At 36.6% G+C, this 233,827-nt stretch overlaps 2 protein-coding genes across 6 annotated transcripts; one reads left to right on the forward strand and one right to left on the reverse strand.

Annotated features, from left to right (window-relative positions):
- Nucleotides 1-9,355: 9,355 nt before the first annotated feature.
- Nucleotides 9,356-108,977, forward strand: LOC145694335 (peroxisomal acyl-coenzyme A oxidase 3-like). 2 transcript variants are annotated; one of them, XM_081770450.1, is made up of 15 exons: nt 9,356-9,463; nt 10,967-11,125; nt 18,099-18,257; nt 33,112-33,258; nt 34,493-34,640; nt 51,317-51,491; nt 53,617-53,732; nt 64,772-64,935; nt 67,670-67,792; nt 76,686-76,806; nt 79,701-79,931; nt 84,273-84,427; nt 86,039-86,177; nt 88,483-88,637; nt 98,475-108,977. In XM_081770450.1, the coding sequence occupies exons 2-15, from the start codon at nt 10,991-10,993 to the stop codon at nt 98,574-98,576; spliced, it is 2,070 nt and encodes a 689-aa protein (XP_081626576.1). In that variant the 5' UTR covers nt 9,356-9,463; nt 10,967-10,990; the 3' UTR covers nt 98,577-108,977. The 2 variants fall into 2 exon arrangements, with proteins under 2 accessions (XP_081626576.1, XP_081626578.1); XM_081770452.1 differs by lacking the exon at nt 9,356-9,463 and adding an exon at nt 9,703-9,965.
- Nucleotides 108,978-111,128: 2,151 nt separating this feature from the next.
- On the reverse strand, nt 111,129-202,956 carry LOC145694337 (peroxisomal acyl-coenzyme A oxidase 3-like). Of its 4 annotated transcripts, none has more exons than XM_081770454.1 (16): nt 202,831-202,956; nt 159,882-160,050; nt 158,637-158,795; nt 148,884-149,030; nt 143,120-143,267; nt 140,907-141,081; nt 137,637-137,752; nt 132,834-133,000; nt 129,767-129,889; nt 126,413-126,533; nt 124,430-124,660; nt 122,345-122,499; nt 117,478-117,613; nt 114,165-114,319; nt 112,639-112,743; nt 111,129-111,343 (listed from the first exon to the last, which is right to left on the reverse strand). In XM_081770454.1, the coding sequence occupies exons 1-15, from the start codon at nt 202,851-202,853 to the stop codon at nt 112,642-112,644; spliced, it is 2,127 nt and encodes a 708-aa protein (XP_081626580.1). In that variant the 5' UTR covers nt 202,854-202,956; the 3' UTR covers nt 111,129-111,343; nt 112,639-112,641. The 4 variants fall into 4 exon arrangements, with proteins under 4 accessions (XP_081626580.1, XP_081626579.1, XP_081626582.1 ...); XM_081770453.1 differs by lacking the exon at nt 148,884-149,030 and adding an exon at nt 152,901-153,047; XM_081770456.1 differs by lacking the exons at nt 148,884-149,030; nt 202,831-202,956 and adding exons at nt 152,901-153,047; nt 193,691-193,832.
- Nucleotides 202,957-233,827: the final 30,871 nt, after the last annotated feature.

A 233,827-nucleotide genomic window follows, 5' to 3' on the forward strand; every position in this document is an offset into this window, starting at 1 on the left:
GAATGTTACAAAACTCTGTGAATTCTTAGCTCAAAATGTTTTTATTTAAACGGAAATGTATAAACGATGAAAATTTTTAACAAACTTCACATAAGAGAAATTTTCCAAATATTTTTATTAATAAATAAACTTTACTGTGTCACGGGCAGGACACCGTGTGAATCAACACACAAAATCTCAATAAGAATGATTTCAAAAATGAAATAAAATCGAAAATAAGTCAATTTCTGCTGTTCTGTTATAGCATTGTACACAAATAATTGTATTTACTTTACTTGAGGCTCGCTTTTATCACATAAAAATAATATATCGTACACTTATTTCTCACCACCTACACTTTAGGAAATGGTTTTATTTGTCCATTTACACCCACCTTGTAGGGAAATTCGTACAAAACACTGTCTAACAGTATATAAAATAGGTGCTGGTATCCAGTGCCCGTGCCGTGGAAAATCAGCGCCCGGGGCGAAAGTATACAACGCGTCGCGACGGCGCCCACGTAAATATGAGTGAGGTCAACAGACCAGTCGCAAAGCATCACTATGATTGGCGCGACGTCTAAGTAAATTGTCAAAAATAAACCCTGCTTTTCCTTGATTTTGAGCACTTTTTAATGCTTTTTTCCATTCATTTTATCTATATCTTTTATTTTTTCCTCCTGAATTTTACGCCCCCTCATTTTGACGCCCGGGGCCGTTATCCCACTCGTCCCTTTCCCCCACGGCACGGCACTGCTGGTATCACAGGTATTATTTGATCGAAATGCACGTAAGACACATCTTCAACAGTCTTGAAAATTTTACCGCAATCGTTTACGGATTTCCTTGACTTCTTCGTCGTCGTCGTATTCCACTGGACTTTGTGCGATAATTGCAAGTCTATGTTTTCTTTTTCTGTCCACTAGAGAAAAATTCCATCAACAAAAATGTTCCTTGTGTTATATCTTCAACAGAAGGTCTAACACAAGCCTTGTTAACATGCAAACCTAAGTCGTCACTCAGGATAGCTTCATGGCTTTCGGTATCATCATTTTCAGAATCAGAATAAAAGTCTGTTAGAAATTTAAAGATTTTACAGGGATGAATCTCTGATTTAAAAGTTCGACGAACTACCAAATTTTCGCTGTCAAATTGCAGGAAAAAGACTGTTTTGGTTGGATACATTCAATTGACAAGAGCATTTTCCATTCTTATTCAAAGCGTCTTTTTTTTTTCTTTTTCAATTTCTGCTGATGATAGTAGTAAAACAGATATATTTTGAAATGAAGAACTTAAAACTGCTACGAAATCAGCAGCATATTCTACAATTACTTTCTTTTGTTTCACAAAGTTCCATACTGGCCTTTTTGTACGTACTCCAATCCCATCCTCTTTTCCCTTGAAACGAACAAAAAGGTGACCCTAATGAAATATTTATATGACACTTATTTTAAGTTAAAACATTATACTGACAGTAATAGAAAATCCTCTATTAAAGTAAATAATGTTCATGCTTAGAAAACTTTGTTTTAGTACACATGGAATCATTTTCTATCATGAATAACCAATGCACACAAACTTTCCCACCAGTGGCATGCCCACTGTCATGGGCAGGACAAGTTTTCAAATTGAAATAAATTGAAATATATTATTAGCATTAGTCCAAAATTTGGTAAATGTGAAGTACACGTGCAAATTGTTACTTCTACTAAGTACGAACCACATTCTCAAATTTAGTAATTCAGTACATTAACTTTTGGTAGTTTTCTTTCACGGGCAGGACACTCAAGTTGACGTTTATATCTTTAATGATATTATAAACAATTTTTATCCTGTAAAAACTTTTTTAACTGCAGCTTGTAGCAAAAAGAAGCATCTTGAATAGCTCGAAGTTACTTCAGCCAAACATGCACAATATACCCTAAAATGTTGCCGATAACAAGAACAAAAAATTTCCTCTCAGCTGACATGTTACAAATTCAAAACTTACACTTAAGATTTTGTCAATTCTAAGTATAAATAAGTTTTTCTTTTGTGAAAAAGTAAATTTCGTTCTATTTACGTGATATATACGTAAAAATGCATTGGTTTTGACAGTTTTCAAATATTTGGGTTCAGGCTCACTTTCGCGTGGAATGGCCCTCTAATAGCGGAAGAATATTAATAGACATTTGTGACCATACTTGCTGTCAAATACAACAAACAAAATTAATATTTCAAACTATTACAGAAGCGTATAAAAGGCTATGTGAATCAAAGAGAAACGAAACTAAAGTAAGAAATGCAAATAAAAAATTTCAAATTAAAGGCTACAAATATGCAACTGTAAACAATAACCAGCTATAATCAATAAGCTTATTGCAAACTGTAAACTCTCGAAGGGAGTAGCTGCAAGATGATGTGATAAAAGGGGATCCTAATATAAAATAGTTTGAGAAAGACTGCTTTAAAGTAATTTATTTCAACGGAATATTCTCTTCTATACATCTTCAGTTAACAGCTTTTTCCAAATAACATTTGTCGGTTAAAATAACTAATTGTTACGCCCTTTCTTTTAACCCACTGCGCATTAGAGGTTAAATTCGCTCTTAATTAAGAGTTGAGTTGATTTTAAGTTTACGCTCTTGATTAAGAGCTCGGTGCATGTGCTATATAGTACGTCAAATTTTTCTTTCACTTTTCTTGCCGCAAACAATTCTTGTACTGGGCGTACTGGATTGATGCTGACGTACGTCTCAAAGACATACTGAACTGTTATTAGCCTGATGCATGTCCAAATAGTTGCGTACATATTGGAAATATGCATGCAAACTGACATGGTTCCCCTTAGGGTTACAAAATCATATCCTGGAGTATCCCATAAGACGACTGTGTAAAAAAAAATCACACAAACCAATTTGTGCTAAGTGGCCATTAAAAGCGATAATGCTATCTAATCAAGGCAGGGCAGGATGTAGCAGGACTACGTTTATAAGGTACAGGTAGACCAGCGAAGTTTGGTATACTCATAAACGAGGATTTGAAGAAACACTTTATGTCGCATAAAAACAGCACACTTGTATATGTTTGAACACTTCCCATGGTTTCACAGTAGTCAATATTTATTTGTAAATAAAAAATACACATTTCTAACATTGTGCAGAAACATTCCACTGGTGGAATCCAATGCCCTACAGAGTCGTCTTTGATATGCACTCACTTATTTTAACCTTAGTATGTCACTTGTAACGGTTTGATACAAGTAACATTACACTTGTAAACAAAAAATACACGTTCCTAACATTGTGCAGAAACATTCCACCGGTGGAAATCAATGCCCTACACTGTCGTCTTTGATATACACTCACTTATTTTAACCTAGTATATCAATTGTAACGGTTTGATACAAGTAACATTACACTTGTAAACATAAAATATTAATTCTTCACTACAGTGAAAACTTATATCCTAGACCTTTTTCTTTCATACATTTTACATTTATCTTTGGTGGGGTATTGCCCACCAACAGCGGCGGCTTTAGAATTTTATTTTGGGGTAGGCCCGCCCCCTCGCTTATGGATACATATGCACATTTGATTGATTAATGACAGTAGGAAATAACTTTTTACAGTAGTGGTTTATGCTATTTATTAAATAATTACCTACCATTAATATAACTAGTGAAAATATATATTTACTCTTTATTGTATCTTTTAGCGTTTATATACTTTTCAAAAAGTTTGGGTAGATCCATGCCTACCCGCTGAAACCGCCACTGCCCCACAAACTAACTTGCGGTTACACAAATAATAATGCTCAAATCTAAGGCCGTGTCCAAAAGATACAAGTGTGCATTCAAAGTACACTTATTTCCGGAACTGACTGCACCTAGTGTGCATCAAAACATCTAGGTTCACAAGTAGTAGGAACAACAATAATGTCAAAGCGACTTAATAAAATTTTAAATATTTTTGTTGAGGTGAATATATTTGTGGGGTGATCTAATAATAGTTTACTTGATAAATATACAAATTAGTGATTTTACAAGTGGAATATAAAAACGTTACCAAAATGTTACGTAATTACGTTGTGTTCTTCGAGTATGCAATGGAATTTAAAATAGTATAGGGAAAGCAACCAAATAGGTTCTTTAATAATGCTGTAAAGGCATTTGTGTTTAAATATTACATGGTTTATGTAGTTTAATTCAAATAATTATACTATCGGTAATGGAGCTATTTGCACGTAAATGACAAATTTTAATGGCATATGAATTAAAATGTTAAGCTCTATCATAGAATAATGGATACCTAGATTATTCATTTCTCTATACCTGCAGCTACAGCTGCAGCTGCAAATGTTAATTCGTAGGTAGATAGGCCTAATTTTCTAGTTTTGATTCTAAACAAAATCCTTTCAAAGTTACCATATTTCCTTGCACTTGAGAGACTGTAATATACCAATCACCATACATTTTGCATTTTTGACAGCTGCCCAAAAGTGAAATACAGATCAAAAATTTCTTTCTCCACATTTATCAAAGATTTCACAACTTCCTCTCGGTAAGTCTTTACTTTGGCCATTTCATTTTTTTTTGGATTCTTCACTTCAGCGATATGATCTTTTGGTTACGGTTTTAAGAACTTGCCTGTTAGCTCATATATATATATATATATATATATATATATATATATATATATATATATATATATATATATATATATATATATATGTATATATATACTGTATATAAGTTAGTATCTAGGTTGGTTCCTTTCTATACAAGTTTGGACGTGTATATGGGAATTAACGAATTTAAGAAAGGCTATCAACCTCGTGCTTATATATTAAAGAAATCTGACGGTACAGTTCTCGCTGACACGGATAGCAACTTAAATAGATGGAAAGATTTCTTTGATGATTTGCTTAACACGCAACTAAAAACTAGTATATGTGGAGAAAAGGAGATGTACACCGCAGAACTGTTTATTCCAGAACCCAACCGAATAGAAGTAGAAACCTCTATAAAGAAATTAAAGAAACACAAATCTCCGGGTGTAGATGAAATTCCGGCTGAGTTAATTTTAGCTGGAGGCAAAAAATTGTGGAACAAGATACACAAACTCATTCTCCTTATCTGGAACAAGGAAGAATTGCCACAAGAGTGGAAAGAATCGATCATTGTTCCAATTCACAAGAAAGGCGTCAAAACTGACTGTAATAATTATCGAGGCATTTCTCTTCTGTCAACATCCTATAAAATCCTTTCAAGCATTCTATTAACAAGACTGATTCCATACGCAGATGAAATTATTGGAGATTATCAGTGCGGATTTAGACGAAATCGATCAACTATCGACCAAATTTTTACCATTCGCCAAATACTCGAAAAAAAAGTGGGAATACAATACCCCGGTACATCAACTATTTATTGATTTTAGAAAGGCGTACGACTCGGTTAGGAGAAAAACATTATACAACGTTCTTACAGAACTTGGAATACCGAGAAAGCCAATTAGATTAATTAAGATATGTTTAAATGAATCCCAAAGTAAAGTCTGGGTAGGAAAATTTTTGTCCACGAGCTTTCACGCCGAAAATGGCCTGAAACAAGGAGATGCGTTATCGACATTATTATTTAACTTCGTTCTGGAATACACTATAAGGAAAATCAAAGATAGCAACCAGGACCTAGAGTTGAACGGTATTCACCAGGTCATGGTATATGCTGATGATGTAAATTTAATAGGGGATGATAGGAGAACAATAGAAAGAAATGCAGAGATCTTATTAAACGCTTGCAGGGACATGGGTTTAGAAGTAAAAGCAGAGAAAACTAAATACATGGAAGTGCGTCGGGACCGGAATATAGCGAATTATAGATGCATTAAAATATTAAATAATACTTTTGATAAAGTGGATAGTTTCAAATATCTAAGATCAATATTTACAGAGGAAAATCATATTCACGGAGAAATTAAATGTCGACTAAAAGCAGGGAATTCGTGTTACTATTCGGTTCAAAATCTCTTGTCGTCGCGAATTCTGTCGAGGAATTTGAAGCTTAAAATATATAAAAGGATAATCATGCCTGTTGTTTTGTATGGCTGCGAAACATGGTCATTTGCTCTGAGGGGAGAACATAGACTGAAAGTATTTGAGAACAAGATCCTGAGACAAATATTCGGACCCAAGAGGAACGGGAATGGAGAATGGCGGAAACTTCATAACGAGGAACTACATAATTTATATGGTTTATTCAACATTGTTAGGGTCGTCAAGTCTAGGAGGCTTAGGTGGGCGGGTCATGTAGCTAAAATGGAAGAAAGTAGAAACGCTTTCAAAATCTTGACTGGAAGACGAATTGGAAAACGACCATTAGGAAGATCTAGGAGCAGATGGGAGGACAATATTAAGATGGATCTCGCAGAGATTGGAATACAAAGTAGAAACTGGATGCAGTTAGCTAAGGATAGAAGTCAGTGGAGAGTTTTCGTGAACACGGCATTGAACCTCCGGGTTCCATAGGCCATAGAGTTTGTTAGTTAGTTGGTTAGTTTTATTATTGCCAAGTGAGCGTCAGCGAGTAAAGGCAGGTTAGAGGCTCGCAGGGCACGTTCTTTTCAGTCTTGGTTACGTATCGGTTCATTGAACGATTCATTAAATAAAGTGGCCAAAGTAAAGACTTGCATTCTTTTTAATTCATATAATCCCATTACGGTACCAATTATGAATTGATTATGAACAAATAATTCCTTCCGTATAGTTGAACAATGAGAGCCACTGCATTGCATACTGTATTTTTCATAAAACCGTCTCTTAATTTCCATAAAATTCTTATTAGATTAATAGTAGTGTTCATGATAATATTTGAACGAGGGGATTTGTTTCCTTACTGTGTAACCACTTTTGCAGTGGGAAGCATGTAAGACAGACCAAGGGCGCCAATTTCTCTGTAAATTAGGGGGGGGGCGATCAGATGAAGAAGGTATTTATATGAGGTTTTTAAGATAAATTGCATTCAAATTATGCCAAATATTGTATATTCATAATATAATAAGGGCTCACATGAGCGTGGGGAACCTTCCTGTCCCTCAGGATCGGCGCCCTTGGGAGAGACAGTGGGTATGTTTCAGGAAAGCTGTAGGGCGCCGAAAGCATAGTGAACTGCACGCAAGTGTATACAATGTACAAACTCAATTTAAGTTGCCTTATAAGATGGTAATATTATATTTTTTTTAACCTATTACTTTAATTAGGGTTATCCACCTTGAGTACAAGTGATCCTTATAAATTGGTATTTCATAGTGTAAATTTTGGTCCTCATGTTGTTCAACTCCACCACTTCTTTCCTTGTCATCCTTGTAAGTGTTAACTTTTGGTGTAGATTAAGAATATGAAGGCACTATTTTGATGATTTACGGGTAAAATCTATAGATTCACAAAGAAAGAGTAACATATAAGGAACTGTAACATTAGCAGAATATGGTAGAAATAGTCTAATCAGTATGCCTGTAACTGAAGCAATACAGTAGAACGACGACAATTATAGTGTCATGGTTGTGTGTCTACCGTACATAAAGGAATTATACTCAATATGAACTCTCTCCCAAAGTAGTTTTGAGCCACATTATTGTAAATAGCGCTTCCCTCGGTGTCCTAACGCTCTTGCAAATTGCCTACTTTCACCTGCAATAAAATTCCTATGCTACTTCGCAACAGTATCATCTGCGCCCTAACAACCGGTGATACTTTTCTTCCGAAGGGATTAATAAATATTCTCTCGCACAAGCATGCCTAATAAAATAGAACATCGCCAATAGTTTTGTGGTTTTTATGCTGATAAATATTTGCAGATACGGCAAAGCTGAAGCTCTTGGCATACATGAAAGAAACTCTTAAGTCATTTTGTGGTTAGCCCATATATTCAATCTGTACGATATAGGCTCGATGAGGCGCTGTAAACAAGTGTGGATCAAAAGCTAATTTGACGAAGTGTACATTTGTAGCAGGGGCGTCATTTAGGGGGCTGGAGGGGGCAATTTGCCCCCCAAGAGTTTGAGGAATACATATACTTTAATTGATTGTCTACCAATATACTAGTACAAAACGTGAAAGTCTAATGATGGTGGTGGTGTTGCCCCTCTCATGCGAAGTCTGAACTGACGCCCCTATTTGTAGAATTCGAGTGTGCATCCTCGAAGTGTGCACTATGCACTTTTGGACACGACCTTAATATGCATACCACTCATTTTAGCTTTGAAACTTCTTGTATACAATAAAAGACTAATTCTGACCAAAGCATATATTAACTAATAAATAATAGTGTATGCAACTTTTGATAGTTTAATTATGAAATTTTTGAGTATAGCTCATTTGTAGAGTATTTCGAAGTCTGATTGAGAGTGTACCTCGAAAAAGGACTGGCAACACTGTTGGCAATTAGGATGCCAATTTAGCCTATTTTTGGCTAAAACTAGCCTATTTGGACACGCGTTTAGTCATACAAATTTACGAAATGCTTATAGCCTTAAACATAGCTTATTTTTATGAAACTCTCTTTGCCATTTTTGGCTTTTTTTATTAGCTGTTAAATTAGTTCCAAAAATACTTTTTCTTTGAAAATGAAGTGTAATTTTTAAAAATTAGCCTATTTGTCATTATATATTATCATATTAATTGATTTCTCTAGACAGGGGATGCTTTATTATGCAACAAACACTTTTTTTTTCATTCTTCTTTTCTCTCCCCACCCACAGATTTACAACCACTTTACAATACTTATCGACTCAATTTTAATGTCGCTCCCGTAAAGGTTCCGTTTGTAACATTTTAATTATTTTAATTTTCGTATTTCTAAAGCTACCTAATGCAAATTTATTAAACTGTTCGGTTAATCAAGTCACAGAGATTGTTTGTGTTTATTAAATGAAAATAGGACATCTAATTAGCTTGGAAACTCGCAATGCAATCATGATGATTCACGTGGTTGTACGGAGAAATAAGAAGTGTTTTATGACCTGCCGAAAGAAGTACTACTGAAAATTGGAGCAATGGCAGTACATAAACACAACAAATCCACAATCCAACGACGGTGCATCCAGCTCCAGCGTCTCGGCTAGCTGCTACATCGTCGGCGATGACTTATTTCAATTCAACTGATACTATGCTGTTAACTTTTACAAATGAAATGAGTTGATGAATTTTATTGTACCTAAGCTAAAGTCATGTATATTGCTTGTTAGTCTTCAGATAATAAAATTCAACACTTCAAATTTTTCTCTAACTCATAATACTAAACACAAAAAAGGGGTTTACAATTTACTAGCCATTTTTTGCGTAAAAAAGAAAAAAATATTTCTGAAGGCCATTTAGCCTATTTTCTTCAAAGGTTGTTGGCAACACTGGCCGGCAATCACTTGTGATCGCGGTCTTGCGGAGTAAGGTTATAACATGTGCTTAAACTAATCTTATAGCGGAATTATTATATACATTTCTTTATTTTGGTGAGTTTTAAGTACAGTAGAGGGAAGAATATGAAACTAGATTAATAGAAATTTCAATTCATTTGTGCTGTCAAGTTTGTAGTATTGTCACAATACAATAAATTAACAATACGTCAACTTGGAGGTTTAATAGCAGATGAATTAGCCTGTGAGGTCAATCTCCTAATGTGTTATGTTACGTAGCTTTATTTTTTGTATCATTTTCAGTCAATAGTGGTTATCACTAAGTTCCATCATATGATGGTTGTGCAATTGCCGGCATGACTGACTGAAATGAATGCCGCCATAAAGTGAAGTTCAATGAGTACATTTTAGTGCTGACAGTGTATGAATTAGCAGTGTTTTCATGTAGTTGTAAAATTTTGTATGTTCCAGTGATTTGTAGAAAATTCGTTATCTGTGATTTAGTACTCAAGAGTTTCCAAAACAGATCAACGTCTGGCATTACGAATGCAGTAGAACTTAAACTTATGGTGGAATATATGCATTTTTAATAGGAACAGTGCGTATTTCTTGATTGTGATAGTTATGTTCTTGAAACGTTACATTTCTGTTGATTCGAATAATGTTGGATTATTTTCACTTTTATTTATTTATTTATTTATTTGAATTTTCATGTTCTTATCATGAGTAGCTCCGCTGTAGCTATATGGTTGGCATACGCGTCTTTAGTATAGGAGACCGTAGTTCGATTATCTGTGAAGATCATATTCGGATCTCACGTTAAGCTGTAGGGCTATCTCATAGAATATTGCAGGTGGAAGGGACGCTAAATTTGAATCAATAAACGAAATATTTTCGTGGGTATAGTTTCTTTCCCAAATGACTTGGTAGTGACTCTAGCTCACTTGGTAGTGATTACTGTTCGTTATTTGTGACTGATGTAGTCGTGACTATAAATATAGTGAGGACGTATGACATAAAAACTTCAGTGCATAGAACACGATCCAACATATGCTAGGTGGCCACTAAAGACCCGAATGCTATATGACCAAGTCAGAACAGGGGTGAAGCAGGGGATGTCGAGTTGTAGAAACTGGGTGAGTCCGTAGTGAGCAGGTGCGTCAGCGACGATGGGTATAAGGTAAACGAAGCCGTCGATCGATTTGGAGGACATACTAAATGCCATCGTGGTTCGCTTTAATTTCCCACAGATGGAAGCCCCTAGAAAATCAGTGTTCAAGTTAAAATCTCTGATCGTTTAATCCTGGATCAGTTCTTGTTGTCATTTCCTTGTTAGGCCTTATATATATACATATCTTTTATTAGAACGGTCTAGGTAAGAAACTCTTTGATGGGTCGTTTCTAAAAGGTCTGTTCATGTTTTGTGCCGTGTGTATTTCATTTACGAGTCTTAGTTACAAGATAAATATCTGTAGTGCAAGCAGGCTGATAGCTGAGGCTAGACAACAATGTAATACCATAGTCATTTTAATTTCTGTGTTCCTTCTTAGTATAAAATTGTTGCAAATTATTTAAATCACTACATTTGTTTTTTTGCAGTTAATCAGTCAGAAATTCATTCCAATGGCTTCCGAAGACCCTATGGTTTTAGTAGAAGATTTTCCTCCGGGTCCGCTTGATCTGTACAGGAAGCAAGCGACGTTTGACTGGAAGAAACTGCGAATTTTTATGGAAGATGAAGAATTATTGAGGTTTAAGGTAAGAAGGAAATCTTTGTATATATATATATATATATATATATATATATATATATATATATATAGTTGATACGACATTACTTATTGATTCGTTTATTTGGTTGTAATTTACAAACACAAAAATTGAGTCAAGATTATATTACTATAGGTGGTTGGTATCGTTACACAAACCACGAATAATGACACTACTGTCAATAGTGATAACAAACTGTTATATTGGAAAATAATGGAGCAAACATATCTTCCTTTACCTATTTCTACTGTCGCGAACGCGCCTTCCGCGCATACGTCCTACCTGACCCGAATTAGTTGCAGTGCTAGCTCATAGTGACCACCTAGCAGAAATTGATGCTTGATTTTTAGGCTTGTTCATGTAATTGCATTACAACAATCATGATACACAATTGTTACAATAATATAATGTTACTTCAACTGAGATGTACTTGTCATCTTTTTCCGCGGTGGCTCAGTGGTAGAACGTTCTCCTCTGGTGCATAGGCTCCTTTCCAGCTCGCGTCAATTGAACTTTGTGGTGGACAAACAATGTATGGTGGGTTTTCTCAGGTTTCTCCCATTCTTCATTCCACCATTTCATTCATTTCTGATCGTCACCGTCTCCTCTAGCTTAGGCACCATAAACGTGGGACGTAAAACTTTTCATTTTTTCATTCATTTTTCATTTCATTTTTTTTCCTGGGGCCGCGGTGGCTCAGTGGTAGAGCGTTCACCTCTGGTGCAAGGGGTCGGGGGTTCAAACCCTGATCCCGCCAAGTAAATTTTGTGGTGGACAAACACCGTGTGCGTGGGTTTTCTCGGGGTTCTCCCGTTTCCTCCCACTTTCTTCATTCCACCATTTCATTCATTTCTCATAATCACCGTCTCCTTTAGCCTAACCAGCATAACCGTGGGACGTAAAACTCAAAGATTTCATTTTATTTTTTTTTCCCTGACACCTTTGTTAAGATTAAAAATCACCATCGATTTTTGGTCTTTAATAACCACTGAAGTTCCATTTGTCAGCTATGTGTATGTACTCGTGGTTACTTGTTCCCCGAAGGGGGTTGCAGAAACTTGGTTATCTCAAGTAGCCTGGCAGAGAAGTCGCCTAATCGAGGCGAACACATATTCATCATCCTGATACTGTGGCCGAATGTATTTTAAGATAGTATTTACTATCTCAAACAAAATTGTAGGTGCTCTTTAATATTGAAGAGGTTATAGTTAAATCATAAGTATAAAAAGATACCTATAAATTATAAGTATATAAAGGTAGCTAAACTTTGAAATTGTAATTTTGGCTCGTTGCTGGCAAACCTAAAGTTCTACAAAAAGATTTTAATCATATCTGTAGATTGTTGGACATGTTGTTGATTCAATAGGGTAGATTGCATAGATGTGATGTTTTTGAATGAGTAAAAAAAAGTTTAAATACCTGGATGTCTCAAAAGTTCTGCCCCGTACAAGGAGGAAAATGAAACACGGATATCAGAAACAGGACAAACTTTTTTTCAGCAAAGTACAGGCTATCATGTTCGATGATCTTCACCCATCTTTGGGACAACAGTTTAATCTGATGGTGATACCATGTAGCAGGTTTAGAATCGAAAAACTTGGCGACAGAGAGCATGCACCTCATCATACGAATTGAATTGCCAACCACACAAGAAATGTGAGCGAGAGCGAAACAAACCATAATCTGATGGTGCAAAATCTGGACTATAGGTAGGATGAGATAACTCAAACCTATCAAGTTTAGCCAGGGTATTGGTCACACTTTGAGACTGATAACTCGGAGCATTGTCAACTTGCAAGCAATAACCTCTTCCTCCTCGTTAATGCCGGATATTTCTTGTTCAGAATGGCATTCAATCGGCGTAATTGTTCAGAATTCAGTTCACCTGTTACAGCACGACCCTCTTGAACAAACTTAAAATGAATTATTCTGTCAATATTCCATCAAACACGGCATGAGCTTTTTCCGAAATCTACCCTGTTTCTTATTGACTAGGGTGTCCTATACTTTTTTCACCCACTGCTTACGTGTGACAGAGTTTTTCACATACACCCACTTCTCATTTCATGTGACAGTTTTCCTCCTGAAACGAAGATCACGCATTTTTTTTTAAAACGAAGTTTGGCATATTGTCGCTTTGCGCTGGTGCTGCTCCTCTGTCAATTCATGGGAACTTTGTCGGGGCTGTTTATTGACATAATTCATGTTATGCAATAGACAGTTTACTGTCGATTTCGATGTCCCAACTACTCTTGCTAAGACACGGGTATTTGATTGTGGTTCAGCAGTCACATCATCTCGCAGAGGGCCGTTAATGTTCATCGGAGGCCTATTCTTGCGGGGCTTGTCCGCGAGGCTTAAATCCCTGAAGTCAATTTTTTGAACCAACAGAAAGCTGTCAATCGATTCAGTACTGCTTTGTTCTCTACGCGACAGATTTCCACCACTGCAGCCTTTGCAGTTAGTCCTTTTTGCTATAGAAATCGTAGTACAGCTCGAATTGCAATTTGGTCCTCACTCATGTTACCTTTTTTGACCTTACGAGAGCACACGCAGTAGTTGCCTTAACTTGAGCCCACAAACCTGTCTTCTATGTCTGCTGATGGTGCAGAACTTCTGGGTCAGCCTAGTAGCTAAATTTGTTGCTATATTTTTAAGTTTCTAACAATTAGAGTTATAACATTTTAAATCAGCAAAATTGTTTAAGTATTAAGTTAAATTCCATGTCTAATATTATACAATAAATCTGGTGATTGTGCCAACAACTTATACATTGAAATATGGTTCCTGGTAGCCGTGAACACAATAAACAAAAATATACTATCACATTGAAGGAATGTCGGCACTTCTTCAGTGCATTCTCAGATATTAAAGTATAAATTATGGACACACAGTGAATAAATTTAGAATATTTGCACTTAACCTGTAAGTGGTAGATGTAACCGTGAAGACGCACACAGTTAAAATATGTCGAGTTCATAACTAGAACTGAAGAAGGACTACAGACAATGATGATACATACTTGACACAAGAAACAATGCGAAATGGAAATAAACATCGAAAAATCGACAATCATGAGAATACGCCGTGGAAACATGCCCTTACGGATAAAGAGTAATACAGAGAGAGCCTGAAGAGGTCAATCGTTTTAAATCTTGCTTACTGCTGAGGATAAGTATTACCATAGTCAAAGAGGCATTCAACAAAAAAAAGAAGATGAGAAGACTAACAGGCAGCATTAGAGTAAAGAAGAAGCTGGTTAGATGTGGTGGTGTTGGAGGAAGATGAGAATATAACATGGACAGAGTGAAAGAGTAATACACGAAGAATATTTTATATTGCGTAGAAGAGAAGAGGATTTTTAATGAGCATTCTTCGTAGGAAGAGCAATTGGATTGGACACATCTTGCAATGAAATTGTCTTCTTCATAACGCCATAGAGAAGAAGGTGGAAGGAAAACGAGGAGTAGGAAGATGAACAGAATTGATCGATAATTTGGGAAATGGAAGAAAATATTGGGAATTAAAGGAGGAAGCTGTAGATCGAGAAACATGGGAGAAACATTTCAAGATCCGAACTTAAAGACTGAAAAAATGTTTCTCTTAGTCCCAGCCCCAGGACCTGCTCACAGGCAGAATATGTAATAATGGTAATTGAAAATCACGCTATTACAAGGTAAAAATGCTTTAAGTTGTTCCAAATAGAGCATTGTACACACGGAAAAAAAAGTATTTGTCAGTTGACAAGTTTTCTTTAGCCCATAACTCGGGAACAAATGAATTAATTTGATTATTTTTGTTGTTATCCTTAGAATAGTTATAATTTGATAACTTGCTAAAATCAGTTCTCTAATAGGTTAATTTGTTGTTGAGTTATTATAAAAAGAAATTTTGTCGATTGAAGAATACTTTCTATCGTGACTATACCTGACAAAAGTAAAAATACAGATAAGAGACAGATGAAGTTTGGCATATTTTTGTTAAAATTAACAACTACTAATTTTTGTAATGCCTATTCTAATGATTACCGGGATCATTTTACTAATTAATCATTTGTTGTCATCGGTCAGACATTTATTAAAGAACTGTGGCTTCTAAATATTTTTATATTCTTCACCCTAGCTGTAGTTCTGAATTTCAACTAATTAATTGAAAGAGTTTCCCCTCTCTTCTAACCTAATGATTCCAAATGTATATATAGCTTGGATAAAAGCACCTGTCTCAGTTACAGAAAATAAAAATAACACTTTCAGAAAACGGAACACCTGAGAGGTGTGGCTTTTTAGTAATGATGAAGTGGATTGAGTAGTGTTTAATGGGACGTAGCCGTTAGTGTTTGCATCCGAAAACCATGAATACATCCGGTCAATTTCAATACTTATTTGCTTTGAATAAGCATGGCGGCTCAATGACAGAGCGCTCGTAGTTTCAATTCCACACTGTTCGTTCTATGAATTTATTATTATTATTATTATTATTATTATTATTACAAAGGTCAATCAATAAGTAATGCCGGATTTCAAATAAAACAAATAATATTAGAGATAGCTAAGATTTTTTTAACATGTATAGTTCCGCATTTTGTCTGGAGAAGAAGTGTTTCGGCCTCGCCTACGAGGCACTTGCTACAAGATAGGACCATTCATGCACTACGGATCCTCGGTAACCGCTTTACTTTGACGTAAGAATTGCCCTCTTCAATATGTTCGCTGTTGACGTTAATTATAAATGTCTCCCGGTGTACCGTTTTTTTTTCTTAGATTTATTTTGTTACTTTTACATTGTTCTAGAAGACAATATTGATTTTATAACGAATGGTATATATATATATATATATATATATATATATATATATATATATATATATATATATATATATATATATATATATATATATATATATGTATGCGTGTGTGTGTGTGTGTGTGTGTGAGAGAGAGAAAGAGTGAGTGAGTGTGAGAGACATAATTCATGGAAAATCTGCTATGGAAGGCGACATCTGCAATGAACGTGCTAATATCGTCTGTTAATTGTATGTGTTTTTTCTTCTCTCTCTTATACTTTGTAATAAGACAATTTCTTCTCAGATAATACCGAAAGTACTTTTTTCTTCTTTTATAACTGTTTTAAGTATGCTTTTCTTTCACGGAACCTTCATTGATGTTTCGTTCTACCCAGTTGATTTTCTCATTCGTCTCCTAACCCTTCTTGGCTTCATCGGTCGTACGTAATGTGGACATTTCTACCCGGTTGTAAGACGTAAATAAGGATTTAAATAGTGTTTAAATAATATTCCCTTTTCTTCAAACCGTTGAATTCAGCATCGGATCACTTCTTTAAAATTTATTAAAAGTGATAGGTGGCACTAACCATCTTTGCACGTAGGTAAATTGTGTGGATTTCACCCTTCTGTTCTAAACAATAAAGCAATGTATCGAACCTATCGTAAAAATTTTATGAGAATTACAGTGGTTGTCTTTCTTAGTGTTATACTTTTCACAAACAGCAGCATACTTCTGAGACTGTGTACTACAGGCTGACAAGAAATAACCCGCACAAAATTTGGTGTATCGTGCCAGGAATGTAATGTCCTGTAGCCAAATAAGTGTTGTTTTGTTGGATTCGTGTTTACCTGTACATGCTTTGTTCGGCTTCCGCACAAGGAATTTCTTTTTTGTTTCAGAAAGCCAACCAAACGCAGGGAAATGTTTGAACTGTTTCGTCAAGGAAAGCGTCAATGTGGAATTTCCCTTTGTTTGTTGTTCCAAAACGATAGTCTCAGACGCAGTTTGCGATTCCAGATCTCGACCATGAAGACTACTGTCCCGGAAGAGGAAGAAAGCACACCGTCAACACGTCCAAGAACTGTAAGATCATCTAAAAGCGAGTGGAACAAAATCCGAGGGTCTCCATGAGAAAAATCACTCGTCGGACCGGAATCAACCGCTAATCGGTGCGGGAAATGGCAAAAAGGGAGCTCAACCTCAAGGCGTACAAGCTCCAAAAAGTTCAGCTGCTCACGGACAAAAGCAAGAGCGTGCGACTCGAACGATGTCGCCTTCTCAATCGCCGGGCCACAGGTCAGCGATGGGAGCGCATTCTCTTCACCGTCGAGAAGCTGTTCGCCGTGGAGAAGGCGCACAACCACCAAAACGCCAGGATCTGGTCCGCAGAGGCTCCCGGCACCTCAACCATCGTCGAACGTTCCCTAAATCCGAGGTAGGTCATGGTCTGGGGCGGAATTTGCGCAAGCGGCAAGACTTGTGTAATGTTCCTGCATCAGGGGGTCAAGATCAATCAAGGGGCGTACCGCCACGACATTTTCGAGACCGTGGTACTTCCGTGGACCAAGCGACACTTCGGCAATTCGGAATGGACCTTCCAGCAAGACTCAACTCCGGTCCACAGGGCGAAACGGAAGAAAGACTGCTGCAGAACCCATTTTCCGGAGTTCATCTCGTCTTCAGAATTCCGTCCTACTCGCCTGATCTTAAACCCATGGCCGATTTTGGAGGCGAGGGCATGCACTACACGCCACTAAAGTTTGGAGCCTATGAAGCAATCCCTGCGTTGTGAGTGGAACTCATTGTTGCCCGAGGACCTGCGGCCCATCACTGAACATTTGAAAGCACTCTTGGACTTTTGTATCGCTGCCAAGGGCGGCCACTTCGAAACCAGCTGTACATATTGTTCTAAAATACCCACGTTCTTGGTATTACGTGTTGTTTTGCCAAATTCTTCCGCTTTAATAAATGTATGGTAACACATTCGTCTGGGTTATTTCTAGTCACCTTGTATATGGTCACGGCCATTTTTCAGTTAATTTTTACTGTTTCTAGAGCCATAGTTTCGTAAGAAACGGATTTTTTTTTTTAAAACACCTTTTTGGGTTGCAAATTGTATCAAGGTTTGAAAGTGTTGCGTATAGAAAGTACGTACAAATTATTATTATTATTTTCAGATGAAGATATGGAAAACGCTAGAGTCTGATCCGCTATTTCAGCATCAACCAAAGTCTCTAACATTGGATGAATTTAGACGTCTGACAAATAAACGATTTCATAGAATTAAGGACTACGACTTTCTTCCACCTAACGAGGGGATCAGTGATATGAGAAAGGTAAGTATTGAGTCTTATTTCTGGTTTTCTTTCTTTTAAATACGTCAAGACCCACATCGGAAGGTTTATTTAAGGAAATGTTGAGGAAGAGTTTTCCTTAATCTAACTTTGTATCATCATCATCATCATAGGTATTCTACCATTTATTAACAGGTCACTTTCTGCAACTGAGAAGCTTCCGTGCTCCACGGTCTTCCGCTAATTTCTTCGTCTTCACGTACGATATCTCTGTTTTGATATCGTCCATTAATTATAGTCTTCTTCACCCTCTCCCTCTCTTTCCTGCCACCATATCCTCTAACACGTCCCTGATGATACACGTTCTTTTTTACTCCTCTAGCACGTTTCTTCTTAGCCAATGTCCCAACCTGTTTCTCTTCCTATATTTAATATTACCTACAATTGTTCTCTTCTCCACCATTTCTAACATCCTCTCGTACGTTTTCTCAGCTAATTCTTTCCCTTCTCCTCCACACCCACATTTGAAAAGCTTCCAGTCGTTTTTCATCACTTTTGAGTAATGTCCATATTTCTGACCCATACAGTACAATTCTCCACACGAAGCATTTTATAAATCTTTCTCAACTCCTCATTCTTCCCGTTCGTATGGTGTGATATTTTGCATTGAAAGATTTAATCTAATAAACGTTTTATTATGTTCGTAGTGGCCTTGCGTAGGTAATCGCTAACGCTCTCGCCGTCGGTGCGAGCGGTCCCGGGTTCGATTCCCGGTGGGGCCACTCGGTCGAAAAAGTGTAAAACGCTTTTTCAAGCCAGCCACCCTGAATGAGGTTTTCCTGGGTTTTCCTCATTCACACCAGGCAAATGCCGGGTTGGTACCTAACTTATAGGTCCCAGGCCGCTTCCTTCCTTCTCTTTCCCCGAATTGTGTGCTCGCCGAGGGACGTCATCCCTCAAAAATGTGAAGGGCTAAATGGCCTTAGATGCCGAAAGCCCAATCTCAAATCCTATCCTATCCTATTATGTTCGTAAAGTATGTCGCTAAGTTCACTAATAACTTTATGATCTCTATTGAAACAGTAAATATTAGTAAATTTTAACCGCTTCCGGTTTCGGTAGGACGTTACAGGTGATGATGATATGTTCTCTTAAGACAATGAATTGTTTGCAAAACACTTGTCGTTGTTAGTTTTTTTTTTTTTCAATGGAGATACACGTTGGAACCGGAAATGGTTTATTGCTACCACTACTACTTTAACGGCAGAGATGAAACCTATTTTTGGAACGATCATTCGACTGCAGAAAACCGCTTATCGCTATTACTGTTTTTGTTCTGTGTCGATAAATTTGAAACCAGAAAGGATTAATTTGAAGTAATTCCGATTTGAATAGAGGATTAACGGAAAAGATGGAGTCTATTCTTGGAATTTTAAATCGATTGGAAACAGCAGTTTCTCCTTTTCTCTTACCGTTTCTGACAGACGGAAGAACGGATAGATACTAAATGCATAACACAGTTGGAAAGTCTAATAATTGGAGTGGCCACGCGTAGCGTAGTCGTTAATACTCTAGCGTTCGGTGCGGTTGGTCCAGGGTTCGATTCTCAGTAGGGGTACTCGGTCGAAAAAGTGTAAAAGGTCAGCCATTCTGAATGAGGTTTTTCTCATTTACACCAGCCATATGCCGGGATGGTACCTTAACTTATAGATCCCAGGCCGGTTCCTTCCTTCCCTTCCCTTTCCGTTGATAGTTGATCGCCGAGGGACGTGATTCTTCATACGTCATGGCTAAATGGCTATAGATGCCTAAAGCCCAGAAATCTAAGTCCTAAAATCCTAATAATTGAAAGAAGGAAAAGAATCCCTTATTGTATTGTATCGCTGAGGTACGATAGAAAACATCGTATTGTATTGTATCGTAAGCTGCTTGAGGGACAAATTTTCGCTGGCAGCTGTGAGCATTGTCAACCCACTGAATTCTTTCTTATCTATGTCATGACAATGCTGTCAGCGAAATTGGACAATTTAACATAATTATATGAGTAGTCTACAACTGAATACAGAAAACCACATTTAGGATATTTGAATGATGTTCGATAAGAAATGAAGGGCATGGTGGAAGGAAAACGAGGAGGAGCAGGCATAAGATTACAACTGTTGCGCTGTATTAAATCGGAGAACTTCATCAAGACGAAAGGGTTAGATGGAGTTAGTGACAGTGGTAAAGGTGCCGCAGATTCCGCGGTGCTGGGACCTGCGAACGTTTGGGGTTCCTGGAAGTCATAAAATCCGTTCAGCGTAGTTTTTGTGTTTTAAATTATTTGAGGAGGGAAGACAATTTTCCCGTGACTGGCTGAATATCATAGTGTATGAAAGTTTCTGAATTTATAATGACATCTTAATTATAACAGAATAATAATGATGATGGTGATGTAATGGTAATACTAATATACCTGCAAGATACGTCAGTATTCGCTACTTTAAAAGTCGATATACGCCTTCCTTAAATCTGGAAAGGAATAACCGTACATTTATTCCTTCATTATTCCCTGAACGTGGGGCGAAAACGGCGCAGTATTTTCTCTTTAGTTGAACTGTTCAGGCCGATTTGATCGAAGCAGAATCCGATTCTGAACGCCTGTGCGGTTTTAAATGTACAGGCCTGGCCGGAGCGTTGGGAGGATTTTCTCTTCAGCAGGTCGCCACGACAGGTCGGAAATCCGGAGAGGATAAGTGTACAGTTATTAAGAGTGGAATTTCGCTTCGATCAAATAGGCCGGAGGAGGCTGCGGTGGCTCAGTGCTATTCACCTCTGGTTTATGGGGTCCTTGGTCTCGCGCCAAATGAACTTTGTAGTGGACAAACATCATATGCGTGGGTTTTCTCGGGGTTCTCCCACTCTCTTCATTCCACCAGTTCATTCATTTATCATCATCACTGTTTACTTTAACATAGCCGGTATAACCATGGGACGTGAAACTTTCCATTTCATTTCATTTCAAATCGACCTAAACATTTCAACAAAAATGGAAAAACCTGCGCAGTTTTCACCCACATATGTTCCGGAAATTCAGGGAGGAATAACTATATGGTTAGTGTGTTGGCAAGATTAAAAAAAAAAAAAAAAAATCCTCAAATTCCGATTTCCGGAAGGGTGTGACAACCTTTAGGATTTTTTTTTAATAAGTCTTAATGAATAATAAGTTTGTACTTAACCCGGCATTAGTCGCGTTCAAGAAGTTACAATTTAGTCCCGATTTTTTTTTTCGCAGAATAGAGATGAAGTGGTACTGCCGTAATTAATAATCTTCCTATTTTGATTTCATAATAGATTAGCATGTTAAGTAATCGGAGTGTATATTTATTTACAACATATTCCTTACAAGTATTAATGAAATAATATGTCACATATAACTGTAACAATAAAGAACTTGATTCTCTCTCATATCGAGCATAAACCCAAAATGCCCAGGAATGACCCAAAAACTACCAAGCCCAGAAATGATAAATTCATATTACATAAACAGTTCCAGATTAAGAATACCTAGAACATAATGTGAAATACAAAATGTAAACAAACCATAAAATGTCAAGATGTATTAATTTTCTTGATTATGAGGTATACTATCATCATCATCATAGGTATTCTGCCATTATTGGCAGGTCACTTGCTGCAACTGAGAAGCTTCCATGCTCCACGGTCTTCTGCTAACCTCTTCGTATGATTTTTCTGTTTTTATGTCGTCCATTAATTGTAGTCTCCTTCACCTCCTCCCTCTCTTTCCTGCCACCATACCCTCTAGCACGTCCCTCATGATACAGTTATTTCTTAGCCTATGTTCCAGTCAGTTTCTCTTTCTCTTTGTAATAATATCTAAAATTGTTCTTTTCTCTCCCACCATTTCTAATACTCTCTTATTCGTTTTTCGCTCGACCCAGCTAATTCTTTCCATTCTCCTCCACACTCACATTTCCAAAGCTTCCAGTCGTTTTTCATCTTTGTTGCATAATGTCCATGTTTCTGAACTATACAGCACAATACTCCACACAAAGCGTATTATTTTAGGTATACTATGAAGAAGCAAAGATAATTTATTATTTTTTGCTGTTCAGAAACTATATTCTTTCACTGTAGGCTTACTTTCCTTATGTGCCCCGCACAAAAATTTTTGACACTTGCTCAAATACTTGGTTTTCGATTTTCCTGCCTTGCATAGAAAGCATAACGTTATCAATACAAAAATGAATAATGCGGAACTGAGCAAACTTTTTTGCTGTGAAACAATTGCTGAATTTGTTTCCGGCAAAGGATGAACTTAAAGAATATATCCAGTTGTAGGGGCTGCGGTGGCTCAGTGGTAGAGTGTTCACCTGTGGTGCTTGGGGTTCCGGGTTCGATCCCAGCCCCCGCCAAGTGGGCTTTTTGGTGGACAGACACCGTGTGTGTGTGTTTTCTCGGGGTTCTCCCGTTTCCTCCCACTTTCTTCATTCCACCATTTCATTCATTATTCATCATCACCGTCTCCTTTAGCCTAACCGGCATAAGCGGGGGACGTAAAATTCAAAGATTTCATTTCATTTCATTTTTATATCCAGTTGTAAAGTTTGCAGAAAATTCAACTTTATTTGGTCGCGTGTGGAATTTTTCTCCGCAAAAGCCACCACTCAACAACAAAACATAAAATTCCTCCACAGTAATTCGAAAAAGAAAACAATTATATAATGTCGTTTATTAAAGCATAAGAATTGTGGTTATTCATTAACAAACTTCCAGTTATAGCCTACAGGGTGAATTTGCACTGATATCATTAACAATAGCAACAACAGTTGGAAAGGAAACCGTCCAGGGCCTATATATAAAGGTACCATGCCGGTATTCACGTAATACAGGTGAAGAAAAGCCCAGGTAAATTTTCATTGAGGATGGTCGGCCATCGGATTTGAACAAATCAAGGATAGTCATTAGCTATTATCCTATATCTGTTTGATGTTTCAAGTAGAAATTAGTTTGATGTAACCAATTACATCAGACACTTAAAGCGGTGATTCGCACCGTATGTTAATTACATGATTATTATTCCGCTAATTCAGTTACTTAGGTATATCTTTCATTAATAATTTAGATGAGTGCAGTGTATAAAACATTACAAAGCAAGTATGATGTAAGAAGAAAGAGTAAGATCATTTTAGTCTTTAGCAACATAAAACAAACATGACGACCCAATTTTTAAGTGAAAGCAGTCAGAAAGAAACGTTGATATTGAAATGCTAATGATGTGAAAATAAGTAAAGAGTTTTTCCTTGTGTGCTATACAAGGTCAGTTGACAGAGTAAACAATGTTAAAATGACGTCATGTGTGTGTACATAGCCATTACGTAAATTTCCATGTGTGTACTAAGGAAATAAAAGACTGGCTGAGTTCATAATGAATTCAGTCAACGAACTTAATTTTTCAAGCCATGCCACGTTGCAGATTGCAAATAAGCAGTCTTCTTCTTTGGCTATTTTACATCTCTATTGAGATGGAAATATTCCGTTTTAAAAGTCATTCGACGTCAATGTCCACGCGTAATTTTGATTGTTTTCAAAATGAGTATAAAACAAAGCAAAGTACAGTATTAAAATTTGAAGATGCTAGAACGTTAATGGATACAGTTTAACGGTGAATCTGTGATAAAGAATAAAATTATTACGTCAAAGCATAATTTCCTTTTTTTCAGCTATATTCTGTTATCACAAATCCAATTCCACTTGGCTACTTTTCATAAAATTTCTTACATCCTGCTAGATGTCTTTTTTTGTTGAACAATAAAGTAAAGAACAGAAACATGAAACCAGGTAGTATTTACAAAATGCTATAAGGCGAGTTTAAAAGGGCACTAAATACGAGGGGCCGTCAATTAGTTTTTGTCCTCACTATGAAGGAGTTGAGGGAGAAGGATCACATGCTATATCGGTAGAGCACTAAAAATGAAATGAAATGAAATCTTTCAGTTTAACGTCCCACGATTATGCTTATTAGGCTAAGGGAGACGAACAAGTGAATGATGACTAAAGAATTGGTGGAATGAGAAAGTAAGAGGAAACGAGAGTATCCCGAGAAAACTCAAGGAGACGATGGTGTGCACCATAAACTAACTTGGCTGGGGATCGGAACAGTGACGCCACGCATCATAAGTAAGCGCTTTGCCACTGAACCCCCGTCTCCCCCTTTTGTAGAACAGTAGCGGTAAGTTTGTATCCCTATAAGAATTAAAATTTTGCGAGGAAACATTATTAAGGACTAAATAACTACACAGAATGGCTGCCATGTTCTCTAAATATTCGTTAAGGCAATATTTTCATTCTTTCTTCTTTATGCTTGGAATGTAATACTTTTGGACGTGTTATTTTGTGTTAAAAAGAAATCGTAGTTACGTGACGTACTGAGGTATATGGGACAGGTTGGTAAGAGTGCAATCATAGTTATAGTCAGGAAACTTAAGGAGAAAATATACCTTTGGATAGATAAAGATGGGAGGATAATGATTTTCAGGGTCATTTTTTAACTCCCTCAATTTTTTAAAGTATTTCATTTCATTTCATTGATTAACTGGAAAAGAACAGAAACATGAAGCCAGGTAGTATTTACAAAATGCTATAAGGCGAGTTTAAAGGAGCACTAAATACGAGGGATGGTCAATTAGTTTTTGTCCTCACTATGAAGGGGTTGAGGGAGAAGGATAACATTGAGACATGATTAGTCTTTCGCTGCAGTCACCACGCAATGTAACACATTTCCGCAGCCGATCTTTCAGCTTCCACAACTCCTCTTTGTAGAAAATGTCACAGTGCTCCACTGTAGCGATGATCTCTACATTTGAAGAGAAACAACACCTTTCAGAGACTGTTTCAGTTTTGGAAACATGAAGAAATCTGACGGCGCGTGGTCAGGTGAATATGAAAGATAGGGAAGTAATTCGTACCCTAGGCGTTGGACAAGATTCATGGTCTTCTGGGCTTTGTGGGCGGGAGCATTGTCAACTGATAGGCAAACAGCTTTGGCGAAGATGTCACGGCGCTTTTTCTTCAGGACATCACGAAGCTTTTCCAGCAGACCTCTGTAATATGTTCCAGTCACACTATGTTTATAAGTTATGTTATCCATAAGAGTATCGTCCTTGCAATCCCAGAAAACTGAAAGCATAACAATCTGAGCTGAAAGCTGCACACGAACCTTTTAGGGAGTGAGAAGCTGCATGTTTCCACTGTTTACTCGTCAGTTTACTACCTGCGTCAAAGTGATATACCCCAACATTCATCCATTGTCACGAGACGATCGGAAAAGTCGTTATCATTGGGTACCCAGAGAGCCAACACTTCCTATGCACAATAAGCGTGTTGCTGTTTTTGAAAAGGAGTGAGTAACCTGGGAACCCACCGTGCGGCACTTTGGATAGGTGCAGGTGATCATGCAAGATAGTGGATACATGGGAAATTTTCAACTCATTAACAGTAGTATTTATGGTTATTCGTTTGTCGTCAATCACTAGGAGTTTCGCTTTCCGAATCATGTCATCAATCGCGGAGCACGGTCTTCCCTCTCTAGATTTATCCTCCAAACTCATTCGTCAACATTTCAGCTGTCTGTTCCATGTTCTAATAGTGCTTAAGGATGGGCAATTTTCTCCATAAGCAGTTTTTCATCTCTGCATAAATGTCCTTGGCTTTCATCCCCTGTAGATGGAGGAACTTCATAACCGCGCGATATTCCACTTTTGCCACTTCTACATTTTCACTCTTTCCAGACGCCATATCTTCAATAGCTTTGAAAGTAGAAGCACAAAATTTACACAGTAGTCTTATCAGACATTGCCACATTTCGTACATAATTTACATACAAATAGCTAAAGCATCTTTATACGAGGACATAAATATATTGATTGCTCCTCGCATTAATATATGAAATGACATTTCTCGCAACTTTCTAATATATATTGTAAGCAGCGCTAGTTTTCGCGACAATTCAAAAGAGTATGTTGGAAGATTGATCAAAATCAAAATGATCGATAAATAATCAGAGAATGATGCGTGCATTTCTTTCATGCCTAGTTCCTTTCATTGTTCAGCGATGTTGTTATTGGAAGCATGAAGTTTACTTTATAATAAATAGAACAAAATAATTAAAACATATACGAATTACTCTGTGAATATTATTAAATTGTGTTTGGACGAAATATGAATATTTATCTCTTGAATTCCGATTGATTTGTTGTGAATATTTTTGCTTCTTACAAAATACATGGGGAAAATAGGGAAAATTATCTGTGTTGTGTCTTTACGTTCACTTTAAATGAAATAATCCAGTCTTTTTTCATATAATATAAAACGTTGAGTATCACGTTATAATTGTCGGGCACTCAAATTTCAACACTACATGAAAAATCTTAAAGCATCAATTCATATGATGTTACCTTGGTGCAAATGAAATGTCTGCTTTGATGTATGGTTTGAAATTCACTTAAGCAACTCAATACAGGAACAGGGAGCACGTTGGCTCAGTGGTAGAGCGCTTGACTGTTACGTGGGGTCCCTTGTTCGATCCCCCGCCAAGTAAGTTTGTTGTGGACAATATTCTGTCCATAGGTTTTCTCTGGGTACTCCCGTTTCCTCCTACTTTCTCATTCCGCCTGTTCTTCCATCGTCGTTCACTTGCTTTAATCGTCGTCTCCCTTAGCCTAAAGGGCATAAACGTGGGATGTTTAGCAACACAGGAACTGACTGAGGTCGCATGTGTAACATCACAAACTCAGTACATGTTCACCAAACAGGCTCGACTATCCAGACAGTAAAGGGACGCTGCATTGTTGAACACGATTATATGAAAGTGCAACATGAAGAACGTCCAATTACAGGGTGTCTATCGGTCACGAAAAAGTCGCGAAATCTGTCATGAAAGTCAAGAAATTTAGCTTATGGGTCACGATTTTTTTTTTTTTTTTTTTTTTTTTATCTGTACAAATTTAAGTACAGATTGAAAAATTTTGTTCTATAAAACGTCAAAATTCAGCACCAAAAATGTCTATGGTCGGCGTTAGAGGCTACAAAATCGCAAGCAAAGCACACTTCTATCGCGTGGATGAACATTCGGCCTAATTCGCATTCGATCTTGAGAATGTTAAGAAATTTTATGCTTCGGTAAAGAAAAGGTCATGAAAAAGTCACGAAATTTCATTTTGGAATTTTAGTAGACACCCTGAATTATGAGTGATTTTTTATTACTAATTCAATCTGGTACATTCTGTGCATTGAGGTCAGAAATGGCTAGTGAACGCACAATTTGCCATTGGTTTGTCAAATTTCGTTCCGGTGACACATCATTGGAAAGTAAGCCCCTGAGAAATGCCGTGGAATCATGTAATCGCAAAAGTGTTCGTGCCATTGGAGACGATTTCAGTATACACCATATCACTGTTTCGACGGCACCGTGCCATTTGTAAGGTAAAAAAAAAGACCATATGAGTTGACACTGGCCAACAAGAATCGCTGTTTGCAGTATATGGAATAACTTGAAAGATTTCCTTCAAGTTGTTTCTTCTAATAATAATAATAATAAAAAAAAGGATATCCTATTACAATTGTAGATAGTTTGGACAATGGTTACGTCGCGATAAACATCCAGAATAGCTTTTAATCCATTAGTGCCCAGAATTCCCCACTACTACTTTGAAAAGTTTTTTTTTCCCTCCAATTTCGTCCTAATAGTACTCTAAAATACATTTTAGAATATTTTTTATTTTTATTTTTATTTTTTTTTTTAGCCTGGCAACTTAAGTTGCCAACAGGCACATACGTATTCAAAAAAGAGATTTTTTTTTTTTTTTAAAGTTACAGTTTGTAGGGGAAAAGATAGACTGCAACAACATAGTATTAAATATCATTAATGGCACCTTGTATTTCAATTTTAAAAACACGTCTTTTAACGATCATGTCATGGGGTTTTGTGAAAAACGTTGAAACATTCATTTGAGTGCAAAGACTAGTCACATTTTTCACAGAGGAACTTTGTGCGAATCTTACAAGCTCGTGAACTCCTGCATTTTGTTTTTCTCGCGACTACCATATGATCAGTTCCATCCAATCTTATGTCCTCTAGAGCGTGGGAAAATCCAAAAGGGGGCCGAACACGTGAGGGTGTTGGTGGGGTATCAAACAATTTTAGTAAGAACACTGCACATTGACCTCGAAACTCTAGTAATGATACATCGTGATCAAGCTTCCTGTAAAGTAACCAATCTTGAACATATAATATATGAACAGCCCATGGAAAGATTGGCTACCACCAATTCTTTGTGTGAATTGTACAATCCGCGGCAAAAAACCTGCAACATGAGGATGTAAGTTTATTGTGAAACTACGCCTAACAACACAGGAAATGAACATAACGTCTAAGTGGAACGAATCACGCCAGGATAAACCTCTGCCTCCTCCCGTGCACACTTATTTTGGAGCAAAAGACTTCGTCATTTCACAATAAACTTATATGCTCATGTTGCAGGTTTTTTGCCGCGGATTGTACAGCAATAATTCGTCAAACTGATCTGATACATCCATCCCAGCCATATTTGAATTGGACAATAACTCCTGGTATCTGAATACGATTTTTTTTTCCTTTCTTGTCGACATACGAGTACCGTGTTGAAGTCTTTCCGGGCTCAGTTTGATCACAGTTTGTCAAAACTGTAACAACGTTGTCGTTCCAGCTCTCACATAAAAGATCACTTGATAAGCTTCTGACCAGCTCAAAACGTGGTTTATTTTTCCACAATTTTTTTTTCTAGTAAATTCATGTTTGGAGAATACTTGGTTTCCCATAAGGTTCCGATTCCACTTAAACCTTTGGAACTCAGCTCTTGGAGTAACCGAACTTAGGTAACAATATTATCAAAATCGAATTTTATGCCAGGTTGAAAGTAAACATGATGTTCTTATCCAAGCACAACATCCTCTCTAAGTCGAAAACCTGTTTCTGGGAATCGAGCGTTCAAAGCTGATTTTATTAATTTACTAAAAAATAATCTTCAGCATGAGGATGATAAATTATGTTACGTTCACCAATTTTGAACCTTGCATCGGAAGAAGTGGGTTTACAAATTAACTGTCTACATTTCCGCTGCATCTGTTTGCGCCTGGATATATTTCTAGATGTAGGAGTCCTTGGCCCAGATCTTCTGCATGTGATTGTGATCCATCGTCATCTGAGTAACAAACAAACATTTCAGAATGAACGAGATGAGCAGGAAACCGATGAAAATTGCCCTTCGGCATTTGCATCAGATAAATCGAATCATGGTCGCTGTCTGTTGCTTGTTTTTCATCTGGTGGACATAACAGCAAGCTACGCTGTGTGGAAAAGCGCCATCACTTCCTCCAGAGCATCAAGTATTTCATGGAGTTCTTACGGTTATGCCAAAGTCGTTAAATGAGAATGGACCTAATGATAATGGTGGAGTGGAGTCCGAACTACTTTTTCATTCAACGGTACCTCCCACCGGGAATCAAACACGGGACCACGCGCACCAAAGGCAAGATGGTAGCCAATAGCCAAGTGGGAGAACAAAGATCTTTTTGACACATATAAACATCTCCACATTATAAAAGTTAAGATGCATAAGTACAAGAACAAGTGAGGGAGCTCCTTGCACACCCAGTGAGTGACCACAGATTATATGGAGAAAATAATATGCCCTCACTTCCCTTGTGCATGTACTGGTGAAGGCAGTGACTGAAAAAAGGCAGTAGTATTATCGATATATTCTGCAGTGAAGAGTTCACACTTTTATATCACTTTCTGTATGAAAAAGTAAAAATAAATACAATTATCCCGATTTTGACTTCGCACCTTCCCCTTGGCAACTTTAGTTGCCACGTGTATTTCTACATCTTTCCTACCAAACACAGTGAACACAAATCCTCAGAAACTAAAATACATAATAAACTAAACCTTTCTCCACCAAAATTACGAAAAAAACATACCGTTGTATACTTACATCTTTCAAATCAACCCTGTTAAATCTTTCTCCTCAAAACACATTGCATTCAAAAAACAGTGCTAATCTAGGAACTAAATATCACACAAAGAAAATACGACAATGGTTTGACGAAACATACTCCAAGCTTACTTGTAGGTTAAAAGCAGCAGACACAACCCATGAGTTTCAATGCTATGACGAAAAATTGCCTTGGCAACTTAATTTGCAAAGAGGACGCAGTGGGTTAAACTACCTCACCACCCACAGAAGGCATTGTTCCTGGATGGTGGGGATGATCCATTCTGTCTTTCTCAGGCGACGTGCAGATCGTTACAGCCGTGAACTACATGGAATGCACCGCAAACTAGTCCGTAAGTATCAAGCAATGGTTAACGGAGAGGTATCTTACACGTTACGCGACAGTGTTCTCCCTAATGTCTCACAAAGAACGGTGCAGGTTTATCATGTGTTGCCACTCATTGTATTCCCTTGTATCTCCCACTGAGTATAACACCTTCCCTGATGATCGAGCGGTCGCATAGAAGATTGGAGAGTGTTTACACCACGAAACCCAATTGCTCGTTGAGCGATGTCAAAAGTGTATAATTGCAGATGACGACCATTTTGATTAAGCAAATATTATAACTTTAATTTTTGTGCTTTTGGAAATGACGGACATTTCGTTCGTGCCAACCTAATGCCATTTCTAATAAATGAACAGTTTTGAGAATTGTATTGTTTGTTTATTACTTGAAAAAAGTGGGTGAGGAACACACAGTTCAAAATCAACCCTGTTAAATCAAACTCAAACTCCAAACTCAACTCATTTGAATCAGGCCCGTATTTATATATTGCCCGCCCCTATGCTCTAAATAATTCCCCCCCCCCCGCACAAACTTATGTTAAATAAGGCAACAAGCCGTGATTTTGCAAACATACCAGCTCTTGTTGAGCATTACATACATCAGTTTAGGTATAAGTTACAAAAGTTACAACGTAATTTTCAACGGCCTAATTCTCTCAATAATAATTAAGATGGGGTGTTCTGCCCGAAGGTAGGTGTTTGACACGAAGATTCCTGGGCAAGGTGAACCCATAGTAGTTTGCCATTGCCTTCCATGGGATGATGATATGTACTAAGGACGGGATCTACAGCTTAACCTGGGATCCGAATCACTTGTGTCTCCACCGTGAATCGAACCAGGGAGCCGTTGATAAAGCAACGAGCTTAACCACTCATCCATTGGGAACATATTTTCTCTATACTGGCATGTAATTTATTCACGTATAGATTTTAATTTACTGTCCTGGGAATATACATTCAATTAATTCTTAATCAACCATAACGGTTGATGCCATTTTTATATTTTATAATTTCACTTGATGAACGATTCATAAAGTTCCTTGGCAACTGAAATATGGGAGAGCAAAGTCCCCATAAGAATAACATGGGGCATTTTAAAAACAATCGAAAACTACCAATATTAGAGTTGAATTTATAGTTTTTGGGGTCGCTGAGATAAATAGTGACAGTTTTTATCCAGTTCAGCTTCAGGATCATACTCTACTTCCCAGGGAGGGGGCGAGATTTTAACAGTAATCGTAAAACGACAGATATTAGTGTTGAATGCATAGTTTGCGAGGTTGTTGAGTTTAATGATATCAGTTTTCATGATGTTCAAGTTCATCCTTACCACTTGACTTTTTAAAAATAATCAGATAAGCTAGCTAATCAGTAATTGCTGTAATTAGAACGAATTAAACACATTCCCATAGGGCGCAAAATTTCAAATCAGACGCACTCGCCAATCCAAAAATGATGGTCGCGAGTATCTCTCACATACAAATTTTGAGAGGTTCCCCTCTCCACGGCCTTTGGTTTGACAAATAAATAGATTACATCATTTTTGGATCATAATCTTATCATCAGGGCATAATATTTGAAAACCAGACAATTTGGTTCAGGATAATCAATTTTGAATTGGACAATTTATATACATGTTTAAAAATATCTTATCTCAAGATTCACGTTTGTGTAACGCTCTCTCTTTTTCTACACTGAAGTACCAGTTGTCGATTGAAGTGATAACGGTATCTCATGCAAATATCTATTTTAAAAATTTATTTATTTTGTTATTTATTTATTTATCATTGACATCGTGACGTGATTGGTTCATCTATTCTAGGAAAGGGCTGTCCCCTCAGCTGTTTTACCTTCGAACATCAGGGGAAACGATCAGGGCAAACCATTTCGATTAAGGGTGTGAAAGGAGGGGCAAATTACATCGTTGTGAAGACTTCTTTTCCACGTCCGTTATGAAGACTTCACATTCCATGTTTTCTCTCACTCAGTGACAATTATTTTCGTGCGAAACAGAAACTGCCCAGCCCTGCGAATTTAGATAAATCATTCCTGCTGAACACTGGTTACGTGCTCTAAATTTCTAGTCGCCAATGGCGATCTGGCGACCGGAAATTTTGCGCCCTGCATCACCGTATTTTCTCGCGCTTGCGCGGGACTCTACGGGTTGCTAGTGGTAAATATTCCTTTATTGTGAATCATTAAAAAATTCATTAGAATCATTAGAAAATTTTGCCGCCCCCTAAATTCTGCCGCTTGAGCACAGAATAGTACTTACCTAAATAGGGCCTGATCTGAATGCCTGACGAAACTGCGTATCCAGATTTAACGCGTATTAAGAAAAAAGTGGGAAGAATCTGTCAATTTCTTTAATAGTATTTTACAGATACTATCGGACTTTTTTCCTCAGTATGCTGTGCTTTTTCTTAATCAGTTTATTATACAGTGACAAATTTCTACCATGAACACGATTACTTATTTTTCACTAATATAATAATATACTTTTTTATCTTCTTTTCAGTACATCGTGTTAATTACAGCAATTAATCAGTATGATACATCTGTTATGATCAAATATGTGGTGCCTTTCCAGTTCTTTGTTAGCAGCATTCGAGGATTGGGAACAAGCATTCACTATAAATACGTGGAAGCAGCAGAAAGTCGGGAGGTAAGTCAGATACATTACTTTCTCATATTTATATCATACACTCTCGACACAATCGCATATTGTCATTCTTTGAAATTCAGTTGTACAGTGTTGTTTGTTTTCATACATACATTTAAATGAATAGGTAAAATAACCCATGTTTTATCATTTGTTCTATCGTCTAAAGGGAAAGTTAAGATGGGCCATTTTAATAATTTTCACACACAAAATTTGGTTAGAAATGGAACTATGATACGTCTTACGGTATAAATGATCATAGGTTGTAGGGGTGGATGTGAAATCGGAACACTGTAATTGCAAAGTTTGTTCCCGTTGCATTGTCTTTTTTAACAGCTAACAAACGTTGAATTCAATTAATAAGCAAGTCTTTTATAGGTGGCATCTCAAAACAATTTTACTGGATCTTCAATATACGAGAAGAAATCAAAAAGTGAAGGACTAGAGAAAAGTTACATTTATTCTAATGATAGAAAGCTGGAACACAAAATTTTTTACATAATCCCCCTGCACTTCAACGTACTTTTCCCAACGTAACCCGTCGGAAAAAAAGAAAGTTTTTCGGTTGCACCTGTAACCAATTTTGCACCGCACCAATGACTTCTGCAATTCTTTCGGGACCCACCTTGCACACACTTTCCGAAAATTTAGACTATCGTGTAAGATGGAATACGCTGAACCGTGACTGATATGTAAAGTATTGGCGATTTCTCCACTGATTCGTCTGTTTTTCATCACCCTACCCTTAACAACTTCCATGTCCTGCCTAATCTTTTCTCGTCACATAAAGAAGTTCTTCCCTGTTTGAAACGCTCTATCCATTCGTAGATATTGCTTCGCGATAAACAGCTGTCACCATCCTGGTGCAGATCGACAATAGAGCTGCCATGTTTAACGGTCTGTTACAGTCCAACGACTAACGCGGGAATAAGAGTGACATGTTGCAGATCAATGTTGCAGACGACACTAATTCAGCGCTGGATACTAGCAGTATTATCAAACCCTAGTGCGAGAAATTGTCGAGTCCCTTTACTTTGTGACTTATTCTCGTACAAAACAATGCTATTACTTCGCTGAAGTAAGATAAGGACATGTACAAAGTGGAATTAGATTATCGGAATTGTCTTTTAGAAAATTGGGAACTCGACAAATATCATTTCTAAGATTGTGAGCCAATTATGATATTTAATTTATCTGACGAACGAATTTATTGTATTTTTTTCTAATTTGTTTGTAGATTTCAGGTTGTTTTGCCCTAACTGAAGTTTCTCACGGCACAAACACTAAAGGAATAAGAACAACAGCTACGTTCGATCCTAGTACACAAGAATTTGTATTACACACCCCTGATTTCGAAGCAGCTAAATGTTGGATTGGTAGTTTAGGTGAGTTTTTTCAACTAAATGTAGAATGTTTCGCTCGAGATTCCATTGAGAATTATTTTTGGTGAAATTCTAATTTTATTAAATGGCAATAAAAGATCAGCTTTAAGAGGTTATTCGTCACGTAAGAATGTTACGTATTTACTTAGACATCAATAAAGAGCGCTAATCTGCTGTTTCTTCCCTTTGAACATTGTTGTTTCCCTAACGTTAAATAATACATTAGATAGTTTCAGTTATAATACAGTATAGTGCAACTTCTATAACCGAAAGACATTTTTACTTCTTTATTTTATTATCTTCTATATATGTATATAAATGAAATGTAAAAATGTTTGGCGGTTATCTCCTACACTCCTGGACCGATTTTAATGATTCTTGGAACATGAATGGACTCTGGTGCCGCGGTGGCTCAGTGGTAGAGCGTTCACCTTTGGTGCGTGGGGCCCTTGATTCGATCCCAGCTCGCGCCAAGTGAACTTTGTGGTGGACAAACATCGTGTGCGTGGGTTTGTCGCGATCCTCCCGTTTCCTCCTCCTTTCTTCATTCCACCATTTTATTCATTTCTCATCATCACCGTCTCCTTTAGCCTAGCCGGTATAACCGTGGGACGTAAATCTCAAAGATTTCATTTTCATGAATGGACCCTGACCTAGCTAAGCTTTTATGACATTGGTTTTCCGGAAGGGTTTATCCTAAGGGAGGAGAGTAGAGGAGTCAAAAATTTTTGCGATAAATATTTTATCTCATAAACCCATCAAATTAGAAAGATAAAACTCCTCATCAAAAGTAAGGGGACATTTGTCTAATTTCCGTTTTAAAAAGGACAGAAGGCGTTTTCCATATAAATAAAAATGAACATAACGATGTTTGGCGGCCACCTTCTAGAACGCTGCACCGAATTTGATGTTATTGGGTACATGAGAGAGTCATGACCTAACTTTGGCTTTAGTACCTTATTAGCATCGGTGAGAAGGGGTTGACGTGTATAAAAATAAACTGAAACGACTGATATTTGTGTTTAATGCATAGTTTTTGGGCTCGCTCAGATGAATAATGACACTCTCGATGCCATTTTAAATCCGAATTAATCCCTCATCGGCATGGGGGTGACATGTAAAAAAAATCGAAAACGACCGATAATAGTGTCGAGTTCATAGTTTTTAGGTCGCTGAGATGAATAGTGACACACGCGGTGTCGTATAAGTGTAGGTTGAGCCCCTATAGACATGAAGGAGTGACATTACGGATTGTTATTATTACACTTTGATCGGACTAAGAGGGGAATGGGTTCAAATGCTTTCGACAAACTTATTATCTCCGTGCGAAGAACGAGAATATCAGCAAGTGTTATTATATCTATATCAGGTAGGAGATTGTTTTTAATGTAATTTCTCTGTATTAACTGACTTACATCCAATTTTAACAAGTTAGCTCACCAACAATACTTTGTGAACAACTATATTCTTTCAATCCTAGTTGTGTACTAGGATGTGAACCAATAGACGGCGGAAGATATCAGATAGACTACGTTATGATTCAGGACAGGTATCGGAATAGCTTAAAGAACGCGAAGACCCTTCCCGGGGCTGATATTTTCTCTGATCATAATCTTGTGCTGGCCGAAGTAGATATTCAACTGAAAAATGTAGGCAGAAGAAAAGTAGGTAACAAAGTGTTGAATACTGAAAAGTTGAAAAACGAGGAAATTAGATATCCTTTCGCTGAAAAATTCGAAGAAAAATGTTCAAACGAGGAAAGGATAGGCGCAGGTAGTAACGCACGGTGGGAACATATTAAACGTTGCTTACAGCAGGCTGCAGAAGAAGCAGTAGGTTACCGCGAACACAAAACTGCTAAAAAACCATGGGTTACAGAGCAGATGTTGCAGAAAATGAGGGAGAGGAAGATGTGGAAACAGGTTGATACAGAAGAGGGCAGAAAGATGTACAGAAAGTTAAATAATGCATTACGAAGAGAAACAGACAAAGCGAGGGAAGAGTTTTACAAAAGAAAATGCGAGGACATAGAAGAATTAGAAAGAGTTGGGAAATATGAGGAAATGTACAAGGAGGTGAAATCTATGGAATTTCGGAGGAAACAAGGGAGTATCATGAAGGCAGTAGAAAATAAGAATGGGAAGGCAGTCAGCGAGAGAAATGAGGTCATAGGAAGGTGGAAAGAATACGTTGAAGACTTATATGAGAGTAGGGATAGACCGTGTAGCCTAAATGTTGAAGTGGAAAGTGAAGTAGGCGAGGATGATAAAGGATTTAGTATTCTTCGGGATGAGTTTGAAAAGGCTATATCTGAGATTAGGAATGGAAAGGCAACAGGAATAGATAACATACCAATTGAATTCATTAAAAATATAGGAGACAAGGGAAAGAAAGAATTGTGGCGACTATGCAATGAAATATATGAAACAGGAGAATGGCCAAGAGACTTTCTGAAAACGATCATGATACCGATGGCTAAGAAATCGAACCGAAAGAGATGTGAGGATTATAGAACTATTAGTCTCATATCTCATGCAGCTAAAATTCTGCTCCGAATACTGAACAGAAGGTTATATGGAAGAACAAATAAAGATGTTGAGGAAGAGCAGTTCGGGTTCAGAAGAGGCAAGGGCACAAGAGATGCTATTGGATTATTAAGGGTGATCGGTGAAAGATTTATAGAAAAAGGGAAAGAGGTGTATGTTGTATTTATTGATCTAGAAAAGGCTTTTGACCACGTGAATTGGGAATTGTTGTTGGGAGTTCTAACAAAGATAGGGTTGGAATGGAAAGATAGAAGACTCATAAGAAACTTATACATGAACCAACAAGTAAGTGTTAGGATAGGGGAAGAACTGACGGAAGAGAGTGCAATTGGAAGGGGAGTTCGACAAGGATGCTGCCTCTCGCCAACACTATTTAATGTCTATCTAGAAGAGATAGTGAAAAAGAGCCTACATGATGATGATGGCATTTCGGTAGAATGATTAGATGCATAAGATTTGCAGACGATATGGCCCTTGTTGCAGAATCTGAAAAGAAAATCAATAAAATGTTAGAAAAAATGAGAAGGGGCTTTGAACAATATGGGATGAAAATAAATGTTAGAAAGACAAAAGTCATGGTGATTGGAACGAAGGGGTCTGTGTCAAATGTAAAAGTAGGAGGGGAGAAAATAGAACAAGTGAATAGTTTTCGATACCTGGGTAGTGTTCTTAGTAATGACATGAAATGCGAACGTGAAATAAAAGCAAGGATAGGAATGGCGAAAGAAGCCTTTAAAAGAAAGAAAAGTCTGTTTTGTGGGACCTTGAACAAAGAGTTGAGAAAAAGACTCATAAAATGCTTCGTGTGGAGTGTTGTGCTGTATGGGGCGGAAACGTGGACATTGCGTAAGGGTGACGAAAATCGACTGGAAGCCTTCGAAATGTGGGTGTGGAGAAGAATGGAAAGAGTTAGTTGGGTCGAGCGGAAAACGAATGAGAGAGTGTTAGAAATGGTGGGTGAGAAAAGAACACCTTTAGATATTATTAGGAAGAGGAAGAGAAACTGGTTGGGACATTGCCTAAGAAGAGATTGTATCATAAGGGACGTCCTAGAGGGTATGGTGGCGGGAAAGAGAGGGAGGGGGCGAAAGAGACTACAATTAATGGATGATATTAAAACAGAAAGATCATACGCGAAGACGAAAAGGTTAGCGGAGGATCGTGGAGCATGGAAGCTTCTCAGCTGCGGCAAGTGACCTGCCAATAAAGGCAGAATACCTATGATGATGATGATGATATTCTTTGTAATCAGGTGGTTCCTGGTTCAGACTCGCAATCGATCATTTTAACTGGACTTTCCTTAGTTTCTGCAGTAGTTCCTGTTCAGATTGTAATAAATTGCTAATAGAATTCAAGGAATTATTCTTAACCATTCAAAGTGAGTGAAGTAGAGTAGCCTCATAGTAATTGTAGTATGGAATTCGGTAAATTAGTAATGATCTCGTCATTGTTAATAATAAATATTCTTCACTTGACTGATGGTGAATGAAATTTTCAAGTTCCTGGGGAAGTGAAGGCATTAATGCACTTATAACGTTCAGTGACATAACTAGGCTAGTTGTCGCCCGGGGCAAGACCAACCAAAACGCTCCCCAACTACACCTGATATTAACATTACACAGTAGTTCCTCTATTCCATTTTTTCTTCAAGTAATAAAGCTTAATTTCAATGTTGCAGTACGTAATTTAATTGTTAGTACAAGATAAAACACCAAACTATTGCCAAATAATTTGAGTGTAGCATGCTTGACATATTCTTACAGTCTTAGCATAATAACTGCAAATCAATTTTTTTTAAAATTATTTCGTGATGTGTATGTTGTGTAGAATGAACAACAATCTGTTACTTTAGAATAAAATATTTAATTATGACAAACGGTCATCCCTTAAATTGATGTAAGTTAAATTAAAATACAAAAAGCTGGAACGGGCTCTTTTGGCTGCAAACGTTTTTACAATCTCCTCAAAAGGTAGCTTTGAAGCTAAATTATGCTCTGTAGATATGATACTAAGGTTGATGAGGCGTTGTTATCCTGTTAAGTTTCTCAAGTAGTTTTTCATGATCTTTAGTTTGCTAAAACTCTTTTTCTTGTCATATAGTGAAAATAAATATTTGCCCAGTTTTGCGCCTCCGCAAACCGGCGCCCGGAACACAAGCCCCATTTGCCTGAACCTAGTTACGTCACTGATAACGTTTCGGAAATTAGAATTGAGAAAGAATATCGTAATAATAGTAATATAAAAAGCTGCGATACCGTTCTACTTGTAATGATACAATTTGCTCCTACATTTCATTTCTATGATCAGCTCTCTCTTTGAAATGACGGAGTCCAGTATTAACTGCTGATTATTCTTACTGGTTTTAGTTAGTTGTCTTTTGATTGAATAATCTATATACTTTTCTTACGGTAAATTTCCTGATAAATTAACACTTCAATGATGGTCAAGTTAAACGAAACCATTACAAAACAGAATGATGATTGGTGGTGCATATATTAATGATCCTCAAGTTCGGTTTGTAGTGCATTTCAAGTGAATTAAAATACCATTAAAAGCAGTTTTTCCTATTAAGTTTTTGTTACTTTTATAGAAGTCTTACTTAGTCGTATAAAAATAGTCTTTCTTGAAATATAATTTCTTTACAATTAAAGAATTGGTAGATCATATATCGTCGGTGAAAGGGCGAAGTGGCGTATCTTGAATTTATAATTTTTCAGGAGAGCGATTTAAAATGCCTCGTTCAACGTTATATCTTGCTTTACATTTCAAAATACGCCATTTTCAGAACGTTCATACCTCTGTTAATATAAGGAATTCCGGTATGAAATTTATAGTTGATAGAGAAGGTTAAATGAGGATAGATGGTGGGCATAACTCAAAATCACGTTTTCAAGTTACGCCACTTCGCCCTTTCACCGACGATATGTCTGGTGAGTTAAAGCCAAGCATGAGGCAATGTATATTAGGATTGAAATAGAAGAATGTACACCATCCCTCGGAATAGAGGGAGTTTTTTCTATTGGAAATTGGGCATTTGAGCAGTCATAAATGCATTGTGAAGCTATTGACAGATGTCTTTGTCATACCGAATGTAAGAAAGCTGATAATTTGTCACCGTCCTACAGCTCATTTTTTGCAATTTAAAAGAAACATTGAGAAAATAGATTTATTCTGAACTTTATTAACCAACCCTCGAATAAACCCAAATGTTCTAGAAACTCGTTGTCATCGCTTTGGAATGTCTGTTCATCTGTGTTAGTAGACTTCCGTTAGATTTCGTAACCATATACGGGCATACGACGCAGAAACAACGACTTTCTTTGTGAACGTTCTCTAACTCCGGAAAATCGGGAAAGTCGCAAAACATTTTACTTCTCTTCAGTGCTCAACGCTGATTTGACTAGTTAAAATGCCCGCACTTCTTTAGCCAAAGAGCGCGAACTTAGTAGTATACGTCATCATCTGAGCGCTCTAACACCGAGAACATATACGCAATAGCTAACTGAACAAAAGAGGGCAGTCGCCGTGGACCAGTTCAAGAGGAACGTGTTGACGTTCGCTCGCCCGAATTACATTTACCTAAAAGCAGCATTCAGGCTGCCTAGTTTTCTATATACAAAGTGACAGTTCATATTTTTCATAGTGATTTTTCTATAAGTGCACTTATTTGACAATACAGCGGTAACGAACTCCTGGAGCAAAACCTGAATTTGTAGACCCTATGGGGAACCATCACTGAAGAAGCAGTAAATTAATTTTGGGACCTTAACGCCAAAACCAGTACACATCATCGAACACAGGACAGCGGAGGAGCGACATCGACAGGCTAGCCGAAGAAACACGTGAGTTAATTAACATTTAATGCCACCTCGTCGTCTATTATTAAAATCAAGCCACTAGCGTAAAAACAGTGTTAGATTGTTCATGGTGAATATATTGCAAATGCAAACGTATGTAATATTTGTGCTTTTATAGTAACATTATATTTCTTTTATCGAAAGGTAATTTTATCATTTGTATAGTTAATATCAAATCCTATTGTACTTGTAGCCTAACAAATTTATTTACGTTGTCTACATTTTTCGTTTATTGCGTTTCCAGCTACCGCATAACGAAACTGTAGGCATGGGCAAGTGATCGTATACGTCGTAAAGTAGCTGGAAAATAAGAGAAGAAAAGGGCGCAGTATGAGACTGAGAAATTAATCCGAACCACGACGCAAAATAACGATTACACCCGAAATGGCTCAACCGTGACAAGACGTACTTTAATCTTCGGATAGAACTGCATTTAATTATTTCAGAGTTCATTTATTAAAATACGAAAATAGTAAACATTTGAACTACGTAGTTACAGATAGCTAACTCAATACAGAATCATGCGCAGATCGCTTCAACTTGTGAAAAGAAAGAAAAGAAAAAGAAAATAATGAGTAGGATTTGAAAAAAGAAAAGAAAACAGAAAGTAAATTCAATTACCACGGAAATATAATTAGTACAATTTGTTTTGTAAGAAATTAAAACATTTTTGTTTGTTCGCGAATTTTTCTTCCGCTAACTTTTCATAGTACGAAAGCACTGAACAGCTGATCATAGCCACACACACACACACACATACACACACAGTTGTAGTCACATATGCACCTTTCATGAGTAAAGAATGAAAAAACGTATCTTGTGTAAGATATTTGTTTACGTTTGTGTAATTTTCTAATGAAACATCTCATTTAGTGGAAATTTAAAGCAAGTGTTGTGTAATTGAAATTATACTGGTTTTAGAAAAGTGTTTGTTTACATTGTTATTTACTTCAAGTGTTTGTTGCTGCATGTTTTATATTGTGATTTAGTTACTTGTAAGTTAAGAAAAAATGGAAGCGAATATTTTAGAACAATTTCAGGCAATGTTAACAGAACAATTAGAGAAACAGTCAGAGAAATTAGAGAAACAGTCTGAGAAATTAGAGCATAAAATTGACACTAATAACGAGCGAATAGAGGAATTGGCAAACGAGTGCGCGAGTAATAAGTTAGAATTAGAGAATAAGTTTGATTGTAAATTCGATCAATTAAGTACCGGTATTACAACTACCAATAATTCCATTATCGAGGTACATTCTGGACTAATTGATGTGACCAATCAAGTTGAGGCAGGAACTGTTGAGTTTAAAAATAGTGTAGCAAAATGTAAGGAAAGTCTCGTTGAGTTTCATGAATGCATGCAGACGGCACGACTTGAACGCAAAAAAGTGCGAGGCGAAAGTGTAATCGTAAATACTCTTGAATTCGCGCAGGCCCCCATTGCGGAAGATAGATGCCTCATAAGTCAGAGAGTTAGTTATAGTCAGGAAAAGGAAATATGTAGTGTGGAAGTAGCAGTAAGCAAAAGCTTGTTATGTGTATCCGTAGACAATTGTGATTTTAGTATACTTAGCGTTATTGATTTACCGGCTAGGGATGCCGATGGCTCACACACAACGAATGGTAGCGTTGGGAATACGCGTACCCACCCTCGCCAAGAAGCCAGGAAGGGCTTGCGAGTTGAATTGTTGTTTTTGTGTGAAGATGTAGTTACAGTGTTGTCGTTTTCATGTCGCGGGCAAGTGGTCTTGCGCGACTTAACAGATTCAAATTTGTCTTTGGTACCATACACGGCCAACGTGAATTGCATTTTTATACTGCAGATCCATTCCGACTTTACTAACTTTGAATATGGCAGTAAGAGACAACTCCAGATTGATAATTTGAAGTGTAGGCCTATCCAGCGAATTGTGTTTTACGTGCTAAGCGCTTTATTTGTGGATAACTTGTCAGAAACGTTTACGGTAGTTGAGCCTAAAAGTAACATTCTTACTCAAGTGCATGCAGATAAAGGGAAATTGTCACCCGTGAAAAGGTTAAAATGTAATACCGAGGTCAAGAATAACAGTGAGATAGTAAACGATAACCAGTTGAATTTTGCTAATTCGGTAGTTTACCTGAATTCGGTCCCAATGCGTACCGATAGTAAACATGTTGTAAAAGGGCGTAAATTAGATTCTAGTATGGTCACCTTTCACCAAGCTAGTACGTCATCATTGCGAAATTGTAGAAAACGAAGGTTCAAATGTAAATCTACTCGAAAACAGCTGATCGTTCGTGATTATGCTCATGCTTATCAATTTCCATGCAAAACGTTCTCACAGCGCGCACAACTATGTATTAGGCATGCAGCGAAGAGCAGGGCAAAAGTAAAACAAAAGCGTTCCCAAAAACGAAAGTTGGCACAAAGTAATCGTGGGAGAAAGAAATTTAAGTGTAAATCGAAGTTAGCAGCATATCAACAAACTCGTGAGAAAGCCAAGACGCGAAAAAGGTGTATGTCGACTCCGAAGAATGCTAAAAGGCGCAAGCGTAAATACGTACGAGTATCGTGCAGCAAGTTACATGGTAAATACAGTGATCGTAAGTGTAAACTTAAAAGAAAAGTTGTGCATGATCCTAAATTTAAGCGCCGTAAACGAAAACGCGTTACTATGTGGAAGTTCAGTAGGTGCGCTGCAAAAAGGAGAAAAGTCCCGCGAATTATAAAAGGTAATTGGAAAAGTAATCGTAAGCGTATGAAATTGCAGGCGTACAAGTGTAATCGGCATCGGTGGAAAATTAAAATTCTAGCGCGACCTAAGCGTGAACTTTGCCCGAATTTGGACTGAACTCCCGGAAGAGACGAAAAATTAAACACCGAATAAAACTTTTAAGCTTTTATAGAGAGTGAAAATAAAGACTATTACTCTTTTACTTCAATTATTCCCCACCGAATCTCGAAAGTTAGGAATTTGTTTTTCAGCTTCAAGTGTATGCATACCGTCGCCGACGCGCCCATCCAGAGGAACCACCAGTATCCATTTATAATCAGGTACGTTCATTTAAATACCATGTTTTATTGTTTCTTTACAGTTTTGGAGATGAGAGATGAATGTGAAAAGCAGAGGAAGGACAGTATTGGAAAATTTTAAATAGGTAATTAACTCAGATCGCGATCTCGGACTTTGAAAATTTTAAAAAGGCCCCACCACTTTTGAAAACTATGGTCATCCCGTTTTGGATATAGAATTTCTGTATCAAATTCTTGTTAGGATGTTTATGTTTTGAATGTTTTATTTCTTTTCAGGTACTTCCAGTCTTGGGAACCAAGCGTCATTAATAAAATTTTACTATTCCATTTTTCAAGTTTTTATTCATTTACCTTACATGTTTATATAAACATTTAGTTGTCCCCATACCATTAGGCATTTAGAGAAATGTTAGGCAATTAGAGATATTCGAAAACTTAATTAGAAAAACACTTATGCATATCATAACTGATTGTGAAATTTGGACTTTAAAAAAAAAAAAAAAAAAAAAGTGTGTGTTCTTCAGTTAATGAATCTTTTCATCCAACTTTGTCATTAAGTGTGTCCAAGAGCATAATGAGCTTTGTAATATAAGACTGATTAGGCGTCGAAATACTGAAAATTAAATGATACTTAGTATGGTTTTGCAAGTAATTGGAAATAATGTTGAATTTAACAAATTTGTTCATGAATCCATTCACGTATAATGTTCGTTATGTAAAGTCAGTGGGTATTTGTTATGACACTAATGAAGTTTTGAACTTAATTGAATTTAATCACAAAAATTGTTCTACAAGTTAAGAAGAGGTAAAAGGTTGAAAATTATAATTCAACCCCTAGAGGCGTCACTATTCTCTTTCAAAATTAAAGTGACGAAATCGGAGTAGCGTCCGGTTGGGCCTCAGCTAGTGTGTGAATTTGGCCTTTAGACACACACACTTCTAAATTCTATTTCGGCTTGTGACATTCTAAATCTATTTATTTAATAACAAGATATTTAATTTGACGCTTAAAATTTCATATTTTATCAGATATTCATTTTTAATGGACGAAAAAGAGATCATAAATCGCGTTTATTTGGATTTTGGTAAATAATTTTTCTCTTCTTTCCTTCCTGTAGTACGCTTTTCACGAAAGGTTACGTATATTTATAATAACGCTTCGTGAAAATTGTACTACCAATGATCACCGACATAATTTGGTATCGATATGTAAAGTGTTTGTTTTAATTAGGTAGCGATTACCTATAATAAAATTGGTTTATAAAAATGGAAAATATACATAATATAAATTGGTTATAAAATATTACGGAAACTGAATAATCAAAAATATTATCAACCTTAAAATTCGTTAACGTCGGTAATTTCGAACAAAATTTGATAAGTGTTGTTTTAATTTTGAAAATAAATTTATTCTTGGAAATGAAAAAAAAAAAAAAAAGGTGAATAGTATTTCGCATCGTAAAGAATTTAATGTTGAAGTATTCTCGTTATTTGTTTAAGTTTGAATCAGAAACTTGTTTCAGTTTAGTGAAATGTTTTCGAAATCAGTTTTGTTCAATTTGAAATGCTTTGAGATGAAATGAAATGAAAAAAAAAAAAGAACGTATAGTGGCAGTGAGTAACTGGGATATGCAAGGCAACAGGCCAGTTGTAATTTAAGAACTATAATTGGGCAGGAATGGATTAAAAGGGGCTAATAAGTAGCTTCCATGTTGCGGGTTAATGCCGGTGTCAAAGGCTATTTTGGAAGAGCGACACCGATGTTGCGTTTTAGGATACTAGCGATAATATTCGCATACAAGGCGATCATAGCGTATAAGGCCTATGGAGAGGCAAACGCTTGTATTGAGGACCATGAATTATGTATATTGCGAAGTGTGCACGATGCAAAGGGCAATGAAAGGCCGCATCTGTGTTTTTCGAGGTTGATTTTTCCCTCGTTATCGTTGTTAAATTCCCAGCCAAGGGTGCTGGAGGAGGCAAGAAGCCTATATTTTTGCGTGTTTATATTACTAGATGACAATGGTTCACAAGGTTGATGTGTATATCCCTTCATGTGCGATGTTGTGAATGCTCAGAAGATATTTCTAAGAAACGCCCATGCTTTGATGTGAATTCATCCCTCTTATGTTGTGTAAAGTGTCTTTGTAAAGACAACCGCAATATGAATTATTTTAGCTCAGTTTTATAAGTGCCCATAACCCAGTTAGTTGCCATTAAACGTCTATCACAAAATTGCTGTTAATAAGTTGTTATAGCCATGTTAAATAAATAAATAAACTTAAGATATTAGGTTGGGACTTCAAGCAATGTTTTTTTCAGAATCAAATTTATGTTATGAGAATACATCAACTTTATTACGTAACAGTAGGTGCTAAACTGTACTAATGTTTAATGAACAAGATATAAACATTATGGAAATTTGATAATCAAAAGTATTATTAGCTTTGAATTCATTAACATTATTGGTTTAATTTTAGACAAAACTTGATAAATATTGTTCTAAATTTTGAAATGAGTGTATTTTAGAAATTGAGGGAACGTGAATAATAGTTATTAAAGTAAAATTAATTGAATAACGAATACGACATTCTGATTGTAAGTGATATGGTCACCACCCGATATGGCTAAATGTATTGACTTATTCCCGATTGTGACTTAATACCGGATATAACGATAGTACTGATGTTGATACGTGCACTTTGCCAGTAGGCCGCACACTCAGAATCGGTCAGCGCTCTTTTAGTGGAAGAACACTTTGTAAACCTACTAATTTTGTAGGTATGAGCGGGCCGAAAATTATTAATAATTAATAAGTGGTTAATGATATTGAGATGTAGGGCTGTAGTATCGAACTTCCCCTCCCCCAGGGTATTCTTCTTGTCCTTTTCATATGTTTATTTTCTTGAAACACCTTCTTTAGGTCTAGATACTGACAGCCCAATTGGGGTTGGAAAATTTTACCCGATTATGACATAGCTACGATGCGTAAAGCATCTAGCTGGGAGGGATTAGGATTTCATGCAGAAGCGATTTTATCTAAATCGTCGGGAAGGTTGGCGATCCCGCATACTTCGAGCTGTAAGAGGAAAATAGTAAGTCAGCGCTCATTGATCTTCGGGATCAACTCATTAACCTATTTTTGTTTAATTTATGACTTACGACCTGCTTTGTCAATCAATGGCACGCAGGATGGCGCTTCGAAAGGCCTAACCGCCGTTTAACTTATGTATATATTAAAATGTTTTAAAGTTTACTAGTTAGGTTATGTAATACAAATATATAGATTACTATTTTAACTGTTTTGCATATTATGATGTAATATGTAAAAATGTTAGTATATAAGCAAATTTTGTCCAGTTTTGAATTTTATTAGTTTTATGAATATATTTTGCATATTTAGTGAACAAATGTAATCAGAATTCGGATTTCGTTTATATATCGTATTATGTTTATATATATTACGTTCGTATATTCCAATCATTGTTCTGGAAAACAGACATTTAAAAATGAAGAAGTAGTTTTAATGTGGAAAACATATTAAAAAAAAAAAAAGTTTGCTTTCATAGTTTTTTACAAGTTTATCTATTGCTCGACGACTCACACAAAGGAGAGAATACCTAAGTTAGTTTCGTTTTGTCTTAAATAATTCATACAGGTGAAAAATTTCATTTAATTCACTTTATTAGAGTTTCATTCATTTCAATATGAGAAAAGTAGTAGTTGGAACTTTCGCTACATGGTTCATTTGAATAAAACGATTGTGATTAACGAAGTATTTTGTTGTTTATCCGATTATTTGTGTGTTCGAAAGTTTAAAAGGAGAGAATATCGTTTCGAATCAGCACTTGTCAATAAACTCACGCAACTATAACGAAAATTTAGATTGAATTTGAGAATTTCGAGAGTTGAAAAAATTTGAATAAATAAATAAATAATGGAAAGAAATTGGTTCATTGTACAATTTAATAGTAATTGATAGATTCCATTGCTTATAGTATGTTGAGGCAATTAAGTTTAAATCTGTTAGTCACGTTGATGTTAATAATGATCATCGAGCGAACAAAATGATTGTGTGCAAAGTACTTTGAGCTGTATACGTTTTTCAATCGAATGGCAATTGAGCATTACAGATAAGTTAGGGCTATTTTGAGATGCCAAAGGCTGTATAGAGCGGCATTCTTATATGAATTTATTGTTACTACGTACGTGTATTTTAACGTGATGTCAAAGGCCATTAAAGGGCGACTCACGTTCGGAGATGGATACTCCTTGTTACTTCCTGAATACCTAGATTGCTCCTAGATGAGTAGGGAAAGTGTTTAATGTGTTTAGAGGTGGATTGTATATCCCTCTTGTTATGTGATATGCGTTTGTGATTAATGCCCGTAGAATTGAGTTGTAGTTTGCCTTTGCCAATAAGATGTTTGTTGAAAGTAAAATTAGGAAATGATTGTATCAGCCAAAAGGTCGTATGTTCGCCAATGTTATACAAGTTTCGTGTACTAGTATTGATGTCTACATACTACTTGCAATTAATAAATAAATGAAGGAATAAAATAAAAGTTTACATTTGTTGTTAGCAATACGGGCAATTAAAAAAAAAAAAAAAAAAGTGAGTTGACATGTAAATCCAAATTTATTTGAAACAATTTGATGAATCTCTTGTTTGTTGTTTGAGCAATACGATTATTGAAACTTGAAAGTATAGTTGATTTAGATTCCTTTAGTATTTTGATGTTTAATAAGTTGAAATATAATATTCCGAATAATTAGTATGTAATTTACTTCATAACTATTTTACGAATTTTTGTTTTGAAAACTCTTTTGGATTATTAATACTTTATATGTATGGATATATTAGTTGATATAATCATTTTGATGTTATGCTAGATTTTTATGTTTGATAATTGAATGTTATAAAAACTATGAATAAGAAACTTTAAGTATTAATTAAGTTTGCTGTAAAAGGTGCATATACACACATTACACTACACAAACTACATATTAGGAATTTCGATATTACCGTTCGTTACGTTGTGAGGCTACACTTTCGAAATCGGTATACATACTTTATTATTGTTTAGTAGTTAAGCATTTTCAATATTAATGTTTACTTGTACAGCTATTTGGTTTTTGTTTATTTGAATATATTATGTGTTTAGTGAAAAAATAATTGAAAGGTATATTAAAGTACATTGAATTATAGTGAGAAACCAATGTTAAAAAAAAAAAAATGAATAAACAAATAACAGGAACTATAAACTGAAAATATAAATAAATGAAATAATAATGAACAATTTATTAATGGTGGCATAAAGGTGGCTTTATTTAAACAAAAGGTGGCTTAATCAGAACTCAAAAGTGGCTTTATATAAATAAAAGGTGGCTTTAAAGAACATAATAGGTGGCTTTAGCAAAGGTGGCTTGTCGTCATACAGGGTGAACAACCTCACAGTTAATAAGTGAAGTGCGATAGATACAGTGCAGTCCCAATATGTCGAATTTTCATAGTGAGTCCCCAACGATTTTCAATTTATATACAGTGTGTCCCATAATATAGTGATCTTCTAATAACACTTCCGTACACTAGTGGAGTGAATTATATACAGTATAGCCCCAATATATCGAGTCATTATGGTGAACTCAGTGACAGTTGATTTATATACAGGACGTTCCAAAATATACTAACCCTCAAGTGATATTCCAGTATGGACTATTAACCCCTCAACGGCCAGGGTTCTCTTCACAAATTGAAGCAATTTGCTCGGACACTGCTCGGGCCCCAATAGGATGTCACCGTCCTACAGCTCATTTTTTGCAATTTAAAAGAAACATTGAGAAAATAGATTTATTCTGAACTTTATTAACCAACCCTCGAATAAACCCAAATGTTCTAGAAACTCGTTGTCATCGCTTTGGAATGTCTGTTCATCTGTGTTAGTAGACTTCCGTTAGATTTCGTAACCATATACGAGCATACGACGCAGAAACAACGACTTTCTTTGTGAACGTTCTCTAACTCCGGAAAATCGGGAAAGTCGCAAAACATTTTACTTCTCTTCAGTGCTCAACGCTGATTTGACTAGTTAAAATGCCCGCACTTCTTTAGCCAAAGAGCGCGAACTTAGTAGTATACGTCATCATCTGAGCGCTCTAACACCGAGAACATATACGCAATAGCTAACTGAACAAAAGAGGGCAGTCGCCGTGGACCAGTTCAAGAGGAACATGTTGACGTTCGCTCGCCCGAATTACATTTACCTAAAAGCAGCATTCAGGCTGCCTAGTTTTCTATATACAAAGTGACAGTTCATATTTTTCATAGTGATTTTTCTATAAGTGCACTTATTTGACAATACAGCGGTAACGAACTTCTGGAGCAAAACCTGCATTTGTAGACCCTATGGGGAACCATCACTGAAGAAGCAGTAAATTAATTTTGGGACCTTAACGCCAAAACCAGTACACATCATCGAACACAGGACAGCGGAGGAGCGACATCGACAGGCTAGCCGAAGAAACACGTGAGTTAATTAACATTTAATGCCACCTCGTCGTCTATTATTAAAATCAAGCCACTAGCGTAAAAACAGTGTTAGATTGTTCATGGTGAATATATTGCAAATGCAAACGTATGTAATATTTGTGCTTTTATAGTAACATTATATTTCTTTTATCGAAAGGTAATTTTATCATTTGTATAGTTAATATCAAATCCTATTGTACTTGTAGCCTAACAAATTTATTTACGTTGTCTACATTTTTCGTTTATTGCGTTTCCAGCTACCGCATAACGAAACTGTAGGCATGGGCAAGTGATCGTATACGTCGTAAAGTAGCTGGAAAATAAGAGAAGAAAAGGGCGCAGTATGAGACTGAGAAATTAATCCGAACCACGACGCAAAATAACGATTACAAATTAGCTTAAGAGATGTGAAGATAATGAAATCGAGAAAAAGGACCTAAAGAGAGTACAAATACAAAATGACGGTAGCTAATTGGAAAGCTTGTAGGCTATTTGGATTTTTCAATACAGATTACTATGGTTAAAAAAAAAAAAAAAAAAAAAAAAAAAAAAAAAAAAAAGCAGCTTTGGGAGACAGATCATGGTTGACCAGGATTATGTCGTTTCGATAGTATAAACATAATCAAAACATTTTAAGTTTGGTTACAAGAAGAGTTATTAAGAGTCGTTAGTATTAGCCACATCAAGTGAATGAGTCAAATGATTACATAATGTCTTTTCGTTATTGTTTACAGGTCAGTCAGCAACACATGCCACTGTATTTGCTCAACTAATTACTCCAGATGGCAAACGGCATGGCATCCATGCTTTCGTCACCCCAATCAGAGACCCCAAGACGATGTTGCCGTATCCAGGAGTTATAGTCGGAGACATGGGAGAGAAAATAGGGCTTAACGCCATGGATAATGGGTAGGTATAAGTTGTTCAGGAAATAGGGATGATCTTCAATCTGCTATCCTTGTACATAGCTGAAAGCAAGAACATGTTAGTTTCACAAGTTACCACATTTATAACTGTCTTGTCTGTGTATAATTACTTCTGTGAGCCATTCCATGTCAAATCAACCAGATTTTCAAACAAATTCTATCTTACTGCGAGATTTTAATGCAATTTGGTATTATTATTGGTTCTACTGGAAAGTGATAAACCCTAATATTTCAGGTTGGTATTGAAATTACTGGTGAACTGGACCCGCCCACAAAGCTCTCAAAATTTCCCAAAAATTGCGTGTCGTTTATTGGATTGGTATATGCGGTTGACCTGAAGAACCTAGGACGTTGGTTAGGGTTTCATTTTAAAAATCTGTAAAAGAGCTTTTTAATAGTATATAACACTAATTTTTTTTTTTTTTTTTTTTTTTTCGAAAAATTCAGAATATTAGATTTCATTGTCTCAAAAAGCTATATTGTGAAACTACGAAAAATTATTTTAAAAAGAATATCAAGATGTCATTTAAGTATCCCAAAGTGTTATTTTGTGATCAACAGGGGGTCATTTTTTTTAGAAGAGTTTCCAGTTCAGACGTGGAGTTAAAATCACTTTACTTAAGTTCTTGTAAAATAGATGGAAACAATAATTTTGTGGCAAAGTATAAGGCGCAAAGGTGTCACTGGAGCAGTGAAAAATAACTGTTGATTCATTTATAGTCAGTAAGGAGCCAGTGGAGTCAAGACTCCAAGCGATTCTGCAGCATTCATATATAATACCATTCTTCACCTCGGCAACTTTTTGACCAGGCAGAGGCAAACTTTGCTATAGTGCATTTTACATTTGTCACTCAAGAAGAGTTCATCAAATCAGCAACATTCCTATAAGATCGCTCCAACAAAGCACAAACAATTCCGGGGACACAGAAATTGCACATGTTTATTCCTGAAGCTTCAAATACTCAAACTTCTTGTCAAGGTATTTTCATATTGCTAGAGTTCATTGGAACACACTCACGAAATTCCACAAGCGTAAGTTGATACATAACAGCAATCTATAAAACAGGAGGTGGCTGCTGTGTGTTTTCGGGGAAAGCTAAAGTGAAATTGATGGTTCTCTATTCAGCTGGCCCTTTTGCTTATCCTTGGAAGCTATATTTTCTTACTGTGTACGGTGAATCCTGTGACCCTAACAGGCTGACTGTACACTTTGTCTGACAAAAATGTAGTGGCAACCAAAAAACCTTCCAAGACCATTACAAACTAAGTTACAGGCAGTATCCAGAGAAGACTTGACTTTCAAATATGGATAGACAGCAGCTCAGTGTTATTTTCTGACACTAGTTTATTAATTCAAATTTTATTGTAATACGTTCGTATTTCTTTCGATATTATTATGAACATAAGTTAACAGAATGTTTAACTCCACGTTTAAAAGTGGAAACTAAGACAAATGATCGCATACTGATTCTAAAATAAAATTTTCGGGATACATTCATAACAACAGTACGGATGTTGTTTTTTAATTTTTAAAATATATCTTTTTGGGAAAATCAAATTCAAAATTTTGATATAACATTATCGAAATTAAAAACTTATTAAAACCTTTTAACAACTCTTTTCGTGCTCCCTCGTAGCTAAGCGATTAGGGTACACGCCTTTTAGGGTGCGAGAGCCAGATTTTATTCTTAGGGGGAGCTCTGTTCGAATTTCACGTTAAGCTGTAGGTTCATGTCTCATACAGTCTCGTTGTTGAAAGGAACATTAAAATCAAATAAAAAAAAAATCAAGAAAGAAACTTTTTCATAAGCTTTAAAGTGACATCTTAACGAAAATCCTAGCCGCAAATGCCAATCGAATACTTGTCACTCACGCAATTTCTGGTAAATTTTGAGAACTTCGGGGGCCTGTAATTTATTTCGAAACCACAAATCAACTTGAGCTTTCCCCTTGTTCCAGGCACTGATGATATCGACCAGAACATAAAATATCACTCCAATCTGTAATTGAATTCACATGTAAGGGCTTAGGTGTGAAACAATAATCAGGAATTAAAAATATTTGTGCATATTTATTTGGTACTTAACGAGAACATTTGTTTTTTTCAGATTCGTGCTCTTTGATCACTACAGAATTCCAAAAGAGAACCTTCTCAATCGAACAGGCAACGTGACATCAGAAGGGGAGTATGTGACTCCGTACAAAAATCCACAGAAAAGGTTTGGTAAGTAGCATTGCTTATACATTTTTACTACTTCGGGGGTTCACAGCAAGAGCTAAATGACAAGAAAAAGTGAAAATTTGCTGCTGAAGAAAAGGAAATACATTTTACTTCCATACGTACGTGGTTGAGACTGAAATTGTAAGACTGTCCGTTGAATTTGGCATTATATATATACACGAGGGGAAGTCCGAAAATATGTTTCCCCTCTCGGCGAACAGCGATGGTGGAAACAAAGACAATGGTTGCACGCGCAATACACCCAGACACAAGTGGGTATCGTTCGCCCGCGATCCTGCAGATGGCACCGTGGAAGCGCCTGCGCAAAGCGGAGGCGAGTCTCTCAGTCTAAGAATGATAGCTATGGAGAGAAAGCGCGTTTTGACGTCGTGGTCAAAGAAGAAAAGTGCGTGCGCTTGTCCGCTATGAATGGGCACGTGGTGTATCGGGAGCAGAAATCCATAACCGCCTCGTGGAAGTTTATGGTCCTGATGTGATGTCGAAACAAATAGTGCGGAGATCGTGTCGCCAATTCAGTGAGGGGCGGCAGCAAGTGCTGGACACACCCAGACCTGGAAGGATGTGCACAGCCACTACAGATGAACATGCCAGGATGGTGGACGATATGATTAAAGCTTTGGAGGCAATGCTGAAGTCACAGAAGATGTTCGACGCTTCTTCTGTATGCAGAGCCCTGAATTTTTCCTGGAAGGGTTTTTGAAGGTTATAGACCAGTATGACAAATATCTCAATGTACTCGGTACTTATGTGGAAAAATAAAGGTACGTCTGATCTTCAATGTCACATTCTATTTTTGGTCTTGTATCCCCACCTCTGTTCGCAGTATCCTGGGGAACCTTTTTTTTTTGGACTCCCCCCTCATATATAATATATATGCCGTTAGATTGGGGCTGCTTGGCGGTCAATATCAAGAATTTGTCATGAAAAGTAAAAAACCTGGAATTTTCAATAATTTTAATGAGACTGATGAGATCTTTGTGATAATGACTCTGAGCAGCATTTTGGATCGTCTAGGGAGGGTGAAGAATCAGGCGTTGGTGATGCTAAGATGGTGGGAAGTGATTGTGATTGAATTGGTTGGGTACAAACAAGCTTACAGTTTTGATAAACTAAGTTGCTTATACGGTATAACAAAGATACATATTCCTGTTAAGAAAAGTATCAAGTGTACAAGCGATTTTCATGCCAGTTTTATCGGTATTATCGGTACCCAATGAAGGTGTCAATTTTTGCGAACAAGATAAGTTTTATCTGCTATTTTCTTTTTAAGTTTTCGATGGTTTACAAAAGTAACTGCAGTAACTTGTTATGGTATTAATTTCAACCCGTAAGATACGTGTATATGTCATTTTGAAAGTGATGATTTATTATCTTAGAGGGAAAATCTCGATTATAGGCCGCGCCATAATTTTTCAAGCCCCCCCCCCAAAAAAAAAACACGTGCGGTCTATATTCGCGCGTATATATATATATATATATATATATATATATATATATATATATATATTGGTGATTCCACGAAAAAGGGAAATTTTCACTTGGAAAATTTTTGTTCCGTTGATGGTCGCCTATTTCGAAAAAAATATCAGATGCACTTACTACCATTAAGTACATGTTAATTAGGTGTTCAGCAGAGCTGATTCGTTATTGGTGTAGTGAATAAAAAATAATAAACTTTTCAGCACCCACGGAGTTGAGTCCATAGGTCACGGAGTTGAGATTAGTTAACACGGAGTTGAAAATTGCTGTAAAGTTGAGAAACGTGATACATCTGAGTGATAAGTTTTGGTTTATAAGTGATTAAGCTTATAATTTACATAAAAATTGAAATAATTTTCCAATAATTTTTGTAAGTTAGAATTATTCTTCTTATGTTGAATAAAGTTCTAACAAACTAGATGACACGTAATTTGTTATACAAAAATACTCCAGAAAATACTGCAAACATATGAAAATATATCTAATGAAGGTTCCAAAATTGAGTATATACAGGGTGGGCCATTTTAATTAATCCACGGAAATATCTGAAAAATGATAAAACATAGAAGAAATGTTTGAAGTAAACGTTATATATTGCTAAGGGGGAAAACCATTTCCGCCCAAAGTACCCCTCCCCACCCCCCGGAAATGGGGGTAACGGGGGGTAACTTTGAAATGTCAAATGGGAACATGGGTCGAGTAATACCTCGTTCGAAAGGTCTTGGAAAACTAAGTAACGCTGTACCAAAATTTGTTTCATATGGAGCACCAGTTTCAAAATGGCCGCCATGATATAGTTCGGAAACTCCAGTAGCCGTAGTATGAAAACCATGGGAGGTAAATGAATGGAACAATATTGAAATACGTAAATATCATAGGGCTATCGAATGATGTGACCCCTGCGATCCCAGCAGCTTCCCTGAAGGGATCTTGTGAGCTAACTTCAAAATTTCAATGTCCGACCGGACAACGGTTCGGGCGTACGCTTGACCTACCCAATGCTGTTTGGAAGGCAGACTTCAGGGATAGAGATTTAGTGCACTCAGTTAATGCGGATTGCTACAGTCAAGGGCGCCCATAAGGGGGCAAGGGGGGCTCTCGCCCCCCTAGAGGAAATTGTGCTTCGGAATATCGAAAACTCAATAGAATTTTTAGAATAGCTACAGCAAAATTTGAAACTATATTTGAAATGTCGCTTTTTCTTGCCTCCCTTGGAAACCACAACATGGGCGCCCTTGGCCACAGTTACGTTTTGATTAACTATTAGCACTCATGTCATATTGTGAGCTTGAGGGACGAAACAGTGTGTACGTATATCCCCGAAATGTTTTCCGAATAACCAGCACACATTGCATAAAAGTTTCTGTGGCGACGGAGATTAGCAAATTCACACGTTTGTAAGTTCCAGCAACTGCATTATTCGACAACTTCTTTCGTATAATGTTCCTTCTGTTTTCGCATCAAATCATACTTAGCCATACAGATATGCGTTACCATTCAAATAAAATTTCACCTTTTTTTAGTCACTACAGCGTCATCCTTACAAACAAATGTTTCAACCATACCATACCTATTTGTAAGGTAGCCTTAATTTGCGAATTAAAGTAGAGTTCTCATTTGAACTTTCACTGTTACTTTCCACCCCACTCACATGCAGAGCACAGGAAAAGATTATTTTGTAGGACTTGGATATCTCTCTATACATTATGGCAATTTTACTCTAACATTTTTATCTCTGTTGTATCATTCTCGAGCCTTGGAACGCCTCCGTGGTTTTCCTATTTAATTTTCGTTATTTTCATTTATCTCTACCCGTATTCATACTATGGGCACTAGACGTTTTCTTAGACACATTTACCATGTCTTGGCGATCATTTTGAAAACGGTGTCTCATGTCGAAAATATTCTTACAGAAGCTGTTTGATATTAATTTGTCTATGTAACATGATGTTACTCGCTTCAAGTTGCTATTTGAAATTTTCAAGTTGGCCCCGGATACCTTTCAGTGGAGTCACCCCGACAACACCTCTCGATGTGCCTTACGTCAGTTACCTACTCCAGTTTTTCTTCTGTTGATTTACCTCCAATCGCTTTCATACTACGGATACTAAACCTTTTCTCTGACACTGATACTATGTTTCGGCGGCCTTTTGAGAACACTGCCATTTCACCTCAATCGTTTTCTCCCGCAAGATGTTTGATTTTGCAAGATTTATCGAACGAGGTACCACTCGACTCATGTTACTATTTGAAATCTTGAAGTTAGCCCCCAAGACCCCTTCAGGGAGGCCACTGGGATCACAGGGACCACACCATTCGATATGCCCTATGATATTTACGTATTTCAATATTGTTCCATTCATTTACCTCCCATGGTTTTCATACTACGACTACTGGAGTTTCCGAACTATATCATGGCGGCCATTTTGAAACTGGTGCTCCATATGAAACAAATTTTGGTACAGTGTTACTTAGTTTTCCAAGACCTTTCGAACGAGGTATTACTCGACCCATGTTCCCATTTGACATTTCAAAGTTACCCCCCGTTACCCCCATTTCCGGGGGGTGGGGAGGGGTACTTTTAGCGGAAATGGTTTTCCCCCTGAGCAATATATAACGTTTACTTCAAACATTTCTTCTATGTTTTATCATTTTTCAGATATTTCCGTGGATTAATTAAAATGGCCCACCCTGTATATATATATATATGAGTATGTGACGTACAATAAGAAAAAAAGAAATACACATATACTTATCAAATATTGATAAATTATTGCGCTTTCAATATGTTGACCATTATATGGAGAGGACAGACGTTTCACATAAGCTTACGAAACAAATGAAATAGTCACTAAATCTGTCTATTGTCTACTTCATTTGTTTTCTGAGCTTATGTAAACCGTCTTGTCTTCTCTGTGTGATCAAGTCAACACGTCGAAAGTGCAATACTTTTTCAACATTTGGTAAGTGTATTTGTATATTTGGTATATATACAAAGTGTTTCAAAACAATACAGACATCGTTTGTTAGCTGATTCCTGACACGTAGATAAGACAAAAAAGTATAAACAACCTGGGTGTATGAAGCAATTTTTATAGAGGGTGTTTGGCTACGGGAATATAATTTGAAGTAGTCACCAACTGCTTCTATAAAAGTTGTTGTGGAAGTACCGCAGGATTCTGAAACATGGATATTTGGATAGCGTACATACTAGTTCCTAAGTGAAGTCTTGACCCGACTACGGTAGGTCCCATAGTTTTAGAGCTATGGACCTTTCAAGTTCATTTTTATCATGTTTTCGGCAGCCTATAACTCTGAAAGGAAGCATTTGTGCACCCAGATTGGTCTAAACTTTTTGTCTTATCTTGGTGTTAGGAATCACCTCCCAAACGTTATCGGTGTTGTTTTGAAACACCCTGTATAATGAACACTAAATGACAGTGTAAGGCACTCATCATTTCTCAGTTTTCTTTGGATAATTCGATGTTCTTTGTTAAGTAGTCCACATTTTCTACTCGAATGAAGGAAATGTCTTGAGGAAACAGGAAAGGGCTGTTCTAGTCTACACAGAGTGTCAACTGTCAACGCTTTTTGAATGTCAGGTTTAGTGGGCCAGGAGAAATTCCTCCCTTCCCAATCCGCGTCATAAGATTGACTGTCCGTACATTGCCCTTACACTCTTCGACAATCTCTGAGAAGAAAACAATTAGGTGATCATAAGATAAGATTTAGTAAGTCCTTGTAATTAGAAGTTTTGGCCAAATAATAATAGAAGCGAGAGTTTTTAGTGTTTTTAAAAGTTAAAAAATAATTTGAATTTTACGGGGGGTACCACTCATCAAAGTATATAACTGCAACTCAGTCTTCAGTTTTTGGTAAATTGTCATCTGGTTTACATCTGAAGAAATTGTTGCTACTGATGGTGGAGAATAGTAGTTAAGTTGCCCGAGATGGAAATGAATGCAGATATTTCCTGCTAGACACGTAAAACACGAAAGAGAACGGAAATTATTTACTCGTGATGTTGTGCTATACCATGCTACTTGATGTACTTTTGATGTTCCCACAAAATGTTTCGTGGTGAGAGGAAGCTACTGTTGGACAGATGAAATTTCTTGCTTTGAAACAGTGTATATCTTGACATCTCTGCATTGTTTTCTCATTTGTTCAATTAATGTCTACATCATATCCTTGAGCAATAAGGCATTCTGCGGTTCTTTTAAGAGTGGCCCCGACCCCATCGGGAGCACCTTTCCCATGTCCAGTTTCGGAATAGTTCCATGTAATATTCTTGCATTTTATAATTGATGTTGACAGGTAAGTAGCAAATTTTTCAGCAACTTGTGCGGATTTTTTCCCTTCGTAATGTTCTCTTGATGATGGTCGCCACCTTTTTCTCTTTATTCTTTGCTCTCTTTCGGATAACAGGGGGGCGCGGTGGCTCAGTGGTAGAGCGTTCACCTCTGGTGCTTGGGGTCTCGGGTTCGATCCCAGCCCCCGCCAAGTGAACTTTGTGGTGAACAAACACCGTGCTCGTGGGTTTTCTCGGGGTTCTCCCGTTTCCTCCCACTTTCTTCATTTCACTCATCTCTCATCATCACCGTCTCCTTTAGCCTAACCGGCATAACCGTGGGACGTAAAACTTAAAGATTTCATTTTATTTTCTCTTTCGGATAATGACAATATGCCTTTTATTTTTCCTTCTTCCTCTTTCTTCACCTTTCTCGTTCTCTCCTCGTGAACTCTTCATACTTAATAGATCATTCCTGATTACCAACCGACGTTTCTTTTCGGCTTCCCTCTTTCTTTCTAGCTTTTCACTTAATCGTTTTCTCGGCATTTTAATCTATGAAAAAAAAAAAAACAACTTGTAAGAAATGTTACTTCTTATAGACTATTACACAAGAAACATTTAGAAATATAAGAAATTCATTGATATTGAAAGATTTTGATGAACAGTTTGTTTTTTTGCTGTTGTTGTTGTTGTTTTGTTTGTTTGTTAAAGGCCTACGTACCAAATTATACGTACCGAATTTATTTTTTCGGAATTTTCAATAAACTTCTATTGAGTCTCATATGTGACAAATAATGAGCTGGAAAAAGTTACAGATTAGTTAAGAAGAAATAATCCAATATCAATTAATCAATCAATCAAGTGAGGAAATAAACCAATATCAATTAATGTACGTACCTGCTTTCCACACACAAAAATATCTTTCTTATAGCTTCTTTGAAGCTTATAGCTTCATTAACATGCAGCAACAAATGTTAATGAACAAAGGCAGCAGTGGCTACGCTGTAGGGAAGTATGTGAGGCGGAATGTAGGAATACAGTATCTTTGTAACGGAGAGAAATAGGAATGTCGGATCAAAAGATGTCAAAGGAAACTCCATCCGAAGAATTCAATTATGCACACATACTGCGGAACAGTGGCGGCGCATGGGAACTACAAAGATACTCTTAAACACTCTTAGTGATGAAACGTGCAAATCATACAAAACACGTATGGAAGATGAGACCGAGTGTACTGTAAAAACAAGAGGTATTGTACTTACCGTGGTCAACATAATGCTGTCCTACAGAAGGTGTTCAATATGTCCTCCTTGCTCTTCGAGACAGATAGTTATGCGATGGCGTAAGGATTCTTTGACTGGTGGCAAATGCAGCTCATGCACGCTGGCGAAGATCTTCAATGTCATGCATGGGCAGTGTATACACGAGACTCCTCACGTAACCCCACAGGAAAAAATCTAGGGTATTTAGGTCGAGTGAACGTGGAGGCCATGCTCGTCTGCTACCAAGATCTATCCATTCCTGCGTGGAAATGTTTCGTTCAGATACGCACGAATAGTGTGACATGAATGGGGAGGGACGCCATCATGCATAAACCACATACACTGTCGTGTCTTCAAGCAGAATAGGTAGGCTCTGGGTCAGAAACTGGAGATATGATATTGCTTGCGTTCAATCGCTGTGGTAAGATGTGTTGTTCCACAACGTTGTCATTAATAATACCAGCTCACACATGCAATTGGAAACGCTGATGATGCTTCGTCTCTACAATTGCATGCGGGTTGTTGGGTGCCCATCGATGGTCATTGTGGACATTTGTAATGCCATCCCGTATGAATGCTTCATCCGAGAACAACATCTGTGCTAGAACTTTTCTCCGCGTTCCATTCACTTTCTTTGTGGCCCCTTGCGCCACCACTGCTTTGCCATCACTTATGCATATTTGGATTCTTCCTTTGATATCTTCTTACCCGACATTACTATTTCTCTCCGTTACACAAATACTGTATTCCTACATTCTGCCTCCCATAGTGTTCCTACAGCGTAGCCATTGTTGCCTTTGTTCATTAACATTTGTTGCTGCATGTTCCATGTAACATCCCCTCCTACAGTTTGTCAGTGTGAATTGTTCACTTTTCTCCGCGTTTCATTCACTTTGTGCCCCCTGGCGCCGCCACTGTTTCGCCATCACTTCTGCATAATTGAATTCTTCAGTTGAGGTTTCCTTTGATATCTTTTGACCCGACATTCCTAATTTTCTCCGTTCTTGCGATACTGCAAATTGCCGCTTCGGAAGGTGACATTTCACATGACTCTAGCGTCCAAACGAAGCCGCATTCACCCAACGTTCATATGACATTTTTACCTGTAGATTCACCTCCCAAATTTTCCGTCATTGATGCATGACCACCCTGTATATATATAAAACCAGATTTTGTAAATTTTAAGAGTAAACATAAGGCTACCACTCAATATATTTCAGTACACGACTGTACTTATCATCAGGACCAAAGAATAAAGATAGAATACGACAGGTACAGTCTTTTATAATGTAGTACAATGGAGCAGACAAAATGAAGTACTATTAAATTCATGTTCTATTTGTTTTAATTTAGCGCAGCGTTATTATATTCGCTAAAATGTTTTAAATGTTTTGCTTAGCCCCGATGATGAGTACAATCGTGTATCCGAAATATAATGACTGGAAATAGTTTGCTTATTGCTGGAAATTGCGGAGAGGTGAGAGTAACCTTTGATTTGTAATAGACTTATATGTGCATAAAGTAAAATGGTGTTTTGGCAAGTTCCTGTCCGATAATATGGTGCATTTCTAAAGTCTTTGAACTATAGTTTGAGAAAATAATAAACAATTATAAGTGCTTCACATTTCAGTTGTAACATGAAAATATGTACATGTGACTACACTTTATTTTTACATGATGATGAACAGCAAAGTTTAACATTACAACTGTGTAATTACACAGATAGTTCGGTACTCTGGAGTGACTGGCATTTGAACATCGTTTCCTCGCTTGCCGGAAGAATGCGAAAAGAATTTAGTTCAGTATTTATTAATTATTTATTTATTTTTCATTCAGTTTGCTCTTTCATTTTCACTGCTTGTTTGGTCCATTGGTTGTATGTAGCCCACAGCAGTCCTGCGATTCTAGTGACATTAAGGAATACAGGGTGGACATAAAGTCTCTCTCTGATAAACATTGATAACAAGAAAACCAAGAATAGTATAAGCGTGTGGTTTGCGGCATATAATAGGAAAGCTCAAAAAGTATTTTACCTGATTTAGAGAATTTCCACGTGTCCTCCACTAGTTGCCCTCGAGACATCCATGCGATATTCAGTTTCCATCCATGTGTTACTCAACATTTCAGGAGTCACTGTCTCTGTTGCGACCCTTATCGTGTTTTACAGGGTTGGAATATCACGGACGGTTACGTAAACCCTGTTTTTAATATAACCCCCATTAAGAAGTTCGCAACGCAAGGATTTCCGAGGACTTCGGGTTGAAGCAACACGAACAGTTGCCACACGTGCCTCACTAAATACCGCTTCTATCACGGTCTAAAACACTTCCTATTGCAATAAACTTGCTATACCATTCCTTTATGCTCTTAATTTCTGGTGGCTGCTGTCCATACTCTCACGTGAATGTTTGTGGAGCTGTAACGAAAGATTTTGCTTCGTGATACCACAAAACACTTCGCTTTCTACTGTGTTGATGCCTGGGTGCAGGGGCACACTACCCTACCAGGGGAGCCGCCGCTCCTAAATGGTCATTGTCTTTAAAGGTAGACAGTCTACATCAGTCATTGAATCTGGTAATGTACGGTGTACCTCTACCGTAATAAGAGGTAGTTCCGTATTGCTTGAACGGCCCTACCGAGGAAGGGTGTGGGTGTCCCTTCTAATGGTGGCCTACACGTACCATTGGGTTTCGGACAAGTAGCTTTGCTACAACGTGTACGTGGTACCTAAACACGTAAAAGATAGGTAGCCCCGTATTGTTTGGGCGCGCCTACCAGGGGAGACACGGCTCCTCGGGGCTTGGGGAAACACGGCTTCCAAATGACAATGTCTGCCTTGAGCAGATGGTCTACATCAGTCATTGGCTCTGGTAATGTACGGTGTACCTCTACCGTAACTAGAGGAAGTCCCATATTGCTTGGACGACCCTACCGGGAGGGGGGTAGTGTCGGATTCCAGCCTGTGGGGAGACCAAACGGGGGTGGGGGTGGGGCCAATCCCAGGGATCTGGGCAACGGTTCTGAACCTGCTAAAGGAAGGAAACTGTGTGGGATATGGGCCGGCACCAAACTCAAATGGTGACTTAACACGTACTATTGGGTCCGGGATGAGATACGGGAGTATCTCGACGTGTGCGTGGTACCTCTACACGACAAGGCGGTTGCCAGTTGAACGATAGAGGTAGGCAGGGCCGGGATTGAACAAGCCCCCTCGGGCATTGCCTGGGGCTCCGGATTTAGGTTGGACTCTGCCGGGCTGTGGTCATACCGTGGGATTCGGTACCATGCGGGAGCTAATTCCAGGAATCTGGGTAACGGTGAGCGTATGGGGGAGGTAAGCTTGCCTTGAAACGCTCGGGCGCCATGCCTGCAGAGCATGGTAGGACTGACTCGCTAGCAGTCTGCCTCAACCAGTAGGTTAACTGGTAGGCACTCAGGACTTCAGTCTGGCCGCGCAGTGGGCGTATCCCAGTCCCTCACAGAATGGGGGTTACATCGCTTCGGCGAGTCAGAATTAGGGGACAAATTCTGACGGTGCACTTCGTGCACGAGAAATCAATAGCGTATATTGAGGAACTATGGGCGGGGTGCATTACATTCTTGCGGAACCCGTCCATTAAATAGACCGAACGGTCGCGGGCATGCTCTCCATGCATGCAATTAAGCGTGGCATAGTAGATCACTAGCGAACAATGTGTTGATGCCATTTTAAAACAAATTAACTGTCGCACTGCGGTCAGTTGCAGTAGATGTCAGCACAGGCTGTGGCAAAATCTTCAAGTATCATATAAGCGATGTTTTCAGACCTCATGGTTCTATCATTCTTTGTGTTCTTGTTATTAATGTTTGTTATCAGGGAGAGACTTTATGTCCACCTTCTATTTCTTCTACATTAGTCCAGCAATTTCAATTAAATTGATACATACATAACACCACACTTTAGCTTCATGTAATAGCAGTCTAATATATGTAATTTTTAATTTCAGGTGCTTCCTTAGGATCGTTGTCTGCAGGGCGAGTGGCGATAGTCAATTTGTGTGCTGCAAATATAGCGAAAGCAGTGACAATCGCAGTTCGTTATTCTGCAATTCGAAGACAGTTTGGTCCTACAGAAGGAAATGAAATACCTGTTCTGGAGTATCAAGTTCAGGTGCGACCTCTTCACTTTAGAATGTTGTTCTGAATTCTTAGAATTGAATAATATAGGGGAAAACAGGCGCAACTCCAGGGTCACAAAATACTCGGGACTATAGTTTAAACAGTGTAAAGCTTAAAGATGTTTGCATGACGAATGCTTTTAATAGAAGTAACTGATTAAATGTTCATCTGGACACAGAGTTAAAAAATAATGGGCTACGACGTAAAATTGTAGTGCGTTTATTGTAACAAGTATGTATACAATAATACAGGGTGTCTCAAAAGTTCCAAGGGTAATTCTGTTATTATCAGAGTTACAACAAAATGTAAGAGGAAAACCCTATCTAGATATGATGTTTACAATCTAAAGTGAAGAATTTTTTTAAATCGGACGAGTCTTTTGGGCTGTACACTATGTATCCAATATAAAATGAAAATGCCATTTACCTTGACCACAATATAAGTGAATTAAGTTACTGTCTTTTACGCTAACGTGTCGATGGCCAGCCCCATTTCAAATATGCTCCCACCATTCATCATACTCTTACAAAATTTATCCGCCTCCCGGTAAATGGCAGCATTTCATTTAACAATAGGCGCATAAGAGTGTACAGCCGAAACGACTGGTGTGATTTAAAGAAAATCCTTCACTTTAAATTTGAAAACATCATATTTGGAGACGGTTTCCCCCTTACATTTTGTTGTAACTCGGATGATAACACAATTACCCTATGCCAGGGGACTTATAAGACACCCTGTATGTTTTAAAGCAGTTGGATAGAGGTTATTATAGTCACTGATCTGCCTTATTATTACGAGGCTTTTTTTCTTTCTTTCTTTTCTTTTTTTCCTTTTCTTTCTTTTTTTTTAAGTAAGTACCGTTGTTGATGGTGATTTGAGTTGGATTACAGTTTAACGTAGAATTCGAACCATATGAGCTCCCGCCGGGAATCGGACCCGGGTCTCGCATGCCAAAGGTGTGTACGCTAACCGCTTAGTCACGATGGAGCTCAGTAAGTACCGTTTTGAAATAAAAAAAAGAGAAAAAACAAGTATATTTTTCGTAAGAATTTTATTCTTACATGAAAGCCTGTACTTCAGTGTACTTTACGTAGTTTTCACCAATATTAAGGCACTTACCGTATCGTACAACAAGCGATCCTCATAGAATGTATTGTCACCACGAGGCAACAACTTTTTCCTATCCCGATGTTGAATGCTGCCATTCCATGGATTGTTGCTTCGATTCCAGCCATGTTCCATCGCCTGTGACAATTTTGCTTCACTTTCCTCACTGTACCACACAAAGAAAGACAATGCACTAGCTACTAGCTAAACGTTTGGATTTGTACACCTCACCCAACATTTTTGGTACCCAGCGTGAGCACAACTCCCGATAATTTAAGCGTTGAGACACAATTTCATAGAAAACACTTTCTGAAACTTGAGGAAAATTATGAGAGAACTACGAAATCGTTAAGCGTCGGTTCTGTTTCACGTTTTCGTCAACTTTCTGCATGAAGTCGTCAGAAGTGACTTCGTTCCTCATCATGAACATTCGTGCTGCCATCTTTAAAAACTCAGACCCATATCCGTACCATTCTATTGCTTATAATATTTTCTCCATACACTTCACTAATGTGGTGATGAATTTCAGCCGCTTTCTCGTCTTTAGCTCGAAGAAAACGAATCACAGCTCGTATTTCACAGTCGGCGGGGGTACTTTAACTACTCACAAACAAACGTAACACACGGTAGAATGTTTCCGTAATGGCGTCTGTGGCTTGCCCGTAATGGCGTAGGTACACAGCACGCATGGGCGGGATGGTACTTTTGCTTCTTTGCTTGATAGATATGTCAGAACTGATAATTTTATATAATAGTACTTTGTAAGTATTCAACAAATTATTGTTAAATCATTTCAATATATTCCAGTGTCTTTTTCGGTAACCTGTAACCTAGTTGTCCAGAATTATTAAAACAATCTTTCTATGTGACACTGTCCTAGAAGAATTAATGAAACGTAAATAATCGAATTACAATTATAATTCAAGTTTACAGGAATTTCAAAAATATTAATGATTGCTGTCTGCACTTTAGTGATTCTTGTTGAAGAATTACCTGCACGTGAAACCCATTTATGTTGAAGAATTGTGAAGTGCCACCATATTAATTGTAGTTAGTTTTTCTGAGATTCTTGTAAATTTCATTGGGGTCCCTGGTTCGATCCCAGCTTGCGCCAACTGAACTTTGTGATGGGCAAACATCGTATGCGTGGGTTTTCTCGGGGTTCTTCCGTTTTCTCCCACTTTCTTCATTGCACCATTTCATTCATTTCTCATAATCACCGTCGTCTTTAGCCTAACCGGCATAACCGTGGGATGTAAAACTCAAAGATTTCATTTAATTTTTTTCTTGTAAATTTCAGCGATAACTATTTTAACGACGATTTACATGTCATAGCCCTCGAGGATAGTCGTACATAATGATTCATTTAATGATTCTGGGCAACTAGGTAATGGATTACTGAGAAAAACATTAGAGCATGTTGAAATGGTTTCACAGTTTCGTTGAACCAGATACCTAGACGCATTGAGTATTTTATTCCATACAATTAATTGGACAACATATGAACATGAACAACATACATGCTAAATTAAATCGTAAATCTCTTTAAGTCCATCGTCTCATTTAGTACAGTATTTTGAACCTTTTATCTTACCCAATTGTTGTTTGTTTTTGTGTAGAGGTGGCGCCTGTTGCCGTACTTGGCTGCAACGTATGCAATGAAATGTTATGCTGATTTGATTCTCAAAGTTTATATGGACTTCATGGTTGGATTACTCTTAGATGAAAATAAGGAAAATTTGGTAAGTAAAATTTATTTATTTATTATACATATGATAATCTCTGAATAACGGACACTGATGGGACGTAATTATTTCTGTAAATGAGAGGTGCGCATTACAGAGAGGTTACACAAACTCAATTACTCTCAGCCTGTGCGGTAATTGTATGTAGTGTGCAGTGTATAGTGTAGTGCTTTACTTATAAATGGTAAATATAAACTAATATCGAAATATTCTATGCAGTGTCCTAATTATAAGGGGTATTTTCGAAACGGTAATTTTGCAGTTCATGTTTTACATACATTTTTGTATGTAAAATGTATCTTAACGAACAGTTACTAAGAAGTGCAATGTAAATTGGTATTTCAAGAAATTATATTAATATTTTGTTCAGAGCCTCGTTTTATTTTTGAACAGTTATTTGATAAAACTTGGTTAATGTTGATAGGGATATTTTTAGCCACTAAGAAAATTAAAGTGCTTTATTGTAATATGCCATTACAGTCTAATGTGATGATGTTTTAATAGGAGGGTGCCCGAAATTTTTTGCACCGACTGTACTTGACGTTTAACAAAAAATTTCTGGCTGTTCATATAATTCGTAATTTTGTTTGTTATTCTATTTCAAATTAACATGGAAAACTGTAAAAAAATTCATTGCGAATTATAGTTTTGGGAATCAATACCTTTATTTATATTTTAAATTAGTTATAAGTCTTGTATATGGATGTGTAAATGGATTATTACAATTCTTACGGTGTCAGTGCTATCTGAAAACATAGGTCCACTATTGGACGGAACTATTCAGATCAAATAACCAATCTAAAATTCGACAGAATTTTCAGGACCACCCTTCACCTCTCTTTTAGATACCTAGGTCCTTCTAAAATCTAGTTTAATCCAGATTTTACCAAATTTTATTCGTTTCAAAGCCCCACCGCCAAAATGCTTTGTTTTGATTGGAGGATAAACCCACGCTATGATATTAGGGCGCGATTATTCCCATTCCCTGCAAGATTTTCACTGAAGACGCCGGACTAAGATCTTCCCAGCTCAGACAGTCAAAAAGGAGCTAGAAAAGCTGCAAACAAGGTAACATTTGGATTTTATTAACATGTAAAATCGCTGGAGGTCTCAAGGAGCCAGAAACTATTAAATTTCATAGTAAAAACTGGACTAAAAAGCTGAAATAGTAAGTGCAATATAGTGACGCCATGATGTCATCTACCGATCGCTATGGACAGGATACAGAAGTAGTGTGATTTCCGTTTTTCTTTTCCTAAAACCGGTTCTGAAGATCAGTGTTTCCCCTGATATTTTCACCTTCCAATTTTCCTGCTAATTGAGGGTTATAAGACCTGTCCATATATAGATTTGTTTATGTAGGTAGCGAGTGATTCTTTTTTTTAACATATATGGCGGTATTTAATGTCTTTATAGTTAGGATAGTAATCATAATGCACGTGTAAATTTACAGTAAGGGCTCCTATCTGACTCCCAAATTGGGAGTACGGCTTCCAGCGGGATGAGTTGAACATGTAGTTTGTTCCGGGTTCCTGCCCCTTCAGGGCAGGGGTCCTATTGTTAGCCAACACTTTGATATGTCCCCTCGGGGCATTGATTAAACAGGTTGATTTTAAGAATGTGATTTAGTAAATACAAGGGCCAGTTGGCCCTGTTCCTTTCTTCCTTTTTCCTTTCGAGCCGATTTAAAATGGTAAAATCTGAATGTTGTCTGTGTATATTTATTAGTATAACATGTATTAATGATAGTGATGATTGGTGTGTATTGGCATGATGTGTCTTGTAGTTTAAGTAGTATGTGTATATTTGTAATGTAGTATCAGTGGTAGTGGTAGTTAAGTGATGAAAGAGTGTGTGAGATAATTAAATATGGACAGTGTAGTATTTGCTATGCGATAATTTTTTTTTATTATTCCGTCATTAAGTGAACTCATACACAATATTTAAAAGTGAACGTAATATAGTACAATAATTCCGTGTACAAGGTCACATTCAGTTGTTCAAGGGTTGATTATATCGTCGCTAGCCCCTAGTGTCAAAAGTCAGTACTAACCGCCATTCGTATGTCGATGTTCTTAGTGATTTAGTTTCCATGAAATTGACCTTTCTTTTCGAAATAAAACCTAGAAGGTATAATTCACAGCCCATATGGATGTACAGTTAGGTCAAGTGACCCAAAATTAATATATCCTGAAAATTACAACATTCTGCTTAGTCTAGAAATCGAAATATTTAAGTAAATAAACAATACGTAATTTTTTTAACAGAAGTCGGGCGATATGATGCTAGTTCTTCGCTTTGAAATTATATTAAATGTTCATTTTTCTTCGTGGCTGCAGAATTTCATAAACATTAAATATTATCACAGATAATTCTATTTTCAGTGAACATACGTAGGATTTTTTTTTTTCGTTCTTAATAAAGCTACCAGGTATTACATAGTATTGTGTGTGTGGTGAAAGAGTCTTGAGTTTGAGTGAGGTTGTCGTGCGGTGATCGGAATGGGAAATGTTTGTAGTAACTATAGATTTTAAAGTGTTATGATGAAATGTGTATATAGGCTGGGCGTAGATAGAGGAGACAGGGTGTTTGTAAAATATAGCGTCGTAGTAAATGAAAAGAATGATGATATGAATATTATATGAATATTAATATGAATATGAATATGAAAGTATATGAATATTGTAGTAAATGAATATAGAAGATAGGACACCCATACAGTTAAATATATATAGTAGCCCAGTGAATACTTCGCCACGTGTGGATATATATATATATATATTGAATAGATACGTGTAGCTACAAACATCTCGGGTTCTGACCCCTGCACCATAATATCACGCGGACGGGAGGGCGATATATAGTCGGACTATGGTAATACTTTGTAGTTTAATGGGTTATAGTAATAATCAACCATAGTAATACCATCTGATAGAATGGGTAGCATCATATAATCGCTGACTATACATATTGAATAATAAATTATGAAAAGACAGTAGTAGTTATACAACAGGGCTGTAGTGAATTATATTTTCTGGTCGGTTTTAAAAATAGAATATCCTGCTCCGTGAGATTTTTTTTTCCTTCACGTCACCTACTCGGGCTAGCTTACAATGTTCATGGAGGCGACAGCTCAGACAGGGTTACAGAATCAAAACAATTAGTTATTAAAATTTATTATACCGTACCCGGGCATCGACCTCTCCCCCCTTAAATATTTTTCGTTTTCTTTTCTTAGTTTTCAAACTAGATAGTGATGGAAATTAATCGATGCCTCAGAATTTAGCGCATTCTGCGAAGGGGAGCTATCGGCGAGGTTTGGCCATAGAAATCACCGATCCAAAATTCAGTTTATTTAATTTTTTTTTTTTATTTTGGCAAATCACTAATTAGGATATCTTAGCTATTACTCTAGTTTCATTACTGTCCTTGAACCTTCTTAGTTCTTCTGAGGGGTCGAATATTTTTTTTCCTTACTTAGAGATTTCAAAATTGGGGACGCAGTTACCTGGTCCCTTCCCCCTCTCCTTTTATCCTGCTGGTCTGGGCCGGATACGGGGCTCGGATTTCAATCTTACAACCAAACTCTTGTGGGATTGGGATCTGATGGACACAAAACTTGCATCCTTGACAGCAGGGCGCCCCCTTGAGTCTACGTATTTGAGTAGACCACCCTTTTGGCATATTAAGAATATTTTGGCTATGGATTTGTTGAGAGCGAAATTCGACTTCTATCTTTGTAGCGTTAGTTATTTCTCACTTAAGTCTTTGGCGCCCCTATTCTTCGTCTTCCTTCTTCTCTATCTCTCTCTCTGTCTTCATTTCTTCAAGTTTTTTTTAATTTTCAACCTTCCCCCCCCCCCCAAGATTTTGAACTTGTTGCTTACGATTTATTTAACGTACAACTTTGATCTGAAATTACCAGCTGAGACGTTGCAAGACACGATTCATGGATAAAGTAGATAGTGATTGGGTCCTCCATCACATTTTGACCTATCGCCGAAATGAACAAAGACTTCGTAGTTGACGACACTTCGATTACGTTCTTTCACCGTCGTCCCTCTTAAGTTTTTTTTTTAATCCATTGGTCACTTTCCTTTCTGTTTTGGTTTTCGTTTACCTTGTAGTTGATATGGGCCCAGAAATTGTATTTTAGGTTATCTAGTTATATCTTTAGGAATGTTCTATGTTACGTGCCTGCCTCACAAAGTTTTTTTTTTATTATTTAAGCACGAATTGATTATATAAAAGTTGAAATTTATAGACGCGCGGTATCAGGTAAAAAATCAATTTTCTTTTTCATATGTAATGTCGGAAGTCATTTGTTTTCTTGTACTTGCAACCTTTTCAAAAATTATTGTTGGGGTGATTAATTTAAATGTGTGCGCATTTATTATAAATATATATATATATAGAGAGAAATGAATACGTCGAAATGTATATGTACTTAGTATGTGAATATGATTTTAAAGTAAAAGTATGATATTAAATGTATTATATGAATATATGTGAGAGCGCTCGTGTCTGTCCCCCCCCCCCCCAAACGTGTATTGGTTGCTATAGTTTACCAGTAAGTTTTCCGACAAATATAAGAATGTAGATTTTGTCAAGAATACCGCCGTGCACTCAAGTAATTTTCCTTTTCTTCTGAATAGATGTAAATGATAACCTATGTAATTATTTAATGGCATGTATTAAAAAGTAACGGCAGGTCTAAACGTAACCCACATCATGATGAATATTATCCCTGAACTACCAACCTAAAACCATTGTGGAAAGTGCACCTTGAATCCTTCTCACCTGCATATGTATCCTGTGACTTGACCAGTTTTTTTTTTTTTATATATATATCCTCAATTTAAACCGTCACACTCCGTACACCTGTGGAAGATCGTTTTAAATCCGAACCATGTATACATATATACAAAAGTGATCTAAAGGAAAGGTCTCATGACGTGTCCCAGTGTTGAACAAATAACTTGAAATTATTCAATTAATAAGTTTGGAAATGGACTGTCTAAGAGGAGAAACATCCTCTGGCGAAAGTGATTTTTCGAAATCCCTAGATGGGTATAAACGTCGCAGTGTGCGAGTGCAGATATAAACTGCTAAGAGTTACAAACTACATATAGTCAATGAATGTTTTTTATAAACCAATAGTTATATATATAGAGATATATATATAAACACAAACTAAGTTAAATGGAGCGAAATGTTTTTGGACACTACGAGTAGTGCATGATTTGTGATTTGAACGCTCAGAATTATTAATATTTTATTGCTCAATGTGAGGTAGAGACTCATATAAGTTTTAATACACCTAAAAGTTTTTTTTTCTTTGCTTTCCTCTTTGTCCAATTTTTTTTTTTAAGTGAAATAAGTGTCTCTTTGCGTATGTCGCAAATCATAATTTTGTTTTAGCATGCCTAAGATATAATACATGTAATTATTTTTTTTTCTTTCATTTGTCAAGATGATTGGATATATAAAAATTTACTACAATATAACACTATGTACTTTATTAATATATAACCAAGAACTTGTGCTTTTAAGATTTTCTTTGTAATTATTTTTTTCCTTTTTCACTATGAATGTAATAAACTATTTATATCTTTGTAGTTAGTTGGTTTCCTTTAAACATATATACACTGTCCTGAGTGAGTGAGCGTGTGAATGCGTGATAGATTTAATTTAAGTAATTTTAGTGATATCATTTGTCATATTAACATCTGTAATATATGTGTCATGTTTTAATATATGTGTTAAGGTAAATAACCTTGGTCATGAAGGACCGCTACTAATGGTTTAAATCGGCTCTAGGAGTGAAACGGAAATAGCAGGATAAGCCTAAATACGACATCTTTCTTCCAGGAAGTTGAAATTCTTATTGATACGATACATAAATTTATATTGAGTTCATAAGTTTGATTTTTTTTTTTCTTGGCTAATTCATATGTGTGGTCGATCCTAGAGAACAGAGTTCAGATGCTGGATGGTTATCAATCACCGGTTGGAATAACAGTACAAAGAATGATTTCACTTTTCTCATTTCCAGGTCTAGGTCTGGGCAACCCCACGATCGTGGTGCCTGGAGCTAGGTCTGGGTGGTATGAGGGAACATGTGTCTATTCCGAAGCATTCTAAAATTGATTAGTCGTTAATAACGCTTAAAATGATTCATCTTTCAACGACTTTCCCGACTTCTTACTATATTCCCGGAATTATCCAGTAATCTATTTCTTATTAAAATACTCTATTTGTTTTCTTTCTTTTTCCTCCGTTTTCCTACCTCCTTCTTTTACCCTTCTACTTCCTTTTTCTTTTCTATTTCTGAATGAAAGAAAACGGAGTCATGACTGAGAGTAGTCGCTATTGGCACGGTCAATAAGTTGTTTCGATGAGTTTTCTTCGGGAGTCCGATATGGGATAATTAACAATGAGATGAGTATGCATTGAGGGACGAACAATAACAAGAAAGTTTATTGGAATTTACTTTATTGGAGAATAATCTGGATTTCAATTAGTAGGTGTTGTTTAGTAATCGCCCTCGTTCAAAGAGAATTAATTTTAGCGACTCCTCTACATTGCTCTTTTCTTCGTTTACTATTTTTTTTTTATTTTTTATTTTTTTTTTTTTTTACGTTTTCTTTCAAGTTACTTTCCTAAAGCTACTTTCAAGAATATAGGTACTAGGAAGAACGTAATTTTTGTACGTTGCAATTCGGCAATGTAACAATGCCGCCCCTTGTTTAGACTTCTCTCGTGTGAACCGAAAGGTGGCCATATCAGTTTTCTTTTATCCATCTTTTTTCGTTTGCATATGTGTTTATCGGCTTCTTGCTTTTTATCCTTTCGTTTCTTTTAGGAAGTGGTGATGCGGATATTGCGTCTTGAAGACCTGAACGGTTTCAGGTCCTTACTCTGTGTCCGTTTACAACATGTTAAGTCACTCACATAAAGATAGAATAATAATAATAATAATAATAATAATAATAATAATAATAATAATAATAAAAACATTTTGTTATTTAGGTGCAAGGGTTCAAATATTGAACACTTAACCTCTGAGTCATTCCATGTAAAATCAACCAAATTAAATTAAAGAAAGAAAATACCGTCGTCTCAGAATTTGATGATACTTGGTGTACATGTGGGCCCCTATGAGAGATGATCATGCACCAAATTTTAGCCCTGTACCCCTTGTAGTTTCAGAGTACAGGGTAATAAAAAATGGTCAAAGTTGATTTTTTTTTTTTGTAGAACATTGTTACTTTTAATTGGTCATATCTCCCGCAAGTATTAAGCTAGAGAGAAAAATAATATACCATTTTGAAGAGGAAAGAATAGGCTATAAGATATGTCAAGAACATTTATTTGAAAATCAAATATCATTTTCTGGGAAATCCCTTGAAAAAGTTCGGATCAGTGATATCTCAGAAAGTGCCCGTTTGATTAGCACCCCAGGTTTGTGTCTGAACATGGTCTCTCGAAAATCAGTGTAGACTCCAGGCCCGTTCTTGGCCCAAGTTGACATTTGGCATACTTATGCCGGACATATGGGGCTATCTTGGTATCCAATTTCAAGGAAATCAAATGGGCACTTTCTGAGGTATCACTGATCCAAACTTTCCCCTTGATTTTCCGGAAAATGATATTTGATTTTCAAATAAATAGTCCTGTCATATCTTGTAGCCTATTCTTTCCTCTTCAAAATGGTATATTATTTTTCTCTCAAGCTCAATATCTCCGGGAGATATGACCAATTGAAGCTAACAAGGTTTTACAAAAAACATCAACTTTGTCCATTTTATTTTTACCACCCTGTACTCTGAAACTACAGGTGATACAGGGCTACAATTTGGTGCATGATTATCTCTCATAGGAGCTTACATATACACCAAGTTTCATCGAAATGTGACACCATGAGGTATTGGGCTTGGTTAATTTCACATGGAATGATCCCTCTCGATATTTTTAAAATTTATTTATTCTCACAGGGGTTCCGTGATTTTACTAGTCATCTAAATACACGAACTATGTGAGAATCTGCTTACTCATTTCGTGAAATAATTTTACACTTACCATATAATATTTATTCAGAATTAAAAGAAAAATTAGTAATTTTTCGTAATTGGCGATATAAAAAAGTATTTTATACACCAAAAATCCATGCTCATTTTCTTTTTACGTTAACAGTTTTGTATAGACGATTAAAAATCTGTAACAAAATATTTAAAAAATACCTAGAAACCTAAACAAGTAAAACGAGACACAGTTTTACATCTTTGTTAGGAAATACCAGAGTCCAGAAGTTGGAGGTCTGTAGAGCTGAAATGGGTTATAGTCTTTAACCTGAAAGTAGGGGTCCATCCTGATCTCGACTCGTATCAGTAACTGTGCAAATAGGCTAGCCCCTGGCGACTCCCATTAGTAACTACAGGTTCTCTAAAGATTACGGTCATTCAATGAATGCAAAGTTACAAATCCTGCTACAGTTCAACTTTTCATTTGATTCTAACCCCATATGAAATATCTGAATGAATGTTACTCTTTTAATTCATTTAGTTACTTAAATACAAATACGAAATTGCAACAACGATGACTATTACAAAATCTGATAAATTAACTCTTTGGTGTCAATTAACAGTAAAGACCCCATACAGCGCAACTCTGCTCTGTACTACCTTGCTGCTGCTCCACAAGTACAGTTTGCAGCTATTACGTAGATCTGTAGATCGGAGTGTGCGCTATGGTAAGATAAAAACTAGATGCGTAATCTGCAGGAACACGATGAGGCTTATTCCACTCTATAGCAGATAATAACATGGATAATGTTTTTCGCTATATATATGTCCAGTGAGAGCTTAACCATGCACTATTTACTTTATAGGATAACATCGGAGTAGAATTGCATAGCCTTTTGTCCTCTGGGAAACCGCTAGCGAGTTGGACTGCCCAACAGGCCATTCAGGAATGCCGAGAAGCCTGCGGAGGACACGGATATCTCAAAGGTAACAATTTTATAATTACAAAAGGTATAGACAACTTTGCAGTAATTAAAATAATTTCTACTCTTTAAAAGTCAATCATATCTGTTTTGTCTTACATTTGAAATGTAAATTATTATTTTGAATTAATAATTTTAGATTCTTTAATTAGATTCACTTAAATTTTCTCAGATCACTCACTCAAATATTTTTATCTCATGATAAAAAGAAAACGTATACAAACATTTGAAAAAAAAAAATCGAAATCATCAAAGAAAATAACCTACCAAGTAAAGTTGTCTTCTAACACTGTACTTATTTTTCCACTGTTGCAAACTTCTGTTCAAAAATTATTTGTAGTCTTTATTTCTTTTAATTGTTTATGAAATACTGTCTACTTTTGTGTTACTAGAGTAAAATGAGTTATAATAAGATGCATTGTTATATAGAGTCCGTCAGAAAAAATGTATACTCTCTTTGTCATCCTGAATCGTGGCATTAACAATTCTTCTCAAATTTAAGTATGTTGCAGTATGGTTTTTCGCCCAACAGATGTCGACATTGTTTTCAGTTAAAATTAGGTTATAATGTGATGTTCACTAGCAAACATTACATTAGATAGTCATTAATTGAATTTCTCACCCGAGCGTTAGCGACGAAACAAGTTATCGCAAAAGCAATAGCTTCTTCCACCGCTAACTACACATAGGCGAAAATTCAAATAACAACCTTAAACTTACGAATAGGACAAAATTTCAGCATCATTTGAATGAAAAACAACTTACAACAATAATTTGCTAGCGTTAATATATATTCGTACCATGCACAACAAAGCGAAAACATGAGGCAGCACTTCTTGGGCCTGAATAACGTCAATGATACACACAAATCGGAGTTTATATTTAATATTGACGTTACACTTACATGTCTTTACAAGTAAAAGGTAATATTATGAGAACGAAAAATGTTGATGTTACTACATTTTAAAATTACAAACGGATGCAATCAATATTCCATTTTATGTGCGTTGTTTTAGCAGCGATGAGAAGGTGAGTCTTGTCTGATTAACTTTTGTGACGCCGAATGATGGCTGGTTCTCGCGCTTTCTCCTTGTTCTCGTTGCTCACGTGAGTCCCACCTACCATAGTGACGTAAGCACAAGTACGACTGTGATTGGCTGTCGTTGATTGCCAAGGCTACTGGCTGCTTCGTCTGTTCGTTGCTGATATACATCCGTTGCGAGAACGTACAACGATTAGTTACACTATTTGTTTAAAGGTAGCAGACTTTTAAAATAAAAAGGATTAAATTTTCTGAGCCGGGTACGCCAAAAATAATGCACAAATAAATTTATTACAATAGTACGGTTTCTCGCTCGACAGATGTCAGTACTGTCAGCACGGTTAGTGAGATAAAATGACAGGAGCACAGTTGACGTTCGAGCACCGTAAGTACGTTTTAAAGTGTTTTATCAGTTTTGGGAATGCCATCGAAGTGTAGCGTCAGTGGAGAGGAGAGTTTGGTACTGAACAATCAAAAGCATTGTTGACAAGTTTGAGGCACATGGAACAACGAGTGGTCGTTGCAGCTATAGCAGTCATTGTATCAGTGGAGACCAATGCACATGCCTCTGTAATCTTCTGGCAAAAGTTCTCGAGCGTCTCAAGCAACGGCCAACCTTTTGAACATCTAATGTAAACATATGCTTACTTGAAGGTTTGTAACACATGTTTGAAATGTAATTAAGAAATATGATATATATATTTTTTCCCCCTTAACCTTTTGTCACTCGCGCTGTTGGAAAAAAGCAAACAGGTGAATAAAAACTAATGATTTTTATGAACGGTCGCATTAGAGAAGCCACCCTCACTGCTATTCCTCAAGTGGTTCCTCCCCCTCTTCCTACCAAAAGCTCGGTGACGTGCTCTAATTGTAGTAGCTTCCAGTACAGGTTGAGAAAATAGTTTCGTCTGTGTTTGCTTTTTTCAAACGCGCGAGTAGTTCCGTGATTACAGTAGCAACAGTATATTTTTATGGAGTTTGAAATTTTCCAGCGCGCGATCGTTAATGTGATAATTACTGTTTATGAGTGAAGTTTTGTTTTTCTAAGCAATGTCTCGCTTCTTGAGTACAAGGAGATACAGAAGTGGCTTCAGACCCGTATCCACGGGGGGAGGGCCCCCGCCCTAAACCTTGGCTGGCCCCCATAAAATTTCACGGCAGGCTTGCAAATTAACTATAATATGGTGATGAAGTATAATATGATTGTGTCGGCCCCCCTAACTTCTACCGCCCCCCCTAAATTTTTGGGCTGGCTACGGGCCTGAGTGGCTTGACAATATTAATGCAAACGATATGGATGTGAGTTACAGTTACAATGAAAATAGTGAAGATTTTTTCATTGGGAAAGACAGAAAAACAAAATGGAAGAAGTGACTGGCAGCACCGGAAAAGACAAAGTGTAAAAACATTTTGAAAAAGATGCTAGGACCGAAACTTAGTCAAGGCTCTGTCGTTCAGCAACAGCAGAACCATTATTGGCTCAACGCGTGGATGTGTCGATGGTTTGAGTTTTAGTTCGCATTTTTGCCATGGATCAAGACGTTTTGACAGCACTATAGCAACAACACGAAATGTTCTAAGTAATTTACTCAACAATTGCATGCATTACTTCCAATAAATGTTACTAAATATATTATTGTACCTCAAAATGTCAATGTTGTAAAAAAGCAAACGCGCGAGTAGTTATGTTACTAAATTTGGCGCGAGTGACAAAAGGTTAAACAGTGTATACATTTTTCTGGTGGACTCTGTAGTTTTAAACATTACAATATAAAAACTACTAATAAAAATAATGTGCAATATTACTCCCATTTTCACATTTCTTCTTACCAAAAATAATGTTGTGTTTCTTGTAGTGTCTGGTTTCGGTGATCTTCGCAATGACAATGATGCGAATTGTACTTACGAGGGAGATAACAATGTATTACTACAGCAGTCGAGCAACTGGCTGTTGGTTGGTTGGGCTGACAGAAGAACAGGGAAAACTTTTATTTCACCGTTAGGATCGGCGTCGTTTCTTAATAACGTTGACGTCATTAGAAGGCGCAGATTCTCAATTCGCTCTCCCACGGAGTTTACACCTGATAGTAAGTAAAAAATATACATGATTATAGTTTGTGTGTTAATTACCTTTAATTTTAGAGAATGTAAAACTAAGATGTAATTAAGTATTTATTATGCATTCTTATATTATAGACTAAAGTAAAATCATGTATGTTAAAAAATAACAATAACCAAATACTACCCCCTCCTCCTAATTGTCACAATAAATAATAATAATAAAAAAAAAATGGAGTTGCCTTGGACCTGGACGTTTGGGCGCTAAGCCGCACGTCTAAATAGGTTAATTTACTTAAATGGGTGATTATAATGTATTTCATAACTAGAACCTGGATGTTTATGCACTAAAGGCTTGATAATAGGCACTAAAATCAGAAAAACTCTGTCTTAGGAAATAACTGCACAACCTAAAATTAAAAAAATCAGAAAGCTGAAATTTGACCCCAATTTTCTTTAAAGAGCCATCTTCAAAATTAAATTTTCGTTACGTTATAGTATGTCCTATGGTAAACAGTCAGTGAAAGTCACAGTTGCATTAAATGCTTGGTTTAATTTAGTAAGTTTTCGTATGATGCTGAAAGAGAAAAATACGTGCCTAATTATTTTGTTGTATTCTAATCTGATATATCCTAATTTCAGGAAAATCGGAGACAGTGACCTGCAGTTTTTTTTTTTTTTTTTTTTTTTTTTTGCATGAATCTGTATTGGGCTAAAATAAAGTTTCCTGTAGGCATGTTATGACAGCCCAAAGTAAACTTCTGTGAAGTTACCTTTACAATACCTCTAATGTAAAGGAATACTCATTTTAAATATTCATAACTTCATAGCTATTCATAACATTGTATTACTACTTATTACTGTGTATTTGCAACAGAGATAATTGGAAACGAAACAACAATAAAACAAGAAGTAAACAGTGAAATCGAATACCTCACATACATATTGAATAATTTATTTTGTTTTATGTTACATTTACAATGACGGAATTATGGGCCAAACCCAGCATTATTGTACATGTCAACAGTTTCAAAATTCAGTACAGTATGGCGAATTCTTTCATCTGCCTAAATATATTCTATTCTTTTCTTAGGCGGGTCGTCTTGAAGTATTGCCTAATGCACTAAGTTCTGCTTCTTTGTCCTTCGAAATGCATCAGTGAAGCCCCAAATCGACCAATATCTTTCCTTTACGTTAGGTATATTATAAAGGACGGAAGTTTATTTTGGGGTGTCATAGACTGCCTATAGTAAATTTTATTTCGCCCTTCTTCCTATTTAAATGTATAGTTAGTGCCTATAAGTGCCTATTTTTATGAAATCTGAAATAACTTTCTTTTAATACTATAGAGTCTCAACTATTTGGCCTAATGGACATATCGAATAAAAAAAAAAATCAATAAGTACTTCCTGAACCACCCATACATAGCATTAAAAACACCATTTTTATTCCAAAACCAGCTCTTATTCATTGTTTCTGACCTCTCTGTACAGGCCAATGCTTAATACGCATTTCTGATCTTATGTACCATGCATTTTAGTAATCTATTACAGAGAGTAATGTATTACAGAAAAAGAAAGTGTAAAAATGAAAATATGTACAGTATACATCTTTAAAATAACTGAAGATTAACGAGAAACGAACTTTTATTTTTTAACACAAGTTACGTGTCCTTATTACTTATGCCTTAATTTTAAAAGAATATTTCTTTTTAATAAAAGAAGCCACGGAGACCGGATATTCGCAATTCGGATAGTCGACAGTCTGCTGCAGTTCCTTCCTATTTCTTTTCAACTGGTAGAGACAAGTTGTGCATGATGTGCAGAAATTTTGCTGTGTCCAAAATGTTATTTTTAGCTTTTGCAAAATTATTTATGAAAGTTTTTCGAAATTTCCAGTGCCTATTTTCATATTTTAGTGCCTAAACATCCGGACTCTAGATATGAAATACAGTAAATATATATAGGTAGGTATTTGTGTAAAAGGTTTGTGTCCAAACGGTCGCGCCAAAATGTCATGGACCCAGTTCCCTCGTGGCTAAGCGGTTATCATATGCACCTTTGGCGTGGAAGACCAAGATTCGATTCCCAGCAGGAGCTCATGTTCGGATCCCACGTTAAGCTGTAGGTTCTTGTTTCATATAGCCTCGCTCCTGAAAAGGATGCTAAATTTATAATAATAGATGGCTGGAGAAATAGAGTTACAGCGTATATCGTATTGTCCTACGAATATATTAAAATATTTAACGATCAAATGAACAAGATCGTTAAATATTTTAATATCTTCGTAGGACAATACGATATACGCTGTAACTCTATTTCTCCAGCCGTCTATTATTATTTGTAGAGGCTACTAGTATGCAGTTGTAAGTATACACAGTGCAGTCAGACACCAGAATTAGAAGTCTCAACCCGTCCGTGTGTGTTGGGCCGCGGTGACTCAGTGGTAGAGCTTTCACCTGGTGCACGGGGTCTTTGGTTCAATCCCAGCACGCGCCAAGTGAGCTTTGTGGTGGACAAACAGCGTGTTCATAAGTTTTCTCGTGGTTCTCCCGTTTCCTCTCACTTTCTTCATTCAACCATTTAATTCATTTCTCATCATCACCGTCTCCTTTAGCCTAGCCGTCATAACCGTGGCACGTAAAACTTCCTAAAGATTTCATTTCATTTTCATTTCCCGTCCGTGTGTGTTATTGTGGTGGTGCAAATACAATGATGGGCAAATTTGTAGTCTAGACTGGTTTAGATATTTGGTCCACTATATTGATCGATGTAATGTCCTATTCCTGATTTGTGATACTGACAAGCATGGAAAGTGAAATAAGTTCAGTCGATGTTGTAAATGCGCTGGTCATATATCGGAAGGATGCAGATGAGAGATACTGGAATATTCTTTCCCTTTACTATCCCCGATTTGTCACACTGTAAGTTCTATATTTTATAACAGTGGATTGTGCTGTCAGTTCATTTCCAGTAAAAAAGTTAAATATGTGGTCTTTGGATCAGTGATTTCAGAAGCAATATGCTCCGTAGTTGGCATCGAAAGACTACTAAACCAGGTGTCTCAAAACTATATAGATGAAAGTCATATCAAGAAGCCTTCAAAGACTTATTTTGGAGTTACGTCTTGCGAAATCTTTTTCTTTCTTTCTTTCTTCTTTTTTTTTCATATTTTGTGAAAGCATATCTCACATTGTTTGATGTGGTTATGTGAATTAAACAGAAAATAGAGAAGGCACTGGAATAGAAATAACGTTTTCATGTAATTCTTGAACAAAATACTTTTCTAACAGAAAATGAGGGACTATCACTGACAACAACGGCGACATTGTGTGAAGTGATTTTTCGACACAGAGTCGAGTTGTTTTTTTTATCTTCGTATTTCGATTCAAATACGCATCCTAAGGGGATGAAAAGATTATTGAAAGGTACCTTTCATATATCCCCCCCCCCCAAAAAAAACTATTATTTTGGTGCTAAAGAGTTCTCCCTGGTGGTCTAGTGGCTAACATGTGTACCCTTTGGTACACGCAATCCCGGGTTCGATTTCGGGTGGGAGCACGAAAGCTTTAGTTTCACAATCATTCACTTTCATTAATCATCCGTGCCCCGTAGCCTAAAGGGCACAAATTTGGGGGGTTAAACTTAAAATAATGATGATAAGAATAATTTCATTTTTCCCCTATACTAAGAGCGGGATACTGTAAATAGGAAGCAAATGAACATTAACCAAAAGCCATTCACCTAACCATTGCCGGATCTAGGGGGGGTCAATTCGGGGCATTTACCCCGGGGCGCAGCTGGTTGAGAGTATGTAGAGGGCGCCATTTCGATGAAAAATTGGGAGAAATTAGGGCAGATATACGTCTTTGCCCCGGGCGCAAAATTTCTTAGATCCGGTCCTGGACCTAACTACTAAATGATCTTGAATACTATAGTATGATTTTTGTCATGTTGAGTGCAGTTAACTTGAAATAAATATCCGCACACAATTCATATGTATAATGTTAAAAGGAAAACCTTTGAAAAGGATATGTCCTAGCTTTGCAATGCAGTTTATAAAGAAATCAAGATCCCGGCTGCATGATCAGGGAACGGACTAGATAACTTAGTGGAAGTACTTTGGCATGTTATTCGGGTTCGATTTTTGGTCCAGTCTCACTCATTGAATTTAAATCAGTTCGAAGTGTAAGGAGGAATTTGTTGTTTTCTCCATTTTTCACTTAGTGTTATTTCACTGCTTATGCTTGACTGACAAATGTGTACGGAGTTCCGTTACTTATTTCTATAATCCCCATTAACAGTGTAAAAGTTAATTTCATTTTCTTTGCGTTACATATACACAGTCTTATTACTTATTTTCCATTATAGCTATACTTTCAATCTATGAATGGCTTCTTTGCTATTTGTTGGAGAGTACAGAAGCCAAGCAGAATGCTCTTCTACGAGAAGGAAGGGATTCATTTTCTACAAAGAATGATGTACAAGTTTATCTCGCCAGAACACTGTCTATTGCGTACATCGAGGTAAGTTGCGATTCTTTTCTGGGTGCTTTGGCTGCTCCTTATTGTCTCTGGAAATTCCGTTTAAAAATGTGTCAGAGTTTAGTTAGTTAATATTAACAACTAGTAACCTTGCTTATTGATAGTATTAGATGCGTATTAAATTATTGAAAAGATTCACCTTTAAGCGTCCATTAAGTATAGAGAAATTGCACTGCGATGATCCTCAGTGCAGTGTAAAAACACCTAAGTTATTTGTTTCATGCGCCGGCGAGGATGATACAGTGAGTTTTCGAAAATGCAATGTATGCAATTCTTCAAAAGGACGCTTAAAGGTGAGTCTTTGCAACCATTGACCATCAAAATATATAGACCCCGAAAACTATGAATTCGACACTAATATCGGTCGTTTTCGATTATTTTTACGTCACGCTGGAGGAATGCCTTACTTCTTCTAATAACCTTGGGATTAGATGTCATCGGGACTATTATAGCCAGCTTAGCTGTCCCGAAAGCTGTGGATTCGACGCTAATATCGGTTGATTACAGTTATTTTTACATATCATCCCTTTCCAACACTTGAGGGTGGTAATGAGTTCTGAACGTAGACTTAAATATGCTATTGTAGTTTCATTATTCATTTCAGCGGTTCCGAATATTGTGAATTCAACGCTTAAGTCCGTCATTCACAATCATATTTACATTCTACCCCCTTCCTACTCCTCTTAGGGATGCTAGGGGGTCTTATCTCTATTTTTTTTTTTGGGGGGGGGTTAGACTGTAAGTAATATGTGTACAAAGTTCGGTTAAATTTCTCCAGATGTTCCAAAGTTATGCAGGAACGTACAGTTTATACAAGAATACATATCCATTTTTATATAATCTTGGTGCCTAGGATAAGCGACCATTTTCTGTGGAAGCGGAAACACTTTCCTCTACACCATGTGACCTAGCAACCGCAAATTTCACTGGAGTTCGCGAAGTAGTCAGCATTGTCATATCTCGAAAGTGAGTGACTTTTTTTTCTCCCTTTTTCAAGGTTTCCATTCAAGGTTATCATATGAGAAGAACAAAAGTACAAACTGATTTTTCAGTACAACCTAGGTGACATTTTTATTTATTATTCATAAAGACCGATACGGCAAAATGGACTAACGAAGAATCTAACTTTTTTTTTTTTAAAGTATCCTCTTTTCTTGAGTCTTTTTTTTTTTTTTTTTTTTTTTTTTAATGGTGGAAAGAAGGAACATTGCCTTTAAAGGATACATATTCTCAATTCCTGCAAGAGATGTTTTTGGTATATTGTTTACAATTTAAGGCGGGCAGAAAGGTTATTTTCCTTTTCTCTCCTGAGTTTTATAGCTTTCCGGACTTCGCAGGCCATAGTAAAATGAATTACATACTTCTAAATTTAAGCACAAATTCTTTGAACCATGTATATAAAGAAAGAAAGAAGAAATAAAAGAAAGAAGAGTATGACTAAGGTCTTATTTACTCATGAATGACCCGTAAGCACACACAAATAAGTTAAAAGTATGTTTTTCCTACTATTTTGAAGATAGGTAGGCTAGAACCTGACGTCGGAAAGAATAGTCAAATATTTATGTAATTTTACATACTCTTATTTATTTTCAGCATTTCTTCATATTTTGCTTCCAAAACCGTTATGCTTCGTCTAATGATCTTGATGCATCTCATAAAACCGTGTTAAAAAAGTTATGTACTTTGTATGGGCTGTGGTGTTTGGAAAGGCATCTTACTACGTTATACGAAGGTATGTATTATATTTACTTTGAAGTCCTTCCCCTCTGTTATTGTACCTTCAGATTGAATTACTTACTTCCGAACTTAAGGTTTCTGTCCTTAAATAAACTAAGTAATCCCAATTAAGATGAAAAGTTGAGATGCTTGAGTTTATTAAAAGGATTTATGTAAATCTCGAAGTTTTTTTTTTTTTTTTTTCTCGAAATTGAGACGTAGCTAAATTGCTTTCTCGGTTCGGAAACCGTAGGAATGTCGATGAAGTGACACAGAAAAATCTGTTACGAGTCCTGCCAGTCTGACTGACACATTTTCAGGTGTTATTTCATTGATGTTCTGTGATTACTGATACTTAATACAATAAGATCAACATAGCAAATGTTGGTTATGATGAACATTTTATAGAGTTTAGATCTTTGATTATTAAGAAGCAGTATTCAGCGGGAATGTAACTAAAGCTTGAGGCTTTTTTTTCACCCTTTTAATAGAAGTTTTGTTGTTACTAATATGATATGTACACTCATGTCCAAAATTATTGTCGCATGTCTATAAATATGTTGTTGTTAGAATATAATTTGATAATGAATTCACTCGGTATTCGGCAAAGACATGTGTGTGACAAATTTTATGTCAAAAGAGCAGTAAATAAGAACAATAAAACGAAAATAAAACTTCCTTGTCCATTTAACAACATTTTGTTTTACTCAATCGAATTTTCGTATTTATAATTCTTTTCCTATGAAATTTACTACAAATATACATTTTCCGATTATACACATAGTATCAGTATTAAAAGTACCCTGCAAAATCATTATCAAATTATATTTCTTACAAGAAATCAGTTATCGATATGCGACAATCATTTTGGATATGAGTGTACATTAAATCCCAGGTCAGTCAAAAAGTTCCCAAAATTTTATTGCAGCTCTTTATTCCCACAATATATGTATACATTTACTTTGTAACACCTTCAAAGTAGGTATCTTCGGAACACACACACAAACTCTCCACTTTTCCTGCCATTGCTGGAACCATACACGAAAGTCCTCTTTTGGTATTTTCTGAAGTTCAACTGTCACGTCGGTTTTGATCGTCTTTTACAGTGGGAAAATGGGAATCTTTTGAGGCCACTTTTTCCTTAAAGCATAATCACAGTAAACTGTTTTAAGGCTATCAAAATCTTCGAAACAGATTTCCGAAATTTGCACATGAATTTCATATTTGCGCGTTGCTTAAACTGCAACATTGCACGAACTGATAACCACACACTTGTCCGTTCAGCTGCACTACTTGTTTACTGCCTGTTAAGACGTGTTTACACTTGTAAAATTCATAATTAGACAGCCTAAGGACTGTACTGTATCATACATACCAAAACAACATTCCGGAAACTTTTTGACAGCCCTGCTACTTTACATTATGTAGCAGAATTTCACGTATAATATCTCATTTTAAATATTGTTCCTTATTCAATACTTAATGTAACGGACCCAATACACAATGTAGCGGACACTCTTTGGCCCCAGTTAGTCCGTTAAAGAATGGGTTTACTGAATTTCTGAAATTAATAATGTTAGAAAAATCATTAAATGAGGTTTTCAAATCGAGTTCATACGCATTTCCGCAACTCTTATCCAAGACCCCCTCTTAGATAAATCGCTTTCTTAAACCCGAAGGAACTGTAAATTCAGCAGTCGATTTATTACAGTCTCCATCCCTACTTGCAAGTGAATTTCCCTAGTGTTATAGCACGGCCAACAAGAGATGGTCTCTGACGTTTCTTACCCCATGCGGTGGAACATTGCAGCCCCTACTTTGATACCAGTGTTACCAACCGCGATCACTCTGTCTTATACCATTAATTAAATTGTCACTACAGTTGCACCGAAAAAACCTTGACACGCGAGTAGTGGCAATGTCACTGCGAGCTGTCAGAGACGTTCTCTTACTGGAAGCACTATAGCCAGACCTGAAATTATGAGTGACCCAAAGCCTCTTCAATCACCAATGTCAGTGGCCGAACTTTGTTGTTGATCGATTCAGCCATTTCTACAGGTAAGTCAACCCAAAGGAACATCCAGATTATAGCAGGAGATTAAGGACCATGGGTCTGAAAGTGTTAATGAAAGCATGTTTTAAGTTCTGGAAGGTCAGTTGGAAACATCTGCCATTCAAGAAACCGAAAGTTAGAAATTTTTGTTTTAAAGATATGCTTAGAATTTTTCTTCCTGCTGTAAATTAAAGAAAAAACTTCAAATTTTAACTGTAATTGTGAGTGTAATAGAGACTGCTTTTTCGTGATACTTACTTCATTGTAGGTGGTTTTAGCAGCGGTCCTGAAATGTCTCAGTTGATACGGCAAACTATTCTTCTGTTGTGTGATGATCTAAAGTCTGATACAGTTGCATTGGCAGATGCCTTAGCTCCACCTGATTTCATTTTAAACTCTGCGTTGGGCAGGTCTAATGGTCAGGTAAGTTTATGTTAAAGAATGATTAGTCAAGTTTTTATACTATGTTGATTTAGATGTTAATTTATTTTTTATTTTTTTAAACCGCAATATTTTGCCCAGATCATTGTGCTGTTTTGAGAGGATTTTACAGTAGCTTAATAATAATAATAATAATAATAATAATAATAATAATAATAATAATAATAATAATAATAATAATGAGACGTAAACCTTTTGTGCGAGAGAACCGGGTTCGAGTCTCGGTGGGAGTTTATGGTTCGAGTTCCACGTTAAGCTGTAGGTCTACGTCTCATATAGCCTCGCTGCTGAAAACGACACTAAACTTCAATCTAAGCAGTCTTGTTACTGCGAGAATCTAACGCGAATTGACACTCGTCTGACGGAGACTGGATCAGTTTTGACATTAACGTTTTAGTGTATATTATTATTATTATTATTATTATTATTATTATTATTATTATTATTATTATTATTATTATTATTATTATTAAATACAGTAGAGTATAGACTATCCGGCCTAGTTTTTTTAAAAAAAAGACAAAAAATAAAATGAGGAATAATATTTTTGAACGATCTACTCGGCTTGTAACGTCTACATAAGAATGTGACTTTTCCAAGGAAAAGCATATAATCTATCAAGAACTTTGCCAAAAACTAAAAGCTTAAGTTTCGAGTTTTGTAGGCCTACCTTTCCATATTCCTCTTCCTTATCGAATTTCCAAAAATGCTTTCTTAGGCCACTCCTACATTGCTTCCGAATGCGAACTGCGAATTCATGTGCCTCTACTACATCCGAAGTTTCGCGAATGCGAATCAAGTTGGAATGTCTCTGTCGAAGCTTCAGTGTGAAATATTTTTGGTTGAAAATTCGTACCTTAAAGCCTTGAGAGTCTAAATAACAATAATATCTATTAATTTCGTTTGTGTGCAAAATAAAGTAAATGTTGGGTCCGTTATTATTATGCTTCCGTGATAAACGCTACTATTTTCACTTTAAAATAAATTAACTAAATAAAATTAGAGATTACAGAATCAACCTACTTTCTAAGAAAATTTTCTCCATGAGTAAAGAAACCCGCTTTTGCTATTTCAAACATATTTGTCAGTAATTACATGTATTCGTAAAATCATTACTTGAGGAACAAAAATGAAATATAAATTGAATGAAATGTTGCGGTTCGTGTATTAATAAAATCTTCAAATTGTAAAGACAAAACAGAAAATATACATATCTTCCACTCAAAATTCCTTGCTTACATCTGCCCATAATTTGTTCACGACATGTCGTTTGTGTATTCTGGATGAGCTTGGTTCCACAATGGAACTTTATCAAAAACACAATTTATTAAAGCATCAACATCTATTTCCATCTTTATTTTTATTTTTTATTTATTTTTTTTAACTCCGCAGCTCACAACGTCGTCTGCTTTCACGCAAAACAGACTTTCTTCTCCCACGTAGCGCTCAATTCCTCTGCCGATGACGCTCCATTCGCACGAATTCGGACGAACAATCCGAGCATGTTGTGATCGTTCGCATCTTTTCGTTGGTTTTCGCAATTCGCAGGTCGGAACTAGTCGAGGCACTCCAACTTATTTACACGTGTTGGGAAATTCGCATTCGCATTCGGAAGCAATGGAGGCGCGGCCTTAGTGAAACCTTACGTCAAAATCCGATGCACTTTTTTTTATTTTTTTATTTTTATGCCTCCACTTCCCCCTGCCTTGGCCGATTACTTTCGGACTTATTTATGGCAGACGCAACTGCCTCTTGCCTTTATTCTCTCTCTTATACTTGATGTTTCTTTATTATCTCCCTGTCTTTTCGGCTGTCAAACCTCAGCAGATTGAGGTGAGGCACATTTCTTTTCAGCATGGCACCTAATATTTAAAACCATGCCCTTATATTTCTCTCTCTTTTTTGTTTGTTTGTTTTATTTTGCTTTATTTAACCTTTTACATGCAGAAAATAACCTGAAAGAAGAAAGAAAATAATTGATTAATACATAATATAAATGATTGGGAAGCAGCGCATTAACCACCCTGAAAAGTAAAAATTTAAAAAGAAAAAGATAAACAAAACACAGTGTAAAAAACAACATCTTCTCATTTGGTGTTAACTGTCTTGTAGTTTCTTCTTTCTTCTATGATTCTCTAAGCTTTTATCACACTGTTTCTCATATGTGTTTATTACACTAACACGCACAACACTGACACACACACAATGTTAATAGGGGTTATAGAAATAAAAACGACATAAATAAATAAATAAATAAAAAGAGACGTAAGTTTGTACTATAGTTCTGGATGTTTGCCAGAACTTTAAGATTGTTTCTATTAGAATTTGATTTGTTTTTTATTTAATTGTATCTTTTCAAAGTGCTATTTGTTCAATTACCTTCTTCGTTGGGTTCGTTCATTCCATAGGTTTCTCACTATATGCTCTGTTATTTTTTGAAAGTTATCGAATTTTGTTTTATCCTGCCGTAAGCTAGTCCAATCTTCATCACTAAGTTCATCTCTGAGATTCCTTATTTCTTCACTAGTTACGTAATTTTCACAATTCCATATTACGTGTTCAGGTGTTTGGATTTCTCCACATGAACACATTTCGTCATTTTCAATATTTAATCTTTTCAAATGTGTTTTGAAGGGTCCATGTCCCGACAGCGCTTCCATAGTTTCCTTCTTTATTTCACCAATTTCTTTCCTTACTTTGATAGTTGGTATGTATTCTTTGAGCTTTTCTCCTTTTGTTGTGGTGTACCATTCCTCCTGCCATTTTCTTTCTATCAACATATTTAGTTCATCTTCGTTGTTCGGATTTGTACCTAGAATCTCTATTATTTTTATAGTTTCATTATTTGTCTTCCATCGTTTTACAGCTTCTCTTAGTATTTGGTAGTGGATTGGTTCTTCTAGTGCAAGCACCTGTAAGGATTCTATCGGTAGTGTTTTGATTATTCCTATTGTTCTAATTATAACTCCTCTCTGAACTCTGTTTATTTGTTCCCTTAATTTTTTATTTGCAAATATTCTGTGAGCCCAGATGCTGGCACAGTATTTTACTGTTGGCATTATTACAGCATTGTTGTACGTTTGTAGGGTCTTTTTGGGTATCTTATAGTCTTTTCTTGCAATTGTGAGTATTTTATGTGCAACTTTCTTTCCTTTGTCAGTTACGTTTTCGACATGTTTAGCATAGTTCAGTTTATCGTCAATCCATACTCCCAAATACTTGAATTCTTTCACTCGTTCAATTTTTTGGTTGTTTATCTTTAATATTGGATCTCTTTGTATAGATTGCCCGAATATCGTATATTTAGTTTTATTTCCTGATACTTTCAGTTTATTTATTTCGCACCATTTTTGAAGCGTGTGTAAGACTTGGTTCCCTTTCCTCTCAATTTCGTCTCTTGATCGTGCTGATACGACTATTGCAATATCGTCTGCATAGCCGACTACTCCTTCCGTGTCTTCCGTAATTTCCAGTGTTTTTAGGCATGGTTCGATAACGATGTCCCACATCGTTGGACCGCATATGGATCCCTGTGGACATCCCTTTGTTGTATATGTGGTAATGTTATTATTTGGTGCCTTGTAAGTGACCTGTCTTTCGTTGCAGTATTCTAACATTAGTTGGTATAGTGATTTAGGTACTTTCATTTTTTTAAATTGTTTGAAAAGTGATGGCCACCACAAATTGTCAAAAGCTCCACTGATATCAACATAGAGTACTACCTGGTACTTGTCTATTTTTCCATTTTCTATTAATTCTAAAAGCCTCCTTATAGCTGTCTCCGTACTTTTCTTCTTCCTAAAGCCATGCTGTAGCTTATCTTTTTCTATGTTTCGATATTTGCTAAGTCTGTTAGTGATTACTCTTTCAAATATTTTTCCTATTATATTTAAGAGACAGATCGGTCTATACGCCTTAGGATCATCATTTCTTTTATCTTCGCTCTTTTTTATTATTACTAAGTTTGAGTGTTTCCATATTTTAGGAATTCTTTTCGTCTTGAGGCATAAATTGTAGAGTCTTGATAGATATGGTGACCATGTATCTGCATTTTCCAGGAAAATTTCTGATTTTATCATGTCTGGACCTGCTGCTTTCTTCTTTTTTAACATTTTTATGTAATTACTTATTTCTTGATTGGTTGTTTCTTCCATAATTTCGTCGTTTATTGGTAAAATTTTCATTTCTTCCCTCATTTGTTTGTGCACCTCGTCATCGTCTTCTTTTTCGTCCTTGGGTAAAAGTTTTCCATTAAAAATTTTATGGTGCTTTCCCATCCTTCAGTAAAACTTCCGTCATCTTTTCTTAAGGTTGAGAGAGTTGTTGGCTTCTTTATTTTCTGACTAATTATTTTATATGGTTCACCCCAAATGTCTTGGTTAGTATTTTCTTTAAGGTAGTTTTTCCAACTATTTACTTTCATTTCTTTTATTTTGTTTTCATATATTTCTTTTTGTTCCCTGTATTTTCTTAGTCGTATTTGTTTCAATTCTATTTCCCACGTCTCTTGGTATAATTTCCTAGCTCTTCTCGTTTTTAGTTTTAAGTCTTTTAGTTCATTATTCCAAAAGGAGTTGTTTTTATTTGATTTTCCGTTTAATGTTCGTATTTTAGTTGAACTTTTAATTGCTTTAATTATTTCAGTTTCCAATGTTTCAGCTATTTCATCAACATCGCTATCGTCTTCAATTTGTGGCAATTTAATTGTCTCCCAAAATTTAGTCCAATTTATTCGTTTTGTGTTATATATTACAGTTTTATCGTTTTCATTTAGATTGTTAGAATTTGTTTTGCTGCTTATTTCGAATAGTATTGCGTTATGATCACTTAGGGTAGCCGCGTCTAGTACCCTCCAATTTGTTATTCTGTCGCTGAGTTGCAATGTTGTTAGTGTTATGTCTATGTTTGATTCACCCCCTTGTCTACTCCTGTACGTGGGCGGATGACCTTCCTCATTTATTACTACCAGATCATTTTCTGCTATCATTTCTTCTTCTTTCTGTCCTCTTTCGTCTGTATATCTACTCTGCCAAATTGGAGATTTAGCATTCGCGTCGGCGCATATAAGTATGTCTTTGTGTTTGTAAGTGTCACAGAATTTTGTCATGGTATTTAAAAAAAGGTTCTATATCTAGACAATACTGACAGTAACAGTTTAATATCATAATATCTCCATTTTGTGATTTAAGTTCTATACAATTTGTCCATGGGTCACTAAACTGAGTTAGATTTAGAATTTTGTAGTTTTTGTTTCTGTTTACTATCACTGCCATAGGTTTCTCTCCAATGTGGTTTGAGTTTGGCTTCCCTCCTCGTGTGTTTTGTTTTTCACCTGTGTTGTTTATAGGTTTCTCTCCTGCGTACACTATTTCTGTTTTTCCCATTACCGTTAGTTTTTTGTTTTTAGTATAGGGTTCTTGTATTAAAATTATGTCTATATCTTCCTTCTCAGCGAGTTCTTTTATCTCGTCCATTACTGTAATTGACCCACCTGCGTTTATCTGCATAATTTTTATTCTTTCATCCTTCCTCGGTTCATCCATGCTTGTGGTCAGGGGTTATATATTTTAACGTGGGTGTGTGGCCACTCCGCTCTGTGGTCAAATACAATACGTCCATACAGTTTGGCAAATTCCCTATACACTTTCTCTGGGTTTATAAGGTGCACTATGCATGTATTTCTATCTTCTAAATCAGCGTTTCCCAACCGGTGTGCCGCGGCACACTGGTATGCCGCGAATGGTCCGCTGGTGTGCCGCGAGGAAATCGAAACAAATTATTAATTCTATAGGTACCAAATTGCAAGACATAGGGGAAAATGTATATTTGTATTTCACATTACTATGAACCTCTACTATAAATGTACAATTTTAAGTTTCATACTGTGTTACTTTCTGTACATTTCTAATGTTGAAAAACGTATTTATCATTGTCATAGCCATTATTGCTTCTTTATTGTTAGGACTATTTCGTAACTTGAAAATTTAACATATCATTCAATAAATTCAACAAAGCAAACATGCATACAAATTACCTACATTTGTGTTTTAAAGGTACAGGAGATTTGTTTATTTGTTCGTTATTTAGTAATCTTCCTTTTTAGGGAAAGGTTAGATACAGTTTTCGAAAGAGAAAGTGGATTTTTAAAAACCCGAGTCCAATATTCCATTGCAAATGTTTTATATTTTAAAATTAGAATGAAAAATAAGCATAATGATTTACCACGGGGGAAAACCCGTGATAGAGCTTTCTACTCTGTAAGAAGATCAGTAATCACAAAAAAAAAAAAAAAAAAAAAAATACCACGGTATTTTGTATTTACAAATAATAATAATAAGATATATATATATATATATATATATATATATATATATATATATATATATATATATATATAGGTGTGCCGCGAGAATTCAAGTTACACCTGTAGTGTGCCGCAAGTTGAAAAAGGTTGGGAAACGCTGTTCTAAATCAATGAAACCTTCCTCTATTGTTAAAACCTTTTCTATGCTACTTATTGGTGTTGATTCTTCCAACCAAATTTCGAATTTTGTTTTGGAGATCAGATTTCTTCTAGCTTCAGATCTTTCTTTATCCCTTAGTTTATTCGACTGGCTTTTCTTTTTCCATATTCTTTTCCTGTTGATTATTGAAAAATCTTTCGGGACACTTATCCATTAAAATTGTATCCTAGAAATGGTCCGCTCGTAAAACATTTTATATGTAGCGCAGTCCTTCTCATTTTTTGCATCACACTTCTTTTTCCTTCTGCTACATGGTATGCATACCTTGCTCTTATTTTTATCTTCACAGGTAGCACGTTCGTGGCCTTTATTCCCGCAATGAGAGCATATCTTTTCTTTTTCCTTGCAGTGTTTGCTTACGTGTGAATAATCTAGGCATAAAGTACATTTTGGTATTGTGATGAAGTCCTTAACTCCATGAACTTCATACATAAGGTACACTCTACCTCCAGATATTAGTTTCCTTCTTATTGTGGCCGATGTCTCAATTACTAGATGGCATTTGTCTTTATTCTTCGGGCCGGTTCTAAATCTTGGTTTTATATCTTGCTTGGCTTGTTCTATTTCCTGTTCTTCGAAGTTTTGCTCAATTAATGTTTCAACTATCTCTTCGTTCTCGAAATCAGCTGGAAACATCGTATATTATTAGCAAAGGTTTTCTCTTGTTTGGCTTTTCTACTTTCACATTTTCATGTAATTTCCGGTTGTTCATTATTTTTTCCATATCTGGGATTGATGCTGTTTCAACAATCAGAGTGTTTTTCGTTTCCTTCATCCGATGCACTGTCAATATTTCAAGTTTCTAGCTTCAGTGATTTGACCTGGGCGTTGATCATTCAGTCATTCAATTCTTTTATATATGTTGGGGGGCCGGGGTGGCTCAGTGGTAGAGCGTTCACTTCTGGTGCTTGGGGTCCCGGGTTCGATGCCAGCCCCCGCCAAGTGAACTTTGTGTTGGACAAACACCGTGTGCGTGGGTTTTCTCGGGGGTTCTCCCGTTTCCTCCCACTTTGTTCATTCCACCATTTCATTCATTACTCATCATCACCGTCTCCTTTAGCCTAACCGGCATAAGCGTGGGACGTAAAACTCAAAGATTTCATTTTCTTTTATATATGTCGTTATGCAACCAAAAATGCTTTGGAGCTTGCATGTACAACATAACATCCAGGGGATCTACGTTTCAGGTGAAAATATGGTGGTAGACTTCAAAGACTGGGTGAATGTGAAAATATATTATAACAAACAGTGGAAAATAAAATGCGTAAAATATAATTAATGCATTTATAAAATGCAGAAAAAATGATTTTGTGGTAAAATGAAGAGTGGATCTAATACAGTGGCGGATCTAGTCTGGGGTCGGGGTCCGAGGCTCCACAAATTTTTTGAGCCACAAAAATAATGGAAGCTATTATTTATATATTTTTGAAAGTTTATACTAAGCGTTGCCTTTCATTTTTTATTGGAAAATTTTCATTAGATACAGTTTCAGTTGCAATTTTTCTGTTCTACAGTGTTTCAAATAATACTTGAGGTCCATAATGTCAACGTCCAATCTAGCCATAATATCCATAGGACCCATGAAGTATTGTAAACTCTTGATATTCCTATCATAGTCTGGGTTCTGGCTGCCTCCTCCCAACACTTTTTACCTTCTAGATGCGCCACTGGTCTAAGACCATGTAAACTTTTAATGTGATTGATTATAGTGGATTACAGCGAACGATTTAAAGCTTCTAATGTTTCTTTAGTCTTAGTTCCATTTTTCGTCGTATTCCAGTACAAAGTAGTATTTTTTTTTTTTGTGTGTGTGTGTAATTTTTGAATTTCTTAGGTAGACTAGTATCAAAAGACACAGTGTCTCGGGAAGCATGTAGGAAGTGAAATGAACAAAATTCTACAACGATAGAAAATGTATTTAATTGTTCTTTTAAAAAAAGTAAAAAAGGTAGAAAATAAAACAATTCACACTAAAAAGCAAAAACTATCATATTGAAAAGTAAAAAATAATTCTGTTTTCAAGAATATTTTAAAACATCTATTTACGCATGACTAGAGACGAAACTTTTTCGCAACAATTTTGATATTTTGTAGCATTAATAATACATTTTCACACTTATGTCGCATTTATTTTTTTAAATGTAGCAAAAGTTTTTCTAAAGAAATTATGGAACTTGTAAACAGTATATTTTTGGTAGCAAGGTGTATATCTAATACAAAAATGAGGACATACCTTGATTAGATGCACATTATAGCTAATATGTTCACCGAAATATAGAAATTATTGCAAAAATTTAAACATTTCTTCTAAACTCATCCTTAGTTAAAGGATAGCATGCAGCGAGTCATTACCAATTCTTCTTTTAAATTTGTTCTCCTGTCAGTAACAATCATATTATACTTGGAAAAGAATCTCTCGGTATCAACACTCGAGACTGGCAACCATATTAAACGTAACGAGTTGACAGCAAAAAAACCTGTGGTTAACTTTTTAACTGTTTAACAATGATACAGTATCCAGCCAACTTATTATGAATATTTTCACCACAAAACACAGTCAAGGATTTAAACAACATTTCAGTTTTGTTGATGTCTACGTCTTCATGAAGTGAAACAGTTTGTAGATCAAATAACTCGCAGAGCTTTCCGTAAATTCCCCACACAGAATTGTCACCCTGCTTGAGTGTAATTTTGCAGCTTCATCAATATTTTTGACACGGAAGTTTTCAACTTTATTTGAACTTCAGCCAAATTTACCTGCTTGAGTTAATTTATTTCCCTAGTTTTTCGTTTTCCCACAATAAGATGAGCGTAAGGGTAATTGAACTCTTCTACTTCCGTAAGGGTAATTGAATCAGTTGAGCAACAGCACTTCTATGTTCACTGATAAATGATGCTTCCACTTGAACCTCAAACTTGCCTTTTTTGTTACTGCTAAAAGTTTGTGGCCACTCACTTCAAGTTAAATAATATTGGATTTTTTTTTTTTAATATAGTTATTATTGGCAAGAATTCTACTTTTTCGTTTTCATTCGCATTTATCGCAAGTAATACCGAATTTCTGAAAAATTTGCGATAATATAAACGCGATTTCTGGCTCTGAAACGAAAAGTTTGAGGTTTCATAAAACATATACGCATTTTTTTTAACGTTTCACACATTTCGCATTAGCGAAACAGTTTCGTTCCTATGCATGACTAAGAATAAAAACGTGGGGAGTGCTTGTTAATTCTTTTTAAGGAAGGCGCGTCTTTTTATATATTTGTAATTTTTATTGTATAACTTCTTTTTTCAGGTATACAAAAACCTTCAAGCAGCTTTATTCCAAACCCCTGGTGTGATGGAACGGCCTTCATGGTGGACAGAAATGGTCCAAAGCATACGGTCTAAACTGTGATCGAACAAAAACATGAATTCGTTTTGCTGGGACCACTAGATGTAGATAGTATTAAGGGTCGAATGTGGTAATTGCCTCTGATACGTTTCTTCCTGTTTATACAAAACAGCAGAAGAAAGCAACGGGGTAATGAGTATAAAGTTAGCAAAGAAACCAGAAGAGTAGAATGGTGTCAGTTAGAAACGGGATGCTGAAGTTGCAAAGAGTCGATGTATAAACTGGAAACAAATGAAAAGGCAACTTTTTTTATGCTGAATATAGTTTCATATCTTTATGCAAACGTGTACCTAGTTTTTAATAGAGTTGTCCGGGACAGGGTTGCCTATGGAAATAAAAATTGGGTTTTCAGTAGAAAGGCAGGTGTACAGCAAGCAACAAAACTTACATTCACTTTGTGAAGACTTACAGTGTGGATCAGAGGAAACGCATGCTTTTAAAACGCTATACTCGGCGACGAGTAGGGGTATTGATTTTGAGCGACCCTTGGCAGACATCTCAGACAATGCAGTTTGTCGCTGTGGAGGGTTGGAACGTAGAGCATCGTGTATTCGCGGTCGAGCAGTTCTTTAGAAACAATGATTCTGTGGTCACGGTTTTCCCAGATCAAAACACTATACTCTGATGGGTTGTAGCGTTCAGAAGTACTGGATCTCTGATGAAAAAGAAACCATCTGGTCTTCTCCATTCAGGTCGAACTCCAGAAAACGTAGAGAGAGTGAAAAGGGCATTTCTGACTAGTCCGAAATGATCCGCTAGGCGACAGGCTATATCGCTTTGTCTGTCACGTCGTTCGTTTCATCGCATCTTACATGGTGATCTCTGGAACTGTACCTCAGACGTTCGAATTTATACTTTCGACGGAAAAGACGTTGAGCCGTGATTACAGAATCATTGTTTCTAAAGAACAGTTCGACCCAACGCTTCATAGCGACTGAAACTGCAATGTCTGAATTGTCTGCCAACGGTCACTCAAAATCAATACTCCTACTTGTCGCCGAGTACTAGCGTTTAAAAAACATGCATTTTCCCTGCAAGAAAAACTTAATTTTTCCCGTTTCATCCATAATTCTCTGTAATTTTGTTGCTTGTTGTGCCAATCTAGCTCCCATGTTATACATCGTCGCTTTCTGTAGCATCACGAGATATCGCAGGGAATGTAGTCATTTAGTTTGAGGGTAGTTGTCTTAAAAAAAAAAAAAAAAAAAAAAAAAAGTCTTACGTCGTGCCCTTACTGTAGCGACTGTGCAATTTATTTGTAGCTTTTTGAGTTGTTACTTTTTCCTTAACGACTAAATCATCCCAAGGCAAACACAAGCTATTTGATATATACGAAACGACAATTCATCTAATCGGATATATTGAATAAATAAAAATAATAATAATAAATTAAAGTCGAAGAAATAAAAATGCATCAAATATTGACTAATAACTTGATACTCTGTCTATAATAAGACAGACTGGAAATAACATTAAAAAAAAAAAAAAAAAAAAGAAAGAAAGAAAGAAAGAAATGCTTCTGTTTTATGGACAACAGCACAAATGACGAAGCTCCTGCGTCATTACCAGTACAGTCTGTGGGTTTACAGTACAATATCTTAAAATTTAAACAGAGTTTAATGTACTTGGAGAAATGTTACGCTAACAAGTTATACTTACTTCATTTTAAAATGACTAAGAAACCTCAAACTTTTTTTTTCCAACATGTGAGTATCATACAGGTTGATGGGAGCATATTTGAAATGTTCATAATCTGGATGAGATCTATCAAGGAGGCTTCCTAATTCAGCCAAATTGTCTTTTGGATATCTGTTCGGTTACAAGTAAGCAGCTTGTCCATGCAAACGGACAGATATCTGGTGTGTGCCACTCCATTTACATCTCGTTGTCAGTAAATTCGTTCGCCTTGACGTTTTTAGTACTTAATGATTATATTAGGGACCACAACGTTTCTGTACCGTAAGTTTCCCCTATGATATTTTTTGCCATTGTATGGCATAGTGATGTCAACCGTCTCGGTTCAGCTCGAGCCGGCTCGATTGGAATGAGCAATTAGCTCGGTTCGACTCGCTCAGGTGAGCCATCGCTTTTAACCGGCTTGGTTTGGCTCAGCTTAGATGAGCCATTGGCTTCAGCCGGCTTGGTTGGGTGAGCTGTTGGCTCGACTCACTTCTTGGTTCGGCTCGGTGGTGATTGAGCCGTGAGCCAATGACAACACTGTGTGTATAGTTCAGATATATGGGAGAGGGGGGAAAATAAAAAAAAAAATCATAAGTACAATTCAGTCCAAACAGTAATTTGTACTATGAAGAAACAAAACGTAACCTGGAATAAGCATAATTTAAAATCAAACTCAGCATTTAATAGATAAACTAAGACAATCGTAAACTTATCATTAGAATTTCTAGGAAAGTTATGTATTTACGTTTTTTTCATATCTATACTGTAGGTTTCAGGCGTTTCAGAAGCTTCGTTTTCTTTATAAGGAGCTTTACTAATTGTACGAGATCATTGGCAGAATAATTTTGTATCGATTATAATAGTGTTCTCGGAAAAGTTAAACATTTTAGCGTCTCGTGACACGTTAAGATTTTACCTAATTGCTTACATGTGTGAATTACGAGGGAGATTCAGAAAGTAACACCTCCAAAGTGATGCCTTTATTTGTGTTTGACAGATAGCACCGATACAGGTATCAATCGAAAGCTTGCAATGTTAGCTACAAATGGTGGCATCATTTTTCAACATAGTACCCATTACGGGCAACACACTTGCAATGCGAAACAAAGTTTTTCATGCCGTCGGCGAAGAATTGTAGTGGCTGCTGGCAACACGATTGCCGAACTGCTTCTTGCACCACCGCGTCACGACTGTAGCTCTGGCTCTTAAGATGATCCCAAAGTTTGGGAAAGAGCCAAAAGTTGCAAAGCGCAAGATCCGGACTATAGGCTGGATGAGGCAGAATGTCAACAACATTTTGTCAGCAGATGGGACAACTTTGAATGTTTTTTTGGCGGAGGAGAGGACGTGTGGCTGTGCTCCATCAACTGATGCTTCGTTTCTGGGTCGTAATGATGTATCCACGACTCGTCGCCGGCGATGAATGTTCCTGGGCGCACAACCTTCCGCAGTCAGAAATTGAAAGACAGTTTGCTGTTTCAACCGAATGCCATGGATAGCTCCATTGCTCTGGAACGAGAAGAGATAGGAAGGTGAAACAAGTGACATTTTATAGCTTAAACATCAGTGCATTAATGATAAATAGTTCAGTATGTTTGCAGTACTATTGGCCAAGTAATGGGCTTGGAGGCATTACTTTTTGAATCACCCTCGTAATTCGTTAAAAATATCCAAAAGTCGAATACGAATAAGTATTCCGAAGAAAGAAAAAAAATAGAAATTGTGTTTTTTGTTTGTTGCGAAACAGATTACTAAAATATTCTATGGTTGGTATTAATATGAAAAATCCGACAGTGGAATGTCATTTGCCGTACTAAAATGTTAGCTGTACGACTTGTAATAAACATATCCGATTTACATTCAGTCCATATTTATGTTCCTGTAACATTGTCGTTGGAGGAGAATCATAGCTATTTTCTTTTTCTTCTTTGACTAACTGATTATCTCAGAATTAGCCGAATGTTTATCACATTATTTTTCTAGTCTGTTTAAATATGCATGTGACAACTTTTATCTATGGTAATATTCCTAAATCACCAAAGATGCTGTACTATGTATTGAAGTGCTATATTCTTATCGGAGAAAGGAAAGAAAGCATCTCTAAATACGAATAACAATTTAGTAGGCTGTGATGGATTGGTCTCGATTTAATGTTGACGGTGGATGGTCTTTTGTAATTTTTATCTGAAACTAAAATAAGTTTTTCTTTTTTTTTTCTACTATTGTATAAGAATTCTATATATTTTTACACGTTTTTCATGTCTGTAGATTAATATTTTTATATGCACGCGATTCTATGCGCAAAATGTGGGTGCTTTTTGTATATAATCTTAGTGCTTCGGCAGATAGCTTTTAATTATCAAAATATAAGGCTTCCTGAATGTAATTTGCATTTGTTAAGCATTTCCATATGTATCGAGTGGTTATATGTATAATATATGAGCTTAAGTTTTCTCTTTCATACGTTTAATCAAGGAATAGATGTAGCATATGTTTTGAGTAAGAGTAGGCTAAGGTAGAATCAGTGGCTGGCTCTTGAGGGTAGTCACATTGGTATCGCTAGAAGTTGAATAAAAAAAAAAAAAATTAGTGCATATTTTGTTTCTTCCTTTAGCTCGTAGAGATCTATTTTCATAACTTTTACTGATCTATTTTCCCTCAAGTGCTGCCTCGGGAGAGAATACGTTGATACCTCTGTAGTACACTGAAAAGCTAGTTAGTCGAGCTCTATTATGGTTAAATGCTTGGCATTTTTACTTTTGGGTCGGATACCCAGGGTCGATCTCTCGTGGGAGTATATTTGGAACCCACGTTAAGCTAAGAAGTCCACGTCTTGTATAGTCTAGGTTCTGAAAAAGACGTTAAACTCTAGTGAATCAGTCGATTGAAAATCAGTAGGATAATATGACTTTCTTAGAACAGGATAGAAAGCTTATTTCAGCAAAATCACGCAAAAATATTTATCTTTTATTTGATTCAATAGAGGAAATAGCAGTACTATATACCGTATTTTACGGAGTATAAGACACACTTTTTCTTCGAAAAATTGCCTCCCAAATTCAGGTGCGTTTTATACTTGAAATTAATATAAAAATGTTGAGTGTTTGATTAAAAATTCCCGCGAGTCTTAAAAATGGCCATATATTCGGTGCCGCGGGAAACCTATCTCTATCTGGCAACATTGGATTCAACTGGCAGCAACAGTGCACCGATGCGACGAACATGAGTTGCGGGGATTCACAAGCTTGCTAACACTGTTTCCCTCCCGCCCCAGCATCACAAACCCAGAACCGCAAACTAGAATATACAGACGGTAAACTCTGCGAAAAACTGGAAACAAGGCAAACCGTAGCGCCTCTAATATGCGACGACGGAACTAACCAGTCGATCTGTTAGTCGCCAACCAGTGACGTCACGCTCGAAAATCGATGGCAGCGCCAACCTACTTACGACGAAACATCGTTCCCCTACCAAACATTGATTGGCTCTTTCGTTCAGATGACGATTTTCACGGATTTTAAAGACTAGTTCGGTTTTATAAATAAGATTTTTTTAGTCTGGTTTTGCAATCTAATAATAAAAAAGGTAAAAATGTTTAAAAATTAAGGTGAGTCTTATAGTACGTAAAATACGGTAGTGCTTTGCCAACGTAATATGATTTTTTTAAAACTATATATGTATATATATATGATGATGAAAATACTGTTTCTAGTTTCATAATTTAACATAGTATAAATTGAACTATTAAATATTAGTAACATCTGTGTTAACTGTTATTATTTGTATCTTTTATAGATATATGTATAATGCAAAAATATCCAATTTGTTATGTACATGTATTCTGTTTGAATGTAATGAATGAATTTTCTCTTAAGAGATGTTGTGCAAATGAATCGGAAGATATTTATATGACATTGTTGAAGAGTTTAGAATTGATCGTTGTATTCTAATAGGAGTTAGACACTAATTACTTGTAGTTATGTTTCTGATCAAATAAATACCTATTCTAGATGAGACAAGTCAGTCTTAAGGAATGTTACTTGTTGATTTTATTAAAAGAATAAGAGAAACATAAAGGATTTATATAAATTGAAATCTACGAAAGATTGATAAGAAATTGTTGTTTGTTGAATATTCAATAGTAAAATGTTTGTAGTGGTCTGTATCATTAAAAAGAGATTCTGTAACGCCCTATTTCAATGGAAGAAGTTATTCGTCATTCGAGTAATTTTGAATTGATATGAATTTATGTTATATCAGTATGTAGAGGCCCTTTAGTATTTGTTTTCCCAGTGAAATGGTTGGTAAAGTAAGGAGGATTAAACCTGTTTCTCTGTTAATCTTTATATCAAATAGAACTATAAACTGAACTTGAGGCGATTTTTAGAATACTTTGTCCCCGCTTTCTAATTTGATACCCTTAAAGAATGTCTCATGCAGTGATAACTTCAGCTCACTGCTAAACAGAGATGGAACTTGCTTTAGAGGCGGAAATTCAGATACCGGAAGAAATGTCGGGTGTGATAAATTTATTTTTCAGAACTATTGACTCGAGGCGACGACAAGTTTCACAGGTTTTTCAATTATTTCTTTACCTTGCTGAATGCACTGTCCAAGATTGAAGGAATTTGTAACTTCTTTAATAAAGCATAGTTATATGTTTGTTGGTGTACTGCATACTCCAATGGACTTCGTGTATTGATCAGTTTGTTAAGAAATTGATAGATAACGGTTTTTGCACTTTATTTGTGAACTTGTTTGCCTAGTAAATGTAGGTTTTCATCCAACATGGATTAATTTCTGACTGCTGTTTTTGATGTATTTTATTTATTTAATTTTTTTTAATCACATTCGTCTGGTGATTCCTATACACAGTTCCACATATTGTAGCTAAATGTCTTTAGATGATGTAGGTTCCAAAGAATTTCTGTGTATCATTTCGGAGAGTATTTAAGAATCGAGATATCTGCAATATTTACATTTTCTTGTTATCTAATCTTGTAAGAGTTGTTGTGAGTGTTGGAATATTGCCTTACAAATAGATTACGAACCTCAATAATCCAAGGCAGGCACGATGGCTGAGCCGGAGAGCGCTCATGTGTGGTCCGAGGAGTCCCTGAGTCTATCCCCGAACATAAGGTTGCGTTGGACAACATAGTGCCCTGCGTTTTCTTGGGGTTCTCCTGTTTCCTTCCATCAAATCTATCCTAATAATTCATTCATTATCATCCGCCTTTTTAATGCTAATTGCGGGACGTAAAACTTATTTTCCTCAATAATCCAAAATTTGTTTACTAATATTTAATGTCCGTCAGTTGTAACTCTCATATGGTGTTATTCTAGAATTTCATTGTAATATTTAAATTGTAATAACCGTGCTGGTTCCTTTCAGAAGATATCACAATTATTCGGATGGGTAGCCACTGGGAAATCCATTTCGCATTTCCAGTGCGGCGTTCACTCAGCGTCAAAAGGACAATTGAGGGACCGTGGTAGAAAGAAGTAACAGACACTAGTATAAAGAAAGAAAAAAGGACAATTCGTGCCTGAGAGTTGAGATTAGTTCAATGAAATAATATTTGCACACTTTGAATGTAGGCATCTGGCGGAGGCAGCGGGAACCGAGCATAGGATGTCGCTGGATATGCGAGGAGTCCCATCGTTTTCTTTTCTAAAAGATTCCACTACGAAAATTGATTGTCGATATAGTCATTCAGATTTTTACACAAAATCAATTTAAAAGGAACTTCGGTTTTGCACTATTCGTATTTTCTTTCCAATTATCAAATCTCTTAAAAATAATTAATTTTTCATTTACTCCATAACATTTAAAATGTTTATTTATTTATTTTGTACATTGGTATCTTAGTTGTTTTCTTACGGTCAGTCTCAGTTCATTATTATCTTTTTTAACGTCTTTCATTTTCAAACCTCCGATATTTTATTGTCGTGGCCAAATTTTGGAGTGTCTCAGAAATCACCAAATGACTTATTACTAGGTCAATCATACATTAGAATGGTAAAGATATTGGATGTATGGCAGTACGAAATTTCCAGATTTTGTATCGAATAACATAAATGTGAAGTGTTAATAGCAGTCAGAAAAATATTTTAAAATGTTTCACTCTTGCAACAATTCTCTAGGAAGCCACCGAAGGAACTAGAGGTATCCGTACGGAAGTTAGCGTCTCTAAGCTCCTTTTGAGCTACGCCACTGGCCGATGGTATTTCTTCTGAAAATCGCCTCAGTTCATTAGCTCTGTTCGAAATATAATCATTTCAAAGAAGCTAATTTTTGTGTGGCTAAAATGAAAAGAAATATATTCCAGTATTTGATTTGTACCTTATGTGAGGCATAAAAGGTTAGTGCACTGTTTTTAATAGATATGGAAATTTCGCAAGTTAAGGTATTTATATGACGTAATGCTCTTGATAGTTTAATTTTTTATACTAATTCTCAGGAAGACAAGAGATCTGTAAATACGGGCCTAGCGATATCTTTAAAAGAATTGCAACAAAGAAGGCTTAATCTTCAACTATTGTTATTGATTTTTCATGTCGATCACTTAATCTGTTTATGCACCATGGGAGATTCGGGTTTGATTTTGGTAGGAGTTAATGTTCGGGTCCTATGTTAAGCTATAGGTTCACGTCTCGTATAGCGTCGCTGCTGAAAGGGGCGTTAAATTCAAATTAATGAATCAACCAGTATTTCTGGAGCAAAAGTAATATGTAAGAAGCGAATACTACTTACGAGGGGCGTCCATTAAGTTACATAGCTTGACAGGAAGGATTGGAGATAGGCTCACTCTTTTTCGATGTAGTCGCTGTGGAGGTCTATCCACCGTCGCTACTTTGAAGGCATCAAAGAAATCCCAGAGAAACAGTAGTGTCCCAGTCTGCAAACCACTGGGAAACAAGTCTGTTGGATCTCGTTGTCCGACGAAAAAGTTGTCCCGGCAGGTATTTCTTGAGGTCTCAGAAGAGGAAATAGTCTCTAGTGAGAAACTTGATGACTGAGCGCTGCTCCAACTTCTGCAAATCTACTGTGCGCGGTGTTATACAAACACACTGCGTTGCTCCGAATGACCTCACATTGCGCAGCGGTCTTCCCCACAGTGGCCTTGGCGTGCGTGTAAGGCATCATTATGCTTCGCTCCTCCCTTCCTGTCTAGGTAGATAAGTTATTGGACGCCCCTCGTACTTCACGTAATAATAATACTTGTGCACCTCTTAGATTGAACATTAGTCCCAAAAAAAGACGAAAAAAAATAATAAAATTGAGATGAATTGTGTATTACATTACTTTAGTTTTTTGAGAATCTCAAACAGATGTAGCTTATACAAATTGTAATAACTTCTATAGATGTATTATAAAATATTCTCAATAGCCCTGAATTATTAACAACAATATATGTATATTTTCTTTTAATACCAATATAAAATTGAATTGTAATTAACAATGTTTTAAAAATCAAGTATACTGGTATCAAATACGCTTTTTTAAATAATAAATTTGCTTTGGAAAGAGATAAGAGGCACGATGACTCAATGGGAGAGTGCTTACCTGTGTGCGTGGTGTTGCTGGTTCGACCCCCGGCCAAGTTAGTTTGTGATAGACACCATCGTGTCCTTGAGTTTTTTCGGGGTACTCCCGTTTCCTTCCACATTCTCATTCCACCAGTTTTTACATCACCATTCCTTTGCTTTAATCACCCGCCTCCCTTAGGCTAAAGGGCGTAATCGTGGGACGTTAAACAAATATTTCATTTCATTTTTGGAAGAATCTAGGGAAACCTGTGCCTCCGGGATGTCGGGTGCATGGTCTTATATATACAGGGTGTTTCAAAGTAACCGACAATGTTTGGGAGTGATTCCCGATACCAAGATAAGACAAATAGTGTAGACCAAGCTGGGTGCACAAATGGTTTCTTTCGGTGAGTACTTTAAATTATATGATCGTAACCAAGTTCCCTCTATAAAAATTGTTGCGGAAGTACCGCAGGATTCTGAAACATGGATATTTGGATAGAGCATATACTATTTCTAAGTGAAGTTTTGACCCGAGTACGGTAAGTCCCATAGTTTTGGAGCTATGGACCTTTTAAAGTTCATTTTTGCATGTTTTCGGCAGCCAATACCTCCGAAAAGACGGATTTCTGTGCCCAGGTTGATCTATACTTTTTGTCTTATCTTGTGTTAGGAATCACTTGTTTTGAAACACCCTGTATACATGTAAAAAAAAAAAAAAAAAAAAAAAAAAAAAAACTAATCAGTCGATGCTGATAGTTAATTTGCACATGTCAGCTAATAACGCAATGTTGATTATAAAGTACAAGTTCTAAAAAATTAGAACAGGATTTGTTTTCCAACACACACCATATTTGCAGCTATTTTATGTAAGTGATAAGTCTCTTCCATTTGTACCAAGTGCCCTCTTTTTTGTTGGAGTTCTCTTCGAATTATGCTGGTTCTTAGCGTAGTTCTTTTGTTGCAGCTTTAGTTTAATGTCTATGAGAAGCGTCGTCTTGAAGCAGTTCAATTGTGATTGTGCTGCAGCCATTTCCGCCCATTATTGTAATGCTCGTTGGAATTCATATTATTTGTAAATGGTATATTTTGTAGTCAGAATACTATTTGTAATACTGATGAAAATGATTTGATCATATGTCTGTGAAAGTTTGAAGAAAGAAAAATAAAACTTAAAGAAATATAATTTTTTTTTACCTGATTTTCATTTGCCTGTTTTCATTTTAAATACTTTAGATCATCCTTAAACGGGAACAAACGGGAAAGAAGGGTTGCGGACAAGCAGGGAGGGGTCCAATACAAGTCTACGTCTATGCAATATTGAGCAGGAATTATTCTGTATCTGAAAAGACGATAAGTAATTGTAAAATACTTCCACCTATATTTTCAGGGGAAAAAATGATAGAACTAAATTGTGTTTATAAGAGGAAGCACAGATGAAGTGTAAAGTCAAATTTTCATGCTACATTAATCATTACTCTGTATAATCAGCGACAGAAGTTCTTTCCGTTTGGTAAAATTGATTTTGGGAATAAGTGGTATACCTGGAACGTATAGAAACTTACATTCTTTTTAAGTTACTGAAAACTACACAAATTGTCCTTCCATTCCGAAGTTATTTACGAAACTTATTTTATCAAACTGAAAGAACTTTTGTCGCTGACTGTACATTGCATTGCACTTCCATCGCTGGTTTAATGGCTAACGCGCCTACCTTGGTAGATGAGGTCTTGGGTTCTATTCCCAGTGGGTGAGCATCGGATGCACTACAGTGGTTTAGGTCCCTTTCAACAGTAGGTCTTGTCCCAAAAGGGTGTAAATATAAGTCAATCAACCTCTTAGGCTCTTCCTGATTCTCTGTACCGCCGTTTCGAGTGTGATGATTGGCTATAACAACGTCCGTATTTGGTGGCCGAGTAATCAATTCTTATACGGAGAATTTCTGTTTCTTTTCTAGGCCATAAAATTCTGTGGTGGACAACGCCATTTTTTTTCCCCCGAAGCTCTTTTGTTTCTTCCACTTACTGCATTTCACCAACTTATTACCACTTAAATTTCTCATCAATCTCGTTACCCTAAAAGGCTTAATCATGAAACAAAGATTTTATTTGATTTTCGAAAAAAAACATTTATATATATATATATATATATATATATATATATATATATATATATATATATATATATATATATATATATATATATATATATATATATATATATATATATATATATATATATATATATAGAGAGAGAGAGAGAGAGAGAGAGAGAGAGAGAGAGAGAGAGAGATAACTACACTGCGTGAAATCAAGTAATTTCGAGAACTTGTAATTACAGCTACTAAAAGCTATTGCTGTTATGCTATAAAAGAGAAGGAAAACCACAATCATTTTAAATATTTTCCACAAATACGCCATTTTCAGCAGTGCTGCGAAATTTATCAATGTTTATCCTATTTCCAGAACGGTTTGAGATATGAAGTGTTGTAAACGGCAAAATAATTTATACGTCGATTGCAAACCATACAAGTTACTAGATATGATATTTATCTCAGCGTTTATTCCAAATAAAGCATTTAAAAAAAATCAAATTTCCAATCCCAAGAAACTTCGTTTCTATTCATTTGAAACAAGTCATACCATGACCATGGTATGTAACACTAAGATACTTTCGATGTGCATTATCCTGTCCTGTTAACCTCCGTTGTGCTGTATGTGTATGTGTTAGAGGTTCCAAACTTCGGATGTTTGTGATACTATAACATCCTTAGTTTGGAACACTGAATAATAGAAGTGATATTTGAAGTTTTCCTTTGACATGTTGATTTGAAGTATGTGATAATCTTACGTAGTGCTATTTGGAAAAAAATATATAACTATATTGAGTTGGCAACACTGTTTTGGGGTGTTTCTGTTTAATACATGCAAAGATGTCCCCCTCCTTATAAACTCGCTTTTCTCTCTTCGTTTCTCCGTTTGGACATTATAAATGGTCCACCCTATATACTTTGATACCCTTGCGTGCGGTCGTGGTTACGTGGGCTTTGTGTGGTGGTTAAACTTAGTGTGCGTGACTTTTCTCGGTGTTCCACCGTTCCTTCCCTCCTTTCTTTATTCCACCATTTCATTCATCACCGTTTCGTTTAGCTTTCGTGCATAAACGTGGGACGTTAAACTAAAATTTCATTTCATGTCCTTGAATAACCTAGAATATGCATTTAGCGTGAAAAGAACAAACTATTGTTCTTTGCGAGCGAGGAAATCATTCTTAGATCTGATTACTTCCAGACATACATATGTTCTCTCCATAGGACAAAAGGTTATCAGTTAATAGAAATAACCCTTTCGTTTTATAAATTCTTTGTATTAAACTGTACACTCTGTTAACACTGATAAAATTTTCATCAAAATAAAATATATGGCAACATACAAAACATATTTCCTTGTATAATAAAAAAATAACAGCCTTCAAAATATGTATATACAAAATGATTTTAACCCAAGAACCCTCCATTTCCTCTGTACCATCCATTTTGTTCTGCCTAGAAACCACAGAACCTGAAAAATATGAACAACACATTAGGAGCAATTTCTACAAACGATAATGTCTGGAACTAATTGGTTTCAATTTAAATTCCCTTTATATCAGAAATTGTTCTCGAACGTGAAATTTGTACCAGTAATAAAACCTATTTTGACAAAGACGCAGCTTTAGTGCGAAAAATGTTTACACAAGTGATTATTAATTTTTTTTCTACATAGGGAGGCATGATTAACCTGTAAATTATTTACCTGACTATAACTGCAAACTACGATAATGGACTGAAGAAAAATATACACTTAAAGAGCTATTTTCTCACGAAATTTCAGCCTACAATAAATTATCATCTTGATTATCTCGCAGTTGTTGCGCATATTCATATATTTTACTGTATTTGGCTAAGTGTTCACTGCTAGAAAAACAAAGAAACTACTTTTACCTTTCAGTAATTTATTTTATTACAAAAATATACTCTTCAGTTAAGATTACGAGGAATACACTTCCACAAAATGAAACTGGAATAAGCACATTGCAAGATGATCAAACAGTGTTTTATATTATGAATACCCCATTTAGGAAAAGGAAAGAGATAGGGGCAACAATAAGAATGCTAGAGAAAGAATCTTGAAGACTTTTTCAAAAACTTTAAACAATGACTATCCCTTCTATAAATTTTAAATAATGATTATCTTTAAAAAAAATGGAAGACATATGGAAAGCAGATCACAGCAATTTGGCTACAGGCATATCATTTGAAGTACTTACCAACTTTCTGTATAAAAATTGTTGGAAGTACCGCAGGATTCTGAAACATATATTTTTGGATAGCGCACATATTAGTTCCTAAGTGAAATCTTGACCCGCCTACAGTGGGTCCCATAGTTTTTAAGCTATAGACCTTTAAAGTTCATTTTTTCATGTTTTTTCGAAAGGAAGCATTTGTGCTCCCGGGTTGGTCTATGCTTTTTATCTTATCTTGGTGTCAGAAACCACCTTCCAAACGCTATCGGTGTTGTTTTGAAACACCTGTATATTTTATATATATATTATAATGTGTTCCATATGCTAAATTAATAAATACTAAAATTCTTCCCCTTTGGAGCGGACTTCTACAATTCGTGTCAGTACACGAGACATTACATATAGCAAGAAGCCCCAAATACGATATGTCAGTTTCTTTAATCTTGACTTTAACTTCCAAAATCATATTTCGAAGACAATGTCTGGTTAGATGTAATATGTAACAAGTAATTATTTTATCAAATCAGAATAAATAAAACCGCACACAAAAATAAGGAAGATATGTAACAACCTGTCAAAGTTTTGATCGTGCTGCTTCCACCATTTCAGTCCACCACACCGGTCGCTGTAAAGCATTTGGACTGTGAAGAACGGCTGTCTGAAGATTCTTATACACCTACGAAAAAGCCAGCATATCATTAGGATTTCAATGCAGTTACATATATTTACAGTATTTTTACGTACCTTTGATGCATCTTATTAAGAACTCAGTATAAATACGTTTATTAATACATATGTATACATACAGTGTGCTATTCTAATTTTTTTAACAACCTGATGTTCTAAAAATGGCGCCCACGGAGTACAAGGCACTATTTTACAAGTCAAAAGAAAGCAAAAAATATATATACAATTGTATACCCTTCTGGCTCTTGTTTGGAAACGCGAATTGCAAAACGTAGCAACGTCGCAGATAAAGAACCATAGAGCAGGTGTATTACTCTCTCATAATAGTTACATTGGTTCTTTCCAGATGACAGTTATCTATTGAAATATTGGTCGGTGTTTGATAAGCATTTGTTGCAGGGACTGGTCAGAAACGATTTGGTGACTTTTATGGTATTTTCGTTGTCTTTAGTAGATAATTTCCAAGATTATCTCATTACAATCCCAGAATACCGTAATCGTTACCCTGCCAACAGAAGAAACAGAACGTGCTTTTAAGCGGAGGTCTGGTCTGTGCCTCTGTCTTTCAGATTGAATTTTTGTTTACGGACTAAAGTAGTACAGGATCCGTGTTTAATCAGTTATTTGTTGCCAGTATAAAAATGCCCATAATGACATAACAGCTCCTCAAGTTGATGACACGTGTCATATACATGTGCAGTTCCTGCTTCGGTCACAAAGAGCTGAAACTTTGATATGAATCGATTCAACAGAATCTCATAATCTGTGTTGTACTAATCAATACCTATATTTAGACTGACTTCGAAAATAGTTGCTCATCTGTTTTCCTACACGACATTCTCTATAACAGTGACAATAACGTCATTTACAGCTGTCTAGGTGTCTACTAGGAATATTTCCTAGTATGTATTGCAACTAAATCAATCAACTCAATGATAAACTGTACTTCTGAAGTCTGCAGACTTGGCAAATAATACCTGTAATAAAATCAAAACAGTTTTTTACCTTCTTTAACCACTGAAAAAAGGTAGAAACTGCTTTGATTTTATTATAAATTAATGTATAAAAATACAATCGTTTACTCCTTGTAGTCTTTAATGATTTAGGATCTTTTACCACTCTCTTTTCACAGAAAGAAAATAATGAATTTTTAAAATTAACCACATCCTACATATTTTCAAAATTAACATACAAAAAGCACGTCTAAGACTCAGATATAAGGTAAGTCATATTGGCCGGCGCTAACTAATATCATTTGAATATATTACGACTTGTTGCACGTAAGTATTAGTTATCAGTCCTGTATTATTCAACAACACACTAATTTCTAGAATTTCGGATTATTCCTCGTATTTATTGATTCAATTTCACCTGCTTATATCCTGTAAACATGACTGTCAACATCCTTACCTCTCCATTAGAATGTCCAAGAGCAGAATTGAGAATAAAATCTGGCGGTGCAATTGCATCTACAAGAGCGATAGCGTCTGGCTTCAGCTGAGTACACAACTGTAGAATTCCTTCCTTCAGAAGAGCTCCAGCATCAGTCCCAACAGCATATCCACCTGAAACCGGAATGAAACATTAGGATGTGACTTATTTCGTGTGTTACTCTTGTATATATTCTGGCATACTATGAGCAAAACAATTCAAGATAATATTCCTTTCATCTCGTTTTCAAGAAAATATCCCTTTGTTGACCTACATTATTCCACATACGAGTAAAAGTCCCCATCCTACTTATATAATCAAATTATAGAGTAGTAACAGGTGGTTGTATATATATATAGCTAAAATTTACAATTTATGGTTTTGTTAAGGAGTGCTATGAAGGCACTTTATCATTTCTGGTGGAACTATTCATGTACAAACACGACCTGGATATCCACATTTATTCTTATTTATTAAACAAGGCAACAAAAATAATCCTAGTAACTACTGTTTCATAACGCTAATCGTAGTATCTTCGAAAAATCATAAGATACTACCTGAAAAAGCAACTTAAGTATTTCGAGTTTTGTAACTTATTTAGTCGTCAGATAGAAGCGTCGGACGATATTCCCACGTGTGGCCAAAAGTCACCGTGGAATATTACAAACTACCAAATCAGCTTGCCCTATTTGATCTGATGGTCACTAATACACATGTCCTCGACTCCATGAGGACATGACCAAGCAATCTCCAAAATGAGACAGGTAACTCACCAAAAACAACCAAGGTGGAGAGAATTACAAGCTTTGCAGTTCTTCCAAGCTTGACATTTCGGCATCCTGTAAAACTGTATTCGGCATTACGAAGCATGACTTGTGAAACACAGGACCCAAAAACAGACCGTTGAACACATAAATAAATAAATAAAAATAAAAAAAATTAAAACGTATATCGAATTGAGAAGCAATTAAGCTTAATTGCGTGGAACTGAATGAAATAATTAAAAGTTGCAAAAAAAAGTAAAGTGAAGGTAAAAGTCGAAGGTGAGGAGAGTTTCTGGCCAAGGTTTATTACCAAAATTTTACAACTACTTGAATTCTTTCAATTTCCGATTTACAATAAGCAGATAATAAGTCTTGGTTAACAATTTTTTTTTTTTCCTGTAGTGACGTCAAGAGCAACGGTCTCGCAAGCGGCAACGAAAACAAGCGGTTATCAAGATGAACAGCTTCCATGTGTAACAGATCTCCCAATAATTAAGATGAATAAAGTTACGAATCCTTGTCCCAAGGTCCAAGGGGACTGGTATGGAACATAAGCAAAATTTTAAAAACGGTACTTCATACTTTCACTTGAACTGTGCTATTTTCAGCTTCCTGTTTTTAACGGAAGTACATTATTCAGACCGGAAGTTAATTTTTTATATACAACATGGTATTTTTCAATATGGTTTCGGATAGTATATGAAAAAATAGGAAGTTTTCTTTGAAATATTTTTGTGAAAAATGCTTTTAAAGATCTTTAAATAACCTTTGAAATTGACTGTTTCCTCAATGAAGTATTAGTTTCCAGATCATCTGTACACCCATCTGGAAATTTGAATACGTAAAATAAAGTTTTAGAAACGGTATTTCATGTATTTGGCTATACTCGATTGAATTGTGCATATAATAGAACCATTTCTTTAATATGTACTACTCGCTGAAAAAGAGGAAGATAAATGGCACAAGTTACTTGGTGTAGTTATTTACAAAAGTATTTTTGAGTATACAACTATGATCTGTGCAGTTCAATATATTTCTTGTAAGTACTTGCAACCCTAACTGTAGCCGACAAGAAGAGAAGCAGGACACAAGATTGTCGCACGCAAATTAAAGTGCATTAAAAGATTTTTTTAAATAATGTGATTATTTACAGATAGTAAGCGAAAAAAGTAAGAATGACTGTTAGAATAACAATAAGACAATGGCAAGCTCATTCTTTCTGGGCGAAATTTCTTGCGATACAGTAAGTTTACCAACATGACTCAAAACTGTTGTTGTTACTGTGGTTCCACGAGATCTATTGGCCTATGATCTGTGTGAGGAGTTCAGTGAATTCTGGGTGTGTAATTTTTTCTTGATTGACAGCAAATAGGAAAAAAATACTGACAATAGATTAGTTGCATTGACATTACTATAATTGAATCACCACTGTTTAGTTCGATTGTTTTCCTATTTTTTCCTCCTTTCTTGGTCCGTAGCAATTACCGTATTAGTTGCAACAACGCGCTGCACGATGTCACTGAATGTCTTCCGTTCTACTACTTTCTAAAAGTGAAATGGAGTTTAATAGTTTGATGGTCATCGCTCCACACGGGGAGTGTAAGTGTGTGTGCGATCACAATCTGTCTCTCAATCCCGGATGTCTATAACTAACTCTATGGTCTATGGAACCCGGAGGTTCAATGCTGCGTTCACAAAAGCCCTCCACTGACCTATCCTTAGCCAACTGGATCCAATTTCTACTTTGTATTCCTATTTCTGAGAGATCCATCTTAATATTGACCTCCCATCTGCGCCTTGGTCTTCCTAATGGTCGTTTTCCGATTGGTCTTCCAGTTAAGACTTTGAAAGCGTTTCTACTTTCTTCCATTCTGGCTACATGACCTGACCCCCTGAGCCTCCTAGATTTGATAACCCTAACAGTGTTTGGTAAACAGTATAAATTACGTAATTCCTCGTTATGAAGTTTCCACTATTCGCCATTTCAGCTCCTCTTAGGTCCGAATATTCGTCTCAGAATCTTGCTCTCAAATACTTTCAGCCTGCGTTCTTCGCTCAGAGTAAGTGACCATGTTTCGCAACCATACAGAACAACAGGCAATGTTGTTGTTGCATATAAGTTTGGTACTGTACTGAGGATGTGGTTAGTTGTTTCTCAGAAGTGCTTGCTCGCGTGGTTCGTGACATGTCAGTGTATCATCCATCGTTAGTGTATACGATGGAAGGTAGAGAATTCCCACAGCATATACTCCCTCCTCTGTAGTGCCTACACTACCTAATGCCTAGATAAATACAAGAACTAAATAACAGAACCTTCCAATAATAGGTTACGAATCTGTTGAAGGAACATGTATTATTCTATTTTTATTTTATTATCTTTTCAGTGCATTCCACTATAATCTTGGAATGCAGCTACTAAGTTTTGTGTATTGATGACGCCATTTTGTTTGAAACACATTACGCTGAATAAAGAAATCAATCAATCAATGATAATAATTAATCAGTTCTTTATTTAAGTAACTCCTCACCTTGATAAAGGACTCCCAGCTGCCTTTCTAGACTCCAAGCTCCATACAAAGAACAAAGTTTTGAAAGAACGGACTTAAGAGGAGCATCCAAATCGCTCGTTGCTATTGTGGTCCGAAATGTTTCGATTATAAAATGCTGGAATAGAAAATACATTCATCTAAATCAGTACAAAATTTATACAGCGGCATTCAAAACTCAATATACTCAGATTTGTAAAACATTTTTACGCGCATACATGATCCTGCGTTCGGTGTAAAATCTCACTTACTTTCTATTTTCACCACTATATTCATTGAGCATCTTCGGTAAAAGTAAGTACAGTAAACCATCAATTTAACGCACGTCGAATCAACAAATTTTGGGTTTAACAGACAAAACGTGAATAATGTAGCATATGTAGTTAGGAGAAAGAAACTGTTGAGGCAAAAACTTAGATCAGATTTTTAAAAGACGCGGCGACGGAATGCGATTATAATATGAAACTAACCACCACCAGTGAGACGGAATTTTGTGATGATTCATACGCAAGGGTGTTGGAACTGCCAATCTCCATGAAACTGCGTTGAGCTCTGGAGAAAATGTCAATGAAGATGCTATTCAACAGTGGCTAAACATGGACGAAGGTGACCCAGATTACCAAATTCTCAGCCAGGAGGTCATATGGACAATAGCATCTCGTATGTAAAGAGATCTGGAAGTGTTAGCTTATTATGAACATTTGAAATGAAATGACATTTTTGAGTTTTACGTTCCATGGTTATGCCGGCTAGGCTAAAGGAGACGGTGAAGATGAGAAATGAATGAAATGGTGGAATGAAGAAAGTGGGAGGAAACCCACGAACACGGTCTTTGTCCACCAGAAACTTCACTTGGCGGGAGCAGGGTTTCAACCCAGGACCCCCTGCACCAGAGGTGAACGCTCTACCACTGAGCCACCACATTATGAACATTTTAAGGAGTTTAGATCTTTGATTATTAAGAAAGAACATGCAAATGCTTCCCTTTCCGTATAAGAAGTAAATTTCTTTAACATCTCGTACCAACCTACCTATGCAGTAGTAATCTCCCCTTCTTTACATGCTTCCGATATTACTACATTGTAGTGACTTTTGCAGTGCAACGTTTAGAATGACATAAGTTCTAACTTATTTAAGATATTCGCGTTGGATTTTTTCTCCATTTATCTTAAAAAGGATGCTTTGGCGGTGAGAGTTAAGAGCACGGTGAAGCAGCGATTTAAAGGTTAATGAATTTTACAGTCTGTGTTTCTTATTCTTTTTTAAAAACGGTAGACCCGGGTTCGATTCCCGGAGGGAGCTCATGTGGTTCGGATTCCACGTTAATCAGTAGGTCCACGTCTCATATAGCCTCGCTGCTGAAAGGGACGCTAAACTATTTGGTCTAGGAATTAATTCGTGCGGTTGGTACGCACACATTGAAGCTGTAGTACAAACACAAAATACATAAATACCTTAAGAAAAATATTGTCCATCGCTAGCCACCACTTTCGCCCATCTGTCAGGCAATGTACGGATTCCGTGGCGAAAGAAGTCCTCATCCTTGGAAGCGATCCAGTCAGAGACCCATGTTTCGATATCTTCTGAAGAAGTAAACCGCTGTCCAATCAAATCGTTGTTCATGCAATCGAACAAGTAGTAGTCCGAAGGAGCAACGTCTGGTGAATACGGCGGGTGGGGTAAAACTTCCCATCCGACATTTTCTAAATAGGTTTTGACCGGTTTTGCGACATGTGGGCGAGCGTTATCATGTTGAACAATAAGTTTATCATGTCTGTTCTCCCATTCTGGTCGTGTTCTGGCCAGAGCTTGCTTCAAACGCATTAATTGTCGTCGATAACGTTCTCCATTCATAGTTTCACCCGGTTGCAGCAGCTCATAGTACACCACACCTTTCATATCCCACCATATGCACAGCATAACCTTTGCACAGTGAATATCTCGTTTTGGTTGTGATGGACCTGGTTCACCTGGTTTCACCCAGGCCTTTTTTCGTTTAGGGTTCTCGTAATGGATCCACTTCTCATCACCCGTAATAATTCGATGCAGAAACCCCTTTCTGCTCTGTCGTTGAAGCAGCAATTCGCAAATGGTTTTTCGTCTTTCAACGTCTCTGTCTTTCAATTCATGTGGAACCCAATGTGACATCTTTTGAATCATTGCCATGGCTTTCAAGCGTTTGGAGACTGTTGTTTGATCAACGCCTAATGCTGCTGCAAGTTGTTCCTGCGTTTGACACGAATCCTGCTCGAGCAATGCTGTCAATTCTTCGTCTTGAAATTTTTTTGGCTGTCCAGCTCGCTCTTGGTCTGCCAAGCCGAAATCACCACTTCTAAACCGTGCAAACCACTTCTGACACGTTCGCTCAGCTAGAGCATGGTCACCATACACTTCCACCAAAATACGATGACTTTCAGTCGCACTTTTCCGCATGTTAAAGTAATGCAGCAGGACACCCCGCAAAAACACTTTATCAGGCACAAATTGCGCCATGTTCACTTAACTACAAACTGGTGTTGTTGACGCTTTAATCCACTGCCCTATACTACGAACGATACGCGATGACAGGGGTTTGCAACACATGTGTGGATACACGGAACTGTGGGACGCTCCGTTCGTTGCGCCATCTCTTGTCCACCCGCACGAATTAATTCCTAGACCAAATAAAATCAACTCAACTCTTTTTTAAAAACTTCAAATTAGTATCTTTTAACGTTATTTAATTTTGCCGTGTATGTACTTTTTGAGACACCAATATAAAGGCTGAGGAGAACTGCAAATCTTGGTTTCAGTTTAACCTCCCACGATTATGCCCTTAGGTTATGGGAAACGATGATTAAGGCAAGTGAATGATGACTGAAGAATTGGTGGAATGAGAGTGTAGGAGGAAACGGAAGTACCCCGAGAAAACACATGGACACAATGTTGTTCACCACAAACGTACTTGGGCGAGTATCGAACAAGGATCCCACGCATCAGAGGTAAACGCTCTACCACTGAGCCATCGCGCCCCTAATGAGAATTCTAAGAAATTTGATAAACGCCAGCTGCATCCAATGGATTCGAGAAGAAACGTTTTGCAATTCTTTACTTTAGTTTTAATGAACAAAATTCTTACAAAATGCAAAAGTTTCAGCTTTCATCCATTGGACGCAGTTGTGTTTATTAAGTTTTTTATTCTTCTTCTTATTATTATTATTTTTAAATTTAACATCCGACGTCACGATGATCATGATATTGTACGAAATAGTGTAATGAAGAAAGTGACAGAAAATCCACACATAGTGTTTGTCCACTACATAGCTACGTGTACTTATCGAAAGTTAGTATCGACAGACCAAACGCACCAGAGATGAACGTTCTACCACTAAGCCACAGCTAACTCACTTTTTTCTAGTTCTTACCTTTATACGTAAGTGTGATTCTCACTCAAACAGGTCAGAATTAAAGAACATGAAAGATACGCTATATTTAATGATGGCCCATATTTAGGCCTACCAAAGCAATTTAAACTCACCACAGCCATTTTTTTTTTTTTAAAAAAAAAAGACGAATGGGAAGTATTTGAAACATTTTCAGTCGTGCCACAGTCAACATACTAAATTCAGAAATCAACAGTTGACTGAATATATATTGATGTATAAAACATTTACAGTTAAAAGAAAAATGCACGTGAATAAAGGATAAGTTTAAAACTACAATACAAACAAAGTAATAACGTTGTAATGACATAGCCCTGTTTACTTGAAAGTCACTGAAAAAAGAAAACTGTACGGAATCATTTATGCTGGTGAGTGTAGAATGGAAAACCTTTAAATTATCAGTAAATTATAACATATATAAAAAAGAAAGCAGCGTCAAAGAATGTCAACTGCATTTAAAAACGGACAATTTATAGAATGAACGAGCATTCTACCATAATTGTAAGATAAAGGCCTACGACCATTTATCATAATCGTTTATACCTACAAGGAATCCTATTCTAAATTTCTACTAGTTATTATATAGAGCAAAATGCAAGGTCAACTTAATGTAATATATATATATTCTTTTTTCCATTATTTACATTTTGACTTCTGTGTAACAAACTGCTGAACAAATTTGAATTTACAAAGCAAATTACAAGCTTTGCATGTCATTTTCAGCGGCGAATATGAAATAGAAATCCAACCAAATTCAGTACATCTATAATTAATTGCATTGCATTCCATTCCATATTATTATTATTATTATTATTAATATTACATAGTTATGAAAAATTATCGTAAAATATCAATGATTCCCGTATATTATAAATAACATATAGATGAAATGCAAAAGTAGAAAGTGTAACACGACAATTATATTAAGAAAAAATGTACTTTTTTAAAAAATCATTTTACAGACTGTCAAGGCATGTAACTTTTATTATGCTGTCAAGAAACAAAGTCTCGAAATTACCAGTCTACGAAACGAAACTTGATTTTTATTGCAAAAATCACATTATTTAATTTCACACAACAAATATTTCTTAAGTCACATTCTACGGGAATGCTACGTGGGTCTAGTTAGTTTTTAAAATTTTTTCAACTTTTATATAAAGCACAAACTAAAAAAGAGATCCATATTTAATCAAATAATTCCTGTTATTGATTGAAAATGTTAGTGTAAACGAAAAGATCTAATTTCAAAGTTTGGCTTTCGGCTTGAAAAGCAGAAATAATAGCATGAGAGAGAATCAACTGACTACGTGTCACCCACATCATTATCTGACCGAACAGGCACATTGTAGGCTGTAATGTCACACAGTTTAATTTTCTAAGGTATGTACAATGCTGTAATAATTATCTCTAATAAAGAGGAAACTTACTTCAATGAATGCCAACGAGAGTTCTCTAGCAAAATACACTTGAGAATTGTTTTTGGCAGTGAAAGGGTCCTGTCCTTGTTTCAACTGAGAGCCCAGTCTTTGTTCCGTTGATTGCAACAGCCAACAGACCAACCATTTAAATGCATTCACCAGAGCTACAAAGACGGAAAACAATAGTTATTAGTCTGATTAAGCCTTTCTAATCCTATAAACCATTTAAAGTTATTTAATACTAGCAAATGTCCTCAGGTATTACTTCTTCTATACTTTTTATATAGAATTCGTCTGAATTCAGTCTCGCACAAAATTCAAACGCTCACTCACTTTTCATTATTCTAAACCAAAAGCCTAAATACCAAATTTCATGTCTCCAAAATACGGACATGTTATTATAATAATTGTAATCTCACCAGGGGGGGAAGGGGGCACGGTGGCTCACTGGTAGAGCACTAATCTCTAGTGCGTGGGGTTCCTGGTTTGATCCACGGTTAAGTAAGTTTCTGATGGACAACATCGGTTCATGGGTTTTCTCGAGTATTCACGTTTCCTCCCACTTTACAATTCCACTAATTCTTCCATCATCATTCACTTGCCTTAATCATAGTCTCCCTTAGCCTAATGGGAATAATCGTAAAATGTTTAACTGAAATATTTCATTTCGTTTCACTTCATATTTTTGTAACTCCACCCCATTTTCTTCCCTTCTAGGTCAAATATCAAAAAACAACTGAAACACATTATTGTAAGTGAGAAATCCGATACCAAATTTTAATGCCTCTAACTCTCAGAGGTTCCAGGTTATGGGCTCTTATTTTAATATTATAATCCTCGCCCATTTTTTTAAATACCTTCTTTTCTACATCTAATATTAAGAAAGAAAAAAAAGAATAAAACTATGAAACACATTTCTAATTTTTTAAATTATAAGTCCAAATAACAAATTTCATGTTTTTACCCTTGAGAGATTCAGAGATATAGGAATCTTATTTCCCACCACTTTTTCCTTCTCGTCCCTTTTTCTTCCTTTCTAGCTCAAATATCAAAAAACGCTGAAACACATGTCTAACTATTTGAAATTAGAAGTTCATATACGTATTGGGGAACAATTTTTCGACTAAACCCGAGAGGATATTGGGATCTGAAAGTGGTTATGGAAAAAGACAGATGCTTATTTATGTATATTTTTATGTTCGGCCAATAGCATATGTTGTAACTACTATCGGCAAGTGTAACAGTAATTTCTTGGGAATTATAAACATGAAGTTCATATATGTTTTGAATTTAAATAAATGCAAACTGTTAGTGGAATTACTCCAGAGGTTTGCTTATTAACTAATACACATTAATTGTCTATGTTTCTTCATGAGTGAGTTCAGTTAATTCATTCACGTTACATAATTTAAGAATAACAATAAATTTCATGTCTCGACAATCAGATATTCCAAGATTTGGACATTTTAATATAATAATTGCCACTCCTATCCCCTTCCCTTCAGAAGGTAAATTATTTCATTATTCTAACAATGGAATATACTTATATAAAAGAGAACGCTCCTACCTTGTTAAATTACCCGTGTACATTAACAAACCCCCCTAAATAATTACCAACAACAACAGCACATGTCTTCTTAAGTAAACACAATCACTACCAGAAGCAATCACTTTCCCTTCACACAAATAAGGTCAGTTTACTTTCATCAAGCATAATGTGTGTTTCTTACGAACAATTACCTTTTTGTAACGGCCTATGGAGTACAAATGGTCGAATTCTGAAAAATAAATTTTACTGACAGGAGAGAAGTGGAATAACCCTGAGGAAATTTCTGTTCGCATGATCTGAGTTTCTATTCTATTGTGCCACGAACGTCAATCTATTCGTGGTAACGCTCATGCACTTCTCTCAAAGAAAAGGTACACTTCATGATAACAAATCTCCAATACTCCGACATCATAAATAACAACGACGGAAGTTCCTCTTATTATCGACCTCACCACTTGTAGAAGTTACCAACATGAACAAGTATGAAAAGTAAAAATAAACTTTTATTGGGGAAACGACTTTTATCTCACCCTGAGTGTACTTACTTTCTGGCCTGAGAATCTCCTTCACTGTTCGGGCTGTTAACCTCGTTTGTAAGATGCTGTTGGCGTCTGAGAGAAAGTTGGCTGACCCGAGAGGTGTGCTAATGGCTTGTTTCTTACTCTTCGCCCAGAGATACAGAAGCCAATTGCTTGTCTGTTGTACAAGAACATTGTTGTCTCCTTCGTAAGTACACGACGCATCGTTATCATTTCGCAGATCACCAAGACCTGACACTACAATAATAAAATGGATAATACATTCACTTCAATCTTCAATACAAATTATATTGAATTCAGCACATTTAAATATTAAATAAACAGGGTGTCTACTAAAATTCGAAAATTAAATTTCGTGACCTTTTCGTGACCTTTCCTTCACCAAACATAAAGTTTCGAATCTAATAACAGTACCTATATTCTCCAGGCTGTCTCCTGGAGGGATAAAAACTTGATGTCTACTCATAGTTGAATAAACTGGTTATATGCGTAGGTGATTTCGACAATGCGATGCGATGCGATTTGCATCACCACTACTTAATGATCCCAGCTGAAGGACAATCTCAAGAGCGACCTTAGCTGCGAATTAGGCCGAGTTTTCATGCATGCGATAGAACCGTGCTTTGCTTGCGATTTGGTAGCGTCTGAAGCCGACCACAGACATTTTTGGCGGTGAATTTTGACGTTTTCTCTCTACTTATATTTGTACAGATTAAAAAAGATCGTGACCCAAAGGCTAAATTTCTTGACTTTCATGATGAGTGTTTTTTGATTTCATGACTTTCGTGACCAACAGACACCCTGATAAACGTGTATTATTTAAAATCAACTATACTAAATTTTATAATGGTGTTCCATCTATTTAAAAAAAAAAAAAATCCCCTCGACAGAAAGTCATTTTTATTTCCTATATTTCTACGTGGTCTAGTAGGAAGAGATCTAGTCTGATATGGTGCGAAGGGTTCCTGATTCGATCCGACGCCATTATCATTCCAGAGGTGGTTTGTGAAGAAGTCACATCGGTAAAAATTAGTTTTATCACTTCAAAATAAGAGGAAAACTCACTAATGTACGAGGAAGAATCAGAAAATAAGGTTACATGACCGATATTTCTGGAGCTTCGTCTGATATAGAGGAATGAGGAATGTGCAGTAATTTTAATACATGGAGTTGGCAACCGTGCAGTTTCAGCCAAACGCCACCTATGGCGCTAGTTGTAGGTAAACACAAATGGCGACTCGTTTGGAAAACTGGTCTCGCGAAGAAGTCCGCTCAGTTATTCGATTTCTGTGGGCAAAACATATAATCGCTGCTGAAATCCACCTGCAGCTGGTACAGGTTTATGGAGAGACTGTAATGTCTCTCAGTATGTCACAAAATGGTATCAAAAGTTTGCGGCTGGTAAAGAAAACGTCACCGACGAGAAGCGTAGTGGCCGACCCAGCATGGTATCAACTGATTTGAACACAGTTCGCGTCAAGAAGCTAATTCAGGACAACAGAAGGATCACGTTACGGAGCACCTAGGAGGCTGTCGCTTCCCTTCAGACGAGAAGGTGAAACACTTCCTGACAACGTGACTGAACACGCAAGAACAGGATTTCTACGAGAAAATCTTCAAACTCACCCCACGATGCGACAAGTGCTTCAAACGATATAGAGGTTGTCAAAAAATAATCTAATGTATGTACTATCTGTTGGCTCTATTGGTTGTATGAAATAATATTTTTTAACAATAATACGAAGCCTGCAGTGAAATGGTATAATAATATTTCATTGCAGGCTTTGTAACCTTACTTTCTGATCACTCCTCGTACAATTTTCGTTTAATTTTTCCTGATATTAATTAGTAAGAAAGAACATAATGATATTCCTTATTTATACATTTAAAAAAACATTTTGAAGACACAGTATACCACAAGGATGTTAATTTATTTCTGATATTCGCTACCTTAACTACTACGTTATCAGCTGACATAATATTTGTTACCTTTTAAGTATCCGTGGCCACCGCAGGCTTCACGACATTCTTGAATACCATTTCTTGCTGTCCAAGCAGCGATGGGCTTCCCAGATGATGACAACGCGTGGATTTCAGCACCGAACTCAGACTGTAAAACAATAAAAGCATTAACTGTTTTATTTTAATGCTACTGCTTTTATGTTAAAAAAAAAAAAAAAAATCGGATGTACTCTAAGGCAATGTTTCTCAAATTCAAATCCATGGACCACACGTTCTCCTTGAGTCTCTTTATGGTCTTCTTAGATTGAATATTTTTCCAAGAAAAGACAAAGAAGAAGAAAAACAATTAAGAAAAAAATTGTAGAAAATTACATATCTCACATCATAGCTGGAATCTCAGACAGGCAAAGATTACACAATTGACTACGGTAAATATTATACAAATTCTAATACTTATAGGGGCCGCGATGACTTAGTGGTAGAGCATTCATCTCTGGTGCATGGGGTCTTTGGTTCGATCCCAGCTCGCGCCAAGTGGACTTTATGGTGGAGAAACACCGTGTGCGTGGATTTTCTCGGAGTTTTCCGTTTCCTCCCACTTTCTTCATTCCACCATTTCATTCATTTCTCATTATCACCGTCCCCTTTAGCCTAGCCGGCATAACCATGGCACGTAAAACTCAAAGATTTCATTTCATTTCAATAGCGTGTAGGTTATGGCAGGGTATATACTGGAGTTGATTTGGATATTTCCAGTGTTCTGCTAGAAAAATTTCCAGTGTACTACGATGAACTGGAAAGATAAAAAGGTGAGTACTACATATGATTGTATGCTGTGATATTTACACTCTTTAAAATATAATGAAAAAGCAGTTTTCTCCAATTTTCTAATAGAAAAACTTATCAAAAACTAATGGGTTAAATAACACACAAAGAATAAAAAGTAATTGACTGGACTGAGACTCGAACCGGGTACCTCTGGCATACCGTGCCGATGCGTTGACCATTACGCCACCCAGTCCACTTCCCAGAAATCAACTCATTCTCTCACTCTCGAGAAGTCGAAGAAAAACAAAATACAATAAAGTACATGTTTTCTGATCATTATTTCCCCCAGAATGCCTGTCCTGGTACATAATTACCTTTTTTCTTTTTCTTTCTTTCTTTTTTTGTGTATGTGTATGTGTGTGTGTTGCCCTCTACTCACCCCTCACAGCCAACTATTTCCTCACCTGGTTCACCATAGGCACTATTATTATTATTTTATTATTATTATTTTATTATTATTATTATTATTATTATTATTATTATTGCATTAGTAGAGTAGGATGGTCCCAAGTTCATTCTAATAAAACTGATTCCTATTTCAAAAAAAGTTTGAAAAGCGGTGTCATAACGTAGAAGATCTGACAATGTAAGAGGTCAGAGTCTGCTGAAATCATTGTGCCTACGTACGCAGATATACGTACAGAAGGTTGTTCCCTGTATATAAAACTATTTTTTATTCAGTGCTGCCACCTAGCGTATCATGCTGGAACTATAGAGTCTGCTGGCGGGAGTAGTGTTGTTACGTTTGCGATTGGTTGAAGATGCGTGAGTGTTGGTACTGTTATCAAATGCCGCCGAACATCAACTGATATTGAGAGGGTTACGTAATGGCCCTTTTCCATGGTCAGTTTTCGTACGTAAGCATTGTGAAACAGTGTCGGATTAACACTTGGGGTGACTACTGCGAAAGCTATTGTGGGCCGTTACACACAACAGGCTTCCCCTGCGAAACGTTCACCCACGAAACCACTAGGAGAACGGCTGTAAGCCAAGTGACATCAGTAGTGCTAAAGAGAGATTAGTCCAATGGCGTTCCAAGAAAATCCCCGACGCAATATGATATGGGCGACAGATTTCACCTCGCACCGTCAACTGTGAACAAAACAATTTGCAAGCACCTCAGGTTGAAATGTGTGCGGAAGGCCCGTGCATACCACCTGCTGCCGCGTCACATTGTCGAACGTAAGACGAAATGCAGGAAACTGTATGAAAAGGTACACTCATGTCCTTATTGTCGCATGCCTATAGATATGTTGTTGCACGAATATAATTTGATAACAAATTCGCCCGGTATTTCTTATAATGTTAGTATATGTATAATCGTCAAAGACGTATATGTGGCAAATTTCATGTCAAAAGAGCAGTAAATAAGAACAATAAAACGAAAATAAAACTTTCTTGTCCATTTAGCAACATTTTGTTTTACTCATTCTAATTTTCGTATTTATAATTCTTTTCCTATGAAATTCACCACAAATATATATTTCCCGATTATACACATAGTATCAGTATTAAAAGTACTATGAAAAATCAATATTAAATTATATTCTTACAAGAAAATAGTTATAGATATGCGACAATCATTTTGGACATGAGTATGCCTGGCAGGTTCCAAATGGAACAAAAATCGTTACAATGCATGAATCATATATCCACATTCGATGCCGGTGGTCACATTGGGGCTACCACATACAGTGACATTGACGGCAAGGAGCACAGCAGCTTCATTCGTTAGTATAGGGAAACCTTTTCCCTCGTGGCTTTATGTTCGTTACAGAACTCGGATAAGATGGCAAGTTGATACACAAGGTAGACAAAAATGTGAAGATGAAAGCAAGATTCTTTCAAGAATCCATTCTGACACCTATCTATCAGAGAGACATCTCACAATTGTATTGAATGGACGCGAACCAGATAATGGTCCATATGGACAAGGCTTCGAGTCATATCTTCAGAAGTCGCTACGTTTTTATCAGGAAATGGCAGAGGAATTAGGACTTCGTGTCATTCCGTTTGAAGAAATTCCTGTGAAAAGCTGATGCCAATCCAGCGGATTTTTGAGCATTTTGGACTGCTGAAACGACGTCTTTAACATCGACCGCGCACCCTGGACGGGCTCCGGAAAGCTTGAATGGAGGAGTGGGACAGAATTCCCGTGTCCGTTCTGCGCTGGGACTTGCTGCAATGGAAACTGCGATGCCGTGTGATAGTCCACAATGCTGGAGCTTCAATAGAACAGGTCGGTGGTGGTGGCGCGGTATCTCTTAAGGTAAGTACCCGTCAAAAAGGTCGGATATAAGGTGAACAACCCTCTGTATACTGAAGATTTATTTCAAAGATATAATACATCAAACAGAGCTCATTTTGTATTCTTTTCGTCGATTCTGTTATTCCCAATTTCTAACTTGTGGTTTTGATGAGCATAATTAACGAACAATTACTTAAACGACTTCGATCCGGAATTTAAACGACAATTTTAGTACAAGATAGCTATAGATATATTTTTTATATATATTTTTAATTAATCTAATTAATAACAGTGATAAATCTTACCAAGTCTGTTTCTTCCGATTTTGTTAACAACGTCAACTGGAAGTCAATAAAAGATTTGATGAGCTGTTCAGAAAACACTTTCTGAGCATATGCTGCTGCGATATACGGGAAAAGCCTCCATTGCTGAAAAAGAAAGGATAACAGACTATTCTACAATATTTCTTTGGTATTGGTATACAAAAATTTTTCATTTCAAGTGATTCATCCGGCAGACATGCCCTCCACAATTTACTTTTTGACGAAATTAAATTATTTGATTTGATTTTCAGTTGAGCGTCCCTTTCAGCAGCAAGGCTCTATGAGACGCAGACCTACAACTTAGTATCCGAACCACATGCGCTCCCGCCGGGAATCGAACCCGGGCCTCCCACACCAAAGCTGCGTACGCTAACTGCTTAGCTACGAGATGATTTAATCACAATTTACTTATAACACTTTCACAACAAAACGAAATGTACAGTCTGAAAAAAAAAAAAAAAACTTGTATATATCGTTTGTACATTAAATATTGTTTTGTCGATGATCAGGGTGTCTACTAAAATTCCAAAATGAAATTTCGTGACTTTTTCGTGACCTTTTCTTAACCAAACCACAAAATTTCGTAACATTCTCCAGAGCAAATTTGGGTGCGAATTGGGCCGAATTTTCATGCATGCGATAGAAGCGTGCTTTGCTTGCGATTTGGTAGCGTCTAAAGCCGAAAACAGACATTTTTGGTAGTAAATTTTGACATTTTATAGAACAAAATTTTCCAGTTTGTACCTATATTTGTACAGATAAAAGAAATCGTGACCCAAAAGCTAAATTTCTTGACTTTCATGACCGTTTTCTGATTTCGTGACTTTTTCATGACTTTCGTGACCGATAGACACCCTGATGATGTACGTTGTAAATTGAATTGAAATTACTGACCTTATATCCTTGAAAATCCAACTTATTTGTTACATGATTTCAGTAATTTCTGCTACTTTCTACAGTAACTTCCTAAACTGCTACACTAAACTTATTGTGTGTATCTTCTACAGTAATCCTGTGACTGTCCCGGGAGAGGACAACAACATGCTAAGAATGACATTAAATTATACAACACTTGTATACACGTTATGTAAAAAATTGAATTCACGATTTCATTGTTTTAAAACTTAGTGTCATTGGCAAATTATTTTTGTATGATATTTTCTTAGTACTGTCGTTGTCCTCACCGGAACAGTCACAGTATCAGAAGATACACATAATAAGTCTAGCGTAGCAATTGAAGAAGTTACTGAAGAAAGTGGCAGAGACTACTGAAATCATCTAACAAATAAGTTGTTTTTCAAAGATACAAGGTCAGTCATTTCAATTTATAAATATGTACCCTATAGAGTCCATTAGTAAACACTGTACGTTGTAGTTCAATCTACATATACTCCATCATAGTCTCTGCTAATTTCAAATTGGAGGTCTGCCTGCATTATGGAACCTAATTAAAATTTCAATACAAAAGTGATTTCATATTAACTCGAATGAATATTACGTACTCTTCAGGTTAATATGAATAAGTTTCGTACCGAGATTTTTAATCTGCAAGAATATTTAAGAAATTCATAATGGATCATTTACAGTGAAGCCCACTTATAACGAATTTCAAGGGACCAACACAATGAGTGAGTTCTTTATATCCGAACTTCGTTATAAACAAACTCATGTATTTTTCCAAATTATGGGAAAAACAAAGGATTAGATAACAAGCAGATACGTTCACAAAATAATACACAACAGTATAGCATTACACTTGAAGATAATTTTATTAATTGGGTTGTTATCTAACCTATGGTACATATTGCAATTCTTCCTACCTGTTCAATCACGCTTGAAGAAGTCTGTAATTTTCTTCTGAACCGTGTCTGCAGCTACTGTTCGTAACATCGCCGTTTCCATTTCCTCAAATACCCGAAATGCATTATCCGGCACTGTGTTGCTGTGTTCGAAAAGATAACATTGCAAGTTTTCCAAACTTTGGATCGCTTCTTTCGAACTCACGGGTTGTTTCCTCTTGTTTGTCATCTTTCAATCTAGTTATGCACAAACACGAGTTTAAAAAATCAACTTTCGGAGTGTTCCTACCTTACAGCTACCGCAAACGCACCCCTTTTTCTCCGCGTCCAACACAATGAGCTCCAGTGAAAACAGAGATTTATTTTTAACCTCGACCTTGAAACTTTGGTGCACGCGCGTTGCCAGAAATATCTGCACCCGAGGCGATCTGTTGTCATCCGAGTGGGAGGAGGAGGAGTGAGTCATGCCTGGCTTGCACAGCGATAACAGCTATGAAAAACAGTTTTAGTTCTTAAATGTTTTAAATAAACGGTGCTACAAGGATTTCATTTAAGTTTATAATATCCAATAATTCGATATTTCCGAGTTCGTTATATCTCAAAGTGGGCTGCACTGTAATTTCCCCACACTATAGTGTTCATTTCTAGCATGAGTTGTAAGTTGTAAACAGGGAAAAGAAAAATTAAAACAGACACTTTTAGCAACAGCAAACTTTAAGGACTGCTTTACGCTACTTTTATTTTCATTATCTAAAAAGAATAATGCATTTAAAGTTATGGTAATATGATGTAATTTCACTCATTAGTTCATTACTTTTTTTCTTTAATTACGGACGAACGGAGCTGTTGGATAAAACACCAATTCTGAAAACGTGTACCTAAAAGAACCACACTAAAAGTAGAATCTGAATTAGGTGAATCATGACTTGAAACAGAATCCTAAAATGTTTAAATAACATCCAACGTTCCCTTTAACACTCGTACTAAAGCTAACACAATAGCTAGTAAAATATAGAGTGAAATATCGCCATATCCGACATACTGTAAATGTTCTAAAATTCATTTTATTTGTGTGGAAGTTCAACAACCCTTCTCAGCATCAATTATATGTGAGACAAGAACTAAAGTAACCCCTTGGGATTTGAACCTTTTTTTTTTTTTCCACCCAGATTGAATCAAGAGGCTAGAGGAACTAGAAACTTCCTGCTGTGTATTTTAAATGATATTATATATATAAACTTTTTTCTCACCTGCAGTTGGTATTCAATTACAGGGAGTTCTTCGCCGTCTTCTTTCGGACCAAACTGCTTTCTGACAGCAGAGTATCTCACGGCAATTGGGACAGCCTTCCATAAATTAGCAACGCATAAGCCAATGATTGATACACGGCCTGACGATAAACTGCCTAAGGAAGCGCCTGCAAAGCACAAATCAACAAATATTAATTTCAGACTTGGAATAAAATGTAGATTATTTAAATGGAAAAAAATATTAATATGTACTGGACAACATGTATCATCATATTCTTAACATTTTCTGGCTATTCCTTTCACATACAAAAAAAATCTGGGAATAAATGCACCCTCATATTCCATGAATAATTTCATTTCTTTGGTGTGAGAGATCTGGGACCCATTGCTCGGAACTTCGTAACCACTTTCTAATAACCAACCGCTGTTACTTGCATAAACATGTTTAAGGGCTTGCAAAATTGTACAATAAATATCACTTACACCTTATCCAGAGCGCCAAAAATGTCAATCGAGTCATTCTTTGTTTGAGAACTTCTGTGAACAATATACACAGTTGAGCCTTATACCTTAGTTCAGTGATTTATTTGTGGATTTTGTAGAAGGGGGGAATATATATACAAGATTGTGTTCCGTATAATAGAACAACTTTAAAGTGGGGTTGGGATAATGCTATTTTTAAACCTATCCAGTTTGAAATTATTGTACTAGTTTGATAGGAGACTCCCAAGTTCATCATTTTTTTAAACTTAAAAAAAAAAAAAAAATTATGATAAATACGAATAGGTACGTTAGATAAGATTTGGTTAGATAGATTAGATTGCATGCGTTAGTTACCTTACTACTTTTTGTCCTACTGCTGAGGACAAATATAGAGCATCCAGTAAAAGCCCTATAGTTGCATTGCAATTTGCACATCTTGTCATAACAAGTGTCACATTCCTACGTAAAACGGTTTTCCTATGAGAAGTAATTCTTTATTCTGTGCTAATTTGGTCCTTAAAGACCAAATTCCCCGCCCGAACAATCAATACAACAAAAGGTAAGAGTTTACTTTGGGGAAACAGTAATAGGTACACATATACTTGCGCCTAATTTTATTAAGTAGATGGGGAAAGACGCTACTAAATGTCATTCCTTATTATCATAAGTGAGTTTTCGTACCATTTTGCTCCTTGTACTTAATAAAATTAGATTCAGGGGTGTGTGCACCTATCAATGTTCTGCTAAAGTGAACGTTTGGCCAACAAAAAATACTGGCATTAAAATGAATCCAGAATTGAAAAAAGACAGGAATAAGCTGAAGCATGATTTACGGCATGTTATCTAACACTGTCTTTAGAAATTAACAATACTTTCACACCGTACCTCACTTTAGCAATACGTAGAATAGTGTAGCAATACGAGGTTCTTTTACATCGGATACCGTCTTTTTCCCAGTTGGTTTGTTGGTAGTAGCATGATGTCATGATGTCCATTTTTTATCCACCTGATGGTATACTTTTCTGCATTGAACGAGGTAATATCTGGTCCATTAACATTTATGAAAATAATAAATTCGAGGGTTTTTACAGATAAATGTTCTAGTATCAGTATGTTGGAAGTTTAAGCTGGAAAAGCCTCTCTCACACTCTGCAGAAGAAACTGGAAGAACACTGATTTCCCTGTTAAGATTTTGTAGATTTGGGCCAATATTAGGTTTCCTCTTATGCTCTCGAAATTCCTGCAGAATTTTGGCTGAATCATCAGAGGAAAATTTTAATTTTAATTTTTTATTTTTATTTTTTATTTTATTTTATTTTTGAAATTTACATTACTTCTTTGTCGCCGTTTAACATTCTTGCAGACAATTATTCTCGCCAATTGGATTGTAGAAAAACCTTTTGGAAAGATTCATACTTTCACATATTTTAACTATGGAATCACAAACCTCTCTGCCTATTGTTACCTATATCTTAAATAAACCTAAAAATATATTGCTACGCACCTGATTAACTACAGTACGGATATACACCATGAGAACAGATTTATGAGACACAGTGGAGGATTCGTCCATCATTAGTGCGAAGGGTTGATCGGAATTCGCAAGATACTGGGTCATTTTTCGTTCATTTCTGTAGCTACAAAGTCAATAATATTTGAACACGTAACAGAGTAGAGAACTTGTCCGTGGTTCATTCCATTTATTTCTTACTATTTAGTAAGATGCACGGTAAACGACAGACGATTTTGCGCAATAACATAAGTAGTTCTAAATATAACAGTTGTTTTTTCAACACGATTTCATTCACAATTAACACGAAAGCCACTTACTTTCTTACTTTGTGCACTGAAATTACTTGCCTTTTAATCGTCAGGAGCTTTTCCTTTATTAAAATATAGTCTAATATCCATTTTCTTATGTTCTTTTTAAGTTGCTTGTCAACGAAAAAACTACCAATTCTCAACTGCAGTGACTGCCCACTAGTAACTGAAAATGTTTTATTATTATTATTATTATTATTATTATTATTATTATTATTATTATTATTATTATTATTATTATTATTATTATTATTATTATTATTGTGCTACTCAGGTAAAGTATGATAATCAGTGGTATCAGCAGCAAGATTTTTCTTCGGGAAACAATTCTATAAACAAGACCAGCATAGCTCGCAACAATAAACATACTAAAAAACTAAAGAATTGTCACTAAAATATGGAGTTGAATTATTGTACTTTAAAATCGATTGTATAGCCTAAGAAAGGTGGAAAATATCTTCCCAGGCTGGGAAGATAGAATTAAATCTAGAGACAGGGAAACCAAAACTTAGAAGGGGGGAAATTCCCAGGCTTCCCTGGCTACAAATAAATCCCTGCCTTAGTTCCTATAATTAACCAGTCTTACTTCAGTTAATCTGAACATTGACGCTGTTGTTTCTTTGTTTTAATTTTATATTTTGTTTTATAGTAGTTGCACTAATTATAATTTCTTTTTTGTTTCATTCTAGAAGATGTCTTCCCAAACTATGGCTTCCATACTGGTCATGAAGATCAATGTTGGCACATCAATACCGATGTTTGTTGCCTTTGTAAAAAGCACTATTCTTTCCCCGTTCGAAACTCCTATATACAATATTCAGACTTCAAAAATAAATAAACTAATAACAGTAATAATAAACCACTTTTTTTTTCTGGTAACCTGTGATCATATAGTAACATGGCTGTGGAATTTCATGAATTTGCTTACTTTTTCCCGGATTGTGTATTCACATCCTTGAGAGATTATGAAAAAGTAATTTACAGAAATTTTATGAACGATTACTGGATTCATGTTGAAGACGATGAAAATCCTGTAACGCCTAAATTCATGACATTAATTGACGTGCCAATAATACGGGAAGGAGACATGCAACTTCTAGTAGTGCGAGATTTTATGCATCAACTGACTGTATTACATTAAATAATCGGGATTTACGCAGGCTATTGCACTTCGACAAACACTACATAGGCATATCCACGAGGAACATCAAGACACGGATAACGCAACATATAGGGATGCGAGATGTGAAGAGCCTCCCACATCAGGATTGTCGAAGCATGTATAAATAACAGGTTATGAAGTAGGCAGAGTCGCAGTCTTACTTACACTCATGCTCAAACAACATTGATAAAAATGTTTTTGAATCTCTCTTCACCAGAACAAAAGAAACCTGAACTAAACTTGGATAATGGGAACCTCAATCATCCGTAGAACAATGTGATAAACAGTAAACTATGACTAAATACGAACACATTATTATTATAATTATTTTTTTTTCAAGTGTGAATATTATACTATACACAGGAAATTTGGAAAGTAAAGAACAATGTTGCCAGTGGTTTTTACAAAGACAACAAACATTAGTGTTGATTTGGCAATATTGATCTTTATAACCATTATGAAAATCATGGTTTGGCAAGACATTTTCTGGAATAAAATAACAAGAAATTTCCAATTAGTAAAACAAAATACAAAATTAAAAAAAAAAAAAAATGTCAGTGCTTAAATCATCTGCGGTAAGACAGATTAATTATAGGAGCAAATGGTGCTCAAGTGTGAATAGTGCACATAAAGAATGGCTCAATTGACATTTTTAGCTCTCTTTACCAAGAGTAAGTAATATTTATTCTACAATCTTCCAAGCCTTTTGAACAAGTTTAAGCAACTAATAACAGTTGGACATTAGCAAGTAGTTAAAGAAGTTAAGGCAACAGGTTTGTTTACATAAAACTCAAACTAAAAAGGTTGACAGGAGTCTACCACAAAATACACGGTGCCGTTTCTAAGTTTTCAAGTGATCAATCATAAATAAATTCCGGCTTGCGTCAGACCTGCGCTTAAAAATGGTTCCAGAGAGAACTGAAATATAATGTAGAATGATATCCTAAACACGTGGAGTAGTTGGTTAGGTGTACAAGGTAAGATTCTATGTCCAATTATTCTGTAATCACAAGATTTCATTAATTTTATAATACATCTAAGAGATTGATTGATTGATTGATTTTTTGAGTTTTACGTCCCGTTCAGCAGCAAGGCTATATGAGACGTGGACCTACTGATTAACGTGGAATCCGAACCACATGAGCTCCCGCCGGGACATCTAAGAGATACACAAAGGAAAAGTTGCGTATGCTCACTTGAAGATAGAACTATCATTTGTTGTCATTCTGGTTGATATTCTGATGTGGACTCAACCACTTTAATTTTATTTTTAACAATACCAACCCATCGAGTACTCCAACTATAAAAGCGAAGCAGCACAATGGAATAATACTTACTAAACCTCTTCTTTGGGTCCTTAAATGACGTAACGTATTTCCCATCAGGAGTTACATCACCAGTTCTATTTAACAAGTTCTCTCGCGGAATCCGGTAATTTTGAAAAAGGACAAACCTGAAAAGTACAGGAAAAGAGTGACGTAAGAAAAACAGAATTATATGATCCTTATATTGAAGTCCCTCCCAGTTAAATAATACGAGATCTCTCCCTTCATGTGGAAGATCCGGATTTTAGTTCCAGTGACAGCTTATGTGGCGCGAATTCCTTTAAACAGTAGAGCCATATGGTTTCAATACTCATAAATATATAACCTTCCGTTTTGAAAAGCTTCACTTGCATCGTCAATACATTTCTATGATTTTGTTTTTCAAAAAATCCACTCAGTAATATGTACGTTCTTTCAACGAAAGTGTTAATACAGTAAAATGGCGAATGTTTAGAATAGCGAAATAATTTTTTAACCTCCTATCCTTTTCCTTAGTTAATGTGTGCTAAGTTGCTTTACTTTAACGAATTTCGAACTTTCAATATAATCAATGAAAAAATCATATTTTTGCCTATATTTCTTTATTTAAAAAAAAAAAAAAAAAAAAAAAAAACATGTCAGATGATACGCAGCCATTTTTCCATTTTTCAATGTATGTGACTGGTTGAGAAGGATAGCGATTTATAAGTAAATAATGACGGTTATTTCATTAAGTAAGCTTTGCGCATCTTCGACTGCAAGAAAGAAGGGACTGAATCGTAGCCAGGATAGATTCTTTCTTACTAAAAACATTAAAAATTAACCAAAATTATTAAGAATTTGTTTTAAATTATGTATATAGTTATTAACGTAATATTTCCTTTAAATAATTGTTTTATCACGTACTTTTATTTAAAACAAATATTTGGACAATAAATGGATGAACAAATGTTGAACGACTACACTTTATGCTGCCACACTTAGACGCTTTCAGTGCTTAATCATGCATTTTATACTTTTTCGTTTTTTAATTTATGTTGAAGTAATGTAGATCCCGCAGTAAATATAACAACAGGTGACTGACTGACTTCAGTACAATATAATTTTACTATAGGAAACTACATGCACACAAAGTGGTATTCTACTCCACACTAGGATTTGTTTACAATGAAATATGACTGAGTTTGCGGCGAATAATTAGAAGTTATGTATAAATGTATTTTTCGCACAAGTCACATTTTCGTTTACGTCATAATAACTGGTGTAAAACAGATTGAATCTGGGGTCGCGGTGGCTCAGTGGTAGAGCGTTCACCTCTGGTGCTTGGGGTCCCGGGTTCGATCCCAGCCCCCGCCAAGTGAACCTTGTGATGGACAAACACCGTGTGCGTGGGTTTTCTCGGGGTTCTCCCATTTCCTCCCACTTTCTTCATTCCACCATTTCATTCATTACTCATCATCACCGTCTCCTTTAGCCTAACCGGCATAACCGTGGGAAGTAAAACTCAAAGATTTCATTTCATTTTACAGATTGAATCTGTGAAATTAAGGAGTTGGAATAATCACTAATAATTATTATTAAGGAGTTGGAATAATAAAGCAATAATAGAATTACAATAACAAGTTCTTAATAACATTTGAAGAAGAAAATCAATTAATCCAACTAATGATCGTATCTTCACACAAACCTTAATAGCTCGTTTAAACTTACATGGATTTTTTTTTTTTTTTAACTAGCAATCAGTTTTTGTGCAGCATCAAGTAAGTGCTCGGCATAGAAAGTGGTTATCGCATCGGATTTCTACCAGAGCGACCCGGATTCGAATAATCGCACGCCCAAACTTTTGAACATCCTTCAATTTCATTTTCAATCCATACTCAGAGTGCTAAGCAAGATCATCATCTGAGGAAAAGGAAAGTGACATTTGAATGACAAGAAATTGGAGTATACTCATGAATGAAGGCTAAGATTTACAAACTTATATTCCTCAATGACGCACATAGAATGAAAATGTGACTGACTGGACCGGAACTCGAACCCAGGACTATGCCGATGCGTTAATCACTACGCCACCCAGTCTGCTTTTCCACTCTTTGTACGTTATTGAATTCGCTTCTATAGAGGATATGGTGTGTTAAAAATTGGTTGTTTCGTCTTTCATTAATATTTATATGAAATCACAACCATCATAGGTGCTCAATATATGGACACAGGGATTATCCAATCACAGCAGGAGTCTGTGGTACAACCCCCGAGGTCCGAGATGACAGCACAGACTTTGAGAGTGAGTGGCTGTTTTGGATGTCGTAGTGGTTAAAGCATCGGCACGGTATGCCGGAGGTCCCGGGTTCGAGTCTCGGCTCAGTCACTCACTTTTTCACTCATTGTACGTTATTGAACTTACATCTATAGAGGATATGATGTGTTAACAAGTCGGTTGTTTCCTCTTTCATTAATATTTATTTTCTTCGATTGTTCCAGAATCATAATTCCAGTTAACTTCTACCATTTTCTAACTCGTGAATGATCAGTGCTTTCTTTCTTTCTTCTTACATATAGTATGTAGTTAAATAATACCTTATACATACAACGAATTATAATGTCACTGATATACAGAACTCATTGAATACGCTCCAAAATGGACAGAGATAAATCTTAAAATCGAGAAATTTCTTCGTGCATCAACTCCATAGCAAAAGTCTGTTTCAGTGCTCCATAGGCTTACCAACTGTCCTGTTGGTTGAAATGTTAGGTGTAAATTGGGTTGCATCTGTCCAGGGGCAAGCAATACCATACTGGACTGACCTAATGAAGTTATAGCAGTGAGAGGAGAGATACTTTTGTCGTTGACTGTACAAAAGATCGAAACTTTGTCATGTTCACTGAGTCATCAAGAAGTATATCGTCGGCGGCAATTCAAAACCTGCTATGTGCATTTTGCAGGAGAAGCGAAAAACAGTATCCTGGTTAGCTTTTTGGCTTTATAAAAGTGATGTTATAAGTAATATTTGATGCTGCACGTAACTTGATACCTTTTCAAGTAACTTGAGAAGGTACCAGTTACGTGCAGCATCAAATATTACTTATAACATCACTTTTATAAAGCGAAAAATCTAACCAGGATACTGTTTTTCGCTTCTCCTGCAAAATGCACATAGCAGGTTTTGAATTGCCGCCGACGATATATTATAATTTTGAAATGACAATTTTTATGGCTTCTTTTAATATATTTTTAAAAAAACGTCGCAGAACACGATTTTATAATAAACAAGAACATAGAATAATGTAAACAATATACTTAACCCATTATCTATTCCATTGCAGCCTACTTTCTCTCCAAGATCTCCAGCGATAACTCCTGGATAAGTCATCATAGTCTTGTTATTTCGTATAGGAACAACGAATGCGTGCAAACCATGATTCTGTCCATCTGGCGTAATTAACTTAGCGTAAACGATTGCATGTGTACAACATTTCCCTAAATGAAAAGTAAAATTACGATGAGGGATTAAGAGTAAATTTAACTTATTTCAACAAGATAAGATAAATGCAAAAAAATCCACAAACACTACGGTTTCCATTAATAATGAGACTCATTTCTTACATAAGATGTACTTTATCACGTTACACATACAGAGGAAATAAATACTGTTATAGATCTAGTTTGAGAAAATGATTTGTTTTCCATGTTCTCGAGGAAGCATCGCATGTGATGGGTGAAGAACTTGTCAAGACGTTTACCATTTTATACATAAATATTTATGTGAGTGAATTACTACAATAAAGCATAATTATAAGGCACCATTTTTGTATATTGGAATATGCAGGGACGTACGGAGGGGGGGACACGGGGGTCCGGACCCCCACGAAATTTCGACTTTTTAAAAATTTAGCCTAATTTTAGGGGCAATTTTAGCAATTTTAATATAAAATAGCTTCATATTTAGTTTGGACCCCCCCGAAATAAATTCCTGGGTACGCTACTGGGAATATGGCTATTTTACACCTATTATTTTGAAATATTAAATATAGCTTATTACGTTCGACATACACACTAAGACCAATAAAAAAAAAGTGTTATATACGAGAAGTGATCAGAAAGTAAGGTTACAAAGCCTGCAGTAAGCACCTGTCTCATCGTGGGATAAGTTTGAAGATTCTCTTCTGGTAAAAATCCTGTCCTGTCCGTTCAGCCACGTTGTTACAAAGTGTTTCACCTCCTCGTTTGAAGAGAAGCAACGGCCTTCTAGGTGCTTCGTAACGAGAACCTCCTGTTGTCTTGAATCAGCTCCTCCACACAAGCTGTATTCAGATCTGTTAATGCCGTGGTGAGTCGGCCACTGCGCACCTCGTCGGTGATGTTTCCTCTACCAGCTGCAAACTTTCGACACCATTCTGCGACATGTTGACGAGACATTATAGCCTGTTTGTAAACCTCGAATTACCAGCTGCCGGTGAATTTCAGCCGGGGTTACATGTTTCGCCCAGAGAAATCAAATAACTGAACGGACATTTTCGCGAGACCAGTTTTCCAAACGAGTCATCATCCTACAACTAACGCCGTAGGTGGCAGGTGGCTGAAATTTTGCATACATTATTAATATCCATGCATTAAAATTATCACACACTCCTCATTCCTCTATAACAGACGAAACTGCAGAGATATCGGCCTTCTAACCTTAGTTTCCGATACTTTCTCGTATAAAATTTACGAGAATACTCAACATCTTATTTAAATTTCTAAAGAAAAATAAAACATATTCTGTGTTTAAGTCACAACTTCATAACTTCTTACTTTAAAAAAAAAAAATGAAAAATCTGTAAATGAGTTTTAGAAGAGAATACATAATTTTTCTTAGACATTAATTAGGTTATGAACAAAGCTAGAAATTTTAGGTGCTATACTTAATTTTTTCCTCTATTAAAATGTCCAAATTAACTTGTCTTGCAAAAGACAAAAAAATAAACACTTCTAATTGTCTTTCGGTTAAACCTTTTTGCGTTTTTTTCAATGCAAGTACCTTTGTGCATATTTTTTCAATGCCATAATCTATTTGCACTTTTTTTTTTTTAAAAAAAACTATTTTTTGGCTCCTCTTCTGGATTTTATTCACATAATAATTAAACAAGGGTAATAATGCGTCACATTTCAATCGCTTCAGTGTAGTCCCGTTAGGGAAAATATATTAAATAGGAAGCAAAGGGAGATGGCAACATCAAATTGATCAACGACGGCTACCACAAATCTTTGTTAAGAACAAGAATTCTGGAAAACCAAAAAGTGGAACAAAAGATTGTGATCTTGGCCAATAATTAGTTTTTGGTCAGGGACCAAAAAATTTCTTAATAGCTCCTAAATCGAGTTTTGGTATTTTCTACGGAATAAGCACATTATACTGAATTAAGTGATAATTTGGGTTTGGCTACATTATATGTAGTTCTCCAGATATAAGGCCTAAAAGAAAAATGTTGATTAAAATATATTGGATCTTTTGATCCAAAAATGCTTTGCGTACCAAGATTTCCAACCCAGCATTTGGCAGCCTCAAAATCAGGCGTGTTAAGCACGAACTGTTGCGTGGACGGATCATACGTAGCGGTCGTTCTCATTCCTTTAGTATTTGTGCCGTGAGCGACTTCCGTCAATGCAAAGCAACCAGCAGACTGGAAGAAGAAACAAAAGCACAGTTAAAAATTATAAGTACTGATTTTGTTCTTGCAAATGTTACACATAAAGTTGTTCCTGCCGTTTCAATATAGCTCTGACTGTTTGTGCAAATTTTCTGTTAACCATCTCGTCCATGATTTAGTAACTTCCAGTAGAATTAAAACAATCTCTAAGCAAAGTACAACATTTTACAATTTTCCATATAACCTCTTGGGTCAAATTTATACAGGTGATAGAGGGGTCCAATATACGTATTTTGAGATAGGAAGCCGAAGGTCGAAAACGTCTAGTTCAAGCGTCGCGTCACTCCATCTTGAAGTTGCAGCAATCTGTGGGAACAAGAATGACGTTGCAATAACAAATGTGTTTATGACGTCGATGTAATCGGTTTTACTGTGCATAACACTACATATGAGCATGTAAATGTTTAGTACAAACACACTACTGCTGCACTGTACGTACCAAAAACTCACAGTAACTGTACAAAATGACGACCACAACCTCGACTAACATAGCACAACACCTAAAAAAAAAAAAATAGTGCCTCACTCGCTCAAATATCCTCGGAGTCTCTTGCACAATCAAGCAGGCAGCTAGGACTCTTGCAAGCAAGTCCTTCTCGCATTCTACTGGCGATTCATACACCAAGGGCTTTCCTTCCTCCGTGATGTACTGCCTGAAGTATTGGAGACTGTACCTCTTGATGTCCACGCGTGAATGTGGATGCAACATGACGGCGCACCTGCTCACTTCGATGTGGATGTTCGCCATTATTTGGATACAACCTTCCCTAATCGTTGGATTGAATGAGGTGGTCCCACGGTGGCCAGCGCGCTCCCAGGATCTCAACCCTCTCGAATTTTTCTTTTAAGGACACATCAAGTCCTTGGTGTAAGAATCGCCAGTAGAATCCGAAGAGGACCTGCTTGCAAGAGTCCTAGCTGCCTGCTTGATTGTGCAAGAGACGCCGGGGATATTTGAGCGAGTGAGGCAAAATTTCCTTAGGTGTGCTATGTTAGTCGAGATTGATGGTCGTTACATGGTGCAGTTACTGTGAGTTTTTGGTACGTACAGCGCAACAGTAGATTTTTGTACTAAACCTTACATACTCAGATGTAGTGTTATGCACAATAAAGCAGGTTACATCGACATGATAAACACAATTGTTATTGAAACGTCGTACTTGTTCTCACAAATTGCTGTAACTTCAAGATGGCGTGACGCTTGAACTAGCCGTTTTCGACCTTCGATTTCCTATCTTATAGTTGTTTCCAAAGCTAATCAAAGTTTTCTTATCAGCAGTAAAACTGTCAAAAGGTTGTTAGCGGGCACGTGCGGTTTGTCAACCAGTTGAATGTTACCGGCATTACAAAAGCTTAGCCGCTCTCCCTGTTGACAGGGTAAACAATGAAAGCTGCAACTATTCTTCTTACTTAGTGTTGCAAAGCAATAAGCAGATAAATAAAACAAGAATAACCATTTAAAATAGGAATAAAATACGTACAGGTCATTCAACAAGTAAATTTCTCTCCTATTAATAATAATAATAGTAATAATAATATAGTTTTTACGTCCGAGCCGTTTCGGGCCACTCCGCATTTTCGGTAATGCTCGGAAAATAGAATCGATCCTGGACCGCCCGTTGGACCGATATTGTATTTTTACTCATATGAATCGGGTTTGCCTGATTGACCCCTATGAATAGAGTTGGCCTGATAACTCCGTTTTTATGAAAACAAGCTTAATCTGTCATTGTTGTAAATGGTGTATTGTTTCACTTTATTATTGTAACACAAATTGTTTTAATTGTCATGTACGAACACATAACGAGTCTATCGGGTCAAACGGTCCAAACAGGCGAAACACGGGTCAAACGGGTTTATCAGGTCTAAGGATCGAGTGAACCAAACGCAATGGGTAACGGGCAGGTACTGTTTACCCGAAAAGTTCAAGCACTAATTATAGATTTAAATCATACTTAATTAAGACCTCTAATTGTTTGCATTCACTTTTTATTATTATTATTATTATTATTAACCAATCAACGAACTTGCGGATACATAAACATAAATGCTCAAATCTAAATTATTGCATTATATTATTGCAATGAGCATGAACGTGATTTACTATTAGGAGTTAACGTAATGCACTAATGTTAGTATTTTATAAATAGCATTATTATTATTATTATTATTATTATTATTATTATTATTTCTTGTTTATGCCCTTCATGCAATTTAGAATCAATCTCACATAAAGCACTATATCAGACCTGGCTGAATATTATTTTGAAAATTCTCACACAAATAGATAAAATAAACAATTGGAATTTAACACTTAAAGAGTTTAAAACATGTCCTCGTTTTCGTTTTCCTCACTTTCTGAGGACGATTGATCTATCTCGATGACAACATGATCCTTGTCTCTATCAAAAACATTTTGCAATACACGATAACTTTGTTCAATGTCCCGGGGCAACTTTATTATTATTATTATTATTATTATTATTATTATTATTATTATTATTATTATTATTATTATTATTATTATTATTATTATTATTCGACAGGCCATCTGTCTATAATGACAATTTAAAACTTTTTTCTGTAAAAAAAAAATGGTTAAAAAGCATTCCATTAAGTATCTAGATTCTCATATTTATTAATGTATGCAGGTTAATATCTGAGTAATAAAGCTATTATTATTAATTTCCTGTGTGTAGTACCCTAATTTGTAGTTTGTCCAGTTTTTACACACGTGATGAATCACAGAAAGAAACTGATCAATTACTGACCTGTCTAATTATATCATAAAGTTAGAAATAATGTACTTACGAGCAGAGCAGACAGACAGAATCTTTATTAAGCTTATTACTAATATTATTATTATTATTAGCAATAATAATAATAACGATAACTAAACTCCTGGCGCAACAGCCCTTAGAAGGCCTGGACTTAAGGCACTCATTCCTATGGGGTGATGTGTTGTCAACCGATCGGCTATCCTCGCCTTCCTGGACTGCAGTTCGCTACTTTTTTCTTTCAAGTAGCTTTCAATTGAACTGACGACGCTGGGTGGACGCCGCAGCTCCAACACCGTCTGATGAGTACGATCTGACCAGACCCAGGACTGCTTGCCTTCGCTGATCTTACGGGGAGTGATATTCCAATGGCTAAGACGTTGGCAATAAAATAATAAATGCATATTGAAATAGTGAGGAAATTAGCTAGGAAATATAGATAGTACTAAACTGACTCCCTGGATCTACGGTCCATGAGAGGCTGTGCCTGTCCAATGTCGCAATACTACAACCATCAGCTACGCATTGAAAATATTCGAGATAGGAAGATCTCGGTTTTCAAACTGAGTTGCTATTCCTTTACGAAGTGCTCGAAGTGGAAGATCTAAGGAAGTATACCCCGCATTGCCTTTACGTCATTTATGGGAAAAACATAATGCAAAAGCTTGGATCGGGAGTAGAGAAGTTTTGTTCTATTCGATAATATTTGCATACTTCCCGACATAATTTACATCAAAGTAATTTGTGTTTTAAGCTGAACAAAATAGAATAAAATAGCTTTCATATATTGTCACATGATGTGGGCTGATTGCAAAGCCTAGCTACCGAAATGTATGTTCTTCAATCACGCTGTAAAAGCTAAAAATGCCAGACGGAACAAACGCTGTACGATGCTACTATGACAACAGTAATGGGGTTAGCCATACTGAGAACTTTCTACAGTTCTACCTAAGTTAGAGCAGCAACGCCGAAATCTAGTTACAATGAAGGATTTATGGTAGGGAGAAGTAAACTCTTAGATCTTGACCTTCGAGGAAAAATTTGGTTATGTTCTGTCGCATACTATAGATACGTATATTGGATCCCTCTATCACCTGTATAAATTTGACCCAAAAGGTTATGGACACCCTGTATAACAAAAGTAATTCAATGTAGACAAGATGAGAGTACTTCACTAGAACTAAGGAGAAAGACTGTTGTGTTTTAATCTCAGTACAATTATGAGTGGGGAAAGTTTCCAATTTACTGTATCCAATTACTGAAGTGATTGCGATTACTACAACAGGATTAGGAATACTAGTTTATGTATTTGCAGAATATACTATGAGAAATTAAGACAAACCGTTAAGAAACACTAGCAGAATAAATCCGACATTTTTTTCTATTGTAGTGATCTTTTCTTTCTGATCTTAGCACGATTTTAGTAATTATGTAACAAACATCGTCTGCGTAGATATATGACATAAGAAAAACGTCTTCTTCTTTCTACACTGTAATTAGCTATCTTTCTCATCTGACAACTACTGGAAAGTTCAAACTCATATGATTATATTCCTACAGGCTAAAGACGATGATGTGACAAGCTAGGTGGGGATCGGAATAATCCGAGAAAACGAACGGACTTGGTATTTTTCGATCATAAACATTTGACCCAATCGCCAAACTTTATAGGAAAAATACATTACCCTCTAAATACCGCTCAAAAGTTTTTGAACACCCCGGATTTTTGTAAGCATTTATTGCGATCCTATTTGTTATTTTGCACGAGAACTTTGTCAGCCCTGCATCAGAGGTACTCCTGCCTATAGCATCAAATTTGACGACAGTTGAATCGAGGTCTGGGAGATACTGCAGATGATATGTCAAATTATAACTCTTAAAATTGAAACCAAAATAGATAATTTGATATAGATATTGCATAGTAAGACAAAAATGTGGCAACTGAGGCAAGATATTAGTTTTGTTAAGAAAGTGTAGATATAAAGGGTCAATGTAGTGACAAAAATTTGAAACAGAAAGTAGCTTTCTAAATTTTGCAGTTCTTTATAGCTTGTTGACATGCTAACGTTTAAAACGCCAAAAATACCATACGTTGAAAAGTGTTTACGATGGTTTGGTATGCTCCAGTTTTGCCTCGTTGACAGTAACGACGAGGATTATATATACGCTTGCACCGAGCGACAATTGAGCAGAGAAGAACGTATATTCACGTCGTAAACATTTTTCAAATAATGGCGTTTTTAGTTTTTCTTTTTTTATAGCCAACATATCTATAAAGTATAGATAACTGCAAAATTTGGAAAAGGATTTTTTTTTTTTTTTTTTTTTTTAAATTTTGTCACTGCATTGACCCTCTATGTCTACACTTTCCAAACAAAACTAATATCTTGCTTCACCTTCCACACTTTTGTCTATACTATGCAATATCTATATCAAATTCTTTTTGGGTTTCAATTTTAATAATTATGATTTGACATATCATCTGCAGTACTTCTCAGACCTCGATTCAACTGTCGTTAAATTTGATGCTATAGGCCGGAGTACGTCTGATGCAGGGCGGTAAATATCTCGTGCAAAATAATAGGATGACAGTAAATGGTTACAAAAGTCCGGGGTGTTCGAAAACTTTTGAGCGGCAGGGTATATAAAAACATGTATTTTTTAAATCAAATAGTGACTAGAAAGGTATTAAAAGCGTATAAAAAGCCACAAAAAAAATTTATGTCATGCCATAATTATATTTAATTAAGACTGAAAAAAAAATGTAACTTTCAGCTACAGGACATAACCATAACATCTCTCAATTATTTACCTCTAAACGCTCTAACTGTGTTAGAAATTTATAATGTCTTTCACTGCCCATGGCCAGGATAGCATTCTCGTAGTATGTAAAAGTGAGAACATGTTTCATGCTTAGAGATGGATCATACTGCATCAAAGTACTACTGTATGTAAAAGTCTACAACAACAAAAAACAAAAACGAAAGTAAGAAGTACAGTGCAATGTATTACCTTTTATAGTTAATTTTAAAACAAGCAACAAAAGTTCTCTTTTTCAGTTGAAGGGATTGACACAAAAGCAAGCTGATTTCACGGTATGTACAGCCTACGAATTATAACGCAACACCCGAATTCATATATTTAGTATTGAGTGAATTTTGTTAGCATATTGAAAAGAAAAAAAAATCGAGCAACATTCTACAGACATGACTAAATGAATGCATTAACTAACATTGATCGACAATGTTCCCTGAAAACCCTAAAAGGACTTTATATATATATATACTAGTGTTCAAAACTTAAGGACGAGATAGATGAAGTAACGAACTATTGTATAGTAGATGAAATTCAATGAAAGCCCGGCAACATATTGCCAGATGTCTTCCACAGTGCACAGAAATAAATATGTCGCATGGTATGAAGTCAGTGAGACCATGGCGCCAAATGGCCCTGCTTCCTCAAAAAGACGTAGTGGAATGAAAGGAATGAGACAATTTGTATCTGTCAGAGAATTGTTCAAGTGCACCGTGGTAGTGTCACTCATAACATAGCTAGGAGACAACATTTGAGTGACTTCACACGGGGAAGAATCATTGGGAAACTGGAAGAAGGACGAAATGTTACGAGAGTGGCCCTAGAGTTTGGTATAACCCACAGAATTGTTTCACGTGCATGGAGAGCGTTCCGAACCATAGGCAATGCTTTGCGAAGATGTGGCGACCGACCACGGTCAACTACAGTAGGGAACGATAACTACATTGTACAACAGGCAAAATGGGATCGTGTCAAACAGCGGGTGCAACTGCAAACATATTTAAGAAGACTGGACGGTGCTCAATCTCACGCTCCACAGTGGTACGTCGCCTGCATAGGGGTGATCTGTTTGCCCAACGGACATTATGTTGTGTTCTCTTAAAAAAACACATCGACGTCAGGACTGGATCCTGAGCTTTTGCCTCTCTTGAATGTATTTTTATTCTAGTCTATGTTTCTCTTAGTCAGAACTGTCACATAGACGAATGACCTGGTAAATGCCGCCATATACTGTGTTATTCACAAAATGACTTTTGTCATCCGAAAAATGCTTGTCAGTATTTGTGGGTGATTTGCAGCTAACCAGACACCCAAAGCTTTTTGCAACTTTGTTCTGACTATATGACAATACAGACCAATACGCAAAGAAAATCCAATTCTCTTCCACTAAGTTGTGACCTTATTTGTTGAGTTATGATGTAAATCGAAAAGCTTTTTCCCTTAATTTAATTAATTCCAAATTAGGTGAAAAGAATCGATACTCTAAGAAAAAATTGGAATACACTATATATATTATACTCCAATGTTTAATATGCGTACGTGTGTCACAATGATATATAATAAATACTATTTAGAGCTATATACTATGATATAAAGGCAAACCGTTTTATGACGAAATTACAATAGAGGGTCAGAAGTCTCAACAATTCCTAGGTTGATAGGAAAGTCAAACTGAATGGTTGTAATGTGACGTGCTCTAATAAAAGATGCAATCATGAGTAAAATTTTAAAAAATGAAATCTTCCAGTTTAATGTCCCATGTTATGCCTTTACGCTATGGGAGACTATGATTAAAGCACGTGAATGATGGTGGAATGAGAAAATGGGAGGAAACAGGAGTACCCCCGAGAAAACCCATAGACATGATATCGTTCACCACAAACTTGCTGGGCTGAGAATTGAAGCAGGGACCCCACGTACCAGAGATAAGCGCTCTTACCGTGCTAAAATTTTAACAGTACACAGATGGATTCAATACTTCAACTGGGCTGTTGATGAACGTAATCTAAAAGAACTGAGTTAAAGTATTGAAACAGATGAAGTCGAAATAACACAATACTACAGTTCTCAAAATGTGCTGAATAATACAAGAAATGGAGAAGAAAACGTGCATTTTATTCAGGTTTAGAGACATTATAATTTGAAGTCACATAATTTTCTTTTCAGTGGCTTCCTGACAGAAAGAAAAAATGAAGATTATACAGCGTGGTCCATAAGTCGCTTGACATTATCAATTTTCTGTTCTCAGTTGAGTGGAGTAGTAGTAGCTGACTAACATAAACAACACGTTCAAACCATAATTATGGTATTTCGTGACAGTACATAGGTCGTGAATAATACGTTGTAAGGAGTGATTATATAAAGGATTTATACCTTGCTGCATTGGTAATTAAGTTCACAAGAACAGGAAATTGTCACAGATGTACACTCATGTCCAAAACGATTGTCCCATGTCTATAACTGTCTTCTTGTAAGAATATAATAATTTGATAATGATTTTGCAGGGTACTTTTAATACTGATACTATGTGTATAATCGGGAAATGTATATTTGTGGTAAATTTCACAGGAAAAGAATTATAAATACGAAAATTAGAATGAGTAAAACTAAATGTTACTAAATGGACAAGAAAGTTTTATTTTCGTTTAATTGTTCTTATTTACTGCTCTTTTCACATGAAATATGCCATATACATGCCTTTGCCGATTATATACCTATTAACATAAGAAATACCTGGCGGATTTGTTATCAAATTATATTCCTACAACATATTTATAGACATGCGACAATAATTTTGGACATGAATGTACATCTGTTCGAATTTCAAAGTGATGGTCGTCAAGATGTGATCAAGTTGTCTGTCCAGCTGTTATATCTGGGAAATAATGAAATGTGATTTTTTCTGAAGAAAGAAAGAAAAAAAAACGATCTAGAGCATTTCACAGAATGTACATCTTCTGAATTGATAAGTTATCATCATCCAACAACACTAGTGATGTAATATGTTTTTCTGTGTTAAAAAAGTAATTTGTTTGTGCATTCAGGATAATAGAGGTCACTTTGAACATATAATGAAATGAAATCTTTCAGTCTAACGTCCCATGATTATGCTCTTTAAGCTAAGGGAGACGATGATTACAGCAAGTGAATGATTATGTAAGACTTGGTGGAATGAGAAAGTAGAAGGAAATCGGAGTATTCTGAGAAACAACACTGACATGATGTTGCCCCCTATAAACTTACTAGACCGGGGATCGAACCAGGGACCCCAAACACCAGAGGTAAGTGTCCTACCACTAAGCCCCCAAAGGTAATTTTGGACACCTGATTTAGGTAATCTAGTTTAAAATTATGAAACAACTGGTAATAATTTCATAGTTTTCTATTTAATATAAATTAATTTTCAACCCATTTTTGTCATGTGACTTAAGGTCCAACCTGTATTTCCAAATACAAGTAAATGAGATTGAGATACTAGAGTGAACCTGTTAACTGAACGATCCCTACGAGTGTGAGTGAATAAAAGCAAGAATAAAGGAACAGTGTATGACGGGAGCAAATATGGGCAGCCACTTCTTAGATGTTTACCAATAACTTGGAATCAATCAACTGGCTAATTGTAAAACAGTTTTCAATAACTCGTATAGAATTTGGATCATTCGAAAGTTGTGAACAAGTGTCAGATATTATTTACAAAACATGTACTGAAGTAGAAAATAACTTTTTCATTTCTACTACAAGTACTTTTTTTGTTTTTGTTTGTTTGTTTCGTTGTACAAGGAAAGTATAAGAAAATCTGGATTATGTAGGAAACCTTTGTACTGCTAAATCAGCCCACAACCGCATGTTAGTAACACAACAAGGAATTACCTAATTTTTGGCATCAATAAATTTTACAACAAAACTACGTTCTTTTCGCGTCAATCCCCACAACTTTCTACTAGCGTCTCATCAAACGGAAAAGAATTGCACTGTTCTGATTACCATTCATATTCTGAATTGCATCCTCATTTACCTCCAGATTCTGAGATTTATTCAGGAAGTGAAAGTGTCTTTCACTTCCCATTGATTGGATGGCATTCTCATAGTATGAAAAAGTAAGCCCAAGCTTCATACTTAATGATACATCATACTGCATCAGAGTACTACCGTACGTAAAGGCCTGTAATATATAAAAAATGTTATAGTAATCAGAACATTACATTATATAGATAAAAATTGTATTTATAAGCAAACAAGACGCTGTGATTATTTACACTTAAATGCCAAAAGTTATGGGATAACAACCTAATGACGTGTGGGACCTTCTACAACATGGTGAAGTGCAGCAAAAACAAACGTATCAGGGACGCGACGAGTCGATGATAGTTCGCTGGAGGAATGTGCACCCATGCAGCCTTGATTGCTGTCCACAATTCGGTAGTTTCTACAAGTGGAGTATCCTAGGAAGGAATGGTCTATTCAATGATATCCCATGTGTGCTCGATAAAGTTCAAGTCCCAAATTCTATCGTGTTAAATCATGTGTTGGAAGTGACCAGAATGTTCCACAAACCAGTCGCGCCATTGCAGTCTGCTGACATGACACATTGTCATTCTGAAAAGTACAAGTAGTCAAAAGTGGCTGTAGACGGGCACAAAATAGCTGGACATAGCGATGACCGTCAATGTCCGGCTCAAGCGGAACCAAACCATGCCATGTAAACATGTCCCAAACCATTCGGAGCCTTCACTAGCTTAGAGAGTGTCTTGTTGACAACTTAGTTTTATGGTCTCTGCGCGTACCAATTGGATACGTGACTCTTCTAACTACGTTACACGTTGCTGGTTCTCTAAGGCCCAATCTACGTCCCATGTGAACCACCGCTTTCGATGTTCAGCGGTTAGTAGCGACCAGAGATGGTCATTTTTCCTAACCCTCCCTCACCCTCAATTGACGCCCTCCCCTCACACTCACCCTCCATTGATGCCCTCACACTCGCCCTCCCTCACACTCACCCTCCATTGACGCCCTCCCCTCATCCTCCCTCACACTCACCCTCCATTGACGCCCTCCCCTCACCCTCCCTCACACTCACCCTCCATTGACGCCCTCACACTCACCCTCCCTCACACACCCTCCATTGATGCCCTCACGCTCACCCTCCCTCACACTCACCCTCAATTAATTTATCGCCCTCACCCTCAACTACTAAAATGAGGGTGAAGGTGGCCCTCATGAGGGCAAAATGAGGGAGGATGACCATCTCTGGTAGCGACATTCGCGTCGGTCTGTGGCTACAATTCCTCATAAAGACCAAATTGCACTGCACTGACCAGTGAGACAAGTTACTGGAACGTCCTGCATTTGTTCGCTGTCAATTCACGCACTGTTACTTGTCTATATGCACGGCCCAGTCCACCCAGACATGGCCAGACACGGTCATTCAGCACATGCGGGCGGCTACTGCGGTGTCCCTGATGGGTCGTAATGCTTCCATGTGGTGCTCATAGTTCACGCTTGAAATTGTGGAGTGGGAAAGTTCAATCTCTGGACGACATCCGAAATCGAATGCTCCATTCGTCTAGCACCAAAATCATCTTGCGCTCAAACGCCAATAATTCATACCTGGGCTCACAACTTATAGCTCTGAAACTGCTTCGACCTTTTTTCCGCGATGTTCCCACAACGTCAACTAGTTCCCCACCGCTATCCCATGACTTTTGGCACTTATGTTCATTACTGAACGACGATACTATTTAGTATTTATCTATAAATCTTGACTGTAAAATATATTATCCTTGGATATGAAAGTCCACACAGTAATATCAATATTGTAAGAACTTAAGAAACTAAACTGACGAACTATTACAATATTCATTTGGACTAATCTTGGTATACGTCTATCACTAAGTAATTGTCACATGAATTGTGAAGCTGGCGGGATGGCCAGAAGAGACAGCCAAAATTTAATTTGAGTTATACCAATTAAATTTTAAAATGGATGTTGATGGGTTGCTAATTAATTGGTCCTGCTGAGGACTACACGATGAATCATGGACAACAATACAGATTTTTTTTACACAATTGAAAAAGAGAGAAAGAAAACAACATGGGAAAAATGGAGACAAAAATACCCAACGCAATGGATATCCAAATTTCCTTCATTGTATTTGATGATAATTATTTAAAGAGAAATCAATACTCTGGAGATTTCCAACATTTTATGTTTTACTAAAATGAATCGGTTACTCTGTAATCCCCATATGGTATATTAACAGGTATTGAAGATTGAAAAGCAATAAATGAGAATTGGGTTGAGTTGATTTTGAGTTTAACGCCCCGTTTAGCAATAAGGCTATACGAGACGTGGACCTACTGAGTAACGTAGAATTCGAACCACATGAGCTCCTGCCGGGAATCGAATCCGGTTCTCCCACACCAAAGGCGCGTCCGCTAACCGCTTAGCCACCAAGGAGCTCTAAGAATGAGAATTATATAGTCCCAATGTTCACTAGCTCAGATTACGAGAATAAGTAAGATTTTCATTATTATAACTTAAATTATGCTTTATTCAACATATTTATTCCGAAAGTATTTTTTAATTTCTTTTTTAAATAATGGGCCTGATTTTGTATCCTTCATTTTGGGGGGCAGTCTATTGTAAGTTTGAGCGATATTATACTTTATATATAGGTGATTCAATTAACATTGTCTTTTTCAATTTTATTCCTTTTTCTAGTATTATAATTATGGACTTCTAATTAGTGCTTTATGTAATATAATTAGTAAAGGTATGCCAGCAAATTTATCGTATAAAAAATGAAAGAATGGAGTATTAGTATGTGTAGGCCAAAAACAGTAAAAAGTGTATTGAATTCATCACGTTATTCACAACTAGAAAAGAAGCTGATAATCACTGTTGATAACCTTAAGGTGGCAAACGTTGCACAATTCAGGGAAGTTTCGAGTAATATCACGAAAAATTTCAGAGTGATTTTGTGAAAGTTCAAATTTTTAAGAACTTAACTTCTGTTGCTGATAATATTACGGTATTTGTATATATATTTTTTTATTACAACTTCTATACCACAACGATGGAAGCCACGAGATGTTATGAGCTTGATGTTCGCTGAGGAAGCTAGTGAACAAGAGCCTACAAAATGAAGACGACATTTCAGTAGGAGATAGAACGATTAGATGTATACGGTTTGCAGATGATATAGCGCTTGTTGCAGAATTTGAAGAGAAAAGTAATACGATGATAGAAATCTTGGGTAAGGGCTGTGAAGAATACAGGATGAAAAGTGTTAGAAAGACAAAAGCCATTGTGATAGGAACGAAGGGGTCAAATATAGAAGTAGAAGGGGAGAAAATAGAACGGGTGACTAGGTTTCGATACCTGGGTAATATTATTAGTAAAGATATGAAGTGTGAAGGTGAAATAAAAGCAAGGATAGGAATAGCGAAAGAAGCCTTTAGGAGGAAAAAAATACTATTTTGTGGGACCTTGAATAAAGAGTTGAGAAAAAGACTCATAAAATGCTTAGTGTGGAGTATTATGCTATAGGTGTCAGAAACATGGACATTACTCAAAACTGATGAGAAACGACTAGAAACTTTCGAAATGTGAGTGTGGAGAAAAATAGAGAGAATTAGCTGGATCGAGCGGAGAGCGAATGAGAGGGTCTTAGAAATGGTAGGGGAGAAGAGAACAATTTTGTATATTATTAAGAAGAGGAAGATAAACAGGTTGGGGCATTGGAGAAGAAGGAAATGTATCATGAGGGACGTACTAGAGGGTATTGTGGCAGGAAAGAGAGGGAGGGTGCGAAAGAGACTACAATTAATGGACGATATAAAAACAGAAAAAACATACGAAGAGGTTAGCGGAAGACCATGGAGCATGGAAGCTTCTCAGTTGCAGCACGTGACCTGCCAATAATGGCAGAATACCTATGATGATAAGAAAGAAGATGATCAAAGTTCCCGGCAATTACTAAATAACACACGTATACCAAGTGAATATCATTACTCTAACTTAAGACAACGTCAGGCAATCTATGCACAATCGAGACTTGGTGTTCAGTAGTTTTTCAATATAAGAAAAACCAAACGAAAGACTCCTGAACGATAATTACTCATTTTTTATAAATACGATCTAATACTAAAGAGGTTGGAACAATAAAACTTCGTTTCGGATAACTTGGATGCTTCTTGGATGTCAAGATTTGGTTTTCACTGAATTACATTTTCTAAAAGCATTGTCAAAACAATAAAAACTTAAGCTACTAATAGGTAATAGAGATAGAGACGGAAAGTAAATAAAAATGCCAATAAAAATATGTATGTTCCGTATACTACTAAATTGAGTCTGAAAACGTGTAATTTGAACACGGCGTATGTCTTCTTATTTTTCCCGAGTAACCTGATAAACATGTTGAGAGTCTAACATACTAAAAATAATACAAAACTTACCAGTTTTCTTGTTTGTTTTTCAGAAGTGAAAGGAGGTAATGAAATGAAACTTACCACAATCATAGATAATGTTATTCTACAATAGAAAATATGAAACTGAAGAATTTCCAGTGTTACCATCCATAGAAATACAGTGTTGCCAGAATAATATTTCCCCCAAAATCTAAGTTAAGGCAGCGACTAGAGAAACTAACTCAACTGCATTTGATTACGTATCATGTTTTGGTATCCTCTGAACTCAAAACAGAGTGGATGGAACACAGTCAGAAAGCACTAAACATGAACATTGAATTCAATGGAAAATTAATGGGAAAAAAAATGAAGTTCACATATCTCACAAACTATAAAAAGCACATGGCTAATTAAAAGCTTATTGCAAAGACTTAACGAAGAGCTTAAAAACATGTATTTCATGTAATGTAAATATGGATAGAACATTGTCAAACGTCAAGTTGTTTGAGTAAAATTAATAATAATGATAAAGTATATAGATCTTCTGCGAATTACCCAGAGTGCCCCACGTGGAAGTTACGTGCTTGAAATGTCTCACATCGGATTTGAAATTTCCAGATTCGATTTGGCACGCAACGTGACGTTTGACCTGATCACGTGACAGTCTGGTTCTTATGGCAAACCGGATAGCCCCTTTGAGGAATAAAAAGGAACATAAAAGTAAGGACTGTTTTCGTGCCAATAGTAGTTAGGATTAACCAGGTAAGAACTTAGTCCGCCGGCATTAAGGAAGGAAGAAGTAATACCCCAAAATCGTTTGCAAGACTTGCATGTTGCTGGATGTTTCAGGTAAGAAGTTACTATTCGCTTTAGATAGTTAATATGCATTCCAGAGTTTCTGTAAGTAATTTATCTGTAACTTGCCTGTTTTATTTTACTATGGTGTTTTGAAAACCGTACTATTGGCAAGTCGTATTTTACACGTCCGATATATTTCTCTTTGTCACTCATCACTTACTATATCGTTTTGACAATACCTTCAGAAGCAAAGTAAGAATTTGATGTGAAAACATTTTTCATACAATATGTATTAAGAATACTCAAGACCAACATTTGCTCCTTTCTAGTGCGTTGTATGATTTTCTTGATCATAAACTTAGAAGCTCATTACAAACACGCTTAAAGACAGATCCCATAAAACTGTTTAATTACAACAACAATTAAATATTATATAGGGTACCTATCAATGAATGAAGCACTGGCGACTGAATTTTGTCAGCGCAATTCGTAGCATTTCGAATAAGTTCTATTCGAAAATTCAATTTCTAATCAAATATCTTACTTTCCGTAAATCGTCTAAAAATTCTTCCATTGGTAGAAGATCTAACTTTTTTAACCGATACATTCGTAGTACTGTTAGGCGTCTATACTCTTCCAATGACGGAGTGGATGTCCCATGCTGAAATATAGGATCACTTTCCAATGCTCGCCAAATTTTCATCTGAAAAAGAAAATAAATTTTATGTATGGTACATTCTTTGACAATAATTTTTCTTACGTAAGTTCAATTAATTCCAACTACAAGAAAAAAAAATTAAAACCTTATTTACTTTATACTTTTAGCGTGTATGTATTTATCTATATGTTTATATGTTTGGGGCCAATTCTTGCGACAATATCTCGGAAACCACAAGCTCTAGAAAGATGCCGTTTTCACTGATCGATTGCAAATGTTGTGTAGATTTTTCAGTTCTATTTGAATATTTTTAAAAAACGGCCGTTATTTCTTTATTACATATTTTATGGGTACACTGTAAGTATTGAAATTTTAAAAGGTAAAGCATTTTATCCTGTAAGTTATACATTCCAACACCACACATTTGTATACGGGGTTAGTATATCTCTCCGGCATTTGTTTCATGTCCAAATGATACTGAAAAACGAAAGATAACCATTTCTCCAGTTTAATGGATTTTTATTCTTTGGAGTGTTTTGCCCAATGAATACCATACATAACTGAGATTATAATTAATTTTGTATGTAATGTATTTGCTTATTAGATAATGCATGCAAGAAGAAAGAAAATACTGATCATACATGAATTAGAAACTCCAACCGGAAGCAGACAGGGTGCGAGATATTGAAACAATAATGGAAAAAAATATCCCCTTTATGATACCCCTTGCCAATTTTCATTAAGGCATCCTTTACCTGTGTCTGTAAAGGAACATGTACAGATCCCTTGTGAGAAATGACAAGGAGATTCATTCTCATATGTGAATGATGCGCTGGGTACAGAGCGCGGTTTAGCTACTTATATTTTAAATTTTTTAAGTGTGTGTTTGTGTGTATGTATATATGCTTCTCAAAATATAAGAAATTACATTAGAAATGCCCGGGAAAGCAATAAAACTTGTGGTGCTTCAAAATCTGTCCACACGATTTTTCTTCAATTAATTGTAATTCCACCTAAGTCATTGTAATATCAACTGAACGGACTGGTGAGCTTCTTAGAAATCATTTAGCATCTAGGTATCCACAGAAATAAAAGAAAATTTTATCTGAATGGATATCATAATAGAAATACCTTAAACTTTAAAAGCTTTTCGTCTTCAATGAAAATTCTAAGTTTCTTCCAATCAAATGAAGCTTGTTTCCTATACACATCCAAAGGTCCTGGAGAAAATTCTGGAAGTAATTCGTTGGTTTCTTCTGACATTGTGGCTTCTCTGTTTCTCCCCGGCCACTTTGATTCTCTAAAACAGATAAAAAAAATAAATAAGCACTGCAAGGCTATATTTTATATACTTATAAATATATCTGTGACTTCGGAAAATAAATCTATTCTTATGAGTTAGGCAAGCAATACATTTTCTATTTAAGAAAAAGTTTCTGATAACTGGAATCACTGGGAGTCATTTCTCTTTAGAAGTACAAATAACTGTGATTGTTTAACGACAGCGAATGGTTATAATGTAAGTGATCATTAGAAAATATACATGTAGGAAAGAAAGAAAAAAAAAAAAATATATCACTAAACTGAAATTAAATTTAAGCAAGATTTTTCATTTGATGGCGGTTGTTCCACTGTGTGAGAAGGGTAGAAAGAATCATGAATTTTTAAATAAAACTAATTTTTCTTGATGTTTTGATTTCAATCGATTTCTTAATTTAAATTTCAGGTTTCTTCTTTCATATACCAATCATCATTTATTTTTTTTAAATCGGGAAGTAGAATTGAATGTAAATGACCCTTTAAAAATGGGCAAACTTCTGCCAAGGACTCATTTGAAGGTATTATTTTTGATTGCAGGTACTCATTCGGTAAAACTGAACCAAATAAAAAATAATGACTGCCTTCTAATTTTGATTGACGATGAAGTTGCATGACTCTGCCTTCTAATTTTGATTGACGATGCAGACAACGTAGCATGATGCTTCTAATATAATTTATTGTTACCTGTCCAACTTTTAGTGATTTGAGTTTTTTCCTCCACCATATTGATATGTTTCTGATAAGGACTCAAAGTAATCTTCTCTTCTTCTTGTTCTTTAGATAGTTATTTTGGTTATTTGCAGTAGTGACAGAGTACTTTGTTTTTCATAGTCCTGGTATTTTTATCCCTGTGTGCTGGTTTCCACGGACTTCAGTTGAAGATCCAGTTGTTCTTCGAAACTTAATTCTGGGGGAAGGGATGTTTTTTGTTCCATAATCCTAGCTGGGAATGACTTTTCTCACTCTACTAGGAAAGGGAGGGGGGGGGGAGACACTGCAAATGTTAATTCATGGCTGAATATGGTTTTGAAAGGTTGAAAGGAAAAAATCCTTTTACAGGGTTCCTATTGATCTGGGGAAATTATTTCCCTGACTTCTCTCTGACCGTTGGCAGGAAATTCTCTGATTTTCATGACAGGTGTTGGATGACGTTGGCAAATAAATAAGGAATAATGACGGTGAATATTTCTATATGAGATCATTTATTCTATAGAGACAAATAATAATCAATTGCTCATATGTACATTCCTCTTGCCGCCCATAAAAATCTGAGCAACGTCCCATACCGTGATCATTAACCTGAAATTGGTGTACAAGTAATGTTAAAAAAAAAAAAAATGTATTTTATAAATTTTTTCTGATTTCCAGTCTTTTTCCCTGAGTTTTCAACTGACCTCCCTGACTTCACTGACTAGTAGGAACCCTGCTTTAAGACACTACAAAAAAAAAAAAAAAAAAAAAAAAAAAAAGACATAACCGTTAAGTTCAAAAGAAGAGTGTCCAAGGCACGGTGTACTATGTTACTACACTATTAAGCACTAAAAAGAAAATAGAGTACGTATATGTATGTTTTCCCACACTGACAGCTCACTCATCAATCCAAGCCAATTTTGTTTACAAGTTGCACGTTCATTCAACATTTACTACATATTACCACGTTTATATGCATATAGTAATACATATTCATTCATAACAACATTTTCGAGGGAATTGTTTTCTTGTGATGTGCTGAGTCTACTTCCGTTTTTGAAGCAATGACCTTCTATAGTTCTTCACTAGCTTGCATTTCTTTCTTTTTCTTTTTAGAAACACACATAATCCTGTCTACGATAATAAAAGTCCTCCACATTGACTTTTAATTTTAAAACACAACTTTGTTTTTACTTATATCTTTTGTTTCAATATATATATATATATATATATATATATATATATATATATATATATATATATATATATATTTCAAATTCCAATTGTACTGTGTTGTTCGTCTCCAGTTTACGCGTTTGCACGAAACCGGATGTATTCCAGATCTTCCCATAAATTTCTTCTGAGCTAAAATTTCACGGAGCGATTTACCATTTACCATGTATACGCAAAGCTGAACAAAGAAAATTAATGCTCACAAATAATGAGTTCGTGTATATTCCACTTGAAGGCAGGTTCTCTCCCATTTGCCGAAGCCAAGGGGCGCTCTTGGTCAGTGAAGATGAGTAGGATTTTAAATTTTTGCTGTACTTTAAGAGCATTGGTTTCAACCAGTTTTTTTATTTTTTTTTTTTTTCCGGAGGAGAATGTTAAACTGAATTCTGATTACCGTCACTCGCTCCATTTGTTTTATTTGCATACCATAAGATTTTAAATTTCTGCCCATCTATTTACAATTAAAAAAACAGGCTAGATTATGAAATTATTTATCGATTAACATAATTTTCCAGTACTTTCCAACATATATTTGTTACCAAAATTTATATATAATACTAATAGAATACCCGTTCTTCGCGCGGGAAGAGTACATTTCATTTTGGATATAGAGGGGTTAATCTGGATGTAAACGACATCAGAAAGTGTCACTGTTCATCTCAGAGACTCTGAAAACTATAGATTCGACAAAAATATTGGTCATTTTCGATCATCTTTTAAATCTCCCCCTCCCCTACGTTGCAGCGTCAAAGTGAAATGATAAGAACCATCCCAGGCCAGAACCCCATCTACGTTGAAAATTTGATCAAGATCGGTCGGGTGGTTCAAGAAATACCAAATCATAAACATAGTGACTTTCATTTTTATGTATCATATATAGATAAGAAAACGCGTTGTTATGAAATATCAATTGATATATTTTAAAGATGTATCAGGAATTAAATTTCGTAGTTGGTGAGCTTCAGTTTCCACTTGAAACAGATTCGAAACACGAGAGAGAAAATAACGTTCATTTCAGCATTATGAGATGTCATCCGTCGGTCTACTTTCATTCTCTTATAAAATGATCTAATTTTCAGTATTTATTGAAAACACAATATTTAATTCCGAAGTTTCATTATTGTTTATTTTGAAATTTGCAGAAGGGGGAGGGGGGAATAGAAAGTCATCTCAGTGTTATACAGATACTTGTCCTATGTCTTGGATTAGCGATTGTACTACCTTCACTAATAGGAGCCTAGGTTCAATCTTTTTTTTTTTAAAGTTAAAATGAAACATTTCAGTTTTAGGTCCCATAATTATCCCGTGCCGCTAAAGAAGACAGTGATGAAAAAAGGAATAAACTGGTGGAATGAAGAAACTGGGAGAGCCCTGAGAAAACCTACGCACACGGTATTTCTTTACCGCAAAGTTCATTTGGTGCAAGCTGGAATCGAACCGAGGATCCCATGCACTAAAGATGATATGAACGCTCTGTCACTGACCCACCGCGGCCCCGAGGGGAAAATGTGAGAATACGAGTATAAGTAACTTGACGTTCCTTTTTTCCCCCCTCCAACATCCCATGCTTATGCACCGAGCCTAAGAGACGGTGATGATAACGGTGGAATAAAGTGAGGGAAACGGGAGAACCCATGCATATGGTACTTGCCCCAACAAAGTTCACTTGGTGCAGGCCGGGATCGAAACAGGGATCCCACGTACCAGAAGTGAACGCTCTATTACTGCACGTTTGAGATCTTTAATTATATATCTATATTACTCAAATACATAAATTCTTGCTTGTAGTTGCCATCTACCACAGGCTGGTGTGCATTTTTTGCTCAAATAATCGTTTCGCTCCTATTCTCTACAGACGCACTACCGTGCTATTGCGCGGACCAACCAGCTTCGCCCTGCCTCGAGTAGTATATATACAATTCCTTATTGACATTCGTTCCATTAAGCTTCGCCAGCTTTTCAAAATAATAATAATAAGTTAAGTTAGGTTAGTTTCTTTCATTTACTTAGTAGATAGGTTTGTTTCCGGAGTTCCTGCATGAATAACCGTTTCAATGGAATATCAATTTGTAGGTAATTATTTGGGCATGCAGCAGGTACACAAGTGTGCAGAATGTCTTAGGAATAAACATTCAACGCAAAACATTTTTGCCATTTAACGATCTATGTATTGTAAACCTGCGGGTGTTCCTACTCTTGTATTATTAGTTTTACTGACGAATAATAATAATAATAATAATAATAATAATAAACTACGTCACTATCACGCGCATGACGACGTTTTTGTTTTTTTATTGAATTGATATACTGGGCTTTAATTCTAATGTGCTCTCACGTTTGGCTTATTATTTCGTACTATTTATGAATATCTCACGCTGTCCTACTGGTGTTGCTAATGTTTAGACTGTTTTTCATTTTCTCCTGTACATTTAATTATGACATGTATTTACTATCCAACGTATGACCAAGGCGATTTAAGATATATATTATACTAAAGACAATTACCAAATCTTATTCCAAGTAATATAGGCCTCTTCCTCCCGCGCTCGTCGTGATTATGCGGAATCATCTGTTCATCAGTGTTGCCATACCGATCAGTTAGAAAAGCAGAAGACTCGAAGATAAAAAAAAAAAAAAAACAGGAGAAAGCAGTAGACACATAAAGTGTCGGAATTTGAGTGTAAATCCAAGGGAAACAAAAAAAAAAATGCCATTCTTAAGGGGACAGTGGAAAAACAAGCAGTCCAGAATTCATTATTACTTTCATTTCAAAATAAAACAATATATACAAAAGATAAATTTGAATTTTAATTACTTCAAGATAGGTTTCATAAAGAAAATTTTATCCGATGACTAGGTAATCTTTTTGAGGTACAAAGACCCTCATACCCCCTTTACAATAATGATGTTTGATACATACGTGTGTGAAGTAAGACGTAGTGAAAGACCAAAGTGGGGTGGGAAAATGTCTTATAATGCACCTAGCGATAGCATAGCTATATGATACACTCGCAGGTGATCGTGATGTAAGACGATTTTTCGCTGACGATCGTGCAGAGGTGATCTAAGCTACTCTTCCAGGGGCGCGGACAAAATCCAAGCGGATAAAATCCAAGGGGACAAAATCCAAGCGGACAAAATCCAAGAGGACAAAATCCAAGCTAAATTCTGACAAGGCGGACAAAATCCAAGCGGATAAAATCCAAGGAACAGTGTCATGTTCACAGCTGTGATATGTTCCTGTGAACACCCTAATTAAATTGTATGTTTGTTTCTTTCTTCAATTGTCGTGCATTCTAAAGTTTTATCTGTAATTCTTCAATTTATTGAAATAACATTTCATTTACTTCTAAAGAACTGAAAATCCAATAAAACATGTAAGATTGTCACAGTAAGAGTGCAGACGAGTTTTAATTACTTATCCATCCATACGAAAGTATGTAAAAATATTATGTGTGTACAAATACATTATAAATGTATTTTCTTCTCAATATATATACAGTATAATACATTTAAGACCTCAGCATGTTATTGTGAGACCAATCATTGAAGTATTTTAATTCAATTCTTATGAGGTGGCATACAGAAGTCTTGATTTGTTTGTTGGTAGTGTTTTATGTATATTTCGAAACAAATAATTATGAAATATGAAGTGCGTATTTTTAATAATGTAATAATGTGTGTGAATTAAATAATGTAAAAGTGTTATCTAGAATATCGAAATGTGAAAATGTGTCTAGACAAACTAAATGAAAATGTATCTATTATTGGTTATTTTGACAATTGTAACTGAAGTAGATACTTTGAGGGTAGAGAAGTATTTTTTATATCTAAATTATATCTTTTTAATTTTATTTTTACTTTAATTCTCAATAAATATAATAGAATTAAGTAAGTAGTGTACTCTTTTTAAGACTGGGCTGCTTTGCTGTTATTTGTTATCTCTGATATTAGCCAGTGCTTTCATTTTCTGGTTAATTTATGTGAGTATACTCTTTTTAGTCAAAATATTTCTGATCACCCTAAATTGGATTCACCTGGGCATGTCCTAGCAGTGCCCAGACTATTTTATGAGTAATTAAAGCTCATCTGCACTCTTACTGTGTCAATCTTACATATTTTATTGGATTTTCAGTTTTTTAAATGTAAATGAAATATTATTTCAATAAATTGAAGAATTACAGATAAAACTTTAGAATGAATTACAATTGAAGAAAGAAACAAACATACAATTTAATTAGGGTGTTCACAGGCACATACCACAGCTACGCACATGATACTGCTCCTTGGATTTTATCCGCTTGGATTTTGTCCGCCTTGTCAGAATTTAGCTTGGATTTTGTCCGCTTGGATTTTGTCCTACACTCACTCTTCCAACCCAAGTCCCAATCTAAAACAACACATACTCATAAATCTTACAGTAAGTCATAAAGATCGCCAACTACCATCAAGGCGCCGATTTCTTTGTAAATTTAGGTGGGCCCATTCAGATGTAGAAGGCATATATGAGGATTTTAAGACAAATTGCATTCAAATTATACCAAATATTGTATTTTCATAAATACAATACGGGGGCTCACATGAGCTTTGGGGGAGGGAGCCGGGCTCCCTCGGCCCCCAGGATCGGCGGCCTTGACCATCATGCATATACAAAATGACGTATATTTGTATCCTTGTACTCATATTATATACAGCAAACCTCTAGAACTATTTGTTCTACGAAGCTTTGTGTATGCATACAGAGAAATTTCCTTTTTATGTAAGGAAAAATATGAAAATTCAATATTAATAATAGAAAAATATGAAAATTCAATATTAATAATAATATATTTCTTTAACTTCTCGAAGTAGAGAAAAAGCTGGAGATTGTTCACTTTTCATTTTCTTGCGCAGTAGATCAGTAGAATGTAGAAAAAGCAGATCCCCTGCAAAATCAGTAGTTCTGGCAACACTGTTGCTCATAGCAGTAGTACCAGCCCAGTACTTTTCTCATTCCCACGATATTATCAAAATTTTCCCACGATGTAATTTCATTGTTTCTTTCCCAGTGCCAGATCATCAAATATACAATGTCACAAGTACAACACAAGGCAAAATTACATAGCTAGCTATTAAAATATCAACATTTGCAATGAGAACTAATGCGAAGTTTGGCAGGCACATACTTAGTAAAAACGTGAAATGATGGTTCTATAATGGTCTCGAATTCACGTCCCTTCCCAATTAATACAAATAATATATAAAATTCGAATAATATATTAATACGAATTCCCAATTAATATATAAAACAATACTATGAACATTTATTCCTGTATATGAATAAGGAACATAAAAAAAAGTCACTTTCATATGGTCTCTGCAGCCCCGATTGATATCCGTGAGAGATTTTGCAACACAGTGTAGTAGTCTGTCATGGTACTTGTTGTTACTCTTTGTTCATGTGTCTGGCTTGGCTCTTTCTAGCGTCTATCTGCTCAAAGAATAGTATTTTAAACGCACGGTGTTCTGTTTAATGTAATCAAATCTGACCATGGCTAATATAAAACTTCACTTCTTTGCAAGGGCACCGATTCTGTGGGGTCGGGCTCCCAATACTCATATGGGACCCCATGTATTTTTATGAGTATGTACTTTTTATATGTAATTTTTATTGTTATATGTAGTGTTATGTGTATTTTTTATGAATGCGCCCCCCCCCCCCAAAGTTACAAAGAAATAGGTGTCCTTGCCTCTACAGCAGGTGGGAATGGAGGAAATAGGATGAAGCCTTTAGGTTTTGTACTGACGCGCACTGTTCACAAGCAAGGTTGGAATTATTTGTTCTTCTCCCTGGACAGAGAGAGAAAGTGATTCATATTGTTTCAAAGCCGAGAGAACTTGGCCGTACAGTTTCGAGGAATTTTTGTGATGCAGATACACAAAGTATTATGAAGGAAAAAATAATATATTTTTAAATGTACTTTGCAATTTCAGAATTTACAAGTACTTGATGTATGTTTAGGCCTACGTAAGTTTTTTTTTTTTAAGCATATAGGGAATGGATGAATATTTTTGAACATTTTAAATTGTTTTAAATATGTAAGTTTTATATTTGTAAGTCAAATAAATAATTACTAGCTGAACCTGCGCTATTTACACAGCGCACAGTTCTAATATGAGCGTGAATGCCCTTCCCACTTCTCTCTATATGTGTGCAAGTTCCTTTACGAACACAAGTAAAGGACAGATAGACTCTCAAAGGGACTGAATAGCTATAGACAAACATATAAATATAGTATTTTAATATATAGAATGTTGTTGTGAGTTTGTGGCAAATTTGGATAAGTAATTGGTGATACCAAATGCAAATATTTTTTCTTATAATTCCATATCCGAGTACACGTCATTGTGGGTCCACAAGCCTCTGAAGTTGCGAGCTTGCAAAGGTTTTGTCATTTAAAGGAAAAGCGCCTGAAATGTCCATCAACCCGCTATACATATCTCCTATACTGGTTGCCTTTCACAAGGGTATCAACCTAGTTGCAATATTAAACTATTCTCTGTTTCACATAAAAGGATAGGAAAAAGAAGAAGTTTTTTCCCCCACCACGCTCAAGTACAGGTGAATGTTGGTGTTCCGTCTTCCACCATCAGCCCCCGCACACGGAGGTATAGAGTGTATTTAAATATGTCTAGGCCTAAATAATAAATTACAACTTTCATAATAACATTGAGTATTTTAAAACACTTAACGACATTTACCTGCATTAGTGAGTAAGTAGCACATGTGTCATTTTAATGGAAATTTTATTGAACAGTTGTATTGTTTATTTTCCTTCTTTTTTGGCAGTCGGGGTTATGACATAATGTTGGAATGGCAAGGGATGTCAGGGTTGGTAATTGAATTGGTATTTACTGCTTTGATACATGAATTTCATAATATAAAATCGGAAACCAAGTACAATACGTATGTATGGGTAAATTATTAGTGCGTTAAGACAATAACAATAGAACCTGAAATAATAATAATAATAATAATAATAATAATAATAATAATAATAATAATAATAATAATAATAATAATAATAATAATAATAACACACTTCTTGTTTCCTCTCTTATATACATGTGTTCTTACATTAAAAAGAACCAGAAGAAAAATAACCATATGTATACACACTGATAATAGTGAATAAATGCGTCTCGCCCCGGGCGCCTCAACTCAGGAAGCAAATGCCCTGGTTTCTATTGATTATTTTTCAATGAAATCATTTTCCTACGTTTTTCTCTTCGTACGTACACCTGATGTGATGGTGGCAAAGTATCTTTTTTTGTTTGTTGTTTATTAATACGCGGCGATAAATTTACGGTAAAGCATCATACATACAAGATTCATCAACATTGAAGTCTTCTGAGTTTATTAAGGGGGAAAATTTGTTATGGTGGACTTAGAAAAACAATCCCAGATTGATTGAAGCCTGACACGAAATAGTAACTACAGATGCTACGTAATTTGAACAGGCCCATGTCTGAGTCTGTCGTTTCAAGCAAAATTATAATATTGGAGCTTAACCATCATAGTGAATTTGACGCCCCTAAAATTTGGCGCCTTGTGTGGTTGCAATCCTCACCCGGCCCTTTCGTTGGCCTTGAGTTTAGCCAATTGATAATAGAGGAAACTGACTTTTGAATTGTTACTTGACTATTTTAATAAAAACGGAGTTGTCAACAGTCCTGACGACCGTTGAGGGGGAGGGAGAGTAACAGATGTTTGGAAATGAAATTAAATCTTTGAGTTTTACGTATCGCAGTTATGCCGGGTAGGCTAAAGGAGACTGTGATGACAATGAATGAAACAGTGCAAAGAAAAAAGTAGGAGGAAACAGGAGAACTCCGAGAAAATCTGCAAAAACAGTGCTTGTCCACCACAAAGCCCACTAAGCACGAGCTGGGATCGAACCAGGGCCTTATGCCCCATAGGTGAACGCTCTACCACGGAGCCACCACGGCTCCAACAAAACTTTTTAGTTCTCACAGAACTCTTGTCTGGAGGTCAATGCAATTAATGGGTGCTATACATACTTGAATTTCATTATTTTCAACAGTCTATGGAGAGTTGAGTGAGAAAAGCAGGGCAGTTCATCATCGGTATTTATAGCTATCAGAATTTTATTTAACGTTGGCAATTCATTACGGAAAAAGACCTGATGAACCTTTGATCGAATTGCCGATTTCGTGAAGTCGTCATAGTTTTCCGAGAGGGGAAATACTTGTACGCGTATTTTTGGGACTTCTTAATTTATTTTCATTAAATTTAGCCTCCCGCCTACTTCTATAAACAGTTAGTTGCCTTTCCTAAACTTGTCTGTTTCCCAGTCATGTCGGCGAATTCTTCAACAGTTAAATTAGGGTGTTGTTCTCTTAAAGCATGGAAGATATTCAAAATGCAACGCTTCTCACCACTTCGTAACGCTGTCCCGGGCTCATGTTTTATCGCAGAACTACTGCAAGCATCATGAATTGTCGCTTCACAAAGCACTAAATACGCAATTATTTACAATTTAATATGCACTAAAATTTGTTTCAGATAATATAAACTATACAAAACATAATGGATACAGAATACAATTTAATATGCACTAATTTCACACGACACTATATATAATATAGTTACCACACACGCTAAATTCATACAATATTTGCACAGGTCGATAGTCTGCGCACTCGATACTCAGACAGCCAGAAGATTACCTTCCTTGAAATTGTAAATAAAGTGGAATAGATCTTAATAGGGCCAAAACGGCGCTTAAAATGTGGAATAGAAAAAATAGACATTTTTTTTTTTTTTTTGAAAATTTGAATGAGAAGTGGCAAATCTACACAAAATTTGGAATCGACCAGCGAAATCGATACGTTTCTAGTACTTGTGGTTTTCGAGATCTCATTGTCGAAAGGATTGGCCACAAACATATGAACTTTTCTAGCATTTTAATACACTACCCGAGTATCGGTCTACTGTGGCGTAAGGGCACTCCGGATAACAAAAAAGTCTGATAGACCGGAGTTCTATGAATCATTTCTTTGCCCCACCAAAACCAGAAGACAAGGTTTTCATACAGTTATAATTAGGGATGCGCACGAGACGAGTCAAGACAGGATTTTCCTGACAAAATTTGAGTCGAGACACTGCTCTTCCAATAGAGAAATATACAGTTTTCGAGTCGAGATATCACTTTTACAGCACATTTTCGAGACGAGGCAGCCACAAATCTTGTCTCGTGCGCATCCCTAGTTATAATGTATATACTGTACAGTTATAATCAGGAACAGCAGCAAGTGTACTGTATTGAGGTTCGTTACTCACTGACGAACAGTGTGACCATCCAGCAAAAATATATCGTATTAACCTATGCAGAAAAAAGTACTAGATCTGGATAATAAGTACTAAAATTTTATCTGCTCCTATTTCACCCTATTGATGACATTTTACGATATTAATATCTTATTAGAAGGTTTCCGGTAGCTCCCCATCCAGTGTGAGTGGTGAGTGACCCTTCACATTTTTGAAAGAATCCTCAACTTTAAATTTTTTACAGTCAACATTCGATACAAACCGTGTAAACCACTTACACCTCCCAATTTTGACTTTACACCCCCCAAACTAAAACTCCTGGCGGAATCTGTACTTAATTGTCGTATTAGAACTCATTGTACAGTACAACCACTAAAGTAACATAAGTATGACAAATATAGAGGATGTCAGGAGAAAACAAGAACTATCATAAAATGGGCTTATTGAGGAAATCGAGTTTTAATTCCTTAATAGCCTACTGTTTAAACGGATCACCAAATATGTAATATTATTTAATGTGGTCATTTATTAGTTATAGGAGGCGACCGGACGGCACCTATGTGTCACTTCCGCTATTGTAAATACCACTGTTGAAAAAAAAAGGCAGAAAAAAGTTATAAGGAAGAGTGAAATTTTCGTACATTGCCAAATTTTCATGATATTCCTTGCTCTCTACCAATGTATTTATGACAAAAGAAGAGAAGAAAAATACTAGAGTTTTTGGTGAACGTACTAGCACACTAAAATATTACAAAAAAGTATTAGCGATGGTCACACTGCTGTCGAAACAATGAATAAGGAGCAAAACGCTGCTCTCCTGTCACAACTTATATTTTACAAACGACACGTAGGAGGATCGTAGCAGACGCCCGCTTGCATTTTTGCAGATCCGAAACGTATTTGTGCGCTACCCTGTATTTTTTTCAAGCGCTAGCCACTGTTTTAAGTTGGACACGTAAAATGTACAGAAAAATTTGAGCGTATTTAATTTGCCCATTTGATGTTAAGAACAGAACCCAACTAACCCCTGCGGGTCTTCTAACCCGTTCCTACTCCTACTCCTACTACTACTACTATTACTGCTGCTGCTACTACTACTACTTATACTATGAATCCGTATAGTAAAACTGCACGCTTATTTTAATGAAAAAAACTATCATGAAAATTAAAAAAATAAAAAAACAACTTTCCTTGAGCCGAGTTTAGAGATGCGAACGAGTCGAGACACACTTTGTAAAATTCGAGACGAGTCGAAAAAAACATATTTCTCGACTCGAATTTTCGAGTCGAGACTGCTCGTAAAAATCTCGACTCGACTCGAATGTCTCGAAAACCTTTCTATAATTTTTAATATTATTATGAAGAAAATTTTCACTCAGAAACAGCCTTGAAACCAATTCCAGCATGTATTACTTTAGAAAGGTACAGAACGCATAAACTTAGTAGTTAATCTTTCGAGATCAAGATTTAATTTGCAGCTCAATTCAGTTAATTAAAACTAATAATTAATGTCGTGATATTTGATTGTACTTCAAATATAATAATAATAATAATAATAATAATAATAATAATAATAATAATAATAATAATAATAATAATAATAATAATAATAATAATAATAATAATAGGTTATCTAGTTTGTATAAAATTATTGCGATAAAGTGAACTTTATAAATTCTCTGAATGAGATGGGAGGGTGCGAATCCGTCGTGTTCCAAGGGAACAGCTCCCTGACACCTGTACTGAGGGACGGAGGCAAGCTGGCGGCGGCTTAATTATGCTCTGGGGAACATTCACGTGAGCATCCATGTGTCTAGTGGAGCTCGAGCAAGGCACCTTGACGGCCGAGGCGTATCGCACACTGCTTGCAGACTATGTACACCCCTCCACGACGACCATGTTTCCCAGCGGTAATGGCCTTTTTTGGCAAGATAATGCACCATGTCACGAGGCCAAGAAGATAGGCACCGACTTTGAAAGGGCAGGACATTTTAGGCCCCCAATATCTAAAGGTGGGGTCCTCGTCCCTCCAATATAATCCAGTCGAGGAAAAATTAACAAAGAGGAGCAAGAATTTCTGTCATAAGAATCGTCATGCCTTTAATTAAATATTAGGGACAGCCTTCTTATTGAATAGAAAACGCCGTTTTGAAAACTGTGTTTAATAAAGCACTGAAGCTTCAATCAACACTCTGGCAGCACTGATATGACAAGAGATCAATGTGGTGCGTTTAAGTTGCAGTGAAGTTCCCAAATTTTGAACTTGAATTTGTTTCATTGGCTTTAGGCAAAATTGATTTAGGTCGTGAATTTCGCAGCGGAGCGGATGAAGAGGAGTGGCGAACTAAGATCTAGGGGAGGGGAGAAGAGGAAACTTCATCAAACAGTTGATAGAAAACGGATGAATATGACGATTTTCATTGCTTTTTCCCAATATTTTCTTCAAGTCGGCACGTATGGCCAGGAATGTGATGGAGTGGTTCGAGGAACACAGGGGCGAATTCCAAGTGATGTGCTGGCCCTCCAACTCCCCGGACCTGGACCCAATCGAACATATCTGGGATGTGATTGAACGTGACGTCAGAGCACATTGCCACTTCCCCGGAATTAGGTGACCTGTGTGTGCACACGTGGTGTGAACTCTCTCCAGCGACCTAAGAAGGATCATTGCGTCCATGCCAAGACGCATCGCCGTTGTTATCCGTGCCAAAGGTGGACATACTGACAATTAGGTAGGTAGTCATAATGTTCTGGCTGATGTGTGTATATTTTTTTGTCTCGACTCGAATTTCGAAACGTCTCGTCTCGAATTCGAGTCGAGTCGAGACAGAAACATGTTTTCGAGTCGAGACAGGTTTAATTTCGACTCGACTCGACTCGTGCGCATCCCTAGCCGGGTTTGAATCCACATCAAAAGCAACTTCCACTACTAGCCCGCCCGGCTACGAGGGCCGACAGCAGCTAGTGTTTGCTTTCTGCTATATGTATGTAATGACTCTTGATGCCCTATCTGTATTGGCCAATAAGATCAGAGGATACCTGAAACGTTTGGGATCCACAAATATGCCGCCCGCTTCCAATGTGTTGGCAATGTTGCCATTGCAACGCCTTACTTTCCTCATTTAAGTACGATAAAATAAAACTAGTGGGAAACCCGGGTTCGATTCCTGGCGGGAGCTCATGTAGTTCGGATTCCACCTTAATTAGTAGCCTCGCTGCTGAAAGGCGCGTTAAATTCAAAATCAACTGAACTTAAAAAAATCTATTCCGGATAGTCGCGAACCGGATTCTCGGGAGTCTATTGTATATATATAAAATATCAATAAGTAAAGAATAATCCATTGTTGTTATGTGTGGTAGCATTAAGATGGAAACGCTCACAAGGGGTTCTGTCCGGTCTTCCTGGGAGCTTTATACATGTTTTAGAGATTTCTCATGGATATATGGTTTCCAAACGCGTCTTCGTCATGGGATGCCAGGGTTGGATTGTCGGTAGGAGCATGTGTGATTCAGATACTGTGTTAAGCAATAGGTGCTGAAAATGAATGGTCGGATGAATTACTCTGATCGAAATCGAATGGATTCTTGAATTTCAATGCATCATGTAAGATTGCCCCTATCTTACGAGTTACTAAATACTATAAATATAAGAGAAATAAAGCTAATTAACTTTCCACTATTATTTGGTTTACTGTGTCCGTTTTAAATCACACTGTTAAGAATTGCATATATAAAGGTAACCAAGAAAGTTATTTTGCTTTTTTGTGGAGGTCTGACCGATTTGCTCGCTGCGGCACAATACAAATTAGAGACTGTGACGGATTGTTTTTCGCTTTTTAAAACGGATTAATGGATTTTACAGTTATAGATGTAAATAAAGTATACAGGGTGTTTCAAAACAACACCGAGAATGTTTGGGAGGTGATTCCTGACACCCAGATAAGACGAAAAGTATACATCAACACAAATGCTTCCTTTCGGAGTTATAGGCTGCCGAAAACATGAAAAAAAAAAAGATTTTTAAAGGTCTACAACTCCAATACTATGGAACCTACCGGAGTCGGGTCAAGACTTTATTTAGGAACTAGTATGTGCTCTATCCAAATATCAATGTTTCAGAATCCTGCGGTACTTCCGCAATAATATTTATAGACGTAGTTTGTGAGTACTTCAAGTTATGTGCTCGTAGCCAAACTGCCTCTATAAAACTTGTTGCGTGAGTACCTTAGAATTCTGAAACAAGTATTTTTGGATAGGGCACAAATTAGTTCCTAAGTGAAGTCTTGATCCGACTACGGTAAGTCCCATAGTTTTGGAGCTATGGATCTTTAAAGTTCAGTCGTCTTATCTTGGTGTCAGGAATCACTTCCCAAACGTTGTCGGTGTTGTTGTGAAACACCTTGTATATGGGAGTATTAGAAATATTATTTTTCTGTTCTTTACTACTACGGCTAATGATTTTTATTTTTTTTATTTTTATTTATTTATTTATTTATTTATTTTTTTTTTGGTCTTTAGTCGTTGCGCAACGCTGCAACACTAGCATTAGCCGCCACTGCTACACATATAACCTACGTTTTCACGTACGCCGAATACGAGTTTTTTCTCCGTGTAGTTTAGGATTTAAGACGTTGTTGAATTTAAAGCCTGAAAAAAAAAAAGTAGTGTTTCTCTCGAAAGACCGAGACTTGTTCTAGTGTTTACTTGCACGAACGACTGACACAAATAGCGAACATCATTGTAAGGATTTTCCCAAGATTTACTACACGCCGCGTCTCTCAACCGGAAGAAGAAATATCCTGGTCAGAATTATGAGTTACATCACGTAAGGTTGCATTATTACAGTATGTATTATTCGTACATCAAAAACAAAAGTTTGTAACAAAATAAATTCCTTTTCCAGCTCTTGCCTTTACCTTAAATGTGTGGAATGAGCCAAATCAATGTTGGAGGGGAGTTTAAAAAAACAACAAAAAAACAAGTAAGTTTTGTTACATCTAAAGTATGTGAATTCAGTATTAACACTGAAAGTAGTACATCCATAACTTGTGATGGCAATAGAAGGATAAGACAAATGTTGCCAGATCTGAAAATTAAAAAGTAGCGAGCTTGTGTTCCAGGAATAGCGGATTTCAACTATTTGTAGCCCAAACATTAAAATGTCAAATACCAGAGTTGGCAATGGTCAGGCGGCGACCGCAGTTTCGGACTATAGGTGATGGTGTGTTAGGGCAAACTCCATACTTCGTCAGCTGCAATAAAACTGGAGTGTGCAATGAACTGGGCAGGCGGTAAAAGTATAAGGTGGGCAATTTTCTGATTTTCAAGGATACATGTTTTCTGAATTGAGTTTTGTTGTCCCTGAAATACTCTTTACAGGGTTTAGGGGCCGCGGTGGCTCAGTGGTAGAGCGTTCAACTCTCGTGCTTGGGGTCCCGGGTTCAAACCCTGCTCCCGCCAAGTGAACTTTGTGGTGGACAAACACCGTGTGCGTGGGTTTTCTCGGGGTTCTCCCGTTTCCTTCCACTTTCTTCATTCCACCATTTCATTCATTTCTCATAATCACCGTCTCCTTTAGCCTAACCGGCATAACCGTGGGACGTAAAACTCAAAAATTTCATTTCATTTCATTTCTTTACAACGTTTAAAATATGTTTATTCACTGTTTAATTGATTTGCTAAATTCTTCATCTGGGAGTCATGAATTTTCGAAGATTTCTTGTAACTCCACTTACGCATTATGTTAACATGGACAATACAATAACATATTTAAATTTGCGATGCTCATGTTTACGCAGCTCTCCATAACTGTAAGCCCAGGAATAAACTGAGACAGAAACATGGTCAGTGATACTGCAACAGCGCAAACTTAACAAAAATCTAGTGTTATCAGATCTGTAGATTTAAAAAAGTATTAAAACAAGAATCGATCTACTATCGAATAAGTTAGTTCTATTAAAACTATTTATTATTCATTGTGAATAGAATGCTCAATAAACAGAGCTTTTAGTGTATTATATAAACCTAATAATTCGTGATATCATATATAAAAATAAAAAAAGGGCAGCATATGCTTAAGAGTCATAGCCTGTAGATAATTAATAGTAGACCAAAAAGTAGCGTGTCGTCCAATTTAAATCGCGAGGAAATTTAAAAATCGCCCAATCCGCTACTTGTAGACAAATCTGGCAACACTGAATAAGACCAAAGACAGAAACTGTTTCTCAGACGCTGAATCCATATCAAAACACCATTACTGGCTGTCTCTTACGGTTTTAGCTCTATGGAGAACAATATCAAAAACCAACGTAGTAGCAAATTCTATCAATTCCGGTTTTAGTAGAGATTCGGGTGAAAATTGTTTTCTTTAGACATTCAATGCATTTCAATAACCCTTTTGTCGCTATATCTTATCGTTTTTGTTCTATGGCGATCAACATTGAAACCGGAAATGGTTAATTTCCACCACTTCCGGTTTGAGTAGAGAGTTAATGGGTGAGATGGAACCTATTCATGGGACGCTATATAATTTCCAAGAAGCTATATCTCTACTGTTCTTGCTCTAATGCTTGCCCAGGGGCGGATCCGGAGGGGGCGATCGCCCTCCCCCAGAAGAGGGAACTTTCTTGTTTTATATATATAAATAAAATCCATTCCATAGTTTGGAGCCCTTAAAACTAGCATTATGACAACCCACCGCCCTCCCCAGAAGTCGGTCCTGGATCCGCCCCTATACTTGCCTATAGACAAAGGGACAGACAGATAGACAGACGGACATAACCATTCTGTAGGACTTTCAACACTTACGTATAGCATAGTTTGGAAGTCTAAATCCATCCTACTATAATCTGATCAAATTTAATAAAAGGTACGGGCCAACCACATCAAGCTTTCTCGCTCCAATTTCGGCAATTTTCAATAGTAGATCAGTAAATTTAGTAGCAGTTTCGTAAGTTTTAGTAGTAGTTTTGTAATTGTAACAGTAGTTGTTTAAATTTTAGTTTTAGTTTTAGAGGAGAAAACCCCAACACAAAACTCTGCTCCTCCAGGTCGGGAGTTGACGTCACGTTGGCAGCCGGTTGTAAAAACAATTGCCAAATTAAATATGGATCGAATAAAGAATGTGAGGTGAGAAAAAGGTTAGGGCGTATCCCAGAAGTGACGTGCGGACTGACCTCCTTAAGAGGCCTAATCACTGCGAAATTAAAATACCGCTAATTTTACAGTAATTATGTGATATCTTCAAATCGATAAAAGATAATCGAAATATGGAACAAGAGCGCGCTAGATAATATTATTTTTCCTGATCACGAATCACTTAGTAGCTTGCCGTTTGTAGGCATTTAGAAACGTGAAAATAAATGACGATTTTCTAAATGGCTTGAAATCGAAAGCAGATAAATGAGTCCTGATAACGGTATCACATGTAAAATAATATTGTCTAGCGAGAACTTGTTCCACTTTTTGATTATCTTTTATTTATTTCAAGATATTAGAACGACAACATGTATTATTCGGCATGCATGTATTATTCTTTACCTGCACCATTTAGATATTTTAATCAAAGGTGTTATAAACTAGCCAACTATTTAATTATTTTATATAGGTTAGAAGAAGAAGTTATATATATTTTTAAGAAGTTATTATTATATAAATGTTTTGTATCTTATTGTTAGAATGTTGATTGTGTAACTATAGCAACGATATAACAGATGGTGGTATGATGGCTGTAAGCAGCCTAGATTTAAATATACAATAAATACATACGAATAAGCAACATTTGCAGTTTTTATGTTAATTTAATACGTGTGCAACTCACTTATTTGAACTAGGGCTCAACGATTACTTTGTATAATGGTGCCTTCACACCGGGAGTAGCTAAAAACTGGTAAGAAGTTTTAGTAAACCAAGTTTAGCAGAAAACACAAGTGAGTGCTACAAAATTGTTTTATGCATTGTGTACTGTTTGAAAGTATAGTTAAACTACATACATCATTGAGTCGATTAATAATTATACCATCTTGAGGAGTGGAAAGTTAATATATAGAAACACTAAGATGGATTTATCAGATAGTGAAGTTAACGACATTAGGACTAATCAAAGTGAAACTGGTACATCTGAAAATTTGGCAGATGTCCTCAAACAAATTTCCGGTCAAATGAACGACTTGCAACAGCAGCTGGATGACAAAATGGATGCTTTGCAGCATAAAATTGAAGAGCAAATGAACAAGCAGTTGGATGACAAAATGGATGCTTTGCAGCATAAAATTGAAGAGCAAATGAACAAGCAGTTGGATGACAAAATGAATGCTTTGCAGCATAAAATTGAAGACCAATTTGATGACAAAATGAACCGACTCCAACACAAACTAGAAGATAATATATATCAGCGGCTGGAACAGTTACAGCAGAGAAACGACCTTAAATGGGAACAGTTACAACAGCAACAGAACCAAATAAATGTACAAATTAATGCCAGATTCGAGAAATGTGAAGAAAAATGGAACAGGTAGCTGAAACCTATACTGGAGTACAAAATGCCGTCGAAGTTATAGAATCGGTTGTAAGCGAACATTCTAAGAGGATTAAAGGACTTCAAGAGGAGTTCCATACTTTCAAGGAAAACTATATGTTTGCTAAGGAGATGGAGCGCTTTGATGGACCTAAGAATATCAATCAACCTCCTGATAATAGGACAGAACCAACACCTCATTCCCAAGTAATTTTTGAAGATAGTGGATCATCGGTTGATAGTGAAGCAAGCACCGAATCAGGAAGAAGAACGAAGCATCCTACACGGAAGAGTAAGAACTCTCACGGTAACTGTAAGTGTTCTAAATTTTATAGTACTGATACGCCTTTGCGATTCAGTGAAATAAAATCCTTAACAAAATTCAGTGGTGTACCTGAGGATATCCCGGCTAGGGTATTTATAGAAAAGTTCGAGGATGAGTGCGAATTAATGGGAATTAAAGAGTCGAAATTCATGAAACTTCTTCCTCATGTTTTATTGCCCCCATGTTTGACTTGGTACAAAGCAATCCGAGATAACGTTAATGGGTATTCTGATTTTAAAGAGGCGCTATTGGCAAACTATGAAAACGACTTCATGTTAGCAAATAGGGACGCATTGCTAAGAACGAAATCATTTGACCCTAAGATACATAAAAATGTTACTGAGTTTGTAGTGGCTACATATAATGAATTAAAAGCACTCAACCCAAACCAACCAGAATCACGTATAATAGCTTCTGTCCGTATTTTATTACCATTTAGATTACAACAAATGTTGATGACCGCTCAATGTGTCAATTTTAATCATTTAATCATTTTAGTTCAGAGCTACGAAAGTCAATTTCTAGCACAAAGAAATAGAAGAAATCCAGAAAAAAGTCAGGTTACCTCTAGACGTAATAATATTAATTATGCGCACATTCGAAATTTAAATATTCAAAATAAAGATAGTGTTAACTCTCAAGTAAATAGTTTCCAATATTTTGGTACTAGAACAAATAATCAAAATAGTACCGGCAATTCAACTCAACCTAATTATAGATATGGTAACGGTAACAGAAGTTACCGGAATTATAATAGGAATCCTAGTAGAAATCGCAATACGAATCAGCGTAATTGGTCACAAAATAGATTCCTAGATGGACAAGTTTGCAGTAACAGAAACTCAAATTCAGGATCTTTATGTAATCGATCGGAACATACTCAAGAGTGCGGAATACAATGTACTTTATTGGAATCTACTAATCCTTTTAATTTAAACTAGATGGTGCTAATGTGGCTTGGATTGAAACCACATCAGCGTTAAGTGTATCTAAGCAATTTATTGAGGATGAAACTAAATTAAAAGTTGTGCATACTAATGCAATGTACCAATACCTACCGATCGTCAATTGCTTTTGGAGATTCGATGATGATATAGAATTAGATATAGATTCCACTGAAAATAATTTTGTTTTTCTAAAAACCTTTTCTACAGCGCGGATTATGTTAAAAATTAATGAAATACGTGTGCAACTCATTTATTCTTGGCGCTCGACCTATTACACTGGTATACAAATTTTGATCAAGGTCGTGCTTATGTTGGTTTTTCGTAGGTTTCTTAATGATTTGCACCCGCTGAACACGAATATGGCAGTTATTTTCCCGTAATGTCAAAATTTGTGATGATATAAGTATATCCGATTTTATTGAAACAGTAACATATGATACAATTGTTGTATCTTATGAGAACATTGAACTACATTGTAGTCGTGCTTCTGTTGATTTTTCATTGGTTTCTTAATGATTTGCACCCGCTGAACACGAATATGGCAGTTATTTTCGCGTAATGTCAGAATTTGTGATGATATAAGTATATCAGATTTTATTGAAACAGTAACATATTATAAAATTGTATCTTATAGAACTTGAATTACAAACATAACACACACATTTTGGACATCAACTTTCTGGCTAACAAAAATCTGCATAACAATACATAAATACCGAAATATATAAATATTGCATTTCTTATAAAAAATATACAAAAGTACTTGAGACTGGAGGAAAGTGTTCATCAAGTACTGGAATTCCGTAATCAAAAGTGATAGTTAGTGGTTCTTTTGTGCGAAACGTTCACTTCGTCAGGACAAACTCCAAAATATAATTACCCATCATTGCACAGTCTCACCTTCCTTGGTATCTGCTTTCCATTACCTGAATGTCCTTATGGAAACGTTCCCCGTGCTCTTCGCTAACATCTCCTAAATTCTTCCTAAAGAAATTCAAATGTGAATGAAACATATGTAATTTTAAAGACATTCTACATCCCAATGCTCGATATTGATCAATGAATGTCATCCCAAGCATTTCTTTTTAACTCCGTCATTTTTTTAAGTGTAGCACTATTAAGCATGACACAAATCTGAGGCCTTTGAAAATGCCAGCCAGAACTTTTGCCTCTGATAAAGCTGGAAACATTTGTTTGATACATTGTAGGGCAGGTGAATTGCGATCCAGCGCTTTCACAAATTGTTTTACCAATCCCAGCTTAATATGTAATGTTGGCATGAGAATCTTCTCCCTGTGCACTAATGCTTCATTTATCACATTATGTGTTCCTGGAATAATCTCCGTTCTTTCAGGCCACACGGTTTGATCATAATGCTGGTTAGTTGCCCGACTGTCCCACAGACATAGAAAACAGTAACATTTAGTATAACCACTTTGCAACTTAAGAAGAAAAACAATAATTTTGAAATCTCCATACACGTCCCATTGATGTTCCTCATATTTAATTTTCTCCAACTAGCGTCAGCTTCACACTTGAAAAGTTTTCCCTCATGTGGATGGAATATGCAACAGGGATTGAAGGATACTGGTTTCCGTTGTGCAAAATAACAGCCTTCAGACTAGTATTCGAACTGTCCATGAACAGTCGTCATTCCTTCGGTTCATATTGAAAGCCTATTGTCCTAAGAAAGACCACCGATATTTGTACAGTAGCATAATGAACCCTCAACAGCAAAATAAATGGAAAAACGTTGGTGTCTGCTTCTGTACTTAGATATTTTGTGGGAAGGAAGTAGAAACTTCCACTCTTTGAGTCGTGATGATAGCAATTCGGACTTATTTTTTGGTGCGGAGGTGAGGGAATACGGATTTTTTCACTATGCGAAACAGGTGTTCGGGAGGATGATATGTTTGGGTATTGTAGCTGACGTCTATTCTTGCTTTTCTTGTAGTGCGTCAAGTCGATCATGCAAAAATAACAATCATCATGATGGTTGGTAGGTTCTCTCCACATGCGCGGAATGGCAAACGGCTTGCTTTTCCTATTCCCACTCAACCAATGTTCCAACCTCGACCTGGAATTACAAGACACATGTGGGGCCCATGGCTTGTCAAGATCTCCAACCGAAATTCCGAAGTAAGCTTTATAGGCTGCATAAAATTTTGTTCCAGGCACAATCCTATGGTTCAACTGCTTCGGACCAATATAGTATCCCCACACATAACAAAAGGAATCCGCACGTAACTTGCACTTCCGACCGGACGACATGTTGCTCAAATACAATAACTACACACACACTGACACTTACACACTGATATTTAACTACAAGCACATACACTCAGATAGACTTATACGATAATATAAAACAACTGTGGAAAATGTGGAAGCAGCACTTTATGACTATTTCATTACTACCAGAATTGACTACAGCTTAATTATTGCTTAGATTCTATTTAATCAATTTACAATTCTGCTATGAATCTTTAGAATCTATATTCTCTGTTTGCTACACCGAACAATTATCTTTATTAACAAATGCGGCACTACCTAACGAGTATTGAGATAAATGCACGCAAATTGCTCTGCATAAACCAGTATAGGTAGAAAAATAAAACATGCTTATATCACTGAAAATATTGACACTACATAAAAATAAGTGCCGGATTCGTGTTCAGGGGGTCAAAATACATAAAAATTCATCAAGAAATAATAATAAGCAAAATGTTGTATACCAGTGTTATGATAGAAGCTATCAATTAGATATTTTAGGTTGTACTTAGAATTTTGTTAATGTTTATGTTATTCTTTTATGTTAATTTAATATTTGTGTGTTAACCAATATTTCATTTCAATCAGTTGTGATTCAATGTTAAATCACGTTATCTTATAATTTAATTAACATCTATTGTGTTGATTATTCCTATCATAATTTCATCTTATTTTTCTTCTTCTGAATTCTATATTATCTATGTTGTATTTTACCTATGTAATGAATATATGTGACACCTAATTATCAAGTGCAGGAAATATATTTTGTAACATCCTTATTTTTAATGAGTTTAAATATTCAAAGAGCCTCGACCATGTTACTTTAAAAAAAAAAAAAAAAAAAAAAACTATGCTGGGACCAAAAACAAATTTTTAATTGTTCATAATTTTTGGAATAGACCCTCCTCTACGATGTTATAAAGAATTTGAAGTATAATTAATTATAAAAGAATATAATTGATATAAAGAATAAATAAAATGGAATATAAAGATATGTATTTATATGTATTGTGAATTTTGTATATACGAGGGCTATCCAATAATTAATGTATACTTGTCTTTGTAAAGTTGTCATACGGTCCAGAATTCTTTCTAGAAGTGCTAAATCACTTCAAGAAGTCCTGTCGGGAGCCATAAAGATAGAACGACAGCATGTATTATTCGGCATGCGTGTATTATTCTTTACCTGCACCATTTAGATATTTTAATCAAAGGTGTTATAAACTAGCCAACTATTTAATTATTTTATATAGGTTAGAAGAAGAAGTTATAATTATATAAATGTTTTGTATCTTAGAATGTTGATTGTGTAACGATAGCAACGATATAACATATGGTAGTAAGATGGCTGTAAGCAGCCTAGATTTAACTATACAATAAATGCATTCGAACAAAGCAACATTTGCAGTTTTTGTGTTAATTTAATACGTGTGCAACTCACTTATTTGAACTAGGGCTCAACGATTACGTTGTAATATCATATAATTACTGTAAAATTAGCGGTATTTTAATTTCGCCGCCATGGGGCCCCTTGGACCGTGAGAAGTGAGCAAAGCCTAGCCCTTAACAATGGCTATAAGGGGCTAAAGAGGCGAGTACAAAAATAACAGATTAGAACAGGAACGTAAAACATCAGGACCTTGACAGGTAAGAGCTATAAGTTAACCTAAATTGCTCATGATTTGTCTACCTTTAATAGTGGGAAAAGTAGGAACATTTAATTGTTGATTCGGTAAATCATTTGTGTTTATTTAGTGCTCCTGGGTCACATACGACCACAGGGTGTTCTTTGTGGTACAAAAATACCATTGTTGAAATGTTTTATTTTTTTCTTTCGAACTCTGCTTCTGAAGTGCAACATATCATGGCATCAATAAGTAAAGGACTCATAGTGGAAACAATATCTGTAATACTGAGACCAGGAAGGAATTCAAGGGGAGCCTGAGGGGAAATTTCCCCCGAAGAAAATTCATTCCCTCCGGAGAAACTCTCAAAATTTCAATCACAAAATGTAGAAATTACTTCACCCAATTATTTGCTTTTCTTTTTGTGCACGCGCAGACGAAATCCGATCTCTCAATATACATATAAATACTCAGAACCATTCTATATAAATATTAAACATGTAACATCTAAGATATTATACCAAGTAGTCAAAAAAGCCTGTGTTTCTTAACGCAATGAGCGAATTTGGTAGAACATGAAATTGTCAACTGTTGATGAAAGGCTTGTGTTTTAGTAGGTGCTAAACTCTCGCCCTATATTATATATTAGTAGGTATCACTAGCACAGATTGAGGTAGGAAAGGAAAAATAGAGAAGATCATTCGATCATTCCAACTCTGATGTCAACAGACTTCAGTTCTTGAAAATTAATAGTTCTTCCATTATTTGAAATAGAGCGACCTACCATTTTCCGCATCGGAAGTAACAAATGTAAGTGTGTTTTACGATTGTTAAAGTAAACACACCTTTCTTTAACCAAATTGAAGTCAGAGCAGCGGTAAAAGTGAAGGGGAACGCGACAGGACACCGTTACCCCACTTCCAATATATATCTATTGCGTCCCCCCATCCCCCCCAAAAATACAATGGTCAAAGACAGGCACGGGGAACGGCGTGACGTGATCCGTCCCCCTGTCTTTTCAGATCCACTTTTACCCCTGAGTCAGAGGGTGAGATTCATAGTGCGTCATTTAGAAGGATCCTCTGGGTTTGAGATTTATATAGATTTTATCAATAGAATAGTATAAAGGTAAGAAAGAAATTTCTGTCGTTTTTTGTAGAAGTCTGTGTTCGTTCAATTAGCCCTCACACCGTGAGTTGAATGCGAATGGAGATAATGCGAAGGTCAGTTGTTTGTGTGGGTTTATATAACATACTACCTGCTTCTGGCAGTTCAGTTACACTGCGAACTTGCGTAAGAACAGTGAACATGGGACCTCCACAGAGCGTCATAAGGGCGTGTATGCTGTACAAGTTCAAACTGGAGTCAAACGCTGCTGCAGCGGGGCGGAAAACATGCCAGGCCTTTGGTGAGGGTGTCGCGACTACGCAGACAGTTCAGTGATGGTTTAACAAATATAAGGACGGTAACGAAACACTCAAAGACAAACCAAGTGCTGGAAGACCAACACATGTACAAAATGAAGATCTTTACGCAGCAATTGAGGCGAACAGTGTCCAGATATGTGAGAAAGTGGAACTACAATTCAATGTGAGTGGAGAAACTATTCGATAGCACCTCCATCAACTTGGGAAGCACTACAAGTTGGGTCGACGGGTCCCACATGATTTGACTCCGGGCTAGAAGGCAACGTGAGGAGACATCTGTGTTTCTTTGCTGTCTCGTCTGAGGAAGGAAGCATTTGTCTACAGGGTGTTGGCATGTGATGAGAAGTGGGTCGTATACGAAGCTCCACGGCACCGTCATCATTTTCTAGCATCCCATGAACAGGTTCCAAAAAAAACCAAAACCAGCACTGCACCAGAAGAAGTTCCTCCTGTGTGTTTGGTGGACTGCTCGCGGTATCGTGCATCGGGAACTGATACCTGCAAAATGCACTTGCTACCTTCTTCGCTTCACGGTCCACCAAGTTGTCGAGTTGAGTTGATTTATAGTTTAACGTCCCTTTCAGCAGCGAGACTATATGAGACGGGACCTACTGATTAACATGGAATCCGAACCACATGAGCTCCTGCCGGGAATCGAACCCGGGTCTCTCACGCCAAAGGCGCGTACGCTAACCTCTTACCCACGAAGGAGCTGGCCCACCAAGTTGTACTGCGATGGAATCCATGGCCTTCCAGAACGTTGGCAGTTCATCGATGCTGATGGAGACTATTTTTGATCTTGCAGCTGCGTCTTAGGTGACATATCGATGATCGAAAATGGGTGAAAAAGCTACAGAACTTACTTGGTTACCTTTATAATATATCAGTAAAAGATTGCTATTGAAGGTGACGATCCTAGTGAAGATTTTGTGAACAAAGTTATTGGTGTGTATGCAGCGAAGAAGCCGAGACGAATATGCTTGATTTAGAACCAGAAGTATGAGAAAGAATGAGAACTTTTCGTTGCAATATTTCCATGTATGTTTTTTAGGACAATTAAAATATTTTGAGTTATTTTAAATATTTTTTAAAATCAAACTTCTACATTAATAACAAACAGTTAACTACTGTAAATACGAAATAATGACAAAAATAAGTGTAAATAGCATTTAAAGTTTAGTTTAAAAATATTTTTTTGCCAGTCTTTATAATTATTTAATGTTTTAGATAAAATTAAACGATTGTTTACATTTTGTAATGGGTCGTATATGACCCCACGGTGTACTTTGTGTCACGATAATGCTATGGTGTCCTTCCAGAGTTAAGCATAGCATGCATCCAGCTGACTAAATTGAAAGAGAGAAAGAGAGAGAGAGAAGGTCAAAGAAAATAGAAAATAGAAACAATCCCCGACTACTAAATAAATTACAAGTGTTTAATTAAATCTATTATTGCACTAAAAGATGGTTATTTACCTTACTAATAAAGAATACTTTAATTAGATGTTTAAAATATGAAGTGCTATTATGAAAATTATATTCAGATGTATTGTACCATGTGCAGGGGTTGGTGTTGGAAAGAGAAGCACCAAAATTCAAAGTACAAGCATGAGCGTGGTGGAGGGGAAACTTAATTTCTTCTCTCCCATAAGTGTGTAGGTCATCGTCTCACGTATTCTCTGTGTTGAAAGGAACGCTAAAATCAAATCTAACCAAACACGCATATTACACAAATCTTCGTTATTTTTTAATTGTATTTTAATGAATATTTTGCATTTCTTCATAGTTTCACATACTTTTTTTATACGTTCAAAGAAATCCTTAAGGTGAATTTCGAAATTCATAACCAGATGAAGTTCTGGATTTGATTGTTCATAATAATTTATGTTCCTGGCAGTGGCGGCTCATGGAATAAAAGGTAGGATGGACCAAGCCTCAAGACAAATACTTTATGGTTACTATTACTACAACTACTAAGATATTATTATTATTATTATTATTATTATTATTATTATTATTATTATTATTATTATTATTATTATTATTATTATTATTATTATTATTATTATTATTATTATTAGGGGAGACCGGGGTATTCACGAACACTTAAGCTTTGATTATAAATAACTCTTTTGTTTTGAAAGATAAAATTAAGATTTCTTGTGTATAGAAAGCTTGGAATTTTTCCTGTTTACTAAAGTGCAGAGAAAAATCAGAAGTAACATTTTTCAACAAATCAGTGAGATGTTTTAAAAATGTACCTATGTTCGGGATTGTCCCAATGTTCTGGGTAATCCCGGACATACTGTTTACTTTAAACTTTTCTTTACAAAGCGAGCGAATGCACTAAAATACATTTAAAATATACCGTAATTTAATATGTAAATCTTTAATAAGAATTATAATTACAGACATGACTAATAAATGTAGCAAATAATAAATATAGCAAACTATTTTACTTAATAAAGCTAATAATGCTTATTGCCAAGACATGATCCATTTCCCAAACCAATTTCATTAACTTATTTACTTTTCAATAAAAAAAAAGATCTATTAATTTTTTTTATAATTTATTTCACACCATGGGGCAATCCCGAACCTCCGGGGTGATGGCAAACATTCTGTCTGGCATTTCCCCATGAGACGCTATTTTATTGTTATAGTTGAAACTAATTGTTGACAGCATACAGGCTAGTAAGATTACAAAGAACTAATTCTCAAATGTAAGGGAATATATAGCCTTATCTGTAACAATGTAGATAAGATAAAAGCCAATATACCTTACCCACATTATTGAATCAACGTTATAGGTGAATTGACAAAAACAACAAAACGTCTTCTTCCTGGCATTCCATTCAACTGACTGCCACCAAATTTATGCTACACTTTTTCATGTCTCTAATAAGTGTTGTCGATGGACTACAATTACGTTAAATTTATGTGAATTTGTCTTCTTGTGTTTCTGTAGTAAAATATTTATATCTAATCTGTTTTATTATTATTATTATTATTATTATTATTATTATTATTATTATTATTAGTAGTAGTAGTAGTAGTAGTAGTAGTAGTAAAACATTGGGCCTACCCTCTTGAAACTATCACCCTTCGCCACTGGTCTCTCCGCTAACGTGCAGCGAAATCGTCTGTTTTCTAACAAGCTTCCTTGGGCGTAAACTCAGCATTACCTCAGTGTTCGCGAATACCCCGGTTTCCCCTATTATTATTATTATTATTATTATTATTATTATTATTATTATTATTATTATTATTATTATTATTATTATTATTATTATTATTATTATTATTATTATTAAGTGAATTGCTTAAAAAGCTCGAAACTGCAGTCAGAAAAACTTATCACACTAACACATTGAGTATAATCATGGGGCAACAACGTAACAAAATATTTTCTGTAATAAATGGTGCTCATCTAATTATCAGTACACTCATATCCAAAATTACTGTCGCATGTCTATATATATGTTGTTGTAGGAATATAATTTGATAACGATTTCACCCGGTATTTCTTATAATGTTAGTATGTGTATAATCAGCAAAGACATGTATATGGTAAATTTCATGTCAAAAGAGCAGTGAATATGAACAATAAAACGAAAATAAAACTCTATTGTCCATTTAACAACATTTTGTTTTACTCATTCTAAATTTCGTATTTATAATTCTTTTCTTGTGAAATTTAACACAAATATAAATTTCCCGATTATACACTTAGTGTCAGTATTAAAAGTACCCAGCAAAATCATTAATAAAATTATATTCTTACAAGAAAACAGTTCTAGATATGCGACAATCATTTTGGACATGAGTGTACATATACTCTGATCTTCTATGCTTAAGGCTGGGTTTCTCGATCACTTTTGTGTTAAATTCCTTCATTGTGGTAGTATAGTCTTTGTGTGTAAACAACATTGTTAGTGCATTAAGTCTGTCTTGGTTCATCGAATTCCTTAGAAAAGTCTTCACTCTTTTTAATGTACTGAAACAACGTTCTGATTCTTCTGTAGCAACAGGCGTTGTCAATACTATGTCCACCAGTTTTGACACATCAGAAAATGTATCTGTTAAGTCATTGTCATTCAGAAATAGTAATAAATCACTGATGTTATTAATTGCGCAAGAATATAATTGCTGCATGCGGTCGATAGTTCCCAATTGAGGTTTTGTTTGTTCAGCATCGAATTGGAACGGGATACAACTGTTAAGTCATTTTCCGGGAAGGAACGTTTAAAAGTGGAAAAGTTCTGAGGATTCATCTATTGAAAACGCGCGTAATACTTTCTAACAACACGCTTACTTCAGTGGTGCCCACCCCCCTTATGTCTATGACGCACCCCCCCCCCAATTGTCTATCCGTAGGTGTTCTTCCATGAAAAAATCTTCTTTTCGATTAATTTTACCCCCCCTCATCAAACATATTTATATAGATTTTAACCCCCCCAAATATTTCAATGACGCAGTTTGCGTCATAGCCCCTCCTTGTGGGCACCCCTGCTTACTTTATTCATTTTTGCACAACCTCACGAAACCACAAAAGACTAAGAAGATGCACGTCTAAACTGAGGGGTGGACACGCGGTTGATTTTGGATCCCTTCAGCAGAAGTAAAACAAGAGGGCAAGGTCAAGGGACGAAACAACTGAAAGTGCGGAATCAACAACCTTTACAGACAAGGCGAATTCGGTCAACAAGCAAGCTTCAAATCTTTTCGTTCGGAAGGGGTCAGGTGCAATCGTGTGAAGGAGTCAGAACTACTGTTTTTGGTTCAGAGGGAAATTATAGCAACAATACTAGCAGGATAACTTAAAGTACATACATTTTTCTATGTTAATACAAAAACAATGGGAGGGCCGGGCCCATCGGGCCACTTATGACGGGCCGCTCTGGTTCCTGGCATTAGAATATATCACAATAAACTGCAAAATGATTGAGACTGTGTTGACGGACGAAGACTAAGATGCTAAAACCAAATTATTATTAAACATAAGATTGGAGCGCCGCGCCGGTAGATACGAGATAAAACTGCAACCTGTTGCATTTTCTGTCTGAATACTTCAGTTGTTGAATTGTCTGCGGACGAACGTCTGCCAAAATCACTCTGGTTTTTTTTGGGTTGCAACGTTAACAGTGTGTGAGAGATCAGTTTCTCAGATTTTTTCGTACTAGTTTATATTTAAAAAAAAATTAAAAGTCCAGGACTATAATTTCATTTTCTTTTTTAAAAAATAGAAGAAATCATGCTCAGGGGAGAATAAAAACGTATAACATAAAACGTGCCAGAACAACCGAGAGACTTACGGGGAAAATGTAAGACCTGGCAACTCTACTGAATTTACTCTATCCCTCTTCATTACTAACTTAGGCCCAGGTTCTGACTGTACAGGGCAGGAGGGCAGGGATCCCTGCCGGGGTCTTCTCTAAATATATATATGTAATGAATATTGAATAACATGGAAAATAAGACAATAGGTCTACATGTCTGCTGTTTTGGAGCATAGGTACTCGTTGTAGGTTATTTCGTTCCCAGAGTTCGGTGGCCCCCAGCATTCAATGTAGTCTTGGGGTTTCGTTATTGGAATGAAACTAATATTATTATAAAGTCTTGTTTGGGGCTCTTTGTTTGGGGCCTAGTAAGAATATATTTCAACAATATAAAGAATGGGGTTCCAACATTATATTGCCTAATGTGTATTGGGACCCCATGAAATGTCGAAATGAGACTGACTTTAATATAAAGTCCTGCTGGAGTCCTCTGTTAGTAATTTGACAAGTTATTGCAACGCCTTAAAGAAACAGAGCAGGTCCCCACCCTGGGGCCCCATAAGAATTAAGAAGATGAAACATAGTATAGTTTGTGAGGCCCGTACATGCTACATGGGAAGGGAAGATGGGGGCCCTCCAAGTGGGGCTTTTGCCGGGACCTTATACCCTCAGTCCGAGATTGCTTAGACCTGCCATGGCTATAGGATAGATCCTAGGAAATCCCTTACGATTTTTCCTAGAGCCAAAATCTCAACGTGTATGGCATCAGAACGCATGTCATTTTCTGTTCTGAACGATCCTATGATTTTTTTTTTTTTTTTTTTTTTTAGAGCACGCTGTATTTTGAAAAGAAATTTCGTAAGATTTCGATTTAAGCGACATCAGGTGAGAGAAAGTTAAAATAAATTTGTTAAAGCGATAAAAAAATATGTATTTATTTTAACTTTACGTCATCTCGTAGAACAGCATCAGAGTATACAGACATGCACATTATTTATCCTTATGCAATTATTTGGGTATACGGTAGGAAAACAACACTATAGCATGTGTTAGAGAATCATTTAAAGCAAGGAAAATTATTATTATTTTTTTAAACTACGAGATCTTGGAAAATTATATGGTTCTTTCTTTTCATTGCACTACAATGCCGTGTTCTACAACTGCTATGCATTGTGGATCAACACCTAGCAATGTGATTCATTATGACAAGAGAAATCTCTGTGTAAGGTACGGAAAGACAGGATTTCCTACAAGATTTTTAATAACATTTTTCGTAAGAAAACTTTTAAGATAATTCCTAGGACTTATTCCTTCGTTTATAGCCCACTAGAGAGAGAGAGAGAGAGAATTGAGATAGTCTGCCATTTTGTGAGTGGATACGTAACTAACTGGAACTGGTACCGTCTGCGCGGACATTCTCGAAATACGCTCGCTCCCTTGCTGACATTGCTTTTGAGCTTTCACCATAGAACAACATCCCAAGACTAATATTCATGAATTTGATTTGTTGATAAGGAACAACACTGAAACACTGGGTGGTTGCCATCTCTAGGAAAATTATTAAGTAAGGTTTTCCTTGTTTTACGTGATTTCGCTCCTAGAACGCGATTTACGTAAGAGAGAGAGAAATAATTGAACAGTAATTTCAGTCACTTGTTCGGTACACTTTAATTTTTTCGTATTACACGATAATTTCTGGGGATGAATTAATCAAGGAACATATGTAGGCCTAATTAAAACTAAAATATGTATACAGGGTGACCCAAAAGTAGGTATACAGTACCGTACTGATCAGCTCATTGCATTTCGTATTGTTATTCATCAGGTAGACTTAGTTTCTTTATTTGTTCTTAATGTGTTTTTACTTACATCTTAAGCTCGGAAGAGTCGAAGCAAATAAACCCATAAACTAGAATGTTATACTTAATCAATGCAGAGGTGTATACCTACTTTTGGGCCACTCTGTATATTCTCATACCTTAGCTGTCTTTATGGTTTCTCCAGAAGTACTTCTACGTTGCTTATTTTGACTTCAATTGGTATGTTGTTACTATATATCATATTGTGAACTACAGCATTACTCAATGCGTAGAAAAAAAATCGACCTTCACTCGACACGTGTTACAAAATTCAGTAAAACAACAACGCGTGACAAGATTTTCACATAAGATTCGTTACTTGCGTTTTCGTTCGTTCTCGTGAGTTTTTTTAATCATGAATATTCATGAACTTTGGACACATAGATAGATGATATCAAACAAGAGAAGGCATAAACAGTAACAGTAATAATAACTCACAAAACATGACGTTCAGCTCCAAGAATGTCAATCCCCCAAAACGCTGTGACGTCAATCTCTCAAATTAACAAAGTATCTCTCTCACATTTAATTTTACACCTCTTCCTTTCACAACGCATGAGATTTTTGGTATATATATATATATATATATATATATATATATATATATATATATATATATATATATATATATATATATATATATATATATATATATATATATATATATATATATATATATATATATATAAGGGCGGATCCAAGGGGCGCTAAGGGCTATGCCCCCCCCCCCTTGACGCTCAGGTTTACACTGGATAAAATGGGCTTCAATTCAGCTTTACACTGGATAAAACGGCAAATTATGGTTTAGCCCCTCCCTTGATCATATCCTGGATCCGCCACTGTATATATATATATATATATATATATGTGTGTGTGTGTGTGTGTATATATATATATATATAAAGGGACTCAAGATTCACATTGCAATGACCAAAACTTTAAATGTAGTGTATTTCAACGTAAAATTGATAATTCATCTTTGTAGTGGGTTATTCAATATATGTTTCCCTAAACTGTAATATATATATATATATATATATATATATATATATATATATATATATATATATATATATAATATTTCTAAGAGACACTTGTAAACCATACATACATGTGTAGGTGGATCCTTCTTCACCTCTCCACATAATTCCCATTGAGATTCAGGGATTTGTCTCACCACTCCACCAATTTGTCCAAACCCTTTGCAAAAATCAGGGCTCTGGTTATTTAGCACTGTCCTCACATTTCGCTCTACTTCTTCATATAACCAGTTGGCAATCGACATAAGCGACCTTAGTCTCTTCTTCTTGACGATAACTCCCACCTCCACTCAGCACGCAAACAAGAAGACATAACATTGAAGAATAACTATGGTGGGAACGGCTGCCCTTTCTCAATGCAACCTCAATTTAGCGCTGTGTTACTTCCATCTTTTTCCGTTGTTAAAGCCTGCATTCCAAGGTGAACGTTTCGAAACGAATGAGGAAGTGAAGCGGAACGTCAGGAGAATGCTAAATAGCCAGAGCCCTTATTTTTTGCAAACGGTTTGGACAAATTGTTGCAAAGGTCAGACAATGGCTCAATCTCAATGAGGATTATTTGGAGAGGTAAGGAAGGACCCACCTACAAAAATGTATGTATAGTTTATAATTGTATCTTTAAAAATATGTTTTTACAGCTTAGGGAAACATATATTGAGCGACCCACGTACACTTTAGGCACGTGCGGTATTACACAAACTTCCTTCTTATTTAAAACAGTCACTCACAGCTAGCAAATGTTCGGTAGGGATGCGCACGAGTCGAGTCGAGTCGAGATTTAAGCCTGTCTCGACTCGTCTCGAAAAAATGTTGTCTCGACTCGTGTCTCGACTCGAAAATATGTTCCTGTCTCGACTCGTGTCTCGACTCGACGGTGTCTGTCTCGACTCGACTCGAATTCGAGTCGAGACGTCTCGAAATTCGAGTCGAGACAAAATATACGAGTTAAAATATACACACACATGAGCCAGAACATTATGACTACCTAACTAATTGTCAGTATGTCTACCTTTGGCACGGATAACAACGGTGAATGCTCTTGGCATGGACGCAATGATCCTTTGTAAGTCGCTGGAGAGAGTTGGCACCACATATGCACACACAGGTCACCTAATTCCTGTAAATTTCGGGGAGGAAGGCGATGCGCTCTGACGTCACGTTCAATCATATCCCAATATGTTCGATTGGGTTCAAATCCGGCGAGTTGGGGGGCCAACACATTACTTGAAACTCGCTCCTGTGTTAATCGAACCACTCCATCATACTCCTGGCCTTGTGACATGGTGCATTATCTAGTCGAAAAATGCCACTACCGTTGGGAAACATGGTCGTCATGAAGGAGTGTACGTAGTCTGCAAGCAATGTGCGATACGCCTCGGCCGTCATGGTGCTTTACTCGAGCTCCACTAGACACATGGATGCATAAGCGTAACCTTGGCCCATATAGTCGGGGGGCAAAACATTCGTGCACACACACACACACACACACACACACACACACATATATATATATATATATATATATATATATATATATATATATATATATATATATATATATATATATATATATATATATATATATATATAAGAGCGGATCCAAGGGGCACTAAGGGGCTATGGCCCCCCTTGACGCTCAGGTTTACACTGGATAAAATGGGCTTCAATTCTGCTTTACACTGGATAAAACGGCAAATTATGGTTTAGCCCCTCTCTTGGTCATATCCTGGATTCGCCACTGTATATATATATATATATATAATTCTCAACATTTGTCGACCCACTGCTGGATGAAGGTCTCTCCAATTCTTTTTCACATGTATCTACATTCGGCAGTTCGTTTCCATGTTACTCCACACTGCTTCCTAATTTTGTCACACCGTATTGTATTACAACGTCTTCTAGTTCGTTTTCGTTCCCTTAGGATCCAGTCAAGGATTGCTTTTGTCCATCTATCGTCAGTTCTTCTTGCAATATGACCAGCTCCCTGACACTTGAGTCCTTTTATTTTCGCGATGATATCGGTCAGTCTTGTCATCTTCCTGATCCATGTAAAAAAAAAAAAAATTCTATCTCCCCGGGTTATTGCAAGCATACATATCTCCATGCTTTTTTGAGTTGTGTATGCTCTCTCCCTATGGAAGTTTAAGAAAGAGCATTATACATTAACAACTGATCACAGAAAGTTGCGAATTCAACCAGGCGTAGATTTTAATTCCACTTTAGATTGGAAGCAGCAACATATTTCAAATTATTGCCTTTGGTATAAAAATCGATTATAAAGTTTGAATTTACGGTGGCAGATTCGACTACATCCAACACATGGATACTTTTGTTTACTATGTTTATGTGGAGTGAAAAGTCATACCGGATAACGAGTGAGCAAAGGTAAGTAAAGCCACGCAGCTGGTTTGCTATACACAGAGCATTATGCGCGATCATTCTATCTATTCTATCGTCGTTATTTATTTAAAGTAAGATATCATAAACCTCTATTTGATATCTAAGTGGAGTCAGAGCATCAACTCGGCTCTCCCATCTTGTGGTGCTGAATGGTTTTAAAGTGAGGCTGCTAATATGTTCCTTTAGTAGCTATGTCCCAACGTTGAACTGACGCAGAAAAAAAATCAATTTTTTTTAACTATACAAAAAAAAAAAAAAAAAAAGAAAAGAAAAGAAACGGTGGACTGGGATGTTGTGACCGCATCATTAACGACAAAGTTTAGTAAAGGAACATAGAAGGCCTGGGAATTTACTTTTGCTTTTCATATTGGAACTATTGTCACATCTTTGTCCCTTGATGTCTTCGATAGAAGTTAATTTCTTTTAGCTGTTTAATTATTACCTCTGTCAGTAAAAGACCAGTGATGTCTTTTACTGGTACAAAACCAAGAAAGTGTTGGCAAATTTTTACAAGCCATGCTCCATTACTGTATGTAATTTGTACAAAACGAACGATCCTTTGCTCTGTACCAGAAATATCTGGTGTTCAGTCTAGCATTATAGTATAATATGTTGCAGCTCTCAACAAAAACAGTATTTTACTTTCAATTTACTTACTAAGAATTGGAATAAATTTTTTTTTGAAATCTTTTCCTTACTAATGGTGGTATTTATTTTGTCCTCCGATGGTTCCTTTAATGTGTTCGGTCATGACGCTGTCAAACTTGTATTGTTTAAATATAAAAACCAATATATATATATATATATATTGTTGATAAGATATGATAATGAACAATTTGTAAATTGATTAAAAACTCGCTGCTAGAACCTAAATGTCTCTAGGTGCTGTAGACTAGAACGGCCTGTCTCAAGTGGGAGTGTACCTTTTGCGTACTTGGAGTGGAGCGTTAGAATATTGCTGAATAGAAAAAAATATAAAAGACACTTGACAATCTTATCCGCCCTAGTTGAAGATCTTATCTAACCCGCTGCAAGGGAAATCTTGAACGAGATACCTGTGGCTAGTAGGTTGATAATTGGAAATGAGGGAGAATGCTCTGAATTTCCTGAGTGAGTATTTTCCTGAATTGAGTGAAGTAAGTTTAATTACATTCTCAGAGAACACAATTTTATTTTTCCATGTGGGACTATTACGAAGCCTTATATTCTAATAGTATTCTTTTCTTTTTCAAATTTTGCCGCTCATTAGACGTGCCGCCCTGGGCGGTAGCACGGCTCGACCTCCCCTCGCGCCGGCCCTGAGAAAGCTACAGGAATTGCGTTTGAACTGCCACTAAAAGTGGTCCAAAAATTAACCTATTAAAGCGCCACAATTCGAGCGTACTTTAATTTCTTCTTGCAAGGGCTCGATATGTTAGTCAGCCGCCCTGGAACCAATTGAGATAACATTTCGCAAGAAAAGAAGTCCTTCACAAGTTATTCTTTAATTGCACAAAAATCAACAGTTCCTAAATTGTATTTTCTTCTTTCTAATAATAAGGAATATTTTGATTTGATTTTTTTCAGTTTAACATCCTGTTCAGCAGCGAAGTTATATGAGACGTGGACTTAATGATCAAAGTGGAGTCCGAGCCACGTCAGCTCCCCTCGGGAATCGGGCCCGGGTCTCCCACGTCAAAGGCGTGTACGCTAACCCCTTAGCCACGAAGGAGCTCAGTAAGGAATATTAATTTTGCAGTGTAATATAGGAGTTTAGGGGTGTACATATACAGTTTTGTATATACAATTAAATTTAGTAAATTCAGCATAATTCTAGGTTTTAGGATTATTTTGTATAACTGAAATGTGGAGTGACTCGAAGTATTGCTAAGTTTTGATATATTCCAAGAAAATGAAACTCTACTTAATGGCAACGAACATTTTTCGGGAAACTGCAAAAGTATTTCTTTAAATGTCGTAGCATATGCTTGTAGTATTCACTGTCATCCTAAGAGTAATAACACATATAATAGCATGCGTGGAATTAAAAACATAAGTTGTTCATTAATTTTCAGTTTCAATATAAGTTTTGCAAAACAAGCCTCATTATTCATTACTATAATTATTTGATTAATATTATCCTTTCTGTTTATTTGTTTTGCAAATTTGTTATTAAATAGGCCCCTAATCTGATCACACAATTTTCCAGACAAATATTCATGAGCAAGAAATCAAATCTCTTCTCACACCTTCGTTGTTTAAGAGTACAAAGGGCTAGTATGTACTTGCGTTGCTCTTGTCAATTTACTTAATAAAATATGAAACAAGATATACGGTATTTTAACTGAAAAAGACAGTATCCTAATAGTTATACAACCTTTCGTCAAACAAAATGTTACAAACAACCAGGAAAACTGACATTGGTATCAAATATTCAGATCATGTCTTGCCCCCCCCACTTTTAACGTCCAACCGCCGCCACTGCCTATGGGTTTGTAATGTGTTCTTGTTGCAGTAAATCACGAATGCATTTGTGCGACAAGGCTCTATTGCGAGCCGCACCTCTTTACGATCAAGGTGTTTTGTTCCTTTCGCCAAACATTTCTAACACTGAGGTTCTACTATAACTTTTCATGTGATTCTGCGAAACAGGAATATGTAGACTTGGCAACGTTACACACTGATAAGTTATTCTGCGAAACAGGAAGTAACCAACTATGCGCAGGAAGATCGATCGTGTCAATTTTTTGTTATGGGCGAAAAACTTGAGCGATTTTCGATAGGGAGAATACATGTAACACAGCCATACAAAAAAAAAAAAAAAAAAAAAAAACCTGTACAGCGGACCCGAACATATGAATTCGATGTAATTTGTCACATCGAAAATCGCTCAAGTTTTCCGCCTATAACAAAAAATTGACACAATCGATCTTCTTGGGGTTACTTCCTGTTTCGCAGAATCCTGTTTCGCATTGGATTCTGTGCAACAAAATACATCGAATTCACACCTTGGGGTTCGGTGTACAGAACTTTTATTTGTGTGTGTGTGTGTGTGTGGTTGTGTTTTTAAAGCAAAATTTTATTAAAATTGTTTGTTGACTAAATCCAAACCCAAATTGGACTTGATGCCTCATAGCTCGAGAACGAAAAACCTTGATACGCTTACATAGCAGATCAAGGTCTACCGCCACACCAAGCTTGATCCACACTCGAGTTACTTGGCTGAACTCGTACGATGAAACCCCAAATTTAATGGCCTATAATTCGGATATCAAACAGCTGTACACCACATTTCACATGAGTATTAAATTTGCCAAGGTCTGTCACTACGGCCGAGTTTGTTTAAGATCGGATCAGTTTCATTCATTATGTAGAGATTTTTTCGTAAATTTTCAATAAGTCCTAACATAAATTTGAGGTCTTATAACTCTGAAACGAAAACCCTATTTAGCATATTTCACATGTTTCTAAACGAAACCAAGAACTGCCACTATTCCAACAATTATCTAGATCGTATGAGTTTGGCAGTGACGGATCTAGCCCGGGGCCGGGGGCCTAGGCCCCTCCAGTTTTGTGAGTGAGAAAAGTAATTGAAGCTATGATTTATATATTTTTAAAAGTTTATAATGAGCATTGTGTTTTATTCCTTATTAGCTGAATATGCCCATTCTTCGCATGGGGACTATATTTGGAAGTCAACGCCTGTGGGAGTATCTCCTACGGATTATCGCACTGTACTTGTCCGTTCCCATTTCTTAAATGACGTCAAGTCATGCTGCAAAGATTTATTTAGGAAATATGAACCAAATTACAATAGGTGTTAGCGGAAAATTTCGAAGAAACGTCATCCTAAGATTAAAACACTCTTTATGGATTTTTACAATGACCAGTGGCGTACGCAGGATTTTCTTTCGGGGCGGAGGGCTATGCACAACAAGGGAAGCAGGGAGCAATTGCCCCCATGAGTTTGAGAAATAAAAATATTCAAATCGATTGTCTACTAATATACTATGAAAAAACGTGAAACTCGTATGTTGGTGGGGGATCTCACCCTCCCAGGCAAATCTGATATGACGTTCCTGCAAACACAAGTTGAATATTTGTAATTTCATTTCAACTTAACTGATTTAATTTTAGAAAAAAAAATGTAGACATTCAATTTTATCTGACATTTTTACTTGAAAGAAAATGTCGAGACAAGTTGAAGCAGAAATATAGTGATTTGAGTTTTAATAGTAAGAATTGGAGACTGGTGAATTTTATGTGATATTTTGATACACACTAAAATTTAGCGGTTAATCGAATTTTCTATTCTCTTCATAGAAGGAAAAGAAAGCATCCTGTTGGCCTACCTAATTTCCCAGGCTACTCATTCCGCCTCTTGATTTTTTTTTTTTAAATTGAAACGTTTACCTTTCTTTATAACTAAATGATGTAAATATTCCTTTGCTATAATAACTAAAGTCCCGTCATGTTGATATCCCTGCAAGTTGGTGTGGAACACCAGTTTCGCTTATCAGCTTCTCTTAGTTTTGGTGTTACTGACGACGGCCGACTTGAATCACAACAGTCGAAAGTACGATAGGAGAAACGAAAGAAAGTAACAACTAAGAAAAAGAAACAGACGAATAGAATGGACGAAAGAAGAAAAAAAGAACGTACTTCTTACACGGAATGAAATTTGACAAAAACGTATATTTCTATTATTTCTGAACAATGAGCATAAGAAAATGGAAAGTCAATGAAATTCTTAGAAATGGTAAAAAGGATTATTATTATAAGTGGGATGTGAAAAACTAAGAAATTTATTTTAGGAGGGGAAGCTGAGCGCGATATCCCCCCATAAATACGTCACTCATAACAACAAATGATTTATATCATATTATAGGATTTTTTGTTGGAATATTTATTTATGAAATGTAAGGAAAAATCCTTTGTGCAGTGACTAAGAAAATTGTCCTAAAGAAACGCCTGAAGAATAAACTACTCCTTGCTGGTCCTGTCAGAAGAAATGGCATGTGTCATATTATATGGTTAATAATGAAATACTTACTTATCAAATATAAACAAAATAGCTTCCGTTGTATTTGAGAAAATTGTCTAAAAGAAACTCATCCCATGACTTAACTAACCTTTGTGGACTTCTTCAGGACGAATGAGTTAGACCCTATGATTTACGATATACTAATGAAATCGTCTGAATCATTTTGAAGAAATAGTCCCAAAAAACTTACCCCCAAAGCAACTATTTCTTGTAGACTTTTTCATGGCAAATAAATTACTCTATGTCATATTGTCAGATTATTAGTGAAACATTTTTTATGAAATATGAACAAAATTGGGGCCACGGTGGCTCAGTGGTAAAGCTTTCATCTCCGGTGCATGGGGTTCTCGGTTCGATCTTAGCTCGCGCCAAGTGAACTTTGTGGTAGACTGTGTGCGTGGGTTTTCATGGGGTTCATTTCTCATCAGCACCGTCTCCTTTAGCCTAGCGGGCATAATCGTGGAACGTAAATCTTAAATATTTCATCTCATTTCATGAACAAAATTATTTGAGTCGTCTTTAAGACCATTAAAAAAAAATACAAACTAAAGTACCCGTTGTGGACTTTTTTTTAAAGGACAAATGAGTTATGGCATGTTATCAGGTTATTAGTGAATCATGAATTTACGAAATATGAACAAAATCACTTGAGGTGTTTTCAAGAAATCGCCGGGAAAAACACCCCCCTTCTGGACTTTTTCCAGAGAAAGACGTTAAAAGTTTTAAAACATTGTAATAAATTCATTACACTTGTTGTAACCTAAAATAAGAAAAGCAATCGATGGCTACTTACATTGCCTTCATCCCACTCTGCATGTTATCACTAATGTTTGTGTTGATATGATAACCCTATTCTTTCAGCGCGTGATCCAACTGCAAAATGACTCGACAGACTGTGCATTTTCAGTTGCGTCATGATGACAGTAAAAGATACTCTACTGCTTTTTTTCCTCACAGAAGTTCACATGCGGAAATTGGGGGTCACGATTGTAAAGTAAAATTGGAAGAGAAGGTTATGTATGTGCGGTGGAAACGATTCACTGAAGAATTTCATTTGTAAAGATTGCTTGCATGCAACGAAACCACATCGTACTAATGAAACTTTTTTCTTTCTTTCTTTTAAAGATTTTTGCATATGTATAAGAAGAGATAGAACATCTTCATTTATGAAATGTATTCAAATGAAAAAATACGTTTAGCTTCCTTTTTACTCAGTGTGCTATTGAAGATTCGTCACGTGTAGAGGAATGGTTATTACGTGTGACTTTGATCTCAATGGTCCTAGGTTCAATGTGTTGGGAGGGTACTCGGCGATCATCCAGTAGCGTGAGGTAATTAAGTGGTGACTTGAATTAGGAGTTACTAGAGTTCGAGTCTAGAGAGAAAAAAAATAATACCAACAGAATAGTTCGAGCGGTGTAACGGAAGAGAGTTAATTAATTTTCTTGTATAATTCTGAACTTACTTCCTTTATCCCTCTTTATTTAAAAAAAAAAAAAAAAAAGATTTTCAGGTTCATCGCTGTAGACACAAAATCGTGTGACTGTATTCCATTCTATGGCAGGGAAGACGGTGGCTCAGTGGCTTATCTCTGGTGCGTAGGGTCCCTAGTTCTATCCCCGGCCAAATAAGTTTGTGGTGAATAACATCGTGTCCGTAGGTTTTTTCGGGTGCTTCCGTTACCTCCCACATTGTCATTCTACCAATTCTTCTAGCACCATTCAGTTGCATTTATTGTCATCTCCCTTAGCCCAAAGGACATAATACTGGGGCGTTAAAATGATTTATTTCATTTCGTTTTTTCCACCGTATGCTAAGCTAATCTAAACGGCGTGACAAACATCTTGGCATTTGAAGGCGGCGCTCCAAGTTCTCTGTAAATGCTGCTACCAAATGAGAGGCCAGCGGTATTGCCACGTTTATTTTGCACACATTCACGTCTATCCCCTGTCACCTGATCGCGCTGTAGTTTGTCTGCTTACCCATAGCCACACCCCTTTACCACTTGGCAACGTCACGCCAGAGCTTGCGTTCTATTCGCTTAGCTGAAATGCCAAGATGTTTGTCACAGGCCTTAGTTAATGAGTCCCACGAGGACTTACTGGCGTAGCTCTCACCTTTGGTGCAGATGTCAATGGTTAGTTCCCAACATCTCAACAAATGGGCCATGTGGTGGACAAATACCATGTATGTGAGTTTTCTCTGGGTTTTCCCGTTTCCTTCTCCTTTCTCCATTTCATCATTTTTTAATTATTAACATTAGTTGTCCTTAGTCTCGAAGCATAATCCTCGGATCGTAACCTTTAAAAAAAAGTGGTAAAAAAATCTGCATTGATATTACCAGCCTCCCTAAGATTGTTTATATTAACCTCAGCTGCTCTTAAATTATCCAGTTTTTCCCTCTGACTTCCTATCTCGAACCCTGTCCACCCATTTGTTTATTATTTATTCATTTTTCAGTTCTACATTCAATTTTTCTTCTTTTCACGCTAAAGGAGTTGGTGAGGAATAGATAATGATAATGAATTGTGAAAGAACGACATATAAGGGGATCCGAACATTCCCTAGCTTCTATGCAACCTGAACAACAACCGAGAACTGTTGGTTGCCTATAATAAAAGGATATGTAGCTATTGTCACTGTAATTATCACGACTGAGTTTGTAAATGGAGTCAATTTGTTAACATCTTAACGGTTAATGGTGACTTTAACAGAGACTATCCGTATGCCATTCATTCGTAAATCTCACAATTCTTACGTTTCTGTTTACTGTTTTTAGAGAAGTTTGTTTTCACACTCTACATAAAAAATATACACTGCTCAGTAGCAGATTGGGTTTAATGTTATTTTGTCTCCTAATAATGACAAATAATTCTAACAGTAACACACATAATCCTTAATGTGACACATAAACTACTTCTAATTACTAAATATGAGATCTGGCAAGTTTATAGAATAACGAAATATTGTGAAGCCTTTCATAAGCCTATGCGCAGGGTGGCAATTAGGAAATTAGACTGGGTCTGTAAAAAATAAATGAAAAACAAGTGGAATGGAGTTACATAGATTGTAACCGTTAGAGATCTAATCTCTATTCCGTAGTTTAAAAAGTCTCTTGAGAGTCTTGATAATTTGGTTTAGTTTACTACCCTGTAGTGTTTTTAGCTACTGTCGGGAGGAAGCTGAGTGACGTGACGCCGTATCAAGGATCTTAAAAAATAGAGGATCTGCCCTTAACAACAAAATCTTGAAGCCATACGTCACAGTTTCTCCACTCCTACTCTGCCCACTCCGCCCAATAGGATCGCTATGTTTCGAGCCAACAATCATGGCGGAATCGAAAGTATCCAATCAAACAATGACAGAAACGAGAGTAGCCAATCAGACATGCCGATGCTCGGTTGTTTTTTGGTTTCATCGATTTAATAGGATGAAGATACATATGGGCAGATCCTCTATTTATAACATCCTTGCGCCGTATGCTTAGCAGTCAGCGCCAACGGTAATTTTTGGAATTACTCGTCCTATGTTTGAAAGCTCGGGGTTGGGCTAAATATAATAGTATACGGCGTCACGTCACTCAGCTTCCTCCTGACAGTAGTTAAAAACACTACAGAGTAGGAAACTAAACCAAATTATCAAGACTCTCAAGAGACTTTTTAAACTACGAAATAGAGATTAGATTTCTAACCGTTACACACATCACTACAACCTTCTGCTACTATGAAGTGTACGAACCTCCATTCTCCGTAAACAGCTTTGCACGATCCAGCAAGTCATGGATTTTAAGATATGTAGAAGGAAAATCAAGAAACAAAGATAGAAGAACTAGTTGCCCCGAAATTGGAAACTGATATATTGAGATTAAAGCTCTATTTTGAATTCTATAAAAAGAATTATCATCTTTTCTCTGTAGGTGTGTTTGCTTTATCTTTCACTAACATAACACTCGTAGATTATTATTTAAAGAAAAAGGAACAGAAACGACGAGATTGTATTTGTAGTGTTTAGGCCTTTCTGAGTGCGAGTGCACTTTCCCCTTCGTTGTTCGTGATGGGGAAGCATACTTAAATCGTGGCTTTTAAGATTTGTTCTCTCTTGAGAAAGGGGGGGGGGAAGACAAATAATGCCATTGCTCGGGGCGGCAAATTGCCTAGGGCCGAAACTGACTTTAACTAAGGCTCGGACTCACTCGGGATCGTATTCAGTAATGTTATTTGTTCTTGGGTTCCCTAACTAGGGCAACCATACGTCCCGTTTTGACCGGTGTTACCTTATGCTCAGCATAATGTAACATGGCCCGATGCTTTTGAGCACCTTGTATGTTGGTAGAAAATTTTAAAATTTATTTAGAATGTTAATAGTAACTTTTATTTTATAGTAGAGCAAACCGTAGGTTGAGAATTTTGCGTAATTTTGGTACAACAGAGCGTTTCGATAGATAGTATATGAGGATTACATGATTATTAATTATATTTTATATATTTTACGCATTTATCCATGAATATATTATTATTTTAGACAAATAAGTGTGTATTTCGGCTTTTTCAATGGTTTCCAGTTCATTTCTATTCATATTTCGGCATGGGGAATCTTCACAAGAAAGCTAAAAAATTTATTTCGTAAAATCTTCTTCAAAATTCCAAATTAATAAAGTCAGCCATAATTTCTTCTTGGTGCATCTCTTTGTTTCGAAGTAAAATTATCTGATTGGCTAATCCACAATCACAGCTGCGGCTGAGATTTCGGTTCTCTTTGATCTTCACTCAGAAGCCTATCATCCTATGATTACGTCATAATTATCTTCCAATTGGGGATCATCTTCTCGTAACTCTTTGTATTACGGCGTCAGCCATTTCAAGAGTCAGACGTGCAGTGTTTAGCGTCTGTGGAAAAAGTGGAATAATTTGTAATCACGTGAAAATTGTGTCAAATTCTTCGTTTTGGCGAATATTGGAAGAGATAACTGCACGACGTTTGGTGTTTCAACAAATTGTTAATTCGGAAATAAGACAATTGTGAAGTAATTTCGCATAACATAACGGATACTAGCCTATAGCTATCCAGTGGTATGGAATGAGCTCCTTAGCAAATTTTGCGTTCTCGGTCCACCAGAGAACCTAAGAGAAGAAAGAGGAGACGGTGGAAGAGAGAGAAAGAATATTGAGTAGTGGTGCAGACCCGAGGAAGAAGAAGTCAAGCCACGCTCGACGGCTTTTCCTGGAAAGGTGCTGAAGGGGTTTTCCAAAAATTATTTTTGAGACCACGTATCACGAGTTTCCCAGGAACCTCGGGTGGAAGTTATCAGGACTTTTTTTTGTTGTTTAACATATCCGTTTAATCTTGGTGTAAGAAGAGGATGTCAAGTAAGTAAGGAACAGTGAAAGTGAAACTCAGGTATTTGGATTCAAATTTTTCCTTGTTCTGGCAAACTATCATGAGTGAATATATTTTCTGGTGTTTGTGTAATACTTGTAATATGAAGCACTAAATTCGTAAAGTTTCCCTCAACGCCGCACGCATGTAGATTTAGGCAATGTGACATCGTGTTTTCATTCGATGGGGGGGAAGGAAAGCTAGAATCTCAGCACTGAGCGATTGTCGTAATCTCAAGAAAATGTGTGTACCACACACACATTTTCCCCAGTGATGAAAGTTGTTTTAGATTCCCCAAAATCTAGAAATTATTCGTTTTCGGTAATTCTGCTCAAAATTCAACCTTTATTCATTTTGGCATGTTTTCTTTGGTTTGACGTAGAATGATTATGAATGTTGAATATGTAAACAAGTGTCAGTATCACGGCTATTGGTCTAGTGCAAGGGTACATGCATCTTGCGTACCGATAACCGAAAACGTTCATCAATAGGTTAAACCTACGTACTATTTTAGAAAACTGATACCCATCAAGTTAAGAAAATGCAATGTTGATAATTACTAGTAAATATTTTTCTTCTTTTAAGAAATTAATTCAGAACGACACTAATGCAAGACTAACCACTGCGTCTTCGGTAGAAATGTGGTAGCGAAAACAAAATATAAATGCAAGTTAAGTGTGGTGCTTTAGGAAATGTATGTGTGATTTTTTTTTTTTTAAATATATATACTTGTTTAGGTTAAGTTAGTTTAGTTAGATTAGGGCTTTAGGTTTAAGTTGTGTGAATATATTATATGCATGTCTTGCCTGTGCTAGATTGTCATGTGCGTCCGAGCTGAAAAGAGGTCGCGAAGAGCGTAAATCCTCTACGCCGGCCACGAAATCGATGCACAAAAGAATGTAAGCACCAAGGAATATATGTAAACGAAGGCAAATGAAGCTAACCACAATCTGTAGGCAGTGAATTTATTATTTTCAGTAGTATTTTGTATTTTCTATTGTACTCTTTTGTTTGTTTTGCGTGTCGATACCATGGAAATGCTCTAGAAGGCAAGAATATTCAATGAATATCAAAGAATATGAATATTTCGAGAATATAAACAAAAGTAAATAATGTTTTTGGCTTTGAAAGTATAGAAATCGATTTTATTAAATTTTATTCAGATGGGTATGTCAGTTCAATGTAAATATTTTCCTGTTAACGAATATTTTGTGCTACATTCATGAATATTTTGAAAGAAAATAAAACTTACTAGCCGTGAATGCATCTTTCTTTTTGAATACGAAATCTAATTAGCTTGTAATTTTGAGAAATAGTACAAATACGTAGTCGATGTTTTTGGTATGTATGCGAAGCATGATAAAAACAAGAGCAGTATGTGCAGAATAAGTTTACTGGGGAAAGGAAATAGCTGTGAAATTCAGGGAAGAGACTTTCCTTAGTGTGACCGAGTTGAAAACAACCGAATCTGTAGAAATTTCTCATTTCATCGATTGTAATCAAAATCTCAGTTTGGATTTTTTTTTTATTACAAAATTCTGTTTTCAAGATTTTTTTTTTTTTTAAATTCAGATAGGACTTTCACAGACAACATCAAGATCTTCTTTGTGCTCAGTGCCAGCTCCACTCGTAGGTCGGTGTCCTGTGTCTGTAGTCGTGGTTCACAACCTATTTCCGGACGGGATGTTGGATGATGAACTGCAGGCCTGGATATCGGGCTGTGAGTTGAGATGGAACAGAGTTTGGAAGCTTTATATTTCGGGCCAAATTTGAGTTCTATTTTCCGTAGATGATTGGCTTGGTGAGTGTATCAGTGGCTGCTGATGACGAGCCCATACGGGCCCAGTAGGTTCGGTGTCACTAGTCAGTGATACATTCAACATAGCAGGTAATCTCAAGGAAAGGGAACATCATACAAGAAAACAACAATATTTCATTATTTTTTTTTATCATTATTATTATTATTATTTTATTTTTTTTGTAAAAATGGCGACCCCTATCCAGGATTTCTGTTGTTTCAATCCTACGCGAGCGCTAAGGAAAACAAACAATCACAGCAGAGTATTTGTAATGGGGATAATTACGACAATCGCTACATTGAATGAAACATGGTCACTTCTGAATCTATATGTGCGTGATGTTGTGGGAAACAAACTTCAATGAAAGTGGAAATGTCTGTGGGTAGCAGATCAAGTAACGAATCTCGGCATCCGAGTGAATATATATGCTGTTCAGACGAAATTGCTGGGTTTAGTGTTTATTGTGACAGCTGTTTTAGATGGGTACATGCCCAATGTTATGGTTTGTCCGAGGAACAAGTACAGGAGTTAGACAAAAGCAGTGAGCCGTGGTTATGTAAGCCCTGCCTGGCGAAACAGGCGACAGTGTTGCCACTGCCGAAATCTTCGGAAACTGAAAGTGATGAAGGCGAACGTGGAACGCGTGGTAGTCCGAACAATTCTGATAAAGAGGAAGGAAGTCGAGGAAACGTAGCTTCCGGTTCGAATGTGCAACTAACGGACTTTGCGGCCATGATGGAACGCTTCAGTCAAACTTTAACATTAACCCTAAACGAAAAATTTGAAAAAGTAGACAATAAATTCCAGGCGATGAGCAATCAGGTTGACAGTAAATTCCAGGTTATGAATGAGAAATTCGATAATGTAAAATTTGAATTGTTACAAACGATAAATGAAAAAGTAGCCCATGTGAACGAAGACGTAGAGGCGGTTAGGTCGGAAGTTCGCGACTTATATACCTCTGTTGGGAATTATCAGAATAAAATAGACGCGCGGGTAGATGCCGTTGAGGAAGGTCTCCGGTTATCGGTTGAAGCGCAAAATCGACGATGTGACGACTTGACAAAGGAGTTCTCACATCTCGAACTCAGTACCCAAAGGTCGTGTCAGGCACTTGAAGCCAGGATTCAGACGTTAGAGGGAAAAACAAACCAAAGAAAAGATAAACGGTGTGGTCGTAAGCGAGCGCGAGACTTTGTTGTCGGTGATGGAATCGAATCTGACGGGACCGAGTCAGACATCCAAGTGGATGTACCGGTCTCTTCAGTTGGGGAGACTCGTACTATTCCCACGGTGACTGTCTCTGTCTGTCAGCCGACCAACATTCACGGCACAAATGTCTTTCCCTTTGAATTATCTTCACGAACGTTGAATTTAAACAAGTCACATATGTCTGGTGTTGAGACAATAGGTAGTCAGGCGTTGTCCAGGAGGTCGAATCCATTGTTGGTTTCGCCTCAGGTGTCAGGATTTTCCAATCCTAGTTGTCGGTTGAACCATGTGGTGTCCTCTAGTAGTGTAGCAGACATGACTCCTTCGTGTGCTGGAGTTCAGGAGGGAATATGTGGTCACGCGGTGGTATCAATGCCAGACAACTTAATTTCTGGACAAAATTACCAACACTATTCCATTTTCGGTCAAAATCAATTGGGTGCAAAGAGCCCCGTGGTTGGCCACAATTCTCCCGTGAACCCCAGTAGAAGCGAGGAAGGCATTGGTAAGCGAACTCTAAATTTAAGACTCTCTGAATTAAATCACTTACCTACATTTTCTGGTGAATACGGTTTGGCTAGAACATTTTTAGAAAATTTGGAACAAACCTTTAAGGTAATTTCGGCGTCTGAACACGAACGTCTAACCTTGGTACCTTGTTGCTTAACAGCTGGGGCCAAGACATGGTTCCAGACTGTATGTCAAGACATAAATAGTTACGCGGATTTTGTGCGTCTGTTCCGAGAACACTATTTTTCGGCGAGAATGGAAGGGTTGCAAAAGAAGTTCATTCAGGGAATGAAATACGATCGAGCAAAGTACAGCCGATTAACGGACTTTGCGTGGAAAATAGTGGCAGAATATTATGCTGTGGCACAACACCCGGATGAAAGCGAACTGATAGAGATAGTCTTGGATTGCTTACCAGCTGGTGACGCCAAGTTGTTGAGAGCGGTTGAGCCAAAGAACATTCAACACCTTATGGTGAAAATAGCTGAAATAGAGGGACATCCAGAGCCTAGTGAACCGGTCACGGACAAGAAGTTTAGACGCTTTCAGGTGCGTCAGGCGAAAGTTGTCAAAAAGACAGAAAAGCCAGGGAAACAAACCACCAAAGATACTTCGTCTCAGACGGAGGAAGACGAAAGCAAGAGGAAGGAAGGAAATTCCAATGGCAAAGGAGATGACCGATTTTCCGGAAACCGGGGTCGAAGAAGGAACTTCCAGTCTCGAAGACCATGGCCCAATCAAGGAAGACCGAATTGGGTAAGAGATGGTAATGGAAATCGGAATGCTCCGTATGGGTACAACCAACGCTACTATCCAGCAGCGATGAGTTATGGGTATCCTCGGGGTACATCTCAGACATGCGCGCCAAACGCGATGACCTCAGCGGGAGCGCAAGCCTATCCGGGATACGCGCCGAATTTACTTCCTGGAGGGGGAGTGGCGCCTCCCACGTCCACTTCTTCCCCAGGAGTGAACATGGCGATGTCCACTGGATGGCCTCCGCAATACACGACATTCGTACCGACGATGGCTCAGCCACCGGAAACGAACGGGAATAGTTTGGGAAATGCATATCGCAGCCCTCATTAGGGGAGAGTGTGGACTGCGATGTGGATTCCTCAACTCCCCAGAAAGAACAAGATAGGTTAGCGAGTAGTCAAAATTCCAATTTGGTACCAACCTCGTTCGATTTTGATACTAACCTTCTAAATTCAAAATTAAATGTTTTGGCAGATTCCGAAAATCGGGAAACAAAATTGGGCACGCCTCTGTTCTCGATTCGTTTCGTGATCGACGAGAAGGAGTGTGACTCCAGTGCGGGAAAAGGTATCCTTTTAACTTATCCTTCACCTACGTTAAGTTGTTCAGTTGGAAGTTTAACTCTAGTTTGCGTTCTGGATTCTGGAGCGGATACGAATTTGTTGTCTGGAGACGTTTGGAGGAGGATCAAGGAGATTTATCCGTCAGCTAAACTTCGTCCAAAATCCAACATATCATTACGAGGTTTCGCAGGAGACGAATCTTTTCAAGTCAAGGGTTTTCAGATTCTAAATTTCACAATTCAAGGTTACGTTTTCGAGGTTCCGGTATATGTGATTCAGAAATTGAAAACAGATTGTATTCTAGGTTTTCCCTTTTTTATTCGGTATCATGTTCTTCTAAATTGTAAGACGAAAGAAGTCTCTCTTGAGACTGATTCTGGTCAGACCATTTCCATCAACATGGAAAAGCAGCATTGTTGTCGAGTCACAGTTGCGGAAGTATCATCAGATAAAGAGGAAGACTCTTTATACCAACCAGCTATTTCGAAAGAAGATATTCAAAATTTTGTTTCGCAGAGAACTGATTTAGATTCAGATTCTAGAAATCGTTTATTTTCTTTGTTGATCAGGTTTCGTTGTCTTTTTACAGAGAATCCCAGAGTCGTGAAGGTTGAGCCGTATAGAATACAGCTTTCAGACGACGTTCCCGTGGTAGGAAAGTTGTATCCTGTACCTGTTCACCTCCAGAAAGAATTTGAGCAAGTGCTGGACAAATGGTTGAAACTCGGAATCATCATAGAAGGTCCTTCACCTTACAGATGCCCTGTTCATATTGTGCGTAAGGCGTCTGGAGAGCTAAGGCCTGTAGTTGATTTGCGTGGTATCAATGAGCGTGTGATTGCACCAAAGATTCAAGTCGAACCGATCTCTGATCTAATCGCACGAGTCAGTGGTGCGACCATTTTCACCTCATTGGACTGTACGCAGTCATATCACAGTGTCCCGATCCATCCAGACTCTTACAAATACGTCAGTTTCATTTACAAAGGTCGTCAGTATCAAATGACACGTCTAACCATGGGTTTGAAGTCATCTCCAGCAGTTTTCCAATCGATCATGCATACTTTTTTCGGCTTAGAACCTTTCAAAAACTTTCTCATTGTGTACCTTGATGACGTCCTCTGTTTTTCATCATCTATTGACGAACACTTTCAGCATCTGGAAAAGGTCTTTGAAACTCTTCGTTCGGCAAATCTTTCGCTCAATTTTCAAAAGTGTAATTTCCTTCAATCACAAATTCCTTTTCTTGGCCATATAATTTCAGGATCTTCAGTCAAAATTAATCCCAAAAGTAACGAGGCCATCCGTCACTTTCCTCTGCCGCGAACTAAGAAAGCTTTACGAAGATTTCTTGGTCTCGTGGGATGGCGAAAGCGACATTTTCCTGACTTTGCGGGGTTAACAGCTCCATTTTATGATCTTCTGAAAAAGGACCGAAAGATTGAATACTCTCCGGAGTTACTGGAAAAATTCGATCAGTTGAGAGAACTTTTAAGTAGTCCTCCCGCACTTGCTCAACCGGACTTCAATCTTGATTTTCATTTGTACAGCGATGCATCTGCGGAGTCGTTGGCCGGCTATGTGGCGCAATATCCCCCGGGACAGGATGATCCGGAGGTTATTGCGTATGCGAGTCGGCGAATAAAACCGCATGAGGCCTCGTTGTCAGTGTTCCAGTTGGAATTAGCTGCAGTTCTTTTTCTCTGCGAAAAATTTTCGTACTTCATATTAGGTCGTCGGACTACGGTCCACTGTGACAACGCTGCAGTCACGTATGCTTTCAGTTTAAAGAACCTAGATGCTCGAACAACTCGTCTTCTGCTTAAACTCCAACGCTTTGATCTTCAGTTCATTCACATAAAAGGCGCAGACAATGAAATCGCAGACCTGTTGAGTCGTTATCCTCCAGAGATTCCTCAGGCAGAAGAGGATCATTTTGTAAATTTCTTGACCGCGGAGGACACGGACTTCTTGAATGTCACGGAACTGAAGCGAGAACAGCGGAAAGATCCGTATTGTAGAAAATTACATACCATTTGGAAGGGTGGTCAAAACAATACTAGGGTACGTGTGGAGAATAATTTAGTTTATGTCAGAAATTCTCAAAATTCTGTTTGGTTGCTGGTCATTCCTTCCAGCTCAGTGAAAAATATTGTTTCGGCAATTCACAACAAAGGCCATTTTGGAGTGAAGCGATGTTTGTCGTTCGCTAAGGCCATGTTTCATTGGAGAGGTATGCGTGAGACTTTTACGAAGTATATTCAAGAGTGCCTTCTTTGTGCACGAACCAAATACTCCTACAGGGTGATTAGAAAGGAGCCCTGTCATGTTGAGGCGTCTTCTTCCTTTGAGAAGCAATGCCTCGACCTGATCGGGCCTCTTCCTAAGAGCCAAGGATATAAATATATCTTGTCCATCCTGGACGTCTACAGTCGTTTTGTGTGTTTCTTCCCTCTTCGGACGGCACACACAAGAGAGATTGTGGCGGTCCTTGAAAAGAGATATTATTATCAGCTACCATACCCGAAGTATTTGGTGAGTGACCAAGGTCCGCAGTTCTTGTCGCGCTTCTGGAAAGAGTTTTGTCAAAAACACCGGATAAAACATATACTTACCACGCCATACCATCCGGCTTCACATGGCATTATCGAACGCAGACATCGTGACCTTCATCGCATTCTCCGCCTATATTGCAGTGACAACCAGTCCAAATGGAGTAATTTTCTAAAAGCAGCCCAAGATTTGTGTAATCACTCTTGGTGTGATGCTCTCGGATGTACTCCAGCGGAGCGTTTCTTAACGTATTCAGCATCCAAGAGCTTCAAAGAAAACTTTATTTGGCCCAAAGAGACGGTGCAAGTAAATGAAGACAAGAAATTTGTAGTTTCTGTTCCGGCAGCAGAACCGAAGAAGGAGAGAAAGCTGCGGAAACAGCAAGACATCGTCACAGAAGGTTCTTTGGTGATGGTGAAAACTCATCATATATCGTCAATACCCAAAAAGGTGTTTGCTAAATTTATGCACACATATGTCGGACCTTACCAAGTGGTATCTGTATCTCGAAATTCGGCGAGATTGCAGACTCTGCAGGGAGAAAATATAGGAGTTCAGAGTTTTGACAATCTGAAACTGTTTCGCTGTTCAGAAGAGAAAAGAAAGGAATTATTAGAAGGATGAAAAAAAAAAAAAAAAAAAAAAAAAAAAAGAGAAAACCCAGTTATAGGTTAAGATTAGGTTAAGCTTGATTAGAATGTATAGTTGTAATTAGAATTGAAAAAAAAAAAAAAAAGATGTTTTATCTTGTATAGTCTCTAGTAATTTAGTAGTAACAAAAAAAAAAAACAACTTAAGAAGAACTCATAAGTTCAGATTTTTTTTTTTTCTCCGAAGCTCCCGGAGGATGTTACCTTATGCTCAGCATAATGTAACATGGCCCGATGCTTTTGAGCACCTTGTATGTTGGTAGAAAATTTTAAAATTTATTTAGAATGTTAATAGTAACTTTTATTTTATAGTAGAGCAAACCGTAGGTTGAGAATTTTGCGTAATTTTGGTACAACAGAGCGTTTCGATAGATAGTATATGAGGATTACATGATTATTAATTATATTTTATATATTTTACGCATTTATCCATGAATATATTATTATTTTAGACAAATAAGTGTGTATTTCGGCTTTTTCAATGGTTTCCAGTTCATTTCTATTCATATTTCGGCATGGGGAATCTTCACAAGAAAGCTAAAAAATTTATTTCGTAAAATCTTCTTCAAAATTCCAAATTAATAAAGTCAGCCATAATTTCTTCTTGGTGCATCTCTTTGTTTCGAAGTAAAATTATCTGATTGGCTAATCCACAATCACAGCTGCGGCTGAGATTTCGGTTCTCTTTGATCTTCACTCAGAAGCCTATCATCCTATGATTACGTCATAATTATCTTCCAATTGGGGATCATCTTCTCGTAACTCTTTGTATTACGGCGTCAGCCATTTCAAGAGTCAGACGTGCAGTGTTTAGCGTCTGTGGAAAAAGTGGAATAATTTGTAATCACGTGAAAATTGTGTCAAATTCTTCGTTTTGGCGAATATTGGAAGAGATAACTGCACGACGTTTGGTGTTTCAACAAATTGTTAATTCGGAAATAAGACAATTGTGAAGTAATTTCGCATAACATAACGGATACTAGCCTATAGCTATCCAGTGGTATGGAATGAGCTCCTTAGCAAATTTTGCGTTCTCGGTCCACCAGAGAACCTAAGAGAAGAAAGAGGAGACGGTGGAAGAGAGAGAAAGAATATTGAGTAGTGGTGCAGACCCGAGGAAGAAGAAGTCAAGCCACGCTCGACGGCTTTTCTGGAAAGGTGCTGAAGGGGTTTTCCAAAAATTATTTTTGAGACCACGTATCACGAGTTTCCCAGGAACCTCGGGTGGAAGTTATCAGGACTTTTTTTTGTTGTTTAACATATCCGTTTAATCTTGGTGTAAGAAGAGGATGTCAAGTAAGTAAGGAACAGTGAAAGTGAAACTCAGGTATTTGGATTCAAATTTTTCCTTGTTCTGGCAAACTATCATGAGTGAATATATTTTCTGGTGTTTGTGTAATACTTGTAATATGAAGCACTAAATTCGTAAAGTTTCCCTCAACGCCGCACGCATGTAGATTTAGGCAATGTGACATCGTGTTTTCATTCGATGGGGGGGAAGGAAAGCTAGAATCTCAGCACTGAGCGATTGTCGTAATCTCAAGAAAATGTGTGTACCACACACACATTTTCCCCAGTGATGAAAGTTGTTTTAGATTCCCCAAAATCTAGAAATTATTCGTTTTCGGTAATTCTGCTCAAAATTCAACCTTTATTCATTTTGGCATGTTTTCTTTGGTTTGACGTAGAATGATTATGAATGTTGAATATGTAAACAAGTGTCAGTATCACGGCTATTGGTCTAGTGCAAGGGTACATGCATCTTGCGTACCGATAACCGAAAACGTTCATCAATAGGTTAAACCTACGTACTATTTTAGAAAACTGATACCCATCAAGTTAAGAAAATGCAATGTTGATAATTACTAGTAAATATTTTTCTTCTTTTAAGAAATTAATTCAGAACGACACTAATGCAAGACTAACCACTGCGTCTTCGGTAGAAATGTGGTAGCGAAAACAAAATATAAATGCAAGTTAAGTGTGGTGCTTTAGGAAATGTATGTGTGATTTTTTTTTTTTAAATATATATACTTGTTTAGGTTAAGTTAGTTTAGTTAGATTAGGGCTTTAGGTTTAAGTTGTGTGAATATATTATATGCATGTCTTGCCTGTGCTAGATTGTCATGTGCGTCCGAGCTGAAAAGAGGTCGCGAAGAGCGTAAATCCTCTACGCCGGCCACGAAATCGATGCACAAAAGAATGTAAGCACCAAGGAATATATGTAAACGAAGGCAAATGAAGCTAACCACAATCTGTAGGCAGTGAATTTATTATTTTCAGTAGTATTTTGTATTTTCTATTGTACTCTTTTGTTTGTTTTGCGTGTCGATACCATGGAAATGCTCTAGAAGGCAAGAATATTCAATGAATATCAAAGAATATGAATATTTCGAGAATATAAACAAAAGTAAATAATGTTTTTGGCTTTGAAAGTATAGAAATCGATTTTATTAAATTTTATTCAGATGGGTATGTCAGTTCAATGTAAATATTTTCCTGTTAACGAATATTTTGTGCTACATTCATGAATATTTTGAAAGAAAATAAAACTTACTAGCCGTGAATGCATCTTTCTTTTTGAATACGAAATCTAATTAGCTTGTAATTTTGAGAAATAGTACAAATACGTAGTCGATGTTTTTGGTATGTATGCGAAGCATGATAAAAACAAGAGCAGTATGTGCAGAATAAGTTTACTGGGGAAAGGAAATAGCTGTGAAATTCAGGGAAGAGACTTTCCTTAGTGTGACCGAGTTGAAAACAACCGAATCTGTAGAAATTTCTCATTTCATCGATTGTAATCAAAATCTCAGTTTGGATTTTTTTTTTATTACAAAATTCTGTTTTCAAGATTTTTTTTTTTTTAAATTCAGATAGGACTTTCACAGACAACATCAAGATCTTCTTTGTGCTCAGTGCCAGCTCCACTCGTAGGTCGGTGTCCTGTGTCTGTAGTCGTGGTTCACAACCTATTTCCGGACGGGATGTTGGATGATGAACTGCAGGCCTGGATATCGGGCTGTGAGTTGAGATGGAACAGAGTTTGGAAGCTTTATATTTCGGGCCAAATTTGAGTTCTATTTTCCGTAGATGATTGGCTTGGTGAGTGTATCAGTGGCTGCTGATGACGAGCCCATACGGGCCCAGTAGGTTCGGTGTCACTAGTCAGTGATACATTCAACATAGCAGGTAATCTCAAGGAAAGGGAACATCATACAAGAAAACAACAATATTTCATTATTTTTTTTATCATTATTATTATTATTATTTTATTTTTTTTGTAAAACCGGGGCAGTCCTGTTTTAGGGGTGTGTCCCAGCCGTCCCATCATTAGATGAAAAAAATAGTATTTGTCCCGTCTTATGCAAGTGAAAGGAGTAACTAAGTATCTTTACTCCTTATAAAGGTATTAATAATTAATAATGAGAAAGAGGCAAGAATTAAACTGATATTTTCTACATTAAACATGATTTAATGTGGACAAGTGAAAAATCTTCCTTACATGTTGCAACAATGAAATCTATGTCACTGGCACGAGTAGACTTTACAGAGAACTGCAGTGAATTTTATGAAGAACTAGTGAAGAATAAAGGTATTCTCAAGAAGGTAGGTTCTTCTAAGAAATACTTCTGGCGTTCTTCAGTTCAAGAGTCAACTTCTCATCCAATCTAATATAAATTATTCGAGCCACGGCAAAGAAACAAATGCAGGCAGCATCATGTCCTATTAGAATCTATATTGTAAGTTAAATGCTGTTTATGTTTTATAGCTTATATATATTATTTATATTACAATGTACATGTATTAGGGATTGCTAAGGTAAACAGGAACTAATTTACGTACTGACCTGTTTTTCATTTCTCATGATTTTCAAAAAGCCGAAACATGTCCCATTTTCAGCTGAAAATTTTATGATACTTCACCCTATCCGTAACCTCAAATGGACTCCCAATTCGGCCAATTGAGCTGGCCTCACTACCTTCAATTGGACATACTCTCATTTGAGCTCGTGCGCAATAATTTCGTTGGGGATTGAAGTCATTACTTTCAATGGAGCTCAAACTCCTCATTTTCAGTGAGAATCGAGCTAACTCGGACTCCAGCTCACGTATCTCAACTGGCTTCAGTATCAGGCTTACTTCTGATCGTTTATTGAATAATCATAAATAGCACTAAGATATTGCATTTTTTAATTTTAACTTACGGAATATTGATTATAAGTTGAGTCAAGAAAGATGGTGGAGGAGAGGTGGAGAAGCCGTGACATATGGCTTCGTGCTTTTACAGTACGAGAACCATCCTCTATTTTATATCTTTCCGATTGCTTTATAACTTTAGGTCTACATTCTGGCCAGGGTAAGTTTACTTCTATTACACCTAAATTGTTACAAATCAGGCTTCATGTCTTATTCATGCCTTATTCCAGCATGAATTTTGTGTAATATTATTAGTCGTGATTGACTCAACAAGAAATTACACAATGTTTACAATAAAATGGCGTCTCACGGGGCAATGCCAGACACAAAGTTCATTACCCCAGAATAGAATGCTGAATGTAAGAATTAGACTGGTAAAGATTGTTCGGAAACGAGAAGGTAATGCATATATTTGTCATTTCTGCACTTGTTAAACAAAAGTCTAACAAGGAAATGGTTCCAACCTGACAAGTCCGAATTGGAGGAAATTTCGTATAGATACTAATTTGAGGTCGGTGAATAACGTGGGAATAGTCATTCGATTCGTTTTTGCGTGCTTTACGAGATATATGGGATGATTTAAAACAAAATGCAACATAAGACAACTATGTAACAAGCAAGTGCTGAAGATCTACGCTTTGCCCTAATGCATATCATAATAGCACACAAAGGAAAGAAGCTACAGTTGAAATATATTGAATGGAAGTTAAAACGATACGTACCCTATCGATGGTAGTGTGGATTGCAAACTAAGTGAGTTGCACAAAGAGCCATGGAACAGTACGTGCAGGTACGAAATGCTGCTGCCTCACAATCTTCCGTTGCACATATATCATCGCCAACTTGAAATAGAGTTTGAAGAATATTTCGGAAACCACTGTTCAGTTCTTTAGTTACATATCCAGCCTTGCACCACGCATACACTAACATGTCTTGCAGTGCAGGGGAACAAAATTGATGATAGACTACGGAATGTAATTTCATTATATAATTTCATTATATATAAATAAATAAAACCCATCCCAGAGTTTGAAACTCTTTAAAAGTAGCTCTAAGTAGCAGTATGACAACCCACCGCCCCCCCCCAGAAATCGGTCCTGGATCCGCCCCTGCGTCAAATGGCTGCATAAATCTCGTAGTCTTGGGAGGAATTATTTGTGTTCGAAGTGTCTTCTTGTTTAACATCTGTTGTATTTGTGGGCCGTTAAAAATATCATAATCCGTCTGTCCACTCCAGGAATCTAATAGCAGTAACATGTCGTCCGTAACATGAGGAATGAACACGCTTATCAGCCATCTTTTCTCATGTAATTTCGTGAGTTTTCCCGACTTGCTAGCATCAACGACAAGATTAAATGGAAGGTGTCTCTCTAGAGTTTGTTTAATTTTAGGTCCGAACTCTCCTTTCGGTTCCTGGAAACATGTGTAAAATCGTCTTCCTAATGGAACCCAGTTTTCGTTCTAATGTTGACCTTCCAAGGTGCTACTGCAATTGGTAAACGGTGCGATTTCAGGGACGTGTGTTCTCAAAGATTCGTACTTCTTTCCAGGATCTCAACATCGAACACTGTTTCTTCTTTCATTTTCATGTGGAACCAGCTTCACTCAACGGGAGATTTTCCTGCGATGTTACTGCGTTCCTCATTATCACCATGACATTCCGCATATTCATTTTGGTATCCACGTGTGGGCTTTCATCGTTCTATACCGGTGTATTACCGAATGCTTCTATGCTATTTTACTTTTGTATCACCCTGTACATATAGCAAAGTATTTAAAAGCGAATCGAATTACTATTCTCACGTTATCACCGATCTCAAATAGCACCTATACGAAATTTGGTCCAATTCAGACTAGGACTACATATTTGTCTTATGTTGCATTCTGTTATGCATCACCCTGTATATCTCGTAAAGTACGAAAAAGCGAATCAAACAACTATTCCCACGTTATTCACCGACCTTAAATTAGTATCTATACGAAATTTTATCCAATTCGGACTAGTCAGGTTGGGACCATTTCCTTGTAAGAGAGTGGTAGAAAAAGAGAAATAAAACTTTCTCATAATAAGAAACTGATTCTATTATAGTTTATGCATGTTAAGTGATTTTTATAGGTTCAAAAATATATTTTAGCTCTAATAATTTTTCTGGGCATATATATATATATATATATATATATATATATATATATATATATATATATATATATATATATATATATATATATATATATATGGAATTTAATTTTGAAACAAGCTCTTCTAAATGTAAGAATTATATGAATTTATGTCTTATTATAATTTGGAATCATTAAATAATGTGACGAACGAAAATAATCGTACATTAGATCTGGTTCTGTCTAATATAACGAATATAGAAGTCAGTAGGGAATATTGTCCACTAATTCCAGAAGATGTACACCATCCATCCTTAGTAATAAACGTGATGCAGCAGGGGACCGCGAAGATTAAAAAGAAAACTAATATATCAGGATATAATTTTAGGAAAGCTAATTTCTTAGAGTTGTATCTTGAATTCTCATCTATTGACTGGAACTGCCTAAAGAAATATGAAAACGCCAATGACCTAGTTGATAATCTCTATTATATTATTTATAGTGTATTTGACAAGTGCGTGCCAGTTAAAAACAACTCAAGAACAGCTTTGCTGGTTTACAAATGAAATTATCAAAAAAATCAAAACTAAAGCAAGGCATCATAAAAAATACAAATGTAATAAAGAAGTAAATTATCTCAATAAATTCAATGAATTGCGTAGGGAAATAAAGAAAGAAATTAAGCTAGCATACAGAGCGTTCATACAAGATTCTGAAAATAACATTAATAACAATGCTAATGAATTGTGGAATTTTATAAAAAATAAGACTAAGCATCTTCTTGGGGGGAAATTAAATTATGAGGGACGCGAACTTTATCATAATGATGAAATAGCCAATGCTTTTGCACAGTATTTCTCGTCAGTATATGTGCCAGATACAGGCTTCACTGACATTCCTACGAACAATTTATTAACTTATGTAAGTAACAAACTAGAGTTACTTACCATTGAGGAAATCACTCAATCTGAAGTAGAAATGGCAATCAAAAAATTAAAGCCCAGAACTGCTGTTGGCCCTGATGGAATACCTCCATATATCGTAAAGGGTTTTATAGATGCGTTTACATATCCGCTAAGCATTGCATTCAATCTCGCTTTAGAAACATGCGTTTTTCCGGATAAATGGAAATCATCTATAGTTTGCCCAATACCAAAAACCAATGATAAACATGAAATAAATAACTACCGGCCTATATCAATTTTACCTACTTTTGCAAAGATATTTGAACAAATCCTATACCGACGGATAATTGACCACATCCAACCCGTAATCTCACCATATCAACATGGCTTTATCCCACACAAATCAACAACAACAAACCTTGCACTTATCACAGACTTTATAGTAAATTCGTTAGATGTAGGATGTCAGGTTGATGTAATATATATAGATTTTGAAAAGGCATTTGACAGAGTCAATCACAAGGTACTATTACATAAGCTAGGCGAATATAATTTCTCTTCTCCCTTGATCAAGTTCTTTTCATCATATTTAAATAATCGAAAACAAACTGTTATCTACAAGGAATATAAATCATTGGACAAGGAATATAAATCTACAAGGAATATAACCATATATTGCATATTCTGGAATTCCCCAGGGCTCTAATCTAGGTCCGTTATTGTTCCTTTTATTCATTAACGATCTCCCTGATCATATATTATTAAGTAACAAATTGCTTTTTGCTGATGACCTCAAAATATATGGTAGGATAAAAAACCATCCATGACTGTCTCGATTTACAACGTGACATGGAAAATATTGCTAATTGGTGTTCTCTTAACAAACTTAATGTAAACATAAACAAATGTAACATTTTATCGTTTACCAGAAACAAAAGTCAAATAGAGTTTGATTACTCAATGAATCAGATCTTACTAAATAGATTAAATTCAGTCAGAGATCTTGGAGTTATATTTGATACGAAACTGACATTTAATAACCATATAGAGAACATAGTTAACGAATCTTTCAAGATGTTAGGGTTCATAATTAGAATTGGAAAGGAATTTAACAATAGTACTACACTAACAAAAATGTATTATGCCTATGTGCGATCAAAACTGGAATATGCTGCTGTGATTTGGAACCCATCACAACAGCAATACAGACACCAACTGGAAAAGGTCCAATCTAAATTTATCAAATACTTGACGTACAAGACAACTGGAATCTATCCATATTATGAAAATTATCTAACATTAATAGACAACTTCTGTATCCCTACACTTGAACAAAGGCGAAATGTGACAGATTTGATTTTTCTCCATAAAATAGTACAAAACGAATTTAATTGTACAGATCTCATATCAACATTAAATTTTCATGTCCCAAAACTTAAAACTCGTGCTAATAACTCTGGTCTGTTTTATTGCAAAAAAGCAAGGACCAACGTATTATTGAAATCACCAATTTGGAGAATGTGTTCTACTTATAACAAAATATGTATCAAACACAAAGAAATTGACATCTGCAATATGAACTCTATGTTTAAGAAAACTATTGTAAATGTATTATGTAATACACCAACACTATAATTGGGCTTATGCCAGTTGTGTTGATGGCAAATAAATAAATAAATAAATAAATAAATAAATAAATAAATACAGAGGGTTGATTAATTCGTGTGTCAATTTCATTTGTTCACTGTGCAAAAGTGGTAGGAGGTAAAGCCGTGCAATTTGGTGTAACTTTAGACGAAGGACATAAGTTTTGTTTCGCCATAGAAGCATATCACTTGTACTAAAGATTGCAGAGATATAGGGTCAAAGGTCAAATTTCGATTTTTTTTTCTTATGGGATTGCAATGGTAAATTCTGAAAGAGCCTCAAAAAACCTAAATCAAAGTGATAACAAAGAAACAGCTGTATGGTATGATTCTATGTCGAAAGCCGACCAAATATGCGTCAATCAAGTGTCATGGTCATAGGTCACTGTCAGATCAAGGTCACAGATCATCTTGAGAACCCATTTGACATGATGAGGTACGGACATTACGTTATTTTCAGTGTATACAGTCTGTCTCGATTTTAACTAAGGTGGGGAGTCACTACGAAAGTTTTGAGATGTGAAATAACTTACATACTTAAAATCAATTTAACACTTACATTTTCTCAAAGTGTTCACCATTACACTGTACACACTTTTGCATCCTCGAAAACCACTCTTGGAAGCAGTGTTGCCAGTCTTTTTCTTCAAGTGTTGAAAATTCATTCTCGTAAGCCACTACACCTTCTTCAGGGCTGCATAATCTCTTCCCACGCATACGATCTTTGATCCTGGGAACAGAAAAAAATCACACGGGGCCAGGTCAGGACTATACGGCGGATGAGTCATAAGTTTGACCCCCGTAGATTCTAAAAACTGGATTGTGATGTTGGCCGTTTGTGCGGACGCGTTGTCATGATGATGCAGGATCCTACGCATTCCAGTTCTTGGACGCCGTTCCCGAAGCTTCTGGAACACTTGTGTTAGGAAAACAGTGGTGTACTACTGAGCAGTAACAGTCCTTTGTTCTTCAAGTGGAACAGTTGCAACATGGCCAGATTTGGAGAAGAAAGTTGCGACCATCTTATTCCCCACACTTCGCGGTCACTTCACTTTCGTGCGTGGATTTTCGTCTGGAAAGATCCAAACTGTAGACTGGCGTTTATTTTCAGGGTCACATTGATAGATCCAAGTCTCATCACCAGTAACAATGTCAGAGACGCGTCGAGAATTGCCTCCATCAAACCTTGCAAGCATTTCTTCACACCATTCCACACGCATGCGCTTCTGCTGTTCAGTCAAAGTGTGAGGCACCCAACGAGATGAAACCTTCCTTAGCCGAAGATGATCATGAAGAATTTTTGTTACTGCTGGCGATCCAATGTTCACTGTAGATTCAATGTCCTTGAAAGTTGTTCGAGGATTTTCTCGAATCATTTGTTCCACAGCGGCAATGTTTTCATCGACACAGCTGTTGCCGGACGTCCAGCTCTCTCTTCATCTTTAAGCGATGTCCGGCTTCTTCTGAATTCACCAAACCACCGAACAATTGTAGCACGGGAAGGAGCAAGGTCCCCAAATGACCTCTGCAAACGGTCAAGGCTTTGTGTCCCGTTCAAACCACTTTTGAAATCGGAAAGGATCATTGTCCGAAAATGTTCCATTTCGAGCTCCATTCTAGACAGCCGAATACTGCTCACATCAACAAACAAGTGAAGGCGATACGGCCACGCCGATAAGCGAGGCGAGTTGAAACTTGCTTAGCTTCTTCGCTCTGGATACCACTACCGAACTCAATTGTTGGAATTCAAATACTATGCCACAACAATGCGTATCTCAAAACTTTCGTAGTGACCCTCGTATTATTAAATTCTTCTTGATTTTTAAATTCTAAAATTTCGCGACACCTTAGGGAATTACGTAACAAACCAGTGTGTCACGACACATCGGTTGAAAACCATTGCAATATGCAAATGTTTGAAAACAATAGTCATTAGTATTCAAGGTCATACACTCAAGGAAGATGGCATGGAGTTTTCTTTAATATATTTTTTTCCCTCTTAATCATTCTTCTGTTTCTAACATTGCGAATTCCAAGGCCACGAATCATGTTATTTCTTCTCCTAAAATTAACTGATCCATTAATGCATTTCTTCTTCGAAACTTACGTTAAAGGAACTAAATAGTAAAAGTCGTGTGAAATTTTTGCACTATTCTAGTAGAAGAGAATTTTTAAAGCTGGTTGCTAGTCAAAAATGTAATTATCAGCCATTTGAGCGTCCCGCAGTCTGTGGCATTTTATTTTATTGCTTCTTTGAGTCTCTTGTCCTACGGATGTGATGTTGAGGCTACAGTAAACAATGACAAAGGAATTGCAATAAAGAAATGAATAATGATAAAACTATACAAAAGATCTACGTCCAAAGCAGGAGTCGAACCCAAGACAGGTATTGCCTTTGGTGTAATACCTTACACCGCCCTACCGTGCTATTAGCTGGAGTCAGTGACGTCATCAGATTCTTTTATAATGCACTTAAACTGGCACAGAGAAGACTCAAGCTCCTTTCTCCTGCCCCAGAAATGAACTTTATGGCATACATTGAGTGATGCCCACATTACAAGTAAGAATTTTATTTTGTATTTTACTGCCAAAGTAAAAAGTTTGTTATTTATAGAACAGAATTTTGCAAATTGATCTTCATAAGTCAAATCTATGGATTTTCAACATTTTGTCTGCAGCTGGTTTTCTATCACTCTTATTGCTTTTACTTTAAAAATAAAATAAAATAAAATAAAAGAATTTTAAAATGATGATGATGCTGATATTGTGTTTGTATGATTTTTTCTTCTTTCTTAGGTTAAGTTAGTATAGTGTAGCTAGGTTAGGATAGGGATTTTAGGTTTAAGTTGTGCCAATATGTTATATGAGTGTCTACCTGTGCTAGGTTGTCCAGTGGGACGAGTTTCAAGAGAGGTAGCGAAAAGCGTAAATCCTCTATGCCGGCCACAATTTCAATGCACAGAGGATTTTGAGCACCAAAAGAATAGAGAAAGAAAGTAAAATGTAGCTAACCACAACCATATGTAGTGAAGTTTTTTTCAATAGTGTAATGTATTTATATTGTGTTATTTTCATTTGTTTGTGTCGATCTAATGTGAATATTAGAAAATAAAGTTGAGAATATTAATGAATATGAATATTTCAGGAATATCTGTGGAAAATTAAATAATGTTTAGGCTCTGAAAGTTAGAAAATCGATAATGTTAGTTTCTCAGATGGGTATGTCAGTATGAGCAAGTGTAAAGGTTTTATTTTTATCAAATTTCTTGTTAAATCCACTTTTCATGAATATTGTCAAATAAAATTTACTAGCCGTGAAAACATCTTTCTTTTCAAGTACAGAATATAATTCTTTTGTAGTTTTAAGAAGTAAAATTTGAGTTACAGTTATATTTGATATTTATGTGAAGCATGAACAAAACAAAGAGCAGTACACACATAATAATTTTACTGGGGAAATGAAATAGCTGTGAATCAAGGGAAGAGACTTTTCCTTAGTGTGACCGGGGCTGGAAACAACCGAATCTGTCGACATTTTCTTATTTTATCAGTTTTAAATCAAAATCTCAGTTTTTTTTAAGTTGCACGACAAAATTCTGTTTTGGGATTTGTAAGATTTTTTTTTATTTTGATAGGGCTTTTACAGACAACATTAAGATCTTCATTGTGCTCATTGCCAGCTCCACTCGTAGGTCGATGTCCTGTGTCTGTAGACGTGGTTCACAACCTATTTCCGGATGGGATGTGGATAATGAACTGCAGGCCTGGATACCGGACTATGAGTTGAGATGGAAGAGACTTTGGGAATCTTTACATTTTCGGGCAAGATTTGAGTTCTATTTTCCGTAGATGATTGGCTTGGTGAGTGTATCAGTGACTGTTGATGACGAGCCCATACGGACCCAGTAGGTTCGGTGTCACTAGTCGTTGATACATTCAGCATAGCCTGTAGTCTCAAGGAAAGGGAACATCATACAGAAACACATAGTCATCATCATTTCAATCATGTTTATTTTTATTTTGTTTTTATTTTATTTTTAAAGTAAAAATGGCGACCCTTATCCAGGATCTCTGTTGTTTCAATCCTACGCGAGTGCTAAGGAAAAATCAATCACAGCAAAGTATTTGTAATGGGGATCATTATGACAATCGTCTCATTGAGTGATTCATGGTCACTTCTGGATCTGTATGTGCGTGATGTTGAGGAAAACAAATTTAATGAAAGTGAAGATGTCTGCTGGAAGCAGATCTAGTAACGAATCTCGTCATCCGAACGAGTATATATGTTGTAGTGACGAAATCGCCGGTTTCAGTGTATACTGTGACAGTTGCTTTAGATGGGTGCATGCCCAATGTTATGACTTGTCGGATGAACAAGTCCAAGAATTAGATAAAAGTAGTGAACCGTGGTTATGTAAGCCTTGCATGGCGAAACAGGTTACAGTGTTGCCACTTCCGAAGTCATCGGAAACAGATACTGAGGAAGGTGAACATGAAACGCGGGGTAGCCCGAACGAATCGGACAAAGAGGAAGGAAATCGAGGAAATGTAGCTTCCGGTTCTAATGTACAGTTAACTGACTTTGCAGCTATGATGGAACGTTTCAGCCAGGCTTTAACTTTAACGCTAAATGAAAAATTTGAAAAAGTAGATAATAAATTTCAGGCTATGAGTAATCAGGTTGATAGTAAATTCCAGGATATTAATAGTAATTTTCAGTCAATGAATCAGAAATTCGACAATGTCAAATTTGAGATGTTGCAAATAATTAACGAGAAGGTAGCTCATGTAAACGAAGACGTAGAGGCTATTAGGTCTGAAGTTCGCGATTTGTATACATCTGTTGGGAATTATCAGAGTAAGATAGACGCGCGGGTAGATGCCGTTGAGGAAGGTCTCCGGTTATCGGTTGAGGCGCAGAATCGACGATGTGATGACTTGACTAAGGAGTTCTCACATCTCGAACTAAGTACCCAGAGGTCGTATCAGGCACTTGAAGCCAAAATTCAGACATTAGAAGAGAACCAAAACCAAAGAAAAGACAAAAGGTGTGGACGAAAACGATCGCGAGACTTTGTTGTCTGTGATGGGATCGAGTCTGATGGGACCGAGTCAGACATCCAAGTGGATGTACCAGTCTCTTCAGTTGGGGAGACTAGTGCTGTTCTCACGGTGACTGTCTCTGTCTGTCAGCCGACCAGCATTCACGGCACAAATGTCCTTCCATTTGAATTTCCCTCACATATGTCGAACTTAAGCAAGTCGAATACATCCTATGTTGAGTCAATGGGTTGTCAGGCTTTGTCCAGGAGGTCGAATCCATTGTTAGGTTCACCTCAGGTGTCAGGATCTTCAAATACCATGTGTCGGTTGAACCATGTGGTGTCCTCTAGTAATGTAGCAGACATGACTCCGTCGTGTGCTGGAGTTCAGGAGGGAATGTGTGGTCGCGCGGTGGTATCGATGCCAGACAATTTAACTTCTGGACAAAATTACCAACATTATTCTATTTTCGGTCAAAATTACTCGGGTGCAAAGAGCCCCGTGGTTGGCCACAATTCTCCCGTGAACCCCAGTAGAAACGAGGAAGGCTTTGGTAAGCGAACGCTAAATTTAAGACTTTCCGAACTAAATCATTTACCTACATTCTCTGGTGAATACGGTTTGGCTAGATCATTCTTAGAAAATTTAGAGCAAACATTTAAGGTAATTTCGGCATCGGAACACGAACGTCTAACCTTGGTACCTTGTTGCTTAACAGCTGGGGCCAAGACGTGGTTTCAGACTGTTTGTAAAGACATCAGTAGTTATGCAGACTTTGTGCGTCTATTCAGGGAACACTATTTTTCGGCAAGGATGGAAAGATTGCAAAAGAAGTTTATCCAGGGGATGAAGTATGATTGAGCGAAATACAACCGGTTGACAGATTTTGCCTGGAAAATTGTAGCGGAGTATTATGCGGTGGCACAGCATCCGGATGAAACCGAATTCATTGAAATTGTCTTGGACTGTTTACCAGCTGGTGATGCCAAGTTACTGCGGGCTGTTGAGCCGAAAAACATACAACACCTTATGGTTAAAATAGCCGAGATTGAGGGACATCCGGAGCCGAATGAACCGGTCACTGACAAAAAGCTTAGACGTTTTCAGGTGCGTCAGGCAAAAGTAGTCAAGAAGGCCGAAAAGTCAGGAAAACAAACCACCAAGGATACTTCGTCTCAGATGGAGGAAGACGAAGGAAGGAGGAATGAAGGAAATTCCAATGGGAAAAGAGGAGATGACCGATTTTCTAGAAACAGGGGTCGAAGAAGAAACTTTCAGACACAAAGACCTTGGCCCAATAATGGAAGGCCGAATTGGGTAAGAGATGACCATGGAAATCGGAATGCTCCGTATGGGTACAACCAACGCTACCAACCAGCAGCGATGAGTTACGGGTATCCGCGGGGTACATCTCAGACATGCGCGCCAAACGCGATGAACACAGCAGGAGCGCAAGCCTATCCGGGATATGCGCCGAATTTACTTCCTGGAGGGGAAGTGGCGACTCCCACGTCCACTCCTTCCCCAGGAGTGAACATGGCGATGTCCACTGGCTGGCCTCCGCAATATCCGACAAATGTACCTACTATGGCTCAGCCACCGGAATCGAACGGGAATAGTTTGGGAAATGCATATCGCAGCCCTCATTAGGGGAGAGTGTGGACTGCGATGTGGATTCCTCAACTCCTCAGAAAGAACAAGATCAGTTAGCGAGTAGTCAAAATTTCAATTTGGTTAGAACCTCATTCGGTTTTGATACAAACCCTCCAAATTCAAAATTCAATGTTTTGGCAAATTCCGAAAATCGGGAGACAAAATTGGGCACGCCTCTGTTCTCGATTCGTTTCGTGATCGACGAGAAGGAGTGTGACTCCAGTGCGGAGAAAGGTATTCTTTTAACTTATCCTTCACCTACGTTAACTTGTTCAGTTGGGAGTTTGACTTTAGTCTGTATCCTGGATTCTGGAGCGGATACGAATTTGTTGTCTGGAGACGTTTGGAAAAGGATCAAGGAAATTTATCCATCTGCTAAGCTTCGTCCAAAATCCAACATTTCATTACGAGGTTTCGCAGGAGACGAATCTTTTCAGGTCAAAGGTTTCCAAATTCTAAATTTTACCATTCAAGGTTATGTTTTCGAGGTTCCAGTATATGTGATTCAGAAATTAAAAACATTGTATTCTAGGTTTCCCCTTTTTCATTAGGTATCATGTTCTTCTAAATTGCAAATCGAAAGAAGTTTCTCTTGAGACTGATTCAGGACAGATCATCTCCATTAGCATGGAACAGCAGCATTGTTGCCAAGTCACCGTTGCAGAGGTATCATCGGATAAAGAGGAAGACTCTTTATATCAACCATCCATTACCAAAGAAGAAATTCAAAATTTTGTTTTTCAAAGAACTGATCTAGATTCAGATTCTAGGGATCGATTATTTTCGTTGTTACTCAGGTTTCGTTGTCTCTTCACAGAGAATCCCAGAGTCGTGAAGGTTGAGCCGTATAGAATACAACTTTCAGACGACGTTCCCGTGGTAGGAAAGTTGTATCCTATACCCGTTCATCTCCAGAAGGAATTTGAGCAAGTGCTGGACAAATGGTTGAAACTTGGGATCATCATAGAAGGTCCTTCACCTTACAGATGCCCTGTACATGTGGTTCGTAAGGCGTCTGGGGATCTGAGACCGGTGATGGATTTGCGTGGAATCAACGAGCGCGTGATTGCACCAAGGATTCAGGTCAAGCCGATCAATGATCTGATCGCACGAGTCAGTGGTGCCACCATCTTTTCCTCGTTGGACTGTACGCAGTCTTATCACAGTGTTCCAATCCATCCAGACTCCTACAAATATGTTAGTTTCATTTACAAAGGTCGTCAATATCAAATGACGCGTCTAACCATGGGTTTGAAATCATCTCCAGCAGTTTTCCAATCAGTCATGCATACTTTTTTCGGCTTAGAACCTTTCAAAAATTTTCTCATTGTGTATCTTGATGACGTCCTTTGTTTTTCATCATCTATTGACGAGCATTTTCAACATCTGGAAAAGGTCTTTGAAACTCTTCGTTCGGCAAATCTTTCGCTAAATTTTCAAAAGTGTAATTTTCTTCAGTTACAAAGTCCTTTGCTTGGACACATTATTTCGGGATCATCAGTTAAAATTAATCCAAAGAGTAACGAGGCCATCCGTCACTTTCCTCTGCCGCGAACTAAGAAAGCTTTACGAAGATTTCTTGGTCTCGTGGGATGGCGAAAGTGACATTTCCCTGACTTTGCTGGGTTAACAGCTCCATTCTATGATCTTCTGAAAAAGGATCGAAAAATTGAATACTCTCCGGAGTTACTGGAAAAATTTGATCAGCTGAGAGAACTTTTAAGTAGTCCTCCCGCACTTGCGCAACCAGATTTCGGTCTTGATTTTCATTTGTTCACCGATGCCTCTGCGGAGTCATTGGCCGACTACGTGGCACAATATCCCCGGGACAGGATGATCCGGAGGTTATTGCGTATGCGAGTCGGCGAATAAAACCACACGAGGCCTCTTTGTCAGTGTTATAGTTGGAATTAGCGGCAGTTGTTTTCTTCTGTGAAAAATTTTCATATTTCATTTTAGGTCGACGGACTACGGTCCACTGTGACAATGCAGCAGTCACATATGCTTTCAGTTTGAAAAACCTATATGCTCGAACTACTCGTCTTCTGCTCAAACTGCAACGTTTCGATCTGCAGTTTGTTCACATCAAGGGCTCTGACAATGAAATCGCCGACTTATTGAGTCGTTATCCTCCAGAAACTCCTCAGGCAGAAGAGGTTCATTTCGTAAATTTCTTGACCGCGGAGGACACTGACTTCTTGAATGTCGCGGAACTGAGGCGAGAACAGCGGAAAGATTCGTATTGTAGAAAATTACATACCATTTGGAAAGGGTGTCAAAACAATAATAGGGTACGTGTGGAGAATAATTTGGTTTACGTTAGAAATTCTCAAAATTCTGTTTGGTTGCTGGTCATTCCTTCCAGCTCAGTGAAAAATATTGTTTCGGCAATCCACAACAAAGGCCATTTTGGAGTGAAGCGATGTTTGTCGTTCGCTAAAGCCATGTTCCATTGGAGAGGTATTCGTGAGACTTTTACAAAGTATATTCAAGAATGCCTTCTTTGTGCACGAACCAAGTTCTCCTACAGGGTGATTAGAAAGGAGCCCTGTCATGTTGAGGCGTCTTCTTCCTTTGAAAAGCAATGCCTCGATCTGGTCGGGCCTCTTCCTAAGAGCCAGGGATATAAATATATCTTGTCCATCCTGGACGTCTACAGTCGTATTGTGTGTTTCTTCCCTCTTCGGACGGCACACACAAGAGAGATTGTGCCGGTCCTTGAGAAGAGATATTATTATCAGCTACCATACCCGAAGTATTTGGTGAGTGACCAAGGTCCGCAGTTCTTGTCGGGCGTCTGGAAA

This window comes from Thermobia domestica, chromosome 9, assembly GCF_964235325.1.
Source record: "Thermobia domestica chromosome 9, izTheDome1.hap1.1, whole genome shotgun sequence".
Taxonomy (NCBI): Eukaryota; Metazoa; Arthropoda; class Insecta; order Zygentoma; family Lepismatidae; genus Thermobia; species Thermobia domestica.

What these genes read in the sequence shown, in the direction of transcription:
- LOC145694335 (XM_081770450.1), top strand. Translation starts at nt 10,991, where the DNA reads ATGGCTTCCGAAGACCCTATGGTTTTAGTAGAAGATTTTCCTCCGGGT. An exon ending in AAGCAGCAGAAAGTCGGGAG is followed by an intron (nt 33,259 to 34,492) that starts GTAAGTCAGATA and finishes ATTTGTTTGTAG; the next exon opens with ATTTCAGGTTGTTTTGCCCT. An exon ending in ATGTTGGATTGGTAGTTTAG is followed by an intron (nt 34,641 to 51,316) that starts GTGAGTTTTTTC and finishes TATTGTTTACAG; the next exon opens with GTCAGTCAGCAACACATGCC.
- LOC145694337 (XM_081770454.1), bottom strand. Translation starts at nt 202,853, where the DNA reads ATGCAGAGTGGGATGAAGGCAAT. An exon ending in AATCGGAAGAAACAGACTTG is followed by an intron (nt 126,534 to 129,766) that starts GTAAGATTTATC and finishes ATTGTTTTACAG; the next exon opens with TCTGAGTTCGGTGCTGAAAT. An exon ending in TTGGACATTCTAATGGAGAG is followed by an intron (nt 112,744 to 114,164) that starts GTAAGGATGTTG and finishes GCTTTTTCGTAG; the next exon opens with GTGTATAAGAATCTTCAGAC.